Source organism: Apteryx rowi, unplaced genomic scaffold (assembly GCF_003343035.1).
Source record: "Apteryx rowi isolate R43461 unplaced genomic scaffold, aptRow1 scaffold_97, whole genome shotgun sequence".
Lineage (NCBI taxonomy): Eukaryota > Metazoa > Chordata > Aves > Apterygiformes > Apterygidae > Apteryx > Apteryx rowi.
This window is the reverse complement of record NW_020451282.1, coordinates 1,990,395-2,203,419: the sequence shown is the minus strand read 5'-3', so window position 1 is coordinate 2,203,419 and position 213,025 is coordinate 1,990,395. Positions and strand designations below refer to the sequence as shown.

Below are 213,025 nucleotides of genomic sequence, written 5' to 3'. Positions count from 1 at the left end.
CCGCCGCGGGCGTCACGTGCCTCTGCCGCATGACCGGGGAGCGGGCGGCGGCGCGCGCGTCCCCACCCGGCGATGGCGGCGGCGGCGGGAGCGCGGCGCCCCCGCGGAGCTGTCCGTTCAGCACCCCGAGGCGGGCGGCGCTGCGGCGGCCGCGCTGTCCCCGCGCCGGGGCGGCGGGGAGGGTCGCTCCCGCGTACGTGTAACCCCGGCCGGGAGCCTCTCGCCGGGGCTCGTTTCAGCAAACTGGAGACAACCGGCGAAATCTGACTCAGAGGGCTTTGCCCCCTTCGGAAAGTCTGTCTTTACACATCTACTTGTCTTATAACGCTAGGTGCCGAAGGAGATCATCCCCTAAAACCACAAAACCTTGGCCATCCCTCCCCACTTTCTCCACCCTCCTATTCCCCCCTCTCCCCCATCTCAGACAATTTTGACAGGCCCTGAACACACCAGCAGTTACATAAGGAACATTCTCTGTTGCTCTGAAATAATATATTAGAACAAACTGTTCTGCAATTGATTAAATGGCTAAGCATATTTGAAGCATTGGATCAACCACAAGAACTGTTTACCGCTCATGTGCAACATACTCATGTCATTTGAATACAAGCCCAGCCACGCAGCACTACTGTCTATGGCCCACAGGCGTGCCTGGTGGTCCCAGCATGAGAAAAACAGCAAGTTATAAATGGATGAGGAAAAGAGGGAGGTTAAAGACAGAGGTCACCAGGATTTCACAGGAAGCAAGTCCAGATAAGCATCTTTCTCATTTACAGTTACCCATATATTGAAACCATGTAATAAGCAGTGATATAACGTACCTGAATAGTGCTGTAACACATCAGAGGACAACATCTTTCTCTCCTGAGCTTTTTATAATACAGCAGTATTTCCTGCCTTGAATGCCCTGGAACACTGTGTATGTATGTCAGGGGAGTTAGGGAATTAGTTCATTGATTATTAACACACTGATTTTAATAGTCTCAGCATCATGACTGACATTTCTGAACATATATACGTTTTCACAGCTTACTTAATAAACCTTGCTACTGTATTAACATATGTTAACAATGCTAACACATAACATGTGATCATATTATAATTATATGAAAATTTTATTGGTGTGTGAAAAAAATAAGTATAGCTCCTAGGACATCACTTTCTTAAATACTTGTGTATAGGCAAATATTGATTTCTTTTTCTTAATGGTAATATTGAGATTCATGTTGGAGATTCATATTGAGGTTCATGTTGGAAAAAAAGGTCATTTTGTTCCTCCACAGGATAACAAACCCTGACAGTTAGTAAAATATAAAGGCAGTACATGTAACTTCATGAGTGATCTGTATGTCTTCTTAAGTATTGGGGAAATCATTCATTTTACTGGACCTTTCTTTCCAGTCAAGAGATGAATTAGAACCTCCAGAAAAAAATATTTCTGATGATCCCATAGTAGGTCCCACAGTACATGGTGCATGTGTCTGACAAAGAATTCAGAGCTGAATAGCATCTTTTGTTTAATATCCATAAAGCCAAGAAAGATGGGCTTATTTACACTCAGGATCTGGTTAGATAACATTGTTCAGGTTTCTAGAACTGCTCACTTTTTTGAAGTAACAAAGAAAAGTGGGGGCGGTTTTGGCATTAGCTAGCATATTCTTCTTAGTGATAATACATAAAGAGACCACAAGACTCAGAACATGTCAAATATTTCCTTTAGAAAACAGCATTAAACTTTCAAGTGAGAAATAACACCATAAAATCCTATCAGAATCTTTCTTTGCTTTTAAATGGAAATTCTTCAAATTATAGCCCTTAGTTTATTAAGAACTGTGTTCTAACTGGACAGATGCATACTGTTCTGCTCACTAAGATGAAATTGCAGCTTTAGCCACTACAGAGGAAGACATAGCTACAGCTTGATACCCTGTCATCCTGCAACCCTGCAAGTTTATCTAAAAAAATGTATGTGTGACTCTGGAGAAATATACTGTCTTGGTACATTCTCCTGCAGACACTGCTTCTCATCCTGTCTTGGCATAATGTGGTGAGAAAGGAACAAAACTTGATTGAAAGTACCCCCTCTTCCTATAGGATCTTTAATCTTTATACCTGTACAGCATCAATGATAAATGAATTATATTCAGAGTAGGCTAGATGAGAGGCAGTGAAAACCTGGAGACATGCTTGCTGCACTCCACAAAAACCTTCAACAAGAGTCTATCGAGAAAAGCATCGTTTACCGGATTGCTGGTTGTACCTGGAATTCTTCTTGCAACAGTGTGAACACCATAAACTAGAACAAAACTCCCCCAGTGCAGGGGCAAATCCTGCCACGGTGCTCACAGTACATGCAATGCACATTTCCCACATATTTTTGCTAAGTTGTATTGAGCATTTTACAACAGAATCATCAGACAAAAAAGTGCAAAAGTCCAGAGCAAGTGAGAATGAGACAGCGACTTGGACTCAGGTTTTCTTTCTCCTAGATGAGTGACCTGAGTTGCTAAGTCACAGGGTCACACTCCCTCTCTCTGCTCTAAAGGACTGTTGTGTTCCTAGCTGCTGTGTCCTCTTCCTCCCCCCAAAAATCCCATCTGACAATTTGGTGGTTTGGGCTGTCTCCTGACATGTAGGAACCATGGGTCCAAAACCTCACCAGCTGAAGAAGGCTCAGGTTTCCACCTTCCCGAGTAAGCGTAAGTAAGCAAACCTGTGGTATTCTGCTAATTCATATTAATTTTGCTAGCTCAGCAAAAGCCAAATGGCAGCACCCCCACCAAAAGAGGCAAGAGCTCAGACACAGCTGTTGCCTTACCTCTCTCTTAGCAGACCAATTAGCTAGTGGTTGGTGGCCCCTTCCTCAGAACGGAGACTTTCAGGTTGGAGTCCAGGGATACAGTCTCTCTCAACTGAGTAGGGAAGCCTAGGTATCTAAGGTTGGTGCCACATATGGTCTTGCTAGTACCAGACTGCTAGTTTTCAAAGAACACAACTCTTAAATTAAGGATCCACAATAACTAGCCTCTTGACATTATACCAGTGTATTTTGAGCTAAAATTAGATCCAGTCACGTAAAACCAGCTCATGTTTTGCAAAATCCTGTGACATTTCCTGTGATATCTCACCCCTGTGTTTCACTTTACATCACAACACATAAAGACAAGCACACCTGATGCTCTGCATTTGTTCCCAAATGTACAAATGTGTCACCTTTCATATAATTCCCCACTTAATTTGAGTTGTATTTACAATTATGTTTTAGAATCTCCACCACCATTTTAGCATTAAAAATAATTAAAATTATAAAGTTTTTAATTTAAAATATGCATACATTTAATATACAAAATTATACAAATTATACATTTAACTAACATAGAAAAATACATCTTGTTAACAAGATAAAATGTCAACTTATCTTACATAATTTAAGTGAGAATTACAAATCTGTGGTAATCATCAAGTAGACTTTTGTGACTGCATTACAGTTCTGCATCCTCCTTAGTTACACCGAAAATTAATACATATGTACATTTGATATCTGTGACAAATGTCTTAAAGTGAAAGTCACTGCTGAAAAGTTAACCATAAGGTTTAAATGGAATAGATCAAAACAAGAGTGGCGTCTTTGATATTACTGAAACATCAGTTAGCTTCTCTACCTTGACACCCAGTTGCAGGGCAGTCATGGGTAAGAGTTTAAACTTTTTGCACTTATTTACAAAAAGCGAAACCAAAACAACAAAAAAAAAAACAGCTGGTTCATCTGGTTAATAAGTATCAAACCATAAACCCCAAGCTTTTTGTGCATTCTTTGGCACTTCTTCAAATGGATCCTAATTTGTGTCCCTAAAAACTGCTTTTCATGACTTCTGGCTAGCATCACTGTTGGCTGTGCGAAAGAGTTAAATAGCTGCATGGCACTAGAGCTCAAAAGCCAAAACCTGCATATATTATGCATCCCAGAATTTTCATTAATACCAAAGGGGGCGAGGAAATATCTTTTTTTCCAGTCAAACAAATGTGTGTAGTAAGTCTTATTTACATGATTACTTTTTCAAAGTTCCAAACAAAAGACAGAAGTTTGTTAATTTACAAACAAAACAAAAGTCATAAAAATCTGTTCCATGCTGAGTCTTGTCTTGCATACTGTGAGCCATGGTCATGGAATGATTTTCTTTTAATTATTTACATGTTCTTTAAAACTTGTTTCTTATCACAGGGAGCAAAATAGAAGACCACCACCACACCCACTTTCAAACTCTCTTTTTTTTTTTCTTTTTTCAGCTCTGTACCAATAAATTGCTCTAAATTACTAAAAGGTAAAATTCATCCATGAGGCAAGGGCCTATTCAGCTTTACCTAAGATCTGCTTAGGATCCTAAATGAGTGCATGAATTGCCTCACACAGGCTTTTTGCACAGGAATGGTTTTCACCTGTTAACTACATTTTCCTTCTTTTTTTAAAAAAAGACAAAACCACAATTCAGAGAGCAGAGAAATGCAGTTGTTGAGTATGCATTAGTGCACACTGCGCAGTAACCTCTCACACTGGAATTTACATTTGCATATTCATATTCCCACAGCAAGAGTCTATGTTACATAGAGAAACAATAGTGAATAGAGATTTATACCACAGATCCCAACAACTCCAGATCAAAGCAGGCTTCCACAACTACTAATCTCTGTTTTCCTCTCTCTTGTGTGCATAGAAAACATTAAAGAGAGCATGATGCTTAGGTATCATACATGAGCATTTTGTAAGCCAAGTAGGAGAAAGCATGAAATCTTGGTCCCAGGGAAGCCAGTGGAAATTTGCCAGTCATTTCAGTGGTACAAGTATTTCATCCACTACATTTAAACTTCATCTTTTTTTTGGTTTAATCTCGAACTTGCAATATTCCTAGTTGTCAAATAATGATTTATGCATGCATTCCAGTGGTAGAACCTCAGTTATCTATATTTTTACTTCATGTTCTATATAAGAAACATTATACTCTCTTTCCTAAGATTAGTGCAGGGACAAAAATTCCTGTCCATAATCCCATGGCTACTGATTTCTAATGCAAATATGTTTGGAGCCAAAGGCACAATATTTTTTAAAGGAATTCTGCTGAAGCTGGAAAGAGGTTTGAAGAAGTTTCTGTAATCCTAAGGTCTGTTCCTCCTCTGCCTCCTTAAGGCACTAAAGGATTTCCAAAGGATTAGTGGCAAAACCCAGCATGCACATGTCCCTCCTCCCTCCACTCCACAACCATGGTAAATTCAAATACTAAAATCCTTCACCTACAAGTTACAAATACAGGTAGATTTATGAAATACAGATCAGGGTTTCCACTTTTTAAAAGGCCACAAGGACAAACATCAACTGTGCCTTAGCAGGAGGTTTATCTTGGGAACTCTACCGTGTGTGTGAAATATTTCCCAGCCAATTGTATTACTCTGAATGTAACATGATTATCATGCAGTGAGTCAATCTCTGTACTTCCAGCATCTGCCATCCACAGTGGTGTGAACAAGAGAATTTGGGTTTTTCAGGTTGTGTAAAGAGCTGTGGAAACACTGTAAGCTATATTTTCAGTATCCTGCCATGCTTTATACAGTAGAGTATATGGAAATAAGTGAACTGAGAAAGAAATCATATTTCACATGTAGCACTGCCTGTTTTGTCCATTCAGGGTGACAGAAGAAGGTTGTATTTACATAAGCTGAATTTATAGCAGCATCTTAATGTTGACTGCAATGAATTTGGTCAAAGTAATACTGTGCATATAAAGCAATTGAAACAAAGTGCCCAATTTTGCATTCTGAGAAACAGTTTAACATGAAAAAATGATACAAGTAAAACAGTCCCTGAAAATCAGCACCTTTACCACACATAGATAACATATCTGAACAAGTTAACTCTGCTTAATGAAAGAAAACTGAACAGACTCTATAGGCAAGACTTTTCTCCTCACCATAAGGCAACCAGAAAATAATAGCTAGGTGCTCTGTCTCAGCTAAGAACAGTTTCACATTAAAAGCTTTACTGCTTTATTACAGTGATTTGAGGTAAAGCTGGGATTTTAATTCCCCATCCTCAGCCACATGAAATGTATCCACTGGTCTATCAATTTAATTAATAAGCAGAATTTTCCAATATTGGTAAAACAATTTTCACACTAGGAGGTGGCTAAATTTAGGGGAGATGAATGTTGTATGCACCACAAAGAGAATGAAGCACTTTTTATATTCCTTATGTTAATCATTTTAAAATGGAACCAAATGGCAGAAAGCCTAAGATGTTACAAAATGGACAGGTTTATTACCAACATTTATAATTCATGGTAGGAGGTTATGCATAAATATTAGGAAAGAGGCATGATATTTTTGTTGAACACTTAACTTGAAAGTAAGAAGTACGGTTTAATTGCATGTGTGTTGTGGAAAGGATATGTTTTCAGGTGGATAGTATGCAAATGGAGAGAAACCTACACATATGTCATTGCTTTATTTTAAGAACTTGTAGATAAGCTTCAAGTGTTACCATGCCAACATGTCATCTTGTTACTAATCATAACCTAGAAATGCACTTTAAATTAATCTGACTTAGGATTCCACAATTTATTATCCTTCTGCCTCCTTTCAAAGGATAACTGGAATTACTGGGAGACTAAGCACTGTAAAGAGCAGCACATTCTAGCAATTAGCTAACTTGAAAAAAAATTAAGAATAAATGCAAGTTGCAAAATGGTTATCAAAACTGGAAGTGCATTATACTGTAAGGGATAGGTTGGGAAAGTAGGTGTTCCCATTCAGAATAGCAGGAGGCTGTGTGCAAGCTTTTAGTCAAAGAACGACTGTGCATATCCGTACGACCTCTTATGCACAAGTCTTGTGCCTGTGTTCACATCTCCCTGCATTCACAAATAGTTACTCAGGTATGAATAGCATGGATTATGGGTTCATAAATCTGTGTTGTACATTGTGGTTGCATATGTATGCGCACTGCATAAATTGTTACCAACCTGTGTGTACAAAAGCATCTCTTTCAGAAAAAACACATATGCAAGTGAATACCTTATCTGAAAGTTAAATTCAGTGTGGACTATTCATGTGATTGAAATAATCAATCTAGAGTATTAGGACACAGTCCTTTGATGTTCCAAGTGCTTCTCAGTGCACATTAAATGCATCCTCAGTTCCTACCTACCCTTGTAAAGTGCAGGTCTGTCTCATTTCCTTGGGGTAGTTTGTACCCTCAAGTACCACATCCTCAGAAACACCAAACATCTGAACTCAGATCAAAGCCAGCACCTCTTTCAAGAATGCTCAAAGCCATATAAGGCTCTATATTACATACCCACATAAGCAAAGACTGAGATTTGTGCTAAACATGACAATTCCTTTAAAATGCAAATGCTGAGATTCTAAGGAAACAAAACAGAAAAAACCCTCAAACCACACAACTGGCTTGGCTTGTGTCACCAGCTTCCATGACAAGATGTGCCTAAGTCATTGCAGTTGATAAGTTGGTGCAGCTTTTCAGCTTTTCCTGTAATGAAGCAGCTGTGGTAACCACCAGGTCAAAAGCACCTTTCATCATTCCCTCAGAGTAGTATTAGCTTCTTCTGCACGCCCAATACATTCTTCCCTGGATAAGAGGAAGGGAAAAATACAAAGTCACTAAAACATACAATAAGTATCGGATTTCCATAATTTAAAGAATCGCTATTCATTCAAGGCCAAAATAAAGCATTTGAAAAGCAGTGTACGTTGGTGCTCCCTTTCAAACATTAACATAACGTCCATGTTGAGAGAACACAGTGTGGAAACCGAATTGTTATCTTGTGATTGAGATGTTCTCCTGTGATTTACTAATTTTAAGATGAAGAACACATCCCATACTTTTCCACTTTGCCCTTCCTACTTGTAAACAATTTCCTCTCATCCGTTTATTAATATGAGAATGAACACTTACTACATTTTCCTAACACCATTTCATAATCCCCTTGGCAGGGATCACAGAAATAGACTCATGGTATGTTGACGATTCTTGGATAAGGCTCATCCCAAGGATGACAGCCATCACAAATCCAACCTTCCAAGTAATTCCTATTTCTATGCCTCTTTCCAGAGCAATATTAATCTTTTGAATTCTTCTTCAGATATTAAGTTTCAAAGCCTGCAAAACATTATATCTGGCTTTGAAATTTCCACTGGCTGTCACTATTATTATTATTGTTGTTGTTAAATATCATCAGTGATGCACTGCCTACATACTTAACCCTGGCTACAACTCAATGTCTATTGGAGAAATATACATCTTAGTACATCAGGAGTATAGAAAATGACAACAACATAAGGATTTCTTTTAATTACTATATCTTAATTATTATTAGATAACAGGCTGGTAATAGTAATTAACTGTCACTCTTAAAACATGTCCCATTCACTGACATTCCCCCCAAAAAGAGAAAAAATGAGAAAGGCGAGAGCCTTTACAGTTTGTACTTTCAGGTGGGCAACTTTTTTCAAGCATGAAGAACAGAACTGAAAAAATCCTGCAGAGTGAAGCAGAGTAATAAAGGGGAGACCACTATTTTTTGGAGAAGCAGCTAGACAGGATATTGTAGAAAACAAAACCAGCGAGGTATGCAAGAACCAGTAACTTAGCCAGGAGACTGCCAGTTGTGAGCAAATTTATGAGCCCAGTGATGAGAGGCATTTGGCACCCTTCCACACTCTCTAGTTCAGATTTCCAGCTTGGATCAGAAGGTAGCAAAAGTTCAGACTTGCTTCTGATTCAAAACAACACCAGGAGCTTTTTGCAGCCTTCTTAAGATGTTATACCTTCTCTCTGCATCCTTTGGAAGTCGGTCCAAATGAAACAGGTTTGGAAATCCCTTTTCTCTTTAAGGTCAAACAGAGCCCAGGCCATACTGTAAACAAGCAGAGTCCATGGTAGTTCATTCTTGTCCTCAGATAGTAAAGGGAAGGATACCGGTGTGCCCATATGAAAAACCAGTCTCCATGGACTATCTTCTTGTATTAAAATCCTTCTAGGCTAACTGCAATGGGAACAAGAGCCAACAGCACACATTTATAGCACTTGCTATCCACAGTTTCCAAGAACCATTTGCAGGACACCAGGCACTTTCCCCTTTATAATTAATATTACAAAGAGAAGTATGTTGTGGTAACAGCAGAGCTGGTCTTGCGTTTTAGGATGATCTGAAATACATTCCTGTCTCTGCCCTTTTACTTGTACACAAATTCTCCCTGCTGCGATCCCATCACTATCAGGGAGGATCAGAGGGATGAGATGTCTCTGATCTCTTTCTCTCTAGGTCCTCCTAAAACTTCACGTTACTTGAGAAGACAGAGAGTTTACACTTTTCATCCTCCTGTTGCTCACAAAGGAGCCACCCGTTGTTGCCAATATTTACTGACTCTTTCAAAGGGAAAACAGTCCCTAAAATATCAGGTCTGAAAGCAGGTGTGGCCAGAACAGTGGAACCAGATTCAAACTTCATTCTTTCAAGGATCATGTATCTTTCGCACGTTAGTGACCACATCTTTTGCCATCCACCAATTTGAATTTAAACTGAGTTCCCAATAACCCAGTCCTTTTTCCAAAATCAGGGATAAAGGATATTTGCTAAAAGTAGTGTAAAACACATGAGCATTCAAAAACTTAAAAGTCATTCTTCTGCATATTTTTTCCTTCCATTTTTATGTTTTTTTCTTGAAATATTCACCAATTACATTTCTTCTCTCATTTTTGTCTGACTCTGCCTTCCCTTTCACACTCTTTCCATCTAAGTGTGTCCTTGCTCCCTCCCATGTGACTTTATTTATCTTTCCCTTTATTCTGCTCTCCAGGTCTTTCTGAATCCTTTTGCTCTTTACAGTCTTATTTTGCTGACACCTTTATCCTTCATCCTTCTCTTGTTCTTTTTCTTCACACTACTCTTCTAAGTAACCCAGCAACATAAGCCACTACTGAACTGTTTTGTAATTACCTATAATCCCTCTCCTCTTGTCAGGAAGGAAGTCTATTTTGTGAAATGCTTGATGCAAATAAAAAAGGTCTTCACGATGTCATTTTACCAGAGAAAAATACTGACCAAACATTTATAGTGTTTAAGCACAAAGGCGCAGTTTCCAGCTGTGCATCACTGAAAACCAGCTGAGTCTTTATCAACAGTCCTGCTATCCAAGACCTTTAGCATGGGTATTTCTGGTGCTCAGAAATCTGCTAGCTTCCTTTTCTTTATTAGGGCTAAAGCACATGCTTGAGCAATGGTGCAGAGACTGGGCTCAGGCTCCTTCATATCACAAGACGAGCAAAATCAATTTCAGTCACTAATGCAAAGAACTGCTAATGGAGAAGGTCATTAAACAAAAGTGGTTTCTCCATGACACTGGAGTCTTAAAGGAAACCTTACAAAATAAAAATGATAAGGTTGTGCCATCTGATCCCTGAACCCCAACAGCATCTTGGGACATTGCAAGACAGATGCAAGGGAAGTTAAATCAACAGTGAGAACTGTCACACTGGACACAACAAAACTGTTTACCTTACAGGTGTAACAGGAAGATGAGGATAGCTGATACTAAAGGGAAGCTAGAGAGCATCTTGTAAGCTGTAGACAATTTCCAGAGGAACATAGCCTTATAATACTAGTCAGGACTGAATCATTTCCAGCATAACAAAAATCAGTGATCCACTTTCATGTTCTCACTTGACATTCTCCAAATCTTCTACGACCTCTGTGAACCACCTGCATTTATTTGTTCTGGCTGTTCCTAGCCTTCCTCATCTACCCCTGTTCATTGCGTGCTAAGTCTCAGGAAATTATAGGATCATAGGAAGGGACATCAGTAGGTCATTCAGTTCAAACTCCTACTCAAAGCAGGATCAGCTATGAGGTCAGATCAGGTTGTTCAGAGCTTTCTCCGGTCAAGTCTTGAAAACCTGCAAGGACAGAGACTGCACAACACTTCTGGGCAGCCTGTTCCAATGTCTGACTGTCCTCATGGGAAAAAGGTTTTCTTATATCCACTCTGAACCTTGCTTCTTTCAACTTATGCCCATTGTGTCTTATCTTCCCAACATGCACTGTGTGAAGAGCCTGGCTCTGTCTTCTCAAAGACCTCCTTGTAGGCACTGGCAGGCTGCTATTAGGTCCCCCTCAGCCTCTCCGCCAGGTTGAACAAGCCCAGCTCCCTCTGCCTCTCCTCACAGGACATGTGCTCCAGTCCCCAACCATCTTGGTGGCTCTCCATTGAACACAGTCCAGTTTGTTAACATCTTTGATCTGAAGTCACAAGTCCATAGCAAGTGCTTTACGTCTCCCCCCTGCTCTACAGGATGGTTATACCATATTACCATTGCTTTGTATCATTAGAGATATTTGAAGGGAAGAAAGTGCAAAAGTCAACGTATTAATAAATCTCTTTATACCCAACAAGGACATACATATTTTTGCTATTCTGAACAAATGTTTAAAGAAGATGCTATACAACAACTGAAAAGAGTTCTTGCTGCAAAACGTAAGAGAATTACTCTGCTCTACCCCTGCCCTACCAAGCACTGCATATTATCCTCACTTTGGTATCACTGAAGCTCAGCTGGCTCCTCCCACTTTTCCTGAGCTATAGCAGAACAAATGAGAGGAAAATGTCAGGCATTAAGACTTATTCTATTCTTCAATATTTGATATGAGGGAACACATATTTTGCTTAGTCTAACACATTCATTAACATTCAGTAATCTTACCATTTATATTAACTACAGAAAGTCAAATGTGTGTGTGTCATACATAACTCAATAGAAAATTATCTATGTTAAATTATTTCATATGTATTTTATAGTACATCTTTATTTCATAATATAAACATCTTTAGAAAAAAATATCATGGCCTGCATATAGAAGAAATGGAAAAAAAAAATGTATGCAAGAAAGGAAATATTGCAAAGCTGCATTTTTCATAATACACATGGGTTCCCCCAGCATTTCCATAAAGCATACTGATCCTTATGAAAACACTTAATTTTCAGATTTCCATGTTTGAAAAAAAAAATCAAATAGTAGTCACTGTACTCTTCTCATGAACGACTTGCTATTCATAAAGTTCGTATCTAATTGATAGATTCATGTTGTGAGATGTAAGAATCTCATTAAACTCTGAATGAAGATGTATTGATCCCAATTACAACCAAAGGCCAACAGAGCTTGCCTATATCTCACAGTAAAGCAAAAGCTTTGTCAGCTGCATCCCAGGAAACTGCATCCCCAGCAATAAAAAAAGCAGCTAACCAACCCTGACTGTTGAAAACCATGAAAAAAGTATATTCTCTTCTGTTAGAAAATGAAATTATATTATTCTACATTTTTGTGCTTAAAAAAGGTATTATACAGTAAATACTATAACATAGTAAGTAGTACTGCATGTACAGACCTGACTGAACATTGTTCAGCTCTAGCTTTATGCTAGTTTCTTTCTTATGAAACTAATATAGTAATTCTGGTAAAATGAATTCATGCAGGGCAGAACGAGGTTTGTTTTAATCATACTGTGTGCAAATTAATTTCATAAACAGTTGAATCTACAATATGATCAATATAAAACATACGACTAGTGCTGCTATTAAATGTTATGGAACTCTTCAGTAAAATGTCACACACTCATTTTCACACCATTTGGAGAAGAACAATTTTATAGTCTTGAATAAGGTTGGGTAAACACAGTGAGCAAGAATTGAAAATATCGAATCTCATAGATGTGCATTATGTGACAGATGAATTCACTGGTATGCTGAGGGCTGCTCTGGAAGTTTACCTGTTCTATTCATGGACTATAAAAATCTTTACAAACAATATATTTGCTTTCAAAATATGTTCTAACATAACATCCTTGCAAAAACTTCTTGTTCTTGTGCAAGAACCCAGCTTTGAAATGCAAATGCTTACAGAGAAATCCTGATGTCTAACCTCCTGCTCATCAAATATTCCAAAACTTTGCAGGCAGGCAGCAGTAACATAAACTTAAGAGATCAGTCACCAACCCAAAATTGTGAAAATGCAGACAAAGCAAGCCAGCTTGCCAATAAGCTTAGGGTGAAACACACTGACATAAAGCAGTCCAACACTAAAATGATAAATGAGGAAATCTCAAAGTCTGGTCACAAATTGTTCAGAACACACAAAAAATGAAAACCCCAGCTGGAACCAACTTCATTTTTTAATGATAAAGAGTTTGCCCAATGCTATTCCTAATTAAAGGATGGCCCTGTTCCAATAATTAAGACACCCTTGTATTCAAAGTATCTTTCACAGGACCCCCTTTACCTTACTGTTTCAGTTTTCATGTACAGTCATCACTCCATTTATGGAGTGCACCCCAGAGCTTTTCCTAGCCTTGAAAATCTCATGGCACCTATTAAGTACGGACTCTTTTTTGTGCTAAGGTAAATTGAGGACATGAACCCAGTGTTACTTACATCTCTCCCACTAAGACAGTTGTACTGGATTTAAGGACTAATACAAAAGAGTTAACCTCATACTATAGAGACAATAACAGCATGACACCTCCAAATACAATATTAGTATGTTACCTTCTATATAGCAGGCATATTGGTTTTGAGAAACATCTCAAAACGATAACATATCTCAGTACAATGAAACAGCATATTTTAAAAGGATCATCTTTTAAAGTCAAGAATGGAGACAATCCCCATCATATGCATATTTCACTGAGGTTAATGAAAGAAGTGGGCATTATCAAAAATTACTAAGAGTAACAGACAGTAACAACAACCACAACAAATATTCACATCTAACACATTTCACCACAAAGCCCGTGTGCTTTAGCACCACGATACATCCAGTTGCAAAGGGAACGTATGGCGTTTCTTCCAGTGCTGAAAACACAACATCCAGATTGACATACAACAGCTCCAAAACAATTTGCATTAGAAGGGAGCCCAGCTCAGTTACCTCCAAACTTTCAGACCACTGGGCCACTGTTTTCCCTTGCAGTGCCTCACAGAGCTATTCTAATATCAAAATCTTAATGATAAGGTTCTGTTGGCAATGTTTAATATAGTTTCACAGACCAGTTGTAAATCACCAGTGGAACACATGTATTTGCAACATGTAATAGCTATGAAGCTTGTAAAAATGTGCTTCATTTGCTGAACTTGATTGAATCTCCTTACAGCAATGCATTGCAGACTGGACTGACAGACTATGAGGGGAAACCCCATGCCTCAGAATAACACCCTGGCCTGAGGGCGATGCTGGGGAAGCTGAGGAGGTAAGTGCAACCGTGAAAATCTGAAAGATCTGCCAGGACAGAAAGAGTACAAATTGTGAGCAGGACAAAATAAGGTCCTTGGAAGCAGAGGTCATTTGAGACTTTCAGTCCCTGAAACATGCTAGGTTTTTACTAGATGATCTTCCCAGCCAGACGTACCCACATTTGCAAGGGGAGAGGCTGCCCAGAAGAACAAGGGTCGCATTTGTCTAACTCACAGCAACATTTGCTCCACAGGAGTGTTGTCCTGGGAAGAGCAGCAGTGCCATGCCAATGTGGGCCTGTCTGTCCTTCAGGCCTTTTGATAATCTGAAAAGCACTATAAATGTCCAACAGAAAACCATTTATATAAATTATTTGATTTAGGGGGAGTCTGTTCACAGGCGTTTTCTTTAAAAGTCAAGGTTATTAAGAATGGCTTGCTCAGTACGAGACAAGACTTTTATGACTCACAGCAGGCTGGAAAAATTCATCAGCGACACTGCAATATTTGGAGTATAATGTTTAGTCACCAAAGACAGTCTCAGAGTTATTGCCACCTCCTTAGACACATTTTTTTTAATTGCTGTAATGGAGCTGCAGCAGTTACAAAGAAATATCTTCCTCTTAAATGCACAGTCATATGAATAACTCATCAGCAGCTTTGCCTTGCTGCTGTCAGCCTAAGAAAAATGTTCAGGTAAAATCGCATTTCAGCAAAGCATTTCCGTAGCCCGCTCCAGCCATGCAGGGAGAAATGATGTATGGTCACCCAGAACAGATGAGGTAGAGGATTTCTAGATGCACTGCATGACATTGCAAGAGCACAGGAAGACAGGAGCACACAAAGATTTGAGCTTCTTTTTTTTCTTCCACCTGATCTTTACAAATGCCTGCTGAAAGCCAGAATAACTGCTAGAGTAGCCTGGATTTTTTTTTTTTTTTCTTTTTAAAGTAGCCATCAAAACAATATCACTAGAAGTCTGGGAGCTAGTTAATAGCTAATGGCTTTCTATGGTTCCTTCCTCACCCTGTTGCCAGATCAAGCTACAGCAGATTTGTGTACCAGCCTGCACAGCCCTGTCTGCCAGCCACAGAGAATATATGGCCATGGTCTCAAGGGTGCTCTGGGGTAGTACCCTGGGACACCTGCTGGTAGCCCAGGTATCATCTGGAAGATCTCCAAATCAACAGTGAATTTCACTCAGATGCAGCAATCTAAAGACTGCTGAGTTTAGTAACTGCAACACAATGTCACTACAACATATTTTAAATGACTCACCAACAGTAAAAATCTAAGTAATTGTATCCCAAATCTAACTGCTTGAAAATTATTAATGAAAAAAAAGCATTTGCTATTTCTATCAATATTTACAGAGGCAGAGCAAGCTTCCATGGTCAAGTTTTATGCTCTGTAGTGAAGGATTCAGCATATAGCAAATGACCTACATAGCAGGAAGTCAACTTTGTTACAATCTTGTCCCCCTGAGCACTGAAAAATGTGGAAATCAGACAAGATGAACACAGTGGCCCAGATTCTCTCCTTCATTTGGGCAGCTTTGCATTGCATCAGTAGTCCTAATTCACCCTACAGGGGCCACAGTCACAACTGTGATCCACAGAGCCTGTGGTACCATCATCTTCCTGATCCATGGCTAGAAAAAGTTAGAGCGTGCTCACTACCAGTGACCCCTGACTGCTGAAACATCACTCCATAGCCATGGATTATAAGTATAAATTAGAGTAGCCTTCAGGGTGCTATAACTTATATGCAGAATGTCTGCATTAAAATTTAAGTGAATGCTTGGGACACACATGCACAGACAACTCTCCTGTCTGCATTGTTTGGACCAATATCTCTACTCAGACATGGGCTGTAAGGTCAGCCATAAGGCAAGCAAAGAAAAAAGCTCAGAGTGCTAACATGTATTTCATCTGTCATTGCAGTACCATCATATCAGCCAGATAGGCCAGTCAAGAGACTTTCTGAACAACCATGTCCTCATATGCCATGAGGGCAATTGGGATTTGGAGGTCATCTGATTACAGGTGACTTAGCGCTACATGAAGAGCTGCAGCTGACTTGCATTCCCGCTATAGAGCTATGTAAGGGGGCAAGGGAGTGAGCTGGTTTCTAGCCTGACCCAGCCAGAGTTATGTATGGACATAACCAATAAATTCCAGACCAGTGCAGAGATGATTCAGAACTAGCAGAACCGCTAGGGTGATGCAGAGATCTCTTCCTGCTCTCTTCCTCCTCATTGGGCTTTGTACCTATTATATCTAAAGTAAGAGGCTGCAGGACCTCCAGAATCAGGCACTAAAATGCGAGGGTTCCAGCATGGGATAACTAAAAGCAGTCACAAACATTTTACACAGAACATTTAATTTTGATGAGGCTGCAGGAATCATGCCTGATTTCCTGCCAGGTCCCTAACCCTGTTCTTCAACAGTACTCCTGGCAGGTTGACAGAGAGTGGGAGTTTGAAAGAAGTTATTGCTCCAGGATTGTCTCAGAGATCTCAGAGCTTCTAAGCTGCTGGCTCTGCTACAGATCTCATTAGGCAGGTTGCCAAGAAACTCGGAGCAGAGGATCCCTGCTCATAAATTTCAAGGCTGCCAGCTCCCTGTTAGCCCACCAGGCAGAGAGAAGAAGCAAGTCTGGAAGCTCTGGAAATGTGCAACTCCTTGGCAGCCCAGGCAGCCAGCGTACCCAGACAGACTGCCTTGAGTTGGGGACCCCAAGGCTTCTGATGCCTCCAGTTCTAGGTGGCATTAACTTAATTAAAAAACAAAACAAAACAAAACAAAAAAAGCCCTCATTTTCAATTCAAATCAGAATAAATACAAACTAAACAAATCTATCAATATCCTCTGCAAAATGGAATGATCTTTATACCACACTGCTCCTCTTGGAGAATGCAATTCTGGATGGTGTGCAGCACATCTTGTGGTCCAGACCCATATACCTACAGACTGACCCATCACTCAGCAGACTGCACTTTCTTAGCCTTCATAACCTCCTTGCCCTTCCTCCTTACCCCAAGTATTCATCCCCTCCCAGTCTATTTTCAAAAGCAAGCCCTTCAGGGAATAACAAGTTTGGGGGGGGGGGGGTTTCCCCCTTAAACACATCCTGTATAGCCATATAACTCCAGAGAAAGCAAACAGAAAGCAGCAATAAAACTTAAAAAGACACTATTTTCACATCTGCACATTGACTGAGTTGAAAATGATTTATTCTTCTCAAATTCCTATTAGCACAAAGCTCTATATACAGGTCAGCAGGCTTATGTAACAGTGATGCATTTGGCATTCTGTCCCAAATAAGTAAAACAGAATATGGCGTGACTGCTACATAACCTTGTGCTCTGCTCAAAGGCTCATATCTGTCTTTTTTTTTTTTTCTATTAAAGGATACCCACTGAAATCTCAACCTTCAATTTTCCAGACACCTGTAGCCCTTATATGTTCTCACCCTGGTGCTTACAAACAGAGACACTGAATCATTTTCACGAGACTTTTCTTCCGCTACTGCCCGTCAGTCCAACTATGGCTTTGTTTCTAGAGAGAGATCAGATTTTGAGTTATTTTATGTCAGTTATATATTAACACACTCTTTTAAATTCAGTTGTTAACTTGCAAGCTCACTCCATCACATTTTCTTATTGCTGCTTCTTGCACTGCCTTTTCCTTTAACCTCTTACATTTTGCCTCCCATCCCTCAGTCATCCCTGTGAAATCGTCATGGCAGTGGTCAGGGACTTTATATGTCTGCCCAGGAGCCAGCACTAAGGAGACTCTATTTGGACTCGCATGTTGTCAAAAACCTCTCCACTGTGAAGTGGGGAGGATTTGCCTAGCATTACTCCTGAGTTTGAGGCTTTATGGGACTCCATTCTGTAGATATCAGGTTATTCTGTAGATATGGTCCATTTTGTAGATATGGTTTCAACACCTCTTTTTGCACTCGTTTCCATTTTTCATCATCAATTAAAATATTAACAATAGAATAGAACAATAATTCAATACCAACTAACTTCACCAAAGAACAGTGGCTTTATCTGCAGGGATATAGCTCTAAGACTTTCTAAATTTGCACCTGTAATAACTTCCATAGCATGGCCTGTTAAGTCCATCAACACTGAATGCATTTCCCCAGGACTAACAACAATTCCCTGCTAAGGTAATATATGCAGCGCTATACTAAGCCCAGTTAATCAACACTATATCTCTGCTGAAAGCAGGAAAAAATGTCTCTGTGTCTATCATGCTCCATCAGCTTTCCCCACCCATTTTAAGCAATTAGTTCCAAAGACTTTCTGACCAAATTTACATAAAATTCATCCTTCCCTCCTATACCTTGTTAATGCATTAGACTGTAATTTTATAGGGAGTTCTTGGAGATCACCAGTGGCAGACAGGTATCAGAGATCACACTATGCCTTGACCACACAGTCCCAGGAGTTTATAAGGGCAGCACGTTCCTGCATCCCCTAGTCACCTTCAGTGCAGTTAAAATCCCGTGGAGCAAGGATGCTATTTATTATCAGAGATCCTCTAGGTCTGTCTGCAGAGAGAAGGCTACAGATGCAGATAATCTCTGCATTTTTAGGCTCTGCTACGAATAGGTAAGTGAGAAAAGAACAGTTGTCAACAGACATAAAGCTACAGATAAGAGATAGCAAGACTTGCTGGTAAATCTCTGAAAGGGGGAACTTGAGCCATTTGCAAGGGTAAAGAAGATGTGGGAGAGAAGCAGGTGGAACAATCTGTCTGGACAGGATTGAGGAGTGCGTTTCTCCAGCCAAAAAGTTTGATTACCAGGTGCTCCCAGCCACAACTTCAGCTGGCATAACTTCATGAACTAGCTCAGTTCTAGACTGCTTAAGCAGGTGATAACATACTTGTGGCTTTCTATTAAGGGGCTTGGTCTTGCAAACCCTCCTCACACAGATCTTCTGTTCAGGAGTATTGGAATGGGAAAAGTGTATTCAGGAGGCTTGTAGCATTACAAAGTACTAGGAAACAGCAGTTCTGTTGGCAATAAACTACTGCAAACAGTTGCATAAGCTAGAGAAAAGCAAGAGCAATAGTTCCAAGCGTCTGCTTTTAGCATTATATTTACAGCCTTTGCCTGACTGTGCATATATTAAGCAGATTGCAAACTTGTAGTGAGTGGAGGGAACAATCTGGCTATTTATAAAGCAGTTAACCTTTAGGAATGACCTTTATATTAACATTAAAACCAGTCTGCTTCATGTTTAAAGGACCAGCATTTTCATCATTTGGAAAATGAGAAAATACTCCATAAATATATGTGTGAAAATAGCCAGAGGAGTTTTCAGCCTTGCCATCTGAAAGATCTTGGCTGACACAGACTGTATAAGATGAAACCAATGCAATCTTGAGACGGTGACAAAGCACAGTCAGATGGTGGCAGAGTAAAGCTACTCCAGAATGCATGCCAGGATGGAGAAAAAAACTATTCTTTCTATGTTTTTAATGACACAGTGACTCTTTGTTGCAAAGTATTCCTGTTGACTTTCTTCTAATTAAAACAAACATATCATACTTATCTTTATACATAAGTTACCTGTCAATATCAGCTAACAGTTGGACTCTTCAGCAGCATCATTTATCCAATATTAAGCTGAGACTAAGAAACCAGAAACAATGGTTGGCATGATGCCATTTCTCTGACCTTATTTCAATGTTTTCTTGTTTCAAGGGAAACTCACAAAACTCATATAAGAAAATTCTAAGTGAAAATGAAGATTTTTTTTATATTTGGTTAACTCATCTATGAAGAAAAGGAAACAAAAATCAAATAAAATTGAGAACTGCAATAACATTGACATAGGATAAACACAATGCTGTCATTGACTACATGTGTAGAAACAATTAAATGGAAGTACAAAATACTGTCGTTTGCAGAGGTTCTAGATTGATTTTCTAAGGTTACTTTCTACCTTAACAAGCTATTTCATAAAAATATTTCAAACAGACATTGTGAATACTGTTCCTGCAATATGTCTTCTTTAATTTTTTTGGCTGATTCAAAATCAACTTCTTGATGAAAGACCATGGGAGCCAAACCTTGCCTTCCATTCACCTTCAAAGACGCAAAAACAGTGAAGCAAGCTTTGGTTTTCTCCTGAAAGAAAACACAATGGTCCCAAATGGCATATTAATACCATGAATCGTTCAAAATCACAGCAGGTAACACGCACATTTTGTTAGGTCTAATGATACAGCTACAATACTAAAAACCATAAAGGGAATATAATTAACAACTAGAAAGGCAGAGTTCATTTAAACAGCAATACCAATGTTCTTATGCAGTACACTGGTGGATGGTTTTTGCTACTAAGCCCAGTCTTCAGCAGTACATAACCGTTCTAGCCCCAGGAGCCACCAGCCCTCAAAGATCACCTCCTCTTCCATGGGAAGATAAATCCAGGGGCCCATAAAGAAGGCCAGCTACATTTCCTCCTCACAATCAGTCCAGCTTCAGTTCAGCAAGCAGGAGACAAGAGACAAGGCTCTGTCACCTTCCAATTTGTTTGCTTTCCCTGGGAAATGTTTGGGGAGGAATTTGAGGCAGGTCATACTCTTCTCCGGTACAATCTTTCCCCAGCTGACTAGATTTCACTACATTATAGACTATTATGGTTAATAATACTAGCCCTATTTTCTCAATGTGAAAAATGAGGTGCAGAGTTTAAGAAACATGCCTGCTGTCAGGCAGCACAGCAAAATAGATACTTCATGGGACAAATTAATACCTCTTCTACATGTTCGATGACTCAGTTTAACATAAGATATGTTTCAGCAATGTATCTGGAAGAAAAAAAAAGTTTCAATTCCACCATAGGAACATGGATTATGGGAAGTGTGGCTTAATGTAAGCGTGGTCTGCGCTGTTATGCAGCAATTGCACAGAGAGGTGATTGTTCAGAAAAGAAACTAATAGGAAAAATCACAAGACTCCAAAAAACTGGTGAAGATCATTCAGCATGGAAGCACAGATTCTCTCCTTTCTCTACTCATGAAACATAAATTATATCACAAGACAATACAATTTAGGAAGTTTAACATGAAGTCACAGCACACATCTCCTCAGAAAAGTGTTGCAAGGATGACGCAGAGAAAATCCAACTCAGAAAAGAAGAAGAAAAATGAAATGGTGCAGTGCTCTTTAACGATAACAGATGACTTTCTCTTTTGACTGAAGGCTTCAGATTAGAGGTAATACAGATGACCTGTCACCAGCTCTTCCACATTCATTTCCAATTTACATGTTGTATATCCCCAGGTAATCATTATTTAGCAATACAGAAAAGACAATTCAAATCTTTCTGATACTCAGAAGTCATTTTTTTCTAAGTGATATGTATTAAGGGATGTTGGCAAGCTCACAGGGAAAAATAGACCTTCACTGAAAACATGAACTAAATTTCAATAAAATGGTTCATTCACCCTTATTGCCTTCCACCCTTCCTCAATCCTATATATAAATAGAAACTCATGTGATGCCTTCACAGGACTCATCGACAGCGCTGCAATGCAACCAGCTGAGCTGGCATGCTCCTCCAATGGAGGAGAGCCCCATGAGCTGCAGCCTCCTCCATGTCTCATGTCTCTGTGCTGGCAGTGATGTTGAGGAAGATGACTATGCATTCGATCCATTCAAATCCATAGCCAACATTTGAACTTGAAGTACCAGATGGCAGAGACAAAGGTCAATTCTCTCAGTCATTTTAGCCAAAAAAGCTGGAAGGAGATTGCTAGGACTAATTGCCCAGACATTCTGCATCCCATACCTTGGCATAAACATATAAAATGCTGAGCATTACATGGCTCCTTACCTTGAAAATTCATAGCCTTGAACCTGAGAAAGGATACAGAGCTTATAAAGAAAGAAATCAGATGACTTTCCAGGTACAATCAATACTTTAAGATTTCTTATAGAGGCATTAAGTTTTCTTTCTTTGCTTCAAGGCATGTAAAACATCATCTTTTGTGGCAGCAAAAGAAAAGGAAACAAATAAACACTTTCCTCCTAACTTCCTCAACTATTGCACAGAGGATTTAAGCACAGAGCTGGGCCTTCAAAATCAATTACCCATTGATTTTGGTGCCTGAGCCCCCTGGGGTACACAGGTCATGTCTACCTTCTTCTCACTGTAAACTAAACCTTGAAATGTGCTCAACAGTGCTTTGTGTTGGGCTATCTTTGCATAAGACTAATATACACAAAAGACTCCCCTGTACTCAAGATACCCACCTCATGTCTGAGAGGAAGAAAAAGAAAGAAGCGGATACTTCTCCGGTCCTGCAAAGCCTTGATTACCCAAGGAACAAGCAGTTAAAGTAACACCTACATGAATAAGAGGTTTTAAGGATCAGAACCTACTTTATCAACAGAGATTACACACCAGTGGGACCATTGGGATACTTTTTATTTTAAATACTTCTAACATTATTCAGTCTGCTCAGGTAATGATCATTTCTCTATAGGGTTAACTATTCCACCTCTCTCTCACCCTTCTGACAGCACCTAAAATTTTGAACTGAAGCAAATATCAATGTAAGCAAAATACAAATACCCAGCCATTTTTTATATCCCATGAACAAGAGGAAAGTACCTTTTCTCTTCTTTCAAGTTCTCGCCTATCTAATTATATCACAAAATTATTTCTGTCAAGAATTCAGAAAAAACAACTGCTGTCTTATTAGCTGCTCTGCAGCTGTGTGGCACAATACAATAACCAGCTAATGCTAAAGCCATTTTTAGTGTGAGAACCGGCGGAGGGGGTGGGTAGAAGTTTGTCTCCAGCAGCCACAAGCCATGTGCTCTACCCTTACCCTCTTTTCCAGAGGAGGGTTCATTTCACAGCCAAACTTTTTTAGTAGGATCTTGAGCACAAACAAAACAACCTTTGTACTGGGAAGGAGGAAAGGAAAGCAATACAAATTGAATTGCTGATGCAGAATCGTTCTTTTCCTTTTCCCTGTGGAAAGCTGTCACTGCCATGCTAGGCTCTCTCAGGGAGTGGGCTGACAGTCTCAACAAAGCAAGTCACAAAACTGATCTGGCTTTTCAGGGCAAGACAAAAAAGAAAAGAGCTGGGACCCCTCTATAGGAATGAGAGGTTTTCTTTGTAGAACAGAAGACTGAAAGAAGGCTCACAAGAGACTACAACTTTAACTCTTTTTTTTATTTCACTGGCTTAGACTTGAGTGTTATTTCACAGGCTTAGCCTGAAACTTCAATTGGTAGCACAGCTGAGCTGCGGCTACATGAGTATTTTTAGGCTTGGTTTCCAATGGAAACAGAGCACTCGTAATTACTGTGTCCGTCTGTACCTGCCTCCCTCCATTAGTTTTGAAACCAGTGGCCGCATTTAACTAAAACCAGCTTTGGGGAAAAGCCTCAAAGGTCCTACAAGTTTCACAGAACAAGGAGGCCTGGTAAAAGAAACTCACTCCTCTAGTGAGTTCCCTCACTATGGGAAAAACTACAACACAATTATAGCTTTTCCCCTAAAGAGTTCACAAAGGTCCTCTGTGTACCCAAATACCATAAAGCTTTACCTGGGGCTCACACCACCGGAGTAACTGTCAGAAACCCTCAACTCAGTTGCAGAGGCAATCTGATTCTGAAATCTACTTCTTCTGAGCTAACATTTCTCATTCTTTTACCATCAGTACACATCTCTGTAATAGACCAGCACTACCATTAAATTATTCCTGTTATCTAACCACTGTGAAATCTAGTCTTTTCTCTGAAAAAAAGTTGCCTAGTCTCCACTAGTATTGGGCTGTGTATTTAACAATTGTATCTAACAACTTAGACTTACTTCAGCTTCACAGAAACTGTCCTTCCTTGGTTTTCCAAATACCCGAAATATATCTCCTTCCCCGAGGGCAAGTTCACACATGGGGTCAATACTGCCGCTGTCTTCTGCTGGTGTAATTGCAGACTGCAGCAAACAAAGATAATATGACATAATGTAAGGGCTTTTGCAGTGAATAGCACCTTTGTAACTACTAACCTGTTCCACATGAAATTGGCTTCTCGTGTCAGCCTTTTCTCATACTCCACAAGTCAAGGGCCTAATCCACAAGGGACTAAGTACTCATTCAGTGGACCTAAGCATTACATTAATCGAGTCATTGGTTGCAAACACCCCTTGATTATTTTATTTATATAGATAGCCAGACTCCTCACTGTCACTAAAGCAAGGTTACTATAGCAACCTCTGTGTGACCTGCATAATCAAGATAGCAGCAAAGAGCCGATAGCTGAATTTATCTATTTATAGCCTCAAATAGGAAATTTTAAAGATCAATGGTCTACGAAATTCATATCTACTATACTCATGATGTTACATTTATCCCATTTCATCCCTTCTTTGAAACATGTTTATTTTTAAATGTTACTCTCCAGTCAGTAATACAAAATATTAAGACCACCTTATCCAAATATGCTGTTTCTTCTATCTTTTCAGTTTAGCATGCAATTAAACTACTTCACAAAGTCCACAGACTAATGTATATTTTACAGTATGGTTGACCAAATTATTAGCATCTTGTTAGGAGCTAGAGTTCTTAACCAGATTTGCAGATTACGTGCATTTCCACAATATTTGAAATAAGAAAATTCAGAACTAGTTATCTAGCTCATGGAATATTAAGCACAGAGATCATTTTTCCCCTTAATTTGCATTTTATTTTAATCTATTTAGCAGGGGGGGGCGGTTAAAGTCACTAATAATTAGTGACTTGCCTGCCAGCAGTCTCTACAAGTTCATAACACATCAAAATAAAATTTAAGTTTGTTTGACAGTTCTTCAGCACACAAACAGATGATGTTGCTCCTGGACCCAGGACTGGATGAATGCTGCTCACACAACCAGGATGGTGACTGAAAGGAAATGCACTTTGGAGGGAGATAGTGGGGAACTGAAATTAGTATTGTTTTTCCTTTCTTTTGCTGGAGTGCCATTACAGTACAAATTCAACTATTATAAGAATGACAGGCTGCACGCATAGTTTTTGTCTGCTTTTCCTTCATTACTACTATACAAAGTGCTTGAGTGCACACACATGATCTTAGATCAGAAAGGCATGGCTAACTCCATCTGGCTATTATTTAACTGTGTCAGTGCCAGGACAGGCAAGAAAATCTTATTCATAGTAACCATACAAGCAAAACAGACACAAGAGTAGGGTTTCAAGTTAACTCTCAAGTGAAGTAGCATATGAGTCATATGGTGACCTTCCACACAGACATGAGGCTCTGTCTTCATGAGACAAGAAATCAGATGTTCATTGTTCTGTCTCACGCAAGTTCCTTTTTCTTATATATGTCATGCTAATATAATTCTTCACTGAGTCAACTCCTTTTCCCAAAGGCAGTAGGATTATTTATCTATCTGCAGGAAGGAGGGAAATTGAGCTTCAAAGTGCAGTGCCTCAAAGCAATATGCTATAAAAAAGCCACCAATATCAATGGAGTAACTGCTGGGGATGAACTAAATCCACTGTAAGAATATTCTATCACTGCAGTCTTGACACAAAACACAGAAGCTTTTTGCCCTTGGAGTCTCATAAGGCAGACACGTGCTTAAGGGATTCTTGGACTGAATAGCTCTGTCATCCAATGGACAGGTGGGGTATTTTCAGGGTTGGGGGCAGGAGGGTGTTTTGGTTTTGTTTTTTGCTTTATTACATTTCTTACTGTGGGTGATCTAGCTAACTAAGAGCTTGTATATGTTGTGTATTTGACCATTTTAGTTTTATTGCTTCTATAGCCATATGTAGACAGTATAGGAAAGATATGCCCTCACAAGCTCAGTAATAAATTTACCTTTATTAGTCCACAGCCATTTTCCAGAAAAAAACCACTAGTTTCAAAGATATTTAGATAAGGCTGGGAGGGAAGAACTGGAAACTGGTTAAATTGGCTCCATCCACCTGCTTTCCCAGTATTAATAGAGTTCTACCTAATTGCCTCAACTTGCATAATTGACACCAATCCAAACACCATCATGCCATGTGCCTAACTCCACACTTATAACATTTAAACTTATTTCTCTTTGATATTTTAAGGCTTTTAGGTACAATTTGTAAAACTTGCCTTCCTCAGCCTATAAGCTATATTTAAATGGCCTTGTTTAAAAAGTGTTATGTCACACCGTCACAAAGGACAGAATGGTGCTTAGCTTTTCCTGGTTGCAGAGTCACATGTCAAGAGTTAATCTTCAGAAAAGTCTTAGGCCCCACTTTTTGCAACACCCATATCAACTACCAAGGAAAAACTTTCCTTCACTCCTAGAGCAACAGAAGAATGAAGTTTTCTGGGTCCATTACCATTGCATTTCCTTGTGCCTTTGAAAGGGAATAGTACATCTGTTTAGCTAATATGACTGTACATCAGTTCTCTTCACTTCTTTGCACCTTCCTGCTTTCTAAACCTTTTCTTTTAACAGACTTGAAAAAAAGGTTTCATTAAAGAGGACTGCATGGAAGTTATCACTTAAACTATATCATCAACATCATTTCTGCAACCTTCCTTGGAATCCTCACCTCTCTCTCACATTCCGCAGAAAAGAGTCAAATAGTCCTTAAACAACACCACAAAGAATAAGGAAAAATATCCACAGTAGATGTATCACAGTTCAGTCTAATCCTTTTATAAATTATTTTTGTGCCAAAGGATTCAGTCACGTTTGTTGACAAAACTAGTCCAGAAGAATATAAAATCTGAGGCATATCTATCTAAAAACATGCCCAGTGAAAGCCTCTAGTGTTGCAAATACTGGGTCTTTTTCCAGCTTGCCAAGGTTTGTGTTGACAAATAATGATGCTAAGATGCTGTCTGCATTTTAAGAATGACTTTGCAGATCATTCTGGAGTCTAATCTAGTGTCTAAAGCACCAGAAAACTGGCTTCAGCTTCTTTCTCCTCCACAGACTTCTTGTGAGAAGTTGGGGAAGTCACCTGGCCTCTCTATGTCTCAGCTGACTCCTTGTAAAAACAATGAATTCTCTCACTCTTGGGCTGTACTGCTCCTGTTTGGATCGGAGGTTTCTTCAGGACTCATCCGTTACACATATGCACAGGGCCAAACACCATGGGTTGAAGCTCTCACAGGGCTTCAGGGCACTGCAAACACCAAACTGTGACCATGACGGCTGCAGCGCTCAGTCACCATGTCACAGATCACCAGGTGAGTGTGCCTGATGATAAGACCAGACTTTGTCCAGCTCAGCCACTTTAAAACAATCCTTTAAACTCGTATTTTCAAGAGATTTTTTAAAACATACATTTAAATCTAACAGCTACTAGTACTATATTTAAAATGTTTCTTCCTTCTTTAATCTCTCTCCTTTGTAGGGTATGAACTCCTGTATCTCTTTTTGCTCACTCCTTCTACTACAAAGTTTTATAACATTACTTTTATTTTGTACAATGGCTAATTCAAAACCTTCTTTAGCCAAAGGAGGTGGTAGACTTTGAGTCCATCAGTCAAATCACTTAACATTAAACAGATGTAAAAACTACTCTAATGTTTAAACACCTGCTTAAGTCATCAGTTTACATATAACTTAATTACGTGCCTACATCTTTTGCTATTGCAGTTCATGAAATTTCATCTTATGCTTAAAGTTAATCATATACGTAAGCAGTTTTGCTGATACAGGACTACAGTGTACTAGAGTATTCCTAGCTCTATGGTGATATTGAAAATATCTTAAGGTAAATAAGAATGCGTTTTAAGATCATCAACCAAGTCAATATTTTCTTTCTTAATTCCTAAGTAATCATGTCCTTTCTGTCTTTGCTAAAGAATGAATGTGGCACTTGGCCGAATGTGTCCAATGTGAAGCCATTAATCTCTCCTGTTTGTCACTTCCTGATTAAAGTGGTTTTGCAACCAGAGATACTGTAGCATGCTCCTGCTGTTAAAGCTGCAGGTCTCTCAGGAGTCTCTATTTATGTGTAAGGATAAAAGTTGTAAGGATAAAAGTTGTAAAAATGTAAGGATAAAAGTTGAATGTTTTATGAATAGCACCTCAAGCAAGAAGGAAATTGTGTGCGTATTCATTCAAGGCTTTATTCTGTCAACTGAAGTGAACTATAGCTGACTTTTGACTTTAGCAGGAGCTATTTTATTGCTATTAACAGCATGCAAGTAAGTATTTAATACACCATTAACAGAAAATAACTTTTCAGTCCCAAGTTACCACAGTTTTAATAGATTACATGTTTATGAGAACAAAGACCATGTGTTTGCAACTATCTGAAAAGTACCTGATTACACTATTTATTATTTGAATAGGTTTTTAGCAAATACCTGTTTTTAAAGGCATTTTCTATTTTGTGAAACATATTTAGAAGCAAGGAAATACATTTTTATTTAGTAATTTTTTTTATATTTTGGTAAAGAGCACTGAAAATGAGCTTGTTGTCACAGAGCCTGACCTACTGAGGTGTTCAAAGGTACCTTAGATGATTTAAAGAAACATGTAAAAGTCAGTTAAAGCATTGAATTCCCACACATTTCAGTAATGGCTATGTTCACATTAGCAAGTAATGAAATGCAATAGGAGCAGATTAATAGAACAGCACAGCTGGTGTTGAAGACCTAGTATCCATACTGTATGGGTCTGGGGGTTTGACTTCAGAGTACCTTTGGTCTGGTCCCATGGACTGAAAGCCATTAGCAGCTGGAGACTGTTTTCCAGCTTAAATTCCTCTAAAAGGAATCTATTTTGCCCTCCCTCTGCATGACATTAACCAAGGCACAGCAAGGAGGGGATGACCAGGAATTTCATTTCAGGCCAGCTCATCCACTCTGAATGCAAATTAAGGACTTTCAGCACATAGAAACTTTTATATACCGGCTGGCCATCTAGCTACATATCTTTGTAAATTTGGCACAGCAGACCTTACCCCTCGCAACCTGGTTCTGAGAATCTGGGAACAGGGGAATCATTAGTAAGGTGCACCGTGTACACAGTGTCATACGCACTTATATACATCTTAAGGACACACCCTCACAAAAAAAATAACATTTCCACCTGAAAAATATTCCATCTACTATAGTTAAAAGCAAAACCTATGTTGCTACAATTAATGTAAATAAATATTTCTTAGCTTCACTTTCCAAGACAGTGGTCAGTATGATCTGACATAGCTCAGATGAGACCTATGCTAAAAAAATGTTTCAAACTACTATTTTTTTAACCTTAAAACTGCTTCTGTTGAATAAACTATTCAATATAATCAGAGACTTTAAAGATCTTGTGTGATGAGTTTTGATTAAAGTGTTACAAACATTAATCAAAAAACAAAATTAAACCTAACAAACTTGCAGAATCCATTGTATGGAAACAAACACCCAAGAATCCTGTGTGCTTACAGTTAGCTGAGTAAGACTATCTTGCTTTGACTATTGTACAGCATAAGCAAGGAAAACATCCCTCTCATTTGTTTCGATCAAGGTTATCTCCTTTTATTTTGTCAGATTTGTCACTAAGGGTAATATGATGCCTACAACTGTGTGAAATGAACAGTTTTCCTGTTCTGATTTCAAACATTAAAAACAAAACCAAACCAAGGTTGTGTTTCAAAGGAGTAAATATGTGTTGCATTTTTAATTGAAAAGCATGATTGATTTCATTTATGCGGAGACTTACAGCCCAGCCAGCACACCCCCGGGACCCTGCACCCAGGACACAGGCTTTGCAGAGACACCTAACATGGGGAGGCATGTCTAGGAGTGATAAATTGGAGAATCTCCTCTCTGTAGAGAGAACAACAGCAAGAAGGGAACATGATAAAGGATGTTCACAGCTGAACACTTAATCATTCTGGTCTGGGTAAAAACCACCTTTAGACCTCAATATCTATTTATAGATAAAAGTTACAGTGCTGTATGTAATTTTTTTAAGCTAAAGGGAGCTTCCATAGCTCCCTCCTGCTGAAGGGCTGGCTTTATGGCATTTCAAAAACACAAGAGGTGCACTATGGACAATTTCAAAAACAAATCCAATAAAAACATTTAAACAACTATTACTAGTTATTGATGTCAGCCTGTGCACACAGGGAGATGTAACAGCAGGCACTTATTGTCTTCCTTTTGCATTCCAGGATGTCTATAATGCACAATTTTCAGGCAAGGGAGACGTCTCTGGGTGGCCAGTGCTGCATAACACTGCCGCAGCAAAACCCACAGTCAAACTCAGATGCTGTATCTCACAGACCAAACTTCCTTGGTGAGAAAATCTCATCTTTTAACTCTCTTCCTTCCAGACCCTGGGATTAATGTAGAAGGTCCTGACTCAAATCTGTATTTGAGAGACATTCTCTACCGAGTCCGTATTTCTCTCCACCCTTCACTAATACATAATGTTCTGCCTCTTACTTTCCTCACTAATAGAAGTCGTACTTTCTTAACAAAGTTTCAGAAGATCCTCCAAACTTTTAACTCTTGTGTTTCCAACCCACAGGTCTTTAGATATTAGTTTTCTTAATTTCTCAAAGTGAATGAGTACCTGAGCACACTTCTATTGTGCTTTCCATGTTACAGTCTTTCCATGTTACAGTGAATAAAATCAGGTCCTAATCAGGTGATTTGAGGTTGTTCTTTATCTCCCCACTCTGGTAATCTCCTTATCAATCTGTATCAAATCTCCAATATCTCAGCATTAACCAGGGCAGGAGGTTTGATCCTTAATATTGAAACCAAACACCCTTAACTCTCACTTTCCTTACAATTAATCCTAGCTCCAACTCCATCTGCTGTTGACTGGAACTTGCCTTTAACCAGATACTGAAACCCTGCTCACCCAGATGTATGTTATCTAGTCATGAATCACAAACAGATGCATCACTAAAAAAGGTAGCAGTAACACACTTTGCATTTCTGCGGTTACTTTAATGTACTATTGACCCTTTATAGGTTATTTGGTAAAAGAGTGTCTCCCTATTAGAACATGCATATATTTAAGTTAAAGATGTTTTTGCAACATTAGCATGGATTCACACAGAGACGCTCAGAGGATAAATACCAATATTAGCTTTCACATGAAGAGAGCAATGCTTCTGGTTGCTACTACCTTACAGGAGCTGGCAACAGGTCGTCGCTTTTCAGAGCGTCTCTTTTTCAGAGTGAGTTGCAAACAATGGCATTTCTTTCCAGCAACTGAACTGAATGCCCATCTTCTGAGAATCCAAGCCAGAAACACTGATTTGAAATGGTACAGAGAGATCAGGATTTTCTAAGACAGTCTGCAAAGAGAGGAAACATTAGTTACAAAACAATTTAAAATTTCATACCACCTTTTTTGCAATACTACTCACTATGCAGTGTTTACTGATACAGTAGCAGACCAAGCTTTCTGCTGGAATAAATGGACACATCTCCTTTGACTTGAAAGGAGTTTTACCTGTTTGCAGCAGCAGAAGATGCAGTACTTTGTGTACAGTGTATGCAATGGGGTACATGAAATGGGACATAGAGGAGAAATAGCACAGGGTTTTAATCATTGATTTTGGAATAGTTATGTTATTCAGGAGCATCAGACCACTTGTGAGGTCTTCCTAAATTCCTACCAATTAAAGCTCTTATTCTCTATTTTTCACTCTTTAGAAGTTTTCAAAATATATGTTTGCCAAAGCACTTCATAGCTTCACTGTTCTAGGATTTGCATCTGGACCTCTGCTGTCAAAAACTCACAAAAGTCATGAAATTCTTTAAAACTTAAATTAGTTCTTTCATGCTAAAAATTATTATGATTTCAAGTCTATGATTCCTATTTTTAGGAAACTGAAAGTGTTAAATCACACTGAAAAAAACCTCTCTTTCCTGTGGGAGAGAATGCAATAATATTCTGGACTTTAACAATTATCCTAGACATAAAAATGTTTATATTTAATGGCCCTTGAGAGAATCTTGCCCTCTTTATAGGACCCACAGTGGAACAATTTGTATCTGCGAGGAGAATTTCACATGAAATAAATAAACATTTATCTTGCACGTTGTATTTTTTAATGGCAGGTCTTTGCTCAGTGGCACGGAGTGCTGGAAAAACTGCATGGAGCAGAGATCAGGTGGAGTGACCAAAGATGCAAGACGAACTAATTTATCATACAGCTGTATGGTTTGTGGCATTTCCACATTCTTTATGATGTTCCTATCACCTACACATATGGTAGGCACATAGGCCGGAAGACAGAGAAAGGAAGCAATATCTCCAGTAGGAGAATTACCCCACTGAATTCTTAAGGGCAGATACAAGGCATTCACAGAAACAATATGTCAAATGAGCTAACGCATTTTGAGACCATGGACTCAATCAAGTAATGACAGACAGTTAAAACATCTGGAAAAAGGGACATATAGGCCAAGCTACATGGATGACTGTTTCACATAATTTGCTTTGAGTAATATTCAGGGTGAACTCCTCTTAGCAGCTCAGAGAAACAAATGCAGTCTTGATGTACTTGTAATAATAACTGGAAACGATGCTATTAAAGAGCTGCCACAACAGACTCAGAAGCTGCCTCAGCGTTCAGATCAAACAAGGAGCCTGGAAAAAGCTAAGCAGGAATAATGCCACTGCGAGCAAATTGATCTAGTCTCACCCCACCAGTTATGAGGACTGACTTGGTGTCTGCTAGCATTTTCGGAAGGAGTTGCTAGGAGGAGACACACAAATCCCAGGAGAAGCTAGTGTGTGTCTAATAAGGCACATCACACACCAGAAAGCATGACAGCACTGGAAGTATTCAGGGAACAGCACACCCATCTCTATCAAATTATGCAGTTCAACAGTTCCTCCACATTAAACATTTATAGAATAAATAACATCTTTCAACAAAGACTTGGGTTACCTCGGTACTTGCTGAACTCATAGCAGACATGCAATTCCTTGTCTGTGTATAACTGTGGCACAATAGAAAAACAGGTAAAATGTTGATGAGAGAAACGCAACTTGCTTAAATGTTTTAATATAGGAGAGATAATTGCCTTTTATGGTAGTGAAGTCTTCGGTGCTTATTAAAGACTGATCTATGTTTCATAACATCTTGTTTACCATGATTTGATTAAACAGACTCAGATGGTAAGCAGATTTTCTGACAGACTTATAAAGGAACCACATAAAAGTGTCTCTGACCAGAACATAACTACGGTATTCACATGGGTGACTAGAAATTTCCTATTAAAGATTTCTAATACCTAGTTCCAAACTCGTCTTCAGATTCAGACCCACCAATGAGTGCAGAAAGGCAACCAGAGACAGTAACTTATATCTCAAAATTTAAAGTTCAGGCTTACTATATTAGGCTAAATCCTATAGTCACTGCTCTTTCTCCCATCCTTCCCCCATCCATATTTAGGTAACCAACTAGATTAAGCATTTTTAAATAATTAAACACCTTTGACATTCAGGCAGTTTCCATTCTATGTTTAAGCAAAAGGTACATTTTCAGTCCACCATAGGAAGGTGCCAGCTTGGTCTGCCTGTGCCCTGCATTACAGAAAGCCTCAAGAATGCCTCTGAGTTGACCTAAAGTTTCCTGCATAAAAGAAGTGGTACATGGTCCTGACAGTTCCCCTCTGCTTGGGGCTATGCAGATATATCCAAATTCTTTTTTAAGTCGGTATCTGCATCTACAGTCTAGTCAATTCAATTCAGTCTATTTGGATTCAATTACACCTTTTTATGGCAAGCTGCAACTTGATCCTCCAAAAGCAATGGATTTAAAGGGGGACTGCTCAAAGAATCAGCCCTTAGGATAATGCTGAGCAAGGGCTTCAGCTATGAAACTATAATTTCTACTTGCAAAAGATTCTCCTGCGTACTACAGTGTAAACACTGACCATAAAAAAAAAGAGATAAAAACATAGAATAACAATGAGCAATAATAATTCTTAAACTACTGTCTTAATACAATTAAGCACAAAGAACGATTTAAATAAAATAATATAAATAATATAAATAGTTTAAATTTAAAAATGGCTCCTAAATGTGCATGTAAATACAGGGACACCTATCTTAAACTGCAAGTTATGGAACTTACTGCATTATGGAAACTGTTCTTAATAAAGAAAACAGGTTTGCTATTGTCTTTAATAAGCCAGGATCAAGCCTCTGATAAGAAGATAGATACAATATCCCTTTAAAAGTTCATAAGTCAGTTCAGATGATACACGCATAAATCCAAATGACAAAATGACTAGAAGTAGTGATGTTACACTCATTGGGACTATGTTTAGAGAACTGGAAAAGGAAGCGATGGCATATCTTTAAAATCAGTTATATATAGGAAGATGTGGAAGAACTGCTAAGAGCACGCCCTTTTAACTGCAGATAGCAGTAGTAGAACAGACTGTGTGTCCTTAATATTGCATCTTTCAAATTAGTACAAAGAAGATAACTAATGTATGGAGTCTATAAATGGATGATGGAAAAAAAAATCAATAATTAATTGGTAAGGGATTTCATTTTTCAGTAAGAAAAAAAAGAGGCAAACAATTCTATATGAGTAAACACTTTGATAATTAGTTATTTATTCCTGTAAGTAACAGCTCAGAACTACTACTACTGCTATGAAACAATAGTAAATTAATTTTCTTCATAAAGTTACAGCTTCCTGTTATCCTGAATTGTTTATGTTACATGCTCCTAGTGAAGTAAAATAATTTTGTAAGAGATAGTTACAAACTTATTCACCAACAACATCTATTGTATTTTATTGGTGACTGTGATAAATAAAATATGTCTCGCTGTTAATTTTTTTCTTTTTTTATACCTGGTTTCTTTAGGAAATGAAACTGGTGATATTGAGCTATTTGTCTGCCTTTCCCAATAACTGCAGAACCATGATAGCTGGGCAGAAAAGAGCAACTCAGACACATGTACCCATAAAGAAAAATGCAGGCGCACAAGTCCAACAGTTACCATTTGATCTTTTAGCAAGCCAGTCAGCACATATGTGCTGATTAAAATAAGCACATACCTAGACCCAAATGAGCTACAGCAGGTGCTGTCTCTTGCCCAACCAGTTGTTCGGGGATAGGAGGGAAGATTAAGAATGCCGCAGGGTCCCTGGAGGAATCGAAATGGGGAGAGGGACATAATGGGAGAGACCCGAGGGGACACTGATAGGGAAAAGGGAAGCAGCAGGTAGGAAAGAAATACTCATAACCTTAACCTCTTATAACCATAATCTCCTATAGTGAATGGACTAGCATGTGTCGCCCATTAATAGTAATGCAAGCACTCAGACAAAATGCAAATTATCATATCTATTATATTTATCAGTATAGGAATTCTTCATCCTCAGGGTAATCAGTCTGGCACCTTTCACAAAAATTTAATCTGTTTAATATAAATACACCAATTTTCCATTAATACTACATGTCAGCTTTCAATATATTTTTTTGCATTGGATAACACTTCATTTCTCAACTGTCCCTTCCTGACATAAGAAAGTCGAGTGATGAGTGAACTGGCCCTGGATTCAGGAGACCAGACGGATGCTTTGGTGTGCTACAGACTATGTGAGACCTTAGTCAGTTTATTTAATCTCTCTGTACCTTAGTAAAAGATTAAACTGCTGTATCTTAAAAACAGGGTGAAAGGAGAACTACCTTGTAAGTGTGAGGATTGTGAATGTGATCAAAGCAACATTGCGTAGTTTGTAAGAGGCAGACAGATAAATACTTGAAATAAACTGGATGACTCAGCAACAAACTGTACAACCCAAAATAAGAATAGTAGATTCAGGGTCTCTGTAATGATTTTATTAACTATCCTCTCTAAGCCCAAGTTTTGGAGGAGAACCACTGAAGAATTAGAAATCTAACCTTCTGGTGTGAATAGGAAATACAATTAAATTTGATATTTCAACTAAAAACATAATATTATTAAGATGATATTTAAGTAGTTGATTTTAAAACTATCCTGATAACATGTATTTTCTACTTAGCTGTTGGATTTTTTTTGGTAAGGCAACACAATAGATTATATGTCAGTGAACTTTGTGCAAAAAATGTCAGATGTGCCTTTGTCATCAGAAACGGTTATATTGATTTTATTGAGTGTTTCAAGATCGATGTGCTGTATTTGAAAATTAGCATATCTAAAAATTAACATACAGTTTTTTTCCATCTAAATGAAAATACCCATATATGAAAAAGCAACATGACAATGATATAAAAGTTATTTAATGTCTTTTGAGATAAGACATTAAATTTTCATTTGTATTAAACCTACCCTTTATCCTGTAATGAAAATTACATTGCTATGTCCTAATTCAGCAACAGGTCTCTCCGAACCAACCATCAGGCTGCCCTTCCCCACTGTTTTAATAATGTAGAACAAACCAACTGGCAAAGCAGTCCCTGAAGATAAAACAAAAAACATACAGCAAGAACACTTTGTTCATTATCTTTTCAAATCACTGACATAGCATAAATGCAGATGCTGGCACTTTTCTCCAATTTAGTGAGGAGCCAATTTAATATTGTGTCCCCAATTCAGCGCAACATTTCAACTCAATTCTTGCTCTTAAATCAATTGTTAAGCCCCTGGCAAATACAGCATTCAAGTTACAATGCAATTTCAGCATATGCTTAAATGCTTTGGTTGAACAGGGGCATATCTTTCTAGTATCAACACTTCCTTAATTAATACTGTGAATTTCCCTATTATTTCTATATTTGGGGAATCAACAAAACTTTAAAAGTTACTCGTCTTAGTAGCCATCTTCTGCATCAGCTACACAGGATGTAAATCATTTTCATTAAAATGTTGAATCACACCTGGTAGTAGATTACTTCAATGAAAGGGGACTTTTATTTAACAGACAAAATTGTGAATGAAAAGAAGCAAGTGTAATAGCAGAGCACAGAAAAAAAGATCAAGTTTGAAAAAAATAGCTGCTAAATTCACAGGGCAGGAATTTGAGAAAAACAAAACTTGAACCTGAAAAGTCTGCCTGCTTGCCTTAACATTCAATAGCAGAACTATGATTTCCCCACATAAGAGTAGAAATAGGACTTAAAGACCTAATGACATTGGCTTTAAAAGTTCATTGCAGAGCTGGTAACAACTGAAAAAGCATGAGGAATCATGCAAGATACTAACTATGCATACACAGCTTTAGCGAGCTGACAAGAAGAGATTCTCATTCTGATTTTCCCATAACCCCAAAATTCACTTTGTCCCTGGTTTGTATTAACATGAAACAATAACTTCTGAGGCTGAGGACTTCCAGAGCACAAAAGTACTCCGAAGTTGTGCAAAGGAGACAGAGACATGATAAATTTCAAATGGAAAAATTTATCTGGAACAGAAAACAAGCTGTACCCCCTTATCTCCTATGTTAGTCCACCTTCCGCACTACCTATCATTGTCTGATTTATCTAACAAGCCCAGATAAGTAACATAGCTTTCAATATTAGTCATACCTCCAAAAGTTTTTGCTGTGCTCTGGAATTGGCCCACTGTGTACTTTCTTATCTAAAAAGAGAGGAAAAAAAGAAAGAAAAATTAGTGAGTGGCCATTTACATTAAAGCCAGCAATTCCGGATAGGAAAGGTTTTAGGACTTTTAAAATGCTGAAAAATGTTCACTCTGTGTATATGTGACCCCAAAAGACTTTGGAAATTTGGCTCCAAAAGCCAACAGCTAACAATGCCACTGTTTGCTAGCTAAATTCTTGTGTAAATCATATGTTCTACAATGAAGACTCTTATTCATGGGTAAAGTAAAAATAAGTGGAGAGGGAAAGCAGTAATTGCAAGAGACAGGGTGCACTAATGAACTTAATGGTAACAGGTTCTTAACAAAGTGGTTCCCAACATGTAGTTAAGCTGTGGACCTCCTTTCCATGGCATACTGCAAATACAAAAAGTTTACATGGGTTCAAAGAGAGACTTGACAACCTAATGGACGAGAAATCCATTAAGGTTTACTGAATGAATAATGCCACCTCTGCTTCAGCCTTGAGCTGCAAATGATTAAAGCCTTGGAGAATATCAGTCTGCCCCATTCTTTTTCCCAACGTATTTGCTTTCAGCTGCTGTCTCATTTTTTATGGATCATCCTTTTCTATCCAAAAGCACATTCCCATTTTCTAACCACAAGAAACAAGCATAAAAAAATGGCTGTTTGCCTGCCCTAGGTGTGTCCTAATATACATCTGCAGAATACTTCACAGACATAACCTCTTGTGTAAGCATAAATCCAATTTTTGGGAAGTTATTCCTAGAATAACTGCATCAATAATCTGAATGCTGTAACTCAGTTGCTGAAAGGATGTGACTTTGCTTCTAAACTGGTCTATACTGGTCTATTGACAGAGCTCAGCTCCTCAGCCTGTTGCCCTACCTCAGACTGATGTCTTTTTTGTATTTCAGCTCTTCCTGTTCTTTTTCTTCTTTTGTATGTGCATATGTGAATGATGATCCTAGCATAGTGGCAAAGGTACTAGAAGCCAGGACCTCCCCACAGTTGGCTATTGACTGACCCATTCATCAGTCAGTCCAACGGCATCTGAAGGAGCAAGATCAGATTATTTGTCCCCCTTACTCCATACCCTCATTTGTATCAGCAGCAACAGCCACGTAGATAAAACTGCTACAGTTCTGAACCCATATGGAAGAAACAGATGACAAAATTGCTCCAAATCATGTCTGAACCACTTAATAGTGATGTTAGCTGTTCCACAGGTAACTTCAGTCTGTACGGAGCTGCCCTGTCCCTCATCCCATTGCCCCTGTGGTTTGCAGCCAGGCAGAGCCCCTGCCCACTGCAAGCCACCGACCTGGGAACCACAGCACTGTGGCAGCAGTTAGCACCAAGCCACGTTTCCCAGCAGAAGCCTCTGTCATCTCAAAGCAAAAAAGGCCTTAAAGGCATGAAATATATTCTTAATGATGATGTCCACTTTAATAACTCATTAAAAGCTTAGACAATAGCCAGATGAAACTGTCACACACGACCAGGATTGAAACAGCCAAGATCTGTCTAAATAAAATCTTAGAGAGCACAGAAAGAGCTCTAAGGACTGTTTAATGTATGTTAGCCAACCAGATATTATTTCTGTTTTACTGAAAGCTACCATCAGAGAAAGAGAAGAGGAAAATCCCCAACCATCACTGAAGTGACACAGCAGTAACAAACATCAGCACTCTCCATGGAAAACAAAGTATAATATTTGTCATAGCTAAATCTTATAAAAAGACTGTCAGCTGAAAACATATGTTCTTTTCCAAAGGGTTTCCTTGATAGCTAGGTGAGTAAACAGAATGAATGCAAATTCCTGCCTAGACAACATCTGTTCCTTCATTTTGACCCATTTCCTCTCTCCCTCCCCACGATGCCCTTCAGCATCTGGGCTCCAGGCAGCCGTGCACACGTGCCTCCCTCGCCCTGAGTACTCAGCACACATCGCTGTCTCATCCTACCAGCTCTGAGTCTACCTACCTGAAGATTACTTTTTTTTTCTTTTTAATCATGGCTGTGTACAGTGGAGGGACAAAGGCCTCCAAGCATTATGAGACTGAAATTAATGTGAAAAAATGTGTGCACTAACTGGCTCAGCCATGAATTCTTGAAACTCTGGGGAACAGAAAGTGACACCACGCATCCTCCCCTTTCTGTCTTTTGAAACATAGCCTAATGCATCTTATGACATTGCCTTTCTAAAATGCACCCAAAAGACATCAAATCAAAAATGTCTCCCCTGCCCCTTTATAATCACTACGTGAGCAGCATATACAAGGTGTTCCAGAATATTTCTGGTGCTAAAGTGCTATGCTCTTTCAACAAAAACATTCCTTGGAAATAGTAACACCAAGAAAGATAAGCAATTACAGTACTTACAGTATTTGTTTCTGAGGTGTGTCATTTAACAGCATAAAAAGCCCTTCCTCGCTGAAAGAAGCTGTTCAAATCCTCACCACAAATCGCAATACCTCTGGCTTTAACTATGCTTCACTGAAGAATTAAATACATGCTAAAGAGTTAAGAATATGTACAGATTTATAAAACATTATCATCAGAATCGAGAAACTGGGATTCAAGTGTGGACAAAAGAAATACAGTTAGTCACCTCAGCCTGCTAGGCCTAAATCCCTAGCATTTTTCATTATGGCTTAACAACCTCAAGAATAATGAAATTTCACATCACCAGCACTCCACCAGACTCTTTTCAGTCACCCTTCTGCCACCACGAGAGCTTGGTAGCACCCCTGAAGGAGACGGCCAGTCAAGGCAGCATGGAATATAGGTTAAATCCTTTATTTCCAGCCACAAGGAAGCTCAAAACTTCTCAGCAGAGAGAGACTGATCTGGTTCCAGTGTACCAGCAAACCCTTGTCTTTGGAGACCTGGAGACAAGCTCTGGTGGGAGCCCCATTTCCTGTGTAGGAAGTGGATCAGAGGCAGGCTGTGAAAGAGCTGAGTGTTTTCTACTGCCTGCCTGGGACACAGCTCTGTTTCTTGGTGCAGATTGGTAAAGGTCAGAACAACAACAACAAAAAAAAGTCTTTCTGGAAGTTAAAAATTTTGCATGTGGAGTCTTTTGGATTGCGTATCCTAAACAAGAGTGTTATGGCCTGCACCCGCTTTAAACCCACAATGTAAACAGTCAGGGCTTGATCCCTCTCACATCACCTGTGTCCTGTCTGAACATAACCAACGAGTAGCAGATATAACAAAAATAAAATACAGGCATTGAAATCCAAGTGAACTATCCTAAAAATTCATGCAATTGGTGAGATAGGTGAATGTAAGTGCACTGAGATCCCCCAAGAACCAGACCATAACTCTGAACTTTATCTGAATCTATGTAAGCCTCCACATAAACCGGATTGTAATCATCTTTCACACACTTCTTTAGAGTATGTAAGTATTTGCAGGCTAGAAAGGTTAACTTAGGTTAACTTAGAAAACATCTTGTTTTCTTAATTTTCCTCATTTCTGACCATTTCCTTGGTTAGGCCCGATTCAGTCACACCCTACTCCATTTCTGCAGGATGGTATCACATAGGTTTTCCAAAAGAAGCAGTTTTCCAGCTTGTTTTTCCATCTCCATGAAAATAGGCCTGTCCTCTCAAAATACAACCAGCAGAACAGCAATTCCTACTGCTCCTTCCTGCTCTTATACACAGGAATATTAGGAGGAGGTCTGAGTACTTTTTGCAAAGGGTTTAGACACCAGCTATACTTCCTAAACCATTATGATACAGAGAATAGAATCACTCTCCAAACAAAACTATTCCAAGGATAAAACATTGGTGCCTAAGGGCTGGCTGTCATGCTATTTTGTTCAGTGCAGACTGCAGGCTTTACTGTCTACCCAGAGCACCAGAGTGGAGCAGCTCTGATCTTTCTCCTCTGATCCCCAAGTCTTCTTAAAACAAATGAATCAAAGGACCCCTGCTGCCTCAGACAAAAAAGAAAAATAGGAAAAGACTGCTGAAAATGCACAAGAGCCAGTAGTCCCATTGCAGCGGCAAAAAAGCAGTATTAACCAATGTCACCTCATCATATTAAGAAGATAGTAATTTCCCTTTGGTCAGCCAAGATGAGGTTATGATTATAACAATTCACTTGGCATTTAGAATATTTCTCTGTTCTGCAGGAGAGGGAAGCCTGAGAGAGAGCATGCTGAATTCATGACAGAGATCATGATCTCAGATCCCGTGATGGCAGGGAGCTAGACTTGAAGACATATATTCCTACAGCATTGTCAGGCCCAGAGAAATGATTATACTGCTATCCTTACAGCTGTCATGTTTTCCCTTCCCTCAAGTAAAGCTGGTCTTACTTTACAAAATTAACTATCACCTGCACATACAAAATAACATGGGCCTTTCCCCTCCCCTTATTGATTTCTGGAAGAAAGAAAAAAAAAGAAGATATTTAAGCCCCATTCCAGCCCACCCAGGAATTAAGACTACTTAGAGGGTCTGAATAAAATGAAAGATGAACAACATGTTTGTTAGATGTAATAATGTATGCCCATATGGAAGGATTTGCTAAACTGTCCTCTCATGCGAAGAAACTGAACAGATTGCCTAGAAATAGGCAGCTCCTCTTCTCTTCAGTGAGGAAAGCAAATGCCATCCAGATGGAAATTATCAAATGGATCAAACGGCTACATTTTATTCCCAAATGATCTTTGTTCTACTTATCACTCATTATACCAGGAAAATTCTTTTGCCTATATCCCAAGTGTAGGCGAGAGAATACTATTCGTCGTATCGCTCATTCAAAATATTCTATATCGAAAGGGTTCCCCAATGAGATATTGATCTTGTCACACAAAAAGGGTGAGAAGAAAAAGCATTCTTCCTAATGAGCACATTCATTTAAGACCCCTGGATTCTGCTGTTTCCTATTAAGTCCAACATTTGACGGAGGATTACACTGACTTTGTGACCCAGCAGTCCTCTTCCTGACAGCCAGTGTGACTAAAAGCCTTTTCAACAATCCTATTGCTTGCTGAATTTTACAAAGGTGAATTTTACTAAGTCCCAGTGAAGCAATCCTGAGGTTCTTCATCTACTTTTATTTTGTACTCACCAATAGTTAAATTTTTCAATTGGAAGTTTGAATAAAAACAGAATTAAAAAAATCACCAAGAATCCTCATGTTTGGCCCAATGTGATTATATATAAGCATATATAATCACATTCAACAATCTAGGGGAAATTTTCAAAGGCGTAAGTTAGTTACCAACTAAAATGGAAAGCCATTGAAATCTGTGTATCGAACGCTTACTCCTTGAAAAACCTCCATAACATTTTACATGGTAAAATCATATTTCTTTAAACATATCCTTCTATAAATTTCTAATTAATTTGATGGATGCTTAGCTCTTGTCCTACTGAGTTACATATACTTTGGCTACATGATTTTGTTAAAACATGATTTTCTTTAGCCTGGAAACCTACTACAGCATAGGTACAATCTTTAAACAAGGACTGTCTTATGCGTACAGCTGTGACTGCATGACAGGATTAGATCAAGTGCATCTGATCTAGCTGGGCCATGTAACACTACTTTTTATCCCATTAATCTTTGAACATGCGTTTGACTTGTGTCATAGCTCTTTCAGGTGGGCCTAAATCAATAAATTAGAAACTGCTTTTTAATGGTGTAGTCATATCAGTGGCAGATAACACTGAGTTAAACTGTAGCAATCCAAAAATATCAAGGATTCCACCGCTTCAGAAATCAGAAGGACAAAGCCAGGAAGATGTAAGTGAAGACAGCACTGGCACATGTACAGGGGTCTGAGTCACATCTGTGACTGATGTTTTCCTTTCTTTTAGTGTTGATGGATGGATGTCAGCTATGCAAGAACGAGGAACAGAGTGGCATCACTGCCAAGGGAAAAACACACAAGGCACCCTGACTGCAAGAGTAGTATAAATCCTCTCCTAAGAGACAGAGGGGAGACTAATGTGCATAGGAGACCCAATGTAAAGCACACAGATGGAAAAGCAGTAATCAAGGAACAGACTGACAAGCAGATTCAGACACTTTGTACAATACCATGACTTGGGAGTCAGTCCCACAACAATTGTTTTGGAGCAGAAAAGAGTCAGGAAACATTAAGTTTCCAGAATATCCAGATGAGACACAAAACAATATATTACTACAGTCTGAGAGCTTACCTGAAAGCAAATAAGTCTTATGGACAAGACAGCCTCTTTTGAGAGAAAAGCTAGTTTAGGGAATAAAATATGAATGTTTATACATTCAAAAAGGGTCAGATTTACCCACAATACAAATTATTACTCCTAATCATACTGCTACGGTAATTGTCTTATTCATATGCCATTTGTTTATAAAAGGCTTAATTTACAATGTATCCCAGTACTGCAGAAGAAATAAAAGTATATTTATTTCAAAATAGAAAAGAAGTGTTTATTTTCCTGTTAGAGTTTAGAAATCATTTTCAAGGACTATTATTAAGCCGAGGCAGAGCTTTCTACTCAAAATGGTTTATGAAGCTGAAGGATGTGTCTTGACAATGACAATACTCTTTCCCCAGCAACCTGTCTGCCACTGCAAAGAGCAGTGCTCATTCTTAGCAGATATGGCATCTGCTGGAGACTTGCAGCAATTGGAGTAATTACTTTTAATTTAGAAACAGCAGAGACTACTTCCCTCCTCTACTCTGTAAAACTCCCAAGGAGGTATACAAACAAGAATTTGCTTTAATATCACCTTACTTAGGACACAAGACTTAAGGAGAAGAAACACTGGCCTTTTGCTGCCTCCCAGAAGAACAACAGTGACTGCAGGTACTAATCCACTGAAAGAAATTCATCACAGGTCAGGCTTAATCCATGCATCTGAATATGCTATTTTATAAACTCTTTCCCTCTTTTCTGCAGTATCCTATTTTACACTAGTCAAGGGGAAGCACACACAAGTAAAGAGCAGTGCACAGCTCACAGATGAAGAACAGTGACTTCAGCTTATTTTTACGCAAAAACTCCTGAGTATTAGCACTAGACCTGGCATATGTTCAATGACCCACCTGATGAATGCAGTCTCTGATCTCCCATGGCCTCAAGCAAATTTATCTCAGGTCAACAAGGCTTCAGATCTACATGCACATTTAACATTTTATTTCCTGTTTAATGCATTTATAGACTGGTACCTAAATGCATCACAGCCAATCCAGCAGAGTTGGTGAAACACATAAAGATAAAACTACATAGTCAATCCAAACTATAAGTACAAAGGGAAATGTCCTCAGGGAGAATTTTCAAAAAAGATAGAACAATACAAAAGAGAGGGTTCCTGAGCATTAATGTCAATTATCTCTTAAGAGAAAGGCTACTCCAGTGTTTCAAGCAGTTGCCTAGGACACAAGAGGAGGAGGAGGATTTCAACTCCTTGTCCTGCTAGGCACTACCAGGATTACCAACAGTCAAGACACACAGGACTATACTCACATTAACTACTAAAGCAGGAGGCTTGATGTCCAAGCTAGCTCCTCTTGGCTCATCTTTATAGTCAGTGAGACAAAGAAGCCCATCTCGAGTGCGAATCGTCTGACCTGCTTTAGAAGTCTATGTTAGGATAAGACAAACCCTGCCCTATAGATAAAGTACTGATTTCTCTTTATGACCATCAGGGACCCTAAGAATTATATTTGGTCCACGGAATCTGACTCCCCAGAGAGGGAAATAAGCAGAATTCAAGCTTAGTTCTTGGCAGGTGATCGACAAATTTCTTGTCTAGGGGACACTTGTCTAATGTTTGGCTGCCGTGAAGCCCGCAGCCTTGGCTGAGCTGTGCTAAACTGGTTTGGGATTCACAGTGAGACCTCTGTGATCAAGTCTCCTGGGACCCAAAGGAGTGAGCTTGTCCAGTCTAGGAACCTTTTCACTGTAAAAGCAAAGCTCACAGAAGAGGAAGTGCCTTTAAACAAAAATCTGTTTTAAGTTGCACAATTGCTTACATGAAATTCATTGTGGTTTTCACCCCTTTTAGGCTCAAGCCCACAAAGCTCTTGACTCCCAAGAAAAGTAACTTAATTACAGGCTAGCTTTGCACTAGAGGGGACACAATTTATCCCCTATCTTTTCCAAGCTCTGTCATTTTTTCAGAAGATACACAAGTTCATGGGAAGAAAGTGAGAATAACCAACAAAGAGCTTAACTCTGTAGCCTAGTAAAGATGTCATTTCACCCGAGAAACACCAGGAAATGTTGAGTCAATTATCTGTCCACACCCAAAGGTAAGCGTAAATCCCAAACTTGCAGAGGCATCTGAATGGGGACTGCAGGAATGTGCTGTTCTGGGACAGATGCAGGTGTCAGATGTAACAAGCAGCATTTTTTTTTGGCCCTTCTAAGCATCAGGACACTAAGTGATGCCTGTTCTGAATCCAACTCAGCACACCTAGTGCACTGGGATACTTGCTCTAGCCAGTTGCAGCTTTATTTCTTAGGTTTTAGAAAACTGAAGAGATTATTACCTCCTTCACCCTCTCCAAGACCCCCTTAGGGCCACTCCCCTGCCAGATGTTACCATCCCCACAGATCATCTTGCAGAGCTCCTTCTGTGGTCAGTTGTTCTTAAGCCGGTTCATTTTGACAGAATGGTTTTAGAGATTTATCACTTGAGCAGCCAGGCAGACAAGCTTGAGAAGGGGCAAATTTTTATTGATGTATAGGAGACACCAGGGCAGTGATGAACTATCTGAATTAGGGGATGAAAACCTCTGCAGCTGTCATAAGAAATGTGTGACCAAGATCTCAACCTCCCAGCTCAGGTTTAGGAATTGTCCTCCATGAGACAGTGCCTAAATTTAGTGGTGATAATGCTCAGTGCACTTTTAACTAAAGCTCTTTGATTGGCCTTGGCTTCTCTAAACTTCTGCTCACCAGCTGTAGGACACAGGTAGCAGTATACTTCCGCCCTACAAAATGATGAGGTATTCAGACTCTATAGGAACCATATAAAATAGATTTATTAATTATTTCCACCATAGCTTATTTATATCAGACAACCTGTATTGCCAGCCATAAACCACTTTTTGCAAAAGATCCACCAGCCATAATGGAGCTCTAATTTACTGTTAATTCGGAAGCCACATCCTTTTGGTAATCACATCCAGAACAGAAGAGGCACCTAAAATTGTAAAGGTGGCAGGAAGGAGCAGGTCCCAGCCCCTCACTATCCACAGAGCAGCCACATACTGGACTGCAGTTCCTCCTAAAAATCCAATCCTGTGAGAGGCAAAAACAGCCTTGTGTCCCTCAAGCAAAGCTCCAAGTGCAAGCAGTCATAAAGCACTGGTACCCTCCAGCTACTGCCAAAGGCAGCCTCGCCCCTCGAATTTAAAGCCCACTCACCAGCAGGGCCTGTCTGCAGCCAGCTGGAAACAGAGACGTGGCTGCGGAGAGACAGAGCCCCCCACCCACAGATGGGAAAGCAGGGAGGCGGCATGCAGCAGATGGTGAGGGCAACGGAGAGCAACAAAAGATGGCCATGTTGTTCCTTCCTAGCTGCTTCTGTCACTAAAAGCAAGAGAGAATCTCTCACAGCTTTCAGGTTCAGAGATGTGTTACAAAAAATGACAACGTGCTTCAGTAGCTTCCCGTTTAAACTGCCAGGCAGCCATAACCTGAGAGACCTCACCACTTCCAAGCACCTCACTCTTGTCTAAATACAACTAATGCAAGCATGACCCAAGTGGACTTCAAGGAATCCTGTATCGAAATTTCCTTTTCCTCTGATCCATATACTCATGACCAATACTATAGTAACCAGGCAGCTATTTCCACTTCATGAGAACAAGGAATTGTAAAGCATCTTTACATGCTCTTCCAGCCCAGTGACGTCAAAGCGGGAGCTGACTGTCCCAAAGAAACCAGTTTGATGAACAGATGATATCTTAATTTCTGATTAATTTTGATTAAAACACAAAAAAAGAACTCTTTCCATCCTTAGATGATTGACCTGATTCACTAATGGCTTGAACATAAACACAATTTCACTGCCCAAGAAGCCAGGCGTGCAGCTGCTCCAGGTCACCAGAGTGAACCGGAGCTCATGAAGCACACGGATGAACCTGACCCCATCATCTGTGAAGCGATCCTCTAGCAACCTCCTTTTAGAGATGCTTACTTCACAGATTGTAGCTTTTTCTCTCAAGAACTTGCCACGCTACCCTGAACTTTGCATTTCATTTGCATGAAATATGACAGTGACTAGAGTTCAGAAGAGCTTTAATAAGGGTGCAAGTCAGTCTAGCTTCCAGTGCTGGAGCTTGGCATTTTCCCTAGTGGTGCCACTCCTACCCAGTGCAGGTTCAATAGATATGCTTATTTTTATAAGCAAGGCAAAAAATACTGAAAACATTTTATACAACCACTGATTTTTTTTCCTACCCCTCTTACAGCAGCCATAAGACCAAAAGAGAGAATGGGGAACTAAACCTAAACTACAGGGCAAGTCTCTCCTGTTGGCCTGGTCACATAATCATCTAGACTTGGGCTGACATGTTGGAGCATGCAAATGAGTTTCCTTCCAATAGAAACTGGAGAATTTGAAGAAGAGCAGACAGACTGATACACACCTGGATTTTAACCTGCAGTGGAGTCAAGGCACAGCCAGAACTTCCACTGTGTAGCCTAAGTGCCCTCCTAACGTTTAAAGTCAGTCTTTGAAAGACAAAAAACAGTCTCTTCTCTTGTCTCCACTTCTATTACCAACTCCCAAGGAGGAGGGTAAAAAAGAAAAAAAGACAAAGATCTGCTGAAAGCAACTTCTCCCTATTATTTTATACTACCTTCATTTATGCCAGCCCCCCAACATTTATACATTTGTAAACATACATATTATTCTACGGATCACACCATTATTCTGACTGATAAGATCATGGTCACAGATTGGGGAAAGATGATATTCCTAGCTAAGTGTTTTGGGCCAAGTTTTCTGAAATACTCCATTTCTATCCTAGCCCCTCCTGTTCTCTTTTTTCCCAAGAAAAAGCTGCTGCAAGAAAGATGGACTTAAGTCAAAGCTACCAGCTGTCTGATCTGCTGAAAATGTAGTTGTACAAACAGATGTGGGAATTTCTTAGTTTAATTGAGCCTTAAGAGAAAGGTCTGCACTGTAAAAATCCTTCATGCCTTTTCTGGTTTTAGTAAGTAGCTTTAATATTCATCAGCTTAAGGACTAAATGAAGAGGCTGTTTCTAAGAAGAAAACATATAGTGCTTTTCCACATCAGAATTGATACCCAAGAGATACAAGCATGATTTATTCAAGGAGTACAGAAAATTTAAAACATGGGCAACTCATTTTTGTTCTGAGTTATACCAATGTCAGTCCTGAGCATGGGACTGACTTACTATCAGCTGAGAACCAGATCTGATTCCCATGTCTCCTATGCACATGATATTTTTCAGAGCTCAAGATAAGCAATAGATGGGGAGTGGGAGGCTTCCAGAGGAACCCCTCTCCGTTTCCTACAAATGTTTAATCTCCAAGTGGACCTAGAATTGATGTTCGTGTCATGTATATAGAATAAAATGGGTGTTGTTATCTTCCCTAGTTTCCAGTACCTTTCAGGTCTTCAGTGCACTGATTCTCCAAGGGGAACACAGACCAGGTTCCTTCCATGTCCTGGAGTTACCGATTCTGACCAAATCGTGTCTGTTTTAGAGATTCCTAGAATGTAACTGGCAATTAGCTTTACCTTTTGAACTTACATAGTGAATTCTTGGTAGGTAAGGGAGACTAGAGGCACAGGTGAATCAGACAAAATACAGAGCAATTTATTATTTTTAAAATATTATGAATGGGTTTTTTTTCTGAAAAATAAGAGGAACAGAATTAATTTCTAGTTGTCTGATACAAGAATTGTATTGACTTTTACTTAAGAAAACTTAACATATGCATGATCTGTCATGGTTAGTGTTCAGTTTCTTTACGTCTGACCACAAAACCAGGTTTAACATTCCTTGTTTAGGATCTTTCCTACCAGGAAAGAGCAAAACATAAAGAAAAAGCATGAATGCAAATTCAGGGAAATAGTTAACTTTCTTTAATAACATAAAACTCCTTGCTCAGTGTTGGAAGAAAAAGTTTTGTGTTTGTTGTTTCTTACAACTGCCTTAAGAAAATGATTATTACTACCAGTAGTTTTTGATTTTCAGATTGCAATTTTTTCCCCCCAATGGAGGCACAAGCCACTCTACAGAGCTTTAGCCTCATGTACACCATGATTTTCTTTTTTAAATTTACCTTTTGCTTCACAGGGCCTCTAAAAAGCACTATTTAATATGCACCATTCTATTTCTAAATAATGCTTTTGTTAAACTAGAGAGAGAAAAGAAAGGACTTTCCCCACTAAAATGAGCTTTAGTGGCTTTAGTACTGGGGAGTTCAAGTGTAGAAAAGACAACTGGGCAAGTATTGCCAAAATACATTAATAGACGTTTGTTTGATGTGGACTATTGATCTTAGCTATTTCTGTTCTGTGCTGTTTCTAACAAGTTCTTTGTAAATGGAAGAATTTGAACAGGAAACAAAGGTTTTGTGAACATCTGTTGGTAGGAAGCTTACTGACTTCCAACTTCCTTCTAAGCGCCCTGGTCATCTAGTCAAGAAGCACATATAATGCCGTTTGACTGGGATGGTCCATGGAGAGCAAACAGAAGAGAGCAAATGATTCAACACAAGTCTACTGTTCAAATGTGTTTTACAAGCACATTGCTACAGATCACCCTCAATTTCAAAAAAACCCCAAATCATTCACAGAATAAGGGGCAATATTCATTATTTTCTGTGAGGCATTCAGCAAGCTCAGACTCCCAAAGGATATCTGCTTGGCGGGACACCAATATACAAACCATCTGGCTTGCCACTACACATCTTGGAGCCGGCTTCTATAAAAGATCACATCTAAAGAATTTGAAAGCCCTTGTTTGCTGGTGTAATGCATCATCTAATCTTCTTGTACATCAATTAGTACATAATTATTTAGCACAATCTGACTATCACTTCTCATTTCCCTATTCAGTAGTAGGATAAAAATGGAGTACAACGGAAGTTTAAGACAGAAAATCTTGAGCTGACCCACCTTTTCTAACACTGTTGCATGCAACAATCCAAACTGATTGCTATTAAAACATTAGCATTTCTCCACTGCAGTCTCTAAGATCTTGCATCTTTACTTAAGAGAGAGAAAAAGCAAAAAAAAAAAGCCAAATGACAACTGTGGTATCTGCACATATTTAAACAACCCTTTGCAGTAGGAAGAAAGGATTTCTTAAGGAATAAAAAACACAAGGGGCTATGGGATTTTAATTGAAATCTACTGTTTGCAAAGCAACGCTATGAAGTGCCAGCAATGAATGCATTTGCCTGAGGAAACATTTGAGTCTCTCTTGCATTATGGCGGCTCCATTCAGGTGAAATGCTTGTTCCTCTACCTACACCTGTGTGTGTCCGCAGCCTTTATTCAGGGAATTATTAATTCCATCAGGAGGAAGAACTGGGCCAAATAACCTAATTAGCTTTAAGATGAAGCTTGATAGTTTATAATATTATAAGTTACGTGTGCCTTTGATAAAAAGAAACAGGACTAAGGAAGTCTTAACATCATAGTAAATTACTATGGTCCAAATCACAAAGTGGATAATTATGTTATTATTTCAAGGACTGTGTGATTATCACATTAACACACTTCATGTATTACAATCTGACCTCCAGCCTTAGCTATCAGGCTTTGTAATTTACTAGCACGAAGACAATCTCCAATAAAAGTTTTCCTAAGTAGTGATTTTTAGAGTATCATTAATTTACCAATATAGAAGTTACCATGTTAAATATTTACAAGTGCTTTCCCACATCAGAAGATCTTAGCATTAAATAAGACAGCTGGCTACCAGGTATATTCATCTTCAGAACTGCTCGCTGGGCATTAAGAAGAGCAGAAAGAAGTTCAATAGCACTGTTTCCCAAGAAGCAGCAGAAGCCTGAAGTTTGGGACCTCACACTTCTCTGCTTAGACAGTGCTCCAAAACACCCCCTCCAGGAGCTAGTCCCCTTGGCATCTGGTGTGTATTTTCTAAAGAGGTGTTGGATGAAGACCAATTCAGCTACTGCTGTAAGCAACTGCACTGCTATCTTAACTGAATAAATGAAGATGGGTTTCCCACAGTAAAGTGGAGCCTCTGGAAATGTGTGCATTAATATGACTTCAAATCTAGTCAGTGCCCATTTTGTCCCTGGCTTCTGAAGAGCAGCATCAAACGTAAAGTAGTAACATACCATGTGGGGGTGAAGGCAGAGAAAGAGCACATGAACAGTGCCACATATTACTGCATGTAAAAATTGCCCTTTTTTAATAAAAGGGATTAAAAAAAGATATCTGGAAGATTTGAATAATAGAGGATCTCCAAAAGTGTTAACTCTGGAGGGATCCCAATATAAAAAAACATTTCAGTGCTTTTGGCAATTTACAACCACGCTCAGTTGTTAAACTTTCCAGACGGAGTCAACTGGTGTTAGTGCGCACGCACATGCGCATACACACACGCGCACACACACACACACACACTGTTCCCTCTTCCCTCCCATAACCAGGATCCATCAAAGGTTTATGTAGGCCAGACTACATCTATTTTTGAGCCAGATGAGGAAGGAAATACTGTCAAAGCTGTCCTATTGCAGGTGGCCTGACACGGCACTCACTTCTCTTTAATGCAGGTCTGGAGGTGGCCACACAGGATGACATGCAGTCTGTGTTATCCATTTCTTAGCTCAGATGTTCCTGTACTCATGAGGCCCAAGCAGTCACCTAAAGAAAGTGGTCTGAAAAAAGTCCAGTAAGACCACTCAAGTGAAACTGCTATTTGAAAAAGGGGCTTACAAGTCACAGTTGAAGGATGATATTTTATAGATACTACCACCTGCAGGAATACATTGAGTATCCTGTCGTATGTCAGCTTATGAAAAACAAACAAACAAATTCAAAAAATCCCCAAGGCACTGAAGGTATACAATAGCAAAACTACCTCCAAATTTCTGTAAAAATGAGTTTTTAGGAAGCCCATGATATTACATTTCCTTAAGTTCCAGAGCAAACTGTCACTGAACTTGCCACTGTACATTGAAGTTATACATAAAAGTGATTTAATAGATATTTCAGTCTCAGTTAAAGGAAAAAAATCATAAACAAACAGTAAAAGGAACACTGGAAGGCAGTCTGGCTATTGAAAATTCCAGAGGTTTCAGTGCTCTTAAATGCTCTAAGAAAATTTGATCATGAAAAGTGTTACAAATTTTTCTCGTGTAAATTTTCCAGCCATCTCAAATGCTTACGAGAATAATTGCTAGGTCATGCTAACTAATAAAATCTTTTTGCTTTAAAAAAAAAAGAAAAAAGAAAAAGATTAGTACTTTTATAACAATGGGGAAATCACTTTGCTAAGATGTTTTACCTTGCTTTATTTCTGAGGTTTCTAGTCTTTCCAGTGCAGCTGATTTCTCCCCACAGGATTTTGACCTTTATTACTCGCTGACAACAAGTCTGACAAATAGCTTTTTGCTGTGGTAGCTGAGGTTGAGCCATCTGGTTTTTCTCTAGAGATCCATGTGTTATTCATAATGACATTTTTCTGTTTCATTCCCTGGGGAATAGCCCCTGCATGCTGATTTTCTATTTGACCCAAAAATACATCATCACATTTCGACAACTGATCCCTCCCCTTTATGGCATAGAAAGCACTACTCTCGGAAAGTTTCAGTGTATCATTCATCTTTGACGGTACAGGCCAGGAGGCTTCATCTCAGATCCCAGGCAGATGGCAGTCAGCCTTCAGACTTGAATTGGAGGAGACAACCGAAGGTATCTGAGGAGGAAAGAAAAGAAAAACACATAACTTTGGGTGTTCCAGTATGCTTCTTAAGATATGGAAACATGCCATTCTGTGCACTGTGGCTAATTCCAGCTGTAGCTTTCCATTTAATTGTACAATAGGTCTGTGTCATGCTCTCACTGGAATTTAATTAAAGCACACGTGGTGCATATAAAAAAAAATCCCTGAGCTTGCAAAGATCAGATCAATCAAAGAGATACTTGCTCTGTCCTTCCTAATAATTCTTTTTAGTGACAATATTTTCACTGATCCTTTTTATACATGACTGTGGCAATGAGCAGGAAACCAGAGCTGAAGAGCTGAACTGTCCCAAGTATCCTCTGGATTAAATATCTTAAGGATTTCATATGTTATCAGAGTCCTATCTGAGTTATCATTTCATTGTATAATAGATTTCTTGTTTAAAAAGAGACATTTGTATCTTGCATGATATTTTTTCAATTATTAACGTGAAAAACAGAAACATTGCTTTAACTTGTTTTATTCCATTCATTTTAATACAAGGTTATAAAGAAAATTCAGTAGAATAATGCTTGTAACTACTCTAGCTAAGTGGCTCCAATAATTGGATATTTGAGTTTTGTTTCTGAACAATTAAGGAGAGGTTATATTGTTTTAAAGAGGATGAAATCTCCTGTGTGTTTAATTTAGCAGCAGACTATCACAAATGCAATTGCAATTGATCAGCTCTGTTCTTAACAGGATTCCTGCAGTTAATGGAAATTACTATAAAGAGCTTCAGGGCACAGGAATAATTGGATCACTAAAAAAAAGGGGGAAAAAAAGGAACTGGAGGGAAGAAAGGTAGGACAGGATCCACACATTGATGATTTTTTTCTTTAAACATCAAACAATTTTCAAAGATGGTCTTACCAGAATATATCATGACATAAACAAAAACTTGAACTGTTTTTACACACCCCAAGCCATTCTTAAGCAATGAGGAAGAACATGCATAATGAAAAACACTAAACGTCCATTGTCCTCAGATTGTTTAAACTAAAAAAGTGCGCATTTCTGGAAATGATCATTTAAATATTCATATGATCTATAAAACGACTGCCCAGAATAATAGATTTCACCAAACTAAAAACTACAAAAACAGTTTTACTGACCTGGCAATTACTGCGATGGTTTTGTCTTAGTTCCCGATGCAAGGCTATGATCCTCTCCGGACTATTTAATTTTATAGCAGAATTAGTATACATGCTTGGAGTGAGGCAAGAACTGTGAAGGCCATCCCTGTTCTGTAGGGCATCTGTAGGCATTGGCCCAGTCATCCCATTCACTTTAACATGTGTCTCATGATCCTTTGACTCTCCATTGGCCTGTGAAAGATCTGCAGAGGAAGGCAACATCTGCAAGACAAAACACCATTTTAAGGAATTCAGGTTAGATGAAGTTTTCCAATACTGTTTATTTTGGAGCCTCTTGGATTAATTTATTGCAACAACATTCACTGAAATTAAATACAACAAAACAATATTTACAGAAATTTAAAAAAGGATAATATACCAATTATATTAAGGGTATTTCTTAATCCCCTGGAAGCGTTCCCACATCTGTCTAGAATGGAAACCAACATTCGTCAACTCTTCCACAGAACAAAACACTCTAAGATTTAACTATACCCAAAATTTAGATCTAGATACTAAGAAAAAACTGGAAAAAAGTAGAAAAAATACTAAATTTAAGAACTGCACAATGCCGAGTCTCTTCTTGAAGAATCTCAAAATTTATAATGTGTTTTGCTCACACCTTTTCTCACCCCACACTACGTAACAAATTCAGGCTTGTATACCCATGAATGCTCAAGGAAGTTAAGCTAAATAGACTCTATAGGTATAATTGTTCAGCTGCATAAACTCTTATGCAAACCCTCTTATTCTGAATTAAAATTACCTTAATTCAATTTATCTTATTTTGCCTCCAAATCAACTTTAACATCACAACGAAGCTTTCAGATAATCTTCCCTTCCTCTTCACTGAAATGAAGCCATCTTTAGAGGCAAATGTGTCAGTTGTTTGATTATGTGGTTTTTTAGGGCAGTTGCAGAAGGAAGAAAAGATCTCCCCAAAAGTGACTATCATAGGGCAAGAGCATTTCATCATCCAAACTAAGGCAACAGAATTAATGACACATTTTTTTCTTGTAATTACACACAAAGACTAATTTAAGATTGTCCACAACAGTTTGACCTCTGAAGTTCTTTTTAATTATTTACAAAATTAATAATCTGATTATCATTTATTACCTCATTATCATGAGTCCTCTTGCAAAAGCTCAAGAAATGCAAACACTTCTAATATTCCAGGTCAGTAATGGTTATTTAAGATAAAATGCTTTTTAACTAAAAACACATATTGTTTTTCCTCTGTATATCTTTAAGAGCATTAGCTACATCAGTTGTGTCCATTCATAAAGTCAGCAGATTCTGAAATGTCATAGTGGCATAAGATTGCTCTTAAGTGACACCAGTAAAGGAAGAGCATTTGCTGACAAGCTCATGCATCAAAATCTAATGCTGTCATGGCATGAAAGAGAATGTATGGCGTGTGAGCTGTTGCCATGGCCAAGAAAAAGAAGTTTTACTGCCTTTTAGGAGTGATCAGCCTGGAGCTTTATGAGAAACATATGGCTTACATGCAGTTCAAGAGCAGCTTCAATACCAGGGTTACATCATAGATATCAGTGGCGCTGAACAGGCCCATAGCCTTGGTGATGATCCTGAATCCCAGCTGTTCAGGTGTTCAAGCTAACCAGACATGAAAAAGCTCATTTTTGCTGCATACCCTACCCATTCTCCACCCAAAATGGAGAACCAGACACCACTGTCATCTCCTGCTTACAAAGTGACTCCCAGAGCGCTTGGTCTCCTGAAGGTTATGTCTTATGACTTTTAACTACACAAACACATGGGTAGGGTCAGGAAGGTGGGCCATGCCTGCTGATCTCTAGATTCTGTGCATTACAGGACACAATTTTCCCAACGGTGCACTGTGTGAGAGAAAGCAAATGACAAACATGAGCAATGAACACTGACTTTGATCCCATTTCACCTTCTGTTCTTGACTCTCCACCATGAGGGGAGGGAACTAATGTTGCTGAATTCTGGACATTGCTTCCATTTAAGCACCCAAGACAAGCCAGCTGAGGCACCTACCACTCCTCAGTAGTAGCCACCACCTGGGTCATTTACTTCAGGCTGAGCAGCAGACTAGGGAACAAGATAATGACATCCAGTAATTGAAGGAGCACTCATATCACCCAACTTTAGGCACATAATTTAGATTGCTACTCTTCGCTAAAGGAGTTTCTTCCTCTACACTGACTATAGAGGGAGTCTGGCACACTATCTGGATACAGCCAATTTATTTAGGTAGGATGGCATGAATACCCAATTATATCCTAGCATCACAGGCACAAACCAGTTGGAAAGTGAAAGCTATATATTGGATGGTCCCCCTATAAACACTGAAGCCAAAGAAGGCTTCAGAAATCCTTGTTTTCTAACCAAGCTTATGAGCATGGTATCTTCTCCCAGCACTCACAAAGAATGCGGCTGGCTGAAGGGGATGGAGGATTTGCAAAGGAGAGCTCTGAAATCTTTTGAGGCATGATAAGATTGGATCTAAAATTATTTGATGAGAATTTGTTCACTACAGGAAGCACAGTTAGAGGCATCCCTAGTAATAGATGAAAGTCAGCAGGAACACTACAAGTTCTAGAGTCCAATGACCTGCACCAAGGCAAATCACTGTCCTCCTCAGGCGGCAGGAGAGCTGGTGAAGCTACCAGAAAAAAAACCAGCACCAAAGCAAAGCTGTGACACTGGTACATTTCATTTCTAGAAAAATAACTTCCCTGAAGGGTCTTTCCTTTCCTTCTGTTATCAGATCTTTGACCCATAGATTATTTGGCCTGTCAGGATTACTAAATTCTGGAACAAAGTATTGAAACTCAGTAGAAAGGTGGGTTCATGAGAACCCTGATGAATGAAGCTGCCCAAGAGTGATAAAAGTTTTCAGAGAATGCCCTGGGTTTTATTAGACTTTGGTATGATTTTCTAGAAAAGGCTCTTTTTCAGGGTATTTTAAGACTCTGTAAGACAGTAAAGAGCATATTTTCTATAAGACTATGGACATAGCCAAGCATTTAATTCACAAAACCAATAATCATGCATTTTGTCTTAAGATATATGCTTTTTCCTTGAAATGCTATATCTTAATTTCTTTCATTAGTTATTCTTTCACATTATTTTTATGATATTGATCTATTTTCTTTTTATATTTATTGTTTTCCTCTAAAGTTTTCAAAGGTCACCTCTCCTAGGAAGAGATAAAAGTATTGCAATATTACATTGAACTTAAAAAAGTATAAATTTGCACACTAGCAAGTTCAAGAAAGCATGCACATAACAACAATAAAGATCACCTTCCACCAAATTAAAAAAAATGAAAGACAGTGGTTTCATAGATATTAATAAAAAGTTTTAATTCCTCTGGAGAACTTTAACTGCATGTTTTGTCTTAGACTTAACATTTATCTGAAAAAAAGGAAGGTTAGTTTTTAAAGCTTTTTTCTAATCACGGCTTTTGCTCTAGTTCCATTTACTGTTCTAGACCAACTCCTCCTGTTGTCCATGCATTCGAGCAAAAACCACTGCTGAAATATCTGTATTATGTACGCTGTCAGGAAACAGTTCTAAATATTTTTCAGCCAAAACCAACTTTACTTTAAAATTGCAGTAACCTTAAATAGGTACCATCTCCTCAGCCACTACAAATTCTTGAGATTCCAGCTGTAAGAAAAGCCATCTACAGAATTATTGAACAGCTGTATCAGTTATTTCACTGGAAAGGGCAGGCTGCCCTGAATGGTTTTTAATCCATATTTTCTACCCTTCAGTATTTATAATAATCTTTCTGAAGGCCAAGAATAACATATCTCTCAAGAATAGATCTCCTTCATTAAAAAATGACTAAATAGCAACCACCTTCTCATTTCTTCCTCTCCTTCAACTCATTGGAATTCCAACTGAGTGCAAGTCACATTTTCTATAATGTCAGAAAAAAAGAAGCCTCTTCCTGTGAAAAACTTTCTTGAAAGGCCCCTTGGTCTTGATTAGCATTTCTCAAAAAAGACTGAAATCCCAGAGTTAAAGTCTTTCTCCACTCTAAGATTAGGACTCATCTGACTGAAGCATCTCTCCTTCAGGGTCTCTTTACAATCACTGGAGAGAAACAGTGACTTCTGGGACTCATCTTACCTAAAGTAGATATATAAATGGGCAGGACACCCTCTAGTAAATATCTCTTTGTTTCCGATAATCATGAAAATAAATAGAGACAATACCCCAGATGTAATTGCCTGAAGTTCAGACACCAAACATGAAATGCAACTAACCCTCAATATCAGAAAAGCTTTTAATCTCATCAGCCACGCACAAAACTTTTCAAGGAGAGCATCAGAGAATGTTATCTCAGGGCTGTTTCTTTCAAATATGATTCACAGGAAAAGCAGAAAGCAGTTTCTTGCAAAAAATGTGTAGAAATAGAAAAAATTCATTGTTCTACCCAAAAGTGTCTCAGAAGAAATTCCCTGAAACAAAAAAGGATTAGCCTATACTGCTCTGTACATTTATCCCCCATTCTATAAAACAAAGAATTCACTACTCTGACACAGTCTTTGCCTGGAGCTTTCTATCCATAAGGTTTAAGATGACCGTGAAAAGCAACAAAATACACTACCATTTATATATACTGCTTACACAATTCCCCCTCAGCCCTGAGAAACGACAGCAAACAGCCACAAGAGCCTCAGATCCACTCTGGAAATAATATATAAAATTTATCATAAAGTAAAGCCTCTCAGTGTAAGAGAAAATGAAGCAAATGGGTACAGCAACACTATCCAGTACCAGATATCAGTCATCAGCCACTGGACGGAGGCTGTTGACATAAAGCCAGGACTTGCTGGCTCACTCATCTGAGGAAAAGAATTAACATTCCTATTTCCCTATACACACCCCAAAAGAGGGAGAAAAGGCCCAAATAGATGCTGCAGAGCTGCATAGGCTGGGATGAGCTGGTGTGAAGGGCAGGTCAAGCTCTCTTGCTCCTCCTCTATGTGGTCCTCTAACTTATCAAAGCAGCATGGACACAGCCTCACATTCCAGCCAGTAAAACTGGGTACAGCCTGTTTCTCAAGCTGTAAGTAATTACCTAAGTTCAGGAAAAAAGTGAAGTCTCCCCTTTCACATTTCCTATTAGTTATCTGAAGTTATTTTTTCCTTTCCACTCTTCCCACCCCAAATGAACTGGCTGTTGCAAACACCAGGTCCAGTTCTTTCTGTCAGCTGCTTAATGAATATAATGAGTTTATAAATGCTGCACTGTGTACTTTCAATCAGGATAGGCAGAGAAACAATAACTGTTAATAATGTTCATGAATTAATTCTACAACTGCAAAGTATAGCAAGAATAGAAAGATGAGGCCAAGGCCTTTCCAACTGAAAAACATCAGTGTTAAAAAAATAAAATAAAATCAGGAAAACATGACATGACAAAGGCACTAAAATTGAGTTTGGCCACATACTCTGTGTTGGCAGAGCTGTCCGACCTCCAGGCAGGCCTGTGAAGCCCAGGCACGGCACTGTGCCGAGGGCCATGTGCACAGGCTGGAAGGCAGCCCTTGTCCCCAGGAGCTCACAGAGTGCTCTCTGGGCACATGCTTTTTATTTTCCAAACACAAAACAAGACAAGGTTTTAATTACTTCAGTTTTCCAAATTCATTATCAGTCCACTAAAAGTGGCTCCAACAGTTTTTCATTCTAGATCTTTTAAAAGTAAAGTATATAACAAAGTCTAGAAATCAACTGCCTGTTAACTCGTTTTTGCCTCCTAAATTCTCGAGTCCATATTAGACATACATTGTCATTCTTATGGCTTCCCAAAATGTTTTTGGTTTGTTGGGGTTTTCTTCCAAAATCAAGAGGCAGAAGAGAAGAAGCTTTTCTTCACCATCTTGCACACAACCTTTGCTTTTACTAGACTGATACATATGCTTCCTGTGGATGAACAAGAGTTGAAATAAAACCTTCTGTGTAATTGCAGTATCTCACTTCATGGGGTACAGTGTTATAGTTTGAAAAGTCATTCAGAATCTGGTCCTCTTTACAGGGAATTGAACTAAATCTCAGCAGAAGAAAAAATGACTTTTCTTTTCCAAAAAGATGAGTCCAATCTGTATTTGGCCTCAGAGGAAAGTACACTGCTTGAACAAAATTATGGAACACTACTTCACGACCCAAGCCAATTTGCTTTATCTCTCAAAAACTTTTGAATGCAACACTGGACTATGAAAACAACAACACTCAAAATGAGTGCTGCTCACCTGACCTGATTTGAAATTTTCAGTTAGTGCAAACAGGAAAACTAAGCCATTGGGACAACAGTGATTTATAACGACTGAGAATACAGCCTAGAATGCTGAAAATGAAAAAAAAAAAAAAAAAGATCCCAGGATGCTTGGCTTTGTATCACATTGCCTTGTTGCTTTAGTATGTTAATTGGGATAGCCATTAGGAAGAAAATACTTCTGGCAAACAGGTTTAATAAAGTCCTTCTATATTGAGTATAATCTCTAGAAAGAATGGCCATTTGTTCTGCCCTGAATGAGAAAAGAATGGAAGTTCACTTTTTTCTTCAAGCATGAGTAACTTGTTGATGTTCACAAGCCCTCCTCTGAGCTTCCTAGCACATAGTTAGTGCAGATCTATCCAAACTACATATAATTCCAACACAGTGGAAATGAAAATACAGTTCTTAAAAGAATTTTAAAGTATATTTTTTTTCTGAGAACAGAGTACAGTGTTTTTCACTGAACTACAAAAGGCCAGGAACTGATTTTTATAGAGTCCATTTCTTTTCAAAGGGCTCTGGATCAGCCCTTCATGTATCACTGCAAACCTTGGATTGAAATTCATCAGTAAGCTAAAGCAGGCAGGTCCCGTGCCAATGAGTAACAGACTTCAGTTTGTCATCGGGTCCAGAAATGAATAAAGTCAATTGCCAATCTTTATTTTAAGGAGGAAAAAAACCACACATCTGTCCACTGTGTTTTCTCTAGAAGCACTAAAATGTTAGGAATGATTTAGAAGTAAAATCTGAAGGGAAGGAAGGGAATGAGCTTTCCAAGATGTTTTACATAGTAAAAGCTGGGCATAGCTTTGGAATCTTAGGTGTGAACTCCACTGAGAATAATAGTTGAAATGCATAAAAAGAATCCTCAAAGCTGAAAAGTCAGTTCGGTTTATCATATGTCTACAGAATTCAGTACAGGATTTGGAAAACCAAAGGAATGTATCACATGAATACAAAACATTCTCTCTTCTTTGTGATTGCAACTATTATTTGTTAAATTAGGAGTAGTGTCACTTGGAAAATTTTCTCACTAAAATGTTTTCCATTGGAAACCTAAACTTTTCCTGGGAACATACAGATCTGCTTTGGCTGGAAAGGTTCTCCTTGCTACAGATGGAATCACTGACCACAGCCCGGTAAAGCAGTCTGCTCTGGAGTAGCCAGGAGGTCAGGGTAACAGTGCCCAGCAAGAGCAAGTCGACCCAGAAGACAGGTTCGAACCTCAGTGTCCCAGAGCGCAAGTGGACCTTTGACCACTGGCTACTGTAGGAGGGGGATCTGTGCTCCACTTAGTGTGAATAATTAAACATTTGTTGAAGCAGGGAACTGAAACGGGGGCTCCTGCATCCCAGATGAATCCACTGGCCATCAGGCTACAGATTAACCTTCCTCCCTCATTTGCTCCTGTTAGAGCTGTTCAATTTTGTAATAAATAGACATTCAGGGATGCAGTATAAATGTGCACAGTATTTTGATATTTATTGATGAGCTTTCCTGTAATGCTTATTTATTACAGCAACGTCTGAGAAACTGTCTGAATATCTTCAGAGCAGCTATGGGATGCAGTGAAGTATTATCTCCGTTTTTGATAGATGAGTTATTAATTTCTCTCACATAAAACATTCTTTCTCAGTGTGAGCTTGGGCCACACAGTGGTGGAACTAGACTTGACCTACTCAGAGGAGACACAGCCAGACAGAGCATCCAGTCCCATCCTGCAGCCACATCACCTTTTCCTTTTACCTTAACAGTATTGCTTGTGATAGGAAGATGATATCTAAAGGACAGATGGATCCAAACAGATTAAATGGCCTAAGTTCATTCCAAATAAAACTCTTACAAAATTTTTATTAAAAATTACAATATGTAGATGTGAGAGCATAAGCAAGTAAAACCCCTCACTACAAAACATGGGTAGAGAACATGCAAAAAAATCCCTAAGTTTATGAAACTAGTAAACTTATTTTCCTAATTACTACAGTGAAACTGAAAGCCTTTTACCACTTACCTTGAAGAATCAATCTACCTTTTCCTTGACATAAAGTTAATTTACTTCTTGGTATGAGCCACAGAAACAAGTATAACTGATAGCTTACAACATGTAATAACACTAGAAAAATAAACTCCTTCAGAGTGATAGAGAATATGGTGGCTTGTGTGTAAAATAATCAGCAAAATACTCCTGTGATTTTACTACACTGTATGCCCATTTTGAGCCATCTCTATTTCTGCTGATGAAAAACAAACAGATGTCAATGTAATTTAAAAATAAACTGTTTTTCATGAACTCATTTTGCAATGCATTACGATAGCTGAAGTACAAAAAAATAAAAAGAACACATGCACCCACCTTCTCAATATTCTACAAATGTGTAAGGCAAAATATATTTTTTTCCTTCTTCCAGCAACAGAACTAGATTCTGCTTGAGTATACTTGATCAATACTTTACCAAAAATAGTTTGGGTGTTTCTACAAGCATTGTCTAAATGAACAACATAGAGAAAATGAAAGAAAAAGTAGAGCTTGCTCAAAGGTTACCAGAGTACTAGAAGGGAATTCCTGTTTCTCCACATTGCCAAGTTCAGATTCACATCCTGAAGAATGTCTGCAAGTAGTTTCTACACAAAACATATGAAGTATATTCCCATCATCCAAGCTAAAATTGAACAGAAGCAGTTGTAAGGCAGTGCCCTGTTGTATCCTACTGAACCACTTTCATCTTGCCAGTGATAACTCCCACAGATAACTCCCTTTGGAATATGAATATCCATTGAGTTGACTTAAACCTTAAAATGATTCATTCTAAAACAGTTTTTTCTTAGATTGCTTCAGAAGTCTGAGACAATGTATCCTGCAGGACAAAAGTTCAGAAGTCTTATTTAAAGTCAACTTGTATCATATAAGCTCTTTGCCCATTATCCACTAGGCTATCTGTCCTGGTCAAACTGCTGGGTATGTGTTTTTTCACAAAGAACAGACATACTTTGTGAGAAGCTCCAGAAGATTATACCCTGACAAAACTGCAGTTAAACGGACAACTCCACTGACATGCCTGAACTTTATAAGTGCCCAAACATATTTTATGTTAACTATACACTGAGTCCCACTAAACACTTAAAAAACCACAAAACAAAACAAAAAAGCCCTTAATGCAATAATGGAAACTGGAGGATCCTACAAGGAAATACAAATGTTTACCTCTTGATTACACCCTGGTGTAAAAGTGATTGCATACTCTGCCAGTGCCACATCATTCACCAACTTCTTCACCTCTTCATCAAAAGTTGAGTTAACAATTCCTTGCCTGCAAAATTCACCATGCATCCTGGTAATTAAGTTGTTCCTTTCCTGGCATTTTCGGATGAGGCAAGCCAGCTTAGCCTACACAGCATAAACACATACAGGTTGAATTTCATTCCCTGTTGAGACTTCAAGATTTTATGTTGTGTCTGATGTAATTCTGCACATTTTGACTCAAAGCTATACATTGCATTCCTACACTTCTAGGCCATTCAGCACCTCTGCACCCTGCTACAGCAATACATGATAAGCTGGAAAGAGCTTTTCACTTTCCCATGTGTGAGGTCCCCCACTGACAAGCTGAGGAGTACTCATGGACAAATACTGCTTGTTAGCTCATCCGTGCCTAAAGCCCAGTAATAAGCAGCCTAAGTCAGTGGCATTTCCAGAAAGCAGGAACATATACCACACACAGAATGGTTATGATACACTTAAAGATAAATAAATCCCCTAACCAAAGGGATAAACCAGAATTTTTCAGCAAAATACACTACCTTCAGAGGAGCTAGTGTCAACTTTGCTTCACTCCTTCTCTTCTGAAGTTCTTTTGCCTGAAAGAATGATAAAACATGCTGCTTTAATTTATTCAAGAGTCACTTTAAAGTACTATTGTAGTTCTTTGATATTTATTTTACACCTGACTTTCAAGGCGTACACTTTGCATATTTTTGTGAGCCTGTATCAAAGAGCACAACATAAAGCAGCCTAAGACACTGTTTGTACACCAATAGGCTCTTACACTCAAACACTGCCCTAGCATTAACATTGGCATTATGTATTACCAAATGCTTTGGGACATTTTTAGATGGAGGCTTACATCACTGATGTTATTTCATCAAAGCAAGCACCACATTAAAGACCTGGTACACTTCATTATGCATTCATATTCTCATCTATTCTGCAAATCTTCCAAACTACTCCTTTGGGTAGCAGTTTTCCATTTTCTCATCTATATTATGTTGTAGAATGCAAGAAACAAGGAGGGATTTTCTCCACATATACTCCATGTCAGGCTTTGAAAAGTGTATGTCAACAGCTTCCTACTCCTCTGCCAGGGTCAATGTATGCCCTCTACTATGAAATGAGCCAGATGGCCTGAACTGTACCTTATTATTAAAATGTTTATTGCTCATGAGCAACCTACTTTCCAATTATGCAGGAAAAAAACAGTAATCTGCTAGATAAAATCTATTTGAGTTATGATTCAATGCAGTATTATTTGCCAGTAAAGTACAGATTCATTTATATTCATTTTATTTGACAATTTGTACTTCCACAAAGCCTTCAATAAATACATTATATGCCTCAAACATAAGATTCCCTTCATAAGAACTCAGTCATGCTGAAAGAGGTCTGCCGGTGCTCAGCTAATAAATCGTGGCCTTGGGAAGGAAGGTAGTAGATAGGAGAGGAGAGAGACGTCTTTACCTTGTACCAGCACTGAGGGAACAAAGCAGAAGCTGGCCATAGGTCCCTTCACTGGAGACATTATAGTCTTGACAAGGCACGGAGCAAAACACTCGGCTGATGCAATTAGGAGTTGCCTATTTATGCGGATAGCATGTTTCACCCTTTGTTCACCTGCCATCTGATATGCACCATCCATCAACAGAGACACCAGACACTGCAAAACACTCCCATTTTACTGCCACCACTCTGTTCAGGGGCATCCTAATCAATTCCTGAGAGGAGCCACTAACCCTCTGTACAGGACTGGCTAAAAGTAAATCACTGTACATGACAAGGCTGGAAATAAAAGTGTAGAAACAAAAAACTGGATTTATTATGGAGGATGTGGAATGAAACTTGTGCTCAATAGGTAGAAGAAAACTATGTCTCTTGTACTTGAGAAAAGAGACAGAGGAGGAGCATGTTCTACACGTTGTATCATAAGATGAAGAAAACTACTTAGAAAACTATTTAGTTTGCAGTTGTTTCAGAGCATGATCAGCAGTTCCCATTTGACTCACATTGTAACAATCATTCATTTCCCTAAAATAGTTTCCAAAGAAATAAAACGGGGTAAAAAAAATACCCTTCTAAGGGGAACAAAGTCCTAGCAGGAATTTGCCTCCACCTGACAGTTCAGCAGCTGTAGTTTCACTGACAGTTAAGGCATCAACTCTGTATATGTTCATGAGTGTATCTGCTCTTGTTTGGCAGGTGAAATACAAGGCACAAGTGTAAAAACTGCTTGTGTAAGTATATTTGCATATACACAGAGGCTCTCCCCGGAATAACTATGTCATATATATATATATATATATATATACACACATATATACAAACACACACATACCACACACACACACACACATATATATATACACACACACACCACATATATATATATATACATGACCACATACCTAAATGAAAGTGTTAAGATTCTTAACGTGTAACCCTAACAGCTAGATCAAAAAATACGTTGCCCAAAATTCTATCACTAGCGCACTCTCCTAATCTTATATGGTGTGTCAAGAGCGTTGGAAATGTTAAAGATCCTGACAACCAAGTGAAGGAGATTGCTCAGCTAAGAACTTCACCACCACTTTGCTAGCATTGGGCTATGGGGATTATAGCAGACCCTGGCAGCAACTTTCTTTTTATAAAGAGACTATCATTTTTCCAACGTGATGACCAGCCAAGCATTTTACATCTTTCCCTTATTTCTCTGAAGACAGAGTAAATTTATAGGCCTGCATACCCTTTAATTATCCCCAGACCCATTTCCAGGGAAGGAGAATATTCTGGGATTCTCATTTGAGAAGAATGAAGTAGAATCTGAAGCCTAAGCTCACATCAATCTACACAGTTAAGCACATAGAAAACAGCTTTATTGTACCTTTTCACATAGCTGAGCCTGAAGGAGTTCCACTTCATTTTGCAAATCTTGGAACTGATTTTGTAATGCAGCCTGGTCCCTGAGCTGGGCTTTCAAAGTCAGCACTTGCTGCTCTAATCTCTTAGTGGCTATTTTATTCTCCTCCATTTCTTGGGCTTCTTTCACAGTGTACACAGGCTAGAGAGCAAATACATAGATTTTCAAATTAGATGTATAAAATAATAAAAATATTCTCAGTCGTGCTTTTGGGTGCTAAATTTCTCAACATACATACCTTGTATGTCACAAATATTTTTAATCTGGTATAAACTATATGACTTCAAAGATTCATAAACATATTAGCACTAATGTCTCGCACTAATCTTAAAACTGCTTATGAGCAAAGAGTTTTTGATCCCCTGTGAGAGTAGGTATAGGACCGGGATTTCACAATGCCCCTTCAAGGTAAGTATTGTATTATAATGATTTCATACCTGGGGAAACTGGGGCACAGAGAGATTAACTGACTAACCTAAGGTCACATAGTGAGTAAGAATAGAATTAAAAAATCCCTAGTCTCCTGCTCCAACTTCTATATAATATGTCCCTCGGTTTTCCACATATATTTATCTCAGAGAGCAGATTCCACTCTCACAGTTATATTTTTGTTTTGGAAGACTACTAATATTAATCAGATTTTAAATACAGATTTCATATTTAATATTAAAAAAGAAAATATTAATTACATGAAATGTAGTATTAGAGGTATAGAACAGGAGGAAGGAGGATCTTCTGAATTTAACTCCCACTCCCCCTCTCTGTTTTTTTCAATTTCAAGCACTTAGATTGAAAGGATTAGTGAGAGCTTTAGATTTATGGCCAGCATCACTAGGTCAGCTCCTAGAAGTGATACTATCAGGTTAAATGCTTAGTCTAAGAATGAGGAAAACCTAAGAGCAATAAAAGTCTTGTGAAAAACATTTCTGCTGTTTTGACCTTATATTAAAAAAAGTGGAATTGAAACACACAGCTGTTCAAGCTTCGCTATAACATGTTATATACGTAAGTCTAAAGAGATTATAGCATTTCAGTGATTAAGCTAAAAATTTTAGTCAGACCTAAGATACACTGTGATAAAACCATGTAACCTTCTGACAAAAGATGCAGGAAGATGCTTTGATTTTAATAGATATTAACACTGATAGAGCTGGGAGAAGAGCTACTGTTCAGCCATGATGCACAGCAACTGTTTAACTTTCCCTGGTTTTGTGAAAGTCTTTCCGAATTTGACACCCTTGGTGACTACAATATACTAAAGGTACCCAGTTTCATAGGAAACAGCAAACTGAAGTGATATCACACTGGTTGTAACACATTGTTGCAACATAGATAAAAACAGAAATATGATATTTTCATACTGCTTTTCTTAATGAAACAAGTCCTCTATGCATAGCATTCTAATAAGCCAGAGCATGCCTTGTATCAAAATTTTGGCTCCCTCTTGTGTTAGGAGAAAAGAACAATAACAACCGTTGGACACATAACAAGATTGACTAGATAAGGGTTGTACCAACAAAGCCTGAGTACCAGTCTGAGACATGGTATTATCCACATCCTTTTCATTCCTATACAAAATCAAAATCAAAAAAAAAAGTTCAATCAAAAATGGAAACACTCCCTGACTGAAGAGGCTTAATGAAAAAAGAGGTAGAAAAAAATTTTGCTTGAAGTTTAAAGACAGAGATTCCCTATTCCCTTTTGCATTTTGCTGACCTGCCAGCATCTTTTTGTAGTTCCAAAAAACAAAAGAAGCAAATATTAATTTATGATCACTCTGCCAGATGTCCCAATGAACAGAAGCCATTGGTTGTACAGCCAAGCTCCAGAAAAGTGAAGCACAAAAGCTGAGTTTAGTAAATACATCAAAGGATAACTAAACCCAAAACTTATCACTTAACACACTGAGTTCTTGTAAAAATGGCAAGATCTCTACCCTTTGATGTTGGTGCCTAAACATTAAAAACATCTTCCTTTTCTTGTGCATGCTGAACTCATTTGGAAACTCAAAGAGAAAATGAGACTAAATCCAATTTTGTGGCTACAGGCCAGGCCAGGAGTCTGGGGTTTGCTGGGGAAGCCTGGCAACTCATTACTGTGTGTATTTGATCCAAAATTCTTGGATTGATTTTCAAAGTTGTAAAACAATAACCTGCTCCCTCCCTGCTCACCCACATATACTTCTCCTCAACTCCTACTACAACACTGCAGTTCAGAAAGCCACCTTAGCATCCCAGAAAATTTCCCCAAATATTCCTATGTTAAATGGTGTTTCCTCTGTGAGCAACACCATTGAAACAAAGAATCCTAGCAGTAAGTCTGGAGTATATTATCTCAATTCTCTTTTATTTGCAATGTGTAATATCAGCATTTTGGAGTTTCAGACAAGAACCAGGATCGCTTGGTGTCAGAGGCTGCAAAACATAAAATATGTTCAAAGTCCTAAAAGACTTGAAACATGTCTCAAAATTCTCGCAACCTACATTCCAGATCTAGAAAAACACATCTTCACTTCTTTCGAGCATTGGGAACAGAAGATGTCCATGAAATGGACTTTAGAACAGGAGAAAGAATAAATGACTGTGATTTACTGTATCCTATTCTATTAATATCTTTGTGGGATGAAAAGAACTTTTTGGATAGGCTGACATCTAACTGCAAATAAGACCATGATTATTAGTTCACACAACTGCCCTAAGGAAGAAAAATTATGCTAGCAAAGTAGTTCATGGTAGTCATTGTGTCAAAAATCTTATTTATTTTTTATCTAGAAAAATTTAGGTCACATCTTAAGGATTTCACACCAACCCACAACTGACAGTTTGATGTTTATTAACAGGATTATTTTAAAAGACAAATATTGAAACAAAGTCACACTCTTTTCTCCAGTATACCCACTCTATTTCCTATCTGCACTGCAATTTGCTTAATTTTGCCAATCAAATCAACATCCTTTGGTCAGGATATCACAGACTTATGTCATGCAGATAATTAATTGTAGCATCAAATATTGTAACTGAAGGACAAACCCAGTCCTCCGATGTAAACATACTGCATCTTTAACACCAGAAGGAGACGCATGTATTTTTAAGGGCAGAATTTGATATCAAACTACAATAAAGACTAAATTAGACAAAGAATTGAGATCTATACCAGACAATGTGGCAATATTGCATAAATATATACTAGTGATTTAAAAAAACATAAAATGAAAAATTTAATTGCTGAAGTGATTTAAAAGTGACTTTTCAGAAGAAAGGCTGACCTGTACTTTTTCCAGTATACAAATGCTCTGTGAAGAGTAATGAATGATCATATAAATAATTAATACCTTAATTTGGTCACCATAAAATAAGTAATAATTGCCCCAGATTGTCTCCAAACAAAAAGGTTTATCTTCATTGCCCCAAAAAGCTCTGAAAAGCTTACGTGTTTGATTAACCAAAACAACATGATACACTTAGGTTTGTTTTAAAACAGTCTGGGGTTTCTTCTTCTTACATGAAATAAATTTCAGTAAGTTTTGAGATGCTACATCCCAATACATCATTTTGAGATTAAGAAGTCTGTGTTTCATTTTCAGGTAGCGGTCAGAATTCAATTGCCTTAACATCAGTACCTAGTGCCATTTAAGGTGCATAAGATAATCTGAGATAAGTGCATGGGACTTCCAGATGGCCTGCAGAAGACTGTGCCCTCAGCAAGGATGACTAAGGAACTGAAATGGTATAAACTGTGATATTTAAACAGCTGAACTGACCCAGAATATTTATTTTTTCCAGAATTTGTTCTTATTTTCTTCTAAAGCCTTATCTAACATGTTCAAACCAAACTTGTAAATATTGTAGTTTGTTTCAAAACTGTTTTTCCACCTGAAAAGTGTTACTTATTTCCTCTTTGCAGTTCTTCTGTCAAGAATGATTGAAATATTTTGGGGGTTAGCTGAAAAGTTTTTATGAAAACTTCTTCCAGGAGTTATTGGACTACTCAGTAACTAAAAATCTTTTTGTAATACACTTCATTCTGGTGGAAAACATGAAACTTTTACTGAGACTGAAGCACCCTTTATTAAGCCCACCGGAAAATCCATACCTCAGAAAGAGGCTCTGGCCAGAGGTAGCAAGACAAGCGCCTGTTATACAGCATGGAGGTGTCTATAATGTCCACACAGAGCCTGTGGTTTTCAACTGTCATCCTGTAAACCTGCAGTCTACCTCGCATTCCTGCTTATTTTCAAGTTTATAGCTCCAGTGACTCTAGGTGATCCATATTTCCTTCAAATCTATTGACAATAACAATAATGTGCATCTCTGTAGCCAAAATATCCTCTCCAAAGGAATGCTTTCCTCCATGCCATTTACATACATACCATTAATTTGCAGTGCTGCTTTCCAAGCATTTTGTCCCCAGTTTCTTGTTTAAGATGGTCTAATTCTGAAAGAACCTGTGTCAAATGTGTTTTTATTTCTTCATATCTTGTTTCTGCAAAGCCAAGCTCTCTGTACCACTTCTGAGCCTAACAGGAGGAATAAAAAAGCAAAATTACTGAAAGTAGTTGGTCTAGCAGTGGTATCATTTCTCAATACCAGTTTACAACTTTGGGATTGAGCCTGATTTCAACATCACAAGTTTTAAATCACTGTAAATTGATTGAAGAAAATGGAGTTACACCATACACAGTCATCTTATAAGAAATGAGTAAGATCCTTAAAGTAAGTGCTATAGAAATGTATCTAATTAGAGCTATGCAAAAAGTAGATTACTTTTTAAATTGGTTTCTAAATTGGAAGGTATCTTGAGTACTCTGAGTAAAGCTAAGTAACCAAAGGTGAATGTACTCTCAATTTCAAAGATTAAACCTTTGAAAACAATCAGAGAAAAAGTAAAGTAAGATTTTATCAGGCAGGATGAAAAAGTGCATCCTGCAAAATATCAAAAATGAGAAATACAGTGGAGAAAAAAGCCCATACATTGCTTTTGTATTACTTCTAAAATGCATTATCCCTGCTTTTATGCACATTAACTGTGGTTTTGAAAAAAATAAATCACTCAACAGATCAACTAGTTGCTTGACAGCAAGTTCCTTCTGTCATATGTAAGATATTATTCCTTCTCCTTTCCAAACGGAAAGGCTTTACATTCTTCTAAGTACACTGAGGAAGTTGTTGTTTTCTTCATAACAAAAAAAAAGCATTAGAAGGACCCAGGATATTATTTTCCTCAGTGAGTTAGAGTAATGCCTGTTTTTGCTTGAAACATCCCCATACATATAATCTTGCCATTAAAGTAGTACATTCTGCTCAGATAAGCAGACAGAGGAGACTGATAAAAGCAGGAGTGTGAAAGCCACAGTGTTGGGAAAGGCACAACCCAGAAAGCTTCCTTGATTGGTACTAAAACTGCTTTGCACAGGCAGAGAACTAGCCATCCAAACAAGAGTTTCCACATCGATGGTGTGAGACTTCATCTTTACTACACAACTGTTGAGAGAAGGGGCAATGTGCATGCTTTGAGCTATCACTGGATATTGCTAAATCCTTTGATATTGTCAGATTTTACATCATTTTGCCTCTCATTCAAAAACTACTTCAAATTCAGGTTTGCCATAATCCTCAATGCTTCTGCCCTTCTTAGAAATTCATTCCTAATGAAGGGGAGGGAAGCAGTCTGCCCAGAGATGGCTACGACAGATGTTTCGTGCAATGTGTCTTTATTAAGCACTCCACTTCTGTTACAAGTGTGCTGAAGGAACGCAACTTCACCTAAAATTCCAGCCAACAATGACTGACTGTGCAATTCCTCACTTAACTGAAAGATCAAAGAGATACATTTTGGGTCTGCAGATCAGAGACTTGCCCCATAGTAACGGTATTATATCCTGGCAGAAAGAAGAATGGCCATGTAAGAAAACAGGGAAAAAAGCAAATTTGCTTCTCAGAAATACATCACAGTAGAAGGTTACCTCCTTTTTTGATTTTTCTAATTCCTTCTGTTGCATTTTTAGTTCCTCTTTCGCTCTTTCCAGTTGCTCTTTCATCATACTGTAGCTTTTGAATGTGCTGCCCTGCTTACATGACAGAAAAAGACGTGACTCCTCTCAGGCACATGAAAGAGCACATAGATTTTTACAGAAAAATATACATGTGTACTAGGGCTTATCTTGAAATATTTCTGCTGATTATTCTTTGGTAATTTGCTTTCTGTTTCAAAGCTAACTTAAGCACCTCAGATCCCCAGAACATGGGAGGTTACAACATTTTCTATATTCCAAAGTTAATTTAGCTTTGTTCTGCACATGGCGTTTAGATCTCTCCCTTTCTTTCAAAGATCCTTGATAATATTCCTTATTGTTACTATTTACCTCTTTTCTGGTGAAATAGTTTGAAGGATCTACAACCAGAATTCCTTTTTCTTCAGTCTGAGTTACACTACATGCTGTTTCAACTTCTCTTGGCTTAATATCACCTTGTTGATTTGTATTTTCTTCTTTTAGTTCTACTGTCTTTTCCTTTGCTCCCATATTTTTATCTTTTTTCAGACCTTCATAGGTGAAACCCAAAGAAGACATTAATTCTTTCAATTTGTTATTTTCTAAAATGAAATTTGCATTTGCCTTCTGAAGTTCTAGAAGCTGTTCTGAAGTTTCTCTCTTGATTCTGTCTATATCTCTTCTCAGTACGCATTTTTCCTCTTGTAAATCAGAAATTGTTTGATAACAGCTGGTTTTGCACTCCTGAAGCTCTGAAACCAAGGTCCTGCATTTGTCTTGTTCACCCTTTATTTCTGCCAAACTTCCCAATAAAGCTTCTTTTTCGCCTTCTAGAAGAGAGATTCTTTGTAAATTTCTCTCTCTCTCTTGTGCTAATTCATTATTTTCTGCTACATAGTTCTCCTTGTCTTGCAATAGTTTAGCTATGTCTTTGAAACATCTATTTCTTTCCTCTTTCAGGTCAGAGAGCAGCTGGAAGTATCTCCTTTTCCTTCCATCCAGGGATAAAACACTCTTAGGAAGTTTATTTGATTCCATCATCAACAATTCTATTCCAGAATTCCTATTTTTCTCTTCAACCCATGAGAGGTTCTTAGAAAAGGTTTGAGCACAAATTGTTTCTGGGTTCATGGTGTTTTCTTCTGAAATAGTATTAAAACATTCACCAGCAATTTCTTTCTCATTAAGTAAGTTTTGGAAAGAAACATTAGCTTCATCTACTGCTAAAACATATTGAAAATATGCATCCATCTCCTCTGCCAGTGCACATATCTTCTGAGCATATCTCTCATTCTCCTCTTGTAACATACAGACTTTTTTTGAATATTTTTCATTCTCTTGCATCAGTAGAAATATCCTCTGAGAACACAAACCCACCACTTTCTCTAGTTCACATATTTTCACATTACATTCATTATCAGCTTCCAGTGACAATACATGACAGAAATACTCACAAAAATTGCTCTCTAGCAATAACGCTTTCCTTAAGCACACACCCCTCTCTTGCATAGGAGAGGAAATGTTTAGTGGATACTTCTCTTCCTCCAAGTGAGAAGCTTTCTGAGGGTATGCACATTGCATTCTTTCAGCAGACATCTTTTGACAGGAGGAATTCTCCTCTTTTGGGTCACATAGCCTCAGGGCCTGTTCTTTCTTTTCTTCCAGTCCATTTCTGGAGGGGTTTATTTGTTCACTTGGTTTCTGAGGTTTTTCTCCTTTCTCTTCCGATCTGATTATATCTCCTCCACTGTATACCCTATTCACTTCATCAGGGATGCAGATTTCTGAGAGGTTTCCTTGTTTCTCCATTATTTCAAAACTCCCTTCAGAATGCTTCTTTAGGTCTTTAAAACCAGCACCTGTGTTTTGGACATCTTGTGGGCTACCTAGATTGTCTTTGGAATTCGTTCTTTGTTTTTCAGGCCTGATCAATTCCATTTTGTTTAAAACTTTGCTTATTTCCTCAAGAGCACAGGCCATTTTTTGTGGCCAGGCTTTCTCATTCTTCATTTCTTCTCCTTTAGCTCTCCCTCCAAAGATTTTTTGTTGATACTTTCCATCATTAACATCTTTATCCAAATTTTTACTTTCACGTATGCTTTTTGGCAGAATTTGCTTATTTTGCTGATGCCTTTCCACATCATGTTTTTCTAGCAGGAATGTGAAAGCAGTGCAAGGCGTCTTTCCATGAAGAACCGCAGAAGCTTTATCAGAAAAGCCTCTTTCTGAAACATGGAAAAGGCCATCAGGGCAAAAAGTGGTATTTGCCGCATTGAAATTCAGACTCATCACTTTCTCCAGTGTTGTGACAGTTGGCATGTGGTTGCTTTCAGGTTCTAACAAAGTAAGCTGGGGCTTGTTCCTCATCCAAACTTCCACCAAGGAAACAGGCAAAGCCTTTGCTGGTAGATTTATAGCTTGTTCCTTAGAGAGAGAGGAGTATTCTTCATCTCTGGTGTCCTTACTTGTCTCATCATTAGTTAGCTTCTCAGAGCAAGGAGGAAGCAGTCTGGCTGTAGGGTAGCTTGGGATATGTCTAAACAGAATGAAAGTATCTTCCAGAGCACCTGCCCTTTTATCTCTAAGGCTGATCTGGTAACAACAAGAGAGAAAGGTCTCAGACTGAGACATATAACCTAAGAAATATTGTTCTTTCAATGTTGCTAACCATAATTTATTTTTTACTTCATCCATGAAATATTTAATTACACATAGATTTTAATTAATGAGAAAAAATATTGCCATATAGATAACTTTCAAATAATTCAAAGATTTGTCAAGCAATTTAAAGATTTGTAATGAGGGTAACAGCAGAAGGTACAAATAAATCAAACATTTTTTAGTGTACACCTATCTTCCTCTTGAATAACATCTTTAATAGATACGATTTCAAGCTATTTTGATATACATCTGTAAGTTTACCAATTCTGCATTTTATCTCACAATCCATAGACTCGCTGTGCTCACAAAGATAACAAGAACAGCAGTAACTTTTCTTCTCACCTGCCCAGTCTCAGTTAGACTGAGTTCTTCAGTAATTTCTGCAGAGGCACTGAAATTGTGTTCCAAAACTGGTCGAAGTTCTTTCGATAGCTTCTCCGTGTGCTCAAGCCAATCACAACCACATCCTGATGTTTCTGTTACGGTAAAGCACTAAACAAGTGAAATGCTACTGACAGAAAGTTACATGAAAAACAAAAACAAAACCATTTGGCTTGAAGTTTTAGAACAAGATATATTTTAATCATAGTATGCCCACAACTACCATCTCTACCAGAATAAGAAAATTACTTTCTCTAGAATCACTAATGAGGTGGAGATAAGCACTATATGATTAAACAAGAAAACACAATTTATAAGAAAACATAAGCTCTAAATATACATTATACTTGTTTTTTGGTTTTATCCACAGTTACCAAAGCACTTTACAAATGGAAAATAAATCTCATTATAGAGGGTATAGGAAAACTTATGGGTTAAACTTACAGGGTTAAAAAGTATTCAGTGCTGGTCTGCATTTGCATCCACTGAAATCTGCTATAAAACTTCCATTAATTTCAGCAGGAAAAAATTAGACTGATAGAATTTGTTGAGATCAGAGCTTTCATGTTCTATTTGGTCTAAAAGACCCAAGGTGCACAGTATTCCCAAACACTGTACTACAGCATTGTTTCAGCCAGGACACAGAAGATGCATCCCCTACTTATGCATCTCTATAGCCTCTTGGAAGTCCTAGAATTTCCTGAGAGAGCTCGTATCTAAATACTAGCGTCTAACTGTTGAATAGTAATTCTTTCACCTTTGCAAGCTCTAGGTTCCATATTAGAAGGTTTTCGGAAGGTCTTTTACCTTCTTAGTAATGTGCACCACAATGAATGAAAATATCTTCACTTTTACTGCCCAGCAACTAAATCAAAATTCCAGCTTGTTTTCATACCAGACTCTTTAGCCTGTAGCACAGTCGGAGTTTGAGTAGCTTTGCTTCTGAGTGGATCCAAGACTGGTCCCCATTTCAGGTTTTGAAGGTCATCCTGGACTAACTCTCCATTCTTAACAGGAAAAGGAGGAGGAAAAGAAAAAACAGATTATAAGTGTACAGTGTTTGTGGTACCACATAAACGTCCTTTGCTATTTTACATTCAAAACACCCATTATTTTGTTATAATTGCTATTAGTCCATAGAATTTTCCCATTCCAACATTTTTTTAAATAAGAGTCTTGGTTTTAGACTTCACCCTATTGTTTTCTTCATGATTCACAAATACTTAAGGAAGAAAATCTCAGTAATATACATGTATTATGTTACAGATGGAACACTACCAGGGCAGACACTGAATGATATGACCATGAGAAAAGAGAAAAAAAGAAAGTCTAATCAAGTAGGGAGTGAGACTTTGATTGTTTAGTGCCCAGCACTCTGAAGGCCAAAAAGATGACTGTTCCTAGAGAGGAAAAGCGCTATGTGAAAAGTAGAATAATCCTTCAGAATAAAATTTTCTTTTCAATCCATAACTTAGCTATAAATTTCATATTGTGTTTCTTGACATCGTTCTTTGCTCACTGTTTGAATTTGGATACATTTAGAAACTGCCTAATAAATTAAGACACAGACAAGTGCTACCAGCTCCTTTTCGCTTGTATTTTTTATTCAGGCATAGGCTGCAAACAGAATACTGCAGACCTGACCCTGCTGCCAATTCTGGAAACTATTTCCAACAAGATTTATGTGACTAAACCCCTCCATGAGATGCAGTTCACCTCTGCAGGACCAGAGCATGACATCTAATTGGATCTAGTAATAACGCATGAAAACATAATAATGACCAAGGCTAGTTTCAAGAATAACTGATGTGCTTGTCATTTGAATGACATGGTATTTCCTGAGGAATTTCATACCATGTATATTCACAGGGGTCTAATAATCCTGTGTTCACAAACTACTTTTTTCCTGGCTGTGGAACAAACAAATGATCCCATTCACTCTTTTAGTGAAAACTGATATACCAGCAGCTATCCAGAAAAGTATCAGCATGAAAATCCTCCTTAGACTGCACACTATTCCTCATTTTTATAGCTACTGGTGGAGTATGGTGAGCTTAAATAGGATGTTTCTTGTAAATTTTTTGGTTTGAATTCTACAAGACCAATGTAATGAGATCATAGGTGATACTAAAATAACAGGACAAGGGGGGAAAAACCTCTTCAGTTTTACCATACAACACCAGAGGTCTCCCTTTTCCTTTTACTATGGATATTAAATTTTTTCTTATGCTCTCAAACCACTGCTCTTTGCTAGACTAATCCAAGTGAATCATAGCAGTAGCAAAGAAGGAGGAAAATACAACCAGCAACGCAGAAAACAACAAGGTCTGCTGCTGGTGATGTTATGCACGGTATTTAAGGAACAAAACTGTGCATCAGAACAAAATATACCGTTTAACAAGAATTATGGCATGTTCACTTATACCAAAAACTGGGTAATTCACATGCAGTATCCTCCTAGGGATCTGTAGATTAATACTTAAACAAAGAAGTGGTTAGAAGACTTTGGGGAGAGGAAAAAAATAACCTTTCATTATGGTTCAGGATAGAATGAAAGCAATTTGCTCTCCATTCCTTCTGTTTCCTGAAGACTTTCTGGGTTAGTCTTCAACAATGTCAGGTGATGTATCTTGGTTTCACACCTTCAGATAACTGTATACTTACTTTCCCCCTTCTCAATTTTCCCAAACCTACAGTAATTCTCCACTACCTATTCCTACACTCTGAGACTGAAAGCCCTCACACACTCCTCTATTTTAGTTTGGCAGTCCCCTCATAGTGCAGTTGGTCATTGTTCCCATGTACTATTCAAGTCCCTCTAAAAATATCTTGAACTAGTGCTATTTTCAAACCGTATTTTTCATACCCAAGAAAAAGCAAACTCACTAGGTAAAGTAATCATAGCAATGGCTCGGGCTAAGTCTAAAAAGTAGCAACAGCAGTCAGTCCCTCTGCCACCTCAGAGCAGTTATGGAGAAACACATGGTGAGGCACACTTTCTGAGATTTCTATGAAGGTCCACTATGCACCTATGTGCTACAGGTTACTGCAGGAAGATCTTACCATTCTTCCCCTCAAACACAAAGATAACCTCACAGAGCTTACTTCTTTGGCACTACAGAGTCACAAATGGTACAGAATCACTTTGTCTGTAAAGTTGACTAAGTGCCAGGTTAAAAACGTTGTCTTGATTTCTTCTAGGTTTTTATGGACAAAGGATGCACTCCCAGTTCTGGGGAAGAACTCACAGTGTGAGTGATCTCCTATACTAAAGGGTTTTTGTACATGATCATTATCTCCCAGTTAGCTGCAGTTAAAAAACAGAGAGACGTTGGGATATCAGGTCACAATCTGAGTAGGGTAGCTAAGAATGAGGCTTAGCTGATTTCACTTTATTTAACAAATCTTCAGAAGAAAAATAACCTCCCACCCTACTGCATAAAGAATAAAACTTTGTTTGAGTTCTCTCTGTGAAATGAATTGTTCTCTGTCAGCAAAATGTATTGGCAGAAGCTGAATGCCATGTTAGAGACTATGCAGAGCTTTCCCGTGCCATGCTGAAGTGAAGTGTTTGAAGCAAACAAGTTCTGTTCAACATATTCAGAGCACATCACAATGTTATGGAGCCATGAACCACTGAATATTTCAGCACACTCTCAGTCATGAATACTGTACCCATCTTCTCTTCCACTATCCACAAAATCTCGTCGACAAGAATTATTGTCAATTATCCTTTTTACTTCAGCATCCATGCATGAATAAGATGTGAAAACTCACCCAATCGAATATGCACTCCTGCACTGAACAGCGTCCTTGAGGCAGAGGTCTCAGAAGTTCTGGGTTCTACTTCTGGTGCTAACCCAGATCTATGGCCTTGGGCACATCATTTGAAATCTTAAGGAACCAAGATCTGTGAAGTGCTCTCAGTGTGCGCCTAATCAAAAGCATTGATGTCAATGAAATCCTACCACTGATTCCAGTGATTTTTCAGTGAATCAGACTCTATTAAGTTCTAGTACATGAAGAGAAATAAAGGAAACAAATACAGTAATAAACACACACTTGCATTTCCATTGCACACATAATAACTGTAATCCATGATGACATAAAGATAAAAGTTAATTATACTTTGCCTTACTTTTACTTACCAGGTCTACACTGACTGCAATGTTTTCTCCATTCTCCAGTCTTGTAAGGCATGAGTTTTTTTCATTTTCCTTTTTTAACTTCATGTCCCCTTGGTCCTTTAAAGCCCTATTTTCATCCAAAAGCTCTTCGACTTGTTCCTGTAGTTTGATTTCAGATAATTTCAGATTATAAACATGATGGCAAGATTCCTCCAATTTCCTTCTGAGCAAGTCTTCAGAGTCCTGGGAGCACTGGAGTTTAGTCAGCAAGTCTGCCTGTTCTCTTCTACTGTCTTCCTCTTTTTCCCTTAGGAGCGTCAGATTATGCTGTAATGTCTCAAGGTGGCTTTTCATGTCATGCTCCACAATTTCAATGAAAGTTTCCAATTTCGTTACCTCCCTGTTAGAGTGTTTATAGCCCTGAGTCCCAGTGACTGCTGATTCCAGCTTCTGTTGGAGATACTGTACCATTCCCTCTTCTAACTTGGATGTCAGAAGAACAATATGGGCACTGAGATCTAGGACTTGCTTTTCCAGCCTAGACATCTTACCCTGGAGGTAATATTCCCTTTCTCTCAGCATTGCTGTCTGTTGCTTCTGCCTCTGTTTGTAGTGCTCAAAATACTCCGACTGGCTTTTTACTTCATCTTCTTTTGTCTTCAGCTGCTCCTGAAGCCAACATAATTTTTCCTTTTGCTTCTTCTCTGCCTTTTCTTGGATCTCAACCTACAATTTCAGTGATTTGTATGGTTAATACTGTAATTTATTAGTCCAAATCTCTTCTTCCATTTTCATCTTTCTTAATTTTGCTGAATTCTGACTTAGGGAGAAGGAATACACTGGCTGGGATTTGGGGGAAAGAAGGAAGTGGGAGCATACAATCCCGAAGTTCAAAGGCCTGCAAGAGGGGTATAATAGCAGTGCTATCAAAATCATTCGAGAAATAGAAAGTGGGGCAACAAAGACAAAGTTCTTCTGATTCCTCTGGTTTTACAAAAAGAAAAAGCCTGAGATGATTTATTGCCTAAAAACAGGCTGGTTACTGGAGATGAGATTGACTTAGAAGTTATTACCACAAAGAGAAGCTAAACTAGGTCATTTGAAACAATATCCTTCTTACCAAGTTCATCAGCTCCTCCTGAATGTCTCGCAGTCTTCCTTTAACCCGCACATTTGCATTTTCGACCTGGTGCACCTTCACATTTAATTGGTCTATCGTCATCAGAAGTGTTTTGTTTGACAATTGCAGCTCTTTTACCCTGTGATATTGAGAATGAAGATCTTTGCTGAGTTAATACTGCACAGTATGGTTCCAGATAGATAAGCAGTCATCAGCGATGTATTGATTTGTCTTTATTTTTTCATTTTTCTCTCAATGATGAAATAGTAACAAATCATAGATCACTGATAATGAACATATTGTTATTAATAACAGTCTGCTGGCTTTTGCACATTACATTGGAGACTTTCAAAGCTTTTAAAGACAAAGTCTATGCTCATTCTCTCTCTGATACAGCGATGAATATAGAAAAGAAGCTTAATATGAAAACCATAAGATTAGGGTTCACTGAAGCTTGGCATGTTATGTGAAGCAACAATTTACCATAAGACAACCACATCTCTTTGTTCTCTCTATATATCTGATTATAGGATTTTGCTAGGCTCATGGTTAGCAAATTTTAGCAAAATTTTACAATGACAGCGAATGCTTCCCACCAAAATTAACCTTACAGGTTAACCACTATGTGTTTTGCTGACCTTAGAGGTCATCATACTTGTAATATACCTCACAGTGGATACTGAAACCTATAATGCACATCTGTACTGACTTCATCCATAAAGCTGGAATTTGACAAAATACAGGTTCTCTTTGCTTGTTGCTATTAAAACAGAAGCCAAAGATGATATGATGTGATGTGGTTCCTCTACATACAAGGAATATCTCAGACAATCTCACGGGATCCACCTAGGGTTTTCTTTCTCTTTTCACCCTGCACATCAAAAACTTCTCAACGATTTAAACAGTTCTGAATTCCCAAACATCCTCTTCTTGTTAGGGGAAAATTGTTTTTCAGTCTTTTACCTCCTGTTGCAGGTATTACAGCCTCCTCTTTTCTCATCTGAAAGATAAACACACTCCCCCTTTTGCACTCCAAGGTTGTGCGCTACCATATCTTGTTCCTTGGATTTCTTCATTCAGCCTTCAATAATCTCCCAATGGTCTCCTCTTCTTACTTCCATCTTCTAGCTTTGCTTTACCACCCCTACCTGACAAACTCTCCTGCTACCTCCACCCCAGCACCCAGCAAGGCACCATTCCCTTCATTCAAAATCTCACATAAAAACAATTATTTGTGAATGACACTTATATTCCCTATCCTTCTATCTATTTAACTTTGTTTAGAACAGTGCTATCCCTAAGCATCAAAAACCTGGTCTTGTTATTCTATTCAACTGTATAATTAATGCCTAATGGTACCTTTAGGTTTTGTAATGGTTAGGATCAACATACTGAACTATATGCATCTTTCTGAAACCCAGACTTCTTTTACAATACAAAACTCCAAATTTAAGGAGAATTGTATTTTATTCCAAAAATAATGCTTAACTTAAAAGAAAAGTGATCTATTTTACAAGCAGAATTTACACATTATGAATATTTATGGATGAAACATTCTGAGAAGGCTGTCTGGTTATGTGCTACTGGATTTTAGACAATGCTGTAAATCTCATTTAAATAATAAAAACAAAGATTGGAGTATTGTATTTCTGTTTTGACAGCTACATAGAACATGTTATCTTATTGGTCACCCTAAAAATCCATAGAATCTTTCTTTTTGCTAGTTATGCATGGGTCACTCAGTACTTTGACATTCAGTACAGAGGCAAAGGGAAGAGTACATTTGCTGTATTGCAGAAATTTTGAACACAAAAAAAACTACATTTACCTATTTCTTAGTGCAGAATCTGATTCCATGTAGTCCTCTAAACCATTTTTCAGTTTTTGCTCCGACTCTTCCAGCTCTCTTATTCTGAGGTTCATATTCTCTACTTTAGCACTGTTTACATCTCCGTCGGGTACACTTGCATCTTCTAATTCCTGGAAAACCCAAGAAGTATCAATTTTAACATTAAAATTCAGAATATCAAATCCTTCATTACTGGACATTTTAATAGAGTAGGAAAATTCTTTTTCTTTCTCAGATGAAGAATCCATGATGATAAAACAAAATTAAGTTCTCAATGTATTGCAGTCTAAGCATGTTATCTTAGCCTCTCTGATGATCAAATGAACAACCTTTCTTGATACTGAACACATTTATTATTCATGAAAGAGTCTCATTTCATTAGCCGAAAAGTAATTTAGCATGTATGAAAGGAGTCTCAGTTTATAACCTGAGATACCCATAAAGGATACAATTAGACAAGTTCATGAAGGAATTAGGTATCAAAGTTTTGAAAAGGGAATAATTTTCTACTAAATAGAGGAGTTAATGAAACTGCACTTTTATCAAAAAAATCCTACTTCTTTTGGATAAATTATATCATATTTTTTAGTTTTGAGACACAAAAACAAAAAGGGATGTTTCCTAGCTCAAAAGACAATCTATGACTATTTCATAGAAATATTCAATATATTTAACTGGTATATTGTAATTCTCAATTAAATATCTTACTTAAAGGTCTATTTCACCATGAAGTCATGCCCAAAAGGAATTTATAAACACAGAATGGTATGATAAAGTGATTCATACTTCATCATACATGTTAATGCAACAACTTAAGTAGTAGATCTCAACCCCTGCGATCCAGTAAGCCTCTAGGCTTCTGAGGCTTCATCCTGAAAAGCACTGAGTACTTCAGTATAAAACCAGGAAAGCACTTACACAACATTTTAAACACAGGAAGGGTCCTCCCTGTGCTCAAATAAATCAGGCTATAAATTCTGTTGGCTGTAGACCAATGTTTAACACTTTGGGGAATCAAACCCACCTCTGTAATATGCAATATAACTAGTAAATATACGCTAGTTTAAGATCAGAATTCTGACATACAGCTAGCACGAGACACTCTGATCACAAAAAACAAACAATGCCATCATAAAATTGGAACAATTAATTCAGATATAATACCTAGGGGGGTTTTTGGGGGGGGGGGAGGAGGTTGTTTTATTGGGTTTGTTTGTTTGTTTGTTTTTTAAGTATTACAAACTTTGTAGAAGTACCTGACAGAGAAAAGGCTTCCCTTAGATAAGGGCACTTAGATAAGGAAGATTAATCTAAAATGGTATTCTAAAATTATTGGTTAAGCAAGTCCTGGTCCACTGCCACAATTAACGTATTTACAAGGAAACAATTTACATGGATGCTATATATTTAAAGAAAACCAAGGCTCTTGTTGTCCTCACTAGTGGTTCATTCCAACAGAAGTTAGATCATTCAGTCTTCTGCAGTTCAAGACAAGAAAAATAAATGTTTGGCAGGTAACTGTTACAACTGATCTCAGAAATCAGAATCTTATTGTTTCCATCTTTGTTTATACAGCTGGGAGCGATGTGACAGAGAAAGTGAAAATCAGGCCCAACATCCTGCACAGATTGAATATAGACAGTTAATGCATGATGTTCTCAGTTCTATAATAAATACCAGCATGCAATGGTTAGTAAGATCGCAGTGAAATACCCAGTTTTCAAAAACTGCAAATCTTGCTATCCCAGCACAGAACAAAAACATCATGAATCTCATAGAAAATTTCAGGAGAATCAGCCTGTTTCTTTGAGAAAACCATCACATGTGAACTACAATGTAACAAAACACATGAAAAATAAGAGAACACAAGTATTCATACCTTTGTAACACGACCAGCTCCTGTCTTTGCATGGCGCTTACCATTGCAGCTACTTGCTGAATGATCACTGTGTGTTTGTGCTTAGAGTTTCATTTCCAATGATAAGCAAAACTGAGTCTATGAGAAGGAAGAGTGTCTGTTTCTTTGCCATGCGAAACACATTTTCCAATTTCTGTTCCTTCCTCAGCACCTGGTTTGGTCATCCAAAACTCTGTTTATGGTCTTTCTTTTCAGACTAATGCCAAAGCTCTTCTTTTTGCAATGAAGACCTCATTTTTTCCACGTTCTGTCATCACGCTGCTAAAAGTTTCAACTAAAACATGAAAAATCTCTATTTAAGAACACATTCTCCAAATGCTTGTTTCTTTTGAACAACATATTGTGAGCAACACATTCTTTTGGGGATACAGTTTCCAAACTTTTGCATGATCCTTGTGACTTGCTTGATAGTTTCTAATTTAAATTGTGCTTTGTGTCAGGAAACAGGGTTATTCAGACACTCACATGAGCCACAGTTTGCTGCATATGACTGAATTAGTCTTGCAGTCTGCCACAGCTCCTTCAGCAGATAAATGATCTTGCCTGGCAATTCTTCATGAAGAGTACATCTCAGATCATACTTCACAGCCTAAAAAAATATTTGAGAGAACCAGCTTCTTTTGAGACTGATTTCTGCACCTTCAACAGTGATATCCAATTGCTATGATAAATCTTTTCTGTAGCTTGTTTTCTGCTGCCTTGATTGTTCTTGGCCTATATTATTTTTTCAATTATATTTTCCACTTTATCTGATGTATTATCATAACTTTCTTATTCCACTCTATATTCAAGTTGGAGTTCAGTGTGTCCAAAGGATCAGACTTGTGTCTCTGTAGTTTTCTACATAGCCCTTTTAACACAAAAATGATTTTCAAGAAAACTCTAGGGAGGAGAAAGTTATCTTTAAATACTGTGCTATTGTTATGTTCATCATTCCCCTACATGCTAGAAATAATAAAAAATACCTATTTCTTCATATTGTCTTTCCAGTTCTGAAACAATAACTTACTTTCCCCTCTTTGGAAGAAAAAAAGCCTCATCTTTGTTGATTTTACTAACCATTCGCCATCTTAAACAACTCAACTTTCATTTTTTCAATCCGTGCTTCACCCAAAATTTGCCTTGTAGTTCAGGTGGTCAGGGTCCACAAATGTGCTTATCTACCTCTGCTTGGTGAGGTTGTGTCAGGTTTACTTCTTGATGGCTAATGTCAACATTCTTTTATTTCACTTGGGAGGATACCATCTTTTCCTCAGTATTTCTGTTCAAATGTATCTCTGCTCATCACATTTTTCTACACAGCAATTTCTGTATCTTCAAGCCCCTCTTTCTTCTTGAAGAGATAACTGACCACAGTGCATCATGCATTCTGTTTTCCTGACCTTTCAGTTCACCTCAAGATCCTTCATTCTCCCAATGACACCTTTACAAGTTATTGCCTTAATTTTCAAAAGATATTCAGAATGTCATTCTCCAGCGCAGCTCCTATCCACTTCAAAGCTTGCTTAATCCAATCTATCATCTTCCCTTGCTACGCAGCCAAAACTTCTCTCCTCTTTGTCTGTGGATTTCCAACTTACATATTTAATATGAATTTTATCACTGCGGGATTCTAAATCTCTATGTGTTCCAACTCTGAACAGTTTTTTTTTCTTGTCAGCTATTTACTATAGAGAATTAATTGTCAAACATTTAGCTTTTTAAATAGATATAAAAAAGGAGGTTCTGTGTTTCCTGGGTGAAATGCAAACCACATTTGTTGAAAGCATGCAGTATGGAGACAAAGATCTCAGTACTGTAATAAAACCATTTGGTAGATAATAGTTCACATAGCAGCTAGTAATTGCACTTGAATTTTTTTTCCCAGTGTTTGATTGGTGTGTGAGTGTAAATTCTGTTTTGTTTTTTTTTCAGTGTTTATGAGGTGCTGGTTCTTATTTGATTATCAAATCATTCCAGCTTGAAGCTATATCTTTAAAAAAATCTCTAATTTTAAATTCAAATATCTTGCAGCTTGTAGTATTATGCAAACTGTTTTAAGAAAAAATGCACCAATTTAAAGCTGCTCAAATAAATATTTTCTATTTTTGCACATGGACTCAGCTGTTCACTCCATAGGCTCTTTTAACATCCTGCAGAACAAAAAAAAAAAAGTCTGCTCAGCTTTAGACTGATAACATTTATTTAGAAATAAGTGTTGGCATCCAGCCCTAAGGACATAGACACCACAATCTCTTCCTAAAAGCTTGGTGCCGTCTTCAAAATAACAAGATCAAAGTTACCATCACTAATCACCCAGTTTGCCTTTTAATAACCAGCAACGTGCAAGAGTTCAACTAACAAGTAACTATATTTACATCTTTTAACATAGTTATATGTTACGTTAATCAGAGACAGATTTACCTGTGGCAAGATGAATTAAGGGAACTTGTCCCCCACGTTAGCACCTCAATATGATGTGCACTCCTGGAAATGTGAGAACTGAGTAGCCGGCTCTGCATTGGGTTGTGGTGCTTACAGGACTTTTTAAAAAACAGTATGAAAACCAAACACAGTTAGCCACCTGGCCATCCTGCGTTTCTGAAGGTAGAGTCCTGCAGCAATATCTGAACTTTCAGACCGAATATACCTGCTCTGCAGAACTGAGAGGCACTCATGGCAGTTAAGGCAGTCAGTATCCAAGAATGCAAAGTCATTTCTAGTTGGGAACCTGATGACCTTCTGCAGAAGCCTAGGAAGGTAACTTAAAGATCCAGGCTGAATTTTATAGTTGGTCTTCCTCTCTATGTTAGCAAAAACACTGTACCCTTCCCCATGGTTTCAAGGCCTTATGAAGGCAATTCTCAAAGCATGACAAAATCTAAGAGTTAAAAATTGAGTACAAAGAAATATAAAGAATACCAACCACACTTCTTGGCTCAGTTGTGTCATCAAGGCCACAGAATGAATGCTAGTGAAAAAAACAAAAAAAGGAACAAAAACTATAAAATAAGATCAAAAGAAAATGAGGAAAAAAGAAAAGAAAAAAGATGTAAGATATGTAATATGAAATTCAATGACATTACTTTACAGCAGTTAGTCTTACATCAATATTATTTGAGTTGATCTGAAAGAGAGATACAGTCCACCAATCTTTTTCTGATAAAAAGTCACATGATGCAAAATTCAGTATTTGAGGGCAGTTTTACAAATGGTAATATTTGAGGATTATGTAAATTCCAGAAACAATAGGCCTGGTTATGTGACTTAGTTAAGCACGTACTTGTAATTACATGACTAAAGCTTTCCTGAACCAAGACTTACCAAGCCAAGGGCACAAACTAAATGGAACTTGAAGCGTAGAGAATCAATTACAAGAAAAGCATGACATGAGCCTAAACGGCCCTTGTTCCTCATATATCAGCTGGTAGAACAAAACTGCCATTCTACCTGATTGTTGCGTATAGCCTTCGGAAGCAGGATTGTTGGTCAAAGAATCTAAAAATGGGCAAAATACTGCCATTCTTATTTTCTGGCTTGAAAGAATTTCACACAAAATGTAAAAATGGAATTCATTCATAAAGGAAAATAAAATGCTGTGCTCATGACACACTAACTATAAGAGTGATGCATTGCCCTTAGCTACACCCAACAATGGGGCTCAGCTATAAAAACTCCCATTCCTTCAAAAGCGTATGTCTTCCTTCCTCAAGAAACTCATTGTGCTCAATGACACTGGCATGTAGATATCAGTCTGCAACCACGGATGTACTAAACCTTCAAAAGAACAATGAAAGAGAACTATGCCATTCATTGATCCTCTGACAACACGCTCTTCCCTGGGGGGCAGTCAAATTCATAATGGGCTTTAATCCCAAGGAAAAAAAAATGTAATACAGTGCATGTACAAATATATAGGCAAAGGCATTAGATAGGCTAAGCAAGCTGTCACAGACACAGCATTCAGGTAGGTGACAGCTAATGAGAACCAGAAGAACACAAAGTCGACAAATTATTAACAAGAGCAACTTAGTTTTATACCAGACAGCAGGAAGCCCTCCACTCATCTAGGAGTAGAAGGATATCAGAAAATGATGAAGCCTTGAGAAGTCTTCTGCTAATGTAACATTAAGGAAAAGAGAACATTAATCATTTTAACTCAATACAAGCTTTCTGCTGAAGCTGTGGTTAAGCTATTTCTTTTCCAATACTTTTCTCCATCCTTTGCACTGACTAACCAGCACAGATCATTTGAACTTCCATTTGCAACATTAGCACAATTTCACAACTGGGCTAATCCAATATCTACACTGTAAACTATCATGGCAGTGGATTGACAACACGTTTTTGACAATAGTAACATTAGACATGTTGATGTTGTAGAATAGGTGGCACTTGGATTGGAGAGCGGATAAAAAACAGCACTTGCCAGTAGTTAACATGTGGAGCTATTACCTACACCTCAAGGTTTCTTTACCTTGAGCAGTTAACTGCAGTATCTTAGACACCATCGGTTGTTAGGCAGGAGCAACTTCAGGTATGGCAGTGACCCAGGGCAGAAAGGGCAAGGGCAGCAAAAGAGCCCACTGCGGGTGGACACTGCCTGTGTTTCCGGATAGTGGGAACATGGATCACTGCTTGGCCTTGCCCTCTGCCTCCCCAGCGGGATGCAGACACACTAGCCACAGCCAGGGTGCAGAGAGCCCAGCTCCTGAGGACTCTCTGGCTTTTCCACAATGCCAGCTATATACCATGGTTCAAAAAGTGCAGGAAGGGTACTGCAGAGGGGAGACAACTACAATGGGGGCAGGAAAGGCCAAGAAAGCTGCTGAGGGAACTAAGGTAGCTGCTGGATAAATGTGCAATACCCTCAGAGGGTCATGCAGGCAGGAGCGCCACATCCCGAGAGTAGCCGAAGGAGCAGCGAGAAGAAAGCCTTTCCCCATCCAGTGCACAGCTCCCCAAACCCTCTCACAGCTCTGCAAAACCTCACCGACATCTTCCAGCTCTCTCCTATCTACAGCCTTCCAAAAACCTTCCTTTTGCTCTTTTATCTCATTGTAATCCCAAAAGGAAAAAACCAAAGTGTGAAACCTCTGCTAAGCTCTACATTCAGCCCAGCAACATCCCCACAGGTTTACCCCAGGAGTAGGCACCCATGTTCTACCTGAGACGACATGACTGACCTTGGGATCTAGTCACTGGTTTAGAGAAAGCACCTTAACTAAAACATATCACTAGAGCATGGAGAAAGCCCCACTGTCAGTTTGTGCCATGCAGGACAGCCTAACCTCCACAGGCCTGGGAAACATTAAAGTCCACAGTCAAGGAACTTGGTGATATCTCTGGACTAGGGGCCCAGTGATTTAAACATTTTTGTTGTCTTAACGCTCAATCTGCACTTTTTCAAAACTGGAGAATATTTCTATTCAGGATATTAATTTGAAGCTTGTTCTGTCTTAAAGCAAGAGACATTTTCAATTTGCAGTATTCATCACATGTGCCTCATTAACTTTTCTTTTTTTTTTGAGAGAGAGAGAGTTTTGCAAAGGGGCATTATCCGAAGAACAAGGTTGAGATAACCACTTCTGTCAAATACTGTACAGACAAATCTTTTTATGGTTTCTTGATTCACAGGAATTCCTCCCCTTTTAGTCTACTGTTTTTCCAGTCCCTTGTTTCCTTTCCATACCTGGTAGAAAACCCCAGCTAGCAAATAATTTTGAGCAGATTAGAGACAGAACTACATTTAATGCAGAAATCATTTGAAATTAAATTTGATCTTTCTTGTATTGAAATAGATCTCTCAATATTAAAATAAGTACTGTTAACTTCAAACTATCAGTGAAGAAATAAATTAGTATGGAAAAAAAAAACATTAGCATTGCCCAGGACTTTTATTTACCTTTTCCTCAATTTCTTTGAGTTGTCGCTTTTGAAGTTCTATTTTATCTTCTAGTTCTCGAATCCGCTGGAACAAACAAGAAAATCAAAACTTATAATATCTTTTTTGAAAAGAATATGTACCTGAAAAGATAAGAAATACATTAAAAATGAAGAGAAGAGAACATTTTATTATAATAATAAAATATAATAATAATAATAATTAATAGCAATCCATTATTAATGTAACACTTCCTTTACACTTGCACTAGGCATGTTCTTGGCAGGATTGCTCCAAGTTTCCATGAAACCATGGCAACTTAAACAAGCTGCACATTTAGATGATCATGTTTACTACCAGGAAGTCTAATCATCACCACTGCTTAATCACAACCATAACATATGCACTCAGTGAAGGCCAAATAATAGTAGAATTCTTGGAAGTACAACAAAACTACTTTTTCTGCAACAGCCAGAAGTTTTTCACTTATGTAGACAGCCAGCAGTTGATACTATGACATTTCATTTTAACTCTCTTATCTTCCTTTCCTATAAAACACAACTATATTTTGGGTGTATTCATGCTTCCCCAGAAGAACAGAGCACACTTCGATTTTCAGATCATCACCAAGATATCATCCTGACACTCACCTCCATCCTATTACCAGCACCACCTCCTACCACAGTCAGAGGGAATGTCTTCTTCTGTGTAGGTCTCCTTATTTTTAAGGATTTTCCTTTTTTGGTTCCATAAAGGATCTCTGAAAATACAACTTTTTCTGGGTCCACAAATCCTACCTTATTTCCATCCCCTTGTTTCCCTTCAAAAAATTATACTTTTTTTTTAATTTGCTGCGCTTCCACATTAACAAGATATATTTTATTGCATTTTAGGTATATTGTACTTGTTACAGATAAATTACAGTTATAAAAAGAATATTTTGACAGGCAGAATCCTGGGATCTCCTACTGACATCCGCTAGGAGTCAAGGAATGTCTTTATAATCCACCAGCTTCTTCTGGAATTAACGTGCTGACCACTGCCTGGCCTACAAAAGTTAAGGTTATTAACAGTTCCTGAACTTTAGAAAGGACACCGCCAACCAGACAAATTTCTTAGCACAGGCCAATAAAATTAATGTAACAGTTGTTGCACCACTTCTGAAGTATTTTATCATTCCCAAATCGTTTTGAGCAATAGTATCTCCTTCAGAAAAATATCCAATTATTACTTATAAATCTATGCAATCAACTGATGATTTGATAATTGTCTATTTGCATTCAGTTCAAAGACCTCAAACAGTGGGGAATACACCATACCCATGGCAGCCCATGACAGCTCCAGCAAGGCAGCAGCTGACTCAATGAATGTTTGAGAACTGCAGAGTTCAGCTTGAACATTGCACATCTAGGCTGGAGCCACCCTAAAGATGAGGCGCCACCACGCTGCAATTCACCCTGCCTAGTGCAAGGTGCAAAACCGCTGCTGCATCACGCTGCACTGCTCTGAGATTTCCCCAGATAACACAAAGGCACAAATCAGATTACCCTCAAATGACAAGACTACATGCAGCTTTAATTTCATTTTTCCCCTGTTATATTTGAATTGATTCATACTTCATCTGCTCCCCACTCAAGGCGTATCTCTCTCTTGAGTGATAATTTTCATGTACTGTTATAGCAGGAATATTACTATCATTATAAGAAGCCATGCAATGAGGAACAGGCAGATGCAATCACAGCTGAGATTTCCATCAAGTTACCCTCTTATTTCTCTTCCATGCCTTTAAGCTCTGCTGACTCCTACTTACAACCACATCCCAGGTCTGAGTCACAGACTAATTCTCTGGGTAGTCCTGCTACACTCTGTGATAAAATTTGACCATGATGAGATAAGTGGAGAGAACTAATATTTTTAAATACCATATTCACCTTCAAGAATTATCATATGAGCTATTTTTTTTTTAGTATCTGCTGAGAGCTTGTCTCTAATGGATATTCCAGAAAAAGAGAAATAAAAAAGCTCCCAAACATCTGGTGGCTTTCTCACCTCAGGGTTTAAAGCAAGCGTTCTTTTAGAAAAGAACATTTAATTAGGATTAGTCAGCATTTTTCAGATTCGGGAATTCTGTTAATTAGGAGAAAAATTACAATATTATTATTCACTTATGAATTTTTAATCTTTTCAGAAGCCACCTCTGCAGTTCTTCAGAATAGTTCTAAAAATAAGGGCTGAGGTTTCCATTTTCCACCTCTCACGCATAGCCTATCACAGCTCTTAAACTCTGTGAGACTGGTAGGGGAGAAAGACAATGATTAGACAGAGAAAAACAGTTTGGTTTGGACTTCTTGGTTTCCACCGAACTGAAATGGCAACAAGAGAAACAATATTAGCACAGTCTAAAAACCTCCAGAGAGTCATGAGGTAAGAGCATGAATTTGATCTATTTTCCAGAATATCATTTTCAGAAAGGAAAAAAGTTATTCTTCCTTTTCGCAGCATAGAAAACAAACACCCAATGTAATCGGTAGTTTCCTAAAGCTACGTGCAATAACCGAACAACAGAAGTCAGGGTAAGACTTTTGGTTAGCAGTTCCCAACTCTAATCAGTGATTTTTCCCTCTAACAACAGAATATATGCTGCAGCAACTTTTCAAATAGTCCATCCATACATAAGCTGATATGTGGATATATTCTTTCCTTATATAAAAGTTAGCTTTTTAAAAGAGTAATTACCTAAACAGATCTTGCCTGTACTGCCTAGAAAATACCAGATCAGACTTTTTTTTCAGCTGCAGTTTCCTCATCGTTATACTTGTCATTACCAGTAGGTATCTTACACTAATTTACTAATATTTATACACTGTGATGAGGATAGAGGCATGCCTCAATCAAGTAAGCAGATCATGTATCTGACACGTATGAAAAGAAGGATATCTAATATGTTCCCTGGGTCATTCTGTAATAAAATCTAGAGTATAAAATAAAACAAAAAGTAAAAAAAAAACTTTTTTGATTGAGTGTTGAAACAGCTAAAGATAGAGAATAGTTTAAAGGTGACAAAATTTATGTTTTCCAAAGAATCAGTCTGAATACAAAGAATTGAAAAGGAATACACATAGGGTTGAATTTCATATCAGTGAAAATTTACACAAAATCTTCAAAATGACTAAATTTATGTCAGTAGGGCAGATATATACTGCACACAAACATACATGTATATATAGAGGCATGTTCTATAAGAATGATTTGCCACCTAAGGATAACATGTTGAAGTCACACAACTCATGTTTAAATAACTAGAACTCCCCTTACATGAATGGAAATCACAACAGTGATAGACCAGCAGAAGCCTTAAAATGCAAATGGATGAGATTTTATAACCACCCTTTCTCTACAAGAATTAGAGGTCAAACCTACAGAGGTCAGAATTTATTCTGAAATGCAACAGCAGGCTGGAATTTTCCACCACGTATAATAGCTTGAGCGTATTTACTTCTAGGTGTTTACTTGCTTTCTTTCCCCTGGAATATTGTGGGAGGATTATCCAGGAGGACGAAGTGGGCATAACTACTCTAGTCAATATCCTGTGATCGCACAGGGTCAGCGCTGGAAGATAACCAGCCTAGCTCAGCTATTTATATATCCTGAAAATCTGATTTAACTTATGATTTAACTCCATTTAACCAGAGAGATGACTTTAAATAAAATATATACATATATTTGCAATATATTGACAAGAAAAAAAAACAAGTTCAAACCTGTGCAGAGTGACTAACACATAAATATCATTATTTTTCCCCATTGTGCCTATGTACACTATAGCATTAACTTGATCATATGAGAAAAAAATTTCCAGAATATGATTTTAAAAAATAGATGTAAGCTAAATGCAATAATTCTAGCTTTAACACAAAAATAGCTTCCAGAAGCAGCAAGAGATGCAGTCAAAGGTTATATTAAATTACTGAGAAGGAAATTACATAAAAATTACACATCCTAATTAAGACCAAAAGCAGGACTCCCTGACATTTAATATAAGCATTTACGTCTCTATCTACTGTTCCTTTATTTGCAAAAATTAGCAGTCAAGAAGCTGTGGACTCACTCTACGTTCTTCAGCAGTTGATTAGAGGATTTCAATGAATTCTGATTTGTTTACATTTTCAAAAGCCTAACTGTGACAATAAGCCATGCAGAACTATTTTATTGTTATCAACAAATTCTGTCTACCGTCATGGTCGAGAGCATAAACTGATGATCAGTAAGTCATTTTTCCTGCTATGCAATATAGAGATATAACAACTGTATTATAAAAGATTTGTTCAGGTCTGCCTCTGAACAAGGTTCTTGGGACACTAAAGAAGCAGACTAAACCCAGCACATTGTCAACCAAACAAGACTATGTGAGGAAGCAACAAAATCTACAACACTCTGCTACCAAAATATTGAGACCCCTGGGCTTAGACACCCACACAAGAATTAAAACTCTGGGCAGTTCTTTTATTTGTTTCCATTTTTTAAACAGGGAGGGGCAGAAGGCATGGGTGCACAATCTAAAACCAGTGTGGTGGTTGTTTCCTTTAAATCCCCTGGCACTGGTCACAGTCCGAGAGAGGGCTATAGGCCAAGTAGAGGAGTGGTCTGCTCAGTTCTAGCAATTCCCGTGTTCCTACAGTTAATAGCTGCCTGTTAGGCACATGAATACACCTTTTGGGAACTGAAAGGATTCACGGGAATAATGCTGTGCTGTCAAGTCACGGGCCCATACAAAGGAACTACAGTAGGCAAGCAAAGAGCCATAGTCAGCCAAAAATAGTGCAATGAGAACATAACCATGAAAGAGAAGCCTGCAAACATTAGGAACAGCCTGGACAATAAGGCTTCTTAACGCTGCCCACCTTGCTTGCATTCAAAAATGACCTGCAAAAATAATGAATTCTAATCTAGCAATTGATTTTATTGCAATAGCAAACCCAAAACTCACAGAACGTAAAGTTGACAGATTGGTAGATTTGTGAATATCTGCCCATTACCCACTCTTGACAAGTGTTGGTCCATCACCCACATGGAGCTCTCCTGAGTTTTGCAAGGATGGTTGGCTGAACATCCATTTCAGTATGAAAAGCACCTACCTGCTAAATCATTTTTCCACTAGCAATGCAGGCTCCTGCTGCTTCGGGGTAAGGGCTTGCAAGTCGCTAAAAGCAAGCGGGGTCAAAAGGGCCTACTGCTGTACTGCATTAACCAGCAGGTGTCTCTGCTAGCCCAGCTATGGCTGGCATGGCAAATCCAATTAAACTAGGAATAAGGCTCATCTGCAAAATCTGTTTGCATTCCCAGACAGCTACAGAACGAAGATGCTAGAGACATAGAACACATGCCTTATTTATTACTTAGCTGCAGTTTGAATAGACTTTTAAGATCTGTTATGAAACATTTCTTAGTAGTTACATATACATCAGCAAAGGTAGGTGGCACTCARCCACAGCCCTCTTGGACAGTTCAGAAATACCGTCAATTAGGTAAGAGGGAGATAAGACCCAGAAACTTAAGACAGCTCAAGCATAAATTTTCTTGAGATATCTATAATGTAAAGAGAGGCATACGAGTGAAAGTCTGTTAAAGCACCCCTAATACATACTGAAGTATTTATGAGATTACTTCAGTGAACAGAGCCATAAGAGGGAAACTCAGCATCAGTCATTTCCAATTTTATAAAGACAGCGCACTGCCTGTAATGATCACATATTGCTCCTCCTCTCCAATCCCATGTTTGTTTTGCAAACAAAAAATGCCTGTCAAATTGCCCAAAAGCAGGATATTAAATATTTTTCTCAGCAGAAGATTCCTCCTGTGTGCTCGTGACCATCATTTCCTCTCACTTCACAATGGAAAATTTGTTTTCCAGGGAAACAGGATACACCTCTTGAAGTGCCATAATTCACTTAAGCAATTACTTTCCTTTGGGATACTTGGATGGCAAGAGCCTTTACTGTGTATCTTTCAGTACTGGTAGGGAATCTAAGACAGTCAGCTCTTATTTTCTGAGGTAACAGAGGACTGAGACAGAAAGATGGGAATGTGATGGGACTACAAAACATTACTATAGCTTGCTGGCTCCTGCAAAGCGTAACTGGTTCCACAATGTCTTAATACTTCAGCCAAAATATTTTGTGGAAATAAGTAGCCAGCACAGGTCTGAAAACAGCATACAGGTGGATTTCTGCAGCACCATGCCAGGACTACCGTGAGCTCCCAGGAGTAGGGCTACTGGATGCAATGCCTGAATGCCCAAGGCACCTCCCAGGCATCCGGACCTCCCACCAGACGGGAGGTCACCATGTCTGTGCAGAGCTTTGCTTTGTAAGTCGGACGCTGCCTGAGCTGGCCTCTGCAGGACTGATTCAGGGGTCTCTGCACCGACAGCTCAACCACAGCTTCCTGGCACACAGATAACTTCCCTAGAGATACCGGTTCTTTGCCAAATACATCCAAATTCAGCAAAAGGCTAGAAAATGCTGGATGCAATTTCATTGTTGACATTAATCCCTTGTAAAAAGGTGCGAGAAAAGGGATACTACAGCTTAAATAATTGAATTAAAAGCAACAGGTTCCTAGCAGACCACTTAGATCAGGTAGTCCAGTTCCAATGGAGTGACATTAATGCATTGCCAGTGCAGAACCAGGTAGATGTGCTAGGTACTGAATTCAAAAGGAAAATTTCTATAATTTTAAGCATGGTATGGATCTCATGGCTATAATGCAACTTCAAGGAGATAAACATCTCTGGAACATCTGTTTAATCAAGGCTTATATGACATGCAATCAGCACTGAGATGGATGCATGTCTGGGAATATTATTCTACTTTTGGTAACAGAGAATTTCCAGTAACACAGGCTTAGACAACTCAATTTGCATTATGAAGCAAAGGACTACAAATACTGAAGCTAGTAGTGGAAACAATAATATTGCACTTCAGTTACTCAACACCCTTGAACAGTTTAAACAAAATTAAATATTTTCCCAATTAAAAAAAAAAAGTTGATTGCTTTCCCATGAAGTACACATGAAGCGCATGTGCTCAACATACGTTAGAATAACAATTAATCTTCATTAAGTACTTTTTCCGTGAATATAGTGCCAATTCCAAGGAGCACTGAAACAAATGAAAATCCTTCCACTGAACTCAGTGAGCAATGAATTGCAGTCACAGAGCCATCATTTTTCAACAGGAGGTAATAAATCAGCGCGGTAATGATTTACCATCATTTTGAGAGTTTGGCATGCAAGGAACACATGAGGCATTACAAAGAAAGAAAATTGATTTGAGATACTGTATACAGAAGTGCCATGCTACCCTAAGAAGACAGATCCAAATTTCCCCCACCAACCCACTAAAATGTGGGTTCTCCTCATTTTTTTTTTAAGTTCTCCTTTTACAATGCTTCAAATTCTGATGACAAACAGACCATGCCTTTCTCTACATTTACACAGCCCCTTACATACATTTTGTTTTTTTCCCCTATCTCTCTGCTACCTTTTCAGTAGCAAACACAGACTATGAGAATCCTGGTGTTTTCTGTTGATTAGGTAGTGAGAAAAGGCTTGTGATGGAGACACCTTCCTGTTGGCAGGTGCACACTAGTTTGAAGAAGTGCACTTCTTCAATCAAGCCTTTTGTTCTCTCAAATTCACTCACGGCATTAGCCAGTCATTCACAGTCCTGAACCAACATCTCAGATGGCTTCAAACCCTCAAGGATCTGTGCCAGACAGTGAAAATCCTGCCAGGAAAGGAACTTCTATGGCAAATTTCAGCTGCCAGTGATGACCACTTCACCCCTTATGCCGGCATCAAGTAGCAGAACTGATGTGCTTGTTTCCTGGATAAGTGTCTAAGGAAAGAGCCCATCTGAACAAAGGTACTGTTTTACTGAAAGCAACATCAGGAAGATTACTTTCTCTGTCTGCAAAAATATTCTCTTTGCAATGCTAATATAGTTGTGAAAACACAAGAATGTACTAGTCAGAGGTTTGGAAATCACCTCAGCAGTTCCTGTGATTCACTTTTGTTGGATTTACATTCATCAGCAAATCCAAGAAAACAATTTGATAATTTTAGCACAAAGCAGACAAAGAAGGATTTGCTAAGCTGCTTAGAGACTCAGCTCTGAAATGTTTGAGACGTTGAGGTCGATGCACATTTACAGGATATGCACTATGGATGGGCTATATCAAACATGAACTGTATTTTGATTCTTTGAAGCCAGCATATGATCAAGAATGTATCTCATTCTGCAGCAGCATTCATCAAGGGAAATATTTTATCAATCCTACAAAATGAAGAATCAATATTGTTTCATTATATCACACTTTTTAGCAGCTTCTCAACAATATTAAGACACGGGTATGTAAGATATTAAATAATGTGACTAGCATAACTATGTTACATGTACAAACTTAAACAAAAATGAGTATAACATGAATTACCTTTAGCTATTATTCAAATGACTAAGCTGATGGATAAAATTCCTTAATGGAAATAAATATACTTCATTTTTAAAAAGACTATACATTTTAATAGCTATTAAAAAACCTCTATGGTATTTACCAAGTAGCAAATAAAAAATATTTCCTTTGACATTTAGAGCAATTCAAGGATTTATATCAAACATTATTTGATTGCAATGAAATTTTAGAAGATAACCAGAAAATCTGTACTCTGAGTATATTTGACTAGTTTATATTGTACTTGGTGTATTGTACCGCCTCTCCCCTTTCATGTGTAATTGCCATATGCATTTACTCAAGTTCTTAGGCCTGCTATTGCAAAGGGTCTGGATTCAAGGATCCAAATGTTCGCTTTAGTCCCATATTCCTAGAAACTGATTTTGCACAATGAACATAAGGAAACAAGCAAGCATGCTGTAACAGCATTAGCTTAAGTTATTTTTGTTGCCTTCTTGTTTTACTTAATGAACTAAAACTTAATACAAATTTCAGCTGCTCAGATATAATAATAATACACCATTTTGACATGCTATACCTCTCTGAATCTCATCAAGGTCTTTATTTACACATCAGGTAACAATTCCACTCTTTTCTGTGTTCTGCAGTCCTACGATGATAATCGAATTAACTGTTCCTAAAGTAGGAGAATTTGCAGTTTCTTTATTTGCCCTCCTGAGGAGAAATCTTTTAGCAGCTCCACTGAGGCACCTCCTGGCACAAAAGTTAGTAAGTATTCAATTGCAGTGATCTTGGTAGTAAATCAGTGACTTTTTTAAATACAATTTAGCTTAAAATAACCATTTGTTAGAAACTGATACTGGATGACTAGCTGCATGTGAAGATATGGCTCAATATTTACTAGTAAACTTGGTTTTTATTAGCACTGCTAGTCTTATGATGTAGAAAAACTACATTATACATTGATATAACACCAGATTAGCAGCAGTCCTATTGTTTTTCATTAGGAGGAAACCATAATTAAAATCATATAATATATACAGAATGAATGGTTATTCTAAGTCTATGTGAGCTTAGAAGACAAAACAAGTTCAACATCTAAAAATTGACTCATTGACAGCATAGATTCATCATCTGGCAAAAAAAGCATCACGAAATATTTATTTAGCATTAAATTTAGAATATTTTATGTTCTGGTATTTAAATGGCAAATTTTCATTTCAATAATTCTTATGATACATGATCTGTGCATATGAAAACACATTTAATCTTCACTTCTGTAATAATCTTCACAACCTGCTTCCTTCTTAGAATTGCCTTTCTTCTGCAGCTCCCACTGACCTTCCTAGGAAACAGGACATTGAGTATTTCCTGAATTTCAGGTGAGAGTTTTTCTGGATTCTAATATTACTTTTCATGCATACAGTTGTTCTTAACTTATGTGGAGTATAACCTGAATCACACCTCATTTAGGACAAAGGGAACAGACTCTTTAGATATACTTTGTAGGCGGTGTACCAATCCTACTATCATCACTTGTACAGATAAGTAGCATTACTAAGGCAGTTACCAAAGCAGGCATGACTTGATCTGAAGTCTAAACATGCATACATAGGGAACATACATTGTAGGATAAACATACAGAAATGATTAAAATTAATTCTCATCTGCCATTCATGTCATCTGTGTGAAATTATAGAAGTTTGCTGTGATACTGCTAGCAGCAATGAAGGCTTGTAAGACTCATCATTCACTCCTGCAGGACAAATCAATGTACAGGTCAATTATGACTAACCTAGTTATTATATGCTTGCTGGATATAAATTACAATTAGATAGCTATGATATCAAATGCCTTTAAGAGAAATTCATGAATATCAAAAATGTATCAACAGTATGTATCAATCATATACTGAACAGCAAAGCACAGAACACTTCTGAAGTGAAAGCCTTAACGATTGCAAAGGAAATCACTGGCTGCCCTGTGGATTCCTCTTCATCTACAGCTGTACACAAATAGCTGGAGAGGAACTTTGCTAGCACCTTAACACTTCAGATTTTAAAAAAAAACATTAAAAACAGCTAGTCTCTGTATGGGTTTAGATGTAAAATTATCGGAGACTTTTCCCAATTACTGTTGGGTAAGTAATCTTACTAGTAATATTTCCAACTACTTTCTCAATTTTGTCTCAAAGCTGTGAGTTTCTGACCAAGCCAGCCTCTCTTGGGTACAAGGCATGTGCCAGAGAGGACAAACTGAAGACAATATCCTCCCCATGCCCACTAATGAGATACACTGAGCACAGCACCTTTTAATACGCTATAGGTAAGCATTCATCTCTCTCTTCAGAGAGACATTCAAACATTAAAGCTTAATAATTTACCTTGTGTGAAAAATAGATGGTCTATCAACTGTAATAGATTACACAGCAAAGGGCAACAGTACAGTCTCTGGATTTATCCACACTCTACCTGAACATTAGCAGTATATCAAGTGGTAAATCTCAGGTTTCTTATTCAGGCTGGCAATTAATGTTTAAGTAATAAACAGAAAATCTTCAAAAAAAACAGATATGTATTCTGAACAGCTGAGCTGTTAGGATCTTACAGATATGATCTGAACTCCCCCACACAGACAACATGATAGCAGTGTAAAAAACGTGTCCTACCTATGAGCGAACAGGAAAAATCACTGAGAAATCATGTCCGCTATAGCTTTGTTTGATCCATAACCTGTTAGGAACTCAGCTCTTCAAGCCAGAAAAAAAGGAAGGAAGAAACTGAGTGAAGCAAATGAGTTTGGTGTTTCTCAGTTTCAAGCTACAGTTTTGTATTCTGACATTTCTGAATTAAAAAAGTAACTTCTGCTTCTGTCTTTTCCTCAGTATCCATGAAAACAAATTGCCTGAGAAATCTCATTTGCAATGAATCCTTCTCTATGCCAGTGATATACAGCTCAGTTTTGAGTTATCCCTATTTGTCCTAAAGAACTCTCCTATACCTTCTTCTAGTAAAATGTGTTGAGACAGTGGTAGTTTCTGCTTTTATTTCTGATGAATAATCCAACCTGCTTGTAGGAATAAAGGCCATAGTTTCACGTAAACAGTTAAAATATTTACAGCTGTATTCCAACTATTCAAAGTTGAAATTTGGATGCTTTCAGCATTTCAAGAGATGTATTATGTTCAGGCCTAGAATTAAAGTGTTGGTTTGTTTTACCCTGTAAAACTGAGCTCCACCCAAGAATAGCTGCTTTAGAATAAAACACTCCCATCTTAGTACAGTGACTACAGTGCAACTCAAAAAAAAAAAAAAAAAAAAAAAAAAGTCTTACATTTTTTGGTAATGACACAATGAACTAACACATCTTTTTGGTTTTTTTCTTACAAATTTATATAAAGATAAGTGCTGTGGGAAATTATTGGATAAATTCATAAAATCTGTCTTTCATATACTCTCTGATTGGCAGCAACCATCTTTGGAACTGAGATTGTGTCAATCTGCTGTCCTTCAAAGATCTTCTAGCTTCTCTTTTATTAAAAATAAATTAAAATCAAATCAAAATAAGTTCTATTTTCATTATGCATTTTTCTCATGTTTGAATACTGCTAACAGTGCGATTTGAATCATCTATCCTAATTTAAAGCCAGGTTCTGCTCACATTCCACAGTTTCTTACTCCACAAGCAGCTACAGTCAAACCAACAGGAACATATTTCAAGTTAGGTCTCATTTGATACACATAAGGCATCATTTGACCTTTAAAAATATATTAATTTCAGCAGAGACCACAATCACACAGTTTTTTGCAGGAGATCTAGCCATGATACTCTGATTTCTTTCTCTCTTTCTTTCTTTATTATTAAATAAGTTTGTCTAAGTATAACATTGAAATCACTACTTCAGAAACATATTTTATTGCTCCGTTTGAAATATCTTTTCTAGAAGACAGTCTTTATAGCTACAGTCTCTAGCAATGACTTACTGTGAAGCATGTTTTATATATAAAATTATCCTTTTTAACAGAACCCACTAGTAATGATCCTCCATTTTGTCAAATGCACAGAAATGATGATGCGCTGGCAAAGGCACAAATGTTACTCTTAAATGAAGTCCTGCCAAAATTAAACCAGATGCTGGCTTATAAAAAGCTTATAAAAAGTCTGTAACACAATGAGAAACAACTTCTGTGGCAATATATGCACAAAAGGCAGTTGAACTCTACATACCCTATGGCTAGAAGCAAATATCACAAGCTGCTCATGACAGCTTTTTAATTAACATATATTGCCTCCCACCAATAGAAAGGATGGTGTAAATCAAAGCACCTTCTCTGAATTCAAGGGGGTATTGTCAATGTACTTCAGCTGAGGATCTGTCCCCCCGATCTGTGTGTTGCACTCTGAGTTTAATTAAAGCTTTGTATGTCTTCGCAAGCAGATCTAATCACACAGTCCCTAATTTGTCTCCACAGAGAGGCATAGTTTCTTTAATACGCAGTGGATATACATGAATGATTCCATTTATATACTAATGAACAATAATAATGTGGTGCTACACATGCATAAGATGAACAGACCTATCGATGTGAAATAGGGCCTAATAGCCTAAAATACATTTATTTCACTAGAACAAAGCAAATACCAAGTGGTTAAGAACTAAGGCTTAGTTCTTAACTAAGGACAAAGAAGCATGTAGAAAGCTGCAAAGGCTCACGTTTGGACACCCATTAACTCACTTTCTCATGCATGTCCCTGTCCTTTTCAGTCAATGTATTCCCTGGAAGGAACATTTGCCTACTCTTTAAAACCAGTACCTCTCATGAGCTGTATCCCCAAGGTCCTTGCACGAAGCAGTTCACCTACTATGAAACCCTGCAGACCTACCTGCAATGTTCATCACCTATCTTGCCCCTTCGGCATGCTGCAGTATGGTCAAGGATCATTAGATGCAGGAGGAGAGAACTCAACTTCTCCTCCTCCACGGTCAGATCTTCTTGCACTCCCACTTTGTTTGTCTTACACATAAATACTTCTTGATTCAGAGAAGTTTGTAACCTCTCTGCCAGGATAAGCAGAGTTGTTTGCTTGAAGCCCTCACATCAGGCGCACCGGAAGGCAACAGAATCAAAGAAACAGGCCTTCTGGAAGTGGTTAAACTTCCAGAGTTTCAGAGAATTCAGAGTCCTTAAATGATTATATATAGTTCCTGTTTCAGGGAAAGTTTAGAAGCGCTTGTAGCAAGGACGTTCTGTATCAAGTCTTGCAGTTCCACTGTGCTGTCACATCATTCTCTTTAACCTCCACTTCAGCAGAGGTAAGAAGAATGGTGTGTACTGCAAAGGCAGTGTAGAGTGCACAAATATGACCAGGTCCAGACTACACTTTTGCCAGAATAAAGTGTAAAAAACCTTTTGCTAATGCCATTATTTCAGCAAAACCTCTAGTGGCCATAAATACAATCAAGAAAATAGGGGGTAGACTTAATATAGCATCTAGGGATGTGTTATATCTACAGCACCAAGAAAACCTCTATTGTAGCAGCTTCAGCCATACATTAGAGTTCTGCCAACACAGGTATGCCCTCATTTTTTGTAACATTAGTGTCTGTCACCTGGTAGTGTAGATGAGTATAATCCAATGAGGATTACCTCTGTGACATTATTGATCCATGCTAGGTTTTCTTCTGTTTTGTTTTGTTTTTAAGCAGTGCACATTTGCACACGACTACTAAGTTATCAGTGTTGACCAAGTCTTGTAAGGACAAACAGAAAGAAAAGAACCAAGAAGAAGGTATTAAGGAAAGGATTTCAACTGCAGTTTGTTCATTTCCTATACTGCAGGCAAATTAATTACCATCTTTGCCTTAGTTTTTCCTCCCTAATACAGAGGGTTAAAAATAGATGACTAAAATACTTAGCTTCTTCTTAGGCAGTAAAACTCAGTTTAACGTATCCTGCAGGGCTGTAATATTAGCATGTCTAATGAGACAGGCACAACACAAAGCTCTGATGACACACTATAAAATGCATCAGGAGATAGAAACATAAACAGCTGTAGCTAATAAGGCTAGCTTTAACATTAGCATTTTGGTTTAGAGCAGTAACTCTAAAGCTTTTTTCCACACTTGTCATATTTCACTTCCCATGATGAAGCAGTCTGTGAACATATAAACTCGATTCTAACCTAAACTGAAGATGTGCTCCAGACATGCACCAGTGCTCCGATAGCAAGCAATCCATGGGACCACACTGAACATAGTCCAAAGTAAACTCCTGAAATGCATATAGTATGTGTGCTAGGTCCTCAGAAACAACAGTTTCATTCTACAAATCCAATCCTATTAGTCCACCCTATTTGTCAATGTTATATTAGCCAGAAACTCTGTCCTGGCTGTCCACCAAATGCACTCCTGCCCTCCCAACAGGGGGCTACAGAAAGGTCCTAGCCAATAATGGTCCTTTTGACATCTTCAAACTACATGGCCGGTAGAAGCAAAGGACCAGACTATATCTAGTCTTATGTAAAAACCTCAGACTGCATATTGCTCAGATATAGAGGCCTTAGCATCAGGTGTTCAGAGAGCATGATCTGCTCGTCTCATGCCCTCTCCTGCAAACGTAGAGGCAGAACTGTACCACCTATCAGAACCAGCAGAGACAGCAACGGGCAAGCTTAAAAGAAGAGCTAAAAAGCTGCGAGTCTCTGCAGCATGTGACTGCAGAGATCTGCATTTCCAATGAGGAACATACAGGATTTATACAACTAATAAAAATTAATATTCCTCAAATATACAAGCTATTTCTTCACAGGTTCCAAGCAAACACAGACTTCATTCCTTGGAGCCAAAAAGGATTTTTTGGAACTTTCAGAGCTCTCACATAACCAAAAAAGATTGATGACGTACTCACCAGTCAGTGGCATCAGTCAACACACATCATTCACACTCAGTGCATTAGAATAGCTTAGTGCTTTGAATAAAATACTAAAAGTTTGGCTAGGAAACTGGAAACCTAAGGAGACTGACAAATAACATCCATTCTCACTAATTTTTAGCTACTTTAATAATATTAAGCTTGTAACTTCTGGCTTATCTCCCCTCTGGATGAACTGTGATAAGAATCACGTTCTCTGTATCTCACAGACAGCCAAAGTCTGATGCCACAGACTGTGCAAGGTTACCCACACACAGTAGCTATCAAAGCAGATTAAAACACTAAAAGTAACTTGCGATTCTATCTTTTTCATTTAACAAGTCATCTCAATTGATTTTCTTTCTGTCTCCTTTTTTTACTTCACCTCTGGGAACGAGAAGAGGAAGAAAAACAGCTAAAACTGAAGGCATTTTATTTTTCTCTTTCATTAAGTAAATGGAAAGCTGAAGAAGTCATTTTTTCTTACAATCCCCAATATTTAGATTTAGTACATATTTTAATCTTTGATATTTTGATGATAATTCAATAATATTTTCATTTTGATGATATTTTAACACTGTTGCAGCCAATATCAGTGAGTAGCCTGAACTTGTTTCTATCAAGCTTAAAAGTTGCTTGAAAAACTTCGTCCTTATCTGCCAAATTTCATATATTTACCATACTCTCTCTCTGACACGTTTAGTACCAGCTTGTCCAACCTTCTCCAACTCCCTGTACTCACTGACCTGACAACCATTAAAATTTTCAGAAATTGTTTCTACTCTCCTGATCTCAATATTTCTCATCCCAAGGCAAGGGAACAGAGTGAAGGAGTGAGAGAAAGGAGCCTTATAGCAAGTCAGAGCACAGCTCTAACACTGGCACCATAAGCACTTTGCAGCACTGCAGAATGAGAGCAGATGAACACAGCACTGCCAGGTCAGTACATTACATCGGTCCTGCTCTCTATTAACAGGCACATGTGTTAGCATTAATCTGAATTATTAGCAATTAATCTGAAAAATAAAATCTCAACAGAGAGCAGCTGAACAAAAATAAATGCAGTCCCCACCCCAGTAACCAGCATCACAGACAGCAACATTATCCTGAATACATCTGAAAAATACAATCAGATACTTAGAATATGTGATTCCAGACCTGCACAGAAAACAGCTACAGCAACTGGAGGGCAGTCTCCAAGATCTAAGACATCTGGCTGCATCTTCCAGAGGTTACTATAAAGAGGAACCATATTCCTAAGGCTTCTGCTGGAAAAAAACTAACACCCTAAGACACATAGCTCTCTTTCCCTGAATATTTGCACATAAAAACTAGCAATCCAACCAAATGATTCTCCAGCAAATTACCATGCTTCCACAGGCCAAGAAGTTGCCTGAATCTAAGATGCCTATATTTGTCCTTCAGAAAGCAATTTAGACATGCAGGGTTTTCCTGAACTAATTAAAAGGCATGAAGACTTGTAAATGGCCAGTTAAAAGACTTACTATGACTTCCTCTTCCTTTTTTTTTATTTTAAGAACTTCACACTTAGCTATAAGAAAAAAAACAGGGAGGGAAAAAAACCTTTGGGCTCCTGTAACTACTCCTTTTGCCTTTCTTCCTTTCATAGTGCTATACACTTATAACCTTCTGTTCTAACTTATTCCTAATTCAAGCCTTAATCTTGCAACATGCTCTTCATAGAGTCGACTGGAGGACTGTGTAGATCTATGCACATGAAATAGGTTGTGGATCAGGACCATGTAGTGGGAGAGTGATTCATTTTACGTGTACACCATGCCCAGCACAACACTGCCGACCTCCTTGACACGAGAGCAATAAAAAGAATCAACCAGGCATAATTCAACAAGGTGAGGGGTGAAGTAGTGCTGTCGTACAGGCAGTGGTGACAACCACAGTGGTGACACCAACGTGGGGGAAGGAGAGAGAACAGGGATTACCTGCTGTGCCTGCTGCAGCAGCTCCATTCGCTCGTGCAAGATCTGGCTGTCAAACTCGCGGCTCTGCCTCAGGATCTGCCGCCGCACCTTCTCCACTGCAGCTCGCAGGTCTTCCCGCTGGGCTTCAGTCAGCGACTCGCTTGCCCGCCTGCCTGGATCCTGCTGCAGGGCATTGTACAGCGTGGCTTCCAGCTCCTGGATTTTCTAACGCAACCCAAATCACACACAGACAGGCTACCATTTGAATACAGCAAGCAAACAACCCAACAACAGCTGCAGGACCAGGCTAGCAAGCGAAGCCTTAGGAAGAAGGGAAGGAAGGACACAACTAGACAGCAAGCAGCAGTTGTGTGAGCGTGAAGAGCATTCCATAGAGTGCACAGAGCCACAGGGGAGCGAGTCCCACCGGGGCAACGCTTTCCTTTCTACCAAATAATTAATTTCTTTTATTTAACTGGAGCTCACCAGGAACATTGAACAAGAGGGGAGGGGGAAAAAAAAGATTCAGATGTCAGATCTGCATCCCATATAAGACAAGGCCCCTGACTGCTGAGTTACAAGATTAATGCAAACTAAAAGATTCCCTCCCACTGCAACTGGATTGTTAAGTCATTCCATAAAATAAAAAGCCCACAGCATACACAGGAAGAATTGTAAACAACAGAAATCATACTGCACTTTCTCCCTCTCTCTCTGGCCCTCCTATCCTGTCAGCCATTACTCAAAGTCTACTTCACTTGCATTGCTCCAAGTTGCCATAAGCAAATCAAGAGAGGAACACATGTATACTTAAGGCCATATTAATCACTTGTCAGTCTCCAGCTGTTTGTCAGATTCTCACGCACTAACTAAAACTGCAATATTTTGCAAAGCAGAGAGCACAGCAGAACTTTATACCCATACAGAGAACTCAAAAAAATAAAAAGAGGAAGAAAGAAAACATGGCAGTATTTCTCTCACTACTGGGGTTAGTATGGTCCTATTAAAAACCACCATCGAGACTGACGATATTTAGATCAAGAGCATCTGACAACATCCCCTTAGCCCTCATAACACCTTTGTGAGGTAGGTAATTCTATCCATATTAGCGATGCATAAACAGTAGCACAGAGAGGTTAAATGGCTTGCCCAAGGTCACAGCGCTGAGAATAGAGCCTGCTTGCTTTATCTCAGTTATCCGCTCTGAGCACTAGACCTTGCTTCTCTGAAAACATTTTCCCCATATGAAATATTCATAGTGCATAAACAATTCTTCATATTTTGATTTCCTGAAGTCTTATTATTAACAAAATGGAGTGTGCTGTTTTACTAATTCCTAGATAATTTCTAAGGCTTCCTTTGTTTTATTGCTTAGCCTGAGAAGAGGCAAGCTTGCAGCTTTCCTTTTGAAAACTAGAAAAGGTAAGGTTGGATAGGACAGCACAGGAAGGAATAGCATAGGAAGTACAGGCATTCCTAACCTGGGATAAGTTAGCAGCAGCAAGTATTTACAAATACTTAGGGAAAAACAACACAGGGAGAGCTCTGAAGTCATTGTTGCTTTATTTTACCAGTGATGGTTTTGTGCACACACACACCAGCCCTTCCCATTATAGATGTACTAACAAGATGTTCACATAATTTAGAATGAAAATTGCAGTGCAAAAACATGACACTTCCAACTACTATAAAGCATTTCCTAAGTCACCAGGTTTCCATTTAAGCAGTATTTGATTTCCTAGTCTGGCAGAACAATAAGTCAATTTAAAAAGAACCCTATTTATAATTAAAAGAGAAAAACCTGTATTTTATCAAAGCTGTTCAAGCATGAAAATTTAATGACTATTCTTTTCCTACCATGTAAGCCTGGTCCAGAGCTTGCTTCCTGTAGTCGAGTTCTTCCTCTAAATAACCCTTCTGTTTACTGAACAGGTCCTGAGCAATAATAAAAACAAGGGATGGTTTGTTCTTTATCCTAATTTATGAAGAATCATAAATGCCATCATTTTTATGTGAGCTTTCCACTTGAAAGCAAAAGAAAATCCCTAGCCAATGATCATATTCATCATAAGGCTGTTTGGGATATTAAATTTACAGTATTAGCACTTAAAATACATGTATCATATTAACCAACTGTACCTAGAAAATACAGACCTCTAAAGCAGTGCACAACCTGCCTTGACCTGATGGAGGCGCACACAAAGGCTGGAAGGTGAATGTGCATGCATGCGATCCAACAGCCACTACCTGCACAAGGCAGGCCAAGGGTGGGAGAAGAGTCACAACACTGAGGACACTTTATTGCTTTTTTTGAAAACAATCAATATGTGCCCTTAAAGGAAGTCATGCTGCAAACTTTAATCTGTGTTGGCCAGCCTGTTCTTCTGGGCAGGACACCATCACACCTAGGGGTGACTACAGCTGGATTCTAGATCCTATCCCTGATAGCGAACTTCCCTGATGCATTTGCAAAGTGGAAGAAAAAATTCAGTTTTCAACTTGTAAAGGCAGGAAGCCAATTTGAAATGGGTAAAGTGATGCCCAGAGAGGTTAAGTGACTTTAGCTAAGGAGCTGAAGAAGCTTTCAACATACCCAGGATTTATATGGAATTTTAAAAATCAAACTAACTTTTAAAGAAGTAACATTTTACAGTATTCAGTTATAACACTGGCTGGGATTTCAATGGAACTAAGTATCCAAAAGCAGGATGTTGATGGAAAATTGTGGGCATATGAAAGTTGTCTGATTAGTTAAGTTAGAACTGACGGTGACAGTGCTCTTGCAAAACATGCCTTCAGAGTGTTTTAATGATCATAAGTAGAACATAAAATAGTTACTTGATTTTGTTAGCTTTTCGTTCAAGACAGTTGTCATGCTCAAAAATAAGAAGCAGTTCAGAAAGCAGAAAGGTCCTGTGATTGAATTCAATATTTTTCATCTTTCTTTCTTTCTTTTCAACAAACTCATCCTCAACGTGTAGAGTAAACCCCCAAATCTGGAGCCCTAAGATGACTGTTCGTAGATTTTATTAACTGTAAAAAAAGCAAATGTTGCTGGTCTGGTTAGTTTTAGTGACTTATTTTAGTACCACAGCCATTCCCAAATATAATAAGGAATGGTGTTGCTCGCAAACTGTATCAGCTATATCAACAATACAAGAGAGATATTCAGGGTTGGCCTTAAGTCATTTATTTGGTCAAATTTTCCTTCAAATATATACATGCAACTCTGATAGTTTTTCAGTTAGTTGTATATGTAGCACTGGCATAGAATTTGCCTAACCGTAAACTGATTATGAATTCTCACTGCAAAAGTCTGGTTTAAAAAAGTCTGCTCAGATCAGCAATTTGATGGTGGAGAGGGGCTGTGAGCATAAAATGACTGCAAACACATATATGCTTACAAATGATGATGTCCCACTTGTTAAAAACAAGTTATAATTGGTGGCAGCAGATGCATACAAGACCATTGTTAGAGCACTAAATAAGTTGCTACTGGTTTTCTGTATAAGGACTGTAATTGTTATTACTGACTGTTTCTTTTTTTAAATTTTTTTGTTTATGAAGTTCTTTAGTTACATATGAATCAGTATGAAAAGTAGAACCAAAGTTCACGTCAGGCTTTGATCTTGGGGCTGGGATTCAGGTATGCAAGTATATAGTGCTATTCTAGTCATTCTAGGCTACTCCAGCAGCCGTTCCAGCAGGGCAAGGGTCTCCAGCAGGTCCTATAGGTCACATTTCCCAGCCCCTTGTAGAAGTCTCCAGAACTCTGAAGAATGTAATATGGCATTAGACACTATGTTTAATCAACTGAATCCCACCCTGATGATCCATGTGGCCATTAAACAGCTATTTTCTTTTGTGGATTACAGTAACAGCTACATGGCTGTTGTGCAAAATGCAATTCCACTGTGCACCATATAACACGCCGTAAGGGACAGGTCTGGTCTTACCATGCTTACATGTGGCTTGCACCAGAGAAGTAGAGTGACATGCCCAGGACTACAGAGCAGTCAGAGGCAGAGCTACCAAGAGATCCTAGAATAGCAGTGTAGCTGCCCTGATCACATTACTTCTCCAAAAGCTATTGCAAAAGGTGGCCACAAAAAGCAAGAAGGAAGGAAATAGAAGAGTAGGACCTCAAACACTTCACATGGGTTCCAATGACAACTAAACCAGTGCTCAACCCTTCTGAAAGTGTCATGCTAGAGTATTACTTCTAAATTCATTTCATAATTGATTTTGGGGAGACACAATAATTGGCAGTGAAGACTGTCCAATTACTATGCTAAACAAATAAATACAGGGCTATCCAGAGTAAGAGTTGTAAACATCACAGATAATAAGTTGAAAGATAATAAACTAAGATAGAAAGCAACCGTTGTTTTCTGATTTCTTTTATAAAAGAATCTAGCATTTGTGGATTCTCCATTACTTTTACACTTTCCATAACAAGAGTTAAAAATAAAGAAATGCTAAATGTGGAAAGGATCATACCTATGTTCAAGTACCACCAGTGTGATAGGCTATACTCAACGGAGAACATATTCTGAGCACCAAGTACACTTATTTGTTTGATTGGGACCCAAATACACACTTCTTCAGTGGCCCTGGGCAAATCACTTAACCTCTCTGCCTCAGTTTCCCATTCTCTAAGACGGGTGTAATGCTGCTTACTTATCTACCTGGAAAAGGTGTGGCGAGGATTAATCGGTGTTTGTAAAGCCGTTTGCAGATGAAAAGCACAGCATGCATGGTAAACCAATAAAACTGAACACTCATTCCAAAACTCTTTGTTCAACATATGGAAAAATCAAGTCAGCACAGCACTGAGTTTGTTATGCAAGACAGAATTGCTTTTGAGAAAATGTTCCATATTTAAGCAGGAAGACCTTGGGGCAAGAAAGGTCATCTGGAGTAAGGAAAGGTTTTTACAACTTGTCCAGGAACTGAACAACAGAAAGCAAAGGAGTATCTTTGTTCAATTGTACTAACATGACCCCAAGATTAAAAAGATGATGCTGTTGCCAGACAAATTAATACATAGAGAAAGCACAAAGACAATTTCACACTGGCTAATATGCTCTGTAAAGTTGTGCTTTCATGTGCTATTTTGTATGTTCATCCACTATACATGGCTTTGACAGTTCCCTCCCACCCCAAATTTTAAGAGCACGAGCAGTAAACCTCTAGAAACCTCTTGCCAATTTTACCATAAAGCAATCTCTGTTAAGCAAAGAAAGGAAGCAAATTAACCTGTGTTGAAGTTCATACACTTTCCCTTGAAATGACATTTAGCTAAATGAATTATATTTTATTTATCATTCCTTACCTTCTCATTCTCCAGGTCTAACATCTTCTGCGTCAATGCAGCTTCTGTCCCCTCTATCTGTTTTAACCACTACAGGAACACAGAAGTAGGAAGAGGAAAAAATAAAAAATAAAGAAACAAAGCTGTTGAAAAATCTGCACTGAACATTTTGCAAGTTCGTTGCCAATATTCCCAGATATATGCTTCCCCATTATTATCTATTTACCTTGAAATTACAAGTGAATAAACAGGCAGAACAATAGGCAGAACACTAGGAAGTACAAAAAACTAACAAGCGATGGCTGTTTTTCTACAACAAATTAAAGTTTTTTTCCTCCATAAAAATCAAGGTACAAAGCAGACTTGGGTCAAGAATGCAAAATCAACCTGATATTGTTTCCAGCTTGACATACCCAATGCTTGCTGCCCTGAATTGCAAAACCATCGTATAATTTCAGGGCACAGGTCCTCCGTTTTTCCAGAAGGCAATTTAATCAAAAGACAAGGTGGCAAAATTCCTTTATTTTGCACAATTTACTATGCCTTTCCTGGGAAGGGGCTCACTTCTAGAACATCAGCAATGTAGACAGAATAATAAAATGGGTAGACAGGAAGTTCATGCAGTTGCTACCATGAATCCCTCACTGTTCTGGTGCTAACCAGAACAATCAGAATGAAGGAGAAGAACAATCATTGCATTCCAAAAGTAAAATTACGTATTGTAAAAGCTAAGAGCATGGATTGAAGGTTCTTGCTTAATTAATTACTAACTGTGACCAGGAGTATATTACATTAATGTTCTGCATTTAAGTTTATCAGAATGGATGGGAAAGCTCTTGTCTGAGTTCTTTTATTTCTTTTTTTTGTTGGCCTACAATAAGGGCACATGACTAGTTTACATAGAGTATAGTTTAGACTAATGCTTCTTTCCATAGGGCCAGCTCAACTGGATCTAGACCAACCGGATCTTTGCCACTGATTAACAGATAATTATCACTCCCTCCAAAGCTTTAGTATTAGTAAGCAAGGCTTATTAATACCAGATTGTGCCTATTAATTTCACTTTAATTCTTTTGGTATTACACAACAACTTTTTTAATTCAGGGTTTTGGTGCGTTCATCAACACTCAGACCCAAAGGAATTAATGACATATACCCATTTTTTTCCAAAGATTTAGAAAGAAAATCACCAAACATAAAGTTACAAAATAAGCCAAATGTGAATTCATCTTGTTGGACTTTCCGCTATTTAAGAGACTGATGGATAAAAATGGAAGTTTGTTTTATCTGCTTAGGAGGTTTAGCTTAGAATACTCAGCTGAAAGTAGTGAACAGGAACATCTTATTCCCCAGAGATTCTGTTCTCATTATAATATTTGTTTTCACCATTTTGAAGGTGATAGACTGAAGATATTCCTAATGAAAGACTCACTGCTGACATGGGATTCTGCAAGACAGTGAGCACTCTGAACCCTTGAAACCAATAGAAATGGGAAATCCTCACAGTTAGCCTCAGCATTTGCAAATGGAGGATTATTTGCAAAAATTAAAGATCTAATTTTTTTGAAGGGACAAATGATAAATGCTGATTCTGACCTTCCCATGCCTGGAAGCCTTTCTGGAACCAAGGCACATAGAAGAGACAAGCATGTATTTATGAGTCATAATCAGTTGTAGCATTGAAAATAAGCTGGGGGAATTATGTCAGCAATACCCAGAACCTTTCCTTGCCTGGCAGCTTGGTTTCCAAAAGATCACTCTTGGTGGCTGAGTAAAATAGATTTGATCTAAATAAACACTGAGTGTGATTAATAGCACACATGAATATAATGAGCACAGCATCCACGTCTCTGGTACCATTCCTTTACCAAAGGATCTCATTGTGAAATGATGATATGTGATGGAACGCTGGCTGACCCTTGGTTAGAGGGCCATCTTAGATGATTATAATACACTACAGAGGGCAGTAAAGTTGCTCTAGAGTTCTTTTAATCTAAATTCAGTCTATCCACCCTATAGAAATTATGTTAAAACAATAATCTTGTCTTACTCATCAGGCTCATTTGGTTTTTCTTTTTCATTTTAATTCCTCAGTGAGTGCTGTAAAACATATGATATTATGAAAATGTGTGGCATTGTGTTTGTGTTGGTACACAGTATAAGACTATTTTCTGTTATTCCTTATCTTGGTAAACTTTGGACATGGATAGTACCTTCTGTTAAAGGATCTCCAAGCACTCTACAGTAGTGCTACAGAATATAACCAAGGCTCCATCATAACAGGTTTTGACAAGGCTGAAAGTTGCTCTTGTGCTCACCGTACAAATAATGCAGCTGAGGAACTGAGAGGCAATTTGAGTTACTCACACTCAGAAAGCCTGAAGCAAAACTAGAAATTAAGTGCAAAAACGATATCCCTGTATCAAACAATAGCACCAACCTTTCTATGGACTTATGTATGCATAAACAAATACAGGATTCATACAGAAACAACCCGTTTAACTTAATTACCTAAGTAATGGTAATGCTACAGGAAAAATGAAACCCTGGGTTCAGGACTTGCCAAGCAAAAAGCTTTATAGTTGACTTAAAGCATTCTATAAGGAAACCCAGAACTCTTAATTCTGTGCATGTTGTGTCTAAATAACACAATAGGGAACAACTCATCCTAGTGGACTAAATGGCTGAATTTGATAGTTAGAACAAAATCCATGCTGACAACAGTCAGCTGAAATTGCTTCTGTAGCTACGTGGATGGCAAAAATTAGAGGTGTCTGAAACAGTGAGTAACTTGAAAGGGTGTAACATATATTAAAAGCAAAATCAACAGTGAATGATCTATGCTTCTATTATTAGAGCAGACATCTCAAAGGAAAATCTTAGCTATACCTACTATTTTAAGTAGAAATATCGTATGTCACTTGATTAGCCTGTACCTGACATGTCCACCAGTAAAAAGGGAAAAGGTTTCCTGCCTCCTAGGCTACCTTCTTGATTCAATTTGTTACCAGACTGTATTTATTAGGTAACTGTAAGGCACTTCACTAGAATTACATAAAATGGATTGAGTCCATAGATACATGGCCTATTTTCATTCTTTAAATACAGTCTATTTGCCTATATAAGACAAAATTAAAAACTCCAACTTCCTGATGGAGTGTTCAATTTCTGGAGTAACCAGATTACGTGATAAGACCACTATAAAAGTCCTTTAATGCAAACTAGGCACAGGCAGAAATGCTGGCAAAAACCCAAAAACATTTAACGTGAAATTAAGTTATAGAGGAATTTTAGCATAAATACATAAATGTCTCCTTCATAATTTTATTTCTCTATTGCTGTAAGGAATTATTTCTGTTGACAAAGCTTCCAATTCATTATTGCTGTGATCAGTTGCTAAGGGAAATAACAAAGATAATATTATTTAGTGTGTGTTCTATATTGCACCACTCTGACTCAAACTAAACAAACTCCAGTGGCACTTTTCATACAACTACTAATTTACTTGAGCAATAACAACCCAGTTACTCAGCCCTAAATTTTCTCCAGTTTTGCTATTTTAGTCTTGTGTGCTGGGGTTCTTCCTCCTCCCACATCCCACCTTTCTCATTGGATTTAAATGGTTATGATCATCACCTCCTCTTTTTTTTGCTATTAGGCAATGATAAGTATAGTGTTTTTAGTGCTCTTCTACAGTTTTATTTTGCTTCTGGCAATTACTCGGTTAAATCGAAGATCATTAAACTACCTAATTTAGATTAGCTACATAACATATTTAAATAAATAGATTATCTAAATTATATCAATTAAAGCAATGATTATCTCAATCATTACTTACTAATCAAAACACTGACATTTTAACTTTAAAGTTCTGTTTTTGAAGTTCAGAAATACATCTAGGAAAGATTTAAGTAGCAACCTATGTAAGGGGCAGGAAACCTCTCCAGAGAAAAGACTAACAAGTCTTTGCTAGTTAATTCTAAATGGCATCATCATTCATACACTGATTGCGTTCTCTCTGTAACCAGGGGCGTGGAGAACCGGCCACATGGAACTGCTGGACTTGTCTCATTGCCTGTCCAGTGGAAAGTACTGTTTAGTTATCCACACCCAACAACTTCTAGAGGAAAGGACCACAGTGCACTCAGGGATTTTTTTCAGTCATGCATAGAAATGGGCCCACAAGGGAACATGGCAGTGTGACTTCCCGAGGACCTCCACAGTACCCTGGTTCTCAGAGGGCTGAGGGCACGGGCACTTCCTAGAATGAAGTCTCTTTGATTCAGTAACTTTTTATTACTTTATTCTACGGGAATATCTCCAAAATAAGTTTTTATTTTTAAATCGGGATTTATTTTAAATGATGATTGTACCTCAACACATCATAGTCCCAACAAAGCCATGTAAGTAAGGATGAATACATGCTCCAATCTGGATGAATACATGCTTCAGTCCAGATGAACTTAACAGAAAAGCCATGCTTCCTAGCAAAGTTATGAGATATCTTAAAAGACATGGTCAGTCTTTAGACAGACAAAAATCTTCACTGAATTCTACCTTTTCACAGAGGGAAAGTACAGTCCCAGCTTGGATTATTGCAACCTGTTCTTCGTTTCTCAAATTCTAAAATATAAAAAGGTGCAGTTGCATTTTACATTGGATTGGAAATCTATTCTTCAAACACAAATGATAAATTTTAACTGTACTTTAAATGCATCAAAGTAAATCAGCTATAACATTTAGTATTTTATAAACAAGAGCAGAAAGGATCCCATGACTGAAAATATTAAAAGCTAAAATAAGGGTACTTAGTCTCTACTCTAGTTCAGTACACCACTCCCACAATGCTTTTGCAACAGATCATAATTCAGTGAGAATTAACTGGATTCTGTGAGGGATTCTGAATTTTTTTTCTGGCTGGAAAAATGCCATTTCACTGGACTATAGCCCTGCAGCAAGCCAGTCTCCCATTGATGCCTAGAAAGCATTCCAAAGCTGGACTTCCTATTAATCAAACTAATGCAAAGAAATAGCAAGTACTGTAGAAATCTCCACAGATCTTGCAGCAAAAAAAATAAGTCTAGAGCTTAGAATTAGTATAAAGCTCTGAAACTGTTAAAGCTACCTATAAATTGGATCCAGCTCCATGGATGTCTGTGCCTCAACAACATGACCAAGAGTTTATGCTACATCTGGTGACTCTAATAGAGAAGGAAAGGAAGGGGACAATCTTTGCCCTCTCTCCCAGCAAATCCACTCCTGGCAGAGGCGTCCTTCACTGTAGCATGTGCTATTGTCACTACCCAAGAGAAACAATACAGGAAAAATTTGGACTGGCTTTGACTTACTTATTTTTCTCCCCTAACCTGTTTTATATCTTATTCCTGTGCCTATTGCAGTGTCTTTTTTTCTATGTCATTGAGTCAAGACCAAATCCTATCTCAAAAAAAATACACTTTCTACTAACATCAATTTAGCTGAAATATTTTCTTTTATGTTTGTAAAAGTAGTACCCAACCATTGATACTGTTCATGCAAATACAGGCATACAAAAATAACTTTGAGCATTCTATGCTATGGGAACAAAATCTGCTTAAAAACAACCACAAAGCTAGAGTGATATTTGAAATTAAAAATTATTACCCCATTATCTCCAAGAATATCTAGCTTCTTCATAAGTTCAGATATATTCACATCCTGGAAAAGATGTTTAACACACATTTTGGTTTTTATAAAGAAGGTGAGATACAGTTTTATACACTACATTTTATGTACCCTTTATTCACTTCTTCATGAAAAAAGACTTGAAATGTAAATCAGTTAAACGTTAATTTTGCATTGTAATTGCAAAAGTGCTATCAATACAAGCCAAAACTGAATGACACTCTTGGTTATAGCAAGCAACCTGGATATCTGTGTATGAGGACAGAAGTAGTGTTCACATTTATCAACCTGCTGCTGTATGCAAATGAAAGATCAAAAAGGACAGGTTTTTTAGTGTTTGGAGGAGAGCATGACGCTGTAGAGTTTGATGGGACAGACACCATGAGGTGAAGCACAAAATATTTGCTAAGAAGGTTCTTTTAATTTTCCTCTCCTTTTTTCAAACACAACAGTAAAGCTCCAAATCAACCTGCCAGTGCCAGGAGGAATGTGCAGTGTGCTGAACATGCTCCTCCAAACTCTATCAGTTCACAACACTTGTGAGTAGAAAGCCACATTTCTCTGCCAATCACCCCCTAGACCCACAAAAAAACAACAAATAACCCGTTCTTATTAAGGCCCAGTTATATCCTCACTGATACCAAGAGAAACACTCCACTCATACAAAAAAGAGAGAAGTAAATCCACAGATTATGCCTGTATTTTAAATTGAACAGTGCCAGGGCACATAGGCCCCAGAACTCTATTTTCTATGGTAAAAAGTCATTAGAATGGTTCATGGAACTGTAGGACACTCCCAAACTACTCCCAAGTATGGTCCACAGGTCAATATGGACCAGGGATCATGCCCACTGACAGCTTGTGTGCAGCCACCCTGTTGCAGAAGGTAGGAAGTCTTAACAGCATGGGCAAAGACCAGTCCTTGCTAGGTTACTTCAGTGCTAGCAAGCAGGCCAAAAACATTTAATTTACTAGTACAGGCATAGCTTTAAAGTCCAAAACAGCAAAGAGCTAAAAAAGCCACATCTAAAAAATCAGCTTTGTTAAATGCTGACACCCTCTGCATTCCTTAGAAGAGGCCGTTTCACAAGGGTGTCTTGAGTCACTAGTTTCATTACTCACAGTATATAATATGCAGGCTTGCATCTACATATTGTGCAACAGCATTATATGAGTAGTGAGCATGACCTTCCCCTGTTTTTAAAGCCGAATTATCTATGTTTACAAATTACATAACGACATCAAATATATTTTGCTCATAATTCTGTATCAAATAGACTCTAATGAGTAAGGCTTAAGAAGAAGTGGAAAGATTTCCTAAAGATCAGACACAAATGTGGGTGAGAATTAACAGCTATTCTGTACAAATTAGTCTATCCTGGCTCCAAAACAGGAATAACGCATTGTGTTCAAGTCAGTCTATTTTGGGAAAGCACCTCACTCTCTTCCTCCTCTCCCCAAAGACTTCAACAGTGTCTCCAAATGCTACATTATCTAATAAAGAGCGCATATCAGTAATTTCAGAACCATGCTGAGCTTAAAACACTCCTGTGTTTGGGTTGGTATTAAACTCAAAAATATTGGTTTTGATCAGCAGTGACAACAGTGAAAGGAAATGCCTTTTAACTAATCAGTTACATTACTGAAATAGGGAATTCAATGAGAAACACAAGATATTTAGCCTATTAAGCCAGAAGTACTCATTCTAATTAATTTATTTACATCATGAATCATAAAGGAACATTTAAAAATCAAATAAGATTTTGCATCATTATAATATTTCATTTGCTACCAACGGCTAACCATTTTCAAAGGCTCTCAAAACAAATAAAAAGCCAGCCCTAGCCACAATTAAATTTCAGAATACCCAGATGAGGTGTTACTGTCCCTGCTTCCAGGTAAGTAAGCTGAAAGGCAGGTTCAAAATATCTCTATAAAAAAATTTTTATGTGGGGAAAAAAGAACTTGGGGGAGGGAGGGAGAGGGAGGAAAGCAGCTCCAGATGCTGGGAAGCTGTATCTGCTGCAGCCAACATGCAAATTAGAATAACAAATAAGTTAAAAAGCAAATCTGGCCTCCCATGGAGACTCCATTTGAAGGGTAGTACATTAATTGATGACCCTTGGTGTTGCTTTGGGAAATGACTTCCCAATCAAATCTGCAGGTAGGAATCAGTTCTCATTTCTTTCTTTTTTTCTTTTTTCTCTTTTTTGGGTTTTTTTTTTTAGAATACTCAGCTCTCCAACAATATACCTATATAATAGCCTATAAATTCACCTTGTTTCTATTACTGATAGTATTGTGCTTATTAAGGCATTGAACAGAAACAAGCCTTTTAGATTAGAACTTGTAAAGACAAATATAAGCATAAATTACTAGCGAATGTTATGGAGCATAACACAAAGATATATTCCACTTCAGTTACTCACAGAAAAGTTACCCTGACCTGGTATGCAACATTACTAACAAAGCAAGTCTGAATTCAGTCGTAAGTGAAGCAGCAGGCGAATCCATCTGCACTCCCTGGAATGGGCTGGCAGTGCAGAACTGAAAAGGTCAACTCTTTTTTTCCTCCTAACAGAAGCAAACCGAGCGAGATACTGATGTTTATGTTGTACTTGATCTAAAATGATGGGTGGGATCTTGCCTATTTGAGTAGGGTTTGGATCAGGCCTCTCCCGCTTCAAGGCTCTGGCATAAGCAAAGAACTTAAGCACATTAAGTCAACAAACAAATGTGTAGGTGCTTTGCTAAAGCATATAAAATAAGGATCAAGCTGATAATAGGTGGGTGTCTTATTTCTGACCTTAGGTGAAAACATTTAATACTGTAGCAAGCAGGGCAGTGAATCACGTCAACAACCTCTTTCCTCTCTGCAATGTTTTCACCTAAGTATCCTAGACTAAATGCTAATTATCATAACTGACCAGCCTTGACTGGCATTGGATGAACCCCTGACAGACTACCAGATTGTATTCTTAGGAAACCCTTTCCCTCATTACATATGTCTTTTCTCAGTCTGTTTATTTTTCAGCCTTTTTTCCACCTGCAGCAAAATGGTAAAAATGGCAAAGAGTTCATTTGGCTATTAGGTCATTCTGAAAAAGCTCCTAACCATCTAACTACTGCTAAGGCTCCACATATACCTTTATTCCTTCCTGTTGACAGAACAGTTGAAGCGCACTTCCATTGTTTTCGGGAAAGGTGGTTATATGGAGATTAAATGCCGGCGACCTTCGTTCTCTCTCCTGAGAAAAGATTTTGTTTAAAAACAATACATGTGATTCCATGTAAACATCTATTTCCCACCTTCACAAAACTTATACTTTTAGATCAAAAAAACATGCTTTAAAGACTTGGGATTTAGTTAAGCACAAAAATGGCTGTATCTTCCACAACTAACTCCATGCACACGCAGCTTCTGCAGACTTAACTGACACCCCCAGATGCCGGGATCTCTGTACTTTGGCCAAACAATTGGCTGAAGCCCTAAACAATCCTTTGCAATATTTTATTGTGAGATAGAACCTTATTTAATTATTGCTTTCTTTCTTGGAACAAGCAACTATTTAGGTAGAAGAAACTGGAGAACAAATTTCATACTTCATCAAATCAGTTTTTGATCCAGAATATATACTCTCCACCATGAAATGATATTACTACTTTCTTATTAAAATTAAAGCTGTATATTTATTCCTTGTTCATTCTACACTTAACCTTTATATTACAGCATGTAAAATCCCCAGTCCTATTCACAACACAGCCCAGGATTTGGGAATATGTTTGAAAGGCAGCATTACTCTAGATTTACTATGCTCTTTGTGCCAAAAGTAAAAATTATAAATACCCATTTATCTAAAACTATAGTATTTCTAAAACCTATCCAGCCTATCTACTTGATTTTCAAGTGTTTCTTCAAAATACCAATCTATTATTTCTTCAGAAGGCAGGAATACAGTAAAACGGTAAGTGAGAGATCTTGTTTAAATTAAATTTTTAACACACTTGTCAAAATGACTGGGTAGGAGGCTCAGGAAACTGAGGCACTTGAGTTTACTCTAAATTCACTGTGGTCATGGGAACACAAATGAGAAAAAACAGATTTCCTCTCCAGATAGCAAGAGGAGGCACTGGCAAACAAGAGCTTCAGCTTCCGGCAGCACAACAGAAGAGAGCTACAGCAAATAGTTTAGTCCTTATGTCCATCCATTTAGTGCCCCATTTCCTAAACCAGAAAATGAAGTGCTTGAATTGATATGGCAGCTGGGCCACATCCATTCGCAGAGCATGGCAACACTTGTCCATTAACTAGCCTAAACCTAATTTGAAATTACAAAAATCTCTGCTCTGTTTTTTTCTCCTCACAGTCTCTTTTTCAAATGGTTTTCCCATGAACAGTCTAATTTAAAAATAGACTTAAGTGACTTAATTAATATAATACAAAACAAGAAGCCTAATTCTTATCCAAATTCAGTTGCCATTTTAGATTTAAAAAAAACTTTTTAATTATTTCCTATTGCATTACACTCACCTATATTTGCCTGTATTAAAGGATACACAAATGATTGTTTTCTACTCTAGCCTAATTTTCATCTGAAATAATTTTTAACTGTTCTGAATAAGAACACTTCCCTATTTATTAGAAGCTTGCACAATTTTCCTACAGCATTCACATTGTCAATCCCATTTACGTTTATACGCTTGCCTACCAAAGAAGAAAAAAATCTTTTAGTGCAATCACATTAAAATAGTTCCACTGCTGATCTGTAAAACAACTCCTTAAAAAAAATAGACATACAACAAAGCTAAACACATCACAGTGAGCTACTTTTCAGTTTTCATGTGATTCTTGTATGTGAAAAAAACTTTCATGAAGGATGTTTTAAACTGTATGTTTTTTTGTTTAAGAAAATTTATCCAGTTGTTTTACTTCTAAGAAAACTTATGTTTTAGGAAGCAGATGCTAGGGTAACTGTCAATTTGAATACTAAATTGTTCAGTATTTTACTTTACAGTTGCTTAATAAAATATAAATAATATATATTAGAATTCTTCCTTAATTTCCAGAATGCCTGAAATTTCCATAACCCAAATTCATAATTTTGAATATAATGTGCTATGACATCAAAACATATGGTTGATAAAATAAATAATAAAAAATAGAAAACAGATTAGAAAATGTCAAAGACAAAAAGCAGAATGTCCACAGAACAGGATGACATGACATCTTCACCTTTCCATAGAAGTTACACATGCCAAGATTTTTGGTGAAACGTGCTGATGATGAAAATTATGGAGGAACGACATTGACAGATTTTTCGGAGAGTTTATTCTAAGTGGTGTTAAGAATGCTAATGATCTTTCAGACCGAACGATGTGGTATTGGGCAATGCAACAGTGCAACACTGCATCACACACAAGCAGTTCAGTGTCGCTGGATTCTACACAGGCCCCATCTAGGATGAGGACTTTTGCTTTCTACTGTACTCACCAGCTACATGTTCAAATTCTTATTCACAAGGAAATAATTTCACTGTTAGTTCATTTACTCAAAGTATAGAATTTCTTAAAGAAGCTTGCTATGGGCAACACATTACTTTCACTTGCCCAAGCTATACTTGCGCCTCACCAGTTTAACTTTGAAGTTCTCTGAGGTTTTTTCCTTTTGTCATTGACTGATGCCAGTTATTTCCAATCCACGACCATTTCATACCATCAGAAAATGGATTTCAGGTAAGAGAAATTCTTTCAAAACTGCTATTAAAATGTGCCTTTTCCAGATCATTTTACTTCATATTAATGCTGTCAATCTTAAATCAGTGTAATTAAAAACAATTATACATTGATGTGATGGATGTGTCAGATCTCTAGATTTCACTGCATGCAAGACGTGAGAAGGAGTGTTAATTGAAACAATGCCAACCAAGGCTGTAGTATGCATACCAAGTGATTTTACATGCAGGGAAGGAGTAGTTATGGAAATGAAACAAATAAAAAAGGCAAAATATTGCAAAACAAAATATTTTATTAGATGAAAAACAAACTATTTGCAATATATATTAGCTATATTACATCTTCATAAACATTAGTGAGCACTCTCTCCAAAACATATTAAGGCAGTGGTATCAATTTCATTATCCCGAGATACAGCATTGAAAAAATAGATACCTAAGTGATTTCCCTTAAACATGCATGAAACATCAGTAAACTTTACAGGAATTTCAGCTTGGGTTCAAACATAATTTCCGCTCCATTTGAGAGTTTGCAACAGAGAGAATCTCTTACTTCAAGCTCTAGCACTCTGAATTCTAACAGCTCATTCTGGTCTTTTGCATCCTGCATCTCGTTCTTCAGCTGATGCTCTTCTTGTTCCATTTTGTAAATCTATAGGACAAATGCAACGTCATAACACCTCGTAAACAATGGAAAAGACATTATATTGAGTTAAGGGCCAGGGCTTTAAGCAAAATTGTTATTTATTTCAGTTTCTCATCACACGTTTGACCTTGTCTTAGGAATAAGAAAGGAACATCCCCATCAGAAAATAACTTTGTTTCAGAAGCTGGCAAAAACTGCTAAACGGGCGATGACTTATTAGAATAATCATCTGGAAGCCCAGTATGAAGAGTGATATGAATGCATCTAAACAAATTAACCAATATAACTTTTCTTTTAAAAATCAGGTGAACAAAACTAGATGACAATAACATTTGGGTAGACTGTTCTCATTTATCCTTGCCCTCCCTCCCCCCCCCCTTTTTTTTTCTAAATAACACAGTTGCTAGCACTTAATGTTCCACACTATTTGGAAGTGTCACTATGCTGACAAATCTGTACAGCACTGTTTCAAGATTGTTGGGAAAGCATTACCTCCCTTCATTTTAAAAGATTAACTAGTTTGTTGAAAACCAAACAACAAACTCAAAGCCATGAATGCAATTTGTAAGTATTTTGCTCAGCACAAAAAGAAGAACAAAGCAAAAAGTCATGTTTCTTTCCTAGGGGCTACTGTATTCTTGCAAAATGATGCCGGTTCCACACCCTTGTAGAGAACCAGGCATTTGCTCTTTGCAGTAAATGAAAGAAAAATGGAGTGTCTTTAAGGCCTACTTTTTAGTTTTCCAGATTTGCATTTTGGGACCTTAACAATGACAAAACGGAAGTTCAAAATCAGCTCTTTGTTATGCCAACTTTCCTCTATTGGCTAGGTTAACTGGGGGATCTTTATTTATATGACAGTAAACAGATGTGTAGCACCTGGCAGGCTGTACTATAGTACTTATAAAACCCGTGTAAATGTCTAATTAAGTCCAGCTGTAGATATTTTTAGTCATGGATTTTTCTTTGCTTATTTTATTTCTATTGTATTAATATCGATTTACTAATTAACAAACATAGTTCTTTGACAACCTGAGTACTTGCTAATTCTCCCACCAGCATCAATGAAAAATAACGATGATGCTCAGCTCTGTGAAGTCACCAACCATCTCAGCCAGTAAATGACATAACAGTCTTAAAATCAGTGTTACTTAATATGATGTAAAAATTTTGTAAAAATGGAAGAGTGAAGTGAGCAGGCAATCTTATTAGCTGAAGTCATCCTGACAATATTTATCTTTGTGTAATTGGTAAAATACAAGGATTCTACATTACAGTAAGTATTTTAGACTGTATTTTGCAGAAACATCAGTCAGTGTGGGTCCCACAGTGGGCTATACATTATGCAATTCCACAGCAAAGAGCAGCTCCCACTCCCAAAACGTACAAAGGCATATTGGTACTTTAATCAGAAACTATCAGAATTTCTGTTTCTGGAGAGAAATAAAGTGATTTTCGTATTGATGTTCCAGTACTTAGCACATTCATTTCTTCTTGCCATTCCTTTTATGAGAGAGGGCCGCAACTGTGAAAATATTCCCAGACTCTGAATACATACCTTCTCTAGCAACTCCTGATTTGTTCTGATAAGCAGTTGCTTTTCTTCTACCCATTTTGAATCCTATCAAAGAAGAACAGGATTAAAAAGATTACAGTTCTATATATGTTGTCAAACAAGAAAAAACAATAACCATAATAATTAGAAGATTTCAGACATCATTGCACATTCAAGCATAAAAAGTGTCACATATCAAAGCCATCATAAATATTTCAAGGATAGTATTTGAAACTAAGGAGAAAATAAAAGTTCTTTCTTTCCCTGGAGCAGTTTCTCCCATTTCCTAATTCTTTACACCTAAGCATTTACTTTAAAATGTGTACATACAGCAATTGTGGATGAACATTATTATATTAACATTTCTATGATATTTTATTTCATTTTTATAACATTTATTTATTCAACTTAGCTTAATAACTATTCAAAACTATTCCTTTTCCACTGCAAATAGTTCGTAACTTTGTTGTAGGATCATCACATTTTGAGTTATATAACTCAATTCCCAATGAGGAAAGGCAAGAAAAACATTTAGTTACCTAAAGGGAGTGAAAATAGGCATCAGTGATATGCAGTTTATTGCCCTCTGCTAAAAGGGCAAATCAGGCTGATACACTTTGAGATATGCAATTCAAGGCCATGGAGGAAGGAAAGTGATATAAGATATTCCTTTCCAACTGAAAACTCTGTATCTCCATTTGATCATTTCCTCCAAAGCTGATCTTTGCTTTTAGGTGTTTCCATGACTCGAAAGCCTCAAATATCCCTCTAAAGGCCCAAATTACAAAAACTCACTGCCAGCTGTAGCTGGACATTCAGCTTTAAAGAATTATATTACCAAAATTCACTGTTTTGTCTGTAGAGAAACGTATTTTGCTCTGATAAATTTACTAAGATAGTATCAAACCCTTACATGAGACATAACTCTAAACCAAATGATTTTCTATATAAACTAGAAAAAATTATTTGAAATCTAAATCTGTTTAGTAGAGTATCAAAGCTGATGCTTTCTTTGTCAGCCATGGATTTGCATACTGATATCCCACCAGAAATTAATGAAATCTGGATATTGAAATCCCTTAAATAGCCTTGATACCTCAAGCAAAAAAACCCCAAAACATTATGATATAATATTTACTACAGTTAGCATTTTTTGAGAAGTTCAAAGTCGGACAGTCTACTGACTGTCCACTACAGTTATCATATACTATTGCTCTTTCATCTCTTCCCATTCGTATACAAGAATGGGCAAGTGCATTTTAACTTTCATGTAGTGAACAAGTTCTTCAAGGTTATGATATTAAAAATAAAGTACTAAAAAATAATGTACTAAAATGAGTACTTAAAAAGACATAACATTTGTCAGGAGTTTTTGAAATAAACCACAGAAATTTTGATAAATTAACAAAATTAATTAGCATTTTACAAAGTTCAAGGTATGGACAAACAGTTATAATCAAAGACTTAGGATGGTTATCGCAATGCCTGCATGTAAGGGGCAGGTTCAACTGTTAAAGCAGACCTGCAGGTTCAACTACTGTAGTTCAGACCTGTAGAAAAGTTTACTTAATTTGCCCAACTGAAAGTCAATTTTTATGTCCTTCTTGACAAATGAAGTTGGTTCAAAGTTGACTTTCTGAGAAAACCTTCATTTCAGTGGAATTAGATTTACATGCACACCAGGTCATGGAAAGTGCTGAGCTTTCCAAAAATCTATCTGGCAGATTATATACTCCAATATTCTGAGATTTATTATTGACTACTATTAATATTTTATAACAATATCTTGATATAATGTTTGTCATGCAGGAACTACAAAGTACCTTGCAGAAACTGATTGTTAGTCTTATTTTACATTTAGGGGAATTCTGACAGAGCTGATATGAGATTAATGGGAGCAACTGACATTTATTTTGAAATTGTACATAAATTTTAGGAGCCAAACTTTAAATCATTTTTTAATAACAGGATAACAGGATTCTAATCTTCCGCTGTGAGTTTGACTTCAGGAAAACTGTGAAAATCTTTGCTGCTTCTGTTGCCTAGCTGTAAAATGTGAATAAAAATTCCTGGGATAATGCACTAGAATCATGTGGTTCATTGTTTCCTAAATTATTTTAGGGACTGGCTCCCTGAATGGCCATTTCACAAGTATTATTAAATCATCACCACCACCACCACTGAAATGGCAGAGAATAAATAACAATAAAAAATAAAAATCACATAGTGCACAAAGAAGTCAGTTTATCATCACAAGCATTTATTTTGTTGAATGTAAGTACTAACAGGTTAGGAGAACTGAGCAGGCGCTAGAGCTCCCAGGAGACACCTTTACTATTTCTATGAAAAACTAAGGCTCAGTGTACAAACTAGCTCATTAGAGACAATTATACTGTTCCCTGTCACATCTCTGTTTGCCTTCTCAGGATTACTGAGAGATACAAGGTTGTAAATGTGATTAAGAATCTCATACAGTAATAACTAATTAAATTCTAATTTCCAAGGATACCTTTGACATTCCTTTCTGGAAACAAAAGTCACAGACATCATTTCTTACATGTGTATCTATGTTCACTTATCTTATTTACCTACATATTATTTACATTTTACACCCTTTTAGTCAATTATTTTGTTAATGTTTTCAACTAGACAATTGCCTACAACACTTGTAATGTTACTAGTTACACACTAAAATGTTACCAGTAGAACTCAAGTAGCCTTCAATTCTATTTATTCTTCCAAAACCTCAGTGATCCATCATTTTCAGATAACATGATATCTACCTTTAGTAATATTTTATTTACATATAATTTACTAAGCAAATTGAGGTTTGTGTGGAAGCTAGAAAAAATTTTTTTATCCTTAATTTGCATGTGGTCCAAAAAACTTTGTACCCATACAGAATCTTACAGAAGGTTTATCATACAAAGAGTAAACCATAAAAATGGTAATATCATTAACCTAGTATTATTCCTAAGTTGCTTTTATTTGATCTTACAGGATCATTAGTCTTTCAAATTTGTATTCATGGACAGATATACCTTATTTTATTACCATATACTAGCTGCAATGTTTGAATTGTTATTTCAAACAATAAAGAACATATAAAATAACAACTCCCCAATTTTCTCAGCATGTCCTTGCAATTATGCAATGGATCATCTTTTAAATGCACTCTCATAACTCTAAGCAGTCTTGCTGAAGATCCCAGACATTATTAAATATGCATCAGTGGCCACATTTTTGTTAAGCATTTACCAGACATACTGAAGCATAAGGCCTGATGTTACTTTATTTGACAGTATGGGAATTTGAAAGCAGTTGGGTCCTCAGAGAATTTGAGCCCCGGAGAGTAACACTGCAAGTGATTTCCAATAACCAGGCACATTCAGTAGTTCATTGCTCCAGCTGAAAGTGTGTATGGAAGGCTTTTGGTTTTTTTTTCTCCTCCAATTTTTCTAGGCTTAGTACCAAAAATATTCTCCAGTGGAAATGTAGACTATTCATCTTGTTGAAATTTATAGCAAAGACAAACAAAACAGGAAATAAGAGAAATGCCTGGACTGAATGACAATGGGAGCAGTATTTAGAATGCACATACGTGTGATTAGCATATTACGCTCTGGTGTATTATGTGTTAGAAAATTAATCTTTAATGGCATTCTTCTAGGCTACCTAATACATTCCTTTATCTGAGCACTCCACTGCTGGAGTAGTAACTAAGCTGCATCAGTCACACTAACACACCAGCAAGCAATGAAGATGGCAAGGGCACCACTGCATGCAAGGGAGAAAATCATGTGGTAGAGGACATTAAGAGAGCCTGTTACCTGCCCTTTCTCTATTAGAGCTTTCTCCAGGTCCTCAATTTTTGCCTGGCACCTGAGAAGATCAGCTTGCAGTTGTTCACGAGTCTGGAAAAAAAAAATTAAAAAGTGTGTATATATGCATGCACATCTAGATAGAGAGGCAGATATAACACACACAAAATTAAAATAAGAATACTTTCTGCCCACTCATGGGCCATCCAGTCACATTTTGATGCTTTTTATTAAAATAACTGCTATTGTATTTAAGCCTCAGAATATTTAAATTCATCAGTTTAGCAGCATTTTCCTTCCTAGACTAAAAACATGTTATCATCATCACATATTCAGTGACAAAGCTCTCCCAGAAAAAAAAAAGTTAAAAAAGAAGGTATTTGTAAACTTTAGTAACTCAAGGCAATTGGGGACAAAAAGGCAAGACAGAATTGCAACAAGCATTGAATAAACTGTTACCATTTAAACTGTGATTTTTAAATAGGCCTATGTGCAAACAATAGATATTGACCCAAAATAATTCATTTATCCCATAAACAGCATGTGCCACTCAGTTTCCCTCATTTTACATGATTCCTAAACTATCAAGTAGATATTGCCTACCGAGTCCAGAGGTACCCCAAAAGGGACTGGATCACACAAGGTACTAAACAAAAGGAGTACCAAAACAAAGGATGTCTCTGGTGATCCTCAAATGCTGAGGCTGCTTGAGCTACTGCAAGTATTTTTTCACCCCACTTCAGGCACTCTTTCACCCAGGCCGTTCAGAAATTCCTACAGGCAGTTCCTTCTGGAACTTTGGCTTTTGTGCTTTACCCTAAACCTCATCCAAAAGTAGTAGTAGCTGTTCATTCCAACAGACTATTTGGCCCTACAAAACTAACAACACAGAAATCTACCTACTGAAAACCTTCAGCCTCTGTCAAATGACAGATTTGTATGAATGTAACAAAAAAGACCAGAAATGCTGTTAAAAAGAAAAAGTAACTATTCCAAAGTCTACTAAAGGAAAATTCTGCAATTGCCTGCAAGATTAAAAAGAAAAATGTTATTACCAAAAATATTCATACCAGTGCCTCCCTTCCCAAGAACACAAAGGAAATATAAGAGAATTTCATATAACTGTCAAATACATGAGTGCCTGTGAAATCTTACTTTAATAGTAAATGTAATTATGCTCCCCACACTTTTTTTTTTTTTTTTAAGAAAAAATTTACTCTCATCCTTGAGACTAAATGAAAAACAGTCGTGATTATATGATACTGTTAACATTATAACAGCCCTAAGGAATAGTAGAAATTGCCACAACAATGGCAAGGGAAAAAGTAATTCCTCTTATTTCAACCAAAAGACACTTAATAGTGGGTTACTGCCATAAATGTTCTTCAGTCTTCCTATCTGTTATCATATATCACAGAGTGAAACAAAAAAGTTCAAGTATCATGAAGGAAAACAGGCTAACAGGTGAAAGCAGTAACCTGTGCCATTAGAGCACCCACTTCTCTCTCTAGGTCTGCAATGAGACTGAGAAATGATCTCCAAAGTCCCTATTCCTTTTCCTGACTCAGTTTTCCTACTTAGAAAGAGGATCTTTAATATGATTAGACTTTTGTAAGACACTGAGAACTCTAGCAATACTGTAGGGCAATAATTTGGCTATATAGGAAGTGCATTTCACAGAAAAAAAAGTTCAGTTGAGAACCATTTCGAACAACCTTGAAGAAACAAAACATGAAACATTTTAAAGTAAACTCTGAATTTCCTAAATCCTGGGTCTAGGTATAATAGACTAACATTCTTAGCTCTAAATTACTCCAGATACTGTCAAGTACTCTGCATTCTTGTGTAACTTTCCTCTGAAAGGCTTTGCTTATAAAGACACAGAAATTCTGCCCACAAAAACATGCCCTTTCCATAAATTGATTTTAAAAGTTTGCCAGAGGAAATGTGGAGGAAATAATAGTGAAGTGAGCAATGTGTGCTCAATAACCATCAGCAATCCAGCAATACACAATTTTTTAAATACTTTGTTAATCACTCTAAGCCCGTGGCATCTCTTACCTTGGCGATAAATAGGGTCCATCCCCACTAGTACTTTTTAAATCTCATTAAAATCTTGTTTTTCCTTTATTATTAGCAATATGCTGTGGTGGCACAATAGAATGATGGTAACATGAAACAAGGTGGTAATATGTAACAAGCCACAAAATGTAACAAGTTTCTACTGTTTTGGGGTTCAGGGCATTCTTTTAGTGTGGGGGGCACAGGAAAAGCTGGTTGGCTTTACTAACTTTTAAAAATGTTTCAGTATCACAGAAAGGTTGAGGTTGGAAGGGACCTCTGGAGATCATCTAGCCCAACTCCACTCCACAAAGCAGGGTCACCTAGAACATGCTGACCAGGACTTTGTCCAGTTGGGTTTTGAATGTCCTCAAGAATGGAGACTCCACAACCTCTCTGGGCAACCTATTCCAGTGTTTGATCACCTTCACACTAAAAAAAGCTTTTTCTTATGTTTAAATGGAATTTCCTGTATTTCAGTTAGTGCCTATTGCTTCTTGTCCTGTTACTGGATACCACTGAAAAGAGTCTAGCTCCATCTTCTTTAATTTCCCCATCAGGTAAATCCCTTCGTAAATCCATGCTGACTACTCCCAATCACCTTATTGTGCTTTGCATGTCTGGAAAAGGTTTCCAGGAAGATTTGCTCCATTGCCTTTCCAGGGATCAAGGTGAAGCTGACCAGCCTGTAGTTTCCCAGATCTTTCTTCTTGCTGTTTTTGAAGAGAGGAGTGACATTTGCTTCTTTCCAGACCTCAGGAACCTTCCCCAATCACTGTGACCTTTCAAAAATAATCAAAAGTGGCCTCACAGTGACATCATGCAGGTCCTGCAGCACTCATGGGTGCACTCCATCAGGTCCCATGGACTTGTGTATGTCCAGTTTGTTCAGGTGTTCCCTAACCTGATCCTCCTCCACCAAGGGTAAGTCTTCCTTTGTTCTCAACTTTCCCACTGGTCTCAGGGACCCAGGATTCCTGGAGGCCAGTCTTCCCAGTAAAGACCAAGGTGAAGAAGGCATTGAGTTTCTCAGCCTTTTATGTGGCCTTTGTCACCAGGTCCCGTGCCCTATTCAGCAGCAAGACCACCTTTTCCCTTGTCTTCCCGCTTATTATACCTTCCTCTCTAGTCATTGTCTATTATAAAATTTTCTGTTCAGATTCCCATCAGCTAAATAGCATTAAAGTCACCACTGCATCAAGCATTTCTAATTCTTTAAAATTTTAGCCCCATTTATATAAAAATTGTAAGAAATAAAATCTATATTGTACATCTGGCATAATATTTGCCTAGTGATACTACTCCATGACATATTAAACCCAATGTGAACACTTGCTCTCTAGATTGATGTAATTGGACAACTCTCAGGACATTTTTTGTTAGAGGGATAAAAGTCTGGAAAAAATTAATCAATACCTCTCAGCTAGAACAATGGTAGCTCAATTCTAGAAAGAAAGGAAATGAAATACATATTCAACACAACGTCAATCTGGAAAAAAAAAAAAAAGCAGGGTCCAAATTCCTCAAAAGAAACAGAAATCTCTCAAGAAACAAATAATTTGGATAATTCGGATGTACATGCAGTTCCAGCAAATTTGAGAGTGAAATGAAAAACATTATTTTAATAATATCATTCATAAATATTAAAAGCTCATGGACAACAAGATTCAAGTAATCTTGTGTTACATGTGGTATATGGTGTCGTCAAGTCCTGATGTGATCCAGCATCTGAAGCCATTTCAGAAGAGGTATATAGGTTCAAGATGTACTTGATGCAGAATGAAGGACATGAGGCAAAGGTGATGAAGCTCCCAATCCTATGGCTATTACTTGCCCATTCGGATGTTACATGTGTTTTGATCTGTGATCACAGTAGCCATTCAAATAGAGGGTGGCCTGTATGCTACACTTCTAGACATGCCCCTACCTGCAAGAAGTTGTGACAGAGCAGAAGAGCTTTTGGATCTAGTAAACTCAGTCCTTTTATCCACTGTTGTTCATCTGCTGTTCAGCGGATAGATCTGGGGACTGAAAATATTAGTCAGAGTTCACCAGTTCATTATGAAGTGATTCTTCTCCTCACTAGCTTGGAAAAACAGAGTGGAAGATGGCATGACTTCTGCTAACCTCAACCCTGCACTAAACAGCAAGTGATTAGTAGAACAATAGTGGCAGACAGGTAGAGAGGTAAGTAAATGAAAACAGAATATGAGTCTCTCTCATATCTCAAATACCTGTAGTACAGACCTTGCTGTGCAGATAAAAATACATTCCTTTCAGAGAGTGTCAAACAGTCGCACATGCTGATCTAATACGAACAACAGTTGATTAAGTACTTTTTGCTGGAAGAATACTTTTTGATCTGAGATTTTAAAAACAAATTATGATTTGAAACACAGGAAATTCCACTTGAACATAAGAAAACACTTCTTTACTGTGAGGGCGGTTGAACTTTGGGACAGGTTGCCCAGAGAGGTTGTGGAGTTTCCATCCTTGGAGATATTCAAAACCCAATTGGACATGGTCCTGGGCAACCTCCTGTAGGTGACTCTGCTTGAGCAGGGGGCTTGGACCAGATGAGCTCCAGAGGTCTCTTCCAACTCCAACTACTCTGTGATTTCACACTCTCTACAAAAAGTTTGAAGAGAAATTCTTCCCACATCAGATATGAATCAGACTTTTAATATACTCATATAATAAAAGTACTTATTACAACCTATTCCCTGATTCACTTTAAATCCATCATGTTACTATCCAAAGTGCAAGTTTGCTGGGATATCTTTCTCTATAAGAGTTTCTTACTTCTGAAATCTGTAACATATTGTGCATGTTAGAATAAAGTATACCATCTTTGTTCTGATCACACCAGCTGAACATAAGTAGTTGCCTTACTGATAACATTCTCTAATCCTCAGAAACATTGTAATGTGATTAGTGTTTTGCATTTTACTGATCTGCAAAGACATCTCCTTCCATTCAGAATTTTTTCAGCTTTTTCAACTATTTCAAAACTAAAAATCATTTTCAGTCAAAAATTACCCTTGCTTCTCTCTCTGCATCCAGGGTTCCACCAACTTGTTCTTGAAGCAACGCATATGCTCTTTGCAAAGCTTGATACTCTCTTGTTAGCTGGCAAAACCTTAGTTCAGCTTCTTCTTTAGGTGTGCTCTTAATGAAGAGGAAAAGAAAAGTGTTTTTGTGTGTGCAAAGAAAAATATATACATAATGTGTGCATATGTACAGATATAATACACACATACAACATGCAAAAAAACTACTGAGTTTCAAAGTTCAATAAAGGCTTAAAAAATGACACACAAGTAGAAGTGGAAGGAAAGATGATTTCAAGGTGAGACAGAAATAGAGATTAGTAACTGTATCTATCTTATAATTTCAAGACAGTATAAATTAATATATAAGGTAGCAATAGATAGAAAGGGCAAGAAACTGACTGGGGAAAGATGAGAGAGAACAGCTTTGTGCACCACTTTCCTCAGCAACTCCAGTGCTACAATTCAGAAGGGGGCCTACTTGCCATGCAGTACTTTACTCCTTTACTCTTTGCGTTTACTGTGCCAGGATAAAATAATCTTACCAGCACCAAGCACACAAAGACAGAGGTTATATTTCAAAAGCCATAAGACGGCTTTCTTTTTTTTTCTTTTTTTTTTTTTAATCTGAAGTCATTTTGACATCTTAATTTGCTTCTGATTTTTGAACAACTGCCATCCACACTTTCAAGGTCTTTCTTACACTCCTGAGGGCAAGAAATTTCCTTCCTTTAATTAATTTTTGCTCCAGGAACTCAAACTCCAAGGAAAAAGATTATAATATTACTAGATATTAAACCTAGCAAAAGAAGAAGCCTTTATAAACAAGATAATTAGAAACATTTTAAAAGGCTATTTTTGGCCAAGAGTGTGGATGAAAAGTTCTGACTGAAGAGTAAGAGGCAAAAGTCAGTGAACAAGAAAGAAAGTTGAAAAGATCATCTAATTCATGTTTATCCTCAGCACTGCAAGTAGGCCAGCTGTGTAATGCACAGCCCAGACAAAACATGTCAGTGGGTATTTACTACCTATGATCATTTAAGCCTTAATGATTTGCAAAAGCCTTTCTCAATATCGTTAAGTACAGCAAGAAAATCCTGGCTGTAGCAAAACAGTCAAATAAATTATAAGGTTCTAAGACAAACTATTGTGTAGTAACTATCTACTCTTGGCAAAACAACCTGCCTATTTATTTTCTTCTTCTGACTACTAAGAAAAGGTTGGAGAAAAACAATTTTATTTCTCGGACCAATATCCTGCCAAATCTATCAGGCAGAATGTCGGCTTATTCATTAATTCTATTGCAATGACTGTGTATATGTTACTGTGCTTGAGACAAAACCAAACAACTCTCTGTCAAATCTTTCTGAATTCCTGTGGCAGAATAGCTGAAAAACATTTACATTTATACTCCATGTTTGTTTTTGTAGAAGATAAGAGCTACTACTTACATCATCCAAATCTTCTTCTGGTGTTGCTGGTGTCCTGTCTGTTTTATCTGTATTATATGAAGTTACAGATGATGTTTCTGAATCAACGGATTCTTCATCAAATCCAAAAAATGTCTCCACAACATGCCTCTGAAAAGTTAGTTTTTCTTAGTTACTAACAAAACAGAAAACCTCAACAACCTGGTTAACAGCAGCCAGGACCTCTCTGACTGTTATTTTAGTTTTATTTCTAAAATATCTGCGTTCATAGCCACAAGGATATGGGGTCTATCTGAGAAATTTTTCTGACTCCAATTTTCTCATTGTACTCATTCATGTAAGAACTGTGGGATGTGTTCAAAATCCCAGAATGAGGGAGGCTGGGAAGACAACCCTCTGCAGAGTGGAAGGAAAGAAGGTTTCTTTGTAACCCCTTATTCCCTGAATCCCAGTAAATTAGTTACCTTTTCAAAATTAATTGCTTGCTTGCTTAAGCACCTCCAAGAATTGAACTGCACATGGCACATAATTGCCAGTATAACAATGTTTTAGTACAAGTATATATAACATGATTACCGAAATCATACAGATTTTACAAAATTCTTTCAAAAACAGTGGAGAAATGTAATATGCATTCAGCAGAAAATAACCTACTATGATATAACATATAAGATTTGGTACCAAAAGAGAAAAAAATATTCTGAAGAGCTATGTGGAACAAAGTTTGTCATTCATACTAGTTAAAAAAAAAAAGTCAAATTAATTTGTAATATCTATTGTGCAAAATTCTACTTAAAAGTATGCATTGCTGCTTTCCATTTATTTCTCCAACACTGCCATTTTCAACTTTTTTCAAAGTTTGCTCCACTATCAGTATGACAAAGCAAAAACATATAATAAGCTTTTCAATGCAGATTTTAAAATTGCACATAACACAATCCATTGAATTCAAGCTTGCAGAAAAATAGTGAAAATGAGTAGACGGTATGTGAATAGTACACTATTCACTGTGAAAAATACTATTTTTATTAGTAAGTCACAACTACAATAATCTATCACCCTTCAAGATTTCCCCTTCCATCAGTTTGATGATACATACTGAGAAAGCAGCAACTGTCTACAGAAAACTCTGCCGTTCAAAAAATAAAAATATTGCTTAGACATTTAATGGGGAAAACAGTTTTCCAAGTACTTTTCCTTCCAAAATAGAATTAAAGTTAACTGTTTTCAATTAATACAAAACATTCCCATAACTTTTCACATGAAACAAGTGTTTCCACAGTTACCTTTCTATAATGAAATATAACCTGCACCTCTGATAACCCATCCAAAGACAGAGGAACAGGAAAATGAAGAAAAAGATTGGTATTGCTGGAAGAAAGGAATAAGGTTATCAAATATCCAGTCAGGGAGGCTAGTGGAGAGAGGTAGGGAAGATGAAAGAAAATCCATCTCTCTATATATACTAAAAGGCACTGATGATGTTGGATCACAGATCTTGATTCACTGTTGATTTTTTTTTTTAACAAGTATAAAGCAGAGGTTGTATGTGAGCAAATAATAGCTCTGCTCATTAAGTTAGCCCAAAAGGATGAAATTTTGATCAGCTGTAATTAGTTCAGAACATCAGACGTCTTACGTCTCATCAAAGCCAAACTGGCTGAATGGTACGATTCAAGGTACTGAAAGGCTTTATTTTACCCATAATGCCCAGTCTCATGATGGATTCCAAATATTTCTTGTTCACTGCAGACTTCTAGACTTATCTTTAACTTTAAACATTCTTCCAGTAGATCGAAGAAGCACTATCTTCACTTTCTCACTAAGCCCCCTAACATTTGAAATATACCTTTGGCTCAACAATACTCTCATTGAGAACCAAAAGTCTCTACCTTGTATGAAGTGGCACTGTAAACTCAAGCTAGTTGGGATATGTTGTGCTGCATTTACAGGCAGCAGCCCATGCTACCATGGTCCACCAAGTCTCAGTCTCATTACTGTGACTAACTAAACAAATCCACATTTGTTTCATCACAGCACAGCTAATCCCACTCAAGCTACAGAAGACAGCTTCAAGGCACTATCCTGTACTATCTAATTGGTGTACTTAAGATGAGCTCTTAAAATAATAATTTAAGAAATTCATTCAACTGCATTTTTGAATTAACTGCTTCTACAAGAAACTCCTTTTGAAAGAATGTTATATGCTCATATATTAGCAAGAGAAAAAAAAAAGTCATATCTTTTCCAAATAGACTACAATTCTACATATCCATACAGTTAAATACGGTGCTAGAATGAAGGTAAAAAGCTTTGGAACAATTTTAGAAACCAGCCTACCTTTTCCAGGCTACTAGATCGCTAAAGTTACTATTTAGTCTATTCAAAAGTAAAGAAAAGGAGGAGTATAGTACTAAAAACCTGTAAAGACACATTACTGTTATCTCTGTTGTCTGGGAAGCACTATGATGCTTTGACTAGGCAGAACTGTGTCCATGGCACCAGACAAATGCACTTCCCTGGGATCATGTGCTTCTTTTCTCCAGCATTCACATGCTACACCATTCTGTCCTGCTTCACCAATGGACACAGAATACTGGTTGCAACCTACAATCATTTAATAGCAATATGCCAAGAATATATTGGGAGTTGAAACTAGGGCTAACCAAACTGTGCTATTCTCAAGCTGTAAGAAAGGCTACAAGACAAACAAATCTGCAATCCCTTTTGCCAGGTCATCTCATCAGGAAGTATTTTTTCTGATTCCAAACAGATTAGATACAGCTTCATAAAAATGAAGGTGAATTCTATGGAGGTAAAGAAGATGAGGGCAGCAAAACAAAAACCAAGAGACTTTCATGAAAGCTGCATCCTCATTCCACAGTGCAGACACCTTTTAGTCAAAGATGCTAAGAGTAAGCCCAAAACCAAGCTGCATACAGACTTCTGTACCAGTACTGTTGTATCCTGTTCTTCTGCCCATACTAGCTTGCCTGTGGATGGGGCTCAAAACATTTATCCTGAGCTTTGGAGGACCATAGGTGAGGACCAGCAGCTTAGAGGGTTATGGAATTGTTGATCCTGCTTATTCCTCCCATTTCAAGGCTATTTGGCCTCACAAGGATGACAACCACACTTGAGCAAAGCTCAACCACAGCCTGCAATAAAATATAGGCTTGGGTACTAATAAAGTGAATAGGAGTCAAGTCTTCACTTTGGAAGGGCTGGTAGAAGGGACTTGTAAAAGACAGAGGGCATAACGCTAGTGTATTATCATATATAGGACATAGAGGTTATAATACCCATGAAGATCAACAGCAGATCAGTTTAAACTGAGGATAAAACTCATCATACTTATGGGTTTTGTGGGGTTTTTTTTTTTTTTTGCTATTTCACAAGCTACAGCCACTTTCGTAGATAACTCAGCTTAAGTATATCTTCCTTTTAATATGCATGCAGATACACCCACACACTGTTTCAAGGAGTGAAAAACAATATTAAAACAGTGTTTTTGATTTTACATAAACGTATATAGATTTTGAAAGATATTTATCGCAATGCTGCCATTTTGACAAAAGATATTAGCTACATTTAAACATTTCACCAGCAACAAAGACTGAGGAAAATTAATGTACCTATATTAATAAATAACACATGTAATTATTAGATGGGAGGGAATTATATAAAAATGTTAGTATTTGCCATAACAGTGAAAAATTCCAAACCTTCAAGGCATGTCAGAAGCAAAAAAAATGTTAAATACTATACAGGCTGGCTATAATATTTGGGGTTAAAAGTGAATCATTTATTTGTTTATTTATGACCTCTCTCTCTACAGAGAAGCTGCATATTTGTTGTTTTGTGGAGCAGATACTTTCCACAGCAATAGGGGTATGGTATTTAGCCATTGTATATTAAGCACACATGTATGAATTCCTTCATGGGATAATTACAAAATAGCTGTTTTTATTGTTGATCATCTAGTATTCGAAGCAATTAGCTTCAAGAAGTGATTCATAGCAAAAACCCAACAAATTGACTGATAAGGGAACAGCTGTAGAGGAAAAAAATGGAGACATCTGAGTCATACAAAGTTTGTTGATAAATGCTATAATAAATAATAAGACATAAATAAATATAGCGACTTCTAGGAAGATTCCATATGTAGCTCAAAAGTTGAACCAAGTTGGCTTTTGAAAAGGACGTATAAACATGTACAATACCTACTGTTGACTGGATTTTTGTAAGTATACATGATTTTCACTCAAGCTTTTCTTAAAACGTGGGAACATTCTAAATTAACAAGTTAAATATTCTGTTATCTTTATTTGTATATTTAATCGTTACTTCTAAATGATGACTAAGAAAATAGTAACATCAGTTGCTGAAAACTACTGATTTAAATTCTAACTTGCACTGACTATTGCCATATACTTCATGGCAAGTAGTTTTCATGCAGATTTATATCAATGCTTTGACATAATTTTAAAGTAAAATTATGCATTAGGTCTTTACAACCAAAGTATTAAGACATCTACTGAAGTCTATTGCTCAATAAATATAGGTTTAGAATGTTATAAATAAATAGTGATACACAGATAAATATAGGTAGATTTCAACAAACGCTCATATTTTTAATGGTTTGAATCGGATTTATCTTATTTTCAAGTAATTAATCAAACACAATGAAACTGAACCAACAGGAATTTCCCTGTAATGCAATCAGATGAACTAATCTGCAACTTCTTACCTTCATGCTTATATGTCATTTCTTGGCAGCCAGAAAAATACAGGCACACCAAAGCACAGAGACAGATAAAAAAAGAAAAATATAAAACAAGAAATATGAACTCCATCACACCGGTGTGCAGACTTTCCACTATCACAAATACAGTTCACTTATTCATTCATTTTACATAAAGAAACAGATCTTCAGAGTCCTGCAATTTCCAAACAAAATGGGCAATTATGCTTATTTTTAAACTCATGTCTCCATCAATCACGGCATCACTGTAATTCCATTCTATGGGTGTAAAAAAAAAATTTTCCAGAGTTTCTTGATTATTTCACTATCAAAATTCACAGAAAACTGAGAAAGCATGCTGTGATGAGCAAAACAAGATTCACCTCTGGCATATCTTTCTTCCAACAAGTCCAATGCCACATTAACATAGAAAAAATCTCTACTGGCTGAGGCAGCTTCAACTCCAAGAAAAAAAAAGTCCTACAACACTTGAACGTACACAGTCAATATATTACTCCTCTAAACACCTTGCAATCACAGCTATGGCGCTCCTTACCTCAGAGGGAGCTGAGCTGGTTGCCAGCGCTCTGCTAAGGATCCATATGTCCCTTGGTATTTGAGAGTGCTCTGTTAAACACTACACTAGCAACTGTAACCTAGCGCTCTTACATTGCTACGGAGATAACACAGATACCTAACTGCAAAAAATAATTAAATCCTCAGTAGTTTCAAAAGCCTTTCAGCTGAACTAATGTTATTTAGACATAGCAGGAGTAAAAAGGCTAACCAACTAGCTTAACAGATTGTTCATGCTGTAAGCTGTCTTAAAGACCATAAAAAGCATGCTATCAATTCTATTCTAGCTAACAGGAACCACTGTCAGGAAAATATTAATATTGACAGAAAAACATGGAGAATGCCCACTCACAGCACACTGAAAATTAAGGAAGCAGGAAAGTAAAAGGACCTGTTCAGGAAAAGCTACAACAGCACATGAGTGCAATAGGCACAGGCTGCACAGGTGTAAGACTGTTTATTACCACAATAAAGGAACCTTTTTATGCCTTCAAGTCTGGGCTTATCTGACCACATTCATGAAACCTAATTCTCATCAATTATTTCCTACTTCATTTTGTTAAGAAGAGTGGGACACAGTTGGAAATAGATACAACTGCAGCAGTCTAACTTGGACAATTCACTATGTTAATGATAATTTTACATTTAACAATTCTTGGAAAAGCAAAGCAAAAGATTTGCATCAGTAACTTCTCCTTCTGAGAGGTTGGTTAAGATAAATATACCCATAATTTCTTCTACTATTATATACAGGTTATCATCTATATGAGATAAAAATCTTGCACAGACCATAAACAGAAATACACTTTCACTGTTTATTCCATGTATAATGCAACTCATTTTAGCCTGCCTTTATAGCCCATGGAGAGAAATTTTAGAACAAAACTCACGTGGCCTATTTAGACATCTACTTGCAGAGGAGAGGAATCTCATCTTCAAGCTGCTAATTTCTCTCCAGAGTGAGACATCTGTATCTCACCTGAGCCATGTAGAAATCAATATTTGATCAGATGAATCCTATCATTTTCATTTGAATTCCTCAGAGAGGAAATGTATGTAGAAAACAGAGAGGATGAAAATGGTACAATCCCAACACCACATCTGGGTGAGCACTTATTTCTGAATATATTGATTAAATTAAAAAAATTGAAAGTTTACATGGCTTCCTTTGATGATTTCAACTCAGTGTTTCTAGATTCGGCATTTAACTAGTTTATCTGAAACAGAATATGATCCTCTACTATCAATAAAAATACAAAGTATGCTCAAGAAATTCATTTTCTTTTGAAAGCATAATTTGAGACCGAGCACAATACATTCAAAGAAGCAATCAGTCCTATTGCTTTTCATTAAGTATCTGTTCCAATATTCAAAACATCTCCCTATGCTGGACCTGCAGTAGAGACAAGAGGAAAGTGTCCTGTCCTAAGTGCTCCATTTCACTACCATGGCTTCCTTATTTCTTTAGTCTTGCTCTTTTTGATTTTCCTTCCACTTCATCTGTAAAGAAGGCCTGAAGTCCTGTCTTCACATTAGGGCCTAAAGGATAATACAGGACCACTTGGAAGGAAACTAACCTACATGTCAACCTTTTTTTTTTCTTTTTTCTTTCCAACAGCCGACATTGACAGTGTTCAAATTCCAGGTCAACACTGCACATGCATGAGAATTCCTACAGTTTTATACAGTGATAGTTACTAGGACATTTTCAAATATATTACTGCTGACATTTGGCAGGGCAGGCATTGGACCAGTTTGACTTAAAATTTCTCATCTGTGATGCTTCCTCACTTTATTTATAAATACATTAAAATGTTCTTCTCTCCCTCACAAGACAAAACATTTTACCAAAGTGCATAGGGGGTGGAGAGGTATTTTGAAAAGTTCCAAAAAATTAAAAACATGAATTACAAACCAAAGAGAAAAAAGGTGAAAACAAGGGAAAAAATATATTTCTCCTTCCTTAAAGAATAAAAGTATTTAGGAGTGTGTGTGTGTGTGTGTGTGTGTGTGTGTGTATGCACATACACATATATAAAATATATCTAATTTTCAACTAGTCCTGGCAATAAGAAACTTTTCTTCTCTCTTCCCAAATTCATCCCTTCCGTCTAGCTATTCCTCCCTCCACATTTTCTTCAGAAGTCTCTACCGCTGCTCTGTTTGTACCAAGCACAAGATGATTCGTACTTAAAAGTCAGAAGACAAATTTTGTATTCCCACAACCCATCTCCATCAGTAACCAGTCCAAGTTACTGCAGCTTCTCATTTAACTAATGTTATGTTGATTCTCTGTTCTCTGTCTGTCAACAATATTAATTCACATTTCCCTGCTGTCTCTTTGACCAGGAAAATTACAGGATGCTCTCAAACTGCAAGTAGGCAGAGCCAAGTTCTATGGCAGGGCCAGCAAAAACTCAAGCTCTTGCTCAGTAAGTAGCATGAACATAATCAGCTCCAGGCATGTGGATACTTGGACGTGACTAAAAGCTGGTATAGATATATATACCATGAGACTAGTCATGCATCCAAGAGTCAATGCACACAATGCAATGAGTTTTCCTAGAACTGTAATATATTACTTTTAGGCAAACAAAATCCAATTCAGTCTCCTCTCAAGTCGCCCTCTCTTTTCCATCACTTTTATTTTATAGTCCTGCTTTTCCTTTGAGGAGATAGAATCAAATAAAATTTCCTAAGGCCAATTGTCACTGATAAGCTCAGGGTCATGGGATGGAATAACTAGGGGGAATTATGTCTGTTACTCACTACTTTGCTTCTTTCTGACACATCTATCATACCATAAGAAGGAAACCCCTAGTAACTAAACTGTTCACAAGCACAATTCTTGCAATAATCTCTGCAGAAGTCCCCCAGCTGTAGCAATCTTATCACACGGAAAATGGACTACCACAGAGTTTTCAGTGGAATCACAGGTATTTGCTAAAGCCCTTATGCTGTTCAATTCTTTTGGTCAACGAGGAATGGAGGAAGGAGGAAGAAAATATCAGAAAAGTAGCACCTCCCTCAAGAGAATGTAAGCAAAGGGAAAGGGCACAGAGCCTGGGCCAGCTCAAAGTCTATTAACACAGAAAATTTAAGGCATAAATTAATAATTACAGAAATTTTCAACCTATGGAAATTAGCATCACTAGTTATCATCTCCTATGAAAAATAAGATTCACTGGCTGTTCTTCATCAAGCACTTTCTAATTCAACAAAAGATCTTACACAATTAATTTAAAATAGGATGAGGGCTAGTAATTAGAGATGACTACTATAAAAATTATGGCATAGGATCAAATACATATACATACACACATATACTTTATTAGTCCTATTTTTAGCTCTGCCCACAATACAGAAATTTCCATGTATACTATACCAGAGAATGGTTCGTATTTACTGTAACTAGATTTGACCTCTAACAGTCTTCCATTATGCAGAAGGAAAGTATATGCAAGATTTATTGTTACTTCAAAATTTTTATCTCCTCATACTACAAAGACACATCAGAAGCACCAGTTGAAGATATCACCACTGAATGAGAGAACCAAAAAGTGTAAGTCTTTCAGAATATAGATATTATGAAACACAACTCATAAAAAAGCACCACCTGGAGGTCATCAGGAGTATAGGAGGCAGAACACATTCACAGCAAGTGTCATTTCCATTTAGGATAGAATGTACCTTAAGCTACCATATACTTGATAATATTCTCTCCACTATGAAAAAAAACTGTTCCTTTTCTAACTTTTAAATTTTCTCTCATACTTTGCACTCTAAGATTAGAACAGTTACTAGACCAAAGTGGTTAGAGTCCTCTTTGCTACTTATATATCATATACAATGAATGTTTCAATAACCCTAGCGTGAGTTCAGGTTTTCAATTGTGATTAAGCAGTAACTTTGTGCAATTACTTTAAAGGACTGGTTTTGTTTTGTTTTGTTTGATTTTTTAAAGGGCTGAGCTTTTGGTCCTTTGAAATGTTAGCTGTTTCAAGTCATATCATTTAGGCCTCAAGTCACTTGAACATTTAAGTCACAATGGTTAAAAATGTAATTAGATTTAAAAATAATAATAATAGTAAAAAAACCTTTTGTGTGTGGTACAAAACTTGCAGGTCCTAAATGTTAACAAACACTCAGTAGAGACAACAGAAGACTGATAAGAAATTTCACCAGTAATTTATGTAGGCTTCTAATTTCAGGCAATATTTGAAAACGCCCTTTTCACAACAATCAAAATGCATGGAAACCAAAGACTTCCTCACCTTCGGAGGTTTGAGACTTTTCCTCTTCTGCTTTTTAGACCGTATCAACCGTTCCCTTTCCTAGAAGGAAAGAGAACATTTTGGTTTGAGTTTCTTTTAAAACATATATTTAGATATGCGTAACACAAAGAAATATAATTAAAGTTTTCTTAAAGCCTGACGTAAAACTAATACAAATAGAATGTCTTTATCCTTTGAAATAGCACCATGTTGGCCTAAAAACACGGCATACTGCAGTATATCCCTTTAGCAAACAAACATTCAGACACATACTTTACAAATTTGTTGGAAGTTGGCAAGAAAAGGCTTTGTTAAATATCGGGCACAGATTTCTGCCAGTTCTTTCAATTCTTTTACTGAGAAGCTCACTATGGAAATAGAGTTAATGTTCTCACGCCAGTGGCCATCCAGTCTGAAGCAGCAGGCAGGCAGCCAAAACCACATCCAGCTTCACTGATTGTAAGACAATATATCAGGTATACTTTGATCATGCATATGCACATATGGTGTTACATGCGACTTATCCTTCCTTGTGGGGCAAAAGTCTCAAATCTGAAGCCACTTTCACATCTAGGGAACTCAGGCCTATGTTTAAGTTAGTAGGTCAAGTGCAATATAGACTGTTTCAGATCACACACATCCAATTTAGTCTGTGTCTTTTCTAATGTGGCCTTAGAAAAAGATCACAATTAATTATATCATAATACTAGAGTGTTATAACTGGAAAATGCAGGGTTTATGAACAAGCAGCCCAAAAATATTGCCTTGAATTCCAATGGAGAAGACAAGAAGATTACAGATGGTAAGAAATGAAAAGGAAAGGAAAAGCAAGAAAAGACAAGTCATCTGCCTCCCTGTCTTGTTCCTGATTCTTTCCTTAGCTCTGCATCTTTGTTTGCAACACCTCTATTTTAAAAAGAATGATAGAAATTTTCCAGTTGCAACTGCTTCTCTGGCAGTTATTGCTCACTGCATGGTGTTATTCTTTACACTGCTGGACTTTTCAGTTCAGAGCTATTTGTTATACATTACGTTCAGAAACTCGGTAAATCAGAAGCTCCCCAGGGAAATCACAAAAGTAATTCATCTCTCTCCGCCCATTGTTCCAGAAAAGAAGTTTTTTGAAAATACAAAATAATTCAGAAGAGCACAATAATTTATATAGCAACCTTTAATACATGTGGTTTTCAAATAAGGTACTGACTACCAAGCTGAAATGGAGTAGGTATTTCATGTGGCACAAAAATAGAATACAATAAGCTAAAGGTGAAACAAAACAGTGGAATTTTAGACAGTGTAGCAAAATCCCTCCTCAGGGACCTAGTTAAGGCACAGTCCTCCTTTAACCTAGGTCTCCTGCATCCTAAGCAAGTGTCCAAATAATTGGGGAAACTGGCTAGTCTTTTCCCTTGCTCTTTCCTTTCCTCTTCCTCCAATGCAGAACAAACTACACTTTCAAAATCTCCCATTTCTTTCTTTTTTTAACCTTGCTTGTAAGAAGACTTTTTAATTTATTATCTGCCTCAATAAAACATTAAGCTACTGGAACAATATTAATGCCAAGTAAAAAACAATTTGCTGAATCACTAGCACCTTTTGCAAGCACCTGAGTTTATCTGGACAGTTTTTCCTTTCAAGAACTGACCAGGAAAGTGCTGCTGTGGGAGAACTCAAGTTGATATGGCCTCAACACCACCAAAGATATCTTACAAACTAAAAAGTACAAACAAAAAACCTAAAATTCAGACAACCCTATTGCCTAACATTGTGATTCTTATTTCTGTGCATTATATTGGTCTCAGCTGTAAGTAAGCTGATGACTTCTATATTAATAAGGTACATGACATGCGGGTCATTATTTATTTATGATATATTTTTATTTTCTAGAGATGTGATTTAAGCCAGAAGAGGGAGTTAAGAAGCACCATGGAAGTGCAAAGAGTCCCACTGCATTCACACCAAAGGCCAAGCATTTAACATTTTAAGTTCTTTCTGCCAATGAAAAAGTATCTTTAAATAAGAAACAAAGCAAAAAATGAAACGACATTTTAAAATGCTTGTTTCTTTTACTTTCATATTAAACATGAGTATATATGAGTTGACCTAAGTTAGGACAGAACATATTTCCTCAGATTACTGGCTGAGAAAAGCCCTCAAAAGAATCCTTTCATACCACTGAAATAAAAGTGAGGTTTTATCTGCCATATATTGGGAATTTAATGTTATGTCATAGTTCCTGTTTGTGCAGTAGTATTTGGAAGGTAAAGCATTGCTCTGTGAATCAGACCTTATATCATAGTGCCTGAGTAACATCCTACTGCTTGTAATACCCTAACACTGGAAAGTGCACACAGACATCTATCTTTGGCACTGATTACAGAGAGAAATCCTGGGTCAAAATCTCAAAGTAACTGCAAAGAACAGAGACAATGTTCCAGACAGAGTGATAATATATTTTGTTGTTGTATCTTTTTGTATCTTCTGTTTTTATCTTTAGCATTCTAACCAATAGCTTAATCTTTTGTTTGGTTGGCTTTTGACAGAATGATCTTAAAATAGTTTCATCGTTACGTAGCATTCAGTCTAAAAATTTGCATGTAGTGCCACTTGAAATGCTCTAGAATAGTCTGCCTTAATTTCAGATGCTGGTCCAGAAGGGCATGGCTGTCCCACAGATGCAATGTCATTTCTGCTAGCACCAGAAGGATGTACCCTACGGTGTCCAAAATGCCACTAGGCACCTCTTAGGCAACTACAGTGATTCCCGATCATCTGATTGATGATCATATGAGTAGTCTTCACAGTCAGAGGGAAGCAGCTGTGCAATTCTTCTAATCCTAAACCGGACTACTACCGTTGATTAGATGAACCATACCACAGGAGTGCATATTTCCCTCTATTTGCTATAAAGACAGCTAGCGTGGCCAGCTCAGAGATGCTTACAATTAGGTGAAATGAATTCCAACATGCATGTTTTTTTCTTTGAGGAGAACTTCTAAGCAGGGGAGTGGATGGGTCTACATCACAGTCTGCATCCAACATCTTTCAGTCATTAAGACTGGGAATGTGTCCTTTCCTCCAAGTTCTTCAGTTGTGGACAGTCAATTTTGTAAGAGATGTAGATGGATTGATGCACCTCTTTTCACAAGCAGCGTGCGATAGGGAAATATTTTATAATGCAGATATTCATACAGATGTCAAAGAAACTCATTCACTACCAGTGAAATAATAAGAACCCTTCAATGCTGAAGAATTATTTCTATATCGCTACTACAACTTGAGTTAAATATTGCTCTCAAATCTTTAATTTGCCTATAGATGTGTGTGCATGCACTTGTTACCAGGCATGAGAAATATTACCACTGTGAGATCATCAATAACATGCTGCTGTTCTTTGACTTGCAGTCTGAGGAATTCAATTTCTTGTTCTTCCCGCGTGCTGCTAAGATCATTCAAAGACGTGTGCCTCTTCAATGTTGGCTGTGCAGATAACTTCTCCTTCTACAAAAATTAAAATAAAATCCATTCTTAAACACAAATAATGCTTTAAAGTGTCTTGCCATAACACTAGCACATCAATGCAACATGCTAATCAAGAATTCTTCAGATTCACCAGCGCCACCACAACATGAGGCCTCTTTTCCAACAATCTAACATTATACAATCTGTATGCATTCATTCCAGTATCTCAGAAGATATTTTAAAACAGAATTTGAGAACATAGTCTGGGACAATACTAAATTGGTGGACAAGTGATCTAATGTAGTAGGGCCTTTGGCACATGTATTCAAATTCAGTTTTGACTTATATTCAGAAAAGCAGCATTTACTAAGGCTGGTTTTTAGTCCTACATTTTTATAACCTCCAAACACATTTTTATCTATCTGTGATCCTTTTCCTTAATCAGTGTGCACTGATACAACACAAAGCACAAAGAAGATAGGCCACTCTGAATTTAGAATATGACACAGCCGTATTCGTCTGAATCTGACAGTGATACCATCCCACTGTTCACACCCTGAAAAGTCTGTATTGTCTATACTGAAATGTCTGTATATAGTAAGAGCCTTGAAAGCGCTCACAACTCAATGCTACGGTGGGCAATGTGTTCTTATAAAGAGACCTCAGAGACAGTTACTTACCAATTCTACATTTTCCCTCGACAGATTTTTTATTTTTTCTTCCATTCTCTGGATACATTGCAACATATCATCATTTTTTTTGCTCATCCTCTTATTTTTTTCTACCAAAGGCTTCAGCTGACTTTCTGTCTCCCGAGAACGTTTCAGCTGCAAAGGCAAGAAACACACTTAGCTGTACTTTGGGTCATAGTGGCCTGAAAGAAGAAGTATGTGGGTTTTCTCTTGCCTTTTTCCTTCATTCAGAAAGTTTACTTCTTCCATTAAATGGCATCTGATATAGACTACTGCTGAACTAAGAACTACAGGAGTTCAAACCAGCAGACACAGTATTTTTATACAGTCTTCAAAAATACTCAATCTGGTCACTGGATTTTGCTCTTAAAAAACACTTATAATGATCTATGAAAGCGTTTCCTTGATAAACTAATCTTGTAGTTATGCTTCTTGGGAACAAGACAGTCACCTTTCTCACTGTTCTTCCATTACTTCAAAAAAACCCTAAACCTAATGTGTAATTAGAGCAATGAGAGAGTTAGCCAGAGGGCACAGATTCAATCTCAGCATTCTGCTGACATTTTCAAGCTGCTCAGTTTTGTTCCTGTGGTTTTATGATGTTAGACAATTATGTGAAGCAAATCGCTGCCCTTTCTCCCATTTGTGGGTATTCAATATTTCACTCTTTATCTCATTAATCCTTGAGCTGTTTTGAATGAAAAAAAAAAAAAAGAATGCTATTTTTTCCAATCAAAAGATTTTCCAGTTTACTGAGCTTTAACTGGAAATGAGAAAAGATAATCTTTCTCCTGAGCTATTTTCACTGTGTAGTAGGTTCTCTGCTTCATTCTCAGAAGAAAATCATTTTTCATAGCGCTTAATCACAGAAGCATACTGATATTATTGGGTTTATCTACCTGTCTCCCAAAATGACAAAACCTCCTTCATATCTTTTCCAAAATATATTTCTGATGCCTTCAAGTCAAGCATCCAGAAGAGCATTTGACTGCCCTCCATCTAGAGGGACACAGAAGGATTGATGTTGCAATACTTTAGCATTCTTCAGGGATATATTGAATGACTTGTGTCATAACCACAGAAAGGATTATCTTGAATTATCTTGTCTTTATATAAAGGAATCCTTAAAGAAAGGAAGATGTTCTTGAGAGTACAGAGCAGAAAAAAGCAACAGTACCAGTAAAAGTAAAAAAGACACTCAGCATCTATGTGAACTAGTAAAAATAGCTAACTGTATCCAGGCTAAAAAGCACATTCCTCTTACCCCAATAAACTTAAATAATTAATGAAGAATCAATTTTGTCATATAAAAGGCCAGTTAAGAATACAGGAAATTAAAGAGGAAAAGATTAAAGAAAAAGACATGATTTTTTTCTCAGATTACCTAATTTTATTTTAGTACTGCTCAATTAACTTCACTAATCCAGATTCAGACAAATTTTTAACAAGAAAATTTCAAAAACTATCTCTTCTGATGATCAGCTCAAGATGTCACAACTAAATTAAGTCCTTGTACCATAAAGCAAAGCCTTCCAATCTCAAAATGAAAGGCTAGGTCTGACAAAGCAAGTAGGAAGATGTGAATGCTTCAATCAGTCTATACGACTGAAATATTGCATCTGTGCCTTCCCCTTCTGCCTTCACCATATCTAATAGCACTACTTAAGAATCAAATATATAGGTTGCATGATGGAAAAATTCCATCTAGTTAGAATGAATAAGCCTTTTAGAAGTAGGGCATTAAAAGAGGAGATATTTAAAAAATTCTCATTGTTAGAACTCACCTCCCATTGCAGTCAATGGGAATTTTACCACTGACCTCAGTAGAAGCAATTAAGTAGCTATGCAGGCTAATAAAATTCATTCTTAAAATTCTTGTCATATCCTTCTTTTCGTAAGTTACTATCACTCTCCTAGGATAATTTCGCCTACTTAAGAGATTCCCCCTTGAGATAGGAGGTGGCAGTTTTTTCATATCCAGCACAAGAAAGCTTTTTAACTCCTAGTTAGCATAAGCATGTCACAAAACTAATGTCAAATTTCACTATTTCAAAGATTGATACAGTAAATGAAGCAGAGATTATGCATGTTTTATACAACATCATTACATTGTGCTGCAGGCAAGCTACTAGTCAATTTGATATCTCTTTCAATGACCCCAAAACCAGTTTATACAGTCATATTTCTCTTGAACAATAGAGATTCCATCCATGCTTTTTATGATCACAAAGTGAATTTCTATAGTAGAATTCTTTATCTTTAGGAATAATTGATTGTGGCTCACCAGGACTAATTTGTAAATTATTTATAACACTGACTTTCCAACATTAAATCTTTTACCATAAAGATGTCCTTCCAGTCACCATCTGTTTTACTGCTAATTAATTTACCAGCTCATTTCTTTCATCTGCTAAAAGAGTATTTCTGTCTTCCAGCTTCCTTATTACAGCATTCAGTTCAGCGATTTTTAACTGAAATCTCCGCATATCTCGTTCATCCAAATGCTGCTCCTTTAAATCAAAAACATACAAATATATAAAATTATCTTTAAAAAAATTTTAATATCCAGAAATGTAACATCATGGTTTAGCAGGTGGATTGTGTGGATCTAAAATAGATTCTTGCATCAATGACCGGAAAACTTATCTTAATTAACTAAACTACCAAACAGAAATATCCTGTGAAAGAACTATATGATGTCTTATATGAAAAGTGTCTCCTTGCCAAACATACGTGAAGGTTTAACAACTTAAAAAAAATAAGCTTGATATAAATAATATTTCACTTACTACTAGCAACTTTCCACCAGCTTTCTTACTCTCAACTAGAATGAATCTAGTGCATAGCACATAGATTAAACTCACATGGCACCATTTTTCTTGAAAAGTACAGTATCTATTTGCCATTGTTTGAAATAATTCCTCAAGTTATAAACAACTGTATGAATAGAATTAATGTTCTTTTATAAATGACAAACAAGGAAAAGCCCTTTTTAATCATAAAAAAATAGTAAGCTCATGGCTGAATCTCACAATGTAAATTCTACAAGTCCTATACACAAGTATTTTAAAATATTCTTTGAAATTCCAGAAGTCCAAGGAGTTTCTAAATCATCAGCGAAATAGCACAATGCAGTACAGAGCCATTTATCATGAATTAGTCCATCTAGTACTCGAAACGTAACCAAAAAACCAAAGTGAATACCCAGGCAGCAACGGCCACGTGTCGAACACTTGAAGAAAACGCAGTTTTCTTACCGGGCTTCCCATCAGCTCGGAAATGTCCCCCACTCCTGCCGGCAGCTCCCTCTTCGGGCTGCTGTGGTACCGCTCTGCCTCCTTCACCTGCACCAGCTGCTCATCCAAGGCCTCTTTCTGAAGCAGCAGCTTTTGGGTGTGGCCTGCCTGGACACCAAGGTCTTTTTCCAGAGCCAGAATCACTCTGTCTTTGCCTTTTATCTCATCCATCTGGAAAGAAATGAAGCAAGAAAGAAGTTGCTACAACATCTCCCAGTGTTTGCAGCACGCATAGCCACAAATCTGCAGAAACAAAGTTGTGTTTCTCTCAGAAGTATCCCAGCAGCCAAGCTGTGGTTGCTAAAAAGAAGTTAGAAGCCTCTGAAGCCTCTTCCCCTCCCCTTGGAAAAGTTTCAGCCTTCACCTGATCATTAGTGTTTGCTCAGTGACATCTCAATTCAAGACACAAATGCAAATAGATCTGAACATAGACTGAAACAGAATATATAGCAACTAAAGTTGTACCCTTATCTGAGGAGATGCACACTTCCGTGAACAGAAGAAAAATCTCCCTTCACTAATTTGCAGAGAAGAAACACAAGACAAGACAGATATATAATTTAAAACCCACCTAAGCTCTGTTTTGAGGCCTCAGCAACACACATTAGCCCCATGCTGACTCCCTCCTTATAGGGAATTTCACACACGGTGAATCTCTTCACAGACATTTTTAAATTAGTGTCATACACAGAGACATGTTTAAACTTATATTCTTAAACATACCTAAGTATTTCATGTGTCTTTGTTATAAGATTCAAATGTGGACTACTCTTTGTACAACAGAAGGAAAAAAAGAAAACGCACCCAGAGACTTTGAATAAATGGTCCGAAGAAATAGTTCTTAAACACCATCTATGGTTACCAAACTGTGTTGTTCCTACATCTCAATACCAAATAAAGCACACTGCTAGCAGTGATCTCTTGCAGCTCTCCTAGGGTTTGTCCCGCACAGCATCAGTGTTAAATTCACTCTGGTGCTATTCCAAATGCTAGAGGAAGTGACAATCTGCAGCAGTTACTATAGAAACAAGTTTCTTAACAAGAATGTTAACCATTAACAATATATTTATTGAAACTGTGCTGTATCTCCTTCAGCTTATCAAATCACTTTCTCAACCAACATAAACCCATGCAATCATAGCCTTACTTGAAAAAAAAATTAACATAATCATGAAGTTATTAAATCATATGCATATTGTAGACTTTTTTTTTTTTTTTTTTTAAGAACCCTGTTCCTGTAGAATTCCTGCTTTTTTATGTCAAGGACTTAAAAAAGAAGGAAATGTCAAAAGCTTACTTTTGACTTACAGTTAATCTGTGCACCAGTCAGATTTGACATGATGCTTAATTACATGATCAGATACAATTCGTTTCTTCATGAATTTCCTCCTTTCACAGGCTACAAAGCCTGAGAATTTAGCTTGTGTGCAGAAACCGAATGGTAGGAGATGGCCTGACTAAACCAAGTCAAGTCATGATCCAAGTTAAAAAGGACGGACTTGAAGTGAATAAACTGGTTTAGACTGCTTTTAAGTTACAATTATTGTTTCTGATAAAGACTTCTTGCCTGATTTGGGGAATTCTCTGGGTCTCAATTATTTATCCAGTAAATCAGTATATTAATTTCCAGTAGATTAATTCAGATTTGTGCTACTTTCAAGTATGCCAAAATGACTTCCAGGAAAAGAATGCAGCTTTTATTAATGGAAGAATCTACAACATGCAGTGTTTCAGAAGGACTATGCACTGAACAGCTATGACAAAAATTAAGCAGCTGTCTCATTCACTGCATGCTATCTGTCATGCACACTGATCTCTCAGGGATCCTTTGGGGGGCAAAAATATGGTCATGTAACTAAATACTGTGAGCAAAGTTTGGCTTTCAGTTACACGTGTTCATACTGAAATAAATGGAACAGCACCCATGTAACTGAGAGCGGGATTTGGCCATGCAATGCATACACTTAACAAGGAAGAACTAAGGTTACATAGTTTTAGATACCCAAATTGTACTGAATTTCATATTTTTCATATTCTTGCAGTTTAAACATCCAATGGAAAGGCATAGGGGTATAAGCTGGAAGAAAAAAGAAAGCAGCAACTTCAGCCCAGACTGCTGCTTGCAGAACTGCAGCAGAATATACCTTTTGAAATAGATGTGATCAGTGGAAATGTGCCTATGTCTCCCCAGTCATATACACTTCCATAGATCAAAGCACATAAGCTCATACACACTAGGAAAAAAAAAATGTCCAAGAGCATGGTTTGGTGGGGGGCAGGCAAGAAGGAAGTCAGAATTCCCCTCTGCTTTTTACTACCTTTTTTCTACCTTAAAAACTACATATGGTGAAGTTTTCAGGGAAAAAAAAATCCATGTTTCACACAAATAGAAAAATCTTTGAGACAGTGATAAGAATTGAAATAGCAATATAATAGCAATGACCAGGCACTCTTGTTTTATGGTTTATATTTTACATTATGGGCACACACTAGAGAATCTTTTACTCATATAAACACACACACACACAGCATTGCAATAGGAGCTTGTTTCATTACTAGCACAAAATAGCAGAAAGAGGAATTACTAAGCAATTTTGCTCAACTAATTTAACATAAACTGATAAAGGTGAACAGATAAGCAGCAATAATGTATCTACCTGAAATTCTGTTTTCAAAGCTGAGGGTCACAATACAATTCCCCTTTCCTCAAGGAGGACAGTTTCACCTTTGATTTCTCCAACATAACTAAATCAACCCAGTCAATGTCTCACTTTTCTTAAATTTTCTCCAGCCCCTGACCCAAAGCTTTACTGTTTTTCTTCTGACTTGCACAATATAAAGCAAACACATTCATCTTCGCTGTCTGCTTTCCTGACAGAGACTACAAACTACTCCAGAGAGGAAGAAAAGCAAGAGAAAAATTTAACAGAGACGCAGCATCCCTCGGTTCCACCTGGGTTGGATGTCAGATCAAGGGGCAGGCAGGCAAAGCCAGAGAAGGTGCAAGACTAGGCAAAGGAGAGATATGACTTAGATTTAAACTGAACATAAGCAAACAGAGCAGAGAAGAAAGGTCAACCACTCTCAAAAGACTTAAGCTTAACTTAGTGTACATTCTGACTGCAGTAAGGAGTACGCACACCATCACCATGCCACTTCTGTACCACTAGAGGACTACTCTTTTCTTGGAGATGTGTAACCAAACCTGGCAAGACAAAGCAAAAAAGCTGCCATTGTAGAACAAAACAGCCTTATGCAATTAGACTGTGTATTATAGTATTTATTTTAGTGAGGAGAGGAGTATCTTCCACTAGGGAAATGGAAATCCAGGTGGATTAATCTCAGTTCCCTGCTGGTTACTATTTTGATCAAATACATGTTGCAGTAGTAACAGTGCCATAGCCATGACGGTCTATGGATCCCAAAGAAGCGTGGTCTGAAACAGGAGCAATATATTCCATTAGACTAATGACATAGCTTGAAAAAAAAAAAAAACAAGCTTTCAGGTACAAAAGCCCTTCAGTAGATTAAGAAGTTGTATGTTTAAAAGCTTGTCAACTTTCTCCATATATATAAGCTTGCTTTCCCATATCTGTTTTGGTTGAATAATATATATATACATACACATTGGTATTAAGTGAAATAACAATTAGTGCTCCCCTCATGACCTCTCAAGTTTAAGTGTTTAACCCTTTATTCTATTACTGCGGTGTTCATTCACGAGAAGGGATGCAGAATTTATCACATTAAAATGAACAGCATTCCTTGCTTTTTTATGTCTTCTTCTACATCACCAGAGAACCATCCCCAAACTGCTCATCACTTACATACACAAAAGGTTATCACCTTTAATTCTGCTCTCTCTCAGGTCTGATCTGATTATGTATAAAAATGCTTTCTGCTATCACCTTTAACACCCATACACACAGCTAGACTTTTCATCTAAGTTCTTACATCATGTCTCAGTCATTGCAACATTCTCCTTTCTGACCTTAACAAATGCAGTCCTGCTTGTTCGCATCCATTCAGAACACTTATTAATGATGCTCTCTTAAGTCACAAAAATCCTGTTTCTTAATTCTCTGATTTTCTTTTCATTACATTAAACAAATAACTCATTCTCACTTTCAAGGATGTTCACAGCCTAACCACCGTCCATTACCCCTTATCTATTACTAGGGTTCCATTTCCGATCCTCATTACCAACTCGTCATATTTTTGGTCAAGCATTTTCATGCTTTCTCTCATGCTACTCTTCTTGCTTGAAGGAACTGTAAACAAATACCCATCTGGTTAGCTGACTAATCTTCCTCAAACCCTTCTTAAATCTCTCCTTTTCCTTGACATCTCTAAAACGTAAAAAGAAACCATTAAAATGACAGTCAATACTTAGCAGTAATAAGCTGCTGAGATCACAGTCTATTCTCTGGTTATCTAACAGTATATCTAAGTTAACACATCCCTGAGAACCTAAGACATGGGGAAGCACATTGCAGAGAGACAGGAATTTCTCTACAACAAGCAATGCAGATATGGCAAGGGCAGCACTGACTTGAAGCTAATAAACCCAGATGGATCAATTCTCACCTGACTCATAACCTGATTCTGAGCAAGTAGGTGCCTTTCCACTGTGTTCCTCAGCCCTTCACGGTCCAGGGAGCATAGTGCAGGACCTGCTGCACCAGGTGCCTAGAGGAGGTTTCTGCATTTGTAGCCCAATTAATCCATAACTGAGATAAGCAACACATGGTAACTGAAAGCTGACTGTGCTGATCCTACACTAGCGCTTTCTTGTATTCCTCCACGTACTACTATTCATTTGCTACCTCTCACTAAGGTCCAAATGGTAGAGGCAATCTTTTCGTCCAAAATATTTAGTACAATGAGATCCCATTCCATGAATCCAGGCCTTGGGCTCACAGATATTACATTAAAACAAATATACCATCCCAGAAATTCCTTCTACCTGGCTACTTTGGTCTCAAATTTTTTCTCAGCTTAAAACAAATTTGTCCTTTTTTTCAGCTACACAATGCAAGAGGGTGACACAAACTCTTTGACATTCGATTTTGCTTGTATTTAAAGCATTTTAGAATTCTTTACACAATCAAGCATGGTACAATTCAATATAAAAAGTCTGTGATAGAAAGGTAATGGAGCAATGTGGGGTTAGAACTCATTTTCAGTAAATGCGCTTTTAGAAGAAGTATAATATAAATATCCTCCAAAAGAGGATTGTAAAGAAAATAAGGTCATCCACCAGCAGCTGCAGAAGCAAATCACTGAGAAATCACCTTGGATAGCATGAGTAACTCCTGTGCAGTTGGTTAAAATTACAGCTTTCTGAAGTATCATTTCTTAATTAATGGATTTTGTACCATCAAATGTTAGATGCTGAACACAGCAATTACCTGCATTATATCAACAAAGAGTTAGCATTTATAGCCTGAGTCAAAATTACGGTTTCTTAAGAACAGGTATCTAACAGCCTTCTAACAGCCATGAGAAATGAGCAGAAATAAGTGTTTTAATAATATTTATCAAACATGAAAGAAAACCAAGCCAACCATCGGAAAAAGTATCCCCCTGCCAATTATCCCTCACTTCAATAGCTATAGCACAAGAAAGTCAGAGACCTTTAGGGGAACTTTAGCCTCTCACAAAGTTGAAAGAGAAATTCCCAGGGAATTAAAAGCTAGATCTATCAAGGCAGTGACATACTCAGTTTTCAAAGTGGAAAAAGCCAGCTGCTGCACTGCCAAGTATAAGATCTTTCTCTTTACCCATTCATATCAAAGTTATCTCCTAGCCAACCGCAGAACAAAATTTTACAGTGCTCTTCTCCAGAAGAAACTGAATTGATCTTTATACTAAATGGTTGACACTGAAAATAGGGATATTTTGACAAGGGAATTGCTAGTTACTATGGGGGGGGGGGGAAGCAGAAAGGAGAGGCTACTTAAACAGTTAAAGACGGAACTAAATGGAATTAATGTGTTTTATATTTACAAAGGGAAACTAACAGCCAAAAAAGTATTCCATACTGAAAGCCCACCCAAAGCAAGGAACCAAAATATTCCTGTGCTGTGCATAGCACTCTCTGCATGAGATTCATTCACCTCTTTATTTAAATGTTTGCTGCTTATTTAATCTAAAGTTTAGGAGGAAGAGGGGTAAAAGATGCCAGCCAGCCCAGTGGAGAAGTAAGGCTTAAATATATAGGTAGTCAATGTTTGAGCTAAGCTTTCTTCATTCCATATACAACATTTTCCTCCAATATCTTTTCCCACTTTTTTTTTTAAAGCGTGTCAAATCTCAAAGGTAAAGTATATTAAAAGTTTTGATTAATTATACAAGAAGCACTATATGGGCAGACAATTCCATAACTTTTCAATAGAAGGTTTCATGCATCTTTCTCAAAAGCATTTGACATTGTTATAACTGACTACAACCTCTGCTACTGCATTTCTCCTATTACCTATTATTCCAGCTTTAAGAGGTCACTGACAGAGCTATAAGAAACAAGTACGCAAAAGAAAGAAAAGGTAGAAAGACTAAGTAATCCAAACATAAGGAGTTTTTTGTCCAAATGCCACACCATACAGCATTTGTGTGGGTTTTTGATACAGTATAAGGAGTTACATATCTTTTAAAGAGAGGTATGAAAGTCAGATTTCTGACCTATTTACTGTGATAGAGTCTTAAGAAAACGGTAAGAATAAATGCAAAATGCTGAACCTGTATGACAAAGAGCAATCACTAGATTTGTCTGGTTCAGAAAAAAGAACGCCCTGGTGGAAGGCTGCTCTGCCAGCTCCTGAGAGGACAAACATAAATCTGCAGCGTACTCAGACAAGGTATTATTTGCAGTACCAAAATGCTGAAGATGGTAGAAGGGTCTTTGCAGGAGATTAGCTCAGCCTCCAAAGGCAACTGAAAGAGGCTTCTCAAACAGATGGCAAAATTCAGAGAAGCAGCCCACAATTCAACATCAGCAGCTGTGTGTGAAAGACATACACACGTATTTAAGTGAAAATTTGATAAGAAGCATGCTGCAGCATTCTCTGAGCAACCATGCATTGCACACACTGGGAAGATTCAAGACTCGGCTTTCTGTCTCAAAATACAAGACTCTGGAGAGGAAACAAAACTCATACATGTATGCCACTGCACAAGTGAAGTGAAAAAGGCCAAGCACCATCCTTCTTTTCAGGCCTCTGGACAGCAGAGGAACACCTAATCACCCTATGAATGGCCAACTGTCCTCTTGCATTAGAATTTTTACAGAGACAAAAGATGTCTATATCACCCTCCCTTAAATGTGACCTAAAGATACAAATTAACAGTCTTAAAATGGTGAAACCCTGGTGATATGAAGGCAGGAGAAAGTAAATGTTATCAGAAAGTAGCTGGATGCACCCACTGCAAAGCATGTAACTTTGATTTTTGGTGCAGGGTTAAACTTTTGCTCCTACCATTTTCATGTTTTAATAAAAGAAAATTACTGAATCTCGCAGAAGGGAAAAGTTTTTATTTGATCATCCAAGTGTTACTCCATAAAAATAGAAGACAATAACACATTTTATCAGCTTCATCAACTACCCATATGAAGAAATGGCATGAACTTTCCTCAGGTTTGCAGATGATACCAAATTTGGGGGAGCAGTTGATACACTGGAGGACAAGGCTGCCATGTGGAGGGACTTTGACAAGCTGAAGGAATGGGTCAAAAGGAACCTCATGAAGTTCAACTACGACAGATAGAAAGTGCTGCACCTGGGTTGTTTTACCTCCTGCAACACAACAGGCTGGAAGCCAACTGACTGGGGAGCAGATCTGCAGAAAAAAAGACTTGGATGTCCGAGAGGGCAAGTTGACCATGGGTCATTAGCAAGAGTCTGTAGCATGAATTTTAACTTGATACTGGGCCAAATCAGGAAGAGTGAACCTATAAAGTTGTGAGGAGTGATTTAGCCTTTTATTAAGCACTTGTGAAATCACATCTGGAGCAGAGTGGACACTTTTGGGCCCCCAACACAAAAGAGATATTGACAAACTGGAGCAAGTCCAATAAAGCACCACAACGATCATTATGGGGCTGGGGCATGGGACATTCAAGGAAAGGGTGAGGGAACTCGGCTTGTCTGGCCAGCCCAAGGGAAGGCTGGGGAACGCATTAGAATTGCAGATTACAATTCAACCATCTAAATGGGGGATACAGGGATGACAAAGGCAGACATTTCACAGAGATGCACAGCAAAAGGACAAAGGTAACAGTCAAAAGTTACAGAATTAGATAAAAGGGAAAGAAATTTCATAGTGAAAGTTAATAAGCACTGGGACAGGTTGCCACAGAGACTGTGGAATCTCCATCTTTGGAGATTTTCAAATTTGACTGGATGAGGCCCTGAGCAACCTGAGGCAACTTTGAAGTCAGCCCTGCTTCAAGCTGAAGGTTGGACCAGATGACCTCAAGAGGACCCTTTATTCCATGATATTCCAATTTACTTGCGCAATGCCAATACAAACTAATACACTCGGGAATTATAGACATACAAACACAATGGGAGCTATGCACGGCTAGAAAACACTAACTTGTGAAGGCCGTGAGTCCAAATTTGGTTTTGTTCTGAATTGGAACAACCTGAAGTCTCTGATAAAGCTTAATTCTCAAAACGTGTTTCAGAAGTCTTCATTTACAACATGAGATACAGTGTTATACAAAAGCACAAAACTGAAATTAAAAATCACTTAAATATTAATGCTATATAAATATACTTCAGCAGATACTAAGATGACTATTTTCTCTTGAACAAAAGTTTCAGTGAAATTGCCTTGATTTTTCCCCTATAGGAATTGCACCATTTATTAGGTTGAATTATATTCCTTCAGGTACTCCATTACACAGATTTGGAAAACACTAAACAGAGAAAGGGTTCTAAATTTGGAAGGGCTTTTTATTTCAAACAGCTAGATCATTTGGACTGAGAAGACTAAAGACACTTAAAATTGTCTATCTAATTTCACAAATGACAACTGATCAGGATTGCTCCTGAAAAGGAGTTATTTTTACATTGATTCCATTAATAGCATGAAGATTGTTTCCTTAAGAATCTGAATCTGAATAGATTCACATCAGTCTTTAGAAAATTTTATAAGGTTATTTGAGCATACAATTTAAATAAGCATCTAATTCACTTGATATACTGTGTCCCCTCTTAAACGTGGATCTGCTTATGCACAGAATGAGAGCAGTGGAATCTTTTGCATTGATTTTTTGGACATGAAAACTGGGACTATTTTATGTTATAGTGAAATAAATCTTTCAATTCACTTTAATCCAAGACGTTTAGGAATATTTAGGAAGATCATATGTTCAGAGTTTTTAACAAGGTCCAATATAATTTGTGAAAAGTGAAAGGCTTCTTGTTAAAGATTTTTCCAGGAAATAGAAGAAATAATATTTACTAAAACTCCACCACACAAAATACAAAATCCACTGTGATTCATTTATTCAATTTGTTCCAAAGTTTAAGTGTTATCATTATATTAACAGTAGCTGACAAAATAAACGTTCAGCTTCCTAAGTCATACTGTAAATGACTAAAGTGACAACGTAATTCAATATACATTTAATGATTCTTTCTTGCATTATTTTAATAGGCAAGCACTGTAAAGAGTCCACTCTTCATACCTTTGCAAAAAGCATATCTAGAAAAATGCCAAGTAACAGCCTGTTAAAAACTCTATTCACATAGCCCTGTAATGACTGAAACTTCTAACTAATATGATATACTATTCAGGTCCTCTTTCACAGCTATGCTGCTAACAGAATAAGGTTGGTTTGTTGCCTTCCATGTGAATACACTATGTTGGCTGATTTAAGGCAAAAGAGGCAAACTTTACCTTCCACTGGAAACTTCTGACTTTAAACCTGATTTTACAGCTAAGTCAGTTAAATGACAACTTTAACTGAGGCCCAAGGAAAATTGGCCAAAATATACTGGGGTTTTTTGTGTGTTTTTAAAACTAAATTGAGTAAAACATTAAATGCCCTCATTGTAGTACAGTTCTGCTCCTTAAGCTACTTAATAAACAAAACTTCTCTATACCATTAAATCAGGTAGGATTAAGTTTATCTTGTATCAGCCCAGACCTCAGAGGGGAACAGATGAACTACTTACAATCATGCCATTAAAACAGAAGTCTCTTGATACAGAGTGATTTACATACATACATGCTTGCCTATGCTGCTCTCAGCAAATTGTATGCTTTAGGGCAGTTTATATTGAGGTTCCATGAATGAAAAAGTGCAATTATGATTTCGCATACGCTTGTTTGAAAAACCTGAGCCAGAGAACCAGGCTTGAACCTTTTTCCTTCAAGCAGAGTATTTTCCAACACAGTTTGTTATTTCTGGGTTTTTTTTTCCTTTTTTCCTATTTGCTCTATTTTTTATTTCTACTTTTAAGTATCTGACCCTGTATCAGCACAGTTCTTCTACTAAGCTGACAGAGCAACACAACTATGCAGAAAACACTGAAAAAAATAATTGTTACTGCTTTCTTAATTTCAATTGTCACTTTACTTTTAAATCATCTCTGTTTCACTTTACTCTCCAGTTACTAGCTAGTTTTACTTTTAGTTGCCAGCACTTTGTGCCCATGCATATACTTTTTAAGTTAATTTATATCACTGTTATATGAAGTCTGACAAATTGACAAATTCCCATGTAATTTCATACTATACATAGAAAAGGAGTTTTATATTCTGACAAATAGTTATATTACTTTCCCTTATTAGGCACTAGGATTGTCATCATTCATCTTGTTTGTATGAAGACGGCTCATTGGGTATTTTTTGTAGCTCACTTCAAAACTGTGAAGAAAACTATGTATTCCTAGACAATGAACTGTTTTTTTCCATTTTCTTTTTTTTTTTGTTTGTTCTGAAAGCCAAGAAAAAGCAAGATTTGGCTCAAATTAGTCAAGGGTATTAAAATCAATATTAAAAAATATTAACTTTTTTTAAAGCTGCAATATCATCTATATGAAAAAAAAAATCTGGAAAACTAATCCGTGACCTAAAAATACATGATAAAACTACCAAGTCTGACAAGACAATCAGATACTGAATCCCAGAATACTCTGAATTTGAATTACAGTATGGCCTGCCCACTTAGGCCATTAAGACCAAATATGCTTTCCTCTTAATACTACCATAAAATACAACACACGCACCCTTTAAAAGCACATTTATTGAATCTCAGTTATAGAACTGTCCTAATATTAATGATAATGCTTGCACAAGAGTAGAAACTAAACAAACCAGATACCCCAAACCTGTAGCTGATAGCCTTAATTCAAAATTGAAGGCAAACTTCCCCTTTCATTAATTAAAGTGGGGAAAGAGGGGAATATACTGATTCCATAATCTGATCCGATTACATAATCCCAGATTTACAGAGCAAGACAGAGGCATCTAGGAATTTTGCATTATTTTTTACCTCACCCCGACGTTAAACAGCATGATATGTGATAACAACTATGTGATAACAACTGCCTAAATTATTATGAATTCCTAGAAGAAACGCTTGTCTTCCATAAAAACAATGCACACAAATTCATGACAAAATTGAAATTCATAATCTGAAGGGCAATACAAAAGGCAAAACACAGGTGTGTTTACTGCCTTTACTGGAGCAGCCTACGATGACAGACTCCGGGGTGCACAGCTACATGCCTCACCTCATTATTTCTCGGGCTTCAGAAAGTTAAATTTAACTACAGACTATGCTCTAGAAAAACACAGGCCACCACATAACAACCATCTCTCCTTTTTACCAGTTTTTAAATTTACTTTATAGCCATGATTTTAAGACTATAAATTTGTAATATGGAACAAAATATGAAAGAAATTACACTCACAAAAATCCCTCATTGCTAATTTCTGCAGCTGTCTTTAATTAATCAAGTGATGCCTCCTGAGAGTTGATCGATATCCAATTTATTTAAAGCACAAATATGAACTGCATTAAAAGCTTTCATTGCCTCAGACAGAATCACCACCACAAAACAGTCATTACTTGTTTGTAGCTTGCCCTCACCATCATTTTTCCTAAGGGATACAAGAAAGACAACATATCTGCATGAACATAAACTGGTAAAATATTTTTGCTTAAGAAAGCTGATATTTTAAAGTCCAGCCTTCTTGACATCAGGTAAATATTTTATATATTATTATAATTTTAGATTGTATTTGCATACCTATTGTGCTACTTTTAGCCAGTTTAACAACCACACCTTGGCTATCCATGGAAGGCAGCATGGTACCAAACAGATATGTTCTTTGATGATAAACTACTGTAAACGTACTACCAAGTACAGTCCATCTTACAGATTCTTTACATTTTATAAAGCTGCAGAGTTTGAAGTATTTAGGGCATCCCTTGTTAGGAAATATTGTTTTTTTTCTTCTGTTTTATACAAGCAAAGCAGTTTGTCACCTGTGCTGAAGTCCTATGAAGCATGAAAAAGCCTGCTACCCTAGGCCTGAATTTTTCCACCCTTAAAAGGTGCAATAGGTGAACAAATTTTATAAAAACAGAGAAAAGGGCAACAATCCTTAAAACTGAATGACCTGGACAATGTTTCAAAAGGAGGAGAGACATTGCCTGGGTTCAGTATAATTGGTTCCCCAAAGAAAAATATAAAATCTCTCTGAAAGCTTAGTTTTCCCATCTCACAAAGGTGTTTTTCCTTGCAAAATGAACAATGCCTGACTGCTTTGACCAAGGAGGCCTTGTACAGAAATATAGTTCAGGCAAGTAGGAAAAGGAAGGTCAATTTATGTTTTATTTGAGAAGACTCACCCTGGAAAGTTTTGGTTCATTCACATTCTATCTGACAGGGCATAAAGCTACGGATTAGGTCGGGCCAGTCGGGGAACCGCGGCTCATCTGTGCTCTAAGGAAGAGGAAATAGTGGAAATAGTGGCCTACTGTACCAGTCAGCAGTGATGCCAGATGTTACTGCAAAACAGGTCTGATAATTTATTACTGTATCTGCCCAAACAAGTAATTGCTGCTGTAAACTGAAACACGTTATTACTTGATGTAAACTTACCAGCCTGCGGATATCCCTCTCGCATTCACGCTTTATTCTGTTAATCTCCTCCTGATGGGACTGATAAGCCGTGCGCAGGTCAGCGGCCTTCATTTTATCCGCCTGCATAATGTTGTTCAAAGCTTCTTCAAGCTGCTTTTTGCCAGATTTCAGCTCCAAGATCTCCTGCTGCAGCTTCATTCGTTCGCCGTCGAAGGCTTTCCGAGCTTCCTCCTTTGCTTCGTTTAGCAGCGCTGTTTTCACTTTGTCGGCTGCCCCGTCCCGCAGGACGTTTACTGTTGACTGCAAACGCTGGATTTCACCATCCTTAATTTTGGCCATCCGTGCGACCTCCTGCTCGTGCTGCCGGATCAGGAGCTCTCGGACGCCCTGGAGCTCCTTCATTTTCTCCTCGTGGAGCTTGGCTTTCAGTTCAGAGACATAGGCGGTGTGCTTGTGCTGCTCCTGCTCCCTTTCCTGCTTCACCTCCTGGATTTTCTCTCTCAATTTACCCACCTGGAACATCAATATAAAGAACTGATTAACAAATGTTACCACACCTTTAAAAGTCATTGTGGGAACCTTTTCTAGAATGTTTTTTAAAAACTTTTCCTAAATGCTCAAAAGCAAAGACTGTACACATGACATTTCTCCCGCTAGTAAACAGGCTAGAGAGCTTGTGCTAGAAACAGGCCTCGTGTGCGTGTGTGTATGAAGGAATCTACTATGGAGATGTGCTATTGGCAAGAAGTTCTCACATTTTTAGGGAATAAAAAAAACTGAGCCGCATCCTGTCTAGTTCTCCTCTTATTTCCCCTACCAACAGTGTCCCCCCTCCCAGATCACTCACACCCATAACCTGTCTACTGTGCCCTACAAGCTGATGGAAAAAGGACTCACCTGGGAGAGAAAAGTGTTTGTATTTACACAGGGAAGGAAATGCTAGAAAACCTTCTAGTATTTGAAGGACCGTGCTTCAAGGATGCTCGGGAGTCTTAGATCTTCACACACATTAACTCAGTTTAGTCCTGCAACATCCTTGTGTAGCTAAGACGCACTATCATACTAGCATACACTGCCTTTGACAAAGCAGGGATTTGAATCCTGAATTCCTACACGTCACGCCACTCCTCCATCTATGACACTTCCTGCTAATCAGGTGAGAAAGGATCTTGCTTTCAGGGAACAGGAGAAAAAAATCCCATCAACAAATGTGGCTTCTTATCACTAGGAACACAGGGGATAAAAGCTAAATTAAAAGAAAAAAATAAAAGACCTTGATTTTGATTTCTTAGCTACTTTAATGTGAAAGTCTTTATTGGATAAGCACCAGGATTGGCCTTCTCAAAAATGAAGTTACTCAAGAGGCCTCAGACTGGACATCCCAAACTGAGGCGTTCAAAATCCCCAGACACTTCCAAAAAATGTAGGCCAGTGATTCTAAGGGTTGATGAAGGCGAGGGGAGGAGGAAGGGTCTTATAGCCTATTATAGGAATACCCACTGTGAAGAAACCTCATTATAAAGTGACGCTCAGCAGGCTGCATGTGGAGCAATGCTTTTTCCAAGTGGGATTAGACATTAATTTAGAAGAAAAAAAGCCCAGAGAAAGGCTTGCTTCTCTATTATAGTTTACTGGGAAAGCTATAATGTATTTCATTATGCTTGATGTCAGGAACATCTTTGTACTATCCCTATCACAGTGGCTGCCAAAACATGGGCTCTGCATATGATCCTCTGATCTAAAGCAGAGTCATAGACAAGCAGACATTTCAAAGACTTGTGTTTTAGCCTGCAGTTGCAATACAAACATATATACCATGCAGTGTGCTTCATGGTTAAATGAGGTTAATGAGGAGTGGGATGTTAGCCACTGTCACACATTCCTAAAAGGCTTGGGTTTATGTTAAGTGAAGCTGGAAAATGTAGTCACACGATGCATTTAATTTATGCTAAACTAATCCAGAATTGCAACTTGTCAAAGATTTTACCGCAATAATGAGGGGAGAGCTATATTAATATTCAGACTAACATTTAGGATGAAGGCATAATCAACTGTTTTTGCATGGTTCTGGATTCTACAGTCAAAACAAAAACAGAGGGTTGATTAAAAACAATCATACTCATTTAGCAAAGGCTCAGAAAACTTCATTACTTTGTTTATTGAAAGCAGGTTGAATCTAAATAGGCACTCTTGCATGTTTGTTTTAGGGAAGACAGAGCATCTTAACCCAAAAGCCTCAGATACAAGTTGTCAATGAATCCAGAGTTAATACTTAACTTGAATTACCATAAAATGAGACCAACATGTTATTAATCAAACCCATAGCACTGACTGTAGGATTTCCAGAGTCCAAACTCCACCTCAAGCCTTGAGACAGCAGCAAGAGCAGACTTTCACCATGCAGAGGGTGTTATGACCTATTTTCAACAGTAACTCTGAGAATCAATCAATGTAAACTGACCACTCGTAAAGAAAACAGGGGAAATATCTACATTTTCATGAAGGTAGTCTTCTGTGGACTACTTACAGCTGTGGAAAAGGTAACTGTTCTGAATCAGACATGATCAGAACTGGATTTTACTTCACAGATACTGCTACCCTATTCCAGGATGATCCAGCTAATACTTCTTTTCTATGAAGACAGTAAAGAATTTTTTTTCCCCAAAAACAATATGTCTGACTATTGGAAGTTATCTTCAGGAGTTATCCACATTTTTATGACTTCTGGTGGGATGACATATAGTCCCAAGCCCATAGTGGACAACCCTGATTTGCTTGTGTTAGATTCTCCTGTGGAATCAGGTACTCTAAGACAAAACTAAGCCATTTATTCACCTATTTACTAACATAAGTAGATTAATTTGAAGATAAATTTGCAAATGAACTAACACTCATATTGCCTTAAATATATTAGTTATTTCTTTAATGATGAGAAAAGAAAATTGAAATGAAACTGAGAACCCTAGTGAAAACTATACCAGACAGCAAATTGTATAATGGTATTTATAAACAAGGTTAATATTCCTCCAGATATACACTAACTTAAAATTAGTCATTAGTGTACATAAAGCATGCAACCAAAAGGCAGTTTTTGATCTAACACAGTATGTAATGCAACTTCCTAAAAGCATTTTTAATATGTGAGGAATGGATTCTGAAAGAGTACTGAGTTACATAAAATGGTATGTTTGCCCTTGGGGTTTTTTTGTTTTTTTTTAATTCTTCCATGCAACATAACAAAGTAAATGAATATCATCACTGATCTAGTCATTCCATTTATAAAGCTTCAGCAAAAGCAGTGTAAATTAAAAGAAAAAAAAATCTAAAAACCCTGGAGTTTACACTGCATTTTAAATGCATATCACTCTTCACAACCCAGTAAACAAGATGCATGCTAGTTTTCAAGGTTTTGATATTGAAATTTTAGAGAGTCTTCTCTTGTTACTACTTCTTGTAAGAGAAGATGGAAAATTAGATGTTAGATCTTCCCTGAAAGTTGTAAGTTGTCCCTCTTTCTCTCCCCCTTTTTCCCCCCCTCAAAATATGCAGATCGATATATTTCTGGCTTCCTGAGCAACTTACCGAATGAAAAAAATAGCATGGCATTTTCCATATGCCCAAGTCCCAATTTCAAAACTAACCTGAACTTTAAAGCAGTTTGTCTATCTTTAATTTCAGGGTTTTTTGGTTTGGTAGGGGGTTTTTTTGATGAAGAAGGCTATTTTGTTCACAGGCACAATGTGAAGCATAACCAAAAAAAGAAGCCAATACTGAAACAGAAAGTCAGTCAGGATATGAGGGCACCTATAAAACAGGGATCTTCTGCCTTTCTATATTAAATCTTTAATAATCTCTTCACATTGATACAACATTGCTGCCAAAGCAGAAGCTAGCTTCTTGGAAGAAGAATGCCAAGTGGCATTGCTCCTTGCCTCTCTTATGCGTTTGTAAATGTGATAAGCTTAAGTCTGAACAGTGCCTTAAAGACACTGATTTTTTAAAAAACATTACGATTACATTACTGTAGAATATTTGTATCCTGCTTTGTTTTCTTTGACAAGATACTTTTACATTTCTCTTTCAAGTATGCAAAGTTCATTTTATGAACTAGAGACACTGAAGTAATTTTAAAATTATTCATTTCCTAAAAGGCAGCAAACTATTAAAGAGGTTTCCGAATGTTACTGAACCCCCTTAAAAATGTTATCGTAAGGAATTACCATACTACTTATTTTTTTCCCCCTCCGATTTAAATGTAGATAATGCTTCATTCATGGCACAATATTGCATCACATTTGAAAAAATAAAACATACTGCCCACATACTCTTTTGCCAGAAACTCAGTTTGTGGTAGACAGTTTATGCCCACTGTGTGAAAAGCCAGATTACTGGGCCTGATGCTAACAAGGCAAGAAAGTGTTAGCATTTATTTTATAAATTAAATGCAATAGCAACTTTCCTTCAACAAGAACAAAACAAGAAGTCTATATGTTTTTGTATAAAAAGTATGTAAAACCTACTTCTTTTTCAGCACTCTTACAGCCTAGTCTAATGGTCAGCCAACAGCATCCTTTCCATTATAATTTCAATGTGCGCTAGATCATGTCATTAAAAACAATTCACTTAGGCAAGACTGCTATGGACACTATCAACCAAAGATGTCATTATGAAAGAGAGAGACCTAAGATAGCCCTCATTTTTGGCAACACAACAGCCAAACACTGTAAAACAAAACAAAACAAAACAAAAAACAAACCACCAACAACAAAATATTCATCACAGCAATTCAAGATACTTCACACAATGCAGTTCTGAACTATGCTCAGATATCTGGCAGGCGGTATAGAAGAATGAAAACCACGTGCTTGGAAAAAAAAAATCTTATATCTTTCCATAATGACTTTGGAAACTCTACTATCTAAAGAAATTTACCCTTTGAAATATTTGCAAGCGTCTCCAAAAAAAAAAAAAAAGAAAGAAAAAGTACCCATTTACTAGTTATCCACACAGTGTACTTTGTAACCTGTGCTTGGATTTAGGGAATGTAAAGTCATAGGATTTGAAGGTTGAGGTTGGATGTGACCTGTGGAGATCATCTAGTCTAACCCCATCCCTCAAATCAGGGTCAACTAAAGCAGGTTGCTCAGAACCTTCTCCAGGCAGATTTTGAATGTCTCCAAAGATGGAGACTCCACAACCTCTCAGGGCAACCTGTGCCAGTGTTTGACCTCACAGTAAGACCTTACAGTAAAAAAGTTTTCTTATGTTAAATAGAATTTCCTATATTTCAATTCGTGCCCATTGCCTCTTATCCTATCACAGGATACCACTGAGAAGAATCTGGCTCCGTCTTCTTTACTCCCCTCATCTGGTATTTATATACATTGATAAGATCTCCCTGAGCCTTCTCTTTTCCAAGCTAAATGGTCCCAGCTCTTTCAGCCTCTCCTGCTATGTCAGATATGCTTCTCCTAATGCAGCCCAGGATGCTGGTGGCCTTCTTTGCTGCAAGGGTGCATTGATAGCTCACATTCAAATTTGCTTTTTTGTCACTGCAGACACAGGACCCTGGAGATCTGTGCACTCTAGTTTAGCTCTGTAAGGGTTCTACCATCACCAGAAAGATCCCCAATACATTTTTGCCTTCGAAAGCAGGTTCATTTACATAGTCTGATACCAGCTGATATTCTAACAAGAAAGAATATACATTCAGCAGTAATTTATTTTACTACTTTTAAAAATCTGAATTTTCCTTGCTTATTTAAAGAAGTGATCTAGCTGCAAGCAAAAGGACAAGAATAAAAAAAATGGATAATTATCTGTCCTACTGTGTGACTAAATATGGCTTCACTGAATTACAGCAACTTCTATTAAAAAAACCTCTTCCCTGCAAAGATGTAAAGTAGTCCAAATGTCTCATTCTGGAAAGTGTTTAGAAAAAATATTTTTTAATATGGAGCTCATTTCCAGTGTCATGACAAGGGGCAAAAAGCCAAAAGCACTAAAAGGAATAAATTTTCTCCTTTTGGTACATCCCTGTACACATAAATAAATCCCGGGGTAACCAATGCATCTTTAACCTCTTCCAAACAAAACCATTTAAAGAATGGAAATGCATTGTTCTGGGCCTGACCTTGAATATTGCTGAGTATCTTGTGCAAACTGCTCTGAAACATCACATCTCCATAATGCAGAATAACACAAGGTTTCATTGCTCCATATGCAGAGCCAGCTCTATCCATCCTAGATTAAATGGGAAGACACTGATATTAGCAGGTTGTAAGAGGACATACCAAGTTAACTTGCCATATATGTTATCCTGCACAATTCTTCCTTTTCTCCATCTTTTGAGTTTTTCTGGGCAGTGAAGAAAAGCTGCCTTTGGAGTACCCCTTCCACTTTGCTGCCGGCTAAAGAAAGGAACTATTGTTGCCTTTCTAGGCATCTTCCTACACCAGTGTGAGGATCAAGGTGTTCAGCTGAGTATCTGAACACTGATGAGCTGTTGCTAGGCCACTTAGAAAGCTCTTTATGAAAAGGTATTTTGCTCCACATTGAGCATTCATTCATTCAAGCAGCTTTGTTCATCTGATCTTTTCTGAGGGGGTTGGCTATAGGCAAAAAAAAAAAAAAAAAAGGATCAACTTCACAATCTCTGCATAAAAGTGGATCCCACTCATATCAGGGATCCACTTTAGAAGAAGAAACCATAAAAGATTCATCCAGGACATCCATTTGGAATAACTGTCTATACTGGTATGGATCCCAAGGACAAGGACAAATGGCAAGCAATCCCAAGAGCTAAGTCTCTGAGAGGCACTAAGCACTGCTCATTCAGGGAAGCTGAGCAGGAACAGCAGCAGTCCTCACTTCTTTTTTTTTCTCCTCCCTCCCCCTTTTTTCAACACAAACTCACCCTTTGGTCTCTATATCAGAGAGCACTCAATCAGTCTTGAGAGACTGGATAAATTGCAACCTATTCTGCTGGAGACCTGAAGCTCCTATCTGGAAGTGACATGACATACTTCATTTTACAGCAGAAGCAAGAGAAAATTACTGTTCAACAGGCTAGTGTCAGAATAAAAAGAAGATGAAAGTGCTCAGCAAGGAAGGTAAATAACTATTTGAACTGATTAGTATGTCATAGGATAAACTCTCCATCAACTGGATTGTAAGAACTCTGTGTTAAAATGCACAAAATTAAAAATTATTTCAGGGGGAAGACATCCTAAAAATTCATACTTTTATCATATGAAAACCTTTCTGTGGAGTAAACTTGCAAGTGTAGATCCTTCAAGCCTGAGAAAGATAGTGAAAGCATTCTGGAGAATTTGGAGGCAATAACTGGTTGCTTCAGTCCACAGCCTAGGAATTCTCCCAGTTTCTTTCCCGACTATACTATCATATATACTATCATATCATATTCTGAAAGCAACAGCTTTTATCACTTCCAATTGCCTAAGTCTCCAACTCATTCTGCCTTGATTCTGCTTTTCACCAACCGCTTCTCCAAACCACCATCTCCTCTAATAACAGCCTACACATGGCAGAAGCAGCACTCAGGGATAATCCCACCATGCCAGACTCCATCGGTTACTTTGATGGGATGTGCACTGGCTGCTCACTCACCAGCAGCCTGCTGACTCCTGCCAGGCACTTTTCCAGTCCACTTGTCCCTCCTGCTTACTTCTTTTATCTACTTGATTTTATTCATTATTTTCTCCATAGCAACAAACCTCCTGTATTCTTTCTTCATTCTGTCCACCTTCATAAATATCCTCCTCTTACATGTCCATTTCCATCAACAAATGTCTCACTAAAAAAAAAAAAAAAATCAAGCAGCCCACATATCTACTGCGATTTTTCGTGCCTCAAGCATTTCCATTCCTCATAATCTTTTAAATGAAACTCTCGAGATTATGTGACATCAAAAGATCACAGAAAATGTGTTCCTGCTCATATCTGAAGACATGAAATGTATCTCTTTTCCTTATGCCACACCAGGATCTCCTAGAAATTTCTGAAGCCTCCAGTGATTCTCCTCTTGTTCCAGATTTAAATAGCTTAATATACAATTTGATCGAGACTAACTGTAGAGGCACTACTACAGTCCTGAATTTTCCTGTAGATCATGTTGTAACATCAGCCTTTTTTAGGATCCCTTGCTCTGTACACATCTTCCAGCATGGTACCACCTAAAAGGTTTAATTGTCATACTTTCTTGTTGATTCTTCCAAAGGAAGGCTAAGCATAGCTTAATATCAGTCCACTGATGTTTCACTCCTCTCTGTTGTTTTACCTGGACTAGAAGTAACATTATCATATCTAGCATATTCAGTCATTTACTGATTTTGAATTTGACACTGCAATATTTATTCTTAATAACTTTGTTACTTACTGTCCAATTTTTGACAGATGCCCCAGATTCTCTTTTTAGCGATTTGCTTATGTTTTGAGAATTTAAATTGATGTAACAAGGGTACAGAACCGCTGAATTCAAAAGCCCTTCAACTATTCTTGTAAAACAACCTACCCAAAGGAAAGTACTTCTTTCTAATCCCAGTGAGTAGAGGTAGGAGTAACTATAAATAGTTTTACCAATATTTCATCTACTTTCCTTACTTTCAAGATGGTTGTCACATTTCTTTCCCAACTACAATACCCTAATACCTCCTTGCTATTCAATAAATTCCTTATAGATCAGTAAGTTAACTGGCTCATTTTCTTTTGCATAAATGGCAGACAGGAATAACATGCATTTAGGTACATTCAGTTTGTTCAGATTCTCAGACCAACACCTGTATTTAGAATTCTTCTTTACATATTAGCCATAACTCTTTTCCATACAATTTTTAGTCACCAGTAGGTACAACTGTTTTGACCATATTTTTCAAATTTCATATACTGAATATAGAGGTTTTTAGAGATTACAATGGATCACTGTTAGCCACAAATTCAACATCTAACATCAAAGCTTAAAAAAAAAAATCCCCAAAAAATGGGAAAAGGAAAAGGTGTTAAAGAAACAATGTATAGAGTTATAAGGCAGTACAGTAGCAACAGAGTTGAAACATCCCATTTATCTCAACTCCCAGACGTTGCTTTGTGATCTTAAGTCTAAGATGTACATCCATAAGCAGAATTACAATATTTAAAAACAACACAAGAACTTAGTGAAAACGGAGTAATAGTGACAGTAAACACTGCAATACCTTGTTATCAGGGAAAAGGTATTACCTCAAACATTGGAAGGGTATCTGCTAATGTTTGTTAACCATCTTAGTAAGAATATATACTTTGTAATATTTGGTTCTGAATGTCCATGGACCTCAGCACAGGCACTTACACAACAAGTGAGCCGAATCACATTTTCCTGAATCTGTCCAACAACACCATGTCTATTCATTGCAGCTCCATGCTTACTACACAGGACTTTAAAGTTCAGTTAGACTGAGTCCTGCCTCCATTCATGGTAGAGTAAGCACAATTTTTGTGCTTTAGTCAACCCATTTTGTTACTTGATACCCAAATGTTAGATGTCTTGCTACCAACTGTTTGCACTAGCAGAGGGGAGCATGTGAGCGAGAGTCCATTCAGGCATTTCTTTCTCCAGGATCTCCATAGGTGGCAGCAGACAGCTCCTTCACCTGCAAACCCAAGTGGACAGAGGACAGGCTACACATCACACAGCCCCAACTCATCAAACAGGCGGTCCCAACACAAGAAAGAGATGGTGAAAGGGAACTGAGGGAGGGACACAACTTCTGCTCCACTCTTATTAAATCTGCGTGGGACATCAGCCAGCACAATATTAATGAATCCAGGTGTTCATATGCCAGAGGCTGAAAACATCAACAGCGAGACCCACGGCAACGCATACCCAGAGAGCGGCACGCACACCGGGTTTACATCAGTTATCGCACAAACACAAAGAGGAACAGTCGTACAGCACAAAGCTCTTAAATTTCTCAACAACAAATGAAATAAAATGATCTGGGAGAATATGCACAAAGTGTTGGATGTCTCTCGGGTAAAATTTTACTTCAAAGCAACTAGTATTTAAGCATGCAGAAATACGTTAAGATGTGGAAAAGAGGTTGAAGACAGCGCTTTTGTCATCCTCCCCTGAGTAATGCTTCCCCGAAATGCATTCCAACACGCTGCAAAATTTCCTATGGATTGTGCTGTGTATCTAACAGGATCAAACAAGCTCAGAGGCCCGAAGATGTGGCTGGGGGAAAGTAAAGTGTAAAACCAAGTGTAGCGTGGGGGGCAGCCTCACCTGTCCAAGGGTTCCACCTGCAAGATGAGACTGATGGATTTTAGAGCGCTCCGGCTTTAATTTCCTCATTCATGTACCTACATATTACACTTGAGGGCCCACTCATTTCTCTGCGCGCACACACACAAACAGGTGTATGCACACACACACAAACAGGCCCCCTATGACAACCTCAGCACTCCAGAAAATATAAAATTCTCAGACTGTAGAAACACGAACAGGGAACTAAACTGAAGCAACCCTTACCAGGCTGGACAGAAGTAAACAAGCAGGCTAGTTACAGAAAAATAGTGGCAGTGTTCCTATAGCTAGCATAGGTTTATAGCTATACTTTATTCTTGGTTGAGTCAGAGTTAAACCTGATGCTGTTATAGTTAAAGTGTCACACTTCAAAGCATATTAGGGGTAAACTGCTTTTAGGGATTGTTTAATCTTTCCATTGTTTTTTTACAATCTGAGTAATTTGAATACTCAAAATTAATTCATACCTTGGACAGAAGAATAAGGTAACTTTTGAAATGTGTTCTTTCTAATACAATATGTAGAAGATAGAAATACAGACACATGAACCTTATTATGTAAGAAGTGATACAGAACACAAAAGAGGAAATGAGATAAAATAACTAAACCAAAAAAAGTTTAGTTAGACATAGTGTCAGCTCATCATTCTTTTCCCAAACAGAAGCACTGAGGCACTAAAAAAAAAACCAAAACCAAAAACAAAAAAAACAGGACAGTTCTATAACACAATTTATCAGCTGATAAATTCAATTTTAGAGGGTCTCAGCCACTAGTAAATTTCTTGGTGTATGGTTTTAAGGAGCAGAAATAGTTTGTGCCACTCTTGTATCATAGATTATATCAAACAAGAGAAGAAGTTGAATGAGAAGGCTAACAGCAACAAAACTAGCGTTACTATTCACTCTTCAATACTGCTTATCCACAAGAAACAGGAAGAAAGGATCAGACAGATCATAGCACCTGCAGTCTGAAAGGGAGACCAAGCGGTAATGGGCAATAAGGAAGAATAAAATATCATCAGGATTTTCAGTTTTCTGTTGTGCAAAATAGAGCATCCTCTGACTTTTTGCTCTAATCTGGAATGAAGAAAAGTTTCCAACACAAATATAGTCGTCCATCCATTATATCTGAATCTATTATGTCAACCAAAGCAGAATTAAGGCTTTGTTGCTTGTTTTCTCTGCAAGAAAATAAATCCTGAAGACTGGTAAATTTTTCCTAATTAAAATATGAAAATAAGACCACCCAAAGTTGAGCATTACACAAGGCTGTTAAAGAAACTAGAGCATACTGCAATATTACTGTTCGGGTCTTCCAAAGATTTTGTGAAGTGTCTCCACTTTCAAAGTGGAATTTTACACTGATACAGAGAATAAAGTAGGGAACAAAGTTATGTTATATAAAGTCAATGCATATTTATTATGCATGCTTATTCTACTGATAAACTCTTGAGACTCTTCCAACTACAGCATCAACAAGCAAACACAGATTAATCCATCTCCAGCACACAGACTGTCAGAGTCAAATGCACTGATTGAGATTAATAAACTATTAGAACAGAAATAAAGTTATTGAACTGTCCATATTTTAAAATACTGCAGGGATATATAAAAATAAATGCTGACATTTATAAATATACATATACTGTATGAATGAACAACTTCTCCTAGGTGTATCCTTGATTATTCAAATATGTGCAGAACACATGCTAGGTAGATACCATTTACGGATCTGTTTCATATGCAAATAGCTACATCATTCAACAGCTCAGAGCAATAGCACTTGTAACCTAAGTAGATCAAATCAGGACTTCTGCACAGCTGGTTTCCAGTCAGTTCACATTCTCCACATGCATTTAAGTGACATGCTTTGAATGTGGTGCCAATGTTCGACTTTGCATACACTTGTTTTTACAAAATACAGCTTTTAGTGCTCATATCTAATACTCCCTTGTTTCCATTAAATCACACTAAGCTGGTGCCATCTGTATTGCTATCACTGCAAATTTCAGTAGCTGGAAGTTTGGGGATATTTACTTCCTTTCACATGTTATTTAAAACAGTTATCAAGAAAACTGAATTTAACACTAAGTTCTTCTCATATTTCATATCACACCTTCCTTTAGTTTGACACTATAATTTCAGTTTATCAATGGTTCTTCAGATGATTTCACTTCTTCGATTGTCACGTGCTTTTCTTCTACAGCTACTGTATTTTAATAGCGAATTAGTTCAAGACTCTAGGTCTGATGGTTTATAACACTGCTACTGTTTAGAAGAATGATCACCAAATGCAAAACATGTACCTTGCTTTTTTCTTGCTGAAATTCTATCTGGATGTTGGTTAGTTTAGTCCGTAGTTCCTCATTAGCAGCTTGTAGTGCTTCAGTCTCCATGTCGCACTTCTCCCCCTTGGCACGACTTTTCTTTGACATAATTATTTTTGAAGTTTAAAATAAAAGTTTTTGCTCCACGCTGAGCTACCAGCTAGTGGCCTTCTGCTTTTAGCATTTAAGAGTCATGTAGCACTCCAAATCCTTCACAGAAACCTCTGCCATCATGGGTGCTGTCTCTCACATCCTGAAAGAAGCAAAATAGCCGGAACAGAATTATTAGACTACACCAATGAGCAGAATGAAATATCACACTTAATACAAAAAAAGGTGCAAAAACAAAAATTAAGTTACTAAATGTAGTTTTAAAGCACTCTGAACTTCCTTGTAATACGTACTATATTGTATAGCATACTAGGCTTTGAAAGAAAATGATCAGAAAAGAAGTTTCACAATATTTTATCAACTTATCTAAAAACATCTACCGCAGTCCTATGCCCACAGGAACAAATTTCTTTGCTGTCATGACGAATATAACATATTAGCATAAATCATATCTTATTCAGGACCTGACCATGCTTAGGATTCCCAACAGGCACTGAGACAACCCTAAATTAATTGAGGCTAGTGAGGCTTCAATGGAAATAATTTAATTCCTGTGGTAAGGAGTAAGCACCTCTCACCTTAACCTATCGGTTATAATATATTATCCAAAATTATCATGGAGTCTTACAACATTAGGAAATATGGAAATGGTGTTACAAAATGTTGAAAATTTTTTTTTAACTTATTAAAGATATAAGAAAAACTGCATATGTTCAGGGTTGATCTTGTTTCAAATGCCCTAACCAAAACATTAAGGTACTTAACTTCATTTTCATTCCCAAGCCTCTGTCTAAGCTTAAAAAGTATTCAATTATTTAAGTCAGCTTTATATAATATTCAAGGAGAATATCAATAGCAGACAAAGAACCCTAATTCCAATAATTAGGAAATCCCAAGATTAGTTTGCTTCAAATTATAGGAGCTTAATCTGATCCTTTTTTCCTCTGCTCACCTCTGAGAACAACTTGGTGCTCCAAAGGACGAACTGAGCAGCAAGTGCTATCAATACTGAATTAGTTTCCAAATCCATTTCCTCTGCTCATTTAAATACCTACCTAATTTTCATCACTAAATTCCTGACAAAGCAGAGAGGTTCCTACTTTACTACTACTACATTTCTGAAGTATTAGACTTCCATGAAAATGGCCACCAATTTGTTTTCAAACAGGATGTTGCTCTTTCCCACATACTTCTACTTGGGAGTTATTTTACAGATTGTAGTAAAACGAAAACCACCAGCATTCTTTAACAGGTAACTCCTATCGGGTTTTCCACTCTGATGCTTCAGATGTCTGCAGACAAATACTGCTTGGTGAGTTCAAGTAAACATGTAAGTTTTATTCTCATTTTTAAAGATTAGTAAACTAAAATGGAGGATATTCATTCAATATAATCATTTATAGTTAGATATAGGTTTTTATATAAATAACAGTTGAAAAAAGACAAACTATTTTCAAAGTAATCTAAATGAAGTATTTGTTTTGCTTTGTAATACTAGATATCTTCTCTTCCAAACTTTATCATCTAAATAATTTACTCTATACAATAAAAATCAATTTGCTTCTTAAATCCATTATATGGAGCATTTGTAATATCTAATTTACGAAAAGTGAATTAAATTAAATTTTAGTTTTATTTCCATATCAAAACTACCTTACAAAACTAACATTGGTAGTACTGTGGTTTTATATATAATTGCTAACTCTAGAAAAATAAAAAAGCAATATTCTTAAAATAACTTGAAACAAGAACTCTTCACCAAGTAGGAGAAACCTGAGTATTTATTTTCTTATTAAAAGAATTTCTTGGTATTAATTTAGGTATGCTAACTAAAGACAATATTTAATCAATATATTTCATCCAAAACCCTTAACTTGTGGAAAATTGGGATTCAAAAATCAGTTCCCAGTGTTCTCTGGCCAATTAAAAAAAAAAAGCTAAAATAATGTGGATGTGCAGTTCTAATACCTAATAATTTCACATCACTCAGAATGGTCTACGAGGAATAAATTGGTCCTTAGCTCAAAACACATTTCCTGAAATCCTTACTAAGCAAAATTCTGGCTGCAGGCCAAATTATATATGATTTAATTCAGTAGGTGACTATTTTAGTTAAGAAAATTAAAAATTTCCCTCACTGGCCTGGCTACATGCATTTTAACCTCATTTAATCCCTGTCCTCTCCCCCCCACCCCCCACCCTGAAATCTCAATTACAGTTTGGGGTAAAGCAGAGAAGAAAACATATCTATCACTCTCATATACCAGTAAAACAAGAAATTGAGGGAACTGGGCTTGATGCAGATATACACGACGTCCAGAGGACAGGAAAAAAAAAAAAGATTTGAAGTGTGCAGTCTTTTGGAATTACCATGTACATTCGGTTTGATAACAGTAAGGTCCATTGGCCTTACCATGTTCCCAAGCATGTTATGAAGATACTATGTCATTCAATATGAACATCTAAACTTCCTTTACGCACTTCAGTGGACAACCTAGCTCTGAAATCCTGATCATGCATAACTGCCAATGACTTCAAAGTTCATATTTTGTCAAGGAGTCACCATCACTCCAGCCCATCACTCTGACAAATAAGGTCCTGCGATAAGATACTAGAATAATGCTGTTGTCCACCTTTGAGAATCTGGGGATCTAAATATAACATGCGTTAGTAGCTGTTCAAATTATGTTTAACTCTTAAATTGGCTTTAAAATAAAGACGTCGGCACTACTCTTTGAAGCACTCTTGAGAATTTAAAATGGGACTAATTCTTTCACTTAGCGCTTAAATCTTTGTGACACACAGTGGCACCACCTCAAGAAAAACGTGAGAACAAAATTGCGGCTGCAAAGGCTCCCCTACAGCTCCCAATCAAAGTACGACCCCTGTTTACAACAGCCCTTCATCTGATACAGAAATCACCTTTTCTCTTCACCTATTTCCATGCACATCAGTCATCCAAGACATTTTGGGATATGAAGTACTGCCTACCTCAAGCATTCAAAAAATCCAAAAAAAAGTCCTAAGGAACACTGAAATAGTTATATCTTACTAAGTGAAAGTAATGACTTTTAGATTCTCCCTCTTTGCCCACTGCTTTATGAACATTTGGGTTCTTTTCTCCAATCTTTTCTCCATAACTCACAAGAGTTAAACATTTTACTTTAAGTAAAATAAAAGCTGAGATTCAGGACCTGAAGAAAAACACCCAATTCTTTGGTAGGCATTTAAAAAAAAAAAAAAAAAGTGTTGGTGGGCACAGAAACATTTCCATTTTTATTCTTCCCTAGATACATTCTCCAGCCTATCTATTTCAAAAACAGGAACTATGGCAACACAAAGCCTCTCTTAACACTCACAGCAGGCACAAAATCCAGTTAGGGTAAGAAGAGTGTATCTCTTCCTTCCATATTAAAAGGTTGGCACAAGCAAGTGCCTGGATGCTGATCTATTTGAGTACCCACACTTACTGTTTGGATAAAGGTCATGATAAAACATATTAATCTTGTAACACAGTGAGAAAAAGGAAGGAAGAAATATTCCACTCTGGCAAAAATTGGTTTTATCGACTCAGAAGCTTCAATCAACAACCCACTAATTAACTCTCACCACTTGAGAGTCAAGAGCGTAAAGCAGCCACGATACAGTCTTGCAGTCCCTGCGTGTATAGAAACGGCCACTTCCTCCAATGGGAGTTATACAGACATATTGCAAGCCTTCACAACATTTGAATATATTTTATATTTCACAAAGAAAGGGAGGAAAGATTAATGGATTTTAAGTCACAAGTCAATCTTGCACCAGTCTCAGGAACATACCAAACGTCTCGCTTTACCTGGTAGATATAGGGGCACTTGCAGTTCAAAATAATGAAGAACAGCAAGAGAAATAAACTTGAAAGGATTTGAATCAGCTCTTCAACGGTTTGGGGGGGGTGTGTGCGAGAGATTAAAATACTGGAACATGGTTAACAGATTATTACTCCATTTCTCTTATACCTTGTGGGAAATCCATTAAATTTCTAAAGTACCTGGAAAACCAATCATCTGAACAATGTAACAATCATAACTTTCAATTTTTCTTCTTTCTATTTATGTTCCGGATGCTCTTTATCACTACCTCAATCCCTTCCCTGTTTCAGAACCAGCACTGGTTTTCAGAAGAAAGGCCTAGAACTAAATCCTGAATTGCTATATGATGTTTTTAGATGTTTAATACTAATAAAACATTTCAGTAACACAGAAAAAAAAATTCAATTTCTACAAAGAACATGAGAAAGCATCTCACAATTCTGATTACTTAAGAGTTAGAAATGGAGGAACTTTATAGTGTCTGGTGAAAAATAACTCCCTTTAAAGAAATGTAGATCTTTAAACATGATTCTATGAATACATTGAAAAAAGTGGAGCATTTTGTCTTTAGAGAACTCAAGTCTCTTACAGTAATAAATATAAGATAAGACAAGATGGTAACAAGAAAAAAATTACTAAATGCTGCCATCCAAAATTCCTAATTTCAGCCTTGATTCAGACTTGAACGACATTATTCAGATTCAGCATGATTTTTGCACGGTGAAGTTGTTAATGAGTCGTCACAACTGAAACATCAAACCCCAAAATGAGTAAATGCGGGTGGGGGAGGAGGAAATGCTGCATAGCAGTTAAAAAGCTTTATTCCCACATCACGCATGGTGTCAGCTGCTCTTCCATGTCACTTGGGCGAATGTTGCCAGGTTGGGAGGGCTGGTTTCCTCCGAGACTGGGAGTTTTCACTCAGAGAAGCATGTAGGCACAGAAACCAACAATGCTGCCATCTCTACAGAATGAAAGGGTTATTTTTAGTGAATTTTAGGAAAAACACAGAAAGCAGACATATTAAAAGTAAATTTCTTCATATCAAAAAATAATTGCAGTAGTTAAGTCAGTGTCTTTGCTTTGTTTTTATTTTTTTACCTTTTAAAACATATGACCTTCAAAAAGGGGGGTTTTTTTATGTTGTCTGCCTAAGCTTCTGTGAAAACATGGTGCCCCCTTCCCAGCTGTCTACTTAAGAAAAATAAAATATTTAGGGCTGGTACATACTATCATATTATATCTATTTTGCAGAGTACCTATCCAGAATGTCATAGATTCAAATGGCTTACAAAAAAATACTTTGTGTAAAATACTATGATGTTCAGCTCAAGGAAGCCTACTCTCAGATTTGTCGTTAAAATTGTACAACTACATAATGTTCATTAAGTATCCCATTTTTCAAAATTTTCTAATATTCTATTCACTACATTGTTTTTGCTACTTAGAAATATTATATAGATATATGGAGAAATATAATTACAGGATTTTATTTAGAAGTATTTATTCTATATGACTGAAGACATAGTTCATATTTTGATTTGAAATGAGGAAATCAAGTAGTAACTTCTTTAAAAGTTAGGCATGACTGTAAGTGTACTTCAGTGTTTCAGTGAACCAAGAACCAAGTACAGCAGAACAGCAGTTATAGAATGGCATCTCACTTAATTGTTTCCTTTCTAAATATACAGTACACTTGTGCTGTCCTTTCTTGATTTTTTTTTTTTAAGCAAAGTTGGAATAAGTAATCTTTTGGTGACTTTGCTGTATCACTTCTGCTTTGTTTTCCCAATCCCAAACTTCTCTCTCCAGACAAAACATAATGAGAAACATGCTGCTCTGTTATTTTTTCTCTTTGTATTTTTTCTTTTGTTTCCTTCCCAGTATGCTTTTCATGTTATAAGTAGATAAAAAGCATGGATTTTTATCCTGTATCTTGTAAGAAGATAACATTGCCTTCTGTACTCCGCCACTTTCATCATGAAGACAAACCCCACACTGTATTTTGTAAGCTATTTATCTTTATGATGGCTATGTCATAGATCTGAAAATATAAAAATATTATGAAGTTATTTGCCTCTAAAACCTAAAGTTAGTTTAGATAGTTCATTAACTAATTGAGACTCTGCCATCTTAAAGTTATTTTTATCTTCATCTTGAGCTCTTTCGTCTAAATTTGAAGCCAATAATTGTGCTGTATATCAAAGCAACTGGGAAACTCAAAGTAATGAAAGCCAGTATTTATATGCTATAAGGGATTCTCCATCATACAGATTCCATTTATTATTCCTTTAAGACTCCAAATGCAATACAAACAGTGAGTTGATTATTACAGATTTTTTTTTAAAGGAGAGTAACTGAATTTACTTTAAATAATTGGAAGGGAAGGAAGAAGAGACAACAGGTTAAATACTAGAGCAGAAATTGCAGGAATCTGAATTAGGATTACTAAGGGAAGGCACATGGAAAAATACTCTGTTCAATAGAGAATTAGCACAAACAACACATCAGGAGTTTTTGCATTGCAATTATTTTCAGCTTAGAGGGGTCTGGGTGCACACCACTCTTCATGAGCTATATAATTCTGGAAAAAGTGTCCCTTTAAAGAGCACTGAACACTTTTGGGGGGATACATTCTCCTCTCACTGAGGACATGAAATTGAATTATGATTACTTGCATCTAAACATACCTTAAAATTTTTATTTTATTGGTCTGTTCATGCATTCTAGGGCAGCTATATCAAAGACAGTATTACTTTTTCAATATATGTCGCAGATTAAAATTGCTCGGTTTAATGCATTATTTCACTTTCCTTCAGGTAACTTCCAAAAGTTTCCCAGAAGGCCAACAGGCATTCATACAACTGTGTAAGGGATAAAAGCTTCTTTGTCTAGATGCTCTGCCTCCGTATGAGTAAAAGAGGCTGCTTCATTTACTTCAGTATTTCCTTTGCAAAACTACACACCCTTACTAGGATTCCCTGGGCTGCCCATAACCCTTCTTAGGCTTGTGAATGTGAGACTGAACTTCATCATTAGTATAGCACAATTCTGAATATTAAAGAAGTTTAAAATAAATTTTATTATCCCTTTATCCAGCAATACTAAATTCAGGGGATGCAGGTACAGTATGTTATCTTCAGAAGTAATGGCCAGTTTACCTATGTTCTAATTTTAAAAAAGGGGTGATAATCAGACAATGACTGTATGGAAAAGACGACGTTCATCGTTCACAAAGCCCAAGGCATATTTCTCACAAGGCTCAAATGACCTACATTTCCTGCTTTGCTTCTCAGTTCTGTGTAATAAAACATGGCTAAATTGATAAAAGCAAAAGCAATCAGTATTCTACATGATGTAAAATAATACTTTTCCCAGACAACAAATAAAAATCAAAGTTACTAAAATAATTTACTAAATATATTGTAGACTAGTAATATTTTAAATAGCCATTTGTTAGCTACCTACAGAGACAGTTCTATTTCTGTAACAGCTGAGCTTTTGAGAAGTTGAAAAAAAATTTTTTTTAATCCTATCCCACTTGGGGAATTGCAGAATTTCCTTACAGTAGAATACTTCTGTTAAGTGCCACTTGTAATTTTTTTCTTCCACAAAATAAAAATATTAACATCTTTATTGTTAACTAAGAGCCACACATTCATTATTGCAGTTTCACAGTCTACCATACTAAGCAACACTTGTTTTGATAACAATAAAGTTATAGGTCAAATTTTATGGAAAGTAACCACAAAGAAGCTCTAAGCATTTTTAATTATTGTTTTGCCAGAAAAAGCTCGTAGTATTATAATTCTGTTGAACATAACCAGATAGAGGTAACATTGCTTTAAAGGGATTCCACTGTATCATTTTATGATACCTCATTCAGAACGTTTCATGGCAGATGTTACACTGCAGGTGAACATAGTATTTATAAGTCAGTAAACTCTTCCATCGGGGTAGTAATTAGTTACTCCCATTATTACTCTCAGTGGCCTCTCAACAAAAGTGATCTGCTTCCATATCTCCAGTCTTTCAAAAAATTCCCATTGCCCCCAAGATTCAGTATCTGCATTTTGACATCCCATCACAAATCACTGCCTTCCACATCCTTCCGTTGAGCAGCTAACAGAACTAGAGATTTTGGGCAAATTTCAGAATGAATTTCACCAATATATTCATTTTCACTTCAGTTAATTGGTTGCCTGTCTCATGTGTGCATCTATTAAAATACACACAACTAAAATGTGCTTCTAGGTCACTGCACTCTACAGAAGTCCAAACTATACTTCGGTATATCGAATTCATTTAAAGCCTACACATGCAACTCAAACGTATGTGTATCTGGTACTGACAATCACACAACAATTAAGAATTATTTTTGATTGGTAGTACTGCAGAACATTGTATAGCACCAGAACATTAACGGCCTCATTCTAATTCAAAGGACACAAACAGCCCATCCAGAAAAAGCTAGCTGTGAATTTACAGGAAACCATCACAAGTAAATATGCAGTAAAAGGGAAGGTTTGAGCAGAAGAGGACAAGGCAGGGGGAGGGAAGGAATCACAAACACATTTAATCACAGGATTAATTTGAACTTGTTATGCATATGATTTTAAAAACTGTTTTTAAAACTATTTACAGAACAGACAAGATCATCAGCAATCCTTGCAAGCCTTACAACAGGAACCACAGAATACTTGTACCATAAAAAAAGGATTTAAAGGAATGACAGGTCTCTGTTTTTACAGATTACTTTGGAGGGCAATTGAAGGATCAGTTCAGAAATGTAACTTAGAACAAACTATTTACTGTGACTCTATAGACATCTGTCACTGCCATTCCACTGCAAAAAACACTAGAAATGCAATCTTTTGGGTGCAAAAATGTTAACCTCTGATACAAGAAGCCTGTTTGATATTCTGAAACTGATAACCTTCTCAAGCCACTACAGCCGCTAAGATCAAAGCCACTAGACTAGCAGAGAACAATCAAAAATTACACAAATTTACATTCATGGGATGGGAACAAAGGGAGAGGAGACACACACACACACACACACACACACACACACAGTGAATGTGTCTGCACAAGAACACCACTGGTGCAGAGACAGTGAGGTAGCGCTCAATGAGCAGGGCAGCTGCCTTATAATACAATATTGCATAGTCCTGATGCCGAAAAGTGGTGAAAAACAGAGTTCATTGGCTCCACTACAGCCCCACTACAGGAAGCGAAGCAGTTATCCTCCACACTGCTGTTGCCACATACCTCCCCTGGCTCTGCTCACCCCTTCAGGAGCCTGAGCAGATGCACTCTGCAACTCCTTTTCTGCACTACACAACACTTCAATATACTAGAAGTTACTGAAACTTGAGTTGAATCTCTTCTTAACAAGAACTTGATCCAAGGCCTTTGAAGTAGATAAAAAATATTCTTGGCTTCAATGTATTGATTCAGAAATTCCAAATTTATTAATATTTACTCAATTTCACTTGTAATACTGTTTTGTGGATTAATCACTGAAATTACCCAGCTGACCATATAAAAAGACAACATGTTACAAGCAGCAGCCCTATGACAGATGTGAAACCCACAAAAACTGAAGCACAAAAAGGTGGATTTCCAGCCCAACCAACAACAGGACAAAGCCCTCCCTGCACAACCTTTCCAACTCAGCTTTGCAGCTAGACCCCTTTCGGGGCGCTGGGTTAGCTGCAGCTCAAGAGAAGCCCCTCCATGCAGGCATATCCCTCTCATCTATCTGTGTGCCAACCCCTTTTCCTGAGTGCACACGGCAGACCTGATGATTCCCTGCCATCTGGAGCAACGTATGTCCAGCTTTCTGTCCCTCTGACTGTTCCCTAGGTGTGATTCAGAGAGATCCCTGGGCTTTCACTTATCATCAGCTTTCCCTTTAAACCACGGTATTTAAGAGCAAAAACAGGTGTGGGAAGAAAGGTCACGTTGTAGCACTTCCCAATTAGGGCTAAAGAAATGGCAAATACAGAAACAGATGCCAATATATTTATTCATTGTCACTAGCACCCCACAACTTAATAATCCTGTAAAGTTTAGGCTTTTGGAGTAGGCTGGATTTTTTTTGTTTGTTTATTATTCATCTGAATTTTGCAGGAAGGTTCCTTTGGATTGTTTGTTTTTTATTATAGAGGGATAAGACAATTAAAACCTGAAATTGGAAAGATGGAAAATTGAAGGATGACAGCTGTGTAGGAAATGTGCAAGACAACTTTCAGCAGCATTTGGGGAGAGAGGATCAGATTCCCAATTCACTGACACAAAAGATGGAAAAATGGAACCGCGGTGGGAGAATATTTATTATTTTCCAAATATTTCTAATTATTTTTTCTAAATATTTAGTAATTTCTAAATCAGTAGGATAGGCTTGAGAGTTTAAGACAGTCAAGTAAGTCTAAGGAGGAGAAAAGCCACATCTGGATGTGATCTAGTTACCAGCTGAATAGAGAAGCAACCTGAGGCTGCATGATTTGGTTTCACCATCTCCGGTTTCAAAAATTATTGCGTGTGCAGTTAATCATGACTGCCAAATGTGCAAGCCACCTTGTATTCTGGCAGCCAGACCACATACCCGTCCCACTGCTTCCCCATCACAAGAGAGTTACACAGCTATGTGCAGGGCAGCAGGAGCACAGGAGTCGGCACAAGGAAAAGCAGAAAAAGTTATCGCTCTGGGCAGTTTAATGACAAAACTTCACCTACAAAGGGAGAGCTCTATTTCAACAAGTCTCCTCATTAAAAACAAGCTGTTTTAGTCAAAATAAAGATGTTGACATATTAATTCAGTAATACAGGACCACTGATAAAAGAATATGCTCTATTTTCCTCCAAAAGGCCATCATGCTCCACATTTAAAGCCAAACTCCTTGATCCACAATATAAAAAACAAATAAATGCATTGCAGAGCTGGCAGTTATTTAAATTTTGGAGAGCCACAGAATCCCGAAAGGTACCTACAGTACCTCAGGAACTTAGGACCTCAAAACCTACAGTTGACCATCATTATCAAGGATTTCTGCTAAATTACAGTGTTCATGAAGTAAGACACCTCACTCATTCCCCAAACTAACTCCGAACATTTCCAAAAATTTTGAATCTACTGGAGTTTAAAAAAAAAAAGAAGAAAATAAAAGAAAAAAGATTATTTCATGGGCAAGGCACAGGGCCAAGTCTTGATGGATTTTGGTTCCATCTACGGTTCTGTCACAAATTCCTTGTATGACCTTGAACAAATCACTTAATCTCTCAGTAAAATAGGGATTATGCTTGCCTACCTCAAAGGTATTATGAGGACAAAATTAAAATACGAGGCACTGAGCCACCACAGAAATAGGGATTATGAGAACTAGCAAGAGCCTACAGCAATTGTTAGTTAACATGAACCATCAGATTAAGCATCCCACAAAACTGCAATTCCCTCACAAGATCTATTTAGAAATCCCTAACATATCTGCTCCCCCAAAAAGTGCTTCTTTGAACAAATGAGCCCATAAACAAGAGAACAAAATATTTTGGACACAGATCCACAAGATTACCTGGGCACCCTATGGGAGACTAGAGAAAATTTAATATCCAAGATCCAATCCTCCAAAGCTCTCCTTATTCCTATAGGCATCTAATATATAATATAAAATCTTTACATATCATATTCAATTATTTCTTCTCTCTAAAGAATTTGTAGATTTCCCCCCCACGGAGGAACCACTAACCACTGCAACACAGACTAAGTCACCTAAGCCCGAGCAAATGGTGAGACCCAACAGCACTTTGTTCATCTTTTCTAGTGGGTGGCTCAGACAATCCTCATGCTGTAAATCCTGCTCTGCAGGTACACAACAGTGTCGTGTATATCATATGGGGAGCTAGCACTTTATTCTTGTCCAAAGACTTCAGAGATTTGCATGTTCTCGACTAGGGAGAAGAAGTTTTTGCATTCCCTCACGTGCACGCCTGCCAGTGGGGACAAAATGAGCCGACTCGGGTAACTTTCTCACTTGAACAGTGCTCTAGCAATCAGGCAGCTAACATGGCATTTGAAGCATTGATATTTGAGTTCACGTTCATCGGAGTGAACGGGATACTCTGGTTCTGCAGTACAGGCTGGTGGCACTGCATCACCAAGCCAAAAATGTTTAAAAGGGGTATTTTGGCCAGAGATTAGCTCCTCTCCCTTCTCCTTCCCCTCCCCTCATTTCCCTAAGGGAACAGTGCAGCAGCTTAAAACTGCAGGCAGTAAGGGCATGGCTAGGACCAGTGCAGTCTCAAGACTACATCCCATTTCTTACTCAGCTTAAACAGGACAGCAACAGGCATGACACACCACAAAAAAAAAAAAAAAAAAAAAGCACAGAAGACAAAAACTCTTTCTGCTAAAGACTTTCCTTGAATAAAGCTCCTCCAATATCCACAAACTGAAAACACTTCACCACCATGGGAAGAATACCAATAAAACGTCTTTCTGATAACTGCCAACAAATTTGATTTGAACTGTGCCAGGCTTGTTGGAATGGTTGTTGGCAAGCAGGTCACCAGCAGCACAAATGTGTTTTCTGAGGATACTCAGAGTTGAACATGTTAACCATGAACACTTACACAGAATTTTTAATACCTTTATCCAAAGACATGTGCATTAAAATCATAATGCCAAAGAAAACTTCCCTCAGAACGTTAAGATAAGAAACAAGCAAAGAAAGTTCAGTCATAATTTGGCTCAAAAGAGAGAAACACACAATTCAATTAAAAAAATACAAAAAGCCACAACTACTCTGCAACAAGCCAGTACAGAATATGGGACAGACTGCAGCCCAGATTAGACAGTCCCAAAGTATTTTGAAGTTCTCCCGAATTTAACCAATGCACAGAAATATGCACACCAAAACAAGCCTCATAAATTTGGAAGAATGCTTAGAAACAGAACAGAGATTATTGCACATGCAATTTTAGGTTTTCTAGTAAGGCAGTTGGATGCCCAGCTTTAAGTTATGCACTAACATTGCTAACAATGCATCTCAAACACTGCTGAATGCTGTCATAGCCAGGCTATTCTGGCCATTTAGAGGAATTAAAAATGATTTATTGCTCACTCTACGGAAAACATTCTTATCCCTTTTACCTATGAATTTTTCCTTTATTGGGAAATGAACCTTTCATTTCAATACACTATCTCAGAAAGCAGACCACAAAGAAAGTGAAGCATTTTACCTAAAGCCAATGCCTAAACATGCCAGTCAAAGCTTGCAGGAGTCGGCCCCTGTGGGTGAATGAAAGATGTTTGTGCTTCTGGATCCCTTACGAACACAACCTCCTTCTTCCCCTGGCGCCTGCAAAGAAGGCCATTCTCTGTACCATCTAAATACTTCTGTAAATTGTCTTTGACCACAGAGCGAATCTATGTTCAAATTTCATTATCACATAAACAGGATACAGCAGTCATTCTAACTTTGTGCCCAATTGTGCAAAAGTATTTTTATATACTTTAAGTATACTATATACCCAAATGTTGTGAGGGATTAGCAACAGGAAATCAGTAAATATTTTCATTCAGATATGCAGTTCTTTGCCAGTAAATAGCTAGGCAATGGGTTGCCTTTCATCGTCCTGACTAGACGGTCCAGTTTTAAATCTTTGATTGACTGCAGGAAATAACTACAATGCCCAGACTCTCTACCGCCTTTAAATTGCTCTTTTTTCTTGGTTCTTAACAACATCCAGCACACCTGTAAACTACTCTCATGCAGGTGGAAACCGCCAGCATAAACGTCCTTTACCTACTCACCCTCTACCACTGTCACCCATTTGCGAAAAAAAAAAAAAAAAAAAAAAGCACCACTCATATTTAGATGAATTCTTCACACTTTTCTAAGTGTGAAGGCAAAGGAATTATAAAATGATGCTGATGCAGGAAATTGCTACAACTGCCCTCTTGTAAGCAGTTTAAAACAAGGTCCTCTACTTAAGAGGGTGGGAAATCAGCTTTCCACAGTTTCCTGATAAATACTGAAATATTAAACTGCTGCTCTCTAACAGATGGAATAAAGGGCAACTGATCCCAAAGGCAAAGCAATACCATGACAAGTCTCAGAAGCACAGTAAAACACTATAAATTTTTATACACCTTTCCACCTTCTTATTGCTTGAAACAACCCAAAGTAAATAAAGTATTTCCTCAATAAAAGAAATACAAGCTCCTCAAGGAAGCGGTAGCTGCATCTCTGCTATAGATTGGATGCTTGTCATTCACATCTCAGCATATTCCCTCCCCCAGTTCTCCTTCGCATATCCTATTTTTAGCTAGATTTAACATGACCAAACCAGAATTTATTTCCCTCCCTAAAACTTTTACTATGGTTTTAATAGCAACAAGCAGCGCATAGGCTAGCAGGATTGAGGGAAAGACGCTTATCAAGCCTGCACAGTGCTATGTCCAGGGGTTGCTGACTAATCCGATGCAAGCTTGCAGCTCCGGAAGCTCCCTGGCTGCTGTCCCAGCCACAACCGCCCTTCTCCCTCCTTCCCACCTCTGCATGCAGCTATCAAGCCACCTCATCTGAACATCACATCTGAACAGCAACCAAATCTTGCTGCTGCTTCCCTTTTGCCTTCAGGAAGAGGTCTTTTTTAGCAATCCTTACAATGAAGGCAAACGTTAGCAGCAGCAGCACGTGCTTGTCTGACTACTGCAATATCTTCCTCTCTGGCCTTTCAAAGTTGGAAGTTATTCATTGCCAATCCATGCATGATATCCTTGCTGATTTACTCTTCAAAACTGATGCTGTCTTTTACAGAGAGGTTCACTATCAGTCAGGGCATCAAATTTAAGCTTTTTTCAAATTTAAATGATTTAATTCTGATTCCCTCCACCCCTCAACATTTTCCAAATCATCCAGACTAAATACAGATTTGCATACTTGATGGTGCTGACTTCAGGGCACACCTACAAAACCAGTCATTCTGCCTACATGGGAAGACACGTTATTCTGTCATATTCTTTATCAGATATGCACTGTCAGCTTCTATTATCCCCTTTCCTAAACTCTAAATAAAGAAAAATCTTCCTAAAGTATGAACACTACTGTCCCTATGAAAAAAAATGCCATTATATGCTTATCATAACGATAAACGTATAATAAACTTGCAGTATCCTGATTTCAGTAATACAGTGTTTTTTCCAAACAACAAATGTTTATGACATCTGTTTGTCAGTCTGGATGCAGCTTATAAACAGTGGCTCAACTTCTAAAAAGAATTCAGGTAAAGATGTTCATAAAAATCCAACCAGTGAAATAACTTCAGACTTCACAGCTGACAATTGATTTCCTCAAGATCTAGTCACTTATACAAGGTGGATAAAACAGAACTTTGGAGAATACCGCAAATGATACTATCTAGTATCATATGTTAATACTATGTCTTTGAATTAACATCTTTGATGAGCAAGCAATTTTTCAGCACATCTCAGAACTCTGTTGATTGATTCTGCAATTTTGAAGTACATCTATGCTATTCAGGTCCCTCTAGACCCAAAAGAATGTATTCTCTAAAAAAAAGGGTTTTCTCCTTCACTGTAGTGGTTTGTATTTGCCAGCTAGTGTTGCCAGTGAATGCTCTGTTTTATGCAGTTCTGTTTCTGTATTCACATTCACATGTATGGTCCTATGAGATGTTCTTCTTATTCTTCTCCATATTTTGTGTTCTCCATTTCGCTTCCTGCTATAACTGAAGAACGAAAGAATTCCTAATACGTTTTTGAAAAGAAGTATTGATAAATGTATTTATAGCAAATGTGTTCAAGTGTCTGAACACACTTTTTAAACAAAGTTAAGATAGATTGTCTAGTTTGTGTTAAAGTATAGTTTTCAACACAAACACAGTCCACACTAAATAAAAAGTACACTCAGCTGGGAGATGGGAATGTTTTAGAATGTAACATTTCATAGGCACATGGGCTTCATTTTTAATACAGGATGTGCAAAAAGATCACACAACATAGAAAAGGACCAGAAAGGTCTCCATGATATAAACAAACATTTAATAGAAAGCAACTTCCTCATAACAATACGTTATGTCACCCTACAGTATTTAACTGCAGAACTGCAGGACTGAGCTAATGAGCAATAACCTGAAAATGAACTTAGATTGTTATTGTCCAAGCTGATTATAAGATGTAAACACATAAAGGAACATTTTAAAATATGTTTTTACTTATGATTTGTAATATAGAGATCCTTGTAACATTTATATTAAATATTTTTATTTATAAATATGTAACTATTTATATTAACATATGTTACAAATACAGTATGTGTGTAGTATGCTCACAGGATGGGTTTCCTCCAGAAAGGGTAAGTTTTAGGTGGTGAGATCATTAGGGCCTTCAAAGCTATTCTTCCAGAAATCATCACTTATATGATTGCTATGCATAAAACACATGCAATTTTCTACATATATTGCCATAGCCAGACCAAACCATCAAAGCTATTTAATATTCATAATGCACAATTCAGAGTTATTGACATTTTCAACCAATCAATTGAAAGGAAGAGTGGAGAAAACAAAGGAAGAACTAGAAAGCCAACCATAACTAAGACATACCAACAGAAGCAGCAGATTTGCAAAGACAGTTATCTTAAAGTGACATTAAATCTCCCAGCTTCAGGACCCCTCACTACTATTTATTGAATGTGTATCACGTAGGCTAAAGTCTTCCAATGATTCATACCTTTTTTTTGCACATTCATATTTGTTTATTAATAGACAAGGAGCTTCACAATAGACTGAACATCTGTTATGTTTAACATTGGACAGCAAGCCCTAAACATGCAAAAGACTTTCGTGGCTCAGAAACAGCTTGTTTTGTTTCCTTTTTAGTACCTCATGTGAACATTCAAAATGCAGATGAGCATATTTAAATGACCAAGTAAAACATTACCTATCTTATCTCAGCAAGAGCATTACCAGCCACATACTTATCTAACTGTAAAAAGCACATGGGAACTCTGCCAGCAGCTGCACAGCTATCAGCTACCAAATGCCCTGCCTTTTTAGCAAAGCTCAATATTTGTAAATAAGAGAAACTATCCAGACACAAGCATGTTTTTCTAGTGCTTTGCTGTGTTTGCCAAGTAGTAGATCTGTAATCACATGGTAGGGAAAATAAATAATTGTACTGAGGATTAGTCAACCCAGATAGGTTGTTCAAAGAATGGTAAAGAAAAAAAGAAAGAGAAATGCACGGGTAATGCCAAAGTTTATCCCGATTTAAGTTGCAACCATTTAAAGAGAGGAGGGGAAAAAAAAAAGAAAAATAAATAAATAATTGTGGCAAATTTCAAGATCTCTCAGTGAGCTAAACAGAGAGACAATTAAAAAAAAGGTGCCTGACCCTCCATCCAGTATGTAACAGCAATCTGAATTTTTCACAGAAACAGCAGTGTTTCTCTAAAGCAAAATGCCTGCACACAGCTGCGTGAGGTAGCCAGTCTCCATGCACATCAGTACTGTCCCCTCACAAATACACGTTTACACAGCCATCCCGAGGAGATATTTGGGAAATATCAGAAACAGTCTAATCAAATAAGACAACAATATATAAGAAATATAACTAATCAAATAAGGCAAACAGCAAAATCACAAATGGGGAGTTGTTGGTTTGGGTTTGTGTTTTTTTTCCTCCCCTGTAGCATTGGGCAGATGTGCATAAGCAACCCAGAGGATGAAATCCCTCTGGTCACATTTTCAAAAGCTAGTTCCATGTAATATGAAGCCTGCTTATAGATATTTTGCACATGAGGAAAACACTTTGTTGCAAACTCTCTCACATCTTGAGCATTTCATTTTCATTACGCAGAGTCAGCTAAATAAAATATTCAGTCTAAATCAATTTGTTAATCTATGTTAAACTGTTTTGATATACTTGAACCGAATGAACTCAAGGATAATAGGAAAAAAAATCTTCAAATAGCATTGTGTTTGATATTTTAAAAAAATCAAAATGCTTTCACCTCAGCAGAAAGCCAAGTTATAAAATTTAACAGTTAGTTTTGGAATGCAGCACTTTTATTCTTCTTAAAATGAGCATCATCTACTTCGTATTATTATTGTTATTAAGTAGATATGAAGATGAAATTTTTAGATACATCTGTCACTGAAGCTTGCTCTTCATGTAGTGTACCATAAAGAGTTAAGCTTGGCCAGAAGCAAATGTTGAACTGTCCTTCCAACTAAAAAGTAAGAGAGAATTTACAGTCATATTTATCTGTTGCCCCAAAAACAAATTTAGTTACAATATAGAGAAGAATTATTGTAAGTTAATTACACTGATGAGCACAAAATTATTTTAGACCTTTTTTTTTCCACTTTTTATATATTGCTTTATAATGACTTATCTATAATGAATTTCTCTCAAGCATTAAAATAGAGGTTACTAATGAACTATTAGCTGTACTTGAGTGTCATAAAAGACAATCAAATAGGACCCAGAGAGGCCCTAAGGCATGTTCCGTACCTTCCATTTTTTACTTTACTCTTTTTCATGAGGAAGAGGTTTTCAGTTGTCATGATTGTGGATTGTACAGCTGTCATTTCTCTAAACTGTTATCCTTGCCATAGCCCTCCGACAGGAGAAAACTGCTACATTTTCCCATATAGGTAGATGCTCCCTTAAAGCATCCAAACACATTGTTTTCCAAAAATGCATAGTATATATGATTCCTTTCTGAAAGCCTGGACTTGTGCCTAATATAATCATAAAAGTCAACAGAAGGTTGGCAAAGTCTGACAAAGAAGTTTAGTGCCTGACTGAGACCAAACTGCTACAAGCCTTTCATCTTTATTAACGGTGACAGGCTTAGATGAAGCAAGACCATGGTCAAGTTGGCAAACATATGATAAGCTAAGACACCGGGCAACATTCTGTCCTGCACAATTTAGACCTTACGTACTTTTTTTCCCCATATTAAATTAAAAAATTGAACAACAAACAAAACAAAACACAGGCATTTAAAAACTAGTTTTCTAAGTTCTTAGCCACCAACACAGTTTGGCAGGCTGGCCCTTACCAAAAAAAAAAAAAAGAAAGAAAAGGTGGTATCAGGCAGTTTATTAAGTATTTGGTTAGAAAACAGAATAAAATCAAAAGGAAAAATGACAAAAAAATCCTGAGTAGGAAAACATTAATTTCATCAAAGAAGGTTATTTACAGAACAGAGAAAGGTCCCATCTAAAGAGAACCATATTAAAGCAAAGATAAAAACTTAGTATAGATTTGGTTTATTTTACTGACTGAAAAATCTGGTTGGGTTTAAAGTCTATCTCATCACAAAAAAAATTAAAAACTTGAACTTTCAAGTGATAATGTCCATAATCGATTGATATCATCATATCTGTAGTTTATTCTTTTCCCACCCAACCAATACTCCGGCAATACACAGTACCTTTCTCTTGTCCACAGGTTTCCAAGGCAGTTGTGTTCAATTTTAAGTTAAAGAGGTGAAGACTGAGCAGCACCGGTAGCCGAGTCTAAGTATGTTTGTAGCGGACTTCCCACACCACGAATCCTACTCCTATTGGCATATCCTCTTTTTCATCAGCAAGGAGGGATTTCTGAGCAATATTAGTGACATCATCTGTTAAACAAAAGAGCAGAGGTTTAATCCACATCAGATTTGATTATCAGCTTTGACGGTAGTAACGCAATGAAAAGTTATTTATACAGGCTAACAAAACGCAGCAAAATAAGATAGCGGGCAAAATTACAGCATGTCATCTCCTCTCCATTAACAGCAGACATGCAAAATCTAATCCTTGGTCATCTTCGGTAACTGCTAGGTGGTCCTCAGTGAAAGCAGGATGAAAGCTACTGAGCTGCTTCACACATATAACAGGGCACTGCAGACTGTCCGCTCAGAACAGATAACACCAAATTTGTATTCCAGTTTAACTGTAATAATTTATTTGTGGACTACACACTTAGATTGTCATGGTAACAGTCTATAAATCATCACAAGTATTTCTGTGGTCTTCACAGTATTCAGTTTCCAGGTATACAGATTGGCCACTGTCATGGATCCTTATAAATACCAAAAAGTAACCTTAAGGAAGTTATCATGTGTCCTAGTGAACACAGGACTAGACTGAGTTTCAGAAAGCCTCAGTTCCATTCTTCTGTCTGGGTCTACCTGTCCTCCTGTACAGCGAAGGCAATAATGCTTCACATTTCTTGACAGTATTTCAATGTATTTTGATCATACGGAGAGGCAGTAGAAGCACTCAACTTACTGTTGATATACAGTACGTTTTGTTTGGACTGCTATTTCCCATCTGCAGAAAAATCTATTTACAGAGATAAAATTATCTTTATGGAGATATCTTTATGGAAAATACCACTCTAAAAGCTTAATGATAAAAGGTCAAGTTACTTAATGAGTACTATGCTTTCTTCCTCAAGCATCTAAACACCTATGACCGCACCCTTAAATAAAGAAAGAAGTAAAGAAAAAAGAGTAAAGTCTCCTAAACAGCAAATTCGTCTCATAGTATGCCTTTTGTGTTAAAGTATAAGTCAGTGATGGAGTAAAAGCGACCCAGAGAAGGCAAACAAATGTGAGCAACACCTAACGCAGGCACAGCTACCCCAGGGTCTCCAGAAAGCTGCGAGAGCCCCAGGCCTGGCTGGCAAGGCAGCTGGTGGCCAGACACGGTATTGTAGCTGAATGGCATTGAAACATGGCAGAAACATGAATTACCAGGGACAGGGTTCACGCCTTCACAAAAAGCTGCACTTCACACACAAAATACGTCAGGCTTGCATCCAACGGTATCAGTCCCAAAAATGCAACTCCTGAATGATTTTGTTTGCTTGGAAGTATTTCCACCACTGGTGCGTTACAGGTTACACAGCTGGTTCTGTTGTGAGCGGGTTAAAAATCAAATCCTCGGGGAATAACTCTCCAGCTTATTTGTTCAATATAGACAATGATCTAGGCAGCATTTAATGGAGAAAGAAAGAAAAGAAAAAAAGCCCACCATACTCATTTCCTTAGGGCCAAATTCTCTGCTGCTAGAGAATACTTTTGAAGAGGATGAAAGTACAACTAAGGCCAGGTCATGCAAGAGATCGAAGTGCTTAAACAGCTTAATCAGCATCTTTAAATAGCAGAGAAGGCTGGAAAAGAGGAAGTAGACTCTTTTTATATAGCACCAAGCCTCCTTAGGGAGAGAGGGAGGCCAATAACTTGTATTTTTAGGACATCGCATACATCCAACTTTACCCTATAGCTTCATTATTCTTTTCTGAGTTGTCCTATTCATAAATATTCCTATTGTTATTCCACATAAAGCATTTACATCATATACATGCATTTAGTTACAAACTTGGCATAAATTCATGTTTCTCACATTTTGTCGTTTGCTTCTAGCTTTTAGGAGGCTAATTTAAATGCATTGGAATGAAAAGGAAAGAGAAGGTTTTGCAATGTAAATAGGTAAATGCAGAAACAGCTAAAAGAAAGCAAGAACTGCTTGTCAGAGATACCAAAAGTCTGCAATCAGGCCAGCCAGAACACAACAAAACAGAGTTAGAACACAGTTTTCACTAAATAGCCACAATATAAATTTCAAGACATCAAAACTATTTTTTTCCAAGACTTTTCAAGAAAAAAAAATCAAGAATTTTCCAAAATAAAACCTTCAACAAATTAAAAACTTACCCAAGTAAGTTTTCTACATTTAAAAAGGTATTTAAGATTTCACCAATCTATTCATTCCATAATACTAATTCTTTCAAATGACAGGTTCTTAGATCCTAGAAAGCTTGTCTTTAACAATAGTTGTAGTTAAATTCTCTAGTAAATTTGGCAATAAAAAATATCTTAATAACATTCTTGGCCAGGAGGCTTCCCTGTATAAAGAGAATAGTGTTTACAGAAATTTTGACAGAAGGATAAACTTGGACCTTGAAAAGAAAACCTTGTAATTTCAGGCTGCTGTAATAACATATATAATAAAAATAGTATAACAATGGAACAATATAGTATTTTTAAAGAGGATGTTCCAGTGGTATATCACACAAGTGAGATTAAAAAAGAAAGACTAGGAAGAATAAGTCTTGCAGACACTATAGCAAAGTTGAAACATATTTAATTATGCCAGTCATTAGATATTATTCAGAACACTTTTCATAACAAATTACCAGCAACCACTGGAAACCTATAACCCAATAATCCTTCAGTAATCTTCCTACAGCTTCTTAAAAGATACGATCATACAAAAATAACGAATTACTGGAGGCTTAATTTCCAATTTCTAGTAACTGCTAAGCTAAATCTACTTCTAATGAAGGGGAAAAAAATAAGGATAAAGAGGGGAAGCTGGTGCTGTGGAAATGTATCTATTAATCTACAAACAGGAGACAAACCACACCTGTGCAACTTCACTGAGAACTCAAAATACATCATGCGCGTGCCAAAAATACCCAAAGAACCAAAACTATTGTAGAAATAATTTGACAGATGAGCTGATATTTGATAAATTAATAATTTCACTCAATTTAATAGAATCACCAACGTATTCACATCCTGTAGTTACGGCAGTACAGGCTAAATAGAGAAAGTTGATTAAGTTATGTGCCTCATTATAAAATGGTTCTTTAAAAGTTTGGTGTTATAATAATGAAGATTTTTTGTCTGTTTACATGGCACTAATTTGCAAACCTTTTAACACTTCTCAAATATTTTGGGGGAAAGGGGGGGGAGCAGAAAGTACCCAAGATATATATTTTCTGTAATTACAAACTGAAATACACCGGGACTTTGGTGAAAGCTCCGTTTCCGTCACATTACGCCACCATGTCCGACAGCACCCTATCCAGAGGACAACGCGAATTCCAAGGCGAGAGACGGCAAAGTGATGCCGCACTCCAGGCTCCCCCCGCGTTAGCGCTCCCGAGTCTGCAGCGCGCGCGGTTTCACACATTTACACTAGACGGCCACAGGAATGACCCAAATAAAAGGCTGTGTGGGAATACAGCGTTGAGCACGTCTCTGAGCTCGCTGCAGTACTGGCTAGAAATTTTGCTTGGGAAATGCTTTTCGGGAGAAGTCACTCTCATGCACAGGCGAGGGCAGGGGTGTTCCTTCTTATCACCAAATGTTTCAGTATTAGCAAAGCACACTTATTTCCAAGACCCCGATATTTTACTGCAGTAGCTTGTTTGCTAATATAGAGCCTTATATCTGTAATATTCACTTGAGGTATAATTTGTCAGTAAGACAGGCACATACATTATACGCGAGAAGACTGTGCCTTCTTATTCTTGCCTCCAGGCCTTGATTTCTAAGAACACAACTACTTTGGCACAAGCCTCCGCGGGATTGCTAGCAGAGTGAAGGATTTATTTTCACGTAAGCGGCACAGATGCAGCCCTTCATGAACGGACTTGACACGTCGACAGCCCCAGACGGTCGTGCCCAATTACGCAGCGGCTGCACTCTCCTTCACCCATTCAGTCTCCACCTAACGCACCATATTGCAAACAGAACATGCGAAAGCTGCTCTGGCTGCGCTGAAAGGAGATAGAAAAGTGGTATTGAAAGGGAGCCCCACAAAGAGAAAAAAATTAAGCAGAAGCGTCAATGCAAAACACTGTGAATGCACTGCGATGCAAGGTTGAAAAAGCACAGATCATAAGATCAGCCCTGCCAGGGACATCCTCTCTCAACATAAAACCAACCTGTCAACAGGGAAATCTTATGACTTCACATTTATAGAGCACTCTAGACATCCCCAGCCCTGTACCTGTTAGTAAAACGCAGTCACCAAGGTTTAAATACTGAACAGACTTAGACTTTGAGGGGAGAGGGCAGAATGACTCTGAAAACTTTCTCCCCACTTTTACTTATTATTTTTATATCAACTTTGAAGTTGATATAACAGAAGTCAAAGACAAATAAGCAGCAACTCCTTGCCTTCCAGTACTTCTTCAGAGACTCTGCCAGGAATACCAACCAAAACCACCCCTGATCTGTTTTAATCTGTTATTTTTATTGAAAAATATGTCTATGGAGGACAAAAGCACAGAATCTTTATTTGGATACTAGAAGCAGTGGCAGAGATATAAGTAGTTTCTACTCACTTTCCAGCTTACTCTACATTTAAGCTTTCTGTTTTGGCATCCCCATACCAAGTCACTCACTGGGATTCATTTAAACTTCTGCCAGCTATGGTGGATCACCAAAAATAGGTCAGCAATTGATGTTTGTTTCTGTGTTGTTTTATATTGCTTTACTGCAGATTAATACTACACGTAATTCCCAATTCCCTAATAAAGACGTGCAACAGTACATTTTCATAGGAATTGATATCAGTCCTGTCACCTTGTTGCTGTAACTGGATTGTCAATGCAAAGAAAAAAACCTTACATTTTCCTCTTTTTATGAGGTCAGAAGTAATAGGAATTCTTGAGTGAGTGCTTCTGAAGCTTGAGAGTGATACTTGCTCATGTAATGTTGGTTTAATGTCATAAAACACACCTGGAAAATGGGCTAATGACACCATTTACTAGATTTCGTGACAAATGTCATATTTGCAAACTGTAGGATAAAGTTGCTTTTGTGTGCAAAATATATTTTTGGATATATATAACATAGTATGCGTGTGTAACAAATGCATAAAAAAGACTTCCTAGTAATTAAGATGACCTGGGTTAAGAAGACGAGATGACAAGTTATTGGGGGTGGGGGGAAGGAAGTTTCCTATATGGAACTTTTTCATTAAAGTCTATCAATAATTAACTAATAACTACCACACTAATTAATGAATACAGAACATCATTCAGAAATCTTAAGTGCATCATGCCCCATCTGTTTTTCTAAAAGACAGATTCAATGAGCTTTTAGTGAGCACAGCCAGAGACTATGCAGTCCTGTTCACATTAAATATCAGTCTTTTTATAGATAACACAAATAATAAAGCATTCAACCTAAAATATTTTCCTTGACTCAGATTTCTCTGCTAGAGTCTGCAACTGGTGGCACCTCTCAGCTACTTGGGTACACAAGTTTTTGACCTCTTTTTGTTCCACTCTCTGCCAAAGGAGCCAACTGACATCCTGCAGCCTCTCCCCTCCGAGATCCCCTTTTCACACACCAAATTAGCTTTTAGATAGGTTCCATCAGACCAACAGGTCTTAGGTTTCTTGGACCTTAGAAAAATCTTTTTACATGTATAAAATTAATGTTTATGTTACCAAAGGGTTTGTATAAGTACAAGAGAGTCAGGAAAGGCAAAGTAATATACATCTATACTACATCGTCTACAGTAAGGGATAAAGTCAGTGTTTTTAGTACTTAAATTGGAGCAGCACTGAGTGAGTTAACAGTCTTCTGTAATATTCTGTAATATTTATTCAGTATTAAAGCATATAAGACACCAGTGAATTTACTTAAGAACTTCTAAGCACAAATTAACGCATTTTGACAAACTTTATAGAAAGTCTTTTCAGCCCATTAAGCAGATCCAGGTGGAGTTTCCAGCCACGCACAAACTTCAGAAACGATTCGGTGCAACTTTCTTTCCTTGGCTTGATCACTCTCGCTCTGCCTGCTCGGTGCTATACCAGCAGGGAGTTTGGCCTGTCCAGAAACAATGGGCTAACCCCTTGGATGGGGCAGGAATCAAGGGACACGCTGTGTCATTGCTCTCTATTTGAAACTTGCTTCCAGATCAGTTTCAAGATGCTTAATATGATTTTTTGTGTCCTGAACTGACCCAGCAATTCAAGCTATTTTGTCTTGCTATTTTCCATCTTATGCACAAAGGCGCAGTCCAGAGCAAGGAAGCTATACTAGACTATTTTTCCTCCCCACTCCCACGCACAGCGCTCAGCCCTGCATTATCAAAGTGATGGAGATTGCCGATTAGACTGGCCCACAAAGGGAACAAAAGCTTACCCTTGTACTAACTTACTTGCTCACTAGTTCAGATGGTAGAGATTTTCAGATTTAAAGCCTGAACAAGTGTTCATACTCGCCTCACTGATAAGGCAGTTGTGCTTGTTTGTATGCCTGAAGTCCTTCGCATGATTGAAAAGCAAAGGTTTTGGCTTGCAAATGGAACTCTTATTTTTTCACTGGTGCTCCTCAGAGCCCAGCATTTACTAAACTTAAGCATAACGCAAGATTTATTAGGCTATTCGGACCTTTAAGGTTCTCTCATATATGGCTTATGTATTTACCCTTTTGCCTTGGCAGTTCACACAGTACATAAATATGTATGACATTCATTTAGCATTTATATGGATATGAACAAATAAGTACAGGGGTCCTTACCAGAAACAATTGAATTTCTAAGCCTGAACAACCTGAAGGCTGTTCTACTATCTTAACCCTGAAAGTCCTTTATACAAAGGCTAGAATTTACTCAATTAGCTTAACTGACTTTGATTTGGTTAATTAAAAAGTAAGAATTTTTCACATCAATAATCATTTAGCATGAGTTTAGAAACAGCCACATTTGACCAATGCTACAAATTATAGCATTCGCTTTAAAGCAATTCCACTATGTACTCATAAGAAATCTGCACTATGCCACAACAGTGATATTTCATGGCATGAATGTTATATTTAGAGTTTCTGACAAACTATTCAAAAACTTTTCTTGCAGCTCTATGGCAATGCTTACTTTTCAAAGACAGATCCTTACAGGTACCAGCAGACTTCTAAAGTGGTGTTCAGTAAGAGAAAAATTGAAGCCAACGCATTTAAAACCAAACCAAAACGGAAGTGAAGTACTAAGTCCAGGATCTCTGCCAGGCTGGGAGCCAGTATCATGTGAACAATCGGAAAAGAACAGACTTCTGCTTTACAATGGTACAAAGATCTTGAAGGATCATGCAGTATTTCTCTTCAACTTTTTCACTAGTTTAGGACTAAAATTCCTGGGTTTAGATGTGGCTTTTATTGCAAGTCCTTGTAAATCAGTAATTTGCTGTACAGTTAATTCACAAAGGAAGAATGTAGCGATCTGAAACAGGTGAAGGACTTGGAAAGTTAGAATACGGTCTGTCTGCACAGGGTAGAATTATCTGTCAATAGTAGGCAGACAAGGTGTCAAAGATGCATTGCAGAGACAGTCCACCATAACGCTGCTATCTTCTAATTCCATAAATTATATATTCCAAAGTGAACATGTACCCATACAAAAAGCCATATCTAGTCAAGTTAGAAATAATATTACATTGAAAAAAATTGTTGACTACTGTAAATTTGACACACACACCCTTTTTTTTTTTTCCTTTTTTTTTAAACACAACTCTCCTATTAACTTCAAATTTATGCTACAGGACCAACTAGCACAATCTAAAAATCAAGGAAGTCAAAGATAAAGTCATTCAACACCCTATCAGTTTATCAGCCCTCAGTGTAGTTCTCTTTTCTGTCAACACATATCCCCATCTTCCTCTTCACTACATACACGCAGTGCCTGATGCAAGGCTAGTAAAACATGTAACAGAACAAATCATTTTCATCAAATCTACAGATCCACAGAACTAATCAGCCAGGAACACCTATAACAGTATTTACAAGTATCTCTTCTTTGCAGATACTGTATGCCAAGGGAAGAGATTTACACAATGAAGCAGCAAATCCTGAAAAGAAATCAGGGCACCTGAATCTCATGTACTTGGAACTGCACTTTAGCACTTAACCCTGCCCTGGAAGAACACCTGCACTTTCTATGCCTAAACACGTTAACTAGCTGTGTGTTAAAACACACTACTTTTAAACTGAGCAACTTCTTTGATACTCAGTTTGCAGTATGGTATATTATTACCAAATGCTTCAATTCTATAGCAAAAATACAGATCTCTGCATTTCTCAGAGTTACATAAAACCTATTAAGTGCACAGATTCCGCATGTGTAGTAAAGACTTTATAGTCTTATAAAGACTATATATAGACTTACAGTCATCATAAAAATGATGCATGTATGTGCACATGTAAATTCTGAGCTTGCCAAAACCCTCTTCTGGGTTTCTACAAAGACTTAAAATATAATAAATATGAGAATCCAATTAGCATATTTTTCCAGCTACTCATAAAACAGGTATTTTTCTATTAGAGATAGCAATGTTAAAGCCATTCCCATTAGAATACGAGAGAAGTTTCATCCTTCCAGAAGCCTTGCCCAGTCCAATTAAACAATGACAAGCGTAACAATCTGAAACAGGCACTGTTTGACACAAAGACATTACTATCTTTCAATAAAGGACTTCACGCTAGTTTTACGAGAACAAAGAGCTCCTTCCAATTAAAACCATAGTAACAGGGGGATGGGAGAAGAAATCAATCCAAATGATCTTCAAATATTTGTATTTACACAAACAATTACCCAGTGATCTGGCCACATCCTCCTTCAGCCATTTCACGAAGGGCACAGTAAGGAAGAACTGCACACAGTAATGTGAAAGCATACTGGATATTAAATTCCAGTTCTCTGCTACTTCCAGCACAGTTATTTACTGAACTGAATTCTTCAGATGTCTCTGCCAGGAGGATTTCATGTCTGACAGTGGCATACTTCACAATAGACAATATAAAATTTTATAACTATTATTGAAAATGCATTTACCAGCCAAAAGATAGTTAGACATCAAGAGATGCAAAGAGCTAGTGATATTTCTTAAAATAGCCAATCAATATATGTTGATAACTACTTATTATGCACAGGAATTTTCAGTCTCTTAAGGCTGAACTGTTTCAGCACACAAAACGAGTCAAGGCTTTGACATTTTGGGTTCTTCTCTAATTCCACAGCAGCACCAAAGCCACACTTCACAGGTATAAAAGAAAGCCTAAGACTACTGGATACCAAAAATACAAATTTGATATAGATGCTGTTTTTATAGTACTTTATAGCATAATGTACTGTCCCCCATTTATTCTCTCTTTCTCAGAGAAGAGAAATACCTCATCACCCCTTTCCAGTTTCCTCCTCACATTAATATCCTTTCTATGCTATGGGTACTAGATATCTTTTTTTCTAGAGATGTTAGTGGATACATACATAATTAAAGTCTGAAAAAGTCTCATCTCAGCCTTTGAAGATCATTGCTTGCATTTCAGACCTGATTCAGATCTGTATTTCAGACTGTGTGTCCAAGACCTTGTCTGATTCTTTCATTAATATCAGCTGGATTTGATAAAAGCCAGGTGAGCACCCCCACCTGCAAATATGGCCCTGCCAGTTTAAAGAGTCTCTGTCCTTTCTTGAGGAGTAAACATCTGCATATAGGGAAAGAGAAAAAAGGGTTGGAGCAGTGTTGCTCATTACAGAACAGAACAGTAGGAAACCACTGAGATACATTTCAGCAGAGCTTCGCTTTCACTTTTACATCATGAAGTTCAGCCTCTAACCTTCTTGGCAGGAGCTGGAATTACCAGCTGCAAAAACCCAAGTGTCCTAAAAGTGTGGCTGTCACAGCCTCCCATTTGAGAAACTCATCATGTTCCACTAAGGAAATATATTAAAAGCAGAAACATTCCTCCCAAAACCTATTGTCTGAAACCTTTTTCTTCCTCTCTGTGTACAGATATATACACACTATGCTGTACACGTATACATACAGACTACATACCAAAGTAGGATGCTATCATTAAATGCTTTTCAAAAGTGGCTACAGATGTGGAAGGAAAAGTCAGCTTCTGGATGCCTAATGTGCTGACCTCTTATCCCCAGAAACACTGACTGTTGCAAAGCGTTAAGTTGGTGCTCCACAAAAGCAGGCAGGAATTGTGGCTGGGATGTGCAATATCATAGTGAAATCCAAATCCAGATGTGCAAAGTATCTACCTTTCGAGGACATGAGTGTGAGGACCAAACACAGACGCAAACTTGCTTCTAACATTTCCACGAAGGAGTTCCTCACAAAAGGACATATGCTGAGCTCAAAATTCCTGCTGGCCTGTCAGCAGTAACCTAGCTCAGCTTGTTTTACCTCACCAGGTCATAAAGTTCAAGCTCAGCAGCCCTAACTGTAGCTCAGTGCTGTCCCCTCATTCCCACACCTGTGTGGGGTGAACAATCCCCTTGCTTTGCTGCTTCACTCATGCCTTTTTAAAACATGTCCTGCTGCCCCATTAACTTTGCAAAAAATGGTATAGCCAGTTCAAGGAGAAGTGTAAACTTGCTTTAAATTCGTTCACTCCATAATGAGTTAATTTGGAAATTAATATACTTTTAACATTATGTCAGAAAACATCATGTTAAATTATTTACAATAACATATTTGGATATGTTGTACCAAATAGATTTATTCAAAACTCAGTTAAGATGGTTTACCTGAAATAAAATCATCTGCAGTGCTGTTAACTTGATCTTATGCTTCCTGACACAAAGTTAAAAGTATTAGTTTATTTTTCTCTTTCTTCATAACATTAATACAAAGCAAAAAATAATGACCAGCTTTGATTTTTGGTTTTGGTGGTTTGGGGTTTTTTGTTTTTTTTAATCTGCATTGGTTTTCCAATGTTTGATAAATTACTTGGTTTTATACCACACTTTCTTTACTGAATATTTATATAATCGCCTCCTAGTAAATAAAGTTTCAGGTGAAATAAACTGCTGCTCGAGTCAGCAAAGATATATTAAGAAAAGAAACACTAACATATGCAAGTGTGCTAGTGCATCAGAGTATCCATATTTATTAGGGCCAACGGAACAATAAAGTCCAGGAAAGAGCAACCGTCAGCAGAAGTGCACATGTTGCTAGTAAAACGTAATTTCAGAAGCCACAAAGTAGAAGGGATACAGTCCTCAGATATATTTCAGCTGCCTTATATTTAGTCCTTTTTTTGCACAACCACACAACAATAGTTATACATACACACACATGGAATAAAAAGGTTTTCTTTTTTTTTTTTCCTAACATGGCAGTTCTTATCTATCTTCTCTCCAAACCAAGCAAACATAACAAACTTTTTTTTTTTGCTCAGCACTGCCCAAATAGCTTTTCAGTAAGCTGTTCACAAGCTTGCATGTATCCATTTCCTGAACAGTGATAATTTAAAATCTAGCAGTCATTCCAGTTGTTCCTTACCAAGTGCATCACCTTGAGCATGCCTGCACTGAATTTCTTCTGTCATCATGCTGCCAGCTCAGTGAGCAGCTTTTTAAAATCCTTGCAGGATTCTTCAAAATGCTCTCTGGCTGTGGCAATTTCTTTGCTGTAAACACAATAGCTGTTGCTAAAGCAAATAGCAAAAAATAAACGCATAAAAAACATATTTAGCATAAAATACTATATTTATAGCATTTTTATAAATGATAGTCTCCAAAACGGTGCTAGGTTTAAAACAACATGAGCAAATAATTTAGTTTTGACCAAAAACAAACAAAAAAATAGACTCCTGAACCTTTATCCAACTCAGGTCTTGTCTAAACTACGAAGGCAGGGTAACAAGTTAAAAAATTAGGGGAGCCATGTCGCCTGACCTGGCTCCTGCTAATTACCATTTGTACTGTTACTGGATTTTCGCCTAATTAGAAAATTTAATTAAAGTCCAATCTACCCTACAAATGATGACTGTATTACAGCATAGCAGCTTGCCGGCTTTCTTGGATCATTAGTGCCTCTCAGTGAATGACATCTGCAGGACATGGCTCTCTTGCTTAAACATATGCTTGCGAGCCTCAGCTGTGTAGCCAAAAAGATGCCATCCAGCTAAGCAAACCCTCCTTAACACCCTTCAGCAAAATCCAAAATCCAAATCCAGAGTCCAGCACTCAGGACATCACACACGTTAGCAGAATTTCTTAGAGGATTCAGGTATCTAAAAAGCAACAAAAAGGCTTAACAAAAGGAATATAAATGTAAGTCATAACATCACCTTTCACATTTCCTAGCTGATTGCCAGCAGGACATAGAAAAGATATCAGACTGGAATGACCTTTACAGAAGGTTGCAATAAAACCATGCAAGAATGTAAACTAATCTATTCCACTCCAAAAACATTGTCTATGATGTGTAATAAAACAGAGTCCTTATCCCCAAAACATTTTGTATAATCACAGAATCACAGAATCGATGAGGTTGGAAGGGACCTCTGGAGATCATCTAGTCCAACCCCCCTGCTCAAGCAGGGTCACCTGGAGCACGTTGCACAGGATTGCGGCCAGGCGCGTTTTGAATATCTCCAGAGAAGGAGACTCCACAACCTCTCTGGGCAACCTGTTCCAGTGCTCTGTCACCCTCACAGCAAAGAAGTTTTTCCTCATGTTCAGATGGAACTGTCTGTGTTTCAGTTTGTGCCCGTTGCCTCTCGTCCTGTTGCTGGGCACCACTGAAAAGAGTCTGGTCCCATCCTCTCGACACCCTCCCTTCAGATACTTGTACAC

At 37.6% G+C, this 213,025-nt stretch overlaps 2 protein-coding genes and 1 long non-coding RNA gene across 11 annotated transcripts; all 3 read right to left on the bottom strand.

Annotated features, from left to right (window-relative positions):
• Positions 1-37,775: 37,775 nt before the first annotated feature.
• On the bottom strand, positions 37,776-87,473 carry CUNH4orf50 (chromosome unknown C4orf50 homolog). Of its 9 annotated transcripts, XR_003251770.1 has the most exons (15): positions 85,359-87,473; positions 83,459-83,610; positions 81,631-81,769; positions 80,532-81,236; positions 77,279-77,390; positions 76,345-76,478; positions 73,714-75,933; positions 73,315-73,419; positions 71,722-71,868; positions 67,317-67,493; positions 64,966-65,022; positions 64,370-64,552; positions 54,861-55,103; positions 53,308-53,718; positions 37,776-37,835 (listed from the first exon to the last, which is right to left on the bottom strand). XR_003251770.1 is itself a non-coding variant. In XM_026054837.1 (14 exons), the coding sequence occupies exons 2-14, from the start codon at positions 83,551-83,553 to the stop codon at positions 53,656-53,658; spliced, it is 4,380 nt and encodes a 1,459-aa protein (XP_025910622.1). In that variant the 5' UTR covers positions 83,554-83,610; positions 85,359-87,473; the 3' UTR covers positions 49,222-53,655. The 9 variants fall into 9 exon arrangements, 7 of the variants coding, with proteins under 7 accessions (XP_025910622.1, XP_025910623.1, XP_025910627.1 ...); XM_026054837.1 differs by lacking the exon at positions 37,776-37,835 and having other exon boundaries at positions 49,222-53,718; XM_026054838.1 differs by lacking the exon at positions 37,776-37,835 and having other exon boundaries at positions 49,222-53,718; positions 73,315-73,416.
• Positions 87,474-87,481: 8 nt separating this feature from the next.
• On the bottom strand, positions 87,482-200,259 carry JAKMIP1 (janus kinase and microtubule interacting protein 1). Its single transcript, XM_026054845.1, has 22 exons — positions 200,068-200,259; positions 180,615-180,888; positions 168,025-168,519; positions 154,862-155,071; positions 153,995-154,114; positions 151,593-151,739; positions 150,811-150,951; positions 147,451-147,510; positions 137,878-138,006; positions 136,416-136,544; positions 131,325-131,408; positions 127,498-127,560; positions 125,847-125,945; positions 122,708-122,809; positions 119,541-119,594; positions 118,455-118,520; positions 113,919-113,987; positions 110,441-110,518; positions 108,605-108,808; positions 91,282-91,347; positions 88,303-88,347; positions 87,482-87,529 (listed from the first exon to the last, which is right to left on the bottom strand). The coding sequence occupies exons 2-22, from the start codon at positions 180,741-180,743 to the stop codon at positions 87,497-87,499; spliced, it is 2,523 nt and encodes an 840-aa protein (XP_025910630.1). The 5' UTR covers positions 180,744-180,888; positions 200,068-200,259; the 3' UTR covers positions 87,482-87,496.
• LOC112960513 lies at positions 174,144-180,607 on the bottom strand. The gene is made up of 3 exons (XR_003251772.1): positions 177,532-180,607; positions 175,636-175,822; positions 174,144-174,249 (listed from the first exon to the last, which is right to left on the bottom strand). It is a non-coding gene; the product is annotated as an uncharacterized LOC112960513 (long non-coding RNA).
• Positions 200,260-213,025: the final 12,766 nt, after the last annotated feature.

Excerpts from the sequence above, each read along its gene's own strand:
- CUNH4orf50 (XM_026054837.1), bottom strand. The coding sequence starts at position 83,553 with ATGAACCTCAGAATAAGAGAGCTGGAAGAGTCGGAGCAAAAACTGAAA. Across the intron at positions 67,494-71,721 it reads AGCAGCACTGCAAATTAATG|CCTGTGTACACTGTGAAAGA; the intron begins GTATGTATGTAA and ends TTTGCTCTCTAG. Across the intron at positions 53,719-54,860 it reads ACCATCGCAGTAATTGCCAG|ATACCTTCGGTTGTCTCCTC; the intron begins GTCAGTAAAACT and ends TTTCCTCCTCAG.
- JAKMIP1 (XM_026054845.1), bottom strand. The coding sequence starts at position 180,743 with ATGTCAAAGAAAAGTCGTGCCAAGGGGGAGAAGTGCGACATGGAGACT. Across the intron at positions 168,520-180,614 it reads TTCAGCAAGAAAAAAGCAAG|GTGGGTAAATTGAGAGAGAA; the intron begins GTACATGTTTTG and ends TTGATGTTCCAG. Across the intron at positions 127,561-131,324 it reads CTCTAATAGAGAAAGGGCAG|GATTCAAAATGGGTAGAAGA; the intron begins GTAACAGGCTCT and ends CTTCTTTGATAG.